A 288,358-nucleotide genomic window follows, 5' to 3' on the forward strand; every position below is an offset into this window, starting at 1 on the left:
GAGTGCTTACATGCACAAGGTCCTGGTTCAATCTCCAGCAAGTTACAAAAATAATCTTAAAATATTGACCTATGTTAAATCCAAATACTTTTTGCCCCACCCCCAGATTGAACCCAGGACCTCTGCTCTACCACTGACAGGCACCCCCACTGCCATATATTCTTGGGCACATGTGAAGGAGGTGATAAGAGTTATGAATATGTACATCTCCAAGCAAACTATGTTTTCACCCCCTGACTAACATGTGTGCAGTATAATAAACCAAATGTTTTTTTTCACTTCTTTATAATTTTATTCCATATGAATGTTTAACAAATAAAACTCACTGTGCTTTTAAATTTTATATGAATGTTATCATACCATCTTTCCATGAATATTGAGATTTATCTATGTTGGCACATTTAGATCAAGTTCGTTTTTTTTTTTTTTTTTTTTTTTTTTGGTGATGCTGAGGATCAACTCAAACTCCTTTTAAATGGCAAGCGATTGCTGTACTGCTGAGCCCAGCCCCAGCCCAAATTGATTTATCTTGATTATTGTAAAAATTTTTTATGAGTATGCCACAATTTATCCACTTTACTGTTAGTAGATATTTAGATGGTTCCTAAGTATTCACTGTTGCAAATGGTGTTAGAATTGATAGTCTTGTAGCTGCTTTCTTGGGCACACATGTGTGAGAGTTGCTAAGAATTATGAACATGCACATACAGTGCTGTCCAAAGTGGCTGATTCAACCTACGGTCCTGCCAGCAGCTCATGAATTTCTTCTGTTCCACATCTACGCCAGTGTTTGATGACATCGTCAGACTTTCTGGTAGAATGAAATGCTAGTTCAGTTTTGTTATCATTGGCCTTTCTCTGATTATGAGTGAATCTGAGCATTTTAATTTTGTGTTAATTGAATTTCTTTTTCTGCAACTCGCCTGCTCATATCATTTGTCCAATTTGCTTTTCTGTCATCTTTATTCTACAGAGAATTTTCCTTTGTAGATTTTGTGAGGTAGGTGTCTAATTTAAATTCCCGTATAATTAATAATTTTTTTTTCTGGCACTGATTATTGACAAGTTTCTCCTTTCCCTGCTGATTTTAATGTTGTATACAGGTTTCATGTATGAAAGGTCCTATTTTGCAACACTTTATTTAGTGCTGTTGATCTATTTCCCTGCATTAATGCCACAGCCATATTTTCATAGTTTTCTAATAAGTGGTCTTTTTGGTACAGACAACATTTTTTCCTTTTTCTTTTTCTTCAAAATTATCTTTTTATATCAAATTTAGAATCCACTTACCAAAACTCTACAGATATTTTGGCTGGAAGTTTGAATTCAGAGATTAATTGGGAGAATAAGGTACATTTTTATAATATTGGATCTTCCAGTGAACAAGGTATATTTCTGCATTTATGTGGTCTCCTTTCATTTCTTCCTGTTAGTGTCAGAATTTTTTTTCTAAAACATTTATGACATGTTTTGTTAGATTTACTCCTAAGAATTTTAAGGATTTATTCATATGTTTTTGAGATGGAGTCTCATTATATTTCCCAGGCTGGTCTCAAACTCCTGGACTCAAGTGATCCTCCTATATCAGCCTCCCAAATGCTGGGGCTACAGGCCTGTGCCATCATGCCTAGCTACGGATTTCAATACTGCTATATTGGTGTGTATACAGAAATGCAACTCAGCTGGGCATGGTGGTACACACCTGTAATTACAGCAACTCAGGAGGCTGAGGAAGGAGGATCACAAGTTTGAGCCAGCCTCAGCAAGTTATCAGGATCTTGTCTCAAAATAAAAAAATAAAATAAAAAGGGCTGGGAATGTTGCTCAGTGGTAAAGTGCCTCTGGGTTCAATCCCAGTACCAAAAAAAAAAAAAAAAAGAAAAGAAAAAGAAAAAATGCAGCTCAGTTTTGAAAAACTCTATTATTGATTCTAATAATTCATTGATTTTATGGATTTTCTATGATAATTTTAGTAATTGGTCATTGTTAGTTTATTTTCTGTCTTTCTAAATTTTGCACCCTTCTTTCCTTCCTTCCTTCCTCTTTGCATCTCTCTCTCTCTCTCTCTCTCTCTCTCTCTCTCTCTCTCTCTGACTCAACCTTCCAGTATGCTGATGAAAATAAGTTGGGAAAATAGGTTTTCATGGATTGATTGTTCTTGACTGAGAGAAGTACTTCTAACAACTCAGAGTTAGGTATCCTGTTTATACAGTTTGGGGAGCAACCTTTGTCAGATTAAGGAAGTTGCTTTTTATTCCAAGAATTTCTGTTTTGTTTTAACCATGCATGGATATTATCAATTCTGGCATGAGCTACATCCATATATTTTTATTTCTTTTCATACTTTATATTACCTCTAAACTTCCTTTCTTTGTCTGATTGTGGCATAAATATTATATTGATTTCATACAGTGTGTTGAAAAACATTCTGTCTTTTTCTATTATCTAGAACAGAATATATAAAAAAGGGTCATCTCTTTGTTGAAGGTTTGATAGAACTTTCCTGTGAAACTACCTAGACCTGATAGTGTTTTTGTAGGAAGAATTTTAACCTTTCAGTTTATTTATTTAAAGATCAAATATTTATTAAGGCATTCTATTTCTCTTGAATCAGTTTAGATCATAGTTATTTTCTAGGAATTTTTTCCATTTCATGTACATTTTAGATGTATTGATGTGAACTTACTCCTAGAATTTTGGCATTACTTATTTCTGCTTTATGTGTATTTATGTCTCCTTTCTACTTCTCAATATTGCTCTTTTGTGCTTTTTTCTCTTATTTTCTGCTTGGCCTTGCCAGAAGTGTGTCTATCTTGTTAATCTTTTTTAAAAACCAAAAAACTTTTTTTTGTGTGTGTGTGTGTGTCTATCTGTGTTTCTCTCATATCTTTTTTTCATTAATTTTGTTAGTGAGTCTATGTTAATTGCATCCTAGGAAGAAATCATCCTATGTTTGATTATTGATTCTTTGATATTTGTTGAGATTTTTATTGTGGCCTCCTCTGTGATCTACTTCATAAAGGTTCCATGTGATTTGGAAAAAATGGAATAAAAAAATACACATATTTTTTAGTTGTAGATAGACACAATACCTTTATTTTATTTATTTATTTTTATGTGTGCCTCACACATGCTAGGCAAATGTGCTACCACTGATCTATAATCCCAGCCCAAGAAAATGGAATTTAATTATGTTTGGCAAGATTCTGTATGTGCCCATTTGTTAAAGTATTGTTTTTCAAGCACCTATGACTAATTTTTCTCTACTTTGTATTTTGGTTATTGGGAGAGATATTACAATTTCTTCTATGCTTGTTGATTTGTCATTCTCACAGTTTGGACAACTTTGTTTTTTATATTCTGAGGCTGTGATATTGATACATGTAAGTTTAATATCATTAAATATTTCTGGAAAAAAAAAGAGCCAAACACTCAGATGTCTCCTTCTTTAAATTCTTGTAGAGAACACTGGGAAGACCTCTCATTTTTTGGTTAGCTTTTTTTTTCCCATAGGGGTATCAGTAATTCTTTTTAGGATGAGTATTCCATAATTTATCTTCTAGCTAAAACTTATATGAAAACTTGAGAGTAAAACTTTTAGACAACTGTGTAATTTTAAAGCTATAACTTCTGAAAATAATCTCTATTAATCTGACCCCTTGCTCGAATGTAAACCTAGTCACAGTTTTTAATGTTTAATCTCTTTTGTTCTACAGAAAAAAATGCAGAGCATTGAGAATAGTAATTGTTGCATATATAGTTCTCAATAGGCCCAAAGTTACAGTTATTAACATAGTTGCTTGTTTGCCTGACATTTCAATATCATTTTGTTGAGAAGGCTGTACATGCTATCCAAAATTTATCTGAAAACCAGTCCAACAAACCAGTGAATTTTTGAAATTTATCACATATTTTTCCCCCTCTAGATCATTCTGACTTAAAGTATACTCATGATTGCAGTCTACACATTAGGGAATAAGCAAAGAGGTATGTTTTAATAATATAAGCATACTATGTTTTAAAAATTCTTCCCTTATTACTTCTATATATAATTATCTTTCTGAATTTTATTGATCCATTTTTTTCCTTAAAATCATTCATCTAACTTTTACAAAGTGACCTTTGTCTTTAGGTTTCTATACACTTCTTTTGATGTATTTCCCTTCTAATGATATATCACAAACACAGTTTTATATTTATATGCTTCAATAAACATTTAATGTCCATTTCACATCACTGGATCTATTTGTTTTTAAAGCTATAACTAGAAGAAAAACATTATATTGTTATCTACCAGCATACTACCTGCAATTCATAAATGAGCATTGCATAACTCTACCTGAAACATAATTTTGCTAACCATAACTTGAGTACTAGCTATCAGTATTATTTGATAGAGCTTTCCTTCTACCCTCACTATTCAGACCTGATAAAAGACAGAACATGGTAATGGGAAACCATACAGTAGTGACAGTGTTTATCTTGGTGAATTCAAATGATCCATATTTGAATGTTGTGTTATTTATGTTCCAGCTTCACAAATATTTGTTAAGCACTGCTTTGATCTGATCATCCCCTCACTCACCCTGCTGTATATTCACTGGATTCTTATATATTTTTTCTTTCTTAGAAATTTCCTATACTATTATATGTATCCCTAAATTCTAGTTATTTTGGCTACTTGGAAGAAAATGATTATTTCGTATAATCATTGTGTCACTTGAATGATACTGATCACACAAGCTGGGCATGGTGGTGAATGCCTATAATTCTAGCAGCTGGTGGGGGGCTGAGCCAGGAGGATTCTGAGTTCAAAACCAGCCTCACCAACTTAGTGAGTCCCTAAGCAACTCAGTGAGACTGTGTCTCTAAATAAATAAAGTGTGTGTGTGGGGGGGTGCTGGGAATGTGGCTCCGTGGTTAAGTACCTCTCAGTTCAATCCCCAGGACCAAAAAAAAAAAAAAATCAAATATTTGAACAGCATATTGTGATAAAGTGTTTGAAAGATGAATCATAGATTAACATGAATCAAATTGAGGAGATACATTTCAAGTGACTATTAAATGTCCTATAAACTGGTGAGTAGGTCACACTCAGCTCTGGATAAGGGAAGGATCTCTCAGTGTTCTCATAAAGATGATGAATGAAGTGGGGATTATGTTCGTTGTGATGAAATCTAAGCTGATTTGAGAAATATTTGTGAATTGGTAAATTTTTGAAAATGGAGTATTACATAGATGAAAAGGAAGAACTATCTTCTTACTTGTGATATTAGATTTTATTTTCTATAAATTTGATAGGACAAAAGAGAAATGAAGAATCAATCCATGGAGATAGAGTTCATTTTACTTGGACTGACAAATGACCCTGTGCTACAAATTGTGATTTTCCTGTTTCTATTTTTCAGTTGTATCTTGAGCCTGATGGGAAACTTGATCATCATCCTCCTCACCCTGCTGGATCCCCACCTCAAGACTCCAATGTATTTCTTCCTCCGAAAATTTTCCTTCTTGGAAATTTCCTTCACAACAGTCTGCATTCCAAGGTTCCTGATAAGCATTCTAACTGGAGACAGAACAATTTCCTACAATTGTTGTGCAACTCAATTATTCTTTTTTTTTCCTAATAGGGATTACAGAGTCTTACCTCCTGGATGTCATGTCCTATGACCCCTATGTTGCCATCTGCAAACCTCTGCATTACCCAGTCATTACGAACAGCAGGGTTTGATACCAACTGGTGCTCAGCTCCTGGGCAGCTTCATTCTTAATCATCTTCCCCCCTTTGCTCCTGGGACTCAAATTGGATTTCTGTGCTTCCAAAGTGATTGATCACTTTCTGTGTGACATTTCCCCCATCCTGCAGATCTCTTGTACAGATACACATTTAATAGAATTGATGGCCTTTGTCTTAGCTGTGTTGCTGCTTGCCATCACATTGTTATTAGTGGTCCTCTCCTACACATTCATCATCAAAACCATTCTCAAATTCCCTTCTGTTCAACAAATAATTAAAGCCTTTTCCACCTGCTCCTCACACATGGTAGTTGTTTCTATTACTTATGGGAGCTGTATCTTTATGTATATGAAGCCATCAGCAAAAGAAAGGGTGACTTTAACTAAAGGTGTAGCTGTGCTCAATACCTCTGTTGCCCCTTTCCTTAACCCTTTCATTTACACCCTGAGGAACAGCAGGTGAAAGAAGCTCTCAAGGATATGCTCCAAAGGTTTTGTTCTTTTAAAAACAACAAGGCAGAGTTTAGACATAAATAACATTCTGTTGGAACATCAATGAGAAAATTCAGTATGGTTATCTATTACATTAGTTTGAATGTGTGCCATTTCTTCCCTTGAATATTTACATCTTTTTAGGCTTATTATGTCTTTATGTATCTCTGCTATTCTTTCTGAGTGGAACTTCTTATTCTGTAGGAATGAACTGCTTTCTTCAATCCAGAATATCAAATTCTATATTTACATAGAATTATCTATTCTCATAAAGGATAGATTTATATACCCAATGCTTTTTGAAAAGGAAACTTGTGACATACTTAATTAAATATTTGATACATGTGTTAATTGATAAGCATTACATATAATCTTAAGTATTTTGCATTACTAAAATTGACAAATACACAAAACATGATGATTTATTATGTAATGTGATTGATGTTGTGATAGAAAAATAGTAAATTTAAGTAATTTTAAAGTTCAAATAAATTTCCATGAAAAATCATCACTTAGAATGAATCTTGAAAGATGAATAAGGAAAATAAAAATTCAAGGGTGTTGCAATGAGAGCTACAACACATGAAAAAGATGGATATTTCATTGAAAAAGTTTCTTCTTTGGAATCATAATAATTACAATTAAGTTATTTGTAAACATAAATAAATGTCATTTGGAGTAAAAATAATTGAACACCAGGCTTACTTCATAGTCTCTGAACACTAAAGATGATACTAACCCATTAAAGAAAGTCAACCTACAATTCATTATATATAAATTTTTATGTTGGTTTGGAGAAATATTTATATATTTAAAGCATGTGTATAAAAACATTTCCATATGCCATTGAATCAGAGTATGCAATGATGATCTTTAGTAACTGTTCTGAATGCCTGTCATGCCTGTTCTGAAATTTTATATGAAAGAAACTACCCTGTTTGAATTACATGTCTGATTTCTTTTGTTCAACATAGCAAAGTTCACCCATGCTATTGCACGCATCCACAGCTTCTTCTTTATGCTGTTGTGATTTAGCAGCATGTCTCCTGTCCGTTCCATAGTTTTTCCTCCCTTACTCCAATACTGTGATATTTACTTTCTGAGGAATCTCTCCACAAAACTGAATCTTTTTTGGGGGGGGGGTGTAAAAAGTGAATAAATTGAATGTCAATTCCTGAAAATTATCCTTTCATATGTCGTTTTGAAATAAAATCTGTCAAAGGGGAATTAATAGGAATGGACTAGCTCCTCATGTCTTACTGATTTCATTCTTCAATTCCCATCTTCCAGACAGAGAAGCTTAAGATATTATCCCTTAAGGAAAAAAAAAAGAAAGATACTTTAGAGAAATACATTCCACATTTTGTTGCTCTCCTTATGACCGCCTTTAGCTAAAACTATACTTGAGTTATTTGTTTTTATAATTCAGTAGACTCCAAGATTCACCTTGCTTTTGAAGACCTGAGGGAGCCAAAAGCCAAAGTGTGAGTGTTGATGACAAAATGTCGAGGAAATTAATACTGAAAATTTCAGGTTGGAGCCATGCAGAAAAGGTATAGAAAATGTGAGTGGAAAATGGCAATGAAATTTAGTAATTTCTAGGAGAGTGCTTACGAAAACCTTAGCAGCAAAGTAGGTAATTCTCAAATACTTAATGAGAAGATACTCTGGTTGTTATGTTAACTCAGCAGCCTGACTACAACACCTCTGGAGAATAATAACCTTTGCTTCTCTTCCCACATCCAATTTTTGCACAACATCCTTTCATGGTTTTAATTTACCATTCTGAGAAGGAAACTCTGGGAAATGGCTTCTTAGTTGGTCCTCTACTGTTAGTGAACAATTAGGAAAGTCATGTGTGATGTTGACTCAGCATCCTATAATTCAATGAAGATTTAATGTCTAAAGCATGGTATCAGAGAGTGCAAAGCACTGCTTCTATCACTGTTCAAAGAGTGGCACATGCCTGTAATCCCAGTGGTTCAGGAGGCTGATGCAGGAGAATCTTGAGTTCAACACTAGCCTCAGCAAAAGCAAGGAACTAAGCAGCTCAGTGAGACTCTAAATAAAATACAAAATAGGGATGGGGATGTGGTTTAGTGGTCAAGTGCCCCTGAGTTCAATCTCATTACTCCTCCCTACCTGAAAAAAAGAGCAATATCAGTATTGTGGAAAGGTGGGGAGGGATGAGAAGTATTTTTTATCTTCTTACTCAATTTCCTCCCATAATATAGGGCTGTTTGAAGTTCCTGTCCATTACAAATGCTTAAGTCCATGAAATCTACTAATGTTGATGTCCTGGTTGGTAAGCTTGGTTTTATAGGGCAAAGTAGATAATTTCTGATGTAGTGAAGAATCAGGAAAAAAGAACAACCTACGTAAGAAAATATATTACTATTAAAGCAATTTAATTTTGCCAATCTAAAACAGTGTATGTTTTATGATCTCTGTATATCCCTGTAGAACAATATCTCTACTCCAAGTTCTTCTAGGACAAATACTTCTCAGTCATTCAATTACAATCCCTGGGGGGGGGGGGTGCTATGCTCATTCATTCTTTCATTTATTACTTCACCAAACAGTTATCTAAGAACTTGTATTGTACTAGACAAAATAGACATGCTCCTGGAAATTGAATAAATATAGTTTCATTGACAGTGGAGTGAGGTCTATAAAATAAAATGCATAGCACAAGAAATATATTCGGATACTAAAATATATGTACAGAATTCTAAGTATTTAGAGGGTCAAGAGTTTTTCTTTTCTTTTTTTTTTCCCCAGTAAATTTTCTTCTTCTTACTCTTTACTTAAAGAAACCAAAGTTCACTAACCATAAGGAATTTAAATTTTAACTATTAGAAAGTTAAAGATCCTCTCTAGTCAAGTAGGGCATTGTTAGAGATGATTAGGATAAATAGGGATAAGCAGGAATAATAGGAGGTCACAGGGACACAGTCACAGAAAGAGATAAAATCAGCTTTCTCTGGTAGACAGTATTTGCAGTCAGCTTTCTCTAGAGAATAGGCTGTCTGAATCCAATCAAAAGGGGGACTCAAAACCTACAAGGGCAGGAAAATGAAAGTCAACCCCACCCATTTACCACAGGGAATTCAGGACTTAAAAACATAAACCAATTGGTAAATATCCACATGCAAATTGAGCACTTCAAAAGGGCACTATCAACATACCACCATGGCTGTTCTCAATTAGTCTGCAGGCCTGACACCAACAGGAACTAAAGGAATATATGGACAGGACTCCCAGGGAACACAGGGAATGTTCTCACTCTGGAAATAGACCATTCAGTGCCTACACTGAATGTACTTTTGCTTTCAATAAAACTTTTATGTGGAGCTCAGGTTGTGGCTCAGAGGAAGAGCACTCATCTAGCATGTGTGAGGCACTGGGTTTGATCCTCAGCACCACATAAAAATAAAATAAAGGTATTGTGTCTACCTACAAATAAAAAAATTATGTATAAAAAACTTTTATGTGTACATCCCTTTTAGAGAGAGGGATCAGGCCATCACTAATCTTGCTTGATTAGGACACAGGAAAAAAGAGACCCCTGTGATACTGGAGCCAGAATTAGACAGGAAGTCAGTATAGATAGGTAAATTGAGTAGGGTCAGATCAAGGAGACCAATTTTGAGTGAGTCTGGGAACTTGGAGACTGTCCACTGAAGGATGAAATGTTAATTCCTTCGAGCCCTTCCTCCACCCTTATCAAGAATTTGCCTCTGCTCCAGCCTGTTCCCAGGGCAACCTGTCCCAGGAATTGCCCTGCCCTAAAGGGAGCCGTAAGGTTGTTAATGTGTCCTTGGCTGCTCCATCCTGCCCTTCCCTCTACAACCCACCTGATTCCCACCTTTTGGCCCTTCCACCAAGCATTTCCTGGGCCTAGTTAGGTATGCATCAAGGAGGAAGATAAGAGGAAGAGAGCTGGAGAAGAAAGGAAGCCTAGGACATATAAAAAGGGCAGAACACCTTGCATCTGGGGATACCAGGATATCAGCTATGGCCCACTTCTCCATCCCAGGAGAAGTCTATGTTACCCAAATTAAACAAACCCTGCTTTATATGATTGCCTTGGCATGCTTCTCCAATGTTCAAACTTCAACAGGTGAGGAAGCAGAACTCATCATTGATAACTGGCAGTATCAATACTCCTGGCCTTCCTATAACATTAGGACCAAGTGGATTTGGCGCTTCTTTTCTGTGCTCTATGGCATCATAAACTCTATATAGACATCTGTAATATTCTGTGTAGTGACACTTACAAATGAAATAGTTTACACTTACAAATGAATGAAATAAACCAACTGAATGCTGTTTTTAAATGATCTTCACAATTATCTTATTTTCTGGGGATCAAAATACCCAAATTGGGGCTGGGGATGTGGCTCAAGAGGTAGTGCGCTCGCCTGGCATGTGTGCGGCCCAGGTTCCACCCTCACCACCACATACAAACAAAGATGTTGTGTCCGCTGATAACTAAAAAATAAATATTAAAAAATTCTCTCTCTCTCTCTCTCTCTCTCTCTCTCTCTCTCTCTCTTTTAAAAAAATACCCAAATTGAACATTTCAGAAGAAATTTAAAATAGAACTCTAGGAATAGGTGGCTGGTACCCAAAATTTAGAAGTCTAAAAAGATTCTCAGAATCGTTCAATGATAATAAGAGTAATCACACTTTAAGAAATAAATAAAATTTTACAAATCTGAAGATTTAATGGGAACTTCTCAAATTACCATAGGGGCCCAAAACAGGGCACAGCTTTATCAGATTCTAAAGGTAGTCATAAAGAGGTGGAAGTATTAATCTTATTCACAAATAAACAAAGGAAGTGGATTGGGGAAATTATATGGTTCTATCATCTTCCTGAAGCCTAGCTAATGGATAAAATACTTGCACTAGGAAATATGTCTTATCTGGCTGGAAGCTGGATGAAACATTGAAGGTACAAATCCACAGCGGTGCTATCTGATAAGAGTGTGTGTTTTACACCCATGTCAGAATTATCTACCATTTATATGTGTGTGTGTATGTGTGTGTGTGTGTAAAACAGAAACTGAGATTGAGAGAAAGACTTTGTCTTTTATATTTGCTAATGGTTTTAATTGACACTCTCCTAATATGAAACAACATTAGATTTTTTGTTAATACAATTTTAGGAAATAGGTTAGATTATATGGGCAAAAAACTCATACTTATGCATCACGATAATTCAATTTATTCAATACATTTTAAACAGTTTATCAAGGTATACTACATAGTGAATCACTTATGTTTAAAGTTTAAATATTGCATATTATCTAAGAATTATATAAAGGTGAACAATTAACCTATCAAGATAATAAACATAGCCACTGCTGCCAAAAAATTTCTAATGCAACATTATAATCCCTTTTAACATGGCTCTCTCAGCATTCTTGCAGGATGGTTGATCCACTTTATGTGTTTATAGATTGTTTTCCACTTTCTAAAATATTTCATGAAGGAAATAATACAGTATTCATTTTAAGTAGGCTTCTCTCAGGCTAATTATTTTGATATTCATCCATACTGTTCCATACATAGATTGTTCACCAGCATTCCATTTTATCACTGTACCACAACTTATTCATTCATAACCTCTGTTGAGGGGCATTAGGGCTGTGTATTTTTGTTGGTTACAATAAATAAAACTGCTATGAACATTTCACTACAAAATGTTATGGGGTTATAAGCTTTCTTTTCCAGAGTAAATATTCAGGACTGTAATGGATTGGCTCTATGGTAGGTAAATGTTTGATTTTTTAAGAAAGTGCCAACTATTTTCTAAAATTATGATATAATTTTACATTACATCAGCAGAGTGTGAAGGTTTCAGAGGCTCCATATTCTTACCAACATTTGTTTTGGCAAATATATCTGTATATTTTTATCTTTAACCATTCTAAAGGGCATATAGTTGTACTTCATTGTAATTATGATTTCATTCTCCATAGGCTAGTGATGCTGATCATCTTTTAAAGCTTATCTAACATTTGTATAATTCCTTTGATGAAATCACAGCTTAAATATGTGCCTATTTTAATTTTTATCATTATTTCTATTTTTGCATTCTTTATGTATTGTATTCAAGTTCTTTTTCAGATATGCAATTTTTATGTGTTTTTTACCTTATGTCTTGTATTCCCATTCACAAAACAATGTGTTTTGAAGAGCATAATATTGATTACTCCAATTTATCAATTATTTTTCTTTATGACTCATGGTTCAATCTTTCCAGTTTATTGTCATTTGGACTTTATTTATATAGCTATGACTTTTTTGAGTTGAGTTTAATATGTGATATGAGTTATGGATCTTGTGGAAAACTATTTTTTTCAAATATCATTTTTGAAGACACCCACAGAGAACAAAATTTTTTAGGTTGTATTAACTCTAATCCATACACACTAGATTTTATTTCTTGTGGAAAGCATTTCAAACCTACATAATGTTACAATATATAAAGCCCCTCTATTCTTGATTGTCTTTCAACTAGTAGGTTTTATCTGAACATGTATGAGGAGATCTTGTTTGACCAGGACGCAAGAAAAGACCACTGACTCCAATTAAAATCAAATTAAAGCAAGCTCATTATTTCGACCGGCTGGGCTGCCTTTCCCTCCCAAAACGGCGGGAACAAGACAGCAGCCCCACCTTTCCTGCAGCCCAGCTTTATAGCCCAGAAAGTTACACCAAGGGGGGGGGGTGTTACAGATAACAGAACTCTGACGAGCATCACACGAATGGTAGTTTATATTTTTTGCTGGCCCCAACATCAGAATTTATGAGGATCATTAGAGCCTCAGAGAGAGTCGTTGTCTGGCCAGGGAAGGCCAAGATTTGTGAGTTGTCACTAAGGTTTCAGAGAGGGCTGCTATCTGGTCAGAGAGCCAGGCATGGGTGAGTTCAAGGCACAGGCAAGCATTCCAAGCAGGTTCAGAATTTGCAGTAATTTACAGTAAAGCTGAAATTATCTTTTCATGGCTTTGTGGCGAGATGGCTCCCGATTTTAAGAAAAGATCAGGTTGGGTCTATCAATCTAATTTAAAACTACCTGTGGCATCACCAAAGGTAGAGCTACAGACTTAGTCTACTCTTTCTTTTTAATATACTTTAAATTATTTTATTAATATATTTTAATTAGATATATACAACAACAGAATGCATTTTGATTCATTGTACACAATTATAGCACAGCTTTTCATTTCTCTGGTTGTACATGACGTAGCATCACACCATATGTGTACTCACACAAATACTGAGGGTAATGATGATCATCTCATTCTATCATCTTTCTTGACACCATACCCACTCCCCACCCACCGATGTCCTTTGCCCAATCAAAGTTCCTCCATTTTCCCCATGCCCCCCATTATGTATTAGCATCATTTATCAGAAAGAACTTTTGGCCTTTAGTTTTTTAAGATTGGCTAACTTCACTTAGCATGATATTCTCTAACTCCGTCTATTTACCTGCAAATGCTATAATTTTATTCTCTTTTAATGCTGAGTAATATTCCATTGTGTATATATACTACAGTTTCTTTGTCCATTCATTTATTGAAGGGCATCTAGGTTGCTTCCACAGTTTAGCTATTGTGAATTGAGCTGCTGTAACTATTGATGTGGCTGTGTTCATATAGTACACTGATTTTAAGTCCTTTGGGTTTAGACCAAATAGTGGGATAGCTGGGTCAAATGGAGGTTTCATTGCAAGTTTTCCAAGGAATCTCCATACTGCTTTTATTGTATTTTATTTTTTTATTCCTTTATGTGGTGCTGAGGATCCAGCCCAGTGCCTCACATATGATAGGCAAGCACTCTATCACTCAACTACAACCCCAGCCCCATTCTTCTGATTTTTAAAGACTTTAAAATGCGTTCTTTAGACATTCATTCTGCTCTATGTTGGCATAGATACATAAATGAATACAATAGGGGTACCATCCTCTGTGGAGTTGCTCAGTCCTGAATTTAGCCAATCCCCAAGGAATTGAGAATTTATTATCTCCTGAGTGTGGCCTAAATCCATATGCAAATTAGGAAAATTGGGTATAGCCCAAAGGAAAGTAGGTTGATTGTACCAGCTGGCTAGAACTCTTGCTCTATGGCTTGACTTTCAGCAAAGGTAAATCATTACACCACTACATCTTTGAATTTATCTCTGCTGGAATGCTTCTGTTCTTCAATCTAGCTTCTCAGGGGCTTACATAGTGTATAGAGGGTAAAGTTGTATTATTTTGTGTGGTACTCTATCTTATCCTGAGAGCTTTGAAATGTTTCACCTTACAGTATCTCAAAGCAGTAATCCATTGAAATTTAAATAAAGAACTTTAAGATTTGTAGGATTAGATTTTAGAGTTCAGGTCAGAGCAATATTTCTGTTGGTGTGGAAACATTAATGATATAAAAGAGAAATTTATTTTTACTTATAACTGAGGCTGATAAATCTTACATGATATTCAGCCTGTACTTTCTCTATGTGAGAGGTTTTTATGTAACAAACAGAGGGAAGGATGAGCAAAATGAAACAAACAAACAAACAAAAAACCCCCTCCTGAAGAATGTTATAAATGCATTACATTTTAGATTTTAATAAATCAAGAAAAATTTGGATTATGTCTTTGGCATCATCAGACATATCAAAAAGCATGTTCCATATTTTTTAATAAATTGATTTTTTTCTCTCATACAAAAACCTGTTTTGTTGGAATAAATATCAAGGATGCCCAAATTACCAATTTTACACAAATATAACTGTAATTATACATTTTAATGGGGTTTCAACCATTGTTTGAATCACATTAATATTCTCTATCTTTGAGTTGCTAGTTTTGCTAATATAGCCATGACAAAAATATGCAAATTCCCAATGGAAAAGAATGTTTATTTTCAGAAAAAAAAACACACAGTATCAGCATTAATACTTATCATCTCTGAGTCATCCTGTTCATCCTATAGAGAGAAAGTAAGACAACAGTATAGTTGAGAACTTAACACAGACATGATTCTGACTGCTAGGGAGGCAGAGAACAGGTCTGACAGAAGTCACATAGATTATATTGTAGAACCTTTGATTTCTACAAAGTAAATCCTAGAGAAAATGTTATTTATTCTGATTGCTTAGTCTTGAGAAGGAAAAACAATGCCATATTTTGGCATCATAAAACCCTTTATGATTTCTGTCTTGTCCTCAGGCAAGTTGAAGAGTAAAAGGACAAAGTGAATATAATAAAAATTTAAAACTCAGTTGTTAATTTAAATAATTGGCAGAAAATGATATAAATGCATGAGAATGTTGTAGATCTATCTATCTATCTAAAATTGAGCTCTACCTCATTCAACTGATTTTTCTGGCCTCTGTTTTTCTTCCAATAAATTTAGAACTTTTGTTTACAACCAAGATGACTCTAGTCCTATAGTGCTGTGATTGAAACTCATTTATTCTCATGGCTATATATATATATATATATATATATATATATATATATATATATATAATCATAACAACTAATTAATTTTAGTGATTGAGATTAGGTCATCAATTCCCACCAATCAATTTTCAAAGTTTGTAAATGACATCAAAATTAAACTAAAAATTAGATAATTCAGTATTAAAAGTATATAATCTTGGAAGCTGAAAGACAGTATCTTAAATGTCAAACTACAGATGTACTTGATAAATATTATTGTAGAAATCTGTAATTCAAAGGTATTCTGCACATGCAGAAATTTTGAAAATACTTCAAAGTTTGATATAAATTTATTGATAAGAGGACTTAAAACTTATCTGTGATCCATGTTTGATTTCAAATGGAGAGGTATGTTTTTCGCTTTAATAGGAATGAATGATGTTGCAAAAGTTCTTATTAAAAAATTATAGATATATTAATATTAAATTTTAATTTTCAATACTTCAACATCAAAATTTTCTATATATTTGTTTTGTTTTTCAAAATAGACTTTGTTGGAAGAAAAAAATATGAATGAGAAACCATACAATGATTATAATTTATACTCTTAGGTATATCAGTTAACCCAGAGTTTAGGTCATAATTTTTATCATTTTATTCATAACTTATTTATCAAGCATCCCTGGAAACCTAACCATCATCATTTTCACTTTGCTGGACTCACATCTAAAGACCCTTATGTATTTGTTCCTCTGGAATTTTTCCTTTATGAAAATTGCATTCACCAGTGTTTCCACCCAGAGTTTTAGGATCCATAATTAGTAAATTCAAGACCATTTCCGATAAAAACTGTTTAGCTCAATTATATTTCTTCATCTCCATGGGTGTGTCTGAATTTTCCATCTAACTGCTATGTCTTATGATCACCGTGTCACCATCTGCAAGCCACTGCATTACACCATCATCATGAATAAGAAAGTCTGCTCCCTTCTTATCTTTGGTTCATGGCAGAATTTCTGACCATTTTCCCACTACTCATTCTTATCTTCAGGTTAGATTCTGTGCTTCCAACATCATCAATCACTTCTCTCTCTTTTTTTTTTTTTTACAACTAGAAAATATTTTTATTTTTATTTTTTTTATTGGTTGTTCACAACATTACAAAGCTCTTGACATATCATATTACATACATTAGATTGAAGTGGGTTATGAACCCCCAATTTTACCCCAAATGCTCTTGTGACTACTTCCCCATCCTGGAACTCTTGTGCACAGATACATGGCTTTTAGAGCAAATTGGCTTTTACTTTGCCTTTGTTACTCTTCTCTTCACGTTGGTGTTAGTGATTCTGTCCTACATATGCATCATTAGCACCATTCTGAGAATCCCATCTGCTGGTCAGAGGAAAAAGGCTTTCTCCACTTGTTCCTCTCACATGATTGTCATCTCCTTCTCTTATGGAAGCTGTATATTCATGTATGTCAAGCCTTCAGCAAAAGAAAGAGCATCACTGACAAAAGGAGTAGCTCTCCTCAACACTACTATTTCTCCCACGTTGAAACCTTTTATTTACACTTTGAGGAACCAGCAAGCAAAACAAAGCTTCAAAGACTTGGTTCATAAGGTAGTATTTTACAGAAGCAAATGAGTGTATGTATTGACCTGAATGAGTGTCATGATGAAGATTCAACCAGGGAAATGAAAGTTTATTTCTCTTCTATCCTTATATATCCAGAGCACAGCTACCTGCAGTGCGGAGCTCCTTGGCTTCAGATTTCTTTTTAACCTGCAAGTGACTATGTTGTGTCTCCCTTTAAAGCTATCTGCAGGTTCCATGTAATCATTGATTTACAATCCTGAGTAGAAAACCAGTGGTTATAGAACTTAAATCACTTTACTAGTTATTCTTATATAAAAATACTTTACACTCCATTGATATTTTAATAATCTTAAAGTGCTCTTCTATGTCACTAATATAGTTTCCTTTTTAACATTACAAGAACTATGAAATAAACTAGTATCTACCACAAACTATTTTGCATGCTCTTTGCAGTATCTGTCCAATTCTTCCCAGTCTCTTGTGGACTTGGGTATCTTTTTCCACTTAGAAGTAATTGAAAATTCATAATATCCTTGTTTTGGTTAAAGTATATATTGTATGCAGTTTTATATGTTCTCCTTGTTTATGCATATTTGTGTGTGTTTGTGTGTGTGTGTGTGTGTGTGTGTGTGTGTATTACTTTTAGGCAACCACCATTGCTCTTATGCAACCTGAAACTCTGATAAAAATTTCTTAAAAAATAACTATTCCATGCCTTCTTTTGGAGTAGTTACATCCTGTGCCATACCTTATTTAATCATCATAGCTATATGGCAAAATAGGCATACTTACATATTTTCTCTATAAATGGCTAAATTGATGCTTATAAAAGTTGAGTAACTTGACTCAGTTCATTGTGCATTAGTAGCCAATATATTAACCTGAAATAAATTACAGACAAGCAAAACCACTTGTCTTATCTCTATTTTAATATTTTGCAATATTTTAATATTGATCTGAACAAATTTTTGCCTTGTTCTATCACTATACTTCATTTGAACATGATTATATAATTACAGTTTTATCAAGGAATATACTTCTAGTATTTTACATAACATATAAATGACAACACTAATTTATCAAAACAAGAAAGTCTTCAATTGTAGTGATATTGAGCAAAAGAATGAGCATAAAAATATTCACAGTATGAGCAGTATTATGGCAGTAAAAATTACAATAGTAAGGCAGACTAACAATGAAAATAATGGAGGCCTTTAACATAGTATAGTAGTTTCCCAGTTTGAAATTTGCCATGAAGCATTGGGTAGAGGTCCGCATTAGGAATTGAGATTCTGTATTTGGTTGCTGTCTTCATCCCAGAAAATGACATTAAAGGATAAAAATCTTTATACTTAGTGTTGTTATTTGTCATTATTTTTTCTCTGTCTTATTGGACACTGTCTCCCAAGCATCCTTTTAGAACTTTTTAAATAGTAACGTGTATTATGTTTATATTCCTTTGTGTTTTGTTTACATTCTTCTGGCAATTTTCACTCATTGAATTGGTCTCTTGAGCCAGTGATGGAGAAAATGGATACAAATATTAATGCTACATAAAATTTATGTAGAAAGCATACCAAAGAATTTTAAAGCACTTCTGATACTTTTTCTATTTTCTATTTTTGTTTCTTCCTCACAATTTATAGTCAAAGAAATATGTCCTTTCTGGATAAAATGGAAAAAATAAAGCAAAATGTTTTTTACAGTATCAAAATTGACTTTTATTGAAAGTGACAATTTAAAACAAATCATACTTGTTCAGTGGAAGAAAGAGGGAATCTTTTTAGAAACACTGGTTTCCCTGAATTACAACAAATCATTGTCTGATTTTTTATTATTCCAGTCATTCTGTGTATTAATGAAGATGGATGAAAACCAGAGGTAAATTGGACATAGAGAGGGCAGAGAAAAACTCTCAAATCTCAACATTAATCCAGTACTTAACTGCACAACATTTTGTCAATGTTAAATAGAATATACTGGGGTTTATTTTGAAACTTGACATATTGAATGTCATATAAAATGGTTAGTATGGCAAACATCCTAATCAATGTGTTTGCAATACTTCGGTCAATACCTTACACACCTTTGGGGGCAGGATGATCACCTATGAGTGAAAATAATTAGACAAACCATATGCTAATAAGTCTTTAAGCTTGCTAACATTTTCTAAAACTCCAACTGATCTGAAGTGGAACATGGGGATAGCACACTACAATAGGCTTAAAGGTTGGTATGAAAGAGTTGGAATTGTTATTGTACTACATATGGCATAAACATCAAAGAGAAAGAAGGTAGGATAAAACAAGAAAAAATAGAGAAAGTGAGGAAAATAATGGGGGAAGCTGGCATTGAAGAGAAGCATAAGGTGAAAAGTGAGATTATTAAAAATGGAAAGAATAAAAATTTTAATGTATGGATCCACTTCATACTTTACCTTAAAAAAGATAACACTGGCAAAAACCTCTCACAAATGGCAGGGTGATTCAGATACAGGCAAGAGGACACGGTGTCCCACAGGGATTTAGTGGAGAAAACTTTTGACTTTGGCACCCTTCAGAGAGGAGTGGAAGGGGTAAGGGATTAAGTGATGTTCTTCTGGACAGACTGAAACTTAACTTCTGCCAGGAGAAACATGATGGGGGAACTAAAACCAAAAAGCAAGGTCTCTCACACACCCAACAAAAAGAAAGCAGAACAAAGAATAAGTAAAATAAAAAAGAAAAGACAATAAATCTAAAGTCACACACACACACACACACACACACAAAAAAAAAACTAAACAACTAAACATGTTAACAAAAGAAAAATCAAACAAAAAAGCAGCACACACACACACACACACACACACACAAATTCCATACACTCAGATACTCACACACATACACTTACCAAAAACAGAACCAAACAACACAAAGAAAGAAAAAAAATAAATCTACAGAAATATAAAAACATGTCAGCAGTCAGGGGAGGTCAGTCAAAGTGGCAAAAAAACTGGAGAAATTATGAAGAGAAAACAGAGAGTATGATTGTCAGAGTAAAAGGGAAACAGAATAAATAAATCCAATTAATACAACATTTTCCATTTAAATGTCAAAGAAATGACTCTTTCAATCAATGATCATACAATAAAAACAGAGGAAAAAAATTTAAAGAGAGAGAGAAGAAGAAGAAAGAGGAGTGGGGAAGGAGATTAGCCACTAGAGGAAATAGCAAAATAGAGAAAAGGAAGGAGGGGTATCATAAAAAGATAGAAAGTGGTGTATTTCCAATTAACACATTATAACATTACAGATTTTAAAAAAATAATTGCAGAAGAATGGATTAAGGAATGTAATTATTGGTAGTATGGGGGAAATCTCAAATCAATACACTAGTTTATATGAGTGGTATAACAAAGGCTAACTAATATTAGAGAGTCAAAACATATTTGTTGGTGATATTTCTGAGATGGAGGAAGTTCTTAGTCTCCCTGTCTGAATTATGCTCAATATTGAGAGGTATAGAAGATATTTAAGCCTTTACAGTATAATCTCCGAGTGTCTCTGATGTGACAGAAGCAGTTGCACTTGTCCTTTCAGCAGTATGTTTATTATCTGACATATTTAGATCGGATTTCTGCTTCAAATACTCTCCTACACCCAAATTGTTGTACCTCTCCTGCCAGCACCTGTCTCTGGCCAAAGCCTCTGTAGCTTTAGGCTTTTTATGACATTTCTAGACATCTAAAATGTCTTAGGATAGCTTGATGCAACCTGCTAAGAATTCTTCTCCTTGTTCTCTCTCTTTCCCAGGATAGAAGTGTGGTTTTGTAGTCCTTGTGAAATGCCTTGTTTTAGGAATTAATTGTGAAAAAAAAAAAAAAAAAACATGCCTACCCCCTCACTTCTTAGAGCCTGTCCTGCTGGATCTGAGAGTCTTGGGCTCTCTGTGCCTGAAGCATGGTGCTCTGCACTATTTGGGGGCATCAGTCTGAGAGTCCTCTGTGCTTAATCTCCATTGCTGTGGGCATCTGGTGTCTTGCCATAGGCAGGACATGTTGCTATACTGAGTTGGAATCCATCTTTGCTCTCCTGTCTCCTTATGGAGCTGCACAACTGTTGATCCACTCAAGGACTCCTACAATCTGACTGCTACTCACTGACTACCTTCCTTCATGATTGCATATGTTTATACATGCAGAAAATTGCAATGTCCATAACAAATGGAATCCACTGGAATCCACAATCATATGGGAGAAACACGTGGAAAAGGACCTTTTCCTTTGAGGGCAGAGGGAATTTTCAGAAATATTCCAGGATGAGTATGTAGGAAAGAATCCCCCACACTATAATTACTGTGAATGTGACTACTGCTAAGAAAAATGTCATAAGCTCCAGAAATGTTGTGTTGGTGCAACAATCAGCACAAAAGGAGAAGGGTCACAGGTGGAGTAGCCAATAGTTTTGGAGTCACAGAGATTCAGTGGAGGCCCAAGATCACTGAGAAAGTAATGAGGATACCAGCCAGTCAGCAGCTGGTTACAAGACAATTGCATATTTTGATGCTTCTGATATTTATGAATGTTGAGGTTTGCAGACAGCCACACAATGATCATAGGACATAAGAAATTCTGTTAATTCCAAAAGGATTAAGAATAAAACTAAAATTGTGCCAGGAAATAATTTAGGAAACGATTGTGTCCTCTGTAACAATGATGATCAGAAATCTAGGAATGCAGACTGTTGTAAATAATTTCTAAGTAAGAGAAATTTTCCAAAAAGAAATACATGGGAATTTTCAAATGAATGTTTGTTAGTGTTAATGTAACAATCTTTATATTTCCATTTAAACTCAATAAATTTGTGATCAGCATGAAGGAGAATATCACTGCTAGTAACTTTGGGTCATCTGGAAGTCCCAGAAGAATAAATTCTCTGATATTTAATTTGGCAAGGCTATTCTTCAAATTCTGGGTATGTCTATAGGTAAAAAGAAAAATGAATGTCAACTCATGAGACAATTTCAAATACATCTGTGGTGTTCTTATTTTGCATAAAGAGCATCACTAGACACCTTCAACAGGAAGCAGCAAAATAGCTGTCCATCAGAAGTGAAGCTCATATCAGAATCTATTAGGGAGGGAAATGATTAATCTGTATTCTTTTACTTTAAAAGTCATATTTAAATAGATCTTTTTTATGCTAATTCTGCTTTATTACTCATTCTTTTTAAAACATTTAATTGATATTATTTTTTAAATACAAGACAGTGGAATGCATATTATACATATTCTTATTATACATAAAGAGCATAATTTTTCATATCTCTGTATTTATAAAGTATGTTCACACCAATTCATGTCTTCATACATGTACTTTGGATAATGATGTCTATCACATTCCACTATCATTTCTAACCCTCTGCCCCTCACTTCCCCTCCCACTCCTCTGCCCTATCTAGAGTTCATCTACACCTCCCATGCTCCCCCTCCCTACCCCATTATGGGTCAGTCACCTTATATCAGAGAAAATATTCAGCATTTGTTTTTTTGGGATTGGCTAACTTAGCATTATTCTCTCCAATGCCATCCATTTACCTGCAAATGCCATGAATAATTCATTCATATAATTAATTGTTTAATTAACATACAGTTTTTTGACAGTTATAAAAATGAATAAATATGATAACTGCTTGGCTTCATTGTTCTTGAGGAAATTAAAAAACATGTCCAAAGAAACTGTCACTTTGAAAAGTTAATAACCCATAAAATAAAATTATAAATCTGTCATTGGAAATTGCTTAGTCATGTCAATATTTTTTCTAAATGATTCTTGATCTAGGTTCATAAAAAATAAATAAAATACTATATTTTGGGGAAATACAATGAAATATTCTGCTCTTGCCATTATGAAAAACTGACCCATTTATTACTCTAGTTGACACAAATACAATCTTGGCCCTGATTAACAAACAATGTCTTGTTATAAAAGTTGTTATTTGACTTCTGAAATTGTCAGTCATAGTGAAATAAATCAAATTAATCTTATTATGATTAAATATATTTTTAATAAGCTGTTGCATGACAACTTTTATCAAGCTCTGCTTTGAAAAAAATAATCTCATAGTTTTCTTGATTTTTTTCAAAGGTGTGATAGGAAAGGAATATGTTAGATGCAAGATAATATCTAATCATAGTGCATAATATATTTCATAAAATAAAATACATTTTATTTCCTCCTCCTCCACTTTCTTCTTCTTCCAAGCATAGAAACTATCTACCTAACTTGTACTTTATGCCTAACAATTTTTTTCAAATTTATACTAAGGATTACATCACACATTTTCTATTGGTCCAGGAAAGAATTTAGGAAAATTATATTTAATGGTGTATTCAATTGAGGCCTATTCATACATATACAATATATAATTTGATCAATTTCATTCCCTAGTACCTACATTTACCACCTCCATCCTCTCTTCACCTGATGTGCTTCTTCTATCCTACTGGTTTTTCTTATATTTTCATTAGATTTCCACTTTTTCCTTTTTATTATCCAGTTTCCACATATAAGAGGAAATCGTAAATTCCTTGATTTTTGAATTTATCTTATTTCACATGATACTACTCTCTCATTCCATCCATTTTCCACTTATGATATTATTTAATTTCATTACTTTCCATTGTTAAATAAAACTAATATATCTTTATCTACATCTATCTATATGTCTTTTCCATTAATCTCTTGACAATACCTAGGCTGAGGGTTTTGATGGAAATCTCTGTAATTTTGAAAGAAGATCTGAGGAAGTATCTGAGTCTCTGGAAGAGCCTGAAATACATGCTTTGACCAACATTAAACCTGGATGGGGGCAGAAGCACTGTGAAGGACAAATGCTAAAATGGAGGCTTACATTTCTTAATAAAGGCTAAGGATCAGAACACTATAGTGTGCCTTCTTTCTCGGCTCCCCACGCCATGCATAGAAGCATCCTTGGAGTAGTCATAATAGTAAAATACAACCAACAGAGCTACAAAAAGACAGATTCTTTTGGGAACAGTGCAAAGAGAAGAGCCAAAGTCAAATGAGAAGGCAGAACTCAAATATAGGCAGATATCTGTACCTCACTTCTGGTGAAGGTGATCCCCCACTCACTGTCTTGACAGGGTCACAGTGAGGATGAATGCTGGCAAAGCCATGCTGGTTTGTGGGAAACCGAAACCATGAGACCCTTTTTTATATAATTGGGACTTTGCATTTTCATGCTTATGTTTCTGACAGGAGGCATGAATATGTTAAATGCCAAACAAATTAAATTTCAGATGGCTAGAACATAACAGGTAGTTCATGCCTTGAAGGCTGTTCTACTACCGATCAGCATATCAAGGACAAAGTAGAAGGCTGTTCTTCTATCTCAGCACATTGAGGACAAACCTGATAATGGACAACAATCATTTTCTGAAAGGTCATGAGAATTTTAGGCATCACATTGATTATATCAACTAGAACCCAAGCCCATATTTCCAGCCTCTTCAAAAACCTAATAATTATGCTTATTTTACAAAGCCCACTATATGTAGTCTCATTTTTGATTGAGGAAAATTATATTATACATTTAGGAAAGTTAAAACATATAAAGATATATTATTTTCTTTTTATAAACCCTTTTTACTTTACATAGGAATTTATGATGAGCATAGTTAATATTGGTGGAAAGTAGACTGATGATTTTAGAACTTACTTTCTATTGAGAAAGATTATAAAGATATGAGAACTAGTGCACCTTGACTGAGAAACAAAAAAACTCTTTGAGAAAGCAGCTCAACATTTTTATGAGAATAAATTTAGGAATTAATTAAAGTATCTTTATAAGGTATATTTTTAGAATAATGTTAGAAATATTATCCTATTTAAAATTTGGGTTTACAAATTCTTAAGTTTTTAGTTGCATGGGTTTCTGATATGTTTTAAGAATGATTTATAAATTTTAGAATATTTTAAGTATAAGATTTAAGGGGGATTTTTTAGATGGGAATTTTAGATTAGAAATAAAGTAAAGGTGTACTTTAAACGTAAAGGTTAATGATAGGTTAGGAGACTTAGAGTCTGGTTAAGTAGTTTGGCATTAGTTAATAAGAAAATAGCATATCTTGGGGAAAATAGTAAATCTTGGGAAAATCTAAAAATTTAAATTAGTGATGCATTTTATTAATGATTCTGTACTTTTAATAATTAAATAACTAAAGGTCATATCCTGGAAAAAATATAAATTAATGTTACATTTTTTGTACCCCTAATCATGGTTAAAGAAATGTCATGTCTTGGCAAAAGTTTTAAATTGTATAATCAATGACATATTCTGAATCTATAATGATGAGAAAAATTATAATAAAAGATGATCCAGAGAAAGTTTCATTAGAGCTCTCTCTCTGGAGATTGCTCCAAGGAACGACTCCTGTCTCATCTTTTCGCCAACGCCACTCATCCTTCAGGACTCCCTGGACCCTGCTAGGGCAGGACCCCTGCACACCTCCCCCCAAAAATAACTCTGATGAAGTTCTAATTGAAGTTAACCATAGTAATAGCAAACTTGCAATAGAACCCATATCTTGGCTGGATTATGCAAATATACTCAAGAGATATTCAAAGAATTAATGGCTGATAATTTTCCAAAATTGATGGCACACACAAATTACAGATCTTAAAAGTTCAGAGAGTACCCAGAATCAGAAAACTGTGGAGCAAAACAGACCTAGGCATATTAGAGAAAGTTGCCAACAACTAAGACGAAGAGAATATTCATAGGGTTCCAGAGGCAGAAGGATGTTTCAAAGTAATAAAGACGCCAATCACGGTAGATGCTCATGTGAAACCCTGAAAGTGATAAGATAATGTCATGACATCTTTAAGTTCTGTAAGATAAAAGCCAAATTGAATTAGATATTTTCTATATGCAAAAAAATACTCATCAAAAGGTAAAAAGTAATTTCTTATGCAAATACAAACTAAAGTTTAACTGACCAAACATCTAATCTACAAGAAATGTTAAGGAAAGCCCTCCAGGTAGAAGGAATTTGACACTAGTAAGAACTTGGATCTCTATAAAAAAATAGTTGCAATTGAACTAAATAAAGATAAAATTAACTGTATTGAATTTTAATTGTTCTAAAGGAAAACTGTCTTTTTAAAGTACAGCTAGTAAAACTGTCACATGTTTGGAGCACATTTAAAAGTGAATACAAGACAGAATTTGATGATATATTGTTATAAGAATCTCAAAATATATAAAAATTGTGCAATATTATTATTACCACAATTTATTCATTTATTTTGGGTACTGGGAATTGAACTCAGGGGTACTTAACAACTAAGCCACATCCCCAGCCCTATTTTTTGTGTTTTACTAAAGACGGTCTCACTGAGTTGCATAGTGCCTAGTCATTGCTGAAACTGGCTTTGAGCTCACAATCCTCTGCATTTGATGTTAAATGCGATTAGCTAAACTGTATGTTGTGCATTGTAAAGAAATATTATAAATGAAAATTATGTCATCATATAAGTTATATAAACAGAGTGTATATTATCGAAAAATAATAAGTGTACATTTATAACCAAGAGAGGGCTGAATAACAGAAAAAGAAGAAAAGGACTAATGGAAATACAGATGATCTCTGACTTGTGATGTTTAGACTTGTAATGTTTTACCTTTAGGAAGGTATAAAAGTGATAAGCTTTCTCTAGAACCTAGCAAAATTAATATGATACTCTCATGACTCTGGCAGTGGCAGCCAGGTATAGCTCCCAGTCAGCCACAAAATCATAGGGTCACCATGTGTAAAAGAGACTTTGTTACCTAACTGCAAGATAATGTAATTGTTCTGAGTACATTTGAAGTAGGCAAGGCAAAGCTATGATATTGAGTTGGTTATTTGTATTAAATGAATTTTTAAAATGATATTTTTAACTTTCAAAGGATTTATTAAGACATCACCCCATTAAAAATCAAGGGCATTCTAATTGGCACACCTGTTTTCTTTTTCTTTTTTGCCTATTTGATTAAATAGTTTGCTATTGTGATGATGTTGAATAGGAGGGAAGAGAAAATAGTGGTCCTGAAATTAGGGGAAAAGTGTCAAGTTTATCAACATTAAGTATGATGTTAGTTTTATGTTTTTACATGAATATTCTTCTTGAGTTATGGAAGTTTTCTTTTATTGCTAAGACTTTGGAATAAATCTGTTTTGGCTTTTTTTTTTTTTAACGAATGCTCTTTCTAGATTACTTGATATTCAGTAACCATATGATTCCTCTCTTTTAACCTGGTGATATTTTTTAGCCTGGTAATAGATTATTACTAAAAGTGATTTTCAAAATTGAACTACTTGAATATCTGGAATAAGTTCCATCCATTCTTGGCATTTAATTAACTTTACATATCGTTAGATATGATCTACTAATATTTTTCTGAGAAATTCTGTCACTAGGTTCATGAGAGATATTTGTACCTTCCTTCCTTGCAATGACTTTACATGGTTTTTGTATCAGATTAATGCTGGTATTATATAATAATAAGACATGTGCCTTCTGCTTTTATTTTCTGAAAACTTGTAGGCAATAGAGATGTTTTCATCTTTATGTCATTTGAATTCACCAATAAAATTCTTTGGACCTAGTTATTTGTTTTGGAAGGCTGTTAATGAAAGACTCAATTTCTTTAATATAGATGGACTTGTTCAGATTATTCTCTGTGTGGGATGTGACAGCTTGTATTTTTGAGGACTCAAAAGATTCATTTCAGGACTGAGGTTGTGGCTCAGTGGCAGAACTTTTGTGTAGCATGTGTGAGACACTGGGTTTGATTCACAGCACCTAAATAAATAAAAAATAAATAAAAGGTCCATCAACAACAACAAACAAACAAACAAACAAAGGTTTGCTTCATCTAAAGTGTCACATTATGGGCACAAAGTTTTTCATCACAGATGTTTATTTTAATATTTACACTGGATCATTTATGATGACCATCATTTATGATGATTTTTTATTTCATTAATTTCTATCTTCCTTTTTTGTATGTTTTATTCAACTTGATTAGTATTAATCAATATTATCAATTTACCCTTCTTTTCCTAAGTATATATTTCATTAATTTTTGCTTTCTTTTGTTACTTATTTAATTCTTCTTGCTTTTGCCTTGAAAGTGCTCTTCTGTTAATAGTTTATAAATGTCTATAATTTACCTAAATTTTGTAGTGCTACATTAGCTTTCTTTTGACTAGTTTTAGAATAATATAACTTTTGCAACCCTTTACTTTTAACCTAAATGAATCTTTTTATTTAAATTTGGTGTGTTCATAGATTACTTAAATTGTTTGTCCCTCGGAAATTCTCTCTTTTTTGGTGGAAGGGTACTGGGGATTGAACCCAGGGACACTTTACCACTGATCCACATCCCCATCCCTTTTTATTTTTTAGTTTGGAGGAGGGTCTTGCCACGTTGCTTAGGCTGGCTTTGAACTTGTGATCCTTCTGCCTCAGCGCTCTCAACCCTCACCTAACCTTCCTCTCCGCCCCCACTGGTGCAATTACAGGTACGTCATACAGTCCAGCAAATATCCATCTCTTAATTGATGTAGTTTCACTAGTTACACTTAAAATAATTACTGATATGACTGAGGTATCATCTCTCATAGTTGTAATTATTATATTTATTTTAATTTTAAATTTTTGTTTTTAAATTATGTTTGTGTCATTTAATTTTGCCACACCATTAGCATATCAATTATATATCTTCCATATTTTCTGCGTCACACATTTCTTCTCTAAAAAGAGTGTTGCATTTATGTTGGTTAGGTTTTCATTGCTGTGACCAAAATACCTGAATGGAACAACTAAAGGAGAAAAAGTTTATTATAGATCTCAGTCTCAAGAGTTCAATCCATGGCTGGTCAACTCCATTTCTCTGGGCTCAATGTCTTTGACATTTTCAGTGGTTTCTCTAGAGTTTAAAATATACATTTTAAAACTAATCTATATCAATCTTCAAAGAAATTATACCTCCTCATGTGAAGAGTGGTAGCTTTGAAGAACAATTGACTCCCTCCTTTCAGTTCCTTAAGACACTGATGCCATGCATTTTATCCATGAATATCCTATAACCAATACACCATTAGTGTTATGAATTTGAGCAAACACTTGTCATTTTTAAAATTGTTAAGGAAAATTTACCTTTATTTTTTTTTATTATTCAACGTCCTTCTTCTCTATGTAGGATGGGGTTTCTAATCTATAAATCTCCTTCTACTTAAGAACGTTTTGAAATATCCTTTTCTGTTCAACTCTGCTGATAATGATTTTAATCAGCTTTTGCTTTTCTGAGAAAGTCTGTATTTCTCTTTCGCTTTTGAAGAATAAATGAACTGTATGCAAGTTCATAGTTTTTCTCTTTTAATATTTTAAATATTTCACTACATTATTTTATTTCTTGCTTCATTTTAATATAACAGTGTTGCAATTTTACCCTTGTTCCTCTATAGATAAGCTTTATTTATTCCCCCTGTATTTTTTCAAGATTTTCTCTTTGGTTTTGTTTTACATTATTTTTAACATAATATCCATAGTTGCACCAATCAAAGAAGACTTTCTTCACTTCTATTGTTACTGATTCATTACTCTACTTAGTCTAGTCATCTGTTATTGCACTCTGTATTCTTTTTCCATTAGGGCACTTACCATCTTAATCAGAGTTTTTAAAAATTCTTCATTAGATATCTCGAACATTTAAGCCATATCTGGCTCTGGTTCTAGAGTCACCTCTGTCTTATGAGATTTTCTGTTGTCTTTTGTAATGCCTTATAATATTTTGTTGAAAGCAGAACATGTTGCATTAATTCATGCATTTATAAAAGTCTTGCTACAAATTGGGGTATATACTTATTTAAGATTTATTGTAGTTGTAGTGTCAGAGGTTTCAATATACTCTATCTAGTGTCATTGTTTTTGTCTTGGTTGTTGACTTTGGTCTTCTATAAAAACTGTTTCTTAGAGTGAGTCTGAGTCTTTTACCTTTACAGCCATAATCCACTGTTATTATATTGTACCTTGTTTGTGTAGTGGTTAATTGTGGCAATCTCTTTTAGGTCAGTGACTCTACAGTCTGAATTTCACAAGTGTTTCTGCAGTAGTTTAGCTTCCTCCATGACCATGATTGAGTTGGAACATGGAGTTTAAGGTGCACTGGAGTGTGAGCAACACCTCTTCTCCAGGTGGGAGAAAGATACGATGAAGTTCATAAAATATAGGTCTCTGTAGTGGAGAACACTCCGAAAATATTTAAATGGTTGCTTTTCTCCTCTTCAGCAAGAGGGGTTTTTCTTGCTTTTTAGCATAGAACTTGATGGTGCTCCTAGAAGTAGCACCCATGAAATTATTGTGTCCTCCAATGATTTCAGTTCCCAGGAGATTCAAATTCTCATTACAGTCCACATTCTGCCTCCAGGAACTTTTGAAAATTGCTACTTAATTTTTCTTATCAGTACACAGGGCCAGCAATTCCACTTCAGGCAAGAAGTTCTCAGCTGCAATTCTCTGCTTTTCAATTTGATAGCAATAAACTGGTAGGCTTTCTACACATAAATAAGGTATTTGTATCCCTGCATGAAAAGCAATAACTTACCAATTTTCAGTTAATCATATGTAAAATTAATTTGAAAATAAACTAACATGTTTTGGTTTAATTTTACACATAACTGTGTATCATAAACATAAAAAGACACAAAATTAGATAATATGAAACTATGGAAAATAGAAACTTTAAAACTCATAATGAAATAACTTTATTTAAATTCATTCCTTGATATTTCTCACCTGAAATCATGTTTTTCAAAATGCTTATGAGACAATTAGATTTCTTGTCACTAATTTCAAAACTGAGTGTGTCAGGATTGGCCTTTTTCACTGCTTATGTCTACCATTTATTTACTCCTCTGCTCACATTTCCTGTCTTCATTTAAAAGCCCAGGAAGGATTGTTTTTCTTATGTCAGATCCCTTCATATCATTGATATCTCCCTACCCCTACTTCAGACTCTTTTATTCAGTCCTAGTATTACTTCAAGGAAGTTTTAAGTATCTTTAAAATATCTTCTTTTGTGTTGTTTTTCCATCCTGCATGCTATCTGAGTTCTGGGTCTTACTGCTTTTATTTGGATCATTGCAAAACCCTGATCTTCCATTAATTGTTGTGTGTATTGCCACTTATTTTTTTTCTATCTGCTTAATATACTTCAATGACAGCTTATTACAATTGAAAAATCCAAATTGGTGTTAAGAAGTGATTTTATAAATTATTGCTAAATATAAAACAACAATTTTTAGTATTAGATTACAGCATAGAGATTAGGACAGCATTTGTGTGTTTATTATAGTAATACCAGTGTTTGACTCACTATATATATGTATTAGTGGTTTCCTTCAGAAGCTAAAGACCCCATTGTACTCTAACCTTCCATTCATCCAAAAAATATGTGCATGTATCTTGGCTGCTTCCAAACCTCTACATAAAGCAAATATAGTATATAAACACAATGGAGTTTTACTCAGCCATAAAGAAAAACAAAATCATGTCATTTGTGGGAAGATGGATGGAACTGGAGAACATCATGCTAAGTGAAATAAACCAGACTCAGAAGGTCAAGGGTTGTATGTTTTCTTTACATGTGCAAGCTAGAGAGAAAAAGCCAGGAGAAGGTTCTCGCAAAATTAGAACATGAGGGGGATTAGAGGAAAGTAGGAGGGGAGGGATAGGAGAAGTCATGAGGGAAGGAGGTAGACCAAGTTGTACTGCATGCACAAATATATCGCAGTGAGGCCTACTATTATGTGTAATTGTAATTCATAAATAAAAGATTTTTAAAAAATCAAAAAGGAAAAATAAAATGACTGTTTTAGTTTAATATGTTTTAATATTATATTGTGTTTCTGTGTGAATTTATATATAAACATCATGTCTATACTTATATGCAAATATTTGCATATTTAAATATGTATCTAAATGTTTAGATGATTATGTACTTGTTTGTAATAGTATGTGATTCTGTATAGGAACATCTGCAGAATTTGATTTTTTCTTTACTCCTTCTTTATTGAATAATGGTCATAGGAATATTGGTATCTTGAAATGTGCCTCATTACATCGTTTCAACTTTTAGATATTGAGGATGCAGGAGTGGAATGCCACATGAAACTTTAGAAGGCATATACTAGTTGTAAGTATGTACACACATCTATGCACTTATATGCATATTTACATAAGTATATGTAAATATATAAGTATACACACATAATACATAATACATAATATACATATTTAAAAATAAATGCAGGCGCCTGTGCATACACACACACACACACACACACACACACACACATGCTTGTGGATCTCCATGTTCTGGAAGATGAAAACTAAGAGCAAACAAAAGCTAACAGCAGACCATGGGCATCTGGAGACAAGGATATGATGCTGAGAATGGTCTGTATTTGCTGTTTCTAGAGACAACAGCTTTCTGAGCCTTCATTCATTCAACCATCCACTGGCTTATTGAATAACAACATATTTCATTAGATATGTGGACTATAGGAACAAGATTAATGATGTAAAGTTTTGATTCATTTGGACTATATGTGACTCACTGCAAAGTATTTAACCCGAGAAACAGCACACCAACACATCAACACATCATTCAACTTTGTAAATTATATATATATATATATATATATATATATATATATATATATATATATATATATATATATATATTAGAAAAGACATGTTTCCAATAACATCCTAAGTAAAAATAATAGGAGAAAACTTTAAGGAATTGAATATGCCATTAAATATACTCACACAGTTTCTAACTAATGCATACTCCCTAATAGTAATCCTTGTCTTATAGAGCATTGTCTAATATTATTTTTGGCTACTTAAAGTCTGGTAAACAGACATTGCTTTGTCTAATAGTCTATAAACAATACTGCAAAAGGCAATTAATTTCATTTGGATGTCCAACTAAAAAACCCTACTCACAGAAATTGATATTTTTATTTTTCTGTGCTTCCCAGCAATCCCTCCTTGTTATTTCACACATTTCTACTACATTTCTCATAGATTGAATGGTATTAATTATTTTAATTTTGGGAGATGTTGAAAATAATATTATTAAATGACTGTACCTAAACAGTTCCCTTAGCATATTGTGAATTGGAGATAAATAAAAATAATTTTTAAAAAAGCATAAAGATAATATAGAAAGTAGTTACTGAGAACTGCAAAATACCACCACCATTTCTGAGTTATAAAGATGCTTCTAATAAAAAGACAAATATGGTTCACTTTTATAGAAACATAAATAAGTAAATTACTTTAGAAAAATATTGCAGGACATCCTGACTCATGCCTGTATTCCCAGCAGCTCCGGAAGCTGAGGCAGGAGGATTACAAGTATAAAGCCCGCCACAGAAACTTAGTGAGACCCTGTCTCAAAATAAAAAATAAAAAAAGGTATGGGGATGTTGCCCAGTGGTTAGGTGCCCCTGGGTTCAATCCCTGGTATCAACAACATCATCATCATCATCATCAACAACAACAAGAAAACAGAAAATAAAGGAAGGAAAAAAATGAAGGCATTTATTCTTAGAAGAATTTAAGCACAAAATGAGATAGAAAATGTTACGCAAGTTAAAAAAATAACATGTATCTTCTTTTTCTATTTTAATTAAATTATCTATTTGTTCCATCTTTCCAGTTGTATACACACACACACACACACACACACACACACACACACAGGTACAATTAAGCCTCTTCCAAAGTGCTCTGGTTGTATGATTCTTAATTATATTTCAAGAGTGATAAGGAATCTCTCTCCTTCTCTTACTCTCACTTTTTTCTAACAGTTTAGGTGATCAAACCCAGGGCTTTATGCATGCTAGGCATAAAGCTCTACCACTGAGTTGGATCCTAGAGCCAGATCTTAAGGATTATAACTTTTTTTTTTAGCCAATCATCACCTGTTATAATCTCAAGTGTTTCAATGATCCATGAATGATTCTTGCCCTGTTGAGACTATTTTTAATGTCTAGAACTTTAGGAATGTTCCATGGAAATGTGAATTAAGGAAGTTCCAATATGCAGTAATATTAAGGAGTTTTCATTCTTAGCAACCATTTACCTTTGCTAGTATCAACTTCAAGATGATTATTCACTAATGAAAATGAATGACTATATTATGGTAAATCAATGGTTATTTGTTATCATTTTGTAACACACAAACAATAATGTGATGATGTCATGATATTACAAAAACGTATGAGAAAGGTGTATTTTGGGTGTGTGTTACATAAATGAAATTTCCCTATGCTAGAATGAAAAGTATTTTGTGAAATATTATGTGAACAATAAAATGATTATAAATAGTTTACTGAAAAATCTACAAAAATGATATCCAATGATTGTCTGATGCATTTTTCATAAAACCTCAGTTAGCCATCAGAATTTCATATTATAATACTTTATGATTTCACCTTAGAGCATAAGGTTGACCTTTGAATAATTCTGGAGTTAGAGTTATTGAATCTCTGCACAGTTGAAAATCTATGTATAACTTTTACTCTCCCAAAGATTAATTACTAATAGCCTGTTGCTAACTGGTGGCCTTCTTGAGGACATGGACAGTCAGTTAACACAAACTGCTCAGGGGGGATGATTAGCATCATAGGGTGTTTTAAGGGAATACTTGCAACAGGAAAGGGCTATGAAATTAGTACAGTACTGTAGTGTGTACCACAGTCTATTCTATGCATCTTTACTTGTGGTGGTACTCCCCATTGTAAATAGCACCACAAATTGTGTTCATATGGAGAAATTCAGATAAATTTTAACTTTATATAATAGGTTTATATATGTTCTTTGGTAGAAAATGATAGGGTACTATCTAGGTTTATTTTATGCATTCATAACATAGCTTTCTTTTATTTTTTATATTTCTACGATATGTAGACTGTCTGCAAGTTTTTTCAAGTTGTCACAAACTCCAAAAAGTATGCATGTAAGTGAACCCAGGCAGTTCAAACCCATGTTGTTCAAGGGACAATTGTATTATTTTTGGAAAAATGTATAGTGATTTTATGTATTTATATTTATTGACTATTAGAGTCAACTTCTTCAGATAAGTTTTTGTCAATCAAGATGATCAATTTTCCTGTACTCTATTATTTTCCAATATGTATAATCTAACTACAGTTTACATGTATTTACTTAACATTTGTATGTTGTTTTTTTCCATACTTATGATTTTCAGTTTTGCATTTCTGCTTACTTATTATAATCTTACAAAAGCAAATGTTATTTCCTTTAATTACAAATTGCCTCAATAAAAAGTCATAATCAAAAACAATTATCATTTAATTTTTGTTTTGTGGTAACATTATATTAGGATCTGCTTGTAAAAAAAAAAAAAAAAAAGTGTAGGCCTTCCTATGGAAGCACAGTGGCAAAAGATAGCTGAGTGCTAAAGGACATTTTTGTCTAGGTGAAAAGTACTTCTGTTATGGACTTAGGACTTAGCAGACATACAGAGTTATTTACATTATCCATATATTAGATGAAGCTGAAAATCAGGAAACAAAAATCTGTCATTTACCTTGAATCATAGCTACTACCTCAAGACAATCAACTTTCTTGATGATATGTTAGAGTTGAGAGATTCATTAATTATAAAACCTGTGGGTAAACACAGTTTTTATAGTTCTCAACTACCTCCCAAATCATTTTCTTTGACATAATCATCAATGCATTGACTATAAATTCATTAACCTAAAATAATCATTTTTTTTTTGTTTTGCCTATGAGTGAAGGGAATGAAACTTTCCATGAGAGAGACAACAGAGAGATGAAGACAGTGTTATAGATTTACTAATAGAGGAAAACTAAAACATTTGAAATTCAGATATCAGCATTTCCAAAACATTCTATGAGAAGTGACTATCACACTATTCTAGAGTTTTTGTCATTTTCTTCATCATGTCAGTAGGAAAAACAATTTTGTGTCAGCTGAAAGAATCAGAATATAATTCAGAAAAATATTTTTTGTCAATAGCAATCTATCTCTGATCACATCACATTTTAGAGAAATTAAGATACATTTTTATCCATTTAATATAAATTAAGTTTTATATTTATTGTGACTTTTAGTAATCTTTTTATATCCTAGCAATCTATTTTATGAGTAAAGTCACAATCTATCTTGCTTTGATATGAGAAACAGTAGGGATTATAGATTACCTAAAATTTAATTACACAGGTGCAAGATCAAGTACTCTATATATTAACTTAAAATAGTTAAGACCCTGTTTGTAAGCTAACTGAAACAAGAGGTGTTGATGATGTATAAATATGTCTAAGCAAAGGAGTGAAATGAAGTGTACAGAAAGAATTTATGTAGATATAGGTAATTTTTCATTCAGTTTTGCCTTGAGAGGTCCATATACCATAGAATGACATTCATTAATTTCCAGAAAAAAAAAACATCCTCTGGACCATTCTCTTGAAATTCTGCTTTACTTGGTTTTTAGTATAGCCACGCCCTTGCTCAAAGACATTCTCTTACTGAAGGTTTAATGTGCATAAAAATGAAGCTACAGTATGAGATGGAAATGACAATCATGTGAGAAGAACATATGGAAAAGGTCCTTTTCCTCTGAATAGTAGAAGAAATCTTCAAAACGGTTCTGATCATATATATGTAGGACAGAAATATAAATGCCAAAGTGAAGACAGAATAAAAACAGCACAGGAAAACCCCATTATCTCTAGGAATTTAGCGTCTGAACAAGAAAGTTGGAGTATGGGGAAATAATCAAACGTAAATGGTCAGTGATATTGTGCCCACAGTAACCAAGCTGTAGCAGCAACTTGAGTGCAGGGAAGAAAATTAAGAATGAGACCAGCCAGCAAGCAAAGACAAGCATTGTGCACACTTTGCAATTAATGATCATTATGTAGTGCAGAGGTTTGCAGATGGCAATGTGAGAATTGGACTTGGCAGCCAGAAGGTAAAATTAAGTAACTCCCAAGATAATGAAAAAAATAACTGAGCTATACACTTATTAAAAGAAATGATTTGGGTTCCTGGAATAATGGTACTTAGGAACTTGAGTATACTGAGGGTTGTGAATGAAACTTCTAATAGGGAGAAATTCCTGAGGAAGAAATACATGGGAGTCTGAAGATGGGATCCAGCAGGGTCAGGGTGATGATGGTCAGGTTCCCAGTGATGCTGAGCATATAGGTGAGGAAGAGAAAGATGGATATTACCACCTGGAACCTGGGATCATGTGACAGACCTAGGATAATAAAATTTGTTACTTCTGTGCAGTTTCTCATTTTTTTTTTGCTTATTTTTTGCTCTTGTCAAACCTATAGAAGAAAGAACAAAGGAAAAAAAAAACATGAGTTGAGGATTAATAAATATCCAACTATGGATCTGGAATTAATTTGAAATAGTGTATCATTTCCACCTTCAGAGGAAATGAAAAGCCACCTGATAATGACAATGATCTTTTCATTTCCTCTCTTTTACAGTGAAAAACTCTTTAGTTAAGGCAGATTAAGAAATGGTTTTATATTAAAACTTCAATGAGATGCCTTTTTGCCTTATTTGGAATGGTTATTGTTCACAAAACAAACAAACCAAAAAACAAAAAAAACAAACCCTGCCCCACAGATATGCTGGTAAATATGTGGACTAAGAACTCACATAAATTTTAGATCAGAATGTAGATTAATAATGCCTCTAGGGAAAACAGTATGGTGCTTCTCAGAGAATTAACAATACAATTATTGGGTTATCCAGCTTTTCCTCTCCTGGATGTATATTTGAAGTAAATTAGGGCAGCACACCAAAGAAATACCCATGTGTGCATGTTTTTGTGGCGCTATTCATGAGAATGAATACAGATTCAGCCTAGGTGCCCATCTGTAAATGAATGGATAAAGAAAATGTGGCATATTTATGATGGAATAGTATTTAGCCATAAAGAAAAATAAAATTGTTTGCAGAAGAAACTGGAGGACATATGTTAAGTGAAATAATCCAGACACAGAAAGTAATTTGTCACATTTTCTCTCTCATATGTGGAAAATAAAAAAAAAAAGTAGAACTGAAAGTAGAATACTGATTTCTAGTGATTAGGAAGGGAAAACTGTAAACATCTATAGAAAATCATATTGAATCACATTAATATGTCTAATTAATATGTATGAATAAAATGCGTTTTTAAATGTGCTTATTACAAAGATTGCAGTGATTGGCAAGGCTTTGAAATCAGAGTTTTTTGATTCCAGTTATCATGTCTTATTGTTCCCAGATGTTCCTACAATATTTCTTACCAAATAGATTCACCTTTGAGTCATTGTTCCAATCTGGGTAGACATCTCCTTTTTAAAAGAATAATAATTATATGATCACCTCAATAGTTGCATAAAAGGCCTTTAATAAAATACAGCACCCATTCACATTTAAAATATTGAAATAACTAGGAGGGAAATAACTTATAACAATATTGTAAAGGTTATATATTGCAAACCCAAAGCCAACATTATTCTGAATGGAGAAAAACTAAAAAATTTCCTCCAAAATCAGGAACAACACATGGTCATCCACTCTCACCATGCTGATTCAATATAGTTTTTAAAACTCTTGTCAAACAATCAGACAAGATAAGGAAATTAAATGGGTACAAATAGGAAAACAAGAAATGTACTCATCTGTTTGAGGAGTATATGATCCTATATCTAGCAACCCAAAAAGCTCTACCAGAAGAATTCTAAAGCTGATAAATCAATTTTTCAAGTAACAGGATTTAATACTAATATTAATAAGTCAATAGCTTTCCTTTACTCAGATAGTAATTTTCCTGAGAAAGAAATTAAGAAAACTATCTCATTCACAATAACCTAAAAAACAAAGTAAAGCAAACAAACTCCCCTCAAATCAAACAAACAACAACAACAACAAAACATTAGAATTAATTTAACCAAGGTGGCAAAAAATCTCTACAATGCAAATTACAGAACACTGAGGAAAACTGAAGAAAACCTTAGAAGATGGACATGCATCTTATGTTCTTGGATAGGCAGAGTTAATATTGCCCAAACGGCCTTATTGCCAAAAATAATACACAAATTCAATGCAATCTCCATCAAAACAGCCATGACATTCTTTATGGAACTAGAAAAACAGTCCTGAAATTTATTTGGAAGATAAGAGACAGAATAGCCAAAGCATCCTGAGCAAGAAAAGAGGGTGGCTGGAGGCATCACAATACTTGATCTCAAATTATACTATAGTGTTATACTAATGAAAACATTATGATATCAGCATGAAGATATGTATGAAGGCCAATGGAATAGACTTAAAGACAAAGAAGCAAACCCACATACTTACAACTGTCTGACACTTGACAAAGGTGCCCATATACACAAGTTGGAGAGAAGATAGCCTGTTTTACAAATGCTGTTGGGAAAAGTTGGCATCTATATGGAGAAGAATAAAACTAGATCCCTATCTCTCACCCTGTACAAAAGTGAAATCCAAGGGATCAAATACCTAATTTTGGAATTAGATCAAAATTTCTGCAACTGCTAGAAGAGAACATAGGGTCAACACTCCAACACATTGGTGCAGCCTCCAGCTTCCATAACAAAACCACTAAAATTCAAAAATTAAAATCAAGAATCAATATGTGGAATGGCCTCAAATTAAAAGCTTCTATATAGCAAAGGAAATGATTAAAAGCATGAATATATAATCTAAAGAAAGGAAGAAAATAATTGCCAGCTTCTCCTCTGATACGAGACTAATATCCAGAGTATATTATAAATTCAAAATGTTTAACACCAAAACCAAATAACCCAAACAATAAATGGGCAAAAGAACTAGATGGAAATTTCTCAAAAGTAGAAGCACAAATTGTCAACTTATGAAAAACTATTTATAAACTCTAGTGATCAGAAAAATGCAAATCAAAACTACAAGATATCATCTTAAAACTGCCGTCATAATGACAAAATCAAGAAGTGAAATAATAATAAATGCTGAAGAGGATGTGAGGGAAAAGATACAATCATACTGTTAATGGGACTATAAAATATTGCAACCACTTTGGAAAGCAGTATGGGGATTAAAAAAAAAAAAAACTAGGAAGGAAGCCCCTATATAACTCAGCTAACCCACTCCTCAGAATTTATTCAAAAGAACTATGATCAGCTTATAATAATGGTATAGTCATATCAATTTTATAGTATACAATTCACAATAGCCAAGTTATATAAGTATACCAAGCTAACAAATAAATATATTAAGAAAATTTGATATATTTACACAATGAAGTTTTACCCAGCTATAAAAAAGAATGAAATTATAGCATTTGCCAGTAAATGGATATAACTGGAGAACATTGTGCTAAGTTAAATAAGCCAAATTCAGCAAATCAAGGGTTGGATTTTTTTCATATGCAGAAGCTAGAGCAAAATAAGGGGGAAAAGTAGAGGGTCATAAAGTTATAGGGAAAACTCAGTGGAGTAGATGAAGATGATTGAGAGAGGAAGGAGTGATGGAAAAGGGGAAGGAAATGTTGAATGAATTTGATAAAATTACAATATGTTCATGTACAAAATTACCATTATTAATTATACATTTATGTATATCTATGAAGCACAAAACAATGATAAATAAATAAATGAGTGAAAGGAAGACCAGTAGAGTAGAGGAAGGTGAATAGTGGGAGGGAGGAGGAAAGGAAAATTGGGGACTTAAGTGGAATAAATTAAATTCCTTGCAGGTGTGATTTTGTTAAAATGAATCCAAATTTTGTATGCAACTATAATAAACTAACAAAAGAAAAGGTTTAATTTTCGTTGAGTATTATTAAGCATAGGAAGACATATTATTTTTTTTAAAGTGAGTGTTTTGTCCTTAGCTATCTATAGACTTTTACTATCACTCATGAGCTTTTCCAACTCCTACCACTAACCCATTGGAAATCAGAAATACTGAGCAAACTCAGGTGTCAGACACAGAGGGGAGAAAGAAGTAGAATACAACAAAGACTGGAATGGTGGAATCTGAGATTTATTTTATGTTTATCACTTGCAAAACTTCATGATACTTTGGCAGACCTGAGTGCTGTCTTTTGACATTTGTGCTTATTCTACCTAGTTTTCATTAGAGTTAAAATAATAAATGTTATTATTGTTGTTAAAATTTGACGATGCCTTCATTTAAAGAGATAAAGCATAGTTTGAGAAAGCTTGTTTAAATTATTTATTCTTTAATCAAGACCTCAAAATATGCTGTCTCCAACACATTCACCTCATAGGTGAAATGAAATACATTTCATAGGCAATGAAATACAAAGATGGAGGTGAAAGAATGGAAAAAAAATATTGCTCATATGGATCATGTAACAGGTAGAGGTTTCTATTCTTATATCAGGGAGAGTGTACTTCAAACCAAAGATAATCAGAAGGGACAAAGAAGGACATTTAATACTGTTTAACATAGTTATACATCAACAAAACATAAATGTCATTAGTATTTAGGCCTCTAACAATGAAGCATCTATGTACATCAAACAAACACTTCTCAACTTCAAGAATCAAATAAATCACAACACAATAATACTGGGTGACTTTTAATATACCTCTCTCACTACTGGCTAGATCTTCCATACAAAAACTAGATAAAGAAACTGTAGAACTCATTAATACAATCAATAATTTAGACTTAACCAACATATATAGAATATTTTATTCATCAATAAGTGAATAGACTTTCTTCTCAGAAGTACATGGATCCTTCTCTAAAATAGACCATATCTTATGCCATTAAGCAACTCTTAGCAAATATAAAAAATAGAGATAATATCCTGTATCTTCTCAGATCATAATGAAATTAAATTAATGATAGAATAATAAATAGAATTTACTCCATCACCTAGAGACTAAATAATACTCTATTGAATGATCAATAATAAGAATAAATCAGGGACATAATAAAAAATAATTAGAGGTAAATAAGAATAGTCATACAACATATCAAAATCTCTGGAACACCAGGAATGAAGTGCTAAAAGGAAAGTTCATTGTATTTAGCTCATTCATTTAAAGAATAGAAAGTTACTGAATAAAAGACCTAACAATATATCTCAAATTCCTAGAAAAAGAACAAATCAACACCAAAAGTACCAGAATATAGAAAATAATTAAAATTAGAGCTGAAATCAATGAAATTGAAACAAATGAAACAATTCAAAAAATTGACTCAACAAAAAGTTGGTTTTTTTGAAAAAATAAATAAAGTTGTTTAAACCTTAGCCACACAATTAAAGAGAAAAAGAGATAAAAATCAAATTACTACAATTCATAGTGAAAAAGAAAATATCACGATGGACACTACTGAAATACAGAAGACAATTAGAAACAATTTTGAAAATTTTTATTCCAATAAATTAGAAAATCTTGAAGATATGGACAAATTTCTAGAGACATATGACCTACCCAAAACCAAACCAGAAGTACATACACAATTTGAAAGGTTCAATCTCAAGCAATGAAATAGAAGACACCATCAAAAGCCTACCAACTAAGAAGAGCCCAGGACCAGAGAGATTCACAGCTGAGTTCTGTAAGACCATTAAAGAAGAATTAACACCAATACTGCTCCAACTATTTCATGGTATAGAAGGCTAGCATCCTTGACCAAAGAACTTCAGACCATTATCCCTGATGAACATAGATGTAAAAATTCTCAATAAAATTCTGGGAAATTGCATGCAAAAACATATTAAAAACAGTGAAGCACAATCAATTGGGGTTCATTCCAGGGATGCAAAGTTGGTTCAACATACAGAAAACAGTAAAAGTAATTCATCACATCAAGACTTAAAACCAAGAATCATATGATCATCTCAATGAATACAGAGAAAGCAATTGACAAAATACAGCACCCCTTTATGTTCAAGATACTAGAAAAACTAGGAATAGTAGGAACATACCTCAACATTGTAAAAGGTATTTATGCTAAGCCCAAGGCCAACATCATTCTAAGTGTAAAAATAAGAACTGAAACAAGACAAGGATGCCCTCTTTTGTCACTGTAGTTCTACAACATTCTTGAAACTAAACAGAGCAATTAAATAGAAGAAAAAATTAAGAAGATAGAAGTAGAAAAAGAAAAACTCAAAACATCACTATTTGCAAATAACATGATTCTATACAGATTTAATGAAATTCCTATTAAAATTCCAATGGCATTCTTCATAGAAATAGAAAAAGCAATCATGAAACTTATTTAGAAAAATAAGAGACTTTTAGAGTGCATAGATTTTTATATTGCATGACTGCATTATACTTTCATGTATAACTAATAAAAACAAATAAAAATTCAATAAAAATTTAATTGTTTTAATTAATTAATTAATTGTATTCATTTGACAATATTAAATAAAATTGATATAATCAAAAGCATTCATACAAGTCTGATATTTAATAAGATGTGTATAATTCTGAGAGGCTTCAGTTTTTTCAAGGATGTATTTGAATAGCAGATGAAGAATATATTCAATCATTTTTTTTAAACATCTCAGCTTTTATATCTGATATTTGTTTTTCATAACTTAGGTTATTAAGCTATCATTTTCTTTCACTCATAACATCAAACTACTTCTTATTTTTCTTCCAAAGGTACAACACATTCCTTTAGTCATTCAGAATGAAAATTAAAAGTGATATTTAATATTTGTTAAATAAGATGGCAATAAAACAGGGTCAAGATTTTCCTACCCCTTCCAAATTTCTACCATCATCTAATATAAGATAATTGTAATTTTGTGGGTTAGTCTCTGTGTCCTCTATTCTGTACCATTTGTCTACCAGTCTATTTTGGTGCCAATACCATGCTGTTTTGTTACTATTGCTCTGTAGTATAGTTTAAGGTCTGGTATAGCGTGGCACCTGATTAAATCTTCCTGATAAGGATTGCTTTAGCTCTTCTGGTTCTCTTACTTTTCTAGATAAATTTCATGATAGCTTTTTCTATTTCTATTAGGAATGTCATTGGAATTTTGATTGGAATTGCATTAAATCTGTATAGTGCTTTTGGTAGTATGATCATTTTGATGATATTAATTCTACCTATCCAAGAGCAAGGTAGATCTTTCTATCTTCTAAAGTCTTCTTTGATTTTTTTCTTTATGATTCTGTAGTTTTTATTGTATAGATCTTTCACCTCTTTCATTGATTCCCAAGTATTTTATTTTATTTTATTTTTTGAGGCTATTATAAATGGGGTAGTTGTCCTTATTTCTGCCCCAGAGGATTTGTCACTGATATACAGAAATGCCTTTGATTTTGGAGTCTTTATTTTATAACTTGCTACTTTTCTGAATTTATTTACTATTTTTAGAAGTTTTCTGGTGAGGCTTTTTGGGTCTTTTTGGTATAGAATCATATTCTAGGCAAATAGTGCTAATTTCAGTTCTTCTTTTCCTATACTAAATTACAATTATCTTATATTAGACAAAGGTGCCAAGAACATGCATTGGAGAAAAGATAGCCTCTTCAACACATGGTGCTGGGAAAACTGGAAATACATATACAACAAAATGAAATTAAACCCCTATCTCTCACCATGCACAAAACTCAACTCAAAATGGATCAAGTTCTGAGGAATAAAACCAGAAAACCTCTGTCTAATAGAAGTAAAAGTAGGCCCTAATCTCCATCATGTGGGATTAGGCCCCAACTTCCTTAATAAGACTCCTGTGGCAGGGCTGGGTTGTGGCTCAGAGGTAGAGGAACTGGGTTCCATCCTCAGAACAACATAAAAATAAAATAAAGGTATTGTGTCCACCTACAACTAAAAAATAAATGTTAAAAAAAGACTCCTATGGCACAAGAATTAAAATCAAGAATCAATAAATGGGATGGACTCAAAAAACTAAAAGTTTTTTTCTCAGCAAAAGAAACAATCTGTGAGGTGAACAGAGAGTTTACATCTTGGGAGCACATCTTTACCCTTCACATATCAGAAAGAGCACTAATCTCTAAGGTATATAAAGAACTCAAAAAGCTAAACACCAAAAAAAAGTAACCCAATCAATAAATGGGCCAAGGACATGAATAGACACTTTTCAGAAGATGATATTCAATCAATCAACAAATATATGAAAAAATGTTCATCATCTCTAGCAACTAGAGAAATGCAAATCAAAACTACTCTAGGATACCATCTCACTCCAGTCAGAATGGCAGCTATTATAAAGATGAACCACAATAAGTGTTGGGGAAAAGGCACATTCATACATTGCTGGCGGGACTGCAAACTGGTGCAGCTAATATGGAAAGCAGTATGGAGACTCCTTTGAAAATTGGAAATGAAACCACCATTTTATCCAGCTATCCCTCTCCTCAGTCTATACCCAAAGGATTTAAAATCATCATACTACAGGGACACAGCCACATCGATGTTTATAGCAGCACAATTCACAATAGCTACACTGTGGAACCAACCTAGATGCCCTTCAGTAGATGAATGGATTAAAATGTGGCATATATACATAATGGAATATTACTCAGCAATAAAAGAGAATAAAATCATGGCATTTGCAAGTAAATGGATGGCACTGGAGAATATAATGCTAATTGAAGTTAGCCAATACCCCCCCCCCAAAAAAAAAACCCACAAAGGGTGAATATTTGATATAAGGTGACTGCCTCATAGTGGAGTAGGGAGGGGGAGCATGGGAGGAATAGGCAAACTCTAGATAGGGCAGAAGTGTGGAAGGGGAAGGGAGGACTCAGGGGGTTAGCAATAATGGTGGAATATGATGGACATCATTATCCAAAATACATGTATGAAGACATGAATTGGTGTGAAAATACTTTATCTACAGAGATATGAAAAATTGTGTTCTGTTTGTGTAATAAGAATTGTGATGCATTCCTCTGTCATGTATTACAAAATAAAAACAATTTAAAAAACCCCAAATTTCTACCATTAAATAAATATTAACAATGACCCTTTTAGGTGAGATATGAGCAATATATTTGATGCACAATGTAAAAAAGAAATTGTAAGTAAAGGTTATATTAGGTTTGCAGAACCAAAGAGTCTGAAGAAGCTGAGATAAGAAACTTAGGTTCCATTTGATTTCTGGGATGTGAGTGTGTGTGTGTGTGTGTGTGTGTGTGTGTGTGTTATGTTTTATAACAATTTTTTGTTGCACTGGGTTGAAATCGTCCTTAGCAATGCAATAACTTTGAAAGACTATTTTTTTCAAACTTCTCTATATTTTGTCGAATTCTCTTTTTTGATGAAACCCTGGAGGAGGTCATTGGAGAAATTTTATAGATCATATTTATATAATATGTAGTTAGTGATCATGTTACATACTCTCTTTCTATTTTATGAATTTCAGAGTCTAGTTTATTACATTGGATAACGGGCTAATTTTTGAATTCAACATGTGGGCAATCTCTAGCTCAGCTTCATGAGCACATTAAAATGCACTTCTGACATGGCTTAAGCATTCCATACTCTGGACCATGGCATGGGGTTAGTTCCTTTGAAAATGAATAAAACATGAATAAAGCAAAGACTCCTCAGGAAAACAGACTGAGTGTAAAAGACTTATTCAAATTTGGTTTTACTGTTTATCACAATCATTTAGGTGATTTTCCCTAGAGAAATAGGAATAATTTATATTTATTGATTTCAGTAATGATCAGCAGGTTTCACTCTGTGCATTTGTAGCAGTGCATATAGAATTAAATCAAGGGAAAAGAGACTATCAGATCACGTTTGATGAGCATTTCATATGTATTGACATTCATATCTGTAAGGGCTCATACTTTCATTCAATTAACTAGCCATCTATAATCAAAACAAGCAATAGGAAATAATAATAAATAATCATATCAAAACATGTTTAATTTCTTATTTATGACATAAAGCCATTTTTCTTTTATAGAAGTATTTGTGTGCTTTTCTGTTATAGAGGCATAGGTTAAAAATACAAATGCTCTGTGCAATGGATTTGTGATTTTGGCTGAGTTACTCAATTTATTATGCTTCAGTTTCTCTGTTGAAAATGCACCTTCAATGATACACAAAATTATAAGAGGCTGTGAGGGGCAAGGGGGAGGAAAAAAAAGGGGGAGAGAATTGAACAACAGCAGAGGAGGTAGAGAGGGAAGATGGGAGGGGATGGGAGGGGAGGGGGGATAGTAGGAGATAGGAATGGTAGCAGAATACAACAGTCACTAATATGCCATTATGTAAAAATGTGAGTGTGTAACAGATGTAATTCTGCAATCTGTATTTGGGGTAAAAATGGGAGTTCAAAACCCAATTGAGTCAAATGTATGAAATATGATATATCATGAGCTCTGTAATGTTTTGAACAATCAATAATAAAAAAAATGAAAGAAAATAAAAGAAAATGCAGTTGAAATTTCAAGAGTAACTTGGAGAATTAAATGAAATTGTATAAGGAAATATGCTTCATAAATCATGTGACAGACTCTAAAAATAGCTGTGTTAATTATTTTATTTTTCTTTTAGTTAAAATTAATTCTCAACTCTGGGAAGGGTATTCAGAATATTTGTGGTTTACTAAATGCACTATTTATTCCAGTGAGAAGATTTTTATATTTTGCATCAACCTTATAACACAAGTATGAAATTGTTGTCATTCCTAAATGAATTATTGAAGTTCAGAGATTGTATAATGTCCATTAATTCATATACCAAGCAAATGTCAATTATAATCTCAGACTACCCAAAACTGAAGTCTATTCTCTTAAGGACAGTGTTACAAGTCTGTATTTCATTAAAAATCAAATATACAGGTAGTGATTTCCTGATTTTATCAGTAGAAATTGAATAAGCTGATATAATAAAAAAACATACTAATCATTTTATATGCTTTTAAATCTATCATTTCAAAACATAACTCAAATGTATTATATTTAATATGATGAATGTTAAGTTTTTAAGTATTGCGTCAATGCTGAAATTTGAGTCTTCTGCTTTCTATGTCCAACTTACCTCTGATTTTCATGTAATTTCATTACTACTCTGAATGACTGTTGAACAGTAAAAATGTTAGACAATGCCATTGTTATAATCCAGGGAAATCTGCATTTCAAAAAAAACACAGTTACCCATTTTCCAAAACTAGTTTGATTTTTATCATTAGTGTTTTTATTTTTATTTTTCCATTTTATCCAGAGTGGATCTATTTCTTTAACTTTCAAGAGTAAGAAAAAAATATATAAATTAAAGAAAATATCAGGTGTTTTAAAATTGTTTACCATGTTTTCTACATAAATTTTATACTTCATGCTTTATCCATGTTTCCCCCACTAGCCCAAGGGACCCATATAGTGAATGAATATTTCAAGAAGAATGCACACAAAACTAAAGGAATATAAAATATAATACACACTGGTATTGAAATTCAAAAAGGAAGCTTGGGAATCAGTGTCCATTGAGATAGAGAAAAAATGGTAAAAAAACAATAACAACACCAGGCCTGAAAATTTTTCCATTAATGACATTTTTCTGGGATGGAGATAGCAACCAAATGTAGAATTTAAATTTCTACTCTGGATCTCCACCCAGTGCTTCATGACACTTTTCAAACTGAGAAACTATTATGATTTACCAAATGCATTCATTAGATTCTTTATTTTTAATCTGTTCTCCTTTAATTTTTTTAAATACTGCTCACACTTTATATCATTATATATATATATATATATGTAAAATATAATACACAGTGGTATTGGAAATTCAAAAAAGAAGCTTGGGAATCAATGTGTGTGTGTGTGTGTGTGTGTGTGTGTGTGTGTGTGTGTATTGCTTACTTTCTTTCTCAACAACACTGGCCATTGTAGAGTTTCTTGTTTGGATTGATTGATGTTTTAATTTATATGTTAAGTATAACATTTTGAGCTAGTATCTTCCCTGAACTAAACACAACTATATAGTCAAGCTCAAAGGATAAACAGTGATGGGAAAAAATACAGGAAAACTGTTACACAAAATATTAAAAGAGTGAAAAACAGTTTAATCAAGGCTATTAAAACATCATTTTGTATCAAAATTTCAATGAGATGCCATTTTGCCCCAGTTAGAATGGTTCTTATTAACAACAACAAAAATTAAAAAGTCCTGCCCTACAGATGTGCTTGTGAATATGTGAAGAAATATCTCTTATAAATTTTGGGTCAGAAGGTAAATTAATAATGCCTGTATACAGGACATCATGGTGGTTCTCAAAAAAATTTTAAAACGGAATTAGTAGATGATCCACTTTTTTCTCTCCTAGGTATATATTTAAAGGAAATGATGTCATCCTACCAAAGAAATACCCATGTACCCTTGTTTGTGTGGATCTATTTACAAGAGTGAATATAAAGCTGCTTAGGTGCCTGTCTGTAGATGAATGGACCAAAAAATGTGTTATATTTATACTGGAGTAGTATTCAGCCATAAAGGAAAATGAAATAATTTGCAGCAAAATAGATGGAACTGGAGAACACATGTTAAGTGAAATAATCCAGACACAGAAAGTCATGTATCACATGTTCTCTCTCATATGAGGAAATGTAAAAAAAAAATTGGAACTGACACTAGAATACTGATTTCTAGAGATTGGGAGGGAAATTGGGTAGGGTTGGAGGGAGCAGATGAAGAAGAGCAATGAAAACCTTATGATATTGGCATCAAAATAAACACGAAATCAAATGGAATAGACATCCCTTCTATGTCTTAAGTCTAACAATTTAATTAACCTATTGTTATTTTCTATGTATTAATAAGATCTTTCTCTTGCCTTTTTAGTGAGAAGCAATTTTAATTATTAATTTGCACATTTTTACCTACATATAGTTTGGTTTTACCTAAGCAGAACTTATCTATGTCACTCTTGTATTTTTGTACCTGTTATACTTTAAAATATTCAATATAAATATTTAAAACTTTTAAGTGATTTCTAAGTAAAATGAAAGGAGAAAAAATGTAAATTAAATTATATTTTGAAGTTAACTGCAATAAAATATATCAAAATTTGTGACATATAGGTAATGCATTATTGAACAGAAAATGTATATTTTAAATCCATGTTTTAAAAAATAAGACATGTAGAAAACCCAGTAATATAAGTGTGTATGTAAAGAAACTACAAAAGAACAAATTAAAATAAAATATAAGAAAGAATATTAAATGGTAAAAACAAAAATTTGTTTTATTTAATGTAAACATAAGAAAATTATAAAATTTATTTTTTAAAATAGGTTAATTAAATTGTTAAATAGCTGCAAATATTATCAAGAAAAAGAGAATAAAATAAAAACTATTTAAATGGCAATTGTCCCAAAGGGAATATCACTACAGACCCAATAATTACTAAATAAATATTAATGGTGTATCATGAAGACATTAGTCCAATAAAATTACACATATAAAATAAAGATTAATTGGAAAATAAAATAAAACAGATGGAGACAAGTAGGGCTAGGAATTATGAATATTCCAAAACATGTCAAGTCATGATTTCCATAATCCATAATGTTCTCACAAATAAAATTCAGAATCAAATGGCTTTACATGTAAAGTAATCCAAACATTGAAAAAAACTATAAACACTAATTATGCATAAGCTCATCCAAAGAAAAGAAAAAGGAGGAAATATTCTCAACTTGTAATATGAACTTGATATAAAATTTAAAAAGGATTTATAAATTTAATTACAGCTTTACTTATGTTAAAATAAATGTAAGGATCTCTAAATATAAGTCTTTGAATTAAATAGGGTAAGAAAGCAAAGGAGATACATAACATTCATAAAACAAGGTTGATTTCAGAAATTCTAGGTTGGCTCATCAATTGAAAATTTTCAATGCAATCTACTACACTGGTAGAGTAAATAAATAAAGATAATCTCAATAATACAGAAAAATAGTTTGATAAAATATAATTCCCACTTTGCAAGGAGCCATCCATGAAATGTGCATGAACCAAAGCTGTGTTCTAGACATTAGGCAGGAAAGCCTTGTATCAGGATCTCCCAGTAGGAACCCACTGGTTTGAGAAAGCTCACTACCTAGCTCACTGCTCAAGTTCTAGCATAACATGGGATACCAGACCCACTAAGAGCCAAACAGCCTTCTTACCCGCACCCATATCCTGCATTTATGAAGAAGCAAGCACCTGAGACAAGACTCACTGAAACCTTATACCTACCAATCCCCTTTGATCTGTACCAATATAAATAAAGCAAGCACAGGCTCCACGGCTCCATTTTGTTAGAAGCAATATCCCTCTGGTCGTCTTAACCTGTCACTGTCCCCTCTGTAAACTATATTTCTGGTCTTTGGCATCTATTTCATGGCTTTACTTCCATAACTTTTATTTCACAGCCAGCCCACCCTTTCCCTCACCCACTGAGAGGTAATGGACACCTACTCATTACAAATTCTCAGCAAAGTTTACATAGAAACAGGATTTCTTAATCTGATGAGGGGAATCTAATCTATGTTATTTTTAATATTAACAACTTTTCTGTTGAGAATATGACACAGCATACTCTCCCACAATTTCTACTTTTCATGTATTGAGCAATAATTATAAGCAAATAAAATTCTTTATTTGAAGATTAATTGGTTGTATATGCTGCAACATTTAGAAGACACTACAAGTAAATTTTGAGTAAGTAAATATAATAGTAATTGGTAAATTTGAAGAAGTTGGTACAAACTATACAAACAACACACTAACAAAAGCCTAAAACACAACAGTACCTCTGAATACTCCATTCAAAGGGAGAGAAACACATCAATGGAATTAAACAGTGAGTCCTGAAAAATATTCATTTACATAACATTTGATTATTACAAAATTACAACTCAATGCAAAGAGGAAAGCGTGATCTTTTCAATAAAAGAATGCTGGATTATGTGATTATCCATGGATAAAATGGAATTGTTCCTTGTCTCAAATTAGAGACAAAGTAAATTTCATATAGGTCATTTACCTCTGTGATTGAAACCTGTAAAATACAATGTGTTTAACTGTCTGCATGATATTGAGATTAGGCAAAGATTTCTGAAGCAAAACACAAAGAATTCTATTAACAGCAAATATGAAATGATAAATTGGAGTTTATTAAAATTTTTAACTCTTGTTTATCAAAGTCAGCATAAATTAGAACATGAAGAGACAAGACACAGGGGGTAAGTACCTTCAGTACATGGAAAATATAGAGCATTCAAACTCCTAAAAATAAATTTTTTAAATAGACAATTTAATAAACAGAAATATTATTTGAATAAGCACTTCACAAATAGATATCTGACATCCAAAGGGCATATAATAAGGTAATCAATATTATTAGCTTCAAAATAGCTAAAATTAATAGATCTGGTAAAGCTAAGTGCTGGCAAAAATTGGAACCTTTGTGCATTGTGATGTGAGACTATATTGATACATCATCCTTAAAAATTATTTGGCATTGTCAATTAAGCTAAACATAGTGCTATAATATAGCTTACCAGTGTTATCTAAGTATATATTCTAAATACATGAGTGCATAAATTTATAATAATGCTTGGAAAATGTGTTTAGTATTTTTAGTAGTTACTGAAAAAGATCTAAATATTAAACATCAGAAAATGATTAAATTAAATGATCTATATATGATTGACTATGACTTAGAAATTAAATGACTGAAGTGTTGTCTGGTGGAGGAAGAGTATAATGGTGGAAGAAGACCCTCCAGTGATCCTTTAATCACAGATACATCAATTTGAACAACTATTCACACTTGTAATTTACCTTCACAGTATCTAAGGAAACCGTATGAGAGATGACAGCACCTGGTTTTAGCATAATAAGAAAAGATTCATTGAAGAAAGCAGGAAGGAAAAAGTTCCCTATTTTAAATTTCCCACATCAACAAAGAGTGCAGTGTGATAGGAGATATCTACAAAGATAGAGGGAATTAAGAGAAGGATGAGAGAGAAGGGGACAGAGAGAGGTAATTAATAGCAGGTCTTAGACTTAGAATCCAGTACCAGATCTGTCAGAGTTAGATAAGTCAATATGTCTTATCATAAAATTTAAAAATCCTGAAATCATATTGAGTATCCTTTCTGACCATAATGTAATAAAACTAAGTCATTAGGGAAATGCAAATCCCACCTCACTTCCATTAGAAGGGCTATTGTCAAAAAGACAAAAAAAACAAATGTTGGAGAGGATATGGAAAAAGTGAACCCTTGCACATTGTTAATAGCGCAAATTTGTACAGCCATTATGAAAAGCAGTATGGAGATGTCTCAAAAAATAATAATAAAAAAAAAGATTGGAGCAATTATAGGTTCTAGCAATCCTATTACTGGGTATATATTCAAAGGAAATAAAATCACTATGTTGAAGACACGTCTGTACTCCCAAGTTGATTGTGGTACTATCCACAATAGCATAAAATTAAGATGAAGCTAATTACTAAACTGATGAGTGAATAAAGAAAATGTGATAAAAACACACAAGGGAATACTATTCGGGCATCACAAATGGTGAAGTCCTCTCATTTGTGACAACATGGATGGACCTGGGGGACGTAATGTTACCAAGCATTAGAAACACAAATATTGCATGATATCACTCGTATGAAATCTAAAATAGTTGGTCTTAGAAGTAAAGGGCATAATGGTGGTTACCAGAGTCTAGGGAGGATCAGGGGATGATGGGATGAGGAAATGTAGGTCAACAATTAACTATATGACACTTAGATATAAAAAATAAATTCTGGTGTTTTATTGCATAGTTGGGGACTCTTAGGCAAAAGTAATGTATAATATATTTAAAATGGCTAGAAGAAAGTATTTTGAATGTTTTCATCACAAATAAATGATAAGTGTTTGATAAGACAGATGTATTTACTTAGACTTGAATGTAACACTATGGATACATGTATTGAAACATTACATGGTACCTCCTAAATATGCACAATTTTTAATTTTTGATTAAAAACAATTTTTATTTTTTATTAAAAACAAAAAAAAAGATGTTGCCAGTATAATGACTTGAGTAACTATCACAGACATAATGTTTAGTAAATAAATCTAGAGCTAAAAGTGTGAACATTCTGAACAGTATTTCCTCCCTAATCCACAGGCCATACAGTCTAAGTCCACCAGGTGATTCTTGAAGCTGTGAATAGTACTGAACACTATAAATACTTAAAAAAATCATCTAGAGCACATTTTTAACTAAAGTAAACTCTTCATGGTTTCTCTTTGGCATATCTGAATTTTCAGCACTGACTACTCTTGCATTTTGGATTAATTACTAGGCACAATATGCCTTACTAAAAGCAAGAGTTACTGAAGCAACAATGTTACTACAAGCTGAGTATTGCACAGAACGTAGATATGGTTTACATAAGGATGATCAAGGCTGAGGAAGGATACAGTGGGATGGTGTGTGAGATACTACTGTGCTACTCTGGAAGGTGTGCAATTTAAAATTCATAATTTTTTTCTGGAAATTTCTATTTAATATTTTTGAACTACAGTCGATTGAGGGTGTTTTAAAAAGTAGACAGTAAAACTTCAGGTAAGGAGGGAGAGACTACTGCCTTTCTATATAATGAGCATGACTAAACAAACTAATTTCAGATTAGTTAGCACAGCAGATTTATTTGGAGGGGCATTAAAGAGATTTCAGGGATTTTGAAAATGTATCTCTGTGTTGGTAACATTATAACTATATTTGGAAATATTCATTGAGATATATACATTAAATTATGTTCCTTACTTTAGGTTAAATATTAATATTTTAAAAATATTTATATCTCAACAGGGTACAATGGCCTTGCCTGTAATCATAGTTACTCAGGGGGCTTAGGCAGGAGAATCAAACTAATTTCAAAATCAGTTTGGTGACAGTCTCAGCAACTTAAAATAAAAAATATAAAGGGCTCAGTGGAAATGTAGCTCAGTGGTAGAATGTTCCTTGGGTCAATCTCCAATATTTCAACAAAGTATTTATAAATTAAAAGATATACCCTAAAACATTACATATGAAATAATAAGAGTATCCATTTCAAATGATACAGTAAGCATTGGTGAAATGGGCTAGTTTGGAGATAAACAAGATTGGTGATCATGGGGAAAAAATAGCAGAGAAATAAAAAAAAATTGCGGGGGGGGTGGGCTGGAGTTATAGCTCAGTGGTAAAGTACTTGCCTAGTGTGTGAGAGGCACTGAGTTTGATTTGGAGCACCACATATAAATAAATAAAATAAGGTCCATGGACAACTAAGAAAATATAAAATAATTAAAATTCTTTGAAACAAATAAAAACAGAGACACGGCATTGTGGCTCAGTTATAGAGCACTTGCCTAGTACCTGTGAGGCCCTGGGTTTGATCCTTGGCACCACATAAAAGAAAGAATAAATAGATAAAATAGGGCTGGGGATGTGGCTCAAGCGGTAGCGCGCTTGCCTGGCATGCGTGCGGCCCGGGTTCGACCTCAGCACCACATACCAACAAAGATGTTGTGTCCGCTGAGAACTAAAAAATAAATATTAAAAATTCTCTCTCTCTCTCTCTCTCTCTCTCTCTCTCTCCCCTCTCTCACTCTATCTTTAAAAAAAATAAATAAATAAAATTAAATAAAATAGATAAAATAAAGTTATAAAAAAATCTCTGGGATGTTATAAAGACACTTCTAAGAGGAAAGTTTATAGCATTGAGCACCTGCCTTAAAAAAAAAATCCCAGATAAACAATCAAATGTTATACTTCAAGGCCCTATAAAGAGAAGAAAAAGCTAATTTCAAAATCAGTAGAAGACATGAAATAATTAAGATGAGACCCATAATTAATAAAATTGAGAATAAAAAAAAACAATAAAAAGGATCAATGCAACAAAGAGTTGGTTCTCTGAAAAGATAAACTAGGTTGATGGGTCTCAGCCAAACTAACCAAAAGAAAGAGAGAGAAGAACCAAACCAATAAAATTAGAGACGAAAGAGGAGATATTGCCATAGACACTTCTGGAACCCAGAATATAATTAGAAAGCACCTTGAAAAGTTTTACTCCAATAAACAGGAAAATATAGAAGACATCGACAAGTTTCTAGATATATTTGACCTATTTAAATTGAAACATGAAGATATAAAAAAATATAAACAGACCAATATAAAGCAATGAGGATGAAGTAGCAATGAAAAACCATCCAATCCAAGTCCAGGAACAGATGGATTTCTACCAGAGTTTTAAAGACAAAATAACACTAATCTTCCTCAAATTATTCTATTAAATAGCAAAGGAGGGAACACTCACAATTTATTCTATAAAGTCAGTTTTACACTGATACTAACACCAGATAGAGAGACACATCAAGAAAAGAAATCTACAGAGCAATATGTAGGGTGAACATACAAAAATCCCTAAGGTAAGAAGGGAAAGACCAGTGCCTTGGCAAGCCACATTCAAAAAGAGATTAAGAAAATAGCACACCATGACCAGGTGGGTTTCATCCAATGGTTGCAAGATTGTTTCAATATGTGCAAATCAATAAATGTAATTCACCACTAAAAGGAATTAAGGACAAGAATCACATGATCAACTCAATAGATTAAGAAAAAAACTTCGACAAAAGCCAGCACCATTCATGTTAAAAATGCTGGAGAAACTAGGGGCAGAAGGAATTTATCCCAACATTAGAAAACTATATAAGACAAACCCAAACCCATCATACTGAACAGAGAAAAACTGAAAGCATTTTATCTAAAATAAGGAACAAGACAAGGATGGTCACTCTCACCACTGCTATTCAATTATATTTCCTGAAACTCTTACTAGAGCAATCAGGTAAGAGAAGGAAATTAAAGGAATACAAATAGGAAAAGAAGTCAATTTTTCTGTGTGCTGATGTCATGATCCTATATCTAGAAGGTCCCCAAAACTCTACCAGACTTCAAGAGCTGATAAACAAATTCATCAAAGTAGCATGATACAAGATCAACATAGCTAAATCAATAGTTTTCATATAGTCCAATAATGAATCTACTGAGAAATTTAAAAAATCATCCCATTCACAATAACCTCCAAAAACAAAAACAAAAACAAAAAAAACCTTGGGAATAAATCTAACCAAGGAAGTGAAAGACCTCTACAATGAACTTTAGAACACTGTAGATAGAAATTGAAGAAGACCTTAGAAGATGGAAAGATCTCCCATATTCTTGGAAAGGCAAAATTATCATTGTCAAAATGGCCATAATAACAAAAGTGTCATGAAATCCCCATAAAAAACAGTGACATTCCTCCCAGAACTAGAAAAATGAGTCCTAACTTTTATGTGGAAGAATAGCCAAAGGAATAGTCAATAGCCAACGCAATCCTGAGTAAGAGGAGCAATGCTGGAGACCTCACAATATCTAGTCTCAAAGTATGTATGCTATAGAGCTATAGGAACAAAAACAGAATGACATTGGCATCAAAACACACATGTATTCCAATTGCATAGAATAGAAGACGCACAGATGAACCTACAGTCATCTGGTACTTGAAAAAGGTGCCCAAACCATACATTGAAAAAAAGATAGCATTTTTAACAAATGGTGCTGGGAAAGATAATCCTATGTACATCAATAAAAATAAACCTCTATCTTTCACCTTGCACAAAAGTCAACTCAAAGTGGAACAAAGACTTAGGAATTATACACCAAAGACTGCAAGTTCTAGAAGAACACATAGGGTCAACACTCCAACTATTTGGGTCAGGCACTGACTTCTTTCATCAGACACATAAAGCTCATGAAATAAGGGGCTGGGGATGTGGCTCAAGCGGTAGCACGCTCGCCTGGCATGCGTGCGGCCGGAGTTCCATCCTCAGCACCACATACCAACAAAGATGTTGTGTCCACCAAAACTAAAAAATAAATATTAAAAAAAAATTCCCTCTCTCTCTCTCTCTCTCTCTCTCTCTCTCTCTCTCTCTCTCCTCTCTCACTCTCTCTTTAAAAAAAAAAAAGAAAGAAAACCAAGAATCAATAAGCTTCTGCACAGCAATGAAAACAAAGGAGTGAAGAGAAAGCCTATAGAATGGGAGAAAATCTTTCCCAGCTACTCCTGTGACAGGGGATTAAAATTCATAATATAGGAAGAACTCAAAAGACCATCAAAAATAAAAATAAAACAAACAAACAAACAAACAACAACAACAACAACAAAAAACCCACAGTCAATAAATGAACTAAATAACTAAGGAAATTAATCAAAATAAATGCAGATGACCAACTAATACATTGAAATATGTTAAACATCCTTAGCCATCAGGGAAATTCAAATAAAAACTACCTTGAAATTTCATCTCACTTCAGTTAGAATGGCAATCATGAAGAATACAAATAATAACCAATGCTGATGAAAATGTGGTGAAAAAAGAATATTCATACATTGTTGTTGGGCCTGCACATTAATACTAATACTTTGGAAACTGCATGTAGACTAGGAATGGAACCACTATATAATAATAATGGTTATGTGTAGCTATTTCTTTGGCTATTCTTCCACATAAATGTTAGAACTAATTTTTCTATATAACCATTATTATTATATAGTGGTTCCAATCCTAGTATTTATCCCAAAGAACTAAAAATTGCACTATTGCTCCCCTTGGTATTTACCCCAAAGAACTAAAAATCAGCATATTATATGATATGGGCACACTCATATTTGCAGTAGTGCAATTCACATAAACAAGTTCTGGAACCAGCCCAGATACCCTTAAACTGAATAATCAATAAGTAAAATATATATATAAAATATATATGGTTTCTCAGCTATAAAGAAGAATTAAATACCAGCGTTTTCTTCTAAATGGATGAAAGTGGGGAACATCATGCTAAGTGAGGTAAGCTAGACTCAGAGAGTCAGTAGTTAAATATTTATTTCATACACAGAAGCTAGACCAAAATAAGGCAGTGTAAAGAGGGGTTTTCTATGAGGATAGAGAAGAGATTAGGGAGTACAGAAAGGAGAGATTGGAAAAGGAAGGAACTCCAGAATGAAATTGAACATTTATGTTTTGTACAAAAATAAATATATCATGGTGAATTTCCCATTTATGTATATCTATAGAGCACCCTCTTAATAAATTATAAAAGAAAGGCCAGTATAGTATAGGATGAGGAATAGGGGAAGAGAAGAGGAGAGAGGGAGTTAAATAAAGCAAATTATTTTTCATGCATGTATTATTATGTCAAAATTAACTGAATATTTATGTAGTTATGATGCACTAAAAAAACATTTCAAGACTGGCCTTAAATTGATAAATTCTTGATACTGTCATGGAGGTGTTCCTTATGAAACTGTATCTATTTCTCTAAATATAAAATTAGTAGATATAAAATGCTTAGCACATGACCTGGCATAGCGTAAGCTTTCAAGATTAACATTTTTTGGACATCTCAAGAAATTTAGGATACTACTGTGAAAAAAGGCTCCAAATATTGCCTGCTGTTTCTTCTCTGTCTGGGCCATTATTATATCTGTTCTAAGTGAACCTAAAGCTTTACATGACTTTATTACAGGTCTCCTCCACTGTCTTGATCTCAAGATAGGTGAAGAGCATTATTCCAATCTAAGGATTTTTTTGTTTTGTTTCGTTTTGTACCACAGATTGAACCCAGAGGCATTTTACCACTGAGCTATATCCTCAGTCCTTTTTATTTTTTACTTTGAGACTACGTCTTACTAAGTTGCTTAGTGACTTGCTAAATTGCTGAGATAGGCTTCAAACTTATGAATCTCCTGCCCCAGCCTCTGAGTTGTTGGGATTACAGGTGTGCACCACTGTGCATGCTGCAATCTAAACTTCTTGAAACAGAATTTCTAATAACTCAGTAGTCATTAAATTCACTGATTTCCATTCAGAAACACCCAGTGCTTGTCATATCAGGAATTTAGAACAGAAATAATATAAGTAATAGTGTTAATTAATCTTGGAGTTAGGTCATGGACTGGGTCAACTAAAAAATGTGGGAAGTTTGGACAAAATTGCAAAAGTGATGATAAGAAAAGTCACCAGAATCAGAACTGGAGACCAATGGAGTTAGTGTTGTTGAACAACTGAAAATATTAGTGGCCTCAAAAATGCCTCTATTAGATAGAGCTTCTCCACATCCCTAATGCATTTTACTCTATTCCCCTTCTTGCCTGGTCAATATTACTAGGTGTTGCTCTAATATTACTAGTGTGCTCTAGTGGCACACTTTACATATTTGCATTTCCATTGTTTATACTGAATTATATATGCAAAATTCAATTCTTTTTCAGAAAATCTCAAATTATGCTAGTGGGTCTCAACATTTAAATTTTCATCTAATAGTTCTTTTAGTTGTTAACCCATAGGTAAGTTTCATTTGCATAGTATGAATCTTATATTGATAAAATGCATTGACAAAACATTTTTTTAAAGTTTTAATAGTTGGAAATGTTAACAGCCAGGTATTTTGATCATTATACAACTTATGAATGTATTAAATAATTGAATTAATACGTTATATCTCATATAGTTGTACCATTAAAATAATAGTTAATAAAAAGGTATGTTGCATTGAGATTTTTTCATTATGGCTGTTAAAAACAGTGAGGTGTTGTGGTGCATACCTGTAATCCTAGCCTCCCTGGAAGTTGAGGCAGGAAATCCACAGTTTTTTGCCGCAGCCCGGCTGGCTGGGCAAAATAGCTGGGGGGTGACGTAAAACTTGTGTACGTTGATACAGCATGAGTGGGAGCCATTTATTGTAGGACAGGAGGGGTATTTATACATTCCACACAGTTTATCTTAATTAACATAAACTAGATACCGCAGTCAACCAATAAGAAATCTCCACATTTAATGGCTCCCTGGTGTTACTTCACAAACCACTCCCTCTGGCAAAATGCCAGGCGCCATCCAGACTTGTTTACAGACCTTAACAATTTTGAGGGAGCCTTAGCAACTGAGCAAGGTACTAAGCAACTTAGTGAGACACACTTTCAAAATTAAAAAAAAAAAGGGCTTGTGGATGTATTCGTTGGTAAAGTGCACCTGCATTCTCTCCCTGGTACAAAAAGAAGAAGAAGAAGAAGAAGGAAAAGGAGGAGGGGAGGAGGAGGGGGAGGGGGAGGGGGAGGGGAAGGAGGAGAAGGAAAAAATCAGATAACCAAATCAATAATGAGCCAAGGGCCAGAAAATACACTTCTCAGAAAATGAGGTACAAGCAATAAATGAATATATGAAAAAATGTTCGTCACCACTAGCAATTAGAGAAATGTAAATCAAAACCACTGTAAGATTTCATCTCACTCCAGTCAGAATGGCAGCTTTAATGCATACAGACAACAATAAATGCTGGTGAGGATGTGGGGTAAAACGTACATTCATACAATGCTGGTGGAACTGCAAACTGATGCAGCCAATATGGAAAGCAGTATGGCGATTCCTTGGAAAATTCGGAATGGAACCGCTGTTTAAACCAGCTATCCCTCTCCTCAGTCTATACCCTAAGGACTTAAAAAGAGCATACTATAGGGGCATAGCCACATCAATGTATATAGCAGTAAAATTCACAATAGTTAAACTGTGGAAGCAACCTAGATGCCCTTCAATAGAGGAATGGATTAAAAAAATGTGAGATATATACACAATACAATATTACAATAAAAGAGAATAAAATCATGAAATTCGCAGGTAAATGGATGGAGTTAAAGATGATAATGCTAAGTGAAGTTAGCCAATCCCAAAACCCCAAAAGCTGAATGTTTTCTTTGATATAAGGAGGCAGATTCATAGTTGGATAGGGAACAGGGGCATGGGAGGAATAGACGAACTCTAGATAGCGCAGACAGGTTGAATGGGAAGGGAGAGCACATGGGGTTATAAATGATGGTGGAAAGTGAGGAACATTATTATCCAAAGTATAGGTATGAATACATGAATACGTGTGAATATACTATGTGTACAACCAGAGATATGAATAATTGTGTACTCTATGTGCAATAAGAATTGTAATGCATTCTGCTGTCATATATAAATAAAAAATATTAGAATTCGGAAATTCTATCAACACAATTACTCAATCTCAAGTATGTGGTGAATGCATTGATTCTGGGGTTTTTTTGCAGTTTCTTTTCAGATTTTCTATTATGTGAAGTCCTTTAGTTGCCTGGAAGTAGGTTTTCTATTTGAGAAAACTTATCCTGAAACTCTTTCCTTGCAAGGAAAGGAATGATGTAAAAAGTCAAAGATACATATTTAGAGATCAACAATCTTTTCAGTACACTTAGAATAATACTTTTACAATAGCAAATTCACTTACTTATTTAAGAACAATGCAATTCTTTTGACTGAATCCTTGAAGGCCTGTTTTACTTGCTTGTTCCTCAGTGTGTAAATGAATGGGTTCAACATGGGACTGATGGACGTAACAAGGACTGTCACCCCCTTGTTAATAGCCACTGAATCTTTTGCTGCAGGCTTAACATAGATGAAGATACAACTCCCATAGGTTATGGAAACCACAATCATATGGGAAGAACAGGTAGAAAATGCCCTTTTCCTTTGTTGGGCAGAAGGGAATTGCAGAATAGTTATAATGATGTATACATAGGATAGAACTACACATATGAGAGTCATGATAAAAGTTAACACAGCACAAATTATAACCATCTGCTCAATGAGCCATGTTTCTGTGCATGAGATTTTTAGGATGGGTTCTGCATCACAGACAAAATGGTCAATAATATTAGAGTTGCAGAATTCCAGATTCAGGCCCAGGCTAAGTGGTGTGAGTATGACCAACAAAGCAGCTGTCCAGCAACAAAGGATGAGTCTTCTGCAGACCCTGGTGTTCATGATGGTCACATAGTGTAGAGGTTTGCAGATAGCTATGTATCGGTCATAGGACATGGTGGCGAGGAGAAAAAATTCTGTTACAACAAAGAGATCAGTGAAAAATATCTGAATGGCACAACTGTCATATGTGATTGTCTTATCCCCTGTTGATAAGCTGTACAAGTATCTGGGAATACAAGCAGTTGTGAATGAGATTTCTAAGAAGGAGAAGTTTTGTAGGAAAAAGTACATGGCAGTTTTGAGGCGTGCATCCAGCAAGGTGAGGGAGATGATTGCAAGGTTCCCAGTTATACTCAGCATGTAGGTGAGAAAGAGAAAGATGAAAATCACGACCTTCAGTTGTGGGTCATCTGTCAGTCCCAGCAGGATAAATGTTGTTATTGTGTGATTTCTCATAAGTGGATCCTGACTTCTACTTAATTTGCATTTCAAATTCAGAGATGTTTGTGTAGGATAGTAATTCACAGAGGAAGAACCTGGAAAACCCATTCACATGTATTTAACTATTTTGTTTACAAATATTGTCATTCACTGCTAGCATAGGTTCTATAATCATATATTTTTGGTCATTTCAGGGTAAATTTAAAAAAAATCAAATTGCATTATCTATACCAATTCTAAAATGTTATGGTTGCTTCCTTATTATTGCATTCTGTTCTTATCTTTTATTTTACCTGAATCTCAGATTTAATTTTCCCAAACAATTAGATTTGACTACTAGTGTTTTCTGAGATTGATTTTCCTTACTCATACTGTGAACCCCAAAGCTGAACCTTAAACTTTCTTTTTCATATTTATGTTTTCTTGAAGTCTTGTTATTAACACAATTATATCACACAGACAGTTAATTATAACAGGCTCTCCTTCTGTGGCTGAGGATGTCAAGTACACATGTGTTTTCTGTAAACAACTACTTCCTTACTTATTCCCCTGATTTTTTCCTCATCATTTTCTATTTAAAATACTGCTTTACTATTGCGGTACATAAGAAATAGTATTTTCAGGATGAATTTATTGTATATGGTGATAATATAAGTTAGGTATGGAATATATACCTGATAAAAATCACAATTTTTTTTTTTATTTTTTAATGTCTATAAGTGTGAAGCACAGCCCAAAATACTGTATTAGTATCCCAAATTCCAAAATATATCAGGTTTAAACTATTACATATTTCTTAAACCATGATTTAATTTCACTGTGACTCAGTTTATTAGTGTAAAATGGAAAATAAAATATTACTCTTCATACATATACTATGTGATAGTATATTATATAAAATATTTATAAAAGTACCTGTCTAATAATGAATAATAAATATAACTTAACTACTTCAGTGCCCTGGTTCATAATTATTTTCCATTTGTTGGTTACCAGTCAATCATTATTATACTGAAATCATGTTTTGACCCCATGTTTTTAAATATATGAATTACATGACAGTTTATCAAATACCTCCCTTCTGTTGAAGTTTAGGAAATCTCTATTATAATGTTATAATGTGTGTTTTCTTTATTTGCTTTTCCTAATTTTGAGACAGGTTCTAACAAATTGCCCAGGCTGGACTTGAACTTGTGATTCTCCTATCCCAGCCTCTTCAGTTGCTGAGATTATAGGAGTGTGCTACCCTTCCCAGCTCAGAAGTGTTTTCAACCACCCAGTATTTCTAGTAGCCTCTGTTAACTTGCTTATTGTTACATACATGTTGAGCCTGTCACCTTTTTGCTTTGTCATTTTTAGACATTTATTTTCTTGCTGGTGTCTATTATGTTGATAGTTCTTAGTGCTTCATTATTTATTTCTGATAGATTATTTTCCTGAATTTCTCAGCTCTAAAAAGTTATTGCTCTTTATGATCTCAATCGTATAATTAGATGTACCCCAAATACAACCAAAGTGAAAATCATGATTTTCCACATCCCTTTTTACTTCTCACCTTGTATTCTTTATAATCAAATTAGTATGTTCTAATTATTAAAACTTTACTATAGACTAGACACTGAAATAAACACTTCACCTGGATTATCTGGAGTAATCTTCTCTTCAATGCTCTGTATTTCTCCATTTTATCTCTCTTCCACAGTATCCAATTTTACTGGAAATGTGCATATCAAGCCAATAGTTTCTAGTTTTTAGTTTCAGAAATTTTTGTGGGAGATGTTACTACTTTTCACATGACACAAATTATGCTACCTTTTTATTGTTGCCTGGTATAATCTTATAAATATCTGTACAATACACAAGAATAAAGCACTCTAAACAGTATGGAGATTTCTTGGAAAGCTGGGAATGGAACCACCATTTGACCCAGCTATTCCCCTTCTCGGTCTATTCCCTAAAGACCTAATAAGAGCATGCTACAGGGACATAGCTACATCGATGTTCATAGCAGCACAATTCACGATAGCAAGATTGTGGAACCAATCTAGATGCCCTTCAATAGATGAATGGATAAAAAAATGTGGCATTTATACACAATGGAGTCTTACTCTGCATTAAAAAATTACAAAATCATAGAATTTGGAGGGAAATGGATGGCATTAGAGCAGATTATGCTAAGTGAAGCTAGCCAATCCTTAAAAAACAAATGCCAAATGACTGCTTTGATATAAGGGGAGTAACCAAGGACAGGGTAGGGACGAAGAGCTTGAGAAGAAGATTAACATTAAACAGGGATGAGAGGTGGGAGGGAAAGGGAGTGAGAAGGGTAACGCATGGAAATGGAAGGTGATCCTCAGGGTTTTACAAAATTACATATAAGAGGAAATGAGGGGTAAGAGAAGAATAATACAAGTGGAAGAAAGGATTTACAGTAGAGGGGGTAGAGAGAGAAATGGGGAGGGGAGGGGAGGAGAGGGGAAGGGGATAGTAGAGAATAGGATAGACAGCAGAATACATCAGACACTAGAATGGCAATATGTAAATCAATGGAAGTGTAACTGATGTGATACAGCAATCTGTATACGGGGTAAAAATGGGAGTTCATAACCCACTTGAATCAAACTGTGCAATATGATATATTAAGAACAAGTAATGTTTTGAACGACAAACAATAAAAAAAATTAAAAATAAAAATACTGTTTAGTTAATACCACATTAATTTACATTTCTAAATTTTAATGAAATCAGGAAAGATTTATTTATTAGAGTCACATATGACCTAATTCTCAAAAAGGAATTGAACAAATGACAGAATTTATTTTACTTACCCTTCTGGCAATTAATCATAACCTTCCTCTATTAATTGTTTACATGTATTTTTACAGACACAACTTGAAAATGTTGAGAATAAACTTGATAATTTTTAGCCACTACTGATTGAATTTGGTCACTTCCACACTAATACTATCCTGGGAATATGTGATTTTCTTGGATTTTCTCTTTTATCAATTACACCAACTTTCTCACAATAGATACAGTTCTATCATAAGCCCAGGAAATTATTTTTTATTTTTAACTATCACTGAAATTTGTGTTCAGGGAACTCTTGTTACCTTTAGAATAATTGATGTTCAGAACTCTTTTGCTCAGAGAAAGGGTTTTCCAATTTGAAGCTAGGTATTTATTTTATTTGCAAAATCTGCAACAAATTAATGAAAAAGAAAGTCCTCTGTGACCCAAATTCAAAAACCACTAATGAATCTTTTGTGTAATGAACTTGGGGAAAAACAATCAAACCTACCATAGTATCAATGGGATCATGGACTTTAGAGACAAGAGAAAGCATGTGGATCATTAAAAGAGACTTGTAGGACAACTTTAAGAATCTCATTAAAAACAAAACCTAGTCCAGTTTCTTTTAATTAATTGTTAGCACACAAAGTAGCTAAAAGATCTCTTTTTCTGCTTTACCAATTTTTATGCAAAAAATAATTTATACATAAAGATTTTAAAATATTACTCAGCTTTACTTTCTCAGAATGTTATTCTTATTACACAAAACATAAAAATTCTTCAGTCAAAACAAATAAATAAGTTCAGCAAACATGCCTACGTTCAACTGTGAGCATTCTAAGAGAAAGCAGAAATGTCAATTTCTTTTTATGCACTAACATATCTGATATTTTAAATTATGTTAAAATACAGTACCCCAGCATTTCTGTGACTTCAAATCCACTGAAAGGTCTTCACAACGTGAAATTGATTCTTTCATAAAATTGATTTTATAATTCCCCCAGGAATAGAAATATAATAGAAGGCATCAAAATATTGTTAAGCAAATTTCTTATAATACCACTAAGTATAAGAATATTTTAAAGCTTATATACAATAAATATATTTTTATTAGTATTAATTTGACAAACCATAATTGTATGTAGTATGGCATGCAACATATTTTGATATATGCGTAAGATGATTTCTGATCAAAGTATGCTAAATAGTGTATCCATTGAAGGGTTATGGAAAATAATATTTCTCCCCACAAGACAGCACCCCAAGAAAAAAATGAAGGGACAGTATAGCTTGGGAGGAGGAAAATAAATTAGCCAAACATTAAGAACAGGCCTTGAGGGAAAAAGTAAACTTTCATCCTTTCCAGGTTCATCACCAGCATCTCCACCCAAAGTAAACCTTCACCCTTTCCCAACCACAATGGTCCTGAAGGAAGGAGGCAAATTCCAAAATGCTGGGCCCTGGACTTTTACACTTTCCCATTGCAGTGAGTCTTGGAAAGAGAAAAGCAAATAGTGAAGCTCTAGGTAAGCTCTAGGTAGATTCCAGGGATAAGCAGTGAACAATTGAGTTGGGAGCATTTTCCAGTGACAAGAAGTTTAAAACTTTTTACAATTGCCTTCCCGAGTTAAAATTTTAACCTGCACAACTAGGTCCCTGACTGTCCAAACTGCACATCTGCAGTCTCCATTGATTAAGTCACCCTCATTGTAAACTATAAAACCCAAACTTCTTCTGTAACCCAGAGAGCCATTTCCTGTACTCAGAAAATGAGCCCTTCTGAGCCTGATCAATGGACTTTGCTGCAGAATAGAGGAAAGCTTGCTGATCCAAGGTTTGCTTCCTGTCTCCTGCCTCCATCATTTGGTGGCCATGTGCTTCCATCCATCACCTCCCATGTTTTCCTGCTTAGAGATTTGAACTTATTTTCAACTCTTTTGTAATATACAATATACTGTTATTCAATATATTCACCCTGATAAACAACACATCTCCTAACTGAAATTCTGTGTTCTTTGACCAGTAAGTGAAGAAAGTATATTTGCTGTTTCAGGCTGTGAAGAAATATGGAAAGAGATAGATGAAAAGTGATGGCTGAGGATAAGAGGGTTCCTTTTGGGATGATAGAAATGTTCCAAAGTTAGATTATGGTGAGGTATGCACAACTTTGTAAATATAATAAAATAATTTGATTCTATATTTAATTGTACAATTATAATCTATACTTCATATACTTATATGTATATAAGTCACATATTAATAAAGGTATTTTCATTACTTGTTACTATGTTTTAAGGTGTACTCTATGGTATTTGATTTACTAATATAGCTGTTTTCTTAAAAAAATGGATTAAGTGCTTCAATCAAAAGGAAATGACTGAAGTAGGGTGAGTTGGTAAAAATCTCATGGCTAGTGGAATGATGACAGGATCTCTATTTAGATACTATTACCTCAAAGTTAAGTTTTCAAAGAGTTAACTCTTTTGAAAAGTTTTGACTCTTTTTAAAAACCCCAGAATCTCTGATTTTATATCTTACTAGAGAACATGCAACTAAGTAGGTAGAATATGGATGCATCTGTTAGGAAAATAAAATGTATGATATTCAACCAGTCTATGCAATGTAGGTCAAAGGGTACAAACTCGCAGTTATGCAAAATGAATGAATTTAGAGACAGTTTACATCAGGAGGACTATAATTAATAATATTTTATTTTATACTAAAAAATCAATAAGTGATATCAAGTGCTTTTACTATACACAAAACAAAGACTATTTGAGATGATGGGTATATTAATTTTCTTAATTGTAGTAATCATTTCATCATGTATATCATATTGTTTACTTTAGATACATACAATAATATCAGGAAAATGATATATAAAATAATAAATATATGTATAATAAATTGGAACTCTATATTCACTGAAAGCAGCAATCAAAAATGAAATGCAGGAAGCATATTTATGTTATAATCAATATAGCATAAATTCAACTTTGGTTTCAACACTGATACATTCAATTCCTCTTGTTGGAGTTATTTTTTCTTTTTTATTTTCTGTTATAATGATCCAAGTATTTCTTGTGTCATTTTTATTGCTGAGAAAGGTGTACTTTCAAGATATTTGAAATTATTCAGACTCAAGGACAAAAACTAAACTGACAAAATTTTTATTTCAGTACTGACAGTCTACTAAACGATATAGACAGAGAGAAAATGTTATAATAGCAGAGATACAGGATGTTTCTGCATGGTGACTCTTTGGGGTTTGAGCATGTAGGATTTTAATTGGACAGGAAAAATTTCTTAGAAGGATTAAATTTTATTTTGAGAACAGAGGCATAAAAAATGAGGAATTTTTTTTTGACATACAAACATCATCTGGAAAAGATGAGGGACAAAAAAATTAGAAAAATGTAAATTCAAATGCCATTGGGATGGGAAATAGTTTCAGATGATGAGCAACATGAGTTTTTTGTGGGGGAATCTGATAAACAATTTATACTCTTATATTATACTGCTGTTTATGTCCTAAAGACGTAGTACTGTATTTATAGCTTTTCATATTCCTTTTAGAAAATTATCTAAATTTTAAAGATACTATATATTTGGCTGCTTTTATTTACTAGATTTCTTTTTACTTTATTTTTTTCTGTGTGTGTTTGCATATTTCACTAACATTTTGGGTAGATATATTAATATAGCTATCTATATCTAGCATAATTTTTTGTACTACAAAAACATTCAAATTTCTCAAAATAGCATTTTTAACCTTATTCCTTTTTTATTGAGAAAAGCCTATCCTATTTAAAATTTTGGCTTTATTAATTTGATACAATTTAAAATCTCACAATATTCAACTTTTAGTATTGTAGAGTTTTTTCTCAAATTGAAAGGTTTGTAATTCCCTTTCATGACAAAAACACTAATTTTGGTGCAATCTAAGCTTTTTGATTTTATTATTTAAATTTACTTTATAAACTAACACATAAAAACATAAAAAGGATACATATTTATGGGTTACAACATGAGTCTACAATACATGTATACATTGTATAATATTCTAATCAGGGTGAAAATAATCTGTATTTGCAAACATTTATCATTTCTTTATGACTGAAATATTCAAGATCCTTTCTTCTAGCTTTTTGTAATATCTGATATATTAATGTTATCTGAAGTCATTCTTCCAGGCAGTAGCACAGCAGAACTTCTTACTCCTATCTGTAACTTACTACTCATCAATTTACCTTTCCCCATTCTACTCCCCCAGCCTCTTGCAACTGCCACTCTACACACAACTTCAATGAGATGTACTTTTTTATATTTCACACATAAAGTACTTGTCTGTCTGTTCCTGGCTTATTTCTGTTTGTATCTCTCTTCTTTTGGACTAAGGATTGAAGTAGGAGCACTTAACCACTGAGCCACTTCTCCTGCCATTTTTATTTTATATTTTGGAGACATGGTCTCTCTAAATTCCTGAGGGTCTCAAAAGTACTGAAACAGTTCTCAAACTTATGATCCTCCTCCTTCAGCCTCCTGAGTCACCGGGATTATAGGCATGCACCACTGCACCAGCTTATTTCTCCTAATGCAATTGTTTCTACTTTCATCTATGTTATTACAAATAACAGAGTTTTATTTTATGTCTGGGGACTTTTCCAATGTGTATATATACCATATTTTCTTCATCCATTATTCAGCTGATAATCACTTAGCTTGCTTGTTCCATTTCTTGTTTTATTTCTGAGTGTGCATAAGAGGATTTTTTTTATTCTGATTTTTTTTGTCCTCTGTTTGTAGGACCTAGAACAGTACCTACCCTAAAGAAAGTACCAAATACATATTTATTAGGTGAATTAATGAATGGATGATTTGGACATTTTGGATTGTAAGAAACAGTGGTGATGATTATTTGTTCTGTTGTCCCTAAAAATTAAAAAATGACAAGATGTTTATATCTATTTTATTTTCTTTTTTCTTATTTTTTGGTCTTCAAATTTAAAAATGAAGCAAGAATTTAAAATTTTGAAAGCTATTAATATGCCTATTATGAAATGAAGTGATCTTAAAAGAGGCTTTTGGAGAAGATGCCACTGGATGAGGATGAGCAAGAGGTTACTTTCCAGCAGACTTTGGGAAATTCAGCAAACTTGTTCATCAACTTCATGTCCCTTATTTCTTGAAAAATATAAAAATTCTTTTGACTGAGTCCTTGAAGGCCTGTTGTACTTGCTTGTTCCTTAGTGTGTAATTGAAGGGGGGTTCATCATGGGAGCGATGGGAGTATTGAGGAGAGTCACCCCCTTATTAATGGCCACTGAGTACTTTGCTGAAGGTTTAATGTAGATGAAGGTGCAGCTGCCATATGTGAGGCAAAGCACAATCATGTGGGAAGAATAGGTAGAAGAGGCTTTTTTCTATTGCTGGGCAGAAGGGAATCTTAAAATTGTCTTGATGATGTAATTGTAGGACAGAACTACACACATGAGTGTCATAATGAGGGTCAGTACAGCAGAGATGATAATGGTCTGTTCCATAAACCAAGTATTTGTGCAAGAGATTTTCAGAGGGAAATGCATCATGAAGAAAATGATCAATGACACTGAAATCACAAAACTCCAGATTTAGGCCTAGGCTGATTGGAGGGATTAAAAGAAACAGACCAGCTACTCAACAACAAAAGACAAGTCTCCTGCAGGCTCTAGTACTCATGATAGTCACATAATGCATGGGCTTGCAGATGTCCACATAGGGATCATAGGACATGGCAGCCAGGAGAAAAAAATCAGTTACACCAGAGGTCAGTAAAAAATACTTGACTGACACAGGCATTGTAGGTAATCATCTTGTCACCTGTTGCTATGTTACATAAGTATCTGGGATACATGGAGAAGTCAATGAGATCTCCAAGAAAGCAAAATTTTGTAGGAAATAGTAGATGGCTATTTTAAGGCAATGATTCACTAAGATGATAGAGATAATAGTCATATTTCTACTTATGCTTAACACGTAGGTAAGAAATACATTTATGAGAGTAAAATGAAAGTAGGTTGCTCAAGCTGAATAGCTAAAAGGAAACAAATAAATGGGATACATTTGTCAACTGAATAATTGGCTCTGAGTACATTGATTATTAGACAGAGCCATCAGGAAAACCTAGATTCTGATTCTGACTTACTTTTGGTAACACTTTGAAACAGTGTAATTTTCCTGGCCTCAATTTCTGCATCTATAAAATGGCAGAAAACAGAAATGAAGAGACAATTAACTTTATAAGTAAATGAACATTCAATGAGTACATAAGATGGGAATAAAATTAAGCAGTTTCCAACATAACACATCCCTTCTCTTGAGGACAGTTCGCCTCCTTCAACAGTTACAATGTTGCACTAGGCTATGGTTGGAATGGGCACAGAATCCAATGTTTGAGCTAAAACCTACTGTCCAGGACCAAAACTTTCAAAGACTACACAGCCTATAAACAACCAAAGATATAGCATAACTGAGGTAATACTACATACAATAAAATGGTCCATAGATTAATGCAGTTTGTAATGGGTTTAAAAAATGACATGAAACACTTAGACTGATCCTCAATGATTTACTTTGTCCCTTTACTCTTACAGAATTAACCCCCACCCAACAATACCTTTAAAAATTCTTCAAGCAAATGTTTTTCCTTTAACTCTTCATCCTATTGAAAATATAAAACAAATACCTCCCCCTCTTAGGTACCTTCCATGGACAAAGACCTATAGCATATTAAAAATGCATATTCTAAATGTGCCATAGAAACAACTGCATTTCAAAATGCCAGGATTGAAGTGTTCAAGTAGTAATGGAGAGCCCACTGCTTCTCTCCTGAAGATCAGAAGAGCACCATTGCTGTGGCTTATTCTCTCCAGGAAGTTTCTCTGAGACTTGCCCAGAAACGTTTGGACCTGTTGTTGCCTCAGATCCTGCTGCTACAGTTGGATACTCAGGGGCAGAGGCAGGGAGGGGTGGCAGGCAGTAGGCTTATTCATAGATAAAGACAGTGTTAATAAGAAGTCTTCATGTTCAAGGGTCCTTTGGAAATTCTTCATGAATATGCCCCCTCCCTACTTTTGTTTATAGGCTTGAGTTAATCATTCTAAATTTATTAAAAATGAACACTGGCTTGTTCAAGGAAAAAAAAATGAAATAGAAAGATTAAAATCTGAACCTGCAGTTTTGGGTCATCTGTCAGTTCCAGTAGAATGAAAATTGTTACAGTATTGTTAGCATTGTTGATTTCTGACTTCTGTTAAATCTACATGTAACATTCAGAGACAGTTTGCTACAGATTATTTATCAGTTTTAACTCTGTCACTTAGGTTTTATCTTATTCACAATGGTTTTAAAAATATTTCATGTTTACATTTGAGAACTATTTACCTTTGAAGTGTGTATTTAAATGTTTTATGTGTGTATTTGTATTACATTTGAGAACTATTTACCTTTGAAGTGTGTATTTAAATGTTTTATGTGTGTATTTGTATATATGTGTATATCTATGTATATAGGCATATGCTCTAAAATAATAAATCACTTAATTTTTAGATAAAAGAGATTACATTTCTAAATGAATTTTATCATGATTTAAAAAAATGTGATAATCTCAATGGTTTTTTTTAAATTAATAATGAAACATATTATTTGATGTTTTCAAACTCCCCAAACTTTCTCTAATCAACTTGGTATATCTCTAAAGCAAATTCTAAGTGATTTGTGAATCGCTGTGAAGAAGAAGAATACTAATTCTGTTTTGTTTTCAGATATTATTTGTCTGACCTATGTGTCAGATCTACATGTAAAGCAAGACTGTTCAACATAAATTACTTGGTTAGCTATCATTTATTGTGAAATACTTCATATATTAGTTTTTCTGAGCCCTCTCAAAATATCACTTTTCTTAAGTACCTATTTCCTCATTTCAAGTCAGAGTTATCAGTTTCTTCCCTGTGCTACTTCAGTCATAACACATTTTTTTTAGTAACTCAATGGCACCTATCCCACTAAAGTCATTATAATTTCCCAGTAATTTACCCATCAAATTAACTATTTGAATTAACTTTTTTTTTTTCAAAATAGATGCTTATACACTGCCATTCTGAGATTGCATACAGCCATGTATTTTGTACTCATAAAATTAATCATTCTGAATTGGAATAAATGCTTAAAAGTGAAAGAGCTTTATTTATTATTCAAAAGAAAACTGTCAGATTGTTCATTATTTTTTAAAAAAATATTTTAGTTATCAATGGACCTTTATTTTATTTATTGATATGTGGTACTGAGAATTGAGCTAAGTGCCTCACACTTGCTGGGTAAGAACTCTGCCAATAAGCCACAACCCCAGCCCAGAATGTTCATTATTATCTCAAAATAAATTTCTTGAAATTTTTGTCAGATAAATAATAACACAAAATCCTTAATCACCTAAATAAATAATTTTATTTTTACATTTTAATGGAAATATTTCTTCATTAATTTTTCTAAGATAATAAGTAATTATACATTATGTTGGCATTAGTCTATGATTAGACTGTTTAAAAGGTCAATATCATTTACACATAAAATAAGTTCTTAAGCAGAATTTTGCAGTCTTTTTCTGAATAAATGAAAATATATTGTTTTCTAAATTTTATATTATTTATCCTTACTTCTCTCTTTCCCCAAACATGTCATGATCCCTACATTCAGATATTCTTACAAATTTATATTCATTTTCTTAATATATTCATAACAAAATTTTCAGTAACAGATTCTCTTTTACAAACTTATTTGTTGGGTTACTTTTACATTCAGATCCTGAATTTCTATTGTGGTCAAAGTACTTGATATATTATGGCTTTTGATTCAGAGTGATATCTCAGAAAATGATTTTGTAGGTGTTCCCTGTATGTATTTTTTTTCAAAGAGTTGAAAAATTGGTATTAATTCTTCCATAAGTTTTTGTCAAATTCATCTTCCAAATCATTTTATCTTGGGCTTTTCTTATTTTAGGGACTTTTTGACTACTACTTCCATCTAATTGTAATTAGTTTGTTCAGGCTATTCTTGATTCAGCATTGGTAGGGTACATACTTCTAGGAATCTGTCCAGTTCCTCTAAGCTATTCCATTTTGGTGGCATATAATTCTTCGTAACAGTTCATTATGATTTTTATCCTGAGGTATCTGTTATAATGTTTCCTTTTTCATTTCTGATTTTATTTATTTCAGTCTTCTCTCCACTTATTCTTAATTAGACTGCCCTAGAAAACGTTGTTTTTGTATTTTGAAGAAAATAACTCTTTGTTTGAATAATGTAAAACATTGTACCCACTCCCTACAGGTAGAAAGGAACAACAAACTCTTTCTTGTGATTCAATAGAATTATTCTTTATAAAATGATGAGATTTCTGTTATTTTACTAAAAGTTTAATATGATTATAGATAAATCATAAAACCAAATAAATATATAGACATGTAAATATTTGCCTTGCAAATACAAGTTATTCAAGAATTTTCGGGCCTGGGGTTGTAGTTAAGTGGTAGAGCACTTGCGTATCATGTGTGAAGCACTGGGTTCAATCCTCAGCACCAATAAGATAAATAAAATAAAGATCCATCAAAACTAAATAAAAATTAGAAACAGAATTTTTAGCATCTTACTTCATGTAAATTCTATTAAACTTAGTTCATTTGCCCTGTATTTTCAGAGTATTCAAACTTGTGGAATTTCATGTTTTATAATTCAGTTTCCATGTTGACATGAACATTTATACAGATGTTTATTAAACATTGAAATGCATCTGTTTTTTAGTTGTTATTTTGTGTTGATAATTTACATGTAAGATGTTTTATCATGTTTTTAATTCATTGGATCCATAAATCCATTAAAACACTAGATTCAAAAGGACAGGAAATTAGAGGGTTTTCTATTTATTTTATCTCCACTGCCTGAAATGGTGCCTTGCTTTAGAAAAGGCTTTCAATATTAGAATTTTAAATAAAATCAACACCCATAAATCAAAGGCATTTCTGCATATCCCTGACAAAACCTTCAAAAGAGAAATGAGGAAAACAACACCATTTTCAATAGCCTAAATAAAATAAAATAAAATACTTGGGATAAATTTAATGAAAGAGGTGAAAGATCTATATAATGAAAATTACAGAACCCCAAATAAAGAAATCAAAGATTTTAGAAGATGGAAAGATCTACTTTGCTCTTGGATAGGCAGAATTAATATTAACATAATGACCATACTTACAAAAGCAGTATACAGATTTAATGCAATTCCAATCAAAATCCCAATGACATTCCTCATAGAAATAGAAAAATCCATCATGAAATTTATATACAAAAATAAGAGACCCAGAAAAGCTAAAGCAATCCTTAGCAAGAAGAGTGAAGCAGGTGGCATCACTATACCAGAACTTATAGAGCAATAGTAACATAACAGCATGGTATTGGCAACAAAATAGACTGGCAAACTAATGGTACAGAATAGAGGGCACAGAAATTGACTCACAGAACTACAATTATCTTATATTAGACAAAGTTGCCAAGAACATGCATTGGAGAAAAGATAGCCTCTTCAACAAATGGTGCTAGGAAAACTGGAAATCAATATGCAATAAAATGAAAATAAACCCCTCTCTCTCACCAGGCACAAAACCCAACTCAAAATGGATCAAGGACTTAGGAATACAACCAGAGACCCCATGTCTAATAGAAGAAAATGTAGGCCCTATTCTCCATCATGTAGGCCCCAACTTCCTTGATAAGAGTCCTGTGGCACAAGAATTAAAATCAGGAGTCAATAAAAGGGATGGACTCAAACTAAAAAATTTCTTTTCAACAAAAGAAACAATTTGTGAGATGAATAGAGAGCCTACATCTTGGGAGCAAATCTTTACCCCTCACAAATGTGATAGAGCACTAATCTCTAGAGTATATAAAGAACTCAAAATCTAAACACAAAAAATCAGATAAACCAATGAATAAATGAGCCAAGGGCCAGAAAAGACACTTCTCAGAAGATGATCTACAAGCAATAAATGAATATATTAAAAAATGTTCGTCATCACTAGCATTAGAGAAATGCAAATCAAAACCACTCTAAGATTTCATCTCACTCCAGTCAGAATTGCAGCTAATATGCATACAGATAACAATAAAAGTTGGTGAGGATGTGGGGAAAAAGGTACATTCATACACTGCTGGTGGACTGCAAATTGATGCAGCCATCATGGAAAGCACTATGGAGATTCCTTGGAAAATTGGGAATGCAACCACTGTTTAACCCAGCTATCCCTCTCCTCAGTCTATACCCTAAGGACTTAAAAAGAGCATACTACAGGGACACAGCCACATCAATGTTTATAGCAGTACAATTCACAATAGCTAAACTGTAGAAGCAACCTAGATGCCCTTCAATAGACGAATGGATTAAAAAATGTGAGATTTATACACAATACAATATTAAAATAAAAGAGAATAAAATCATGAAATTCACAGGTAAATGGATGGAGTTAGAGCAGATAATTCTAAGTGAAGTTAGCCAATCCCCAAAACCCAAATGCTAAAGTTTTCTTTGAAGGAGGCAGATTCATACTTGGGTAGGGAACAGGGGCATGGGAGGAATAGTCAAACTCTAGATAGCGCAGAGGGGTTGAATGGGAAGGGAGAGCACATGGGGTTATAAATGATGGTGGAAAGTGAGGAACATTATTATCCAAAGTATAGGTATGAAGACATGAATTCGTGTGAATATACTACGTATACAACCAGAGATATGAAAAATTGTGTTCTATATGTGTAATAAGAATTGTAATGCATTCTGCTGTCATATATAAATAAAAATATTAGAATTGAGAAATTTTATCAACAAAATTACTCAATCCCAAATATGTGGTGAATGCATTGATTCTTTTTTTTTTTTTGCAGTTTCTTTTCAGATTTTCTATTATGTGAAGTCCTTTAGTTGCCTGGAAGTAGGTTTTCTTTTTGAGAAAACTTATTCTGAAACTCTTTCCTTGCAAGGAAAGGAATGATGTAAAAAGTCAGATACATATTTAGAGATCCACAATCTTTTCAGTACACTTAGAGTACTTTTACACTAGCAAATTCCCTTACTTATTTAAGAACAATGCAATTCTTTTGACTGAGTCCTTGAAGGCCTGTTTTACTTGCTTGTTCCTCAGTGTGTAAATGAAAGGGTTCAACATGGGACTGATGGACGTAACAAGGACTGTCACTCCCTTGTTAATAGCCACTGAATCTTTTGCTGCAGGCTTAACATAAATGAAGATACAGCTCCCATAAGTTATGGAGACCACAATCATATGGGAAGAACAGGTAGAAAATGCCCTTTTCCTTTCTTGGGCAGAAGGGAGTTGCAAAATAGTTATAATGATGTATACATAGGATAGAACTACACATATGAGAGTCATGAATAAAGTTAACACAGAACAAATTATAACCATCTGCTCAATGAGCCATGTTTCTGTGCATGAGATTTTTAGGATGGGTTCTGCATCACAGGCAAAATGGTCAATAACATTAGAGTTGCAGAAATCCAGATTCAGGCCCATGCTAAGTGGTGGGAGTATGACCAACAAAGCAGCTGTCCAGCAACAAAGGATGAGTCTTCTGCAGATCCTGGTGTTCATGATGGTCACATAGTGTAGAGGTTTGCAGATAGCTATGTATCAGTCATAGGACATGGTGGCGAGGAGAAAAAATTCTGTTACACCAAAGAGATCAGTGAAAAATATCTGAATGGCACAACTGTTATATGTGATGGTCTTATCCCCTGTTGATAAGCTGTACAAGTATCTGGGAATACAAGCAGTTGTGAATGAGATTTCTAAGAAGGAGAAGTTTTGTAGGAAAAAGTACATGGCAGTTTTGAGGCGTGCATCCAGCAAGGTGAGGGAGATGATTGCCAGGTTCCCAGTTATACTCAGCATGTAGGTGAGAAAGAGAAAGATGAAAATCACGACCTTCAGTTGTGGGTCATCTGTCAGTCCCAGCAGGATAAATGTTGTTATTGTGTGATTTCTCATAAGTGGATCCTGACTTCTACTTAATTTGCATTTCAAATTCAGAGATGTTTGTGTAGGATAGTAATTCACAGAGGAAGAACCTGGAAAACCCATTCACATGTATTTAACTATTTTGTTTACAAATATTGTCATTCACTGCTAGCATAGGTTCTATAATCATATATTTTTGGTCGTTTCAGGGTAAATTAAAAAAATCAAATTGCATTATCTATACCAATTCTAAAATGTTATGGTTGCTTCCTTATTATTGCATTCTGTTCTTATGTTTTATTTTACCTGAATCTCAGATTTAATTTTCCCAAACAGTTAGACTTGACTACTAGTGTTTTCTGAGATTGATTTTCCTTATTCATACTGTGAACAGGAAAGCTGAACCTTAAACTTTCTTTTTCATATTTTTGTTTGCTTGAAGTCTTGTTATTAATACAATTATATCACACAGACAGTTAATTATACAGGCTCTCCTTCTGTGGCTGAGGATGTCAAGTACACATGTGTTTTCTGTAAACAACTACTCCCTTACTTATTCCCCTGATTTTTCCTTATCATTTTCTATTTAAAATACTCCTTTCCTATTGCGGTACATAAGAAAGAGTATTTTGAGGATGAATTTTTTGTAAAAGATGATAATATAACTTAAGTATGGAATATATACCTGATAAAAATCACATTTTTTAATTTTTTAATGTCTATAAGTGTGAAGCACAGCCCAAAATACTGTATTAGTATCCCAAAGTCCAAAATATATCAGTTTTAAACTATTACATATTTCTTAAACCATGATTTAATTTCACTGTGTCAGTTTCTTAGAGTAAAATGGAAAATAAAATATTACTCTTCATCCATATACTGTGTGATAGTATATTATATAAAATATTATTAATGTACCTGTCTAATAATGAGTAATAAATATAATTTAACTACTTCAGTGCCCTGGTTCATAATTATTTTCCTTTTGTTGGTTACCATACATTCAATTTTTTTAATACTGAAATCCTGTTTTGCCCCCATGTTTTTAAATATATGAATTACATGACAGTTTATCAAATACTTCCCTTCTTCTGTTGAAATTTAGGAAATTTCTACTATAATGTTATAATGTGTGTTTTCTTTATTTGCTTTTCCTAATTTTGAGACAGGGTCTAACAAATTGCCCAGGCTGGACTTGAGCTTGTGATCCTCCTATCCCAGCCTCTCCAGCTGCTGAGATTATAGGAATGTGCCACCCTTCCCAGCTCAGAAGTATTTTAAACTACATATTATTTCTAGTAGCCTCTGTTAACTTGCTGATGGTTACATACATATTGAACCTGTCACCTTTTTGCTTTGTCATTTTTAGACATTTATTTTCTTGCTGGTGTCTCTTATGTTGATAGTTCTTAGTGCTTCATTATTTCTTTCTGATAGATCATTATCCTGAATTTCTCAGCTCTAAAAAGTTATTACTCTTTATGATCTCAATCGTATAATTAGATGTTCCCCAAACACGACCGAAGTGAAAAATCATGATTTTCCACACCCCTTTTTACTTCTCACCTTGTATTCTTTATAGTCAAATTAGTATGTTCTAATTATTAAAACTTTACTACAGACTAGACATTGAAATAAACACTTCACATGGATTATGTGGAGTAATCTTCTCTTCAATGTTCTGCTTTTCTCCATTTTATCTCTGTCCCATAGTATCCAGTTTTACCGGAAATGTGCATATCAAGCCATTAGTTTCTAGTTTTTAGTTTCCAGAAATTTTTGTTGGAGATGTTACTACTTTTCACATGACACAAATTATGCTACCTTTTTATTGTTGCCTGATATAATCTTATAAATATCTGTACAATACACAAGATTAAAGCACTCTAAAATACTGTTTAGTTAATACCACATTAATTTACATTTCTAAATTTTAATGAAATCAAGAAAGATTTATTTATTAGAGTCACATATGACCCAATTCTTAAAAAAGAAAATGATACAAATGACAGAATTTATTATACTTACCCTTCTGGCAATTAATCATAACCTTCTTCTATTAGTTGTTTACATGTATTTTTACAGACACAACTTGAAAATGTTGAGAATAAACTTGTATGATTTTTAGCAACTACTGATTGAATTTGGTCACTTCAACACTAATACTATCCTGGGAATACATGATTTTCTTGGATTTTCTCTTTTATCAATTGCACCAACTTTCTTAAAATAGATATAGTTCTATCATAAGCCCAGGAAATTATTTTTTTATTATTTTTCACTATCACTGAAAATCTGTTCAAGAGAACTCTTGTTACCTTTAGAATAATTGGTGTTCAGAACTCTTTTGCTCAGAGAAAGGGTCTTCCAATTTGAAGCTAGATATTTATTTTATTTGCAAAATCTGCAACAAATTAATGAAAAAAATTCCTCTGTGACCCAGATTCAAAAACCACTAATGAATCATTTGTGTAATGAACTTGGGGAAAAACAATCAAACCTACCTTAGTAACAGTGGGGAACATGGACTTTAGAGACAGGAGAAAGCATGTGGATCATTAAAAGAGACTTGTAAGACAACTTTAAGAATCTCATTAAAAACAAAACCTAGTCCAGTTTTCTTTAATTAATTGTTAGCACACAAGGTAGCTAAAAGATCTCTTTTTCTGCTTTACCAATTTTTATGCAAACAATAAATTATACATAAAGATTTTAAAATATTACTCAGCTTTACTTTCTCAGAATGTTATTCTTATTACACAAAACATAAAAATTCTTCAGACAAAACAAATAAATAATTTCAACAAACATGCCAAGATTCAACTGTGAGCATTCTAAAAGAAAGCAGTAATGTTAATCTTTTTGTACACTAACTTATCTGATATTGTAAGTTATGTTAAAATCTAGTACCCCAGCATTTCTGTGACTTCAAATCCACTGAAAGATCTTCACAACATGAAATTTATTCTTTCATACAATTGATTTTATTATTCCCCCAGGAATAGAAATATAATAGAATGCATGAAAATATTGTTAAGCAAATTTCTTAAAATACCACTAAGTATAAGAATATTTTTAAAGCTCACATACAATAAATATATTTTTATTAGTATTAATTTGACAAACCCTAATTGTATGCAGTAATGGCATGCAATATGTTTTGATATATGTGTACAATGAGGACTGATCAAAGTATGCTAATTAGTGTATCCATTGAAGGGTTATGGAAAATAATATTTCTAAAAGAAAGCACCATGAGAAAAAAATGAAGGGACATGTGGCTTTGGAGGTGGGAGAGAAATTAGCCAAACATTAAGAATAGATATCAGGTGCTTTTACTATATACAAGACAAAGACTGTTTGAGATGATGGGTATATTAATTTTCTTGATTGTAGTAATCATTTTATCATGTTTATCATGTTGTTTACTTTAAATACATACAATAAAACCAACAAAATGATACATAAAATAATAAATATATATGTGTAATAAATTGGAAATGGGAATGGCTGTGCTTCTGAACCTTGCTCACGTTACCTTCTAGGCATCATGGAATGCTTAGATATTCTATTTCTCTTAATGCAATTGTTTCTACTTTCATCTATGTTCTTGCAAATAACAAGATTTTTATTTTATGTCTGGGAAGTATTCTAATGTGTATTTATACCACATTTTCTTCATCCATTCTTCATCTTATAATCACTTAGCTTGCTTGTTCCATTTCTTGTTTTTATTTCTGAGTGTGCATAAGAGGATTATTTTTATTCTGATTTTTTTGTCCTCTGTTTGTAGGACCTAGAACAATACCTACACTAAAGAAAGTACCAAATATATATTTATTAGTTGAATTAATGAATGATTCATTTGGACATTTTGGATTGGAAGAAACAGTAGTGATGATTATATGTTCTGTTGTCCCTGAAAATGTAAAAAATGACAAGAAGTTTATATCTATTTTATTTTCTTTTATCTTATTTTTTGGTCTTCAAATTTGAAAATGAAGCAAGGATTTAAAATTTTGAAAGCTATTAATCTGCATATTGTGAAATGATGTGATCTTAAAAGAGGCTTGTTGAGAAGATGACACTGGATGTGGATGAGCAAGAGCGTTGTGAAAAAGTTAACTTGCCAGCAGACTTTGAGAAATTCAACAATCTTGTTCATCAAACTTCATGTCCCTTATTTCTTGGAAAATATTACAATTCTTTTGACTGAGTCCTTGAAGGCCTGTTGTACTTGCTTGTTCCTTAGTGTGTAAATGAAGGGGTTCAGCATGGGAGCGATGGGAGTATTGAGGACAGTCACCCTCTTATTTATGGCCACTGAGTCCTTAGCTGAAGGTTTAATGTAGATGAAGGTGCAGCTGCCATAGGTGAGGGAAACCACAATCATATGGGAAGAACAGGTAGAAAAGGCTTTTTTCTATTGCTGGGCAGAAGGGAATCTTAAAATTGTCTTGATGATGTAATTGTAGGACAGAACTACACACATGAGTGTCATAATGAAGGTCAGTACAGCAGAGATGATAATGGTCTGTTCCATAAACCAAGTATTTGAGCAAGAGATTTTCAGAGGGAAATGCATCACAAACAAAATGATCAATGACACTGAAATCACAAAACGCCAGATTTAGGCCCAGGCTGAGTGGGGGGATTAAAAGGAACAGATCAGCTACTCAACAACAAAAGACAAGTCTCCTGCAGGCTCTAGTACTCATGATAGTCACATAATGCAGGGGCTTGCAGATGGCCACAGAGTGAACATAAGACATGGCAGCCAGGAGAAAAAATTCAGTTACCCCAAAGAGGACAATAAAAATACTTGTCTGACACAGGCATTATAGGTAATCATCTCGTCACCTGTTGCTATGTTATATAAGTATCTGGGAATGCATGCAGAGGTGAATGAGGTCTCCAAGAAAGCAAAATTTTGTAGGAAATAGTAGATGGCTATTTTAAGGCAAGGATTCACTAAGATGAGAGAGATAATAGTCATATTTCCACTTATGCTTAACACGTAGGTAAGAAATAGAAAGATTAAAATCTGAACCTGCAGTTGTGGATCATCTGTCAGTTCCAGTAGAATGAAAATTGTTACAGTATTTTTAGCATTGTTGATTCCTGACTTCTGTTAAATCTACAGGTAACATTTAGAGACAGTTTGCTACAGAGTATTTATCAGTTTTACCTCTATCATTTAGGTTTTTTCTTATTCACAATGATTTTAAAAATTATTTCATGTTTACATTTGAGAACTATTTACCTTTGAAGTGTATATTTAAATGTTTTATGTGTGTATTTGTATATATGTGTATATCTATGTATATAGGCATATGCTCTAAAATAGCAAATCACTTAATTTTTAGATAAAAGAGATTACATTTCTTAATGAATTTTATCATGATTAAAAAATGTGATAATCTCAATGGTTTTTTTGAAAATTAATAATGAAACATATTATTTGATGTTTTCAAACTCCCCAAACTTCCTCTGATTAACTTGGGATATTCCTAAAGCAAATTCTAAGTGATTTGTGAATCACTGTGAAGTAAGAAAATATTAATTCTGTTTTGTTTTCAGAGACTATTTGTCTGAGCTATATGTCAGATCTACATGTAAAGCAACACTGTTCAAGTTTGGCTAGCTGTCATTTATTCTGAAATACTTCATATATTAGTTTTTCTAAGCCCTCTCAAAATATCACTTTTTTTAAGTACCTGTTTCCTCATTTCAAGTCAGAGTTATTAATCTCTTCCCTGTGCTATTTCAGTCATAACACATTTTTTTTTAGTAACTCAATGGCACCTATCCCAAAAAAGTCATTCTAATTTGCCTGTAATTTACCCATTAAATTAACTATTTGAATTAAATTTTTTCAAACTAGATTCTTATAGTTATACACTTCCATTCTGAGTTTGCATACAGCCATGTATTGTATACTCATAAAATTAATCTTTCTGAATTGGAATAAATACTTAAAAGTGAAAGACCTTTATTTATTATTCAAAAGAAAACTGTCAGAATGTTCATTATTTTTTTTTAAATATTTTAGTTATCAATGGAGCTTTATTTTATTTATTGATATGTGGTACTGAGAATTGAACCAAGTGCCTAACACTTGCTGGGCAAGCACTCTGCCACTGAGCCACAACCTCACCCAGAATGTTCATTATTATCTTAAAATAAATATCTTGAAATTTTGGTAAGTTAAATAATAGTACAAAATCCTTTATCCCCTCAATAAATAATTTTATTTGTACATTTTAAAGGAAATATTTCTTCATTAATTTTACTAAGATAAGTAATTTAGCATTATGTTGGCATTAGTCTATGATTAGACTTTTTAAAAGGTCAATATCATTTACACATAAAATATGTTCTTAAACATAATTTTGCAGTCTTTTTCTGAATAAGTGAAAATAAATCTTTTTCTAAATTTTATATCATTTATCCTTACTGCTCTCTTTCCCCAAGAATGTCATAATCCCTACATTCAGATATTTTTACAAATTTATACTAATTTTCTTAAGATAGTCATAACATAAAATTTTTAGTATCAGATTCTCTCTTATAAACTTATTTGTTGGGTTACCTTTACATTCAATTTACAGTATTATTTATTCAAAGCTGAATTGGGATTTCTATTGTGGTCAAAGTACTTGAGATATTATGGCTTTTGATTCAGAGTGATATCTCAGAAAATGAATTTGTAGGTAGTCCCTGTACTTACATTTTTATCAAAGAGTTGAAGAGTTGGTATTAATTCTTCCTTGAGTTTTTGTCAAATTCACCTTCAAAGTCATTATATATTGGGCTTTTATTTTTTTAGGGAAGTTTTGACTACTACTTCCATCTATTTGTAATTAGTTTGTTCAGGCTATTCTTGATTCAGCATTGGTAGGGTACAAATTTTTCTAGGAATCTGTCCAGTTCCTCTAAGTTATTCCATTTTCGTGGCATATAATTTTTTATAACAGTTCATTATGATTTTTTCCTGAGGTATGTTTCCTTTTTCATTTCTGATTTTATTTATTTCAGTCTTCTCTCCTCTTATTCTTAATTAGATTGCCCTAGAATATGTTGTTTTTCTATTTTGAAGAAAATAACACTTTGTTTGAATAATGTAAAACATTTTAAACACTCCCTAAAGGTAGAAAGGAACAACAAACTCTTTCTTGTGATTCAGTAGAATTATTCTTTCTAAAATGATGACATTTCTGATATTTTACTAAAAGTTTAAAAAAAAGTAAATAAAACACCTAGAATATTTTTCTCAATGGATATAATTAAACATGAAAGAATTGATATATATTATATAATATGTGAAATTTTTCATATAATAAAAAGATGATCATAGGAAAATATGAACTTTTAAATATGTATTACTGGGCAAATTGATAAACAATTTGGAAAGATAAAATTAGTTCATTTCTTACACCTTACATAACAATCAACCCCAAATGGCTTAGGGAATCTAAATGTAAAAAATGAAAATAAATGGTATAAAAGAAATTGTGAGCAAATTTCTTTTTGAATTTCTATCTGATACATAGAACATAAATGATCCATATATTTATAGAATGTGATCTGAAATATTGGTACTTATATTATGAAATATTTAGGTAAGTGTAAACACATAAATCTCCTCAAATATTTTTCATGTCTTTATAATGAAAACATTCAATAACCTTTCTTTCAGATTTTTGAAATATACATTGCATTGCTGTCATCTGTATTCACCCTACTGTGCAATAGCAAAGAACTTCTTACTTCTATCTAAATGTGTTCATTCCCAATGATAAACCAGTCCTCATCCCTCCTTCTTCCTTATTCTTCCCAGTTCTGTTAACTATCATTTTACTCTGGTTTTCATGAAATAAATGTTTTTAGATTCCATATTAGTTGGATATCACATAGTACTTGTCTTTCTGTGCCTAGCTTTTTCCACTTAACAAAATGACCTCCTATTCTATTCATGCTTTTTCAAATGACAAGATTTTATTCCCCTGCCCCTGAGGTTGAATAGTATTCTAGTGTGTGACTATACCACATTATCTTTATTGTTCATCATTTGATGAACACCTAGGTTGTTTTCATTTGTTGGCTAATGTGAATAGTCTCCAATAAACATAGGAATACAGATGTTTCTTTGACCTACTGATTTCATTTCCACTGAACATGTGCCCACCAGTGGGATTGCTGGAGCATATGACATTTCTATTTCTAGTTTTAGAGAATCTTGTATACTGTTTTCCAAGTGGTCCTAATTCACATTTACATCAACATGTACAAAGGTTCTGTTCTCTCCACATCTTCAGTAACACTTGGTGTCTTTTGTCTTTTTGATGATAGTAAGGTAATATTGTGGTTTTGATTTGCAATTCCGTGATAACTTGTCATGTTGATGATTTTCTTATATTTGTGTTGGACATTTGTTTGTTTTCTTTTCATGAATATATATTTAGGTTAATTTCACATATTTAAAATCAGGCTTTTATGCTAGTTTTCATTTTAATTAATTTATTTTTTTCATTTTTTTGACATTGAGTTCTTTAAGTTCCTTATATAATTGAATATTAATCCCTTGTCACATGTAGGCTTTACAAAAATCTCCCATTAAAGGAAAGCCAAGGATAAGATAGATGGTTTAGCTGCTCTGTTTCACCAAACATTGAAAAAAGAACTAATACTAATTGTTCCTAATTTTTTCCAAAAAATTAAAGAGAAGAAAATTTTTACAAATTTATTCTATGCAGCCACTATTATTCTAACACCTAAGCCAGACAAGGATGTACACACGTGCGCGCGCGCGCGCGCACACACACACACACACACACACACACACACAAATACACAGAGAAATCTATATGCTATGTCCTTGATAAATATAGATTCAAAATTATTGACCAAATACTAAAAACCTGAATCCAATTAAATTAAAAAATTATTCATCAGGCTAAGCTTGTGATTCAGTGGTAGAGTGCTTGCCTAGCATGTATGAGGCACTGGGTTTGATCCTAAGCACCACATAAAAAAGTGAATAAATAAAATAAAGGTATTGTGTCCATCTACAACTAAAAATATATTTTAAAAAATTATTTAGCATAATCAAATGTTATTTGTCCTAAAGATGCAAGGATTGTTCAACATGTGAATTAATAAATAATAATAATATATTAATAACTATGTCATTATATTGAAGGACAAAAATATAATCATTTCAATACATACAGAAGAGGCATTTGATAAAATTTATTATCCCTTTATGATGAAGACTCTTAACAAATTAGGTTTTGAAGGAAAGTAACACCAACATAATAAAGGCTGTGTATAACAAGTCATAAGCTAACATCATTGTTTATGGAGAAAAGCGGAAGGGTTTCTAAGATCTGGAACAAAATAAAGATGGCTATTTCCCCTATTTTATTCAACATAATATTCAAAGTCAGAGCCAGAGCATTCGGCAATAAAAGAAGTAAAGTGCATCCAAATTAAGAAGGAGGAAGACAAATTGTCTATGTTGGCAGGTTACATGATCTTCCTAAACATTCCACCAAGAAACAAATAGAATTAATAAGTGAATTCAGCAAAATTGCCCAATAGAAATCAATATATAATACAGTTCAATTTCTATAGGTCATTGGTGAATTATCTAAAACCAAGAGAGAATTTCCATTTGCAATAGTTAGAAAAATACAAAATATATAAGAATAATCTCACAATAAAAACCATAAATATTAATGAAAGAATCAAAGATGAAAGACACAAAAATGAGAAGAAATTCCATGCTTTTGAATTAGATGAATCAAAAGTTAAGATGTTCATATTACCCAATGTGATCAACAGACCCAATACTATTTCTATCAAAATATCAATGGCATTCTTCACAGAGTTAGAAAAAAATCCTAAAACTCATATTCAACCACAGAAGACCCTAAATAACCCAAACACTCTGGAGCAAAAGGAAAAAAATTAGGAGACATTACATTACCTGACTTTAAAATATACTGCAAAGCTATAGTAATCAAAAGAGCATGGTATTTGGGGAAAAAACAGATGCACAGACCAGTGGAACAGAATAGAAAGCCGAGTAAAGCAACCCACACACCTACAGCCACTGATTTATGACAAAGATGCTAAGAACATGTGTTGGAGAAAAGATACCCTTTTCAATAAAAAATGCTGGTAAAATGTAATATACAAATGCTGAGGAATAAAGCTAAATTCCCATCTCTTATCAATCCTAAAAACTAAGTCAAAGAGAAAGAAAGATTTAAATGTGAAACCTGAAATTAGAAAACAACTAGAAGAAAATATAGGGGAAATCTTTAAGTCATTGGAATGGGCAAGGATTTTTGGACAAGACCCAAAAGCATAGGACACAAAAGCAAAAGCAAATTAATGGAATTATATTTAAAAAAAGCTATTCAACATAGGAAACAGTTAATATGGTGAATTTCTTTTTATCGTTGATATAAGAAAGGGTTTTTACCTGTTTATCAAATACAGGCACAATAAAAATGATCAATACATTTAAAGAAGCTAAAATAAAGTGTTTTTTTGTTATTGTTTTTTAGTACAAGCACATAGACACAATCTCATAAACAGATTCAAATCACATTCAACCTAGGAGAAAAAACTTGCAACATTTCAAGGATAGAAAGATGATATTAATGATATATAAATAACTCTTAAAAGGTGTAAGAAAATAAAAACTTGGTAGAGAAAATTAGCGAAAAATGTATATAAACAATTCACAATTATATAGGAAATGACTTTTTGACTTGTGAAATGATATTCAATCACACATATAATTAGAGAAATGCAAAGTAAAATAATTTTCTGTTACCATGTTCAACCTGTAAGATTGCCAATACTTTATAATGACAAAAACCTCTTCTGATGTTAAGGTTATTGAGACACAAGAACACTAATAATAGACTGTTAATGAGAATGGAAACACTGTGTGTAGAAAATGATTTAACATTGCTAACTGAAAGTGAATGGCATTTACTTTTGACTCAGAAATTCCAATTTTAGGAATTTATGCTGACATTATGACCTCCCATATTATATAATTTCTTTTTTTATTAAAAATTATAAAAATGCATGTCCATGATTTTATTCATGGTTGCACTCTAATTGACAATATTGAAAACAAACTATTAGCTAAAAATGAGAGCAATTAAATATGTTATGACAGATCCTTATAAAGAAGGACGATGCAGCCATAACAAATTTGAAATATCTCCAAGAATAGATGTGGTGTGTTTGACAGGATATTGTTATTTAGTGAATAAACCAAAAGGAATCATGATATCTGTAGTATATAAAATTTTGCTTGAATTTAGTTGGTTTACAGAGGCTATATTTTTTTCATTTTATATTCTCAGTTTTCATATCAACTTAAAAATATTTTTCTTTCTGTTTCTAAATCCTAAACTATGTATCTGGGAATGGGCGAGTACTAGGCAATGAACTAGGAGAGCAATGTACACAGAAGTTCTGGAAGCAAAATTAGAACATATAAAAGTGTGTGTGTGTGTGTGTAGAAAACACTTCTGTAATTCAAAAATTGGCAGTCCCTTAGGAAATGGTGTTTTGGGATCTCAGTTACCCTGAGAGTTCTTTGTTCTTGTTAGATGTTTTCCTGTAAGAAGACATAAATCCTTCACGGTATCAAGAGATGGTTAATTTTCATATTTCATTGCATATCACATTTAGCAAGGGTCAGATAGTGGGTTATAGCAAATTTTAGGAAAGAAGGTAATTTGATAAATTTCCTGAAAACATGCAGTACATGAAACAAAAATAATCTTTCTTAAATAACGTTTAAATCAATCATATGTTTTATGTAGATTTAAGTGCTTAGGGAGAAAAACTGATCATCAGTGTTCTCTGCTCACCAAGATACTGAGTTAAGTATGGAACTACAGTGGGTTGGCCCAGATAATGTATACAATAATCTGTGTTAAACTATTAAATGGTTAGTGTTTTAACTGCTAACTATACTTTAACTTGTAGATATTGGTGAAATATTATAGATAAGATAAATAATGATTTAAAACTGACAAGCCTTTTAAATTTTAATTTTTATGTGGTATCCACTATTTTCAAAAAAACTGCATATAATTGCATTTATTGGTCTGTGTTCACATGATCTTATATTATTTTCCCTCATAGCATATGTTGTAAAAATACATGGTATGTGTGATTGTTGAATCAGGACAAATCAACAATTTAATATGAGGAAATTCTATTTTATTATATAATTGAACATTTATATCACTATTCTCATTGGGATCATTTGTATAAATGAGATAATTTTATAATATATACTTTCACAATCATCTGATTGTGATAAGGAATTCTGGACGTGGATCACTGCTCTTTCCATTGGTTTATGCTTTTATTAAGATGATTAAACAAGGGAACTCTAAATACTCTTTTTAACCAAATTATCTTGGAGCCATTGCTTTTCTTTGGCTTTATCTTGCTTCATCTGCCTAACATAACTTGTCTCATTTTTCATCTCCTTCTAAGGCCCATCTAAGATGCGAACACTTAGATATCTCCTTCTTTAAATTCCTGTAGAGAACACTGGGAAGACCTCTCATTTTTTGTTTAGTTTTTTTTTTTTTTTTCCGTACGAGTATCAATAATTCTTTTTACTATGAGTGCCCATAATTTATCTTCTAGTTAAAACTTATATGAAAACTTGAGAGTAAAACTTTTAGACAACTGTGTGATTTTAAAGCTATAATTTCTGAAAATAATCTCTATTAATCTGACCCCTTGCACTGAATGTAAGCCTGGGCAGAGTTTTTAATGTTTAATCTCTTTTATTCTACAGAACAAATGCAGAACATTGAGAATAGTAATTGTTACATTTATAGTTCTCAATAGGCCCAAAGTTACAGTTATTAACATAGTTGCTTGTTTGCCTGACATTTCCATATCATTATTTTGAGAAGGCTGTAGATGCTATCCAAAATTTATCTGAAAACCAGTCCAACAATGCAGTGTAATTTTGAAATTCATCACATATTTTCCCCCTCTAGATCATTCTGACTTAAAGTATACTCATGATTGCAGTCTACACATTAGGGAATAAGCAAAGAGGTATGTTTTAATAATATAAGCATATTATGTTTTAAAAATTCTTCCCTTATTACTTCTCTATATAATTATCTTTCTAAATTTTATTGATTCATTTTTTTCCTTAAAATCATTCATCTAACTTTTAAAAAGTGTCCTTTGTCTTTAGGTTTCTATAACCCTTCTCTTCTTCTCATGATGTAGTTCCCTTCTAATGACATATCACAAACACCTTTTTATATTTATCTGCTTCAATAAACCTTTAGTGTCCATTGCACACCACTGGGTCTTATTTGTTTTTAAAGCTATAACTAGAAGAAAAACATTATCTCTTTCTCTACCAGCATACTACCTGCAATTCATAAATGAGCATTGCATAACTCTACCTGAAACATAATTTTGCTAACCATAACTTCAGTACTAGCTATCACTGTTATTAGATAGAGCTTTCCTTCTACTCTCACCATTCAGACATGATAAAAGACACAACATGGTAATGGGAAAGCATACAATAGTGACAGTGTTTATCTTAGTGAATTCAAATGACCCACATTTGAATGTTGTGTTATTTATGTTCCAGCTTCACAAATATTTGTTAAGCACTGCTTTGATCTGATCATCCCCTCACTCACCCTGCTGTATATTCACTGGATTCTCATATATTTTTTCTTTCTTAGAAATTTCCTATACTATTATATGTATCCATAAATTTCTAGTTATGTTGGCTACTTGGAAGAAAGCTATTTCGTGTAATCATTGTGTCACTTGAATGATAATTTGCTTGATCACACAAGCTAGGCATGGTGGTGAACGCCTATAACTCTAGCAGCTGATGGGGGGCTGAGCCAGGAGGATTCTGAGTTCAAAACCAGCCTCACCAACTTAGTGAGTCCCTAAGCAACTCAGTGAGACTGTGTCTCTAAATAAATAAAGTGTGTGGGGAGGTGCTGGGGATGTGGCTCCGTGGTTAAGTACCTCTCAGTTCAATCCCCAAGACAAAAAAAAAATTAAATATTTGAAAACCTATTGTCATAAAATATTTGAAAGATTAGTTATAGATTAACATGAATCAAATTGAGGAGATACATTTCAAATGACTATTAAATGTCCTATAAACTGGTGAGTAGGTCACACTAAGTTCTAGACAAAGGACGGATCTCTCAGTGTTCTCATAAAGATGATGAATGAAGTGTGGATTATGTTCCTTGTGATGAAATCTAAGCTGATTTGAGAAATATTTGTGAATTGGAAAATTTTTGAAAATGGAGTTTTATATAGCTGAAAAGGAAGAACTAACTTCTTACTCATGATATTAGTTTTTATTTTCTGTAAATTTGATAGGACAAAAGAGAAATGAAGAATCAATCTGTGGAGATAGAGTTCATTTTACTTGGACTGACAGATGACCCTGTGCTACAAATTGTGATTTTCCTGTTTCTATTTTTCAATTATATCTTGAGCCTGATGGGAAACTTAACCATCATCCTCCTCACCCTGCTGGATCCCCACCTCAAGACTCCAATGTATTTCTTCCTCCGAAATTTTTCCTTCTTGGAGATTTCCTTCACAACAGTCTGCATTCCACGGTTCCTGATAAGCACTCTCACTGGAGACAGAACAATTTCCTACAATTGTTGTGCAACTCAATTATTCTTTTTTTTCCTACTAGGGATTACAGAGTTTTACCTCCTGGCTGCCATGTCCTATGACCGCTATGTTGCCATCTGCAAACCTCTGCATTACCCAGTCATTATGAACAGCAGAGTGTGCTACCAACTGGTGCTCAGCTCCTGGGCAGCTGGATTCTTAATCATCTTCCCCCCTTTGCTCCTGGGACTCAAACTGGATTTCTGTGCTTCCAAAGTGATTGATCACTTTCTGTGTGACACTTCCCCCATCCTGCAGATCTCTTGCACAGATACACATTTAATAGAATTGATGGCCTTTGTCTTAGCTGTGTTGACGCTTGCCGTCACATTGTTATTAGTGGTCCTCTCCTACACATTCATCATCAAAACCATTCTCAAATTCCCTTCTGTTCAACAAAGAATGAAGGCTTTTTCCACCTGCTCCTCACACATGGTAGTGGTCTCTATCACTTATGGAAGTTGTATATTCATGTATATGAAGCCATCAGCAAAAGAAAGGGTGACTTTAACTAAAGGTGTAGCTGTGCTCAATACCTCTGTTGCCCCTTTGCTCAACCCTTTCATTTACACCCTGAGGAACCAGCAGGTGAAAGAAGCTCTCAAGCATATGCTCCAAAGGTTTTGTTCTTTTGAAAACAACAAGGCAGAGTTTAGACATAAATAAATGTTTCTCCTTTGGAATCAAAATAATTACAAATAAGTTATTTGTAAACATAAATAGATGTCATTTGGAGTAAAAATAATTGAACACAGGGTTTGGTTCTTACTTCATAGTCTCTGAACTCTAAAGATGATACTAACCCATGAAAGAAAGTCAACCTACAATTCATTATATATAAATTTTTATGTTGGTTTGGAGAAATATTTATATATTTAAAGCATGTGTATAAAAACATTTCCATCTGCCATTGAATCAGAGTATGCAATGATGATCTTTAGTAACTGTTCTGAATGCCTGTCATGCCTGTTCTGAAATTTTATATGAAAGAAACTACCCTGTTTGAATGACATGTCTGACTTCTTTTGTTCAACATAGCAAAGTTCACCCATGCTATTGCAGGCATCCACAGCTTCTTCTTTATGCTGTTGTGATTTAGCAGCATGTCTCCTGTCCGTTCCATAGTTTTTCCTCCCTTACTCCAATACTGTGATATTTTACTTTCTGAGGAATCTCTCCACAAAATGGAATCTTTATTTTTTCTGGTGTGAAAAATTAATAAATTGAATGCCAATCCCTGAAAATTATCCTTTCATATGTCCTTTTGAAATAAAATCTGTCAAAGGGGAATGGACTATCTCCTCATGTCTTGCTGATTTCATTCCTCAATTCCCATCTTCCAGAGAAGCTTAAGAAATAATCCCTTAAGGAAAAAATAAAAAAGAAAGATACCTGTAGAGAAATTCATTCCACGTTTTGTTGCTCTCCTTATGACCCCCTTTAGCTGAAACTATACTTGAGTTATTTGTTTTTATAATTCAGTAGACTCCAAGATTCATCTTGCTTTTGAAGACCTGAGGGAGCCAAAAGCCAAAGTGTGAGTGTTGACGACAAAATGTTGAGGAAATTAATACTGAAAATTTCAGGTTGGAGCCATGTAGAAAAGGTATAGAGAATGTGAGTGGAAAATGGCAATGAACTTTAGTAGTTTCTTGGAGAGTACTTATGAAAACCTTAGAAGCAAAGTAGGTAATTCTCAAATACTTAATGAGAAGATACTCTGGATATCATGTTAACTCAGCAGCCTGACTACACCTCTGGAGAATAATAACCTTTGCTTCTCTTCCCACATCCAATTTTTGCACAACGTCCTTTCATGGTTTTAATTTACCATTCTGAGAAGGAAACTCTGGGAAATGGCTTCTTAGTTGGTCCTCTACTGTTAGTGAACAACTAGGAAAGTCATGTGTGATGTTGACTCAGCAACCTATAATTCAATGAAGATTTAATGACTAAAGCATGGTATCATAGAGTGCAAAGCACTGCTTCTATCACTGGCTCTGCTCAAAGAGTGGCACATGCCTATAATCACAGTGGCTCAGGAGGCTGATGCAGGAGAATCTTGAGTTCAACACTAGCCTCAGCAAAAGCAAGGAACTAAGCAGCTCAGTGAGACTCTAAATAAAATATAAAATCGCGATGGGGATGTGGTTTAGTGGTCAAGTGCCCCTGAGTTCAATCTCATTACTCCTTTCTCCCCCCCCCCCAAAAAAAGAGCGATATCAGTGTTGTGGACAGGTGGGGAGGGATAAGAAATATTTTTCATCTTGTTACTCAATTTTCTCCCATAATATAGGGTTGTTTGAAGTTCCTGTCCATTATGAATGCTTAAGTCCATGAAATCTACTAATGTTCATGTCCTGGTTGGTAAGCATGTTTTTACAGGACAAAGTAGATAATTTCTGATATAGTGAAGAATCAGGAAAAAAGAGCAACCTACATAAGAAAATATATTACTATTAAAGCAATTTAATTTTGCCAATCTAAAACAGGTCTATGTTTTATGATCTCTATATATCTCTGTAGAACAATATCTCTACTCCAAGCTCTTCTAGGACAAATAATTTCTTAGTCATTGAATTACAATCCCTAGGGGGAAAAAACTATGCTCATTAATTCTTTCATTTATTACTTCTCCAAACATTTATCTAGGAACATTTATTGTACTAGACAAAATAGACATGCTCTTGGAATTTGAATAAAGATAGCTTCATTGACAGTGGAATGAGGTATATAAAATAAAATGCATAGGACAAGAAATATATTTGAATGCATGTATGATTATATCAAAATTAACTGCAGTATTATGTATAGTTATGGTGCACTACAAAAACATTTAATAAACAAGATTGGCCTTAAATTGATAACTTCTTAATACTGTGATAGATGTATTCCTTATGAAACTGTTATCTATTTCTGTAAATATAAAATTATTAGATATAAAATGCTTAGCATATGACCTTGCATAGCATAAGCTTTCAAGATTAACATTTTTTGGACATTTCAAGAAATTTAGGATACTAGCTGTGAAAAAAGGCTCTGAATATGGCCTGCTGTTGCTTCTCAATCTGGGCCATTAGATCTTCTCTAAGTGAACCCAAAGCTTCAGGTAACTTTATTATAGGTCTCCTCCACTATCTTGATCTCAAGATAGGTGAAGAGCATTATTTCAATCTAAGTTTTTTTTTTTTTTTTTTTTTTTTTTGTACCACAGATTGAACCCAGAGGCATTTTACCACTGAGTTACGTCTCCAGTCTTTTTTTTTGTACTTTGAACAGGGTCTCACTAAGTTGCTTAGTGCTTTGCTAATTTGCTGAGGTAGGCTTCAAACTTGTGAACCTCCTGACTCAGCCTCCTTAGTTGCTGGTTACAGGTGTACACCACTGTGCCTAGCTGCAATCTAAACTTCTTGAAACAGAATTTCTAATAACTCACTAGTCACTAAGTTCACTGATTTCCATTCATAAACACCCAGTGCTTGTCATATCAGGGATTTAGAACAGTAAGAATATAATTAATAGTGTTAACTAATCTTGGAGTTAGGGCATGAACTGGGTCCACTGAAAAAATGTGGGAAGTTTGGACTAAATTGCAAAAATGATGAAAAGAGAAGTCATCAGAATCAGAACTGGAGAGCAAATTGGAGGTAGTGTTGTAGAACAACTGAAAATATTAGTGGCCCCAAAATGCCTTTATTAGATAGAGCTTCTCCACATCCCTAACTCCTTTTACTCTATTCCCCTTCTTGCCTGGTCAGTATTACTAGGTGTTGATCTAAAAAGTGGCATAATTTATATATTTCCATTCCAATTGTTTATATTGAATTATGTATGCAAAATTTAATTTTTTTTCCAGAAAATCTCAAATTATACTAGTGCGTCACAACACTTAAATTTTTATCCAATAGTTCCTTTAGTTGTTAACCCATAAGTAAGTTTCATTTGCATAGTATGAATCTTATATTGATAAGATGCATTGACAAAACATTTTTAAAATGTTGATAGTTGGAAATGTTAACAGCAAGGTAGTTTGATCATTATATACCTTACGTCTATATTGAATTATTGAATTATAACATTATATCTCATATAGTTGTACCATTAAAATAATAGTTAATAAAAAAGGCATGTTGCATTGAGATTCTTTCATTATGGCTGTTAAAAACAGCCAGGTGTGTTGGTGCATAGCTGTAATCCTAGCCACCCTGGATGCTGAGGCAGGAAATCCACAATTTTGAGGCCAGCCTCAGCAACTGAGCAAGGTACTAAGCAACTTATGAGACCCACTTTCAAAATAAAAAAGGGCTTGGGGGTATAGTTCATTGGTAAAGTGTATCTGGATTCACTCCCTGGTGAAGAAGAAGAAGGAAGAGGAGGAGGAGGAGGAGGAGGAGGAGGAGGAGGAGGAGGAGGAGGAGGAGGAGGAGGAGAAGTAGTTGTTTATATTGCAATAATGCCCCTTACCTATTATGAGATCAACAGATTGAAAACTTGAAATAGAAGGAGATACAGCTTCCATAAATTTACATTGAGTTGTAGTCATTTATATGGCTAATTTACATATATTCCATGTTTTTCAATTTCTTTTTTTTTTTTTTTTTTTTGTGATGCAGGGATTGAATCCAGGGCCTTGGGCATGCTAGGCAGGCATTCTACCTACTAAGCTATATCCACAGCCCCTCACAATTTTACTTTTTAAATAATTTTATAGTCATGTAATAATTATAATTTCTTTTTTTTTTAGAGAGAGTGAGGGGGGGAGAGAGAGAGAGAGAGAGAGAGAGAGAGAGAATTTTTAATATTTATTTTTTAGTTCTCGGCGGACACAACATCTTTGTTGGTATGTGGTGCTGAGGATTGAACACGGGCCGCACGCATGCCAGGCAAGCGCGCTACCTCTTGAGCCACATTCCCAGCCCCTAATTATAATTTCTTGACAGCTAAAGATTAGTTATAGATAAATCATAAAACCAAAAAAATTTATAGATATATGAACATTTGCCTTGCAAATAAAATCTTTCAAGAATTTTGGGGGCTAGTGTTGTGGTTCAGTGGTAGAGCACCTGCGTACCATGTGTGAAGCACTGGGTGCAATCCTCAGCACCAATAAAATAAATAAAATAAAGATCCATCAAAACTAAAAAAAAATTAGGAAAAGAATTTTTAGCATCTTACTTCATGTAAATTCTATTAAACTTAGTTCATTTGCCCTGTGACTTTCAGAGTATTCAAACTTGTAGGATTTCATATTTTATAATTCAGTTTCCATGTTGAAATATACATTTATACAGATGTTTACTAAACATTGAAATGCATCTGTTTTTAGTGGTTATTTTTGTGTTTATAATTTACATGTAATAGGTTTTATCATGTTTTTAATTCACTGCTTCCATAAATCCATTAAAACACTAGACTCAAAAAGGACAGTAAATTAGTGGGTTTTCTATTTATTTCATCCCCACTGCCTGAAATGGTGCCATGCTTTAGAAAAGGCTTTAAATATTATAATTTTATATAAAATCAACAGCCGTAAACCAAAGTCATTTCTGCATATCACTGACCAATCCTCAGAAAGAGAAAGAAGGAAAACTACACCATTTTCAATAGCCTAAAAAATAAAATACTTGGGTATCAATTAAATGAAAGAGGTGAAAGATATAAATAATGAAAATTTCAGAACCCCAAATAAAGAAATCAAAGAAGACCTTAGAAGATGGAAAGATCTACCTTGCTCTTAGATAGACAGAATTAATATTAACAAAATGACCATACTTCCAAAAGCAGTATACAGATTTAATGCAATTCCAATCAAAATCCCAATGACATTCCTCATAGAAATAGAAAAAGGCATCATGAAATTTATCTAGAAAAATAAGAGACCCAGAAAAGCTAAAGCAATCCTTAGCAAGAAGAGTGAAGCAGGTGGCATCACTATACCAGACCTTATAGAGCAATAGTAGCAAAACAGCATGGAATTGGCACCAAAACAGACTGGTAGGCCAATGGTACAGAATAGAGGGCATAGAGACTAACTCACAGAACTACAATTATCTTATATTAGACAAAGGTGCCAAGAATGTGCATTGGAGAAAAGATAGCCTCTTCAACAAATGGTGCTGGGAAAACTGGAAATCCATATGCAACAAAATGAAATTAAACCCCTATCTCTCACCAGGCACAAAACCCAACTCAAAATGGATCAAGGATTTAGGAATACAACCAGAGACCCTATGTCTAATAGAAGAAAATGTAGGCCCTATTCTCCATCATGTGGGATTAGGCCCCAACTTCCTTAATAAGAGCCCTGTGGCACAAGAATTAAAATCAGGAGTCAATAAAAGGGATGGAGTCAAACTAAAAATTCTTTTCAGCAAAAGAAACAATCTGTGAGTTGAATAGAGAACCTACATCTTGGGAGCAAATCTTTACCCCTCACACATCTGATAGAGCACTAATCTCTAGAATATATAAAGAACTCAAAAAGCTAAACACTGAAAAATCAAATAGCCCAATAAATAAATGGTCCAAGAGCCTGAAGAGACACTTCTCAGAAGATGATATACAAGAAATCAATGAATACATGAAAATATGTTCATCATCACTAGCCTTAGAGGAATGCAAATCAATACCACTCCAGTCAGAATGGCAGCTATTATGTGTACAGACAACAATAAGTCTTAGTGATGATGTGGGGAAAAAGATACATTCATACACTGCTGGTGGAACTGCAAGTTGATACAGCAAACAGGGAAAGCAGTTTGGAGATTCCTTGTAAATTGGAAATGGACTCACTGTTTAACCCAGCTATCCCTCTCCCCAGTCTATAACCTAGGGATTAAAAACAGCATACTACAGGGACATAGCCACATCAATGTTTATAGCAGCACAATTCACAATAGTTAAACTTTGGAGGCAACCTAGATGCCCTTCAAGAGACAAATGGATTAAAAATGTGGGATATATACACGATGCAATATTACAATAAAAGAGAATAAAATCATAAAATTTGCAGGTAAATGGATGGAGTAAGAGAAGATTTTGCTAAGTGAAGTTAGCCAATCCCAAAAACGCAAATGCTGAAATTTTTTATATATATAAGGAGGCAGATTCATAGTTGGATAGGGAACAGGGGCATGGGAGGAATAGACAAACTCTAGATAGGGCAGAGGGGTTGAATGGGAAGGGAGAGCGCATGGACTTATAAATGATGGTGGAATGTGAGGAACATTATTATCCAAAGTACAGGTATGAAGACATTAATAGGTATGAATATACTATGTATACAACCAGAGGTATGAAAAATTGTGTACTATATGTGTAATAAGAATTGTAATGCATTCTACTGTCATATATAAATAAAAATATTAGAATTGAGAAAGTCTATCAACACAATTACTCAATCCCAAATATGTGGTGAATGCATTGACTCTGTTTTTTTTTTTTTTTTTTTGCAGGTTATTTCAGATTTTCTATTATGTGAAGTCCTTTAGTTGCCTGGTGGTAGGTTTTCTTTTTGAGAAAACTTATCCTGAAACTCTTTCCTTGCAAGGAAAGGAATGATGTAAAAAGTCAAATATACATATTTAGAGATCAACAATCTTTTCAGTACACTTAGAATACTTTTACAATAGCAAATTCACTTACTTATTTAAGAACAATGCAATTCTTTTGACTGAGTCCTTGAAGGCCTGTTTTACTTGCTTGTTCCTCAGTGTGTAAATGAAAGGGTTCAACATGGGACTGATGGATGTAACAAGGACTGTCACTCCCTTGTTAATAGCCACTGAATCTTTTGCTGAAGGCTTAACATAGATGAAGATACAGCTCCCATAGGTTATGAAGACCACAATCATATGGGAAGAACAGGTAGAAAATGCCCTTTTCCTTTGTTGGGCAGAAGGGAATTGCAAAATAGTTATAATGATGTATACATAGGATAGAACTACACATATGAGAGTCATGATAAAAGTTAAAACAGCACAAATTAAAACCATCTGCTCTATGAGCCATGTTTCTGTGCATGAGATTTTTAGGATGGGTTCTGCATCACAGGCAAAATGGTCAATAATATTAGAGTTGCAGAATTCCAGATTCAGGACCAAGCTAAATGGTGGGAGTATGACCAACAAAGCAGCTGTCCAGCAACAAAGGATGAGTCTTCTGCACACTCTGGTGTTCATGATGGTCACATAGTGTAGAGGTTTGCAGATAGCTATGTATCGGTCATAGGACATGGTGGCGAGGAGAAAAAATTCTGTAACACCAAAGAGATCAGTGAAAAATATCTGAATGGCACAACTGTTATATGTGATGGTCTTATCCCCTGTTGATAAGCTGTACAAGTATCTGGGAATACAAGCAGTTGTGAATGAGATTTCTAAGAAGGAGAAGTTTTGTAGGAAAAAGTACATGGCAGTTTTGAGGCGTGCATCCAGCAAGGTGAGGGAGATGATTGCCAGGTTCCCAGTTATACTCAGCATGTAGGTGAGAAAGAGAAAGATGAAAATCACGACCTTCAGTTGTGGGTCATCTGTCAGTCCCAGCAGGATAAATGTTGTTATTGTGTGATTTCTCATAAGTGGATCCTGACTTCTACTTAATTTGCATTTCAAATTCAGAGATGTTTGTGTAGGATAGTAATTCACAGAGGAAGAACCTGGAAAACCCATTCACATGTATTTAACTATTTTGTTTACAAATATTGTCATTCACTGCTAGCATAGGTTCTATAATTATATATATTTTGTTTCAAAGTAGATTTAAAAAGTCAAATTTCATTATGTATACCAATTCCAAAATGTTATGGTTGCTTCCTTATTATTGCATTCTGTTCTTATCTTTTATTTTACTTGCATCTCAGATTTAATTTTCCCCAACAGTTAGATTTGACTACTAGTGTTTTCTGAGATTGATTTTCCTTATTCATACTGTGAACAGGAAAGGTGAACCTTAAACTTTCTTTTTCATATTTGTGTTTGCTTGAAGTCTTTTTATTAACACAATTATATCACACAAACAGTTAATTATATAGGCTCTCCTTCTGTGCCTGAGGATGTCAAGTACACATGTGTTTTCTGTAAACAACTACTTCCTTACTTATTCCCCTGATTTTTCCTCATCATTTTCTATTTAAAATACTCCTTTCCTATTGCCGTACATAAAAAGAGTATTTTGAGGTTGAATTTATTTTATAGGATGATAATATAAGTTAGGTATGGAATATATACCTGATAAAAATCACATTTTTTTAAATTTTTTAATGTCTATAAGTGTGAAGCACAGTCCAAAATACTGTATTAGTATCCCAAATTCCAAAATATATCAGGTTTAAACTATTACATATTTCTTCAAGCATGATTTAATTTCACTGTGACTCAGTTTGTTAGTGTAAAATGGAAAATAAAATATTACTCTTCATATATATATATACTCTGTGATAGAATATTATATAAAATATTTATAAAAGTACCTGTCTAGCAATGAGTAATAAATATAATTTAACTACTTCAGTGCCCTAGTTCATAATTATTTTCCATTTTTGTTTACCATACGTTCAATCATTATTATACTGAAATCATGTTTTGCCCCCATGTTTTTAAATATATGAATTACATGAAAGTTTATCAAATACCTCCCTTTTTCTGTTGAAGTTTAGGAAATTTCTAATTATAATGTTATAATGTGTGTTTTCTTTATTTGCTTTTCCTAATTTTGAGACAGGGTCTAACAAATTGCCCAGGCTGGCCTTGAACTTGTGATCCTCCTATCCCAGCCTCTTCAGTAGCTGAGATTATAGGAATGTGCCACCCTTCCCAGCTCAGAAGTGTTTTCAACCACACAGTATTTCTAGTAGCCTCTGTTAACTTGCTGATTGTCACATACATTTTGAACCTGTCACCTTTTTGCTTTGTCATTTTTAGACTTTTATTTTCTTGCTGCTGTCTCTTATGTTGATAGTTCTTAGTGCTTCATTATTTCTTTCTGATAGATTATTTTCCTGAATTTCTCAGCTCTAAAATGTTATTGCTCTTTATGATCTCAATCGTATAATCACATGTACCCCAAACATGACCAAAGTGAAAATCATGATTTTCCACACCCCTTTTTACTTCTCACCTTGTATTCTTTATAATCAAATTAATATGCTCTAATTATTAAAACTTTACAACAGAATAGACATTGAAAAAACACTTCACATGGATTATCTGGAGTATCTTCTCTTCAATGCTCCGTATTTCTCCATTTTATCTCTATCCCACAGTATCGATTTTTACTGGAAATGTGCATATCAAGCCATTAGTTTCTATGTTTTAGTTTCCAGAAATTTTTGTTGGGGATGTTACTACTTTTCACATGACACAAATTATGCTACCTTTTTATTGTTGCCTGATATAATCTTATAAATATCTGTATAATACACAAGATTAAAGCACTCTAAAAATACTGTTTAGTTAATACCACATTAATTTACATTTCTAAATTTTAATGAAATCAGGCAAGATTTATTTATTAGAGTCACATATGACCCAATTCTCAAAAAGGAATTGAACAAATGACAGAATTTTTTTTACTTACCCTTCTGGCAATTAATCATAATCTTCCTCTATTAATTGTTTACATGTATTTTTACAGACACAACTTGAAAATGTTGAGAATAAACTTGATAATTTTTAGCCAATACTGATTGAATTTGGTCACTTCAACACTAACACTATCCTGGGAATACATGATTTTCTTGGATTTTGTCTTTTATCAATTCCATCAAATTTCTCACAATAGATACAGTTCTATCATAAGCCCAGGAAATAATATTTTATTTTTAAGTATCACTGAAAAGTGTGTTCAAGGGAACTCTTGTTACCTTTAGAATAATTGATGTTCAGAACTCTTTTGCTCAGAGAAAGGGTTTTCCAATCTGAAGCTAGATATTTATTTTATTTGCAAAATCTGCAACAAATTAATGAAAAAAATTCCTCTGTGACCCAGATTCAAAAACCACTAATGAATCATTTGTGTAATCAACTTGGGGAAAAACAATCAAACCTACCGTAGTAACAATGGGAACATGAACTTTAGAGACAAGAGAAAGCATGTGGATCATTAAAAGAGACTTGTAGGACAACTTTAAGAATCTCTTTGAAAACAACACCTAATCCAGTTTCTTTTAATTAATTTTTAGCACACAACGTAGCTAAAAGATCTTTTTTATGTTTTACCAATTTTTATGCAAAAAATAAATTATACATAAAGATTTTAAAATATTACTCACCTTTACTTTCTCAGAATGTTATTCTTATTACACAAAACATAAAAATTTTTCAGTCAAAATAAATAAATAATTTCAACAAACTTGCCTAGGTTCAACTGTGAGCATTCTAAAAGAAAGCAGAAATGTCAATTTCTTTTTGTGCACTAACTTATCTGATATTTTAAATTATATTAAAATCTAGTACCGCAGCATTTATGTGTCTTCAAATCCACTGAAAGGTCTTCACAGCATAAAATTTATTCTTTCATAAAATTGATTATATAATTCCCCCAGGAATAGAAATATAATAGAATGCATGAAAATGTTGTTAAACAAATTTCTTATAATACAACTAAGTATAAGAATATTTTTAAAGCTCACATACAATAAATATATTTTTATTAGTATTAATTTGACAAACCCTAATTGTATGCAGTAATGGCATGCAATTAGTTTTGATATATGTGTACAATGAGGACTGATACAAGTATGCTAATTAGCGTATCCATTGAAGGGTTATGGAAAATAATATTTCCCCAAGAAAAAAATTAAGGGATGGTGTGGCTCCAGAGGAGGGAGAGAAATTAGGCAAACATTAAGAATAGGCCTTGATGAAAAAGCAAATTTTCATACTTTCCAGGTTCATCACAACACAAGCATCTCCACCAAAAGTAAACCTTCACCCCTTCCCAACCACAATGGGTCCTGAAGGAAAGAGGCAAATACCAAAACTCTGGGCCCTAGACTTTTACAGTCTCCCATTGCAGTGAGTCTTGGAAAGAGAAAAGCAAATAGTGAAGCTCTAGGTAAGCTCTAGGTGGGTTCCGGGGAAAAGCAGTGAACAATTGAGCTGGGAGCTTTTCCCAGTGACAAGAAGTTTAAACCCTTTTACAAATGCCTTCCCGAGTTAAAATTTTAACATACACAACTAGGTCCCTGACTGTCCAAACTGCACATCTGCAGTCTCCATTGATTAAGTCACCGTCATTGTAAACTATAAAACCCAATTTCTTCTGTAATCCAGAGGGCCATTTCCTGTACTCAGAAAATGAGCCCTTCTGAGCCTGATCAATGGACTTTGCTGCAGAATAGAGGAAAGCTTGCTGATCCAAGGTTTGCTTCATGTCTCCTGCCTCCATCATTTGGTGGCCATGTGCTTCCATCCATCACCTCCCATGTTTTCCTGCTTAGAGATTTGAATTTATTTTCAACTGTTTTGTAATATACAATATACTGTTATTCAATATATTCACCCTGATAAACAACACATCTCCTAACTGAAATTCTGTGTTCTTTGACCAGTAAGTGAAGAAAATATATTTGCTGTTACAGGTTGCAAAGAAATATGGAAAGAGATAGATGAAAAGTGATGGCTGAGGATAAGAGGGTTCCTTTTGGGATGATAGAAATGTTCCCAAAGTTAGATTATGGTGAGGTATGCACAACTTTGTAAATATAACAAAATAATTTGATTCTATATTTAATTGTACAATTATAATCTATATTTCATATACTTATATGTATATAAGTCACATATTAATAAAGGTGTGTTTATTATTTTTTACTATGTATATTTAAGGTGTACTCTATGGTATTTGATTTACTAATACAGCTGTTTTCTTAAAAATGGATCAAGTTCTTCAATTAAAAGGAAATGACTGATTTGGGTGAGTTGGTAAAAATCTCATGGCTAGTGGAATGATGACAGGATGTCTATTTAGATACTATTACCTCAAGGTTAAGTTTTCAAAGAGTTAACTCTTTTGAAAAGTTTCAACTCTTTTTTAAAGAGTTGAAAAACCCCAGGATCTGTGATTTTATATCTTTTATTAGAGAACATGCAACTAACTGGGTACAAACTGGATGCACCTTTAGAAAAATAAAATGTATGATATTCAACCATTCTATGCAATGTAGGTCAAAGTGTACAAACTTGCAGGTATGCAAAATGAATGAATTTAGAGACAGTTTACATCAGGAGGACTATAATTAATAATATTTTATTTTATACTGAAAAATCAATAAGAGATGTCAGATGCTTTTACTATACACAAAACAAAGACTTTTTGAGATGATGGGTATATTAATTTAATTGATTGTAGTAATCACTTCATCATGTATATGATATTGTTTACTTTAAATACATACAATAAAATCAGTAAAATGATACATAAAATAATAAATATATGTATAATAAATTGGAATTCTATATTCACTGAAAGCAGCAATCAAAAATGAAATGCAGGAAGCATATTTATGTTATAATCAATATAGCATAAATTCAACTTTGGTTTCAACACTGATACATTCAATTCCTGTTGTTGGAGATATTTTTCTCTTTTATTTTCTGTTATAAGGATCCAAGTATTTCTTGTGTCATTTTTATTGTGGAGAAAAATGTACTCTCAAGATAATTGAAATCATTCATACTCAAGGACAAAAACTAAACTGACAAAAATTTTTTCTTCCAATACTGACAATCTACTAAAATATATAGACAGAGAGAAAATGTTATATTAGCAGAGATACAGGATGTTTCTGCATGGTGACTGTTTAGGGTTTGAGCATGTAGGATTTTGATTGGACAGGAAAAATTTCTTAGAAGGAGTAAATTTTATTTTGAGAACAGAGGCATAAAAAATGAGGAAATTTTTTTGACATATAAACATCATATGGAAAAGATGAGCGACAAAAAATTAGAAAAATGTAAATTCAAATGCCATTGGGATGGGAATTAGTTTCAGATGATGAGCCACATGAGCTTTTTGTGGGGGGAATCTGATAAACAATTTATACTCTTATATTATACTGCTGTTTATGTCCTAAAGATGTAGTATTGTATTTATAGCTTTTCACATTCCTTTTAGAAAATTATCTAAATTTTAAAGATACTATATATTTGGCTGCTTTTATTTCCTTGATTTCTTTTTACTTTATTTTTTTTTCCATGTGTGTTTCCTTATTTCACTAACATTGGGTAGATATATTAATATAGCTATCTATATCTAGCATAATTTTTTGTAGTACAAAAACATTCAAATTTCTCAAAACAACATTTTTAACCTTATTCTTTTTATTGAGAAAGCATACCCTATTTAAAATTTTGGCTTTATTAATTTGATATAATTTAAAATCTCACGATATTCGACTTTTAGTATTTAGAGGTTTTTCCCAAATTGAAAGGTTTGTAATTCCCTTTCATGACAAAAACACACTAATTTTTGGTGCAATCTAAGCTTTTTGTTTTTATTATTTAAATTTACTTTTTAAACTAACACATGAAACATAAAAAGTATACATATATATGGGTTACAACATGATTCTTCAATACATGTATACATTCTATAATATTCTAATCAGGGAAAAATAATCTGTCTTTCCAAACATTTATCATTTCTTTATGACTGAAACATTCAAGATCCTTTCTTCTAGCTTTTTGAAATATCTGATATATTAATGTTATCTGAAGTCACTCTTTTGGGCAGTAGCACAGCAGAACTTCTTACTCCTATCTGTAACTTACTACTCATCAATTTACTTTTCCCCATTCTACTCCCCCAGCCTCTTGCAACTGCCACTCTACACACAACTTCAATGAGATGTACTTTTTTATATTTCACACATAAAGTACTTGTCTGTCTGTTCCTGGCTTATTTCTGTTTGTATCTCTCTTCTTTTGGACTAAGGATTGAAGTAGGAGCACTTAACCACTGAGCCACTTCTCCTGCCATTTTTATTTTGTAGTTTGGAGACATGGTCTCTCTCAATTCCTGAGGGTATCATAAGTACTGAAACAGTTCTCAAACTTATGATGCTCCTCCCTCAGCCTCCTGAGTCACTGGGATTACAGGCATGCACCACTGCACCAGCTTATTTCTCTTAAATTTTTTCTACTTTCATCTATGTTCTTGCAAATAACAGAGTTTAATTTTATTTTATGTCTGGGAAGTATTCCAATGTGTATATATACCACATTTTCTTCATCCATTCTTCAGCTGATAATCACTTAGCTTGCTTGTCCATTTCTTGTTATTATTTCTGAGTGTGCATAAGAGGAATTTTTTAATTCTGATATTTTTTTGTCCTCTGTTTGTAAACCTAGAACAGTACCTACCCTAAAGAAAGTACCCAATAAATTTTATTAGGTGAATTAATGAATGGATCATTTGGAAGTTTTGGAGTGGAAGAAACAGTGGTGATGATTATTTGTTCTGTTGTCCCTGAAAATGTAAAAAATGACAAGAAGTTTATATCTATTTTATTTTCTTTTATCTTATTTTTTGGTCTTCAATTTGAAAATTAAGCAAGGATTTAAAATTTTGAAAGCTATTAACATGCCTATTATGAAATGATGTGATCTTAAAAGAGGCTTGTTGAGAAGATGCCACTGGGTGATTATGAGCAAGAGCGTTTTGAAAGTGAACTTGCCAGCAGACTTTGGGAAATTCACCAAACTTGTTCATCAACTTCATGTCCCTTATTTCTTGAAAAATATAAAAATTATTTTGACAGACTCCTTCAAAGGCTGTTGTACTTGCTTGTTCCTTACTGTGTAAATGAAGGGGGGTTCAGCATGGGAGGGATGGAAGTAGTGAGGACAGTCACCCCTTATTTATGGCCACTGAGTCCTTCGCTGAAGGTTTAATGTAGATGAAGATGCAGCTGCCATAGGTGAGGGAAACCACAATCATGTGGGAAGAACAGGAAGAAATGGCTTTTTTCTTTTGCTGGGCAGAAGGGAATCTTAAAATTGCCTTGATGATGTAAATGTAGGACACAACTATGCACATGACTGTTATAATGAAGGTCAGTACAGCAGAGATGATAATGGTCTGTTCCATAAACCAAATATTTGAGCAAGAAATTTTCAGGAGGGGAAATGCATCACAAACAAAATGATCAATGATATAAGAATCACAAAACTCCATATTTAGGCCCAGGCTGAGTGGGGGGATTAAAAGGAACAGATCAGCTACTCAACAACAAAAGACAAGTCTCCTGCAGGCTCTAGTACTCATGATAGTCACATAATGCAGGGGCTTGCAGATGGCCACAGAGTGAACATAAGACATGGCAGCCAGGAGAAAAAATTCAGTTACCCCAAAGAGGACAGTAAAAATACTTGTCTGACACAGGCATTATAGGTAATCATCTCGTCACCTGTTGCTATGTTATATAAGTATCTGGGAATGCATGCAGAGGTGAATGAGGTCTCCAAGAAAGCAAAATTTTGTAGGAAATAGTAGATGGCTATTTTAAGGCAAGGATTCACTAAGATGAGAGAGATAATAGTCATATTTCCACTTATGCTTAACACGTAGGTAAGAAATAGAAAGATTAAAATCTGAACCTGCAGTTGTGGATCATCTGTCAGTTCCAGTAGAATGAAAATTGTTACAGTATTTTTAGCATTGTTGATTCCTGACTTCTGTTAAATCTACAGGTAACATTTAGAGACAGTTTGCTACAGAGTATTTATCAGTTTTACCTCTATCATTTAGGTTTTTTCTTATTCACAATGATTTTAAAAATTATTTCATGTTTACATTTGAGAACTATTTACCTTTGAAGTGTATATTTAAATGTTTTATGTGTGTATTTGTATATATGTGTATATCTATGTATATAGGCATATGCTCTAAAATAGCAAATCACTTAATTTTTAGATAAAAGAGATTACATTTCTTAATGAATTTTATCATGATTAAAAAAATGTGATAATCTCAATGGTTTTTTTGAAAATTAATAATGAAACATATTATTTGATGTTTTCAAACTCCCCAAACTTCCTCTGATTAACTTGGGATATTCCTAAAGCAAATTCTAAGTGATTTGTGAATCACTGTGAAGTAAGAAAATATTAATTCTGTTTTGTTTTCAGATACTATTTGTCTGAGCTATATGTCAGATCTACATGTAAAGCAACACTGTTCAAGTTTGGCTAGCTGTCATTTATTCTGAAATACTTCATATATTAGTTTTTCTAAGCCCTCTCAAAATATCACTTTTTTTAAGTACCTGTTTCCTCATTTCAAGTCAGAGTTATTAATCTCTTCCCTGTGCTACTTCAGTCATAACACATTTTTTTTAGTAATTCAATGGCACCTATCCCACAAAGTCATTTTATTTTGCCTGTAATTTACCCATTAAATTAACTATTTGAATTAACTTTTTTTCAAAATAGATGTTTATAGTTATACACTTCCATTCTGAGTTTGCATACAGCCATGTATTGTGTATTCATAAAATTAATCTTTCTGAATTGGAATAAATACTTAAAAGTGAAAGACCTTTATTTATTATTTAAAAGAAAACTGTCAGAATGTTCATTATTTTTAAAAAATATTTTAGTTATCAATGGAGCTTTATTTTATTTATTGATATGTGGTACTGAGAATTGAACCAAGTGCCTCACACTTGCTGGGCCAGCAATCTGCCACTGAGCCACAACCCCAGTCCAGAATGTTCATTATTATTTCAAAATAAATATCTCAAAATTTTGGTCAGTTAAATAATAATACAAAATCCTTTATCCCCTCAATAAATAATTTTATTTGTACATTTTAATGGAAATGTTTCGTCATTAATTTTACCAAGATAATAAGTAATTTAACATTATTTAGGCATTAGTCTATGACCTTTTTAAAAGGTCAATATCATTTACACATAAAATAAGTTCTTGAGCAGAATTTTGCAGTCTGCTTCTGAATAAGTGAAATATATTGTTTTCTAAATTTTATATTATTTATCCTTACTGCTCTCTTTCCCCAAACATGTCATGATCTCAACATTCAGATATTCTTACAAATTTATATTCATTTTCTTAAGATAGTCACAACATAAAATTTTTAGTAACAGATTCTATTTTATAAACTTATTTGTTGGGTTACTTTTACATTCAGATCCTTAATTTCTATTGTGGTCAAAGTACTTGATATATTATGGCTTTTGATTCAGAGTGATATCTCATAAAATGAATTTGTAGGTGTTCCCTGTACGTATATTTTTTTTCAAAGATTTGAAAATTGGTATTAATTCTTCCTTGAGTTTTTGTCAAATTCATCTTCAAACCATTTTATCTTGGGCTTTTCTTTTTTTAGGAAAGTTTTGACTACTACTTCCATCTAATTGTAATTAGTTTGTTCAGGCTATTCTTGATTCAGCATTGGTAGGGTACATACTTCTAGGAATCTGTCCAGTTCCTCTAAGTTATTCCATTTTTTTGGCATATAATTCTTCATAACAGTTCATTATGATTTTTATCCTGAGGTATCTGTCATAATGTTTCCTTTTTCCTTTATGATTTTATTTATTTCAGTCTTCTCTCCACTTATTCTTAATTAGACTGTTCTAGAATATGTTGTTTTTCTATTTTGAAGAAAATAACTCTTTGTTTGAATAATGTAAAACATTGTACATACTCCCTTCAGGTAGAAAGGAACAACAAACCCTTTCTTGTGATTCAATAGAATTATTCTTTATAAAATGATGAAATTTCTGTTATTTTACTAAAAGTTTAATATGATTACAGATAAATCATAAAACCAAATAAATATATAGATATATGAATATTTGCCTTACAAATACAAGTCTTTCAAGAATTTTCAGGGCTGGAGTTTTAGTTCAGTGATAGAGCACTTGCCTATCATGTGTGAAGCACTGGGTCCAATCTCAGCACCAATAAAATAAATAAAATAAAGATCCATCAAATCTAAAAAAAAAATAGAAACAGAATTTTTAGCATCTTACTTCATGTAAATTCTATTAAACTTAGTTCATTAGCCCTGTGATTTTCAGAGTATTCAAACTTGGGCAATTTCATATTTTATAATTCAGTTTCCATGTTCACACGAACATTTATATAGATGTTTATTAAACATTGAAATGCATCTGTTTTTTAGTTGTTATTTTTGTGTCTATAATTTACATGTAATAGGTTTTATCATGTTTTTAATTCATTGGTTCCATAAATACATTAAAACACTAGACTCAAAAAGGACAGTAAATTAGTGGGTTTTCTATTTATTTCATCTCCACTGCCTGAAATGGTACCTTGCTTTAGAAAAGGCTTTCAATATTATAATTTTATAAAAATCATCACCCATAAATCAAAGACATTTCTGCATATCACTGACATAAACTTAAAAAGAGAAACGAGGAAAATTACACCATTTTCAATAGCCTAAATTAAAATACTTGGGATCAATTTAATGAAAGAGGTGAAAGATCTATAAAATGAAAATTACAGAACCCCAAATAAAGAAATCAAAGAAGACCTTAGAAGATGAAAAGATCTACCTTATTCTTGGATAGGCAGAATTAATATTAACAAAATGACCATACTTACAAAAGCAGTATACAGATTTAATGCAATTCCAATCAAAATCCCAATGACATTCCTCATAGAAATAGAAAAAGGCATCATGAAATTTATCTAGAAAAATAAGAGACCCAGAAAAGCTAAAGCAATCCTTAGCAAGAAGAGTGAAGCAGGTGGCATCACTATACCAGACCTTATAGAGCAATAGTAACATAACAGCATGGAATTGGCACCAAAACAGACTGATAGGACAATGGTGCAGATAGAGGGCACAGAGACTAACTCACAGAACTACAATTATCTTATATTAGACAAAGGTGCCAAGAACGTGCATTGAAGAAAGATAGCCTCTTCAACAAATAGTGCTGGGAAAGCTGGAAATCCATATGCAACAAAATGAAATTAAACCCCTATCTCTCACCAGGCACAAAACCCAACTCAAAATGGATCAAGGACTTAGGAATACAACCAGAGACCCCATGTCTAATAGAAGAAAATGTAGGCCCTATTCTCCATCATGTGGGATTAGGCCCCAACTTCCTTAATAAGAGTCCTGTGGCACAAGAATTAAAATCAAGAGTCAATAAAAGGGATGGACTCAAACTAAAAAGTTTCTTTTCAACAAAAGAAACAATGTGTGAGATGAATAGAGAGCTTACATATTCGGAACAAATCTTAACCCCTCACACATGTGATAGAGCACTAATCTCTAGAGTATATAAAGAAATAAAAACTAGACACCAAAAAATCAAATAACCCAATCAATAAATGGGCCAAGGGCCAGAAAAGTCACTTTTCAGAAGATGATGTACAAGCAACACATGAATATATGAAAAAATGTTCAAAATCACTAGCAATTAGAGAAATGCAAATCAAAACCACTCTAAGATTTCATCTCACTCCAGTCAGAATTGCAGCTATTATGCATACAGACAACAATAAGTGTTGGTGAGGCTGTGGGGAAAAAGGTACATTCATACACTGCTGGTGGAACTGCAAGTTGATGCAGCCAATATGGAAAGCAGTATGGAGATTCCTTGGAAAATTGGAAATAGAACCACCATTTAACCCAGCTATTCCTCTCCTCAGTCTATAACCTAAGGACTTAAAAACAGCATACTACAGGGACATAGCCACATCAATGATTATAGCAGCACAATTCACAATAATTAAACTTTGGAAGCAACCTAGATGCCCTTCAAGACGAATGGATTAAAAATGTGGGATATATACACAATGAAATATTACAATAAAAGATAATAAAATCATGAAATTTGCAGGTAAATGGATGGAGTAAGAGAAGATAATGCTAAGTGAAGTTAGCCAATCCCAAAAACCCAAATGCTGATTTTTTTTATATGTATAAGGAGACAGATTCATAGTTGGATAGGGAACAGGGGCATGGGAGGAATAGACGAACTCTAGATAGGGCAGACGGGTTGAATGGGAAGGGACAGCGCATGGACTTACAAATGATGTAAGTGGAATGATGGTGGAATGTGAGGAACATTATTATCCAAAGTACAGGTATGAAGACATGAATTGGTGTGAATATACTATGTATACAACCAGAGGTATGAAAAATTGTGTTCTATATGTGTAATAAGAATTGTAATGCATTCTGCTGTCATATATAAATAAAAATATTAGAATTGAGAAAGTCTATCAACACAATTACTCAATCGCAAATACGTGGTGAATGCATTGACTCTGGTTTTTTTTTTTTTTTTTTTTTTTTTTTTTTTTTTTTTGCAGGTTCTTTCAGATTTTCTATTTTGTGAAGTCCTTTAGTTGCCTGGTGGTAGCTTTTCTTTTTGAGAACACATATCCTGAAACTCTTTCCTTGAAAGGAAAGGAATGATGTAAAAAGTCAAAGACACATATTTAGAGATCAACAATCTTTTCAGTACACATAGAATACTTTTACACTAGCAAATTCCCTTACTTATTTAAGAACAATGCAATTCTTTTGACTGAGTCCTTGAAAGCCTGTTTTACTTGCTTGTTCCTCAGTGTGTAAATGAAAGGGTTCAACATGGGACTGATGGACATAACAAGGACTGTCACCCCCTTGTTAATAGCCACTGAATCTTTTGCTGAAGGCTTAACATAGATGAAGATACAGCTCCCATAGGTTATGGAGACCACAATCATATGGGAAGAACAGGTAGAAAATGCCCTTTTCCTTTGTTGGGCAGAAGGGAATTGCAGAATAGTCTTAATGATGTATACATAGGATAGAACTACACATATGAGAGTCATGATAAAAGTTAAAACAGCACAAATTAAAACCATCTGCTCTATGAGCCATGTTTCTGTGCATGAGATTTTTAGGACGGGTTCTGCATCACAGGCAAAATGGTCAATAACATTAGAGTTGCAGAATTCCAGATTCAGGCCCATGCTAAGTGGTGGGAGTATGACCAACAAAGCAGCTGTCCAGCAACAAAGGATGAGTCTTCTGCACACTCTGGTGTTCATGATGGTCACATAGTGTAGAGGTTTGCAGATAGCTAGGTATCGGTCATAGGACATGGTGGCGAGGAGAAAAAATTCTGTAACACCAAAGAGATCAGTGAAAAATATCTGAATGGCACAACTGTTATATGTGATGGTCTTATCCCCTGTTGATAAGCTGTACAAGTATCTGGGAATACAAGCAGTTGTGAATGAGATTTCTAAGAAGGAGAAGTTTTGTAGGAAAAAGTACATGGCAGTTTTGAGGCGTGCATCCAGCAAGGTGAGGGAGATGATTGCCAGGTTCCCAGTTATACTCAGCATGTAGGTGAGAAAGAGAAAGATGAAAATCACGACCTTCAGTTGTGGGTCATCTGTCAGTCCCAGCAGGATAAATGTTGTTATTGTGTGATTTCTCATAAGTGGATCCTGACTTCTACTTAATTTGCATTTCAAATTCAGAGATGTTTGTGTAGGATAGTAATTCACAGAGGAAGAACCTGGAAAACCCATTCACATGTATTTAACTATTTTGTTTACAAATATTGTCATTCACTGCTAGCATAGGTTCTATAATTATATATATTTTGTTTCAAAGTAGATTTAAAAAGTCAAATTTCATTATGTATACCAATTCCAAAATGTTATGGTTGCTTCCTTATTATTGCATTCTGTTCTTATCTTTTATTTTACTTGCATCTCAGATTTAATTTTCCCCAACAGTTAGATTTGACTACTAGTGTTTTCTGAGATTGATTTTCCTTATTCATACTGTGAACAGGAAAGGTGAACCTTAAACTTTCTTTTTCATATTTGTGTTTGCTTGAAGTCTTTTTATTAACACAATTATATCACACAAACAGTTAATTATATAGGCTCTCCTTCTGTGCCTGAGGATGTCAAGTACACATGTGTTTTCTGTAAACAACTACTTCCTTACTTATTCCCCTGATTTTTCCTCATCATTTTCTATTTAAAATACTCCTTTCCTATTGCCGTACATAAAAAGAGTATTTTGAGGTTGAATTTATTTTATAGGATGATAATATAAGTTAGGTATGGAATATATACCTGATAAAAATCACATTTTTTTAAATTTTTTAATGTCTATAAGTGTGAAGCACAGTCCAAAATACTGTATTAGTATCCCAAATTCCAAAATATATCAGGTTTAAACTATTACATATTTCTTCAAGCATGATTTAATTTCACTGTGACTCAGTTTGTTAGTGTAAAATGGAAAATAAAATATTACTCTTCATATATATATATACTCTGTGATAGAATATTATATAAAATATTTATAAAAGTACCTGTCTAGCAATGAGTAATAAATATAATTTAACTACTTCAGTGCCCTAGTTCATAATTATTTTCCATTTTTGTTTACCATACGTTCAATCATTATTATACTGAAATCATGTTTTGCCCCCATGTTTTTAAATATATGAATTACATGAAAGTTTATCAAATACCTCCCTTTTTCTGTTGAAGTTTAGGAAATTTCTAATTATAATGTTATAATGTGTGTTTTCTTTATTTGCTTTTCCTAATTTTGAGACAGGGTCTAACAAATTGCCCAGGCTGGCCTTGAACTTGTGATCCTCCTATCCCAGCCTCTTCAGTAGCTGAGATTATAGGAATGTGCCACCCTTCCCAGCTCAGAAGTGTTTTCAACCACACAGTATTTCTAGTAGCCTCTGTTAACTTGCTGATTGTCACATACATTTTGAACCTGTCACCTTTTTGCTTTGTCATTTTTAGACTTTTATTTTCTTGCTGCTGTCTCTTATGTTGATAGTTCTTAGTGCTTCATTATTTCTTTCTGATAGATTATTTTCCTGAATTTCTCAGCTCTAAAATGTTATTGCTCTTTATGATCTCAATCGTATAATCACATGTACCCCAAACATGACCAAAGTGAAAATCATGATTTTCCACACCCCTTTTTACTTCTCACCTTGTATTCTTTATAATCAAATTAATATGCTCTAATTATTAAAACTTTACAACAGAATAGACATTGAAAAAACACTTCACATGGATTATCTGGAGTATCTTCTCTTCAATGCTCCGTATTTCTCCATTTTATCTCTATCCCACAGTATCGATTTTTACTGGAAATGTGCATATCAAGCCATTAGTTTCTATGTTTTAGTTTCCAGAAATTTTTGTTGGGGATGTTACTACTTTTCACATGACACAAATTATGCTACCTTTTTATTGTTGCCTGATATAATCTTATAAATATCTGTATAATACACAAGATTAAAGCACTCTAAAAATACTGTTTAGTTAATACCACATTAATTTACATTTCTAAATTTTAATGAAATCAGGCAAGATTTATTTATTAGAGTCACATATGACCCAATTCTCAAAAAGGAATTGAACAAATGACAGAATTTTTTTTACTTACCCTTCTGGCAATTAATCATAATCTTCCTCTATTAATTGTTTACATGTATTTTTACAGACACAACTTGAAAATGTTGAGAATAAACTTGATAATTTTTAGCCAATACTGATTGAATTTGGTCACTTCAACACTAACACTATCCTGGGAATACATGATTTTCTTGGATTTTGTCTTTTATCAATTCCATCAAATTTCTCACAATAGATACAGTTCTATCATAAGCCCAGGAAATAATATTTTATTTTTAAGTATCACTGAAAAGTGTGTTCAAGGGAACTCTTGTTACCTTTAGAATAATTGATGTTCAGAACTCTTTTGCTCAGAGAAAGGGTTTTCCAATCTGAAGCTAGATATTTATTTTATTTGCAAAATCTGCAACAAATTAATGAAAAAAATTCCTCTGTGACCCAGATTCAAAAACCACTAATGAATCATTTGTGTAATCAACTTGGGGAAAAACAATCAAACCTACCGTAGTAACAATGGGAACATGAACTTTAGAGACAAGAGAAAGCATGTGGATCATTAAAAGAGACTTGTAGGACAACTTTAAGAATCTCTTTGAAAACAACACCTAATCCAGTTTCTTTTAATTAATTTTTAGCACACAACGTAGCTAAAAGATCTTTTTTATGTTTTACCAATTTTTATGCAAAAAATAAATTATACATAAAGATTTTAAAATATTACTCACCTTTACTTTCTCAGAATGTTATTCTTATTACACAAAACATAAAAATTTTTCAGTCAAAATAAATAAATAATTTCAACAAACTTGCCTAGGTTCAACTGTGAGCATTCTAAAAGAAAGCAGAAATGTCAATTTCTTTTTGTGCACTAACTTATCTGATATTTTAAATTATATTAAAATCTAGTACCGCAGCATTTATGTGTCTTCAAATCCACTGAAAGGTCTTCACAGCATAAAATTTATTCTTTCATAAAATTGATTATATAATTCCCCCAGGAATAGAAATATAATAGAATGCATGAAAATGTTGTTAAACAAATTTCTTATAATACAACTAAGTATAAGAATATTTTTAAAGCTCACATACAATAAATATATTTTTATTAGTATTAATTTGACAAACCCTAATTGTATGCAGTAATGGCATGCAATTAGTTTTGATATATGTGTACAATGAGGACTGATACAAGTATGCTAATTAGCGTATCCATTGAAGGGTTATGGAAAATAATATTTCCCCAAGAAAAAAATTAAGGGATGGTGTGGCTCCAGAGGAGGGAGAGAAATTAGGCAAACATTAAGAATAGGCCTTGATGAAAAAGCAAATTTTCATACTTTCCAGGTTCATCACAACACAAGCATCTCCACCAAAAGTAAACCTTCACCCCTTCCCAACCACAATGGGTCCTGAAGGAAAGAGGCAAATACCAAAACTCTGGGCCCTAGACTTTTACAGTCTCCCATTGCAGTGAGTCTTGGAAAGAGAAAAGCAAATAGTGAAGCTCTAGGTAAGCTCTAGGTGGGTTCCGGGGAAAAGCAGTGAACAATTGAGCTGGGAGCTTTTCCCAGTGACAAGAAGTTTAAACCCTTTTACAAATGCCTTCCCGAGTTAAAATTTTAACATACACAACTAGGTCCCTGACTGTCCAAACTGCACATCTGCAGTCTCCATTGATTAAGTCACCGTCATTGTAAACTATAAAACCCAATTTCTTCTGTAATCCAGAGGGCCATTTCCTGTACTCAGAAAATGAGCCCTTCTGAGCCTGATCAATGGACTTTGCTGCAGAATAGAGGAAAGCTTGCTGATCCAAGGTTTGCTTCATGTCTCCTGCCTCCATCATTTGGTGGCCATGTGCTTCCATCCATCACCTCCCATGTTTTCCTGCTTAGAGATTTGAATTTATTTTCAACTGTTTTGTAATATACAATATACTGTTATTCAATATATTCACCCTGATAAACAACACATCTCCTAACTGAAATTCTGTGTTCTTTGACCAGTAAGTGAAGAAAATATATTTGCTGTTACAGGTTGCAAAGAAATATGGAAAGAGATAGATGAAAAGTGATGGCTGAGGATAAGAGGGTTCCTTTTGGGATGATAGAAATGTTCCCAAAGTTAGATTATGGTGAGGTATGCACAACTTTGTAAATATAACAAAATAATTTGATTCTATATTTAATTGTACAATTATAATCTATATTTCATATACTTATATGTATATAAGTCACATATTAATAAAGGTGTGTTTATTATTTTTTACTATGTATATTTAAGGTGTACTCTATGGTATTTGATTTACTAATACAGCTGTTTTCTTAAAAATGGATCAAGTTCTTCAATTAAAAGGAAATGACTGATTTGGGTGAGTTGGTAAAAATCTCATGGCTAGTGGAATGATGACAGGATGTCTATTTAGATACTATTACCTCAAGGTTAAGTTTTCAAAGAGTTAACTCTTTTGAAAAGTTTCAACTCTTTTTTAAAGAGTTGAAAAACCCCAGGATCTGTGATTTTATATCTTTTATTAGAGAACATGCAACTAACTGGGTACAAACTGGATGCACCTTTAGAAAAATAAAATGTATGATATTCAACCATTCTATGCAATGTAGGTCAAAGTGTACAAACTTGCAGGTATGCAAAATGAATGAATTTAGAGACAGTTTACATCAGGAGGACTATAATTAATAATATTTTATTTTATACTGAAAAATCAATAAGAGATGTCAGATGCTTTTACTATACACAAAACAAAGACTTTTTGAGATGATGGGTATATTAATTTAATTGATTGTAGTAATCACTTCATCATGTATATGATATTGTTTACTTTAAATACATACAATAAAATCAGTAAAATGATACATAAAATAATAAATATATGTATAATAAATTGGAATTCTATATTCACTGAAAGCAGCAATCAAAAATGAAATGCAGGAAGCATATTTATGTTATAATCAATATAGCATAAATTCAACTTTGGTTTCAACACTGATACATTCAATTCCTGTTGTTGGAGATATTTTTCTCTTTTATTTTCTGTTATAAGGATCCAAGTATTTCTTGTGTCATTTTTATTGTGGAGAAAAATGTACTCTCAAGATAATTGAAATCATTCATACTCAAGGACAAAAACTAAACTGACAAAAATTTTTTCTTCCAATACTGACAATCTACTAAAATATATAGACAGAGAGAAAATGTTATATTAGCAGAGATACAGGATGTTTCTGCATGGTGACTGTTTAGGGTTTGAGCATGTAGGATTTTGATTGGACAGGAAAAATTTCTTAGAAGGAGTAAATTTTATTTTGAGAACAGAGGCATAAAAAATGAGGAAATTTTTTTGACATATAAACATCATATGGAAAAGATGAGCGACAAAAAATTAGAAAAATGTAAATTCAAATGCCATTGGGATGGGAATTAGTTTCAGATGATGAGCCACATGAGCTTTTTGTGGGGGGAATCTGATAAACAATTTATACTCTTATATTATACTGCTGTTTATGTCCTAAAGATGTAGTATTGTATTTATAGCTTTTCACATTCCTTTTAGAAAATTATCTAAATTTTAAAGATACTATATATTTGGCTGCTTTTATTTCCTTGATTTCTTTTTACTTTATTTTTTTTTCCATGTGTGTTTCCTTATTTCACTAACATTGGGTAGATATATTAATATAGCTATCTATATCTAGCATAATTTTTTGTAGTACAAAAACATTCAAATTTCTCAAAACAACATTTTTAACCTTATTCTTTTTATTGAGAAAGCATACCCTATTTAAAATTTTGGCTTTATTAATTTGATATAATTTAAAATCTCACGATATTCGACTTTTAGTATTTAGAGGTTTTTCCCAAATTGAAAGGTTTGTAATTCCCTTTCATGACAAAAACACACTAATTTTTGGTGCAATCTAAGCTTTTTGTTTTTATTATTTAAATTTACTTTTTAAACTAACACATGAAACATAAAAAGTATACATATATATGGGTTACAACATGATTCTTCAATACATGTATACATTCTATAATATTCTAATCAGGGAAAAATAATCTGTCTTTCCAAACATTTATCATTTCTTTATGACTGAAACATTCAAGATCCTTTCTTCTAGCTTTTTGAAATATCTGATATATTAATGTTATCTGAAGTCACTCTTTTGGGCAGTAGCACAGCAGAACTTCTTACTCCTATCTGTAACTTACTACTCATCAATTTACTTTTCCCCATTCTACTCCCCCAGCCTCTTGCAACTGCCACTCTACACACAACTTCAATGAGATGTACTTTTTTATATTTCACACATAAAGTACTTGTCTGTCTGTTCCTGGCTTATTTCTGTTTGTATCTCTCTTCTTTTGGACTAAGGATTGAAGTAGGAGCACTTAACCACTGAGCCACTTCTCCTGCCATTTTTATTTTGTAGTTTGGAGACATGGTCTCTCTCAATTCCTGAGGGTATCATAAGTACTGAAACAGTTCTCAAACTTATGATGCTCCTCCCTCAGCCTCCTGAGTCACTGGGATTACAGGCATGCACCACTGCACCAGCTTATTTCTCTTAAATTTTTTCTACTTTCATCTATGTTCTTGCAAATAACAGAGTTTAATTTTATTTTATGTCTGGGAAGTATTCCAATGTGTATATATACCACATTTTCTTCATCCATTCTTCAGCTGATAATCACTTAGCTTGCTTGTCCATTTCTTGTTATTATTTCTGAGTGTGCATAAGAGGAATTTTTTAATTCTGATATTTTTTTGTCCTCTGTTTGTAAACCTAGAACAGTACCTACCCTAAAGAAAGTACCCAATAAATTTTATTAGGTGAATTAATGAATGGATCATTTGGAAGTTTTGGAGTGGAAGAAACAGTGGTGATGATTATTTGTTCTGTTGTCCCTGAAAATGTAAAAAATGACAAGAAGTTTATATCTATTTTATTTTCTTTTATCTTATTTTTTGGTCTTCAATTTGAAAATTAAGCAAGGATTTAAAATTTTGAAAGCTATTAACATGCCTATTATGAAATGATGTGATCTTAAAAGAGGCTTGTTGAGAAGATGCCACTGGGTGATTATGAGCAAGAGCGTTTTGAAAGTGAACTTGCCAGCAGACTTTGGGAAATTCACCAAACTTGTTCATCAACTTCATGTCCCTTATTTCTTGAAAAATATAAAAATTATTTTGACAGACTCCTTCAAAGGCTGTTGTACTTGCTTGTTCCTTACTGTGTAAATGAAGGGGGGTTCAGCATGGGAGGGATGGAAGTAGTGAGGACAGTCACCCCTTATTTATGGCCACTGAGTCCTTCGCTGAAGGTTTAATGTAGATGAAGATGCAGCTGCCATAGGTGAGGGAAACCACAATCATGTGGGAAGAACAGGAAGAAATGGCTTTTTTCTTTTGCTGGGCAGAAGGGAATCTTAAAATTGCCTTGATGATGTAAATGTAGGACACAACTATGCACATGACTGTTATAATGAAGGTCAGTACAGCAGAGATGATAATGGTCTGTTCCATAAACCAAATATTTGAGCAAGAAATTTTCAGGAGGGGAAATGCATCACAAACAAAATGATCAATGATATAAGAATCACAAAACTCCATATTTAGGCCCAGGCTGAGTGGGGGGATTAAAAGGAACAGATCAGCTACTCAACAACAAAAGACAAGTCTCCTGCAGGCTCTAGTACTCATGATAGTCACATAATGCAGGGGCTTGCAGATGGCCACAGAGTGAACATAAGACATGGCAGCCAGGAGAAAAAATTCAGTTACCCCAAAGAGGACAGTAAAAATACTTGTCTGACACAGGCATTATAGGTAATCATCTCGTCACCTGTTGCTATGTTATATAAGTATCTGGGAATGCATGCAGAGGTGAATGAGGTCTCCAAGAAAGCAAAATTTTGTAGGAAATAGTAGATGGCTATTTTAAGGCAAGGATTCACTAAGATGAGAGAGATAATAGTCATATTTCCACTTATGCTTAACACGTAGGTAAGAAATAGAAAGATTAAAATCTGAACCTGCAGTTGTGGATCATCTGTCAGTTCCAGTAGAATGAAAATTGTTACAGTATTTTTAGCATTGTTGATTCCTGACTTCTGTTAAATCTACAGGTAACATTTAGAGACAGTTTGCTACAGAGTATTTATCAGTTTTACCTCTATCATTTAGGTTTTTTCTTATTCACAATGATTTTAAAAATTATTTCATGTTTACATTTGAGAACTATTTACCTTTGAAGTGTATATTTAAATGTTTTATGTGTGTATTTGTATATATGTGTATATCTATGTATATAGGCATATGCTCTAAAATAGCAAATCACTTAATTTTTAGATAAAAGAGATTACATTTCTTAATGAATTTTATCATGATTAAAAAAATGTGATAATCTCAATGGTTTTTTTGAAAATTAATAATGAAACATATTATTTGATGTTTTCAAACTCCCCAAACTTCCTCTGATTAACTTGGGATATTCCTAAAGCAAATTCTAAGTGATTTGTGAATCACTGTGAAGTAAGAAAATATTAATTCTGTTTTGTTTTCAGATACTATTTGTCTGAGCTATATGTCAGATCTACATGTAAAGCAACACTGTTCAAGTTTGGCTAGCTGTCATTTATTCTGAAATACTTCATATATTAGTTTTTCTAAGCCCTCTCAAAATATCACTTTTTTTAAGTACCTGTTTCCTCATTTCAAGTCAGAGTTATTAATCTCTTCCCTGTGCTACTTCAGTCATAACACATTTTTTTTAGTAATTCAATGGCACCTATCCCACAAAGTCATTTTATTTTGCCTGTAATTTACCCATTAAATTAACTATTTGAATTAACTTTTTTTCAAAATAGATGTTTATAGTTATACACTTCCATTCTGAGTTTGCATACAGCCATGTATTGTGTATTCATAAAATTAATCTTTCTGAATTGGAATAAATACTTAAAAGTGAAAGACCTTTATTTATTATTTAAAAGAAAACTGTCAGAATGTTCATTATTTTTAAAAAATATTTTAGTTATCAATGGAGCTTTATTTTATTTATTGATATGTGGTACTGAGAATTGAACCAAGTGCCTCACACTTGCTGGGCCAGCAATCTGCCACTGAGCCACAACCCCAGTCCAGAATGTTCATTATTATTTCAAAATAAATATCTCAAAATTTTGGTCAGTTAAATAATAATACAAAATCCTTTATCCCCTCAATAAATAATTTTATTTGTACATTTTAATGGAAATGTTTCGTCATTAATTTTACCAAGATAATAAGTAATTTAACATTATTTAGGCATTAGTCTATGACCTTTTTAAAAGGTCAATATCATTTACACATAAAATAAGTTCTTGAGCAGAATTTTGCAGTCTGCTTCTGAATAAGTGAAATATATTGTTTTCTAAATTTTATATTATTTATCCTTACTGCTCTCTTTCCCCAAACATGTCATGATCTCAACATTCAGATATTCTTACAAATTTATATTCATTTTCTTAAGATAGTCACAACATAAAATTTTTAGTAACAGATTCTATTTTATAAACTTATTTGTTGGGTTACTTTTACATTCAGATCCTTAATTTCTATTGTGGTCAAAGTACTTGATATATTATGGCTTTTGATTCAGAGTGATATCTCATAAAATGAATTTGTAGGTGTTCCCTGTACGTATATTTTTTTTCAAAGATTTGAAAATTGGTATTAATTCTTCCTTGAGTTTTTGTCAAATTCATCTTCAAACCATTTTATCTTGGGCTTTTCTTTTTTTAGGAAAGTTTTGACTACTACTTCCATCTAATTGTAATTAGTTTGTTCAGGCTATTCTTGATTCAGCATTGGTAGGGTACATACTTCTAGGAATCTGTCCAGTTCCTCTAAGTTATTCCATTTTTTTGGCATATAATTCTTCATAACAGTTCATTATGATTTTTATCCTGAGGTATCTGTCATAATGTTTCCTTTTTCCTTTATGATTTTATTTATTTCAGTCTTCTCTCCACTTATTCTTAATTAGACTGTTCTAGAATATGTTGTTTTTCTATTTTGAAGAAAATAACTCTTTGTTTGAATAATGTAAAACATTGTACATACTCCCTTCAGGTAGAAAGGAACAACAAACCCTTTCTTGTGATTCAATAGAATTATTCTTTATAAAATGATGAAATTTCTGTTATTTTACTAAAAGTTTAATATGATTACAGATAAATCATAAAACCAAATAAATATATAGATATATGAATATTTGCCTTACAAATACAAGTCTTTCAAGAATTTTCAGGGCTGGAGTTTTAGTTCAGTGATAGAGCACTTGCCTATCATGTGTGAAGCACTGGGTCCAATCTCAGCACCAATAAAATAAATAAAATAAAGATCCATCAAATCTAAAAAAAAAATAGAAACAGAATTTTTAGCATCTTACTTCATGTAAATTCTATTAAACTTAGTTCATTAGCCCTGTGATTTTCAGAGTATTCAAACTTGGGCAATTTCATATTTTATAATTCAGTTTCCATGTTCACACGAACATTTATATAGATGTTTATTAAACATTGAAATGCATCTGTTTTTTAGTTGTTATTTTTGTGTCTATAATTTACATGTAATAGGTTTTATCATGTTTTTAATTCATTGGTTCCATAAATACATTAAAACACTAGACTCAAAAAGGACAGTAAATTAGTGGGTTTTCTATTTATTTCATCTCCACTGCCTGAAATGGTACCTTGCTTTAGAAAAGGCTTTCAATATTATAATTTTATAAAAATCATCACCCATAAATCAAAGACATTTCTGCATATCACTGACATAAACTTAAAAAGAGAAACGAGGAAAATTACACCATTTTCAATAGCCTAAATTAAAATACTTGGGATCAATTTAATGAAAGAGGTGAAAGATCTATAAAATGAAAATTACAGAACCCCAAATAAAGAAATCAAAGAAGACCTTAGAAGATGAAAAGATCTACCTTATTCTTGGATAGGCAGAATTAATATTAACAAAATGACCATACTTACAAAAGCAGTATACAGATTTAATGCAATTCCAATCAAAATCCCAATGACATTCCTCATAGAAATAGAAAAAGGCATCATGAAATTTATCTAGAAAAATAAGAGACCCAGAAAAGCTAAAGCAATCCTTAGCAAGAAGAGTGAAGCAGGTGGCATCACTATACCAGACCTTATAGAGCAATAGTAACATAACAGCATGGAATTGGCACCAAAACAGACTGATAGGACAATGGTGCAGATAGAGGGCACAGAGACTAACTCACAGAACTACAATTATCTTATATTAGACAAAGGTGCCAAGAACGTGCATTGAAGAAAGATAGCCTCTTCAACAAATAGTGCTGGGAAAGCTGGAAATCCATATGCAACAAAATGAAATTAAACCCCTATCTCTCACCAGGCACAAAACCCAACTCAAAATGGATCAAGGACTTAGGAATACAACCAGAGACCCCATGTCTAATAGAAGAAAATGTAGGCCCTATTCTCCATCATGTGGGATTAGGCCCCAACTTCCTTAATAAGAGTCCTGTGGCACAAGAATTAAAATCAAGAGTCAATAAAAGGGATGGACTCAAACTAAAAAGTTTCTTTTCAACAAAAGAAACAATGTGTGAGATGAATAGAGAGCTTACATATTCGGAACAAATCTTAACCCCTCACACATGTGATAGAGCACTAATCTCTAGAGTATATAAAGAAATAAAAACTAGACACCAAAAAATCAAATAACCCAATCAATAAATGGGCCAAGGGCCAGAAAAGTCACTTTTCAGAAGATGATGTACAAGCAACACATGAATATATGAAAAAATGTTCAAAATCACTAGCAATTAGAGAAATGCAAATCAAAACCACTCTAAGATTTCATCTCACTCCAGTCAGAATTGCAGCTATTATGCATACAGACAACAATAAGTGTTGGTGAGGCTGTGGGGAAAAAGGTACATTCATACACTGCTGGTGGAACTGCAAGTTGATGCAGCCAATATGGAAAGCAGTATGGAGATTCCTTGGAAAATTGGAAATAGAACCACCATTTAACCCAGCTATTCCTCTCCTCAGTCTATAACCTAAGGACTTAAAAACAGCATACTACAGGGACATAGCCACATCAATGATTATAGCAGCACAATTCACAATAATTAAACTTTGGAAGCAACCTAGATGCCCTTCAAGACGAATGGATTAAAAATGTGGGATATATACACAATGAAATATTACAATAAAAGATAATAAAATCATGAAATTTGCAGGTAAATGGATGGAGTAAGAGAAGATAATGCTAAGTGAAGTTAGCCAATCCCAAAAACCCAAATGCTGATTTTTTTTATATGTATAAGGAGACAGATTCATAGTTGGATAGGGAACAGGGGCATGGGAGGAATAGACGAACTCTAGATAGGGCAGACGGGTTGAATGGGAAGGGACAGCGCATGGACTTACAAATGATGTAAGTGGAATGATGGTGGAATGTGAGGAACATTATTATCCAAAGTACAGGTATGAAGACATGAATTGGTGTGAATATACTATGTATACAACCAGAGGTATGAAAAATTGTGTTCTATATGTGTAATAAGAATTGTAATGCATTCTGCTGTCATATATAAATAAAAATATTAGAATTGAGAAAGTCTATCAACACAATTACTCAATCGCAAATACGTGGTGAATGCATTGACTCTGGTTTTTTTTTTTTTTTTTTTTTTTTTTTTTTTTTTTTGCAGGTTCTTTCAGATTTTCTATTTTGTGAAGTCCTTTAGTTGCCTGGTGGTAGCTTTTCTTTTTGAGAACACATATCCTGAAACTCTTTCCTTGAAAGGAAAGGAATGATGTAAAAAGTCAAAGACACATATTTAGAGATCAACAATCTTTTCAGTACACATAGAATACTTTTACACTAGCAAATTCCCTTACTTATTTAAGAACAATGCAATTCTTTTGACTGAGTCCTTGAAAGCCTGTTTTACTTGCTTGTTCCTCAGTGTGTAAATGAAAGGGTTCAACATGGGACTGATGGACATAACAAGGACTGTCACCCCCTTGTTAATAGCCACTGAATCTTTTGCTGAAGGCTTAACATAGATGAAGATACAGCTCCCATAGGTTATGGAGACCACAATCATATGGGAAGAACAGGTAGAAAATGCCCTTTTCCTTTGTTGGGCAGAAGGGAATTGCAGAATAGTCTTAATGATGTATACATAGGATAGAACTACACATATGAGAGTCATGATAAAAGTTAAAACAGCACAAATTAAAACCATCTGCTCTATGAGCCATGTTTCTGTGCATGAGATTTTTAGGACGGGTTCTGCATCACAGGCAAAATGGTCAATAACATTAGAGTTGCAGAATTCCAGATTCAGGCCCATGCTAAGTGGTGGGAGTATGACCAACAAAGCAGCTGTCCAGCAACAAAGGATGAGTCTTCTGCACACTCTGGTGTTCATGATGGTCACATAGTGTAGAGGTTTGCAGATAGCTAGGTATCGGTCATAGGACATGGTGGCGAGGAGAAAAAATTCTGTAACACCAAAGAGATCAGTGAAAAATATCTGAATGGCACAACTGTTATATGTGATGGTCTTATCCCCTGTTGATAAGCTGTACAAGTATCTGGGAATACAAGCAGTTGTGAATGAGATTTCTAAGAAGGAGAAGTTTTGTAGGAAAAAGTACATGGCAGTTTTGAGGCGTGCATCCAGCAAGGTGAGGGAGATGATTGCCAGGTTCCCAGTTATACTCAGCATGTAGGTGAGAAAGAGAAAGATGAAAATCACGACCTTCAGTTGTGGGTCATCTGTCAGTCCCAGCAGGATAAATGTTGTTATTGTGTGATTTCTCATAAGTGGATCCTGACTTCTACTTAATTTGCATTTCAAATTCAGAGATGTTTGTGTAGGATAGTAATTCACAGAGGAAGAACCTGGAAAACCCATTCACATGTATTTAACTATTTTGTTTACAAATATTGTCATTCACTGCTAGCATAGGTTCTATAATTATATATATTTTGTTTCAAAGTAGATTTAAAAAGTCAAATTTCATTATGTATACCAATTCCAAAATGTTATGGTTGCTTCCTTCTTATTGCATTCTGTCTTATTTTTTATTTTACCTGTATCTCAGATTTAATTTTCCCCAACAGTTAGATTTGACTACTAGTGTTTTCTGAGATTGAGAGATTTTCCTTATTCATACTGTGAACCCTAAAGTTGAACCTTAATCTTTCTTTTTCATACTTATGCTTCCTTGAAGTCTTGTTATTAATACAATTATATCAGACAGACTGTTAATTATACAGGCTCTACTTCTATGGCTGAAGATGTCAATTACACTTGTGTTTTCTTTAAAAAAAAATTACTTCCATACTTATTCCCCTGCTTTTCCCTCATAATTTTCTATTTAAAATACTTCCTTCCTATTGTGGTACATAAGAAAGAGTATTAAGAGACAGAGAGAAATAGAGAGAGAGAGAGATCTTTTTTTTTTTTTTTGTAGATGGGCACAACAAAATGCCTTTTTTAATTTTTCATGTGGTGCTGAGAATCAAGCCCAGGTCCCACCTATGCTAAGCGAGTGCTCTACCGCTGAGCCACATTCCCAGCCCCAATAAGAAAGTGTATTTTGAGGATGAATTTATTGTAGAGGGTGATAATATAAGTTAGGTATGGAATATATACCTGATAAAAATCACAATTGTTTATTTTTATTTTTTAAAGTCTATAAGTGTGGAGCACAGTCTAAAATACTGTATTAGTATCCCAAAGTCCAAAATATATCAGGTTTAAACTATTACATATTTCTTCAAGCATGATTTAATTTCACTGTGACTCAGTTAGTGTAAAATGGAAAATAAAATATTGCTCTTCATACATATACTATGTGATAGTATATTATATAAAATATTTATAAAAGTACCTGTCTAACAATGAGTAATAAATATAATTTAACTACTTCAGTGCCCTGGTTCATAATTATTTTCCTTTTGTTGGTTAGCATACATTTAATCATTATTATCCTGAAATCATGTTTTGCCCCCATGTTTTTAAATATATGAATTACATGAAAGTTTATCAAATACCTCCCTTTTTCTGTTGAAGTTTAGAAATTTTCTAATTATAATGTTATAATGTGTGTTTTCTTTATTTGCTTTTGCTATTTTTGAGACAGGGTCTAACAAATTGCCCAGGCTGGACTTGAACTTGTGATCCTCCTATCCCAGCCTCTTTAGTTGCTGAGATTATAGGAATGTGCCACCCTTCCCAGCTCAGAAGTGTTTTCAACCACACAGTATTTCTAGTAGCCTCTGTTAACTTGCTGATTGTCACATACATTTTGAACCTGTCACCTTTTTGCTTTGTCATTTTTAGACTTTTATTTTCTTGCTGCTGTCTCTTATGTTGATAGTTCTTAGTGCTTCATTATTTCTTTCTGATAGATTATTTTCCTGAATTTCTCAGCTCTAAAATGTTATTGCTCTTTATGATCTCAATCGTATAATCACATGTACCCCAAACATGACCAAAGTGAAAATCATGATTTTCCACACCCCTTTTTACTTCTCACCTTGTATTCTTTATAATCAAATTAGTATGTTCTAATTATTAAATCTTTACTACAGACTAGACAGTGAAATAAAGACTTCACATGGATTATCTGGAGTAATCTTCTCCTTCAATGCTCTGTATTTCTCCATTTTATCTGTGTTCCACAGTATCCAATTTTAGTGGAAATGTCCATATCAAGCAATTAGTTTCTAGCTTTTAGTTTCCAGAAATTTTTGTTGGAGATGTTACTACTTTTCACATGACACAAATTATGCTACCTTTTTTATTGTTGCCTAATATAATCTTATAAATATCTATACAATACACAAAATTAAAGCACTCTAAAAATGTTGTTTAGTTAAAACCACATTAATTTACATTTCTAAATTTTAATGAAATCAGGAAAGATTTATTTATTAGAGTCACATATGACCCAATTCTCAAAAAAGAAAATGAAACAAATAACAGAATTTATTATACTTACCCTTCTGGCAATTAATCATAACCTTCCTCTAGTAGTTGTTTACATGTATTTTTACAGACACAACTTGAAATGTTGGAATAAACTTGATAATTTTTGGCCAATACTGATTGAATTTGGTCACTTCAACACTAACACTATCCTTGGAAAATGAGATTTTCTTGGATTTTCTCTTGTATCAATTGCACCAACTTTCTCACAATAGATACTGTTCTATCATAAGCCCAGGAAATTATTTTTTTATTTTTAACTATCACTGAAAAGTGTGTTCAAGGGAACTCTTGTTACCTTTAGAATAATTGATGTTCAGAACTCTTTTGCTCAGAGAAAGGGTTTTCCAATCTGAAGCTAGATATTTATTTTATTTGCCAAATCTGCAACAAATTAATGAAAAAAATTCCTCTGTGACCCAGATACAAAAAATACTATTGAATCATTTGTGTAATGAACTTGGGGAAAAACAATCCAACCCACCAAAGTAACAATGGGAACTTGGACTTTAGAGACAAGAGAAAGCATGTGGATCATTAAAAGAGACTTGTAGGGCAACTTTGAGAATCTCATTAAAAACAAAATCTAGTCCAGTTTCTTTTAATTAATTGTTGGCACATAAGGTAGCTAAAAGATCTCTTTTTCTGTTTTACCAATTTTTATACAAAAAATAAATTATACATAAAGATTTAAAAATATTACTCAGCTTTACTTTCTCAGAATTTTATTCTTATTACACAAAACATAAAAATTCTTCAGTCAAAACAAATAAATAATTTCAACAAACATGCCTACGTTCAACTCTGAGCATTCTAAAAGAAAGGAGAAATGTCAATTTCTTTTTGTGCACTAACTTATCTGATATTTTAAATTATGTTAAAATCTAGTACCCCAGCATTTCTGTGACTTCAAATCCACTGAAAGGTCTTCACAACATGAAATTTATTCTTTCATAAAATTGATTTTATAATTCCCCCAGTAATAGAAATATAGTAGAAGGCATGAAAATATTGTTAAACAAATAATACAACTAAGTATATTTTTAAAGCTCACATACAATAAATATATTTTTATTAGTATTTATTTGACAAACCATAATTGTATGCAGTAATGGCATGCATTATGTTTTGATATATATGTACAATGAGGATTAATCCAAGTATGCTAAATAGCGTATCCATTGAAGGATTATGGAAAATAATATTTCTACAAGACAGCGCCCCAAGAAAAAAATGAAGGGACAGTTTGGCTCCAGAGGAGGGAGAGAAAGTAGCCAAACATTAAGAATAGGCCTTGATGAAAAAGCAAACTTTCATCCTTTCCAGGTTCATCACAACACAAGCATCTCCACCAAAAGTAAACCTTCACCCCTTCCCAACCACAATGGGTCCTGAAGGAAGGAAGCAAATACCAAAATGCTGGGTCCTGGACTACCCTTTCCCATTGCAGTGAGTCTTGGAAAGAGAAAAGCAAATAGTGAAGCTCTAGGTAAAAATCTAGGTGGGTCCCAGAGATAAGCAGTGAACAATTGAGTTGGGAGCTTTTCCCAGTGACAAGAAGTTTAAACCCTTTTACAAATGCCTTCCCGAGTTAAAATTTAGCCTGCACAACTAGGTCCCTGACTGTCCAAACTGCACATCTGCAGTCTCCATTGATTAAGTCACCCTCATTGTAAACTATAAAACCCAAACTTCTTCTGTAATCCAGAGGGCCATTTCCTGTACTCAGAAAATGAGCCCTTCTGAGCCTGATCAATGGACTTTGCTGCAGAATAGAGGAAAGCTTGCTGATCCAAGGTTTGCTTCATGTCTCCTGCCTCTGTCATTTGGTGGCCATGTGCTTCCATCCATCACCTCCCATGTTTTCCTGCTTAGTGATTTGAACTCATTTTCAACTGTTTTGTAATATACAATATACTGTTATTCAATATATTCACCCTGATATACAAGAGACCTCCAAACTGAAATTCTGTGTTCTTTGACCAATAAGAGAAGAAAGTATATTTGCTGTTTCAGGCTGTGAAGAAATATGGAAAGAGATAGATGAAAAGTGATCCTGAGGATAAGAGGCTTCCTTTTGGGATGATAGAAATGTTCCAAAGTTAGATTATGGTGAGGTATGCACAACTTTGTAAATATAACAAAATAATTTGATTCTATATTTAATTGTACAATTATAATCTATACTTCATATACTTATATGTATATAAGTCACATATTAATAAAGGTGTGTTTATTATTTTTTCCTATGTTTATTTAAAGTATACTCTATGGTATTTGATTTACTAATATAGCTGTTTTCTTAAAAAAATGGATTAAGTGCTTCAATCAAAAGGAAATGACTGAAGTAGGGTGAGTTGGTAAAAATCTCATGGCTAGTAGGAATGATGACAGGATCTGGATTTAGATTCTGTTACCTCAAGGTTAAGTTTTCAAAGAGTTAACTCTTTTGAAAAGTTTCAACTCTTTTTTAAAGAGTTGAAAAACCCCAGGATCTGTGATTTTATATCTTTTACTAGAGAACATGCAACTAACTGGGTAGAATCTGGATGCACCTTTAGAAAAATAAAATGTATGATATTCAACCAATCTATGCAATGTAGGTCAAAGTGTACAAACTTGCAGATATGCAAAATGAATGAATTTGGAGACAGTTTACATCAGGAGGACTATAATTAATAATACTTTATTTTATACTGAAAAATCAATAAGAGATATCAGGTGCTTTTCCTATACACAAAACAAAGACTTTTTGAGATGATGGGTATATGAATTTTCTTGATTGTAGTAATCATTTCATCATGTATATCATGTTGTTTACCTTAAATACATACAATAAAATCAATAAAATGATACATAAAACAATAAATATATATGTGTAATAAATTGGAACTCTATATTCCCTGAAAGCAGCAATCAAAAATGAAATGCAGGAAGCATATTTATGTTATAATCAATATAGCATAAATTCAACTTTGGTTTCAACACTGATACATTCAATTTCTCTTGTTGGAGATATTTTTCTCTTTTATTTTCTGTTATAATGATCCAAATATTTTTGTGTCATTTTTATTGTGGAGAAAGGTGTACTTTCAAGATATTTGAAATCATTCATACTCAAGGACAAAAACTAAACTGACAAAATTTTTTCTTTCAATACTGACAATCTACTAAAAGATATAGACAGAGAAAAAATGTTATATTAGCAGAGATACAGGATGTTTCTGCATGGTGACTCTTTGGGGTTTGAGAATGTAGGATTTTGTTTGGATAGGAAAAATTCTTTGAAGGAGTAAATTTTATTTTGAGAACTGAGGCATAAAAAATGAGGAATTTTTTTTGGACATATAAACATCATATGGAAAAGATGAGGGACAAAAAAATTAGAAAAATGTAAATTCAAATGCCATTGGGATGGGAATTAGTTTCAGATGATGAGCCACATGAGCTTTTTTGGGGGGGAATCTGATAAACAATTTATACTCTTATATTATACTGCTGTTTATGTCCTAAAAATGTAGTACTATATTTATAGCTTTTCATATTCCTTTTAGAAATTATCTAAATTTTAAAGATACTATATATTTGGCTGCTTTTATTTATTTGATTTCTTTTTACTTTTTTTCTGTGTGTGTTTGCTTATTTCACTAACATTTTGAGTAGATATATTAATATAGCTATCTATATCTAGCATAATTTTTGTAGTACAAAACATTCAAATTTCTCAAAATAGCATTTTTAACCTTATTCCTTTTTTATTGAGAAAAGTCTATCCTATTTAAAATTGTGTCTTGGGCTGGGGATGTGGCTCAAGCGGTAGCGCGCTCGCCTGGCATGCGTGCGGTCCGGGTTCCATCCTCAGCAGAGAGAACTAAAAAATAAATATTAAAAATTCTCTCTCTCCTCTCTGTCTCTTTAAAAAATAAATAAATAAATAAATAAATAAAATTGTGTCTTTATTAATTTGATACAATTTAAAATCTCACAATTTTCAACTTTTAGTATTTTAGAGGTTATTCTCAAATTGAAAGGTTTGTAATTCCCTTTCAAGACAAAAACACTAATTTTTGGTGCAATCTAAGCTTTTTGTTTTTATTATTTAAATTTACTTTTTAAACTAACACATGAAACATAAAAGGTATACATATATATGGGTTACAACATGATTCTTCAATACATGTATACATTCTATAATATTCTAATCAGGGTGAAAATAATCTGTCTTTGCAAATATTTATCATTTCTTTATGACTGAAACATTCAAGATCCTTTCTTCTAGCTTTTTGAAATATCTGACATATTATTGTTATCTGAAGTTACTCCTTTGGGCAGTAGCACAGCAGAACTTCTTACTCCTATCTGTAACTTACTACTCATTAATTTACCTTTCCCCCTTCTACTTTCCCCGGCCTCTTGAAATTGCCACTCTACACACAACTTCAATGAGATGTACTTTTTGATATTTCACACATAAAGTACTTGTCTGTCTGTTCCTGGCTTATTTCTGTTTGTATCTCTCTTCTTTTGGACTAAGGATTGAAGTAGGAGCACTTAACCACTGAGCCACTTCTCCTGCAATTTTTATTTTGTAGTTTGGAGACATGGTCTCTCTAAATTCCTGAGGGTCTCACAAGTACTGAGACAGGTCTCAAACTTATAATCCTCCTCTCTCAGCCTCCTGAGTCACTGGGAGTACAGGCATGCACCACTACACCAGCTTATTTCTCTTAATGCAATTGTTTCTACTTTTTTTTATTCTGATTTATTTTTATTCTGATTTATTTTTGTCCTGTGTTTTTTAGGACGTACAACAGTACCTACCCTAAAGAAAATGCCCAATACATATTTATTAGGTGAATTAATGAATGAAACATTTGGACATTTTGGAGTGGAAGAAACAGTGGTGATGATTATTTGTTCTGTTGTCCCTGAAAATGTGAAAAATGACAAGAAGTTTATATCTATTTTATTTTCTTTTATCTTATTTTTTGGTCTTCAAATTTGAAAATGAAGCAAGGATTTAAAATTTTGAAAGCTATTAACATGCGTATTATGGAATGATGTGATCTTAAAAGAGGCTTGTGGAGATGATGCCATTGGATGAGGATGAGCAAGAGCGTTTTGAAAAAGTTAACTTGCCAGCGAACTTTGGGAAGTTCACCAAACTTGTTCATCAACTTCATGTCCCTTATTTCTTGAAAAATATAAAAATTATTTTGACTGAGTCCTTAAGGGCTGTTGTACTTGCTTGTTCCTTAGTGGGTAAGTGAAGGGGGGTTCAGCATGTGAAGGATGGAAGTAGTGAGGACAGTCACCCCCTTATTTATGGCCACTGAGTCCTTCGCTGAAGGTTTAATGTAGATGAAGATGCAGCTGCCATACATGAGGGAAACCACAATCATGTGGGAAGAACAGGTAGAAAAGGCTTTTTTATTCCACTGAGCAGAAGGGTCTTGATGATGTAAATGTGGGACAGAACTATGCATATGCGTGTCATGAGGGTCAGTACAGCAGAGATGATAATGGTCTGTTCCATAAACCAAATATTTGAGCAAGAAATTTTCAGGAGGGGAAATGCATCACAAACAAAATGATCAATGATATAAGAATCACAAAACTCCAGATTTAGGCCTAGGCTGAGTGGGGGGATTAAAATAAACAGACCAGCTACCCAACAACAAAAGAGAATTCTCTTGCAGATTCTGCTACTCATGATAGTCACATAAGGCAGGTGCTTGCAGATGGCCACATAGCCATTAAAGGACATGGTAGCCAGGAGAAAAAATTCAGTTACACCAAAGAGGTCAGTAAAAAATACTTGGCTGACACAGGCATTGTAGATAATCATCTTGTCACCTGTTGCTATGTTACATAAGTATCTGGGAATACATGCGGATATGAATGAGATCTCCAAGAAAGCAAAATTTTGTAGGAAACAGTAGATGACTTTATAAGGCAAGGATTCACTAAGATGAGGGAGATAATATTTCCACTGATGCTTAACACGTGGGTGAGATACAGAAAGGTAACATCAGAACCTGAAGTTGTGGGTCATCTGTCAATCCCAGTAGAATGAAAATTGTTACAGTATTACTCACATTGTTGTTTTCTGACTTCTGTTAAATCTACATGTAACATTCAGAGACAGTTTGCTACAGATTATTTATCAGTTTTACCTCTATCATTTAGGTTTTTCTTATTGAAAATGGTTTTAAAAAATATTACATTTTAACATTTATTACATTACAGTAAGCATACTTTATTTGATCAATTTAAACTTTTGCTTTAAGCCCTCTGGAAAGTTTTCTGCAAGTCTGATGACTTCTATCACGTACTCTAGTAGAAAATGGCATGTGCTACTCTATTAACACCTAACAAAGAATACTAACTTGGGGCAGGGATCAGGCTGCGTGTGTTTTTTTCATCATCACAGTCCCCACAATATACACTGTTATACACATGTTTTTCAATTGTCCAAAAATGTTTCTAAATGAATTCATCTATTGCATATTTTCTAATTAGATGCCTACTAAACTATTTTCGTTTCAATTCAGACTCTTAATTTAGACATTAACTTTGTTTATTTAAATTTTCTGTGACTTTGAACCACTGTGATTTTTTTTTAAATTTTCACTTTTCAAGAGATCAACTTTTCTGCTTTATTATTACCTTTATTTATTACCTTCATAGCTCATAAAAGAGAAACTGCCTTCATTTTGCTACTATTTTCAGGTATAAATCCTTCCTCCAGTTCCCCTTCTGATCTCTCAGAACACATCATTGAGTCCAATTAAACAGCCCTATCACCATTGGATATTGGTCATGCTTTAAATGAGACTATTTTTTGTTTATTCTGTTTTCAAAGTGTGTGTTTGTAATGAGGACAGAGAACTCTAATGAGGTGATGAAACTTATGCCAGTTTGTCATTCTTTTGGAGGGCTGGGGGTTGTTATATGCACATTTATCAGTTTCTTATGTGAGTTGATAAATAGGTAATATATTTCTGGATAACTACCAAATTTTAACATTTCAATGTCAAATTGAAATGCATAAACATCTTCCCAAAGTGGCATTTTATTATGCAAGGAAACCAGATTCTATAAAGAAAAAAAACATGCTTTACTAAATATAATTTTTTTCTCTTCCACAAATAATAATATTTAGATTACAAAAAAGTAAATATAATTAAAATAAAATAATAAAATTTATTGCACTTACTATTTTAACAGTCATTTATAGTTTCTGTTGGTTGTTGAAACCCACAAAATCTTAGAATTTCTAAACTGGAAAAGGTAATTAAAATGATTTTCATATGAATTTCTTGTTACATTTGCTTGTGAATCCTCTGTCAAATTCATGATAATTCTAGGTTGCATAAACATCTCAGAGGTATCCATCTTCAAACAGTTCCTTGGACTTCCTTCTACTGTTTTTATACCCTTAAAATAAAAGAAAGAAATAAAGAAAACATTTTAATATGAAGACTGTGGAATGTTAGGAATCTGCTTCTGAGGATAGTTGGCACTGATTTTTCAGGACAATGGGCACCTTTGTTTTATGTAGCTTAAAATTTGCTGTTTGATAAAAATGCAACCAAATGAAAAACGGGGTCCCTGGTGACCTACAAATGGTTTCTAATGAATGTTTGGAGTAACCAAATTTGAGGTTATAAACAAAAGTATGCTAATTTTGGCTTCCTTGGAGACAGTGTCCTTAGAGACAGGAGGATGCAGCTATGGACATAAGTCAGCAGAACAAAAGAAGAATCTGATGGTGAAATAAAACACAACTTTAGCTCCTTTTTAAAAACTTTCACTTTACATAAACTGAGGGAGGATCATAAGAAACCACATTAAAAGTTTGTTACATGAATTACTCATTATAGTTGGGAAATTCCAATTAGAAAGGAAAAATGTAAAATTACATAACCCATGTTGAAAGGGCACTCACAAAGTCCAAAGACCACACCACACGCCAGAGATTTATTGTCAGTAGCATGGAGCAAACCAACATGGCTGTCCCTCCAAGCAGCAGCATGTTGGCACTCCCAGAGCAGCTTTATAGCCTGGAAGAGGAATTTCACATGCATGATTAGGGGTTGTGACATGGGCTGGGGTGGGGTTAACCTTTTAGCAGTTACATGTTTTAGGGGAAGCCAAGCAGTTGTGCCTCAGAATAGAAACTTTGGGAATTCCTAGATAAAATGATTCTCTACCCCAAATGGAAGATCACATGCCAATATATGTGTTTACATTTCTAATTTTTTTCTACAAATATAGCAGTATATTTATAAGTGCTATTTAAAAGTAAACATTAACAACATACTTTGGATAATTAAGTATATAATGCCAAATGTTCTTAAACTTTTTTAGGGGGTGGGTTGGTGGTATTGGTGATTGAACTCAATAGCACTCCACCACTTATCCAAATCTCCAGCCCTATTTTGTATTTTATTTAGAGACAGGATCTCACAGAGTTGCTTTTAGTGCCTCACGTTGCTGACGCTGGCTTTGAACTTGCTATCCTCCTGCCTCAGCCACTGAGCTTCTGGGAATACAAGTGTGTGCCACCATGCCAAGATAAATGTTCTTAAACTACACATAATTATATATATTTATGGGCTATAATGTGATATTTTGATTCATGCATATAATGTGTAATGATCAAATAAGAGTAATAAGCAAGTCCATCATCTCAAACATTAATGATTTCTTTGGGACATTCAGATGTTTTCTTCTAGCTATTTTGTATATAAATAACTTATGGTCAAGTATCATCACCCTAACATGCTTTAGAATACTAGAACTTGTTCTTTCTTACTATACTTTGGTCTTCAATCACCAAGCTCTCTCTATTCCTCTTTTACTTTACTCCTAGTAGCTCTTGGTGACCACTATTCTACTCATGGTTTCTATGAAATCAATCATTTTTTGCATTCTACATATGAGTGAGATTATGCAGCAGTTGTCTTTCTGTGCCTGGTTTTCAATATTTTTATGGATGAGTTAGTATTCAATTATATAAATGTGTGTATGTGAGTGTGAGTGTGCAAACACTTTCTTTATCCTTGTATCTGGTCATGGAGACCTGGGGTGATTCCATATCTTGGCTATTTGTGAATAATGCTACAGTAGACACAGGAGGGCAGATATCTCTTCCATATACTTATTTCCTTTTCTAAAGGAAATAATCTAGCAGTAGGATTCCTGGATCATATGGTGGTTGTACAGTTTTGAGGAACCTCCATTCTGATTTCCATAATGGGAATACTTATATTTCCATGGACACTGTATGATGGAAGCAGCCAAACCAGTTGTCTTTTTTTGTTTGTTTTCTTTTTTTGTCTTTATGTTAATAGCCTTTCTACTGGGCATTAAACAGGATCTCATTGCGGTTTGCTTTCATTTCCCTGATTATCATTGAGGTTTAGTGTATATTCATAAACTTTTTAGCCACTTGTAGGTCTTCTTTTTTTGTACTGGGGATTCAAATCTGGGGCACTCAACCACTGAGTCACATCCCCATTCCTATTTTATATTACATTTAGAGACAGGGTCTCTCTAAGTTGCTAAGTGCCTCACCATTGTTGAGGCTGGCTTTGAACACTCAATCCTCCTCAGTCTCCCAAGCCACTGAAATTACAGGCATTTCCCACCGCACCCAGCTGTAGGTCTTCTTTTTGAGACATTTCTATTTAGATCATTTGCTCATTTTAAAATTAGATTTTTGCTACTTTTGCTATTGAGTATTTGAATTCTTTATATATTCTTGTTATTCATCCTTTTGTTGAATGAATAGTTTGAAAAATTTATTCCCATTCTGCAGGTTTACTTTGTTGATTGTTTCATTTGCAGTGTAGAAGATTTTTCATTTGATATAATACTATTTGTTTATTTTTGTTTTGTTTCCTGTGCTTTGTGAATTATTCAAAAAGGACTTTGCCCAGACCAATATCCTAAAGTGTCTCTTCTATGTTTTCTAATAATTTCAAAAGTTTGTGTATGACATTTAAGTCATTTTGAGTTTATGTTTGCATATAGGGAGAGGTTGGGATCTAGATTCTGCATATGGATACATGTTTTCCCTACCACTATTTTTTGAAAAGACTGTCATTTACTCATTGTGTATTCTTGAAAACTTTGATGAAAAATAGTTGGCTGTGTATCTGTAGATTTACTTCTACCTTATCTCTTCTGTTGCTTTGTTTTGTGCATTTACTTTAATGCCAGTACCAGGCTGTTTTTGCTACCATAGCTTTATATTATGTTTTGAAATCAGGAATTGTGCTGCTCCAGTTTTGCCTCTTTTGCTCAAAATCGTTTTTGCCTATTTGGAAGTAATGTGAAGAATATATTTGGTAATTTGATGGGGATTGCACTAAATCTGTAAATGATTTGGGTAGTATTGCATTTTAACAATATAAATTCGTCAAATCCATGAACATGAAAGATCCTTAAATCCTGGGCTTTGTTCAGTTTATTTTATCAATATTTTTTAGTTTTCATTATAGAGATATTTTTGCTGCCATTGAAAAGTATTATTCCTCAATAGTTTACATTTTTTTTTCTTTTTAATTTTTCTATTTTTAGATTTAAGAATTATTGTAAAATCATCAGTGGGTAATAAATTTATCAAATGCTCTTCCAAAATCTATCAAAATACCTGTTGATCATGTGCTTTTCATTTCATTCTTTTTTTTTTTTTTTTTTTTTTTTTTTGATACTGGGGATTGAACCCAGGGGCATTTATACACTGAGCCACATCCTCAGCCCTTTTTTGTATTTTTATTTACAGACAGGGTCCCACTGAGTTGCTTAGGGTTTTGATATGTTGCTAAGGTTGTTTTTAAACTCACAATCCTCCTGCCTCAGCCTCCCAAGCCACCTGGATTATAGGCATGTGCCACTGTGTCTGGATTTTATTTGATTATTTTTTTGGTGGGGGGGTTACCAGGGATTGAACCCGAACTCAACTATTGAGCCACATCCCCAGCCCTACTTTATATTTTATTTAGAGACAAGGTCTCACTGAGTTGATTAGTGCCTTGCTTTTGCTGAGGCTGGCTATGAACTTGTGATCCTCCTGCTTCAGCCTCCCAAGCCACTGGAATTACAGGCATGTGCCACTGTGTCTAGTTAATTTGATATTTCAAATATTATATATTATAGTGTTTAAAAAATTAAAATTAATAAAATATATTTGTGTTTTTCCCTATTTTCTAATTTTCCTTTTCTTCTATGCATTGACAATGAGACCTCAATTTTATTCAACCACATGAATCTGTCAAATTAAAATGAACCCCTGGCAATAACTATAGGGCATGCTTCTTTATTTGGGCTGAGATTGTTTTTTGTTTTTTGTTTTGTTTTGTTTTGTTTTGTTTTGTTTTTAGCTGCACTCCCAGCCCCTGGGTTTAACTTTTTATTTTTTTTAGCAGTTGTTCAAAACATTACAAAGTTCTTGACATATCATATTTCATACAGTTGATTCAAGAGGATTATGAACTCCCAATTTTACCCTACATACATATTGCAGATTCACATCGGTTACACATCCACTTTTTTACCTACTGCCATACTAGTGTATGTTGTATTCTGCTGCCTTTCCATATCCTCTACTATCCCCCCTTCCCTCCCCTTCCCTCCCCTCCCCTCTCCTCCCTTCCCATCTTCTCTCCCTACCCCATCTACTGTAATTCATTTCTCTCTCTTGTTTTTTTTCCCTTTCCACTCACTTCCTCTTATATGTAATTTTGTATAACAATGAGGGTCTCCTTCCTTTACCATGCAATTTCCCTTCTCTCTCTCTTTGCCCCCCCCCATCCCTGTTTAGTGGTGATCTTCTTCTCATGCTCTTCCTCTCTATTCTGTTCTTAGTTGCTTTCCTTATATCAAAGAAGACATTTGGCATTTATTTTTTAGGGATTGGCTAGCTTCAATTAACATAATCTGCTCTAGTGCCATCCATTTCCCTGCAAATTCCATGATTTTGTCATTTTTTAGTGCAGAGTAATACTCCATTGTGTATAAATGCCACATTTTTTTTAATCCATTAATCTATTGAATGGCATCTAGGTTGCTTCCACAGTCTAGCTATTGTGAATTGTGCTGCTATGAACATCGATGTGGCAGTATCCCTGTAGCATGCTCTTTTAAGGTCTTTAGGGAGTAGTCCAAGAAGGGGAAGAGCTGGGTCAAATGGTGGTTCCATTCCCAGCTTTCCAAGGAATCTCCATACTGCTTTCCAAATTGGCCGCACCAATTTGCAGTCCCACCAGCAATGTACAAGTGTACCCTTTTCCCCACATCCTCTCCAGCACTTGTTGTTGTTTGACTTCATAATGGCTGCCAATATCACTGGAGTGAGATGGTATCTTAGGGTGGTTTTGATTTGCATTGCTCTGATTGCTAGAGATGGTGAGCATTTTTTCATGTACTTGTTGATTGATTGTATGTCCTCCTCTGAGAAGTGTCTGTTCAGGTCCTTGGCCCATTTGTTGATTGGGTTATTTGTTATCTTATTGTCTAATTTTTTGAGTTCTTTGTATACTCTGGATATTAGGGCTCTATCTGAAGTGTGAGGAGTAAAAATTTGTTCCCAGGATGTAGGCTCCCTATTTACCTCTCTTATTGTTTCTCTTGCTGAGAAAAAACTTTTCAGTTTAAGTAAGTCCCATTTGTTGATTCTTGTTATTAACTCTTGTGCTATGGGTGTCCTATTAAGAAATTTGGAGCCCAACCCCACAATCTGTAGATCGGAGCCAACTTTTTCTTCTATCAGACGCAGAGTCTCTGATTTGATATCAAGCTCCTTGATCCATTTTGAGTTAATTTTTGTGCATGGCAAGAGAAAGGGATTTGGTTTCATTTTGTTGCATATGGATTTCCAGTTTTCCCAGCACCATTTGTTGAAGATTCTATCCTTCCTTCATTGCATGCTTTTATCCCCTTTATCAAATATAAGATAGTTGTAACTTTGTGGATTAGTCTCTGTGTCCTCTATTCTGTACCATTGGTCCACCCACCTGTTTTGGTACCAGTACCGTGCTGTTTTTGTTACTATTGCTCTGAAGTATAATTTGAAATCTGGTATAGCTATACCGCCTGATTCACACTTCCTGCTTAGAGTTGCTTTTGCTGTTCTGGGTCTTTCATTTTTCCATATGAATTTCATGATTGCTTTATCTATTTCTACAAGAAATGTCATTGGGATTTTGATTGGCATTGCATTAAACCTATAGAGAATTTTTGGTAATATTGCCATTTTGATGATGTTAGTTCTGCCTATCCATGAACAGGGTATATTTTTCCATCTTCTAAGATCTTCTTCTATTTCTCTCTTTAGGGTTTTGTAGTTTTCATTGTATAAGTCTTTCACCTCTTTTGTTAGATTGATTCCCAAGTATTTTTTGTTTTTGAGGATATTGTGAATGGGGTGTTTTTCCTCATTTCCGATTCAGAAGTTTTGTCGATGATGTACAGGAATGTCTTTGATTTATGCGTGTTGATTTTATATCCTGCCACTTTGCTGAATTCATTTATTAATTATAGTAGTTTCTTTGTAGACCCTTTTGGGTCTTCTAGGTATAGAATCATGTCATCCACAAATAGTGATAATTTAAGTTCTTCTTTTCCTATTTTTATGCTTTTAATTTCTTTCATCTGTCTAATTGCTCTGGCCAGTGTTTGCAGGACTATATTGAATAGAAGTGGTGATAGAGGGCATCCCTGTCTTGTTCCAGATTTTAGAGGGAATGCCTTTAATTTTTCTCCATTCAGAATGATGCTAGCCTGAGGCTTAGCATAGATAGCTTTTACAATGTCGAGGTAAGTTCCTGTTATCCCTAGTTTTTCTAGTGTTTTGAACATAAAGGGGTATTGTGCTTTGTCGAATGCTTTCTCTGCATCTATCGAGATGATCATATGGTTCTTATCTTTAAGTCTATTGATGTGGTGAATAACATTTATTGATTTCCGTATATTGAACCATCCTTGCATCCCAGGGATGAATCCTACTTGATCATGGTGCACAATTTTTTTTGATGTGTTTTTATTTCCGATTCGCCAGAATTTTATTGAGGATTTTTGCATCTAGGTTCATTAGAGATATTGGTCTGTAGTTTTCTTTCTTTGGGGTGTCTTTGTCTGGTTTCAGAATCAGGGTGATGTTGGCCTCATAGTATGAATTTGGAAGGGCTCCCTCTTTTTCTATTTCCTGAAATAACTTGAAAAGTATTGGTTTTAATTCTTCTTTAAAGGTTTTGTAAAACTCCGCTGTACACCCATCCGGGCCTGGGCTTTTCTTGGTTCATAGTCCTTTGATTGCTTCCTCTATTTCATCCATTGATATTGGTCTGTTCAAATTGTGTGTATCCTCCTGATTCAGTCTGGGCAAATCATATGACTTAAGAAATTTATCAATGTCTTCACTATCTTCTATTTTATTGGAATATAGCATTTCAAAATAATTTCTAATTGTCTTCTGTATTTCTGTAGCATCTGTTGTGATATTTCCTTTTTCATCTTGTATGTTAGTAATTTGAGTTCTCTCTCTTCTTCTCTTCATTAGCATGGCTAAGGGTCTGTCGATTTTATTTATTTTTTCAAAGAACCACCTTTTAGTTTTATCAATTTTTTCAATAGTTTCTTTTGTTTCAATTTCATTGATTTCTGCTCTGATTTTAATTATTTCTTGCCTTCTGTTATATTTGCTGTTGTTTTGTCCTGCCTTTTCTAGGGCTTTGAGATGATGTGTGAGCTCATTTTTTTGTTGGTTTTTTCTTTTTTTGAGGAATGACCTCCAGGCAATGAATTTCCCTGTTAAAACTGCTTTCATTGTGTCTCATAGATTCCAATATGTTGTGTCTGTATTTTCATTTGTCTCTAAGAATTTTTTGATTTCCTCCTTTATGTCTTCTGTAACCCATTGATCATTCAGTAACATATTGTTCATTTTCCATGAGATGTATGGTTTTTCTTTCCTTCTTTTATCATTGATTTCCAGTTTCATTCCATTATGTTCAGATAAAATGCATGGCATTATCTCCACCCCTTTATATTTACTGAGGGTTGCCCTATGGCATAATATATGGTTTATTTTTGAGAAGGATCCATGTGCTACTGAGAAAAAAGTATATCCACTTGATGATGGTTGATATATTCTATATATGTCAGTTAAGTCTAGGTTATTGATTGTGATATTGAGTTCTATGGTTTCTTTATTCAAATTTTGTTTGGAGGATCTGTCCAATGGTGAGAGAGGTGTGTTGAAGTCACCCATAATTATTGTGTTGTGGTCAATTTGACTCTTGAACTTGAGGAGAGTTTGTTTTATGAATGTTGCAGCACCATTATTTGGTGCATAAATATTGATAAGTTTTATATCTTTTTGGTGAATGGTTCCTTTTAACAGTATATATTGTCCTTCCTTATCCCTTTTGATTAACTTAATCTTGAAGTTGATTTTATTCTATATGAGGATGGCCACCCCTGCTTGTTTATGAGGACCGTGTGCGTGGTATGTTTTTTCCCAACCTTTCACCTTCAGCCTGTATATGTCTTTTCCAATCAAATGTGTCTCCTGTTGGCAGCATATTGTTGGATTTTTTTTTTTAATCCATGTTACCAGCCTATGTCGCTTTATTGGTGAGTTTAAGCCATTTATGTTTAGAGTTACTATTGATATATGATTTGTACTTCCAGCCATGTTTGATTATTTATCTTTTTTTTAAAATTTGGTTTGCTTCTCCATGATTAGCTTCCCCCCCCGCTCTCTGGCTTACTGAGGTACTTCCCACTGTTGGTTTTGTTTATTGTTTTTCATTTCTTCCTCGTGTAGTGTTTTGCTCAAGATGCTTTGCAATGCTGGTTTTCTGGCTGCAAATTCTTTTAACTTTTGTTTATCATGAAAGATTTTTATTTTGTTGTCATACCTGAAGCTTAATTTTGTGGAGTACAAAATTCTCGGTTGGCATCCATTGTCTTTCAGAGTTTGAAATATGTTGTTACAGGATCTTCTCGCTTTCAGCGTCTGTGATGAAAAATTCATTGTTAACCTTATTGGTTTACCCCTGAATGTAATCTGCCTCCTTTCTCTCGTAGCTTTTAATATTTTCTCTTTGTTCTATATATTGGATATCTTCATAACAATGCGTCTTGGCGTTGGTCTACTGTGATTTTGTATGCTTGGTGTCCTGTATGCATCTACAATTTGTACATCCATTTCCTTTTTTATGTCTGGAAAGTTTTCTATAATTATTTAATTCAGCTGGTTGTTCATTCCCTTGGTTTGAACCTCTATGCCTTCCTCTATCCCAATGACTCTTAAGTTTGGTTTTTTTATGTTATCCCATATCTCTTGGATGTTTTTCTCGTGATTTTTTACCAGCCTCTCTGAGTTGGCTAGACTCTTTTCAAGATGATATATTTTGTCTTTATTATCTGATGTTCTGGCTTCTACTTGCTCCACTCTGTTGGTGGTACTCTCATTTGAGTTTTTAATTTGGGTTATAGTTTCCTTCATTTCTAAAATTATTATTTGATTTTTTTTATAATCTCTATCTCCTGATAAAGATGCTTATTTGCTTCTTTTATTTGCTTGTGTATTTCATTTTCAATGAGTTCTTTCATTGTTTGAATTTGCTGTCTCATATCCTCTTTAATATTCCATTCCATCTGTCTAAGGTATTTTTTGAGTTCTTTATTTGGCCATTTTTCTGATGCTTCTACATCCTCCTGTATATTTAGGCTGTCCTGCATTGTTTGTACTTCTTTTCTTCCTTGCATTTTCATGCTGCTTATGCTACTTCTTGCTCTGTTTGACTGCTAAGTTACTGATTACTCTTATAAATTTATTTGGTTTTGTGTGTCTCTGGGGTCTCTCTTTTGTGTTGGGAGACTATGACTAGAGATGATGAGTTTTGTTGCACTTTAGTGTAGATTCATTCGTTTCCTAAACTGTGTACGGATTCTGATGGCATATATCGGTCTGCGATTTGGTCTTGGGACTTATATTTAGGTCGAATGATGTGATGGTATTGAGGTTGATATCTCTTGGCAAACTTGGGAGGTTGCTCTACTGACAAGGGATATTAACAGGAGAATGGTCTTGAGTATTTTGGGGAAGTTAAGGTCTTGGTAGCACTATATAACGTCCCAGAACATTGACCTATACATATTTAGTAAATTACACATAAACAGTGTCGTATTGCTTAGGAGGAAAGGTATTAGAAGGGAAGGGAAGAAGTCACTAAAGAGAATGAGAGTAAACAGATAGAATTCAAGGAAAGAGGAATAAGGAAATTGAAAAGAAATGAAAAGACAGAAGAAAAAAGTAGAAAATAAAAAAAGAAAAGATTTAAAAAAAATAATCAAAAAAAGTGAAAATAAAAAATAAAAAAATACAAAAAGTATTTTAAAAAATTAAAAAAGAAAAAAAAATTAAAAATCAAAGAAAAAAATTAAAAAATGCAGTCTTAGAGTTTGATTAACTTCTCTTCCAGTAGGTGGAGCTGTGCCCACCGGGCCAAGCTTCTCCTCTCAGTGCGCGGGAACCAATCTCTGTGCAGCAGCACCTCCTTCCCAACTGGGCGGGTCTCCACTCCTGAATGCCTTGGGCCATTTCTTGTGTCTATTCACCTCGCTACTGGCCCCGTTCACAGGTGACGCTCACCACAATACTGGTTACACGCCAGGTCTGCTGCTTACAGGATCCCTATCTTCTTGAACAACTGGGCACACTCTCCCTGCTTGCCAATCCCTCACCCCCTAAGGTTGTGGAGCTTGGGGCTGAGAGCTCTCAGCGTATTTTGCTTGCCCTCTGGTAGCCATGCCCCCGGGAGCTGGTGCAAGAGACCTCAGTCATCTGCACTGGTGGGAGCGGTAGCGGGGGGGGGGAGGGGGGTCCTGCGCCATCCTGAATCCCTCAGTCTGACTATCGCGCTCATGGGAGAGCTGGGAGGGGCCCTTGAGGTTTCCCTGCTGTGTGGAGGGGGGGGCTAGGGGGTTACACACCTGTCGCCACTGGTATCAATGAAGTTATCTCCTCCGCCACTTTCTGGTGTCGTCAGTTCTCTGCCATGTTGGTATCCCATGTGAACGGCAGCATTTGGTTCCCTTTGCAGGGTGACCAAAGCAAAGGGGGGGTCCTGACCGGCCCTCCCAAGCCCCGTCTCAATTCTGTTGCCACTGCCTATGAAGGCTTGGTTGGTATTTACCTCCACAGTATTCGGCGGGACCCGGACCGAGAAGCAGTTTCCGCGGGTTCTTTAGCACTGAGCCAGAGCAGTTTGTCTGTGAGATGCAGGCGAATGGGAGCCTGAATTCGGCCCCTACGGGCTCGGTGTGTGTTCTGAGAGACCCAGACTGTTCACCCCAGATCCACTTAGCTCAGCAATGCCTAGTGATCTTGAGCAAACAGCGTTTAGACGATTTAAGACAATTTATGCCCATGCAGCTGGAGAGGTCAGAGACTTGATACCTCCATGCCCGCCGCCATGTTGGATCAATAGTTTACATTTTTAATAGCTATTATGAATGGATGACTTTCTTGATTTCTTTTTCAGCTACTTTATTATTAGTTTTTAGATATGCTACTAAGTTTTGTACATTAATTTTGTATCCTGAAAATTTACTGAATTTGTTTATCAGTTTTAATATATTTTTAGAAAAGTATTTTGATTTTTTTCTATATAAAAATTGCCCCTGCAAACAGGGACAATCTAATTTTCTCCTTCCTAATTTAGATGCCCTTTATTTTTCCTGTCTTAATACTCTGTCTGGATTTTACTACTGTGTGGAATAGAAATAGTGAAAGTGGGTATTCTGTTAAGAAGAGCTTCAAACTGTCCTCATTCAGTAGAATCTTAGATGTTTCCTGTACTTATACATAGTTTATTGAGAATTTTTATCATGATGAGATGTTGAATTTTATCAAATGCTTTCCCCATATCTATTGATACTGTTGATTGAATCCAGGGGCATTCTACCCACTCCTTTTTTTCTGAGAGGGGGTGGTACTTCTTGCTAAATTCATTTAGAGGACAATTATGCTATTTTCATTATTATAATTTTATTTTTAGACTACTTATTTCCAGTATCTAGAAATAAAATTGATTTTTGTTTATTGACCTTCAATTTAGTAGTTTTGCTATGCTCACTTAGTTCTAGTAGACTTTTTTTGATCTATTGTTTACATAGACAAAGATTTGCAAATAAGTGTTGTAGCTCTACTTATTTTCTTCAACTTTTCTACCTTTTTTTTAATTGAAATTTCACTGTGGCTACTCTTGCCTTATTCCTGATTTTAAGTAGAATGTATTTAGGTTTTTATTTTTTGCCATTAAGTATGATCTTAACTCTATGTTTTTGTTAAAGTACTACTTTAATTTAAACATTCTATTGAAATAGAGTATACATATTTTAAAAAAAACAGTATTACTAGCACCCTCTGCTATTTTGAAAATGCTCTTTTATATGAACTACTTTTGTCATACATCATTTTACCATATATATGTGTGGGAGTTTTTTTAGTCTTCATTTTTCTACTAATATATTGTTTCATCTTGCATTAATGTCATTTTATTACCATGCTTATATAATAAATCTTGGTAACATATAGGATGCATCCAGCTGTTCTTCAGAATTGTCTTGTGCATTCCTGGCTTTTAATATTTTGACATAAGTTGGGAGCCTGTCTGGAATTTCCCACAGAAACAATGAAATGTTTTTCCTGCTTAAAGCATCTATTCATGTACTTCTTATCCATACCTTCTGGTCACTAATTTTGTACATGGAAAGGACTTAAATTTTGGCAGGCCAGAGGACATCATTTTTGCTGTTGACTTGTGTTATCCAAAATGGCATTGTGAAGTTCAAACCTCCAGTACTTCAAAAACTAATGTTATTTTGAGGCAGAGCCTTTTAGATACAATCTAATTATGATTAAGTCATTAGGTTGGGTGCTAATTCAATATGATTACTACTCTTATAAGAAAGGGAAATTCAAACATGGACACCCACATGCTCAGAAGGAAGAGTATTCAGAGACACCAGTAAAAAGATTTATGACAGCAGATCTGGGGTTAGGATAGCAGGCCTGGGTTGTTGCTCAGTGGTAGAGCACATCCTGGCATGTGTGAGGCACTGGGTTTGATACTCATGCACTACATAAAAATAAACAAAATAAAGTTTGAAAACAAACAAAAAAAAAAGACTTATGATGGCAGAGTCAATGACTGGAGTGATGTGCGTACAAATCAAGAATCATGAATAAGTAGTTTTGGTCTCTGTCTACAAGTACCTTATTGTTTTGTAGGCCCATCACACATCTAAAACAGGGAAGGAACAGAGTTGAGTTAAGAAGGTTTTCAGTCTGTATCTGATCCACGTGTTATATAGTAAATTTCTTTCCCTTTCCTGGACTCCTTATTCAAATATTAGAAAAGAGGTTTGGCTTAGCTCTAAGGAGCCATGTGACTCTAACTTTCAATGACTTTAAAATGAAATGTCGTAATGCTGATTCAATTATCCAAGATTCCCAACAGTATGTTATGACATGTAATTAAGTATCCTGAAGATTTCCTGGTACTGAGACAACCTCCCATGATCAGAGCAGAATATGAGAATAAGAAATAATGGGAATGCATTACAATACTTATTACACATATAGAGCACATTTTTTCATATATCTTGTGATATATAAAGTATGCTCACACCAATTCATGTGTTCATACATGTACTTTGGGTAATGATATCCATCACATTCCACCATCATTGCTAAACCCCTGCCTCCTCCCTTCCTCTCCCACCCCTCTGCCCTATCTAGAGTTCATCTATTCCTCCCATGCTCTATATGTGTAATAAGAATTATAATACATTCCACTGTCATTTATTTTTAAAAAAAAAATCAGTTAAAAAAAGGAAATAATGGGTTCAGAATAAACCACTCATGGTTTAGCTAGGAACATCAAAGATAGCTGCTTTCATTCCCAACATTTCCAAATATGGTATTATTCAGTGAATTACATCAAATCTGCTTCTTGGCACCTTGATTAAAATATCAGCAATAGTCTTCCTACTCTATAGGCATTATTTTCTAAGGGCTTAATTTTAGGAAAATCTTCTCTAAATGTAAATGAATATTTCATTTATATCCAGAAGATGTCTTGGACCTTTGATGGCAGTAAACAGAAACAAGATAGAGACTAATTAGTTAGAAACATCCATCCATTGATCTAGAGTTGAATGACCATCACCTGGGGCAAAAATAAGTTATAAGCATATAAGGAATTATACATGAGTGTATGAACCTAAGATATCTATACCACTGAATTTCTATTGGAGTTATTATACCATCAATGTGATTTGAAGATTTCTTAAAGAAACAATGGAATAATTATTTTGAATTTTCCCATAATGTCTAGCCAAGAATAGTTGCTCTCCTCATTTCCCACCCCTCATAGAGACAAGATAGACTTCCTGACTTTGGAAAAAATGAAATTTTTAACTATTTCAAAGTTTTCAATGGTCACTATCTGAATGGTCCACCAATTATCCCAGGGCATTAAAGGTTGGTAGTTACTGGACATAAGGAGTACCTCAAGGATAGAACAGTGGTTTTTGCATGTGTAAGACTCTGAATTCAATCCCTAGCAACACACACACACACACACACACACACACACACACACACACACACCACTTTGTGGTTCCTAGTAGGTAGGCTGTTCCTTGGGAAAGGGGAAAAAAGAAGATTGCCCCCACAAATTATATGATACTTTCCCTCAAAGATTAGTTATTTTTTTCCCTTAATTAAACCCTATGGGTTAGGGAAACATTTAGAGGGTTCCAGGAAAAGGCATCATATTAATCAAGGTTTGAAGAGTCACCATATTCAGCTTTTGCTTTCCAAACAAGATTCCTGAATCTGGAATAATTTCCCCTGTGCAAAGTACAAAAAAGGAGAAAATGTTTTCTAATCCCTTTGTCAATTCTTTCTTGGGGACAAAGAACTTTCCTGAATTGTTGAGACTGGTCTGCATATCATGACTTAGTGTTGACTCCACCTGCTTGTTGTTGCCCCATCACAAAACAAAACCCAATGAAAATGCAATATATTCTTTAACCCCAGCAACCATCAATTATGCTTAATGTACTGTTTAGAATATCACGATTTGCTAATTTATGTCTAGTATACAGTACTCAATTTGGTCTGTCTGATACAGTTCAGTTTTGTTAACAATAATGACATATTCATTCTTATCTCAGCACAATGATTATTTTTCATTTAGTTGAGAAACTGTAGAGGAGGAGAATAGTAGATCATCGATACCTTAAAATCGATAATTGGTTTCAAGCACCAATTCATCCCCTATTCAAAATTTACCAAGCAGTAAACTTGGAAATTACTGCAGTATTTGGTGGAAAATAAGACTATGTACTTATACAGTAATCTATTTTTTGGTGTGTTGCAATGCTACAATTCAGGAACATTGTGTTTGGAAATAAGAATGATTTCTTTGACACAAGCAGAAACATAAAAAAAAAATAAAAATAGTAATAAGGCACCAAAAGTCATCCTTTCAGAGCCATGGAGAATATGTAATGTCAAGTGAGAGTGAGTCTCATGTTAGAAAAAAAAAAAAAGAACCTACATTATAAGAGTCAAATCTTCCCACAACTAAAGTTCAGATTGTGTTTAGCTTTTAACTTCCTCTATTATCTGAGAATATACTTAGAATTTGACTTATTAGATACTTAGCCATCAAAACTAAATCACTGAAGGCTCAAAATCTTCCAAAGCTTCAAATTTTTAAAAGCTTATACATGGTGAGCTGGTGCTCAGATTTTGATTTTATAAATAAAGTGGCTATTAAAATTCAACTGTCACTGGGTTTATGAAGAGATGGAGGTAAAAGACAGAAGAGAACCCAGTAGGATCCTTAACTATAAATCGAGGATAGCTCCATTTAAAAACATAGCAGGGCTGGATATGAAAAAAGCAAATGAGCATCAGTTTAGCCCCAAATGTATCAGTCACCTGAGTCAGTTATTCAACAGTCAAATTTTGAATTTTATTTGTTGATGTTCTATTAGTATCTCTGTGTTTAGAAGTTCTGACCAATAGTTTTCATCTGATCATCACCACCTATTAAAAACTTAAATGTAAGACATGAAATTGTAAAATTTCTAGAAAGAAAACATAAGGGTAAATTCATATATATATATATATATATATATATATATATATGAATCCAAAATGTTAAATGGAAGGAAATCACAAAGGAATTTAATAGCACACCCCCCAAAACTCAATTTAAAAGGGTGAAAGACGTTTCTTAAAAGAAGAATTAAGAATAGCCAAAAGGTATTATCTTTGAGTTTCATCCAGCTATAATTCATTAAAAATTAATTTGAAATGCAACATTAGACCCCATTCCTTTCTGGGATCCATGTGTGTACTAACGAGAAGTAGCACTAAGTCAAAATAGGAAACTGTAAAATATCCCATTTAAAAAGATAAGGAAGGTGCAGTGTCTCTGAAAAAAATAGCAATAATGACTGTCCCTCCCTCTGTCAACTTTCTCTCTTGAATCACGTCTGATTGTGCAGTATGCTTGTGTAACACAATGCAGTAGGAGGGATATTGGACCTCGAATGACCTGCCCTGGAGTGACATGACCTCTCATGTGAGCAAGTGTGGCCTATAGCATAAAACACCACATGGAGTGGATTTAGTAGTCTCCATAAAGAGCCATCCTACTTCTGTATTTGTGATTGAGACCAGACGTTCATCCAGCCGATCCTGAGAACAAGTCAGGCTGAGATTAGTTGATTGCTCCCCAGATCACCATAAATATCCAGCTAGCCCAGAAATCTGTGTTTGAGAGTGCTAATTTGAGGTTATTTGTTAATTGTCCATAGTCAACTCTACAAAGGTAACAGGCACACAGATGAGGGCTACTGAACACAGGCCTAGAGTACACAAGAGGGGTAGGGAAGAGTCCATATATTTTACTGCTTTAGTTTTTGAATTTCTGTCTATTATTTCATCTAGCTGAGCTTCCTGCCTCCTATTGGCTTGTTTAAGCTACATTAAGAATTTGACATTAGCACATTTTTTTTTCAAATTGGTCCTGGTTTTCCATCCTAAAGATGGCTTTACAATACCTCAGTAGAGTTTATTGGATACCTATTATGGGGGTTATCAATTTGTGCAGAGATTCCAATCTTTCATTTTGGAGATAATCTAGAGAATCTGAATTCTAAATCACAGGGGTTTAAAGTTTCCTTTTTCAAGCTAGATATTTTCAGGTTCCTTAACTTGTATATGTTAATTTTCAGGTATATGGTGACATTCTGGTTTTCTTTATTTTTAAAAATTATCTTGTTTCTGATTGAGAATAGTATTAATATATATGATATTTTTCTGTTGTCAGGAAAGTTTTTTAATTGGAAAAAAGAATGGTCATTACTGCCCTTTGTTTCTCTGTTAATTAAATAATATAACTTTCTTTTTTGTTTTTGCTTAAACTAGTTTGAATATACTCAAGACTCCTTGATCCTGGAAATCTGATTCCATTTTCTCTGAGGACAGCTGTAACCTCAAAGAAAATTTATTTGCCAAAAGAAGTGAAAGAATATTTTAATTGTTAATTCAAGAGACAGTAGTGCTATAAGTAAGACAGGAATACTATACCAGGGACAAGGAAGAGATAAAAAATTAAGAAAGTGAGAGTATATACTTAAGGCTATCTGCTCTAGTCTGATAAGTTAAATGTTTAAATTCAATGTTCTTTTACTTTGAGATCATTGAAATTCTTTTGATTAAGTCTGCAAAAGCTTGTTTCACTTGTGTGTTCCTTAGGGTATAAATAAATGGGTTTAACATGGGGGCAACTGAAGTAGTAAGCACTGAAACACTCTTATTAATTGCTACTTGGTCTTTTGGTGAAGGTTTGATATAAACAAAAATACAGCTCCCATATGTGATAGAAACCACCACCATGTGAGAAGAGCAGGTAGAAAAGGCCTTCATCCGTTGCTGAGCAGAAGGAAACTTTATAATAGTCCTGATGATATAAATATAGGACAGGACTATACACAGAAGTGTTATGAAGATGGTCAGTGCAGCAATGGCAATGGTCATCTGTTCTATGAACCAGGTATCTGAACAAGAGATTTTTAGCAGTGGAGAAGCATCACAGAGAAAATGATCAATGACATTATGGTCACAGAATTCCAGGTTTAAGCCCAGGCACAGTGGCGGTAGTATGACCAACAAGCCTGCTACCCAACAGCAGATAACAAGCCAACCGCGGGCTTTGCTGTTCATGATGGTCACATAATGCAAGGGCTTGCAGATGGCTACATATCGATCATAGGACATGATGGTCAGAAGAAAAAATTCTGTAGCTCCAAACAAGATGATAAAAAATACTTGAGCAATACAAGCATTATAGGAAATTGTCTTGTCTCCAGTTGATAAGCTATAGAGGAACCTGGGAATACAGGCCGTAGTGAATAAAGTTTCTAAGAAGGAGAAGTTTTTGAGGAAAAAGTACATGGCACTTTTAAGGTGAGAATCCACTAAAGTGAGTATAATGATGATCAAGTTCCCAGTTATACTCAATGTATAGGTGACAAACAGAAGTATAAAAATCAGAACCTGCATTTGAGGATTATTGGTGAGTCCCAGAAGTATAAATGTAGTTAATGATGTATGGTTTCTCATCACTGACTCTCACTTTTCAATTTTGTCACAAACCCAGAGGACATTGAACTGCGAACGTTTATGTAAGATCTCATAGACGATGGCTGGGAAATCCAATTCTGCCACCAGTAGTCATTTTCTTCTTTTACTTGATATATGACTGTTGTCAAAATTCCTGTTGATAAGCATTGTATGTCTCATGAAGAGAATGTTTCTCTTTAATATTGGTTTCACTATGTTTTAGTTAACATACTTATTGCCTTTTGCACTTTCTCACACATTTTTTAAATTACTGTAGTATCACTCTTTTTTTCCTCTAAAATGAATTAAGATATAAGACTAGGAAAGACCTTTCATGTTATATAATTTGATGAGTTTTATAATGTCCTTTTGTTTCCAGTGGTTCTTCAACTACTCATAAGTTGAATCCAATGACTGCATTGTTGTCAAATTCCTGTTTAATGTGAAAGAAAGCAATGAGTTTGACAGTCTGAAGTGATGTGTACAGTGTTTGAATGTTATCTTTCATTGTTATGATTAAAGAGGTTTGTGTAAGTCAGATTTCCATCACTAAAAAAATACCTCAGATAATCAATGTAAAAGAAAGGACACCTTTTCTTGTCCTTTCTAAAGCATTTCACACTTGAAAACAGTGTTTATAGCCATAGAATTATTGTCATCAACTTAAGTACACATCTATATGCCTTACAGTTACATGTATCAAATTATCACTCTGTACCCCATATATTTGAATAATTAAAATAATAATTAATAAAAATGAAGAAGTCTATGTGCAGTTAACTCTGGTATTAACTTTTTGTGTATCTTTAAAGGGTATTAGTGATCTTATATTCTAGGACAATGGATAAGATATATATGTCCAGTTAAAATAAACTTATTAAGAAAATTACTGTGTAACTACTACTTGAGTCAAATATGGAAAAATAGTGAGAGCCTCAGAAGTTGCTTCTTTATTTCTTAGTTACCACTACCTTCTTCCTTCTCTCTTGAACGAACACATATCCTGATTTCTTTTCCTTTAATCTTTCCATTTATGCATGTGTTCTTAAATATTTTAAAAATATACATAAAGAGGAAAGCAGAATGGTAACTACCAGGTACTAGGGGGAAGTAAAAAGGAGCAAGGGTTCTTATTTAATAAATATAGTATTTTAGTTTTGCAGGATAAAAATATTCTCTTTCACAACAATGAAATATAACACTACTAATGTTCAGCCTCAGCAATAATTTGTCTTAGAGTGCAAGAAATCAAAGATTTATAATTCTTTTGTGGGTCAACACCTATCCTATGTCTGGTCTTGTTTAAAAAAAAACTAATTATAGCAGTTGCTTAAATATTTCCTCTCTTTAACATTTACCTGGACAGCTTGTCATTTTTTAATATCACAAAGTTAAAAACATTTACCTTGGAGTCTTGATGGGATGTGACAGAAAGTTTCACTGGTTGTTTTAAAACATTTCCTTTCTACTAAGGGTAATGAAGGTAGATATCATTTACTTTTTTCCTAGATCCATAGGTTAGTCTAAAGGGGATTTAGAAAACAAAACCATAACAAGAGATTACAACTTGCCTCAAAGTTAGACCCCCACCTTGACACCATGGCAAGGATCACAAAGGCCAAATGCAGCACATGGTAGAGAGATGGGCTGCACCTGCAGCCAGGTGCCTGCCTCCATTCCCCTCACCCCAGCTCACTCCAGGCACACCGTTCAGTCTCTCTATCTAGGACTGTATCTTTTCATTCAAAAACATCAGTTTTATTAAGTCATTAATAATTCATGTACTTGAGAACACTGTCATAAAATTGTCATTAAGATGCAGAGATTTAAAACTTGAGTTTAGATTTTAGAAGGCTATTAGAGGGTAGAGTCACCAATTGACAACACATCAGCAAATAAGAAGTCAGTCGATGGAGGTAGAACTTACATATTTTATACACAGCTTTTGATGAACTAAAGGATGAGATTGTGGTAGAAGTTGCTGAATGGTGTTCTCCCAGAATTCTACTAACGTAGACCACCTTTGTTTTATTGATACATGGAAACATGGCATCAGAGACTATCATATATTTGCCACTTCTATTAAAAGGCTTACTTCATAAATAATATTAAATTCATTCATAAAATATCAAAATAACAAAATTACATTATTTATTTTGTTATTGATACTTTTCTCAGAAGAAAGCAACATTCTATAATTTAAAATAGGAAAATAAAAAATGATAAAGGTACTTACTTTTTTATCTGTCATGGCTTCATGTGTTCACTGAACTCCAAAGTAGCAATGGATGGAAAAAGTCACCCAGTAATATCTCAGTGGAGGTAGGAGGGTGGGCTCTGGCCACTCATTCTTAGGAATACATCCTTACACAGGGAGACCTGCAAAGCAGTTTTCACTAAGTCTTCTACCACCTACACAACATGAGGACTTCTTGACAGAAATCCTGTCTCTTCTTGAGCCAAAGGAGTATTTTCTTTACTCTCTATTTCTATAAAGATAACAATAATTTAAAAGCCTAGGAGGTGTTCCCTATCCCTCCCTCCCTCCCTCCCTCTCTCTCCTCACCTCCTTTTCATTCTCCCTCTCCCTCTGACTGTGGTTCTGACCTTTCTGGGAAGAGGTAGATATTTCTAATCTGACAAAATTGACTTCATAATAAAAGCTTCAATTTTCAATTAAGTGAGGTAAACAAAAGTGTCCTTAGTGGCCTTACCTACACATTAGTAATGAATCTCTAATGTAATAGACTTTAGGGCTTCAGAGGGTAATAGGCAGTGCTGGGAAAGTGTCCTCAGAGATACAGGTGTAAACATTAGCATCATAAGCTGGCCAGGGGCACCACAGTAGCCATCACAGGCAAATGCAACCTTCTTTTCTTTTCTTTTTTACAACTGAAATAAGAACTTTATTTTTTTAAATGACAATAGAAAAGAACATTTAGACAGTTTTAAAAAGCATAATAGACTGTGAAGTGGCTCTGTTTTCCTTAGAAGCAAGTATAGGAGTGTCACCAAGAGCCAAGAGGCATAAGCAGTCCTTAGAGACCCAAGTGAAGCTATTGCAAGTCTCCAGGCCGCTGCTTGCCCCCTTTCCTCTTATTTATGGTATGAAAGAGCCCTTTGCTCCTGACCTTGTTTTGCTGTGATGACCTTTAAACACTTGATGTTTTTATTTCTAATGAAAAATAATGCAACAAACAAAACCCACCTTCTTTTATTTTAGCATTACTTTAGGCATTATAACATAGTAAGGTTGACTTTTTCCTTTCCCACTGATTGTAGAAAATTAATAATAGTTAATATAAATACTGCTTTTCTGAAAATCAAAGAGAAAAAAGGCTTATAAATACAGAGAAAAATAAAATAACTACCAGTGATATTTATAGAATAAACATCCAGACATTTATTGTTTGTTTTTATATATTGTTATTTTTATTTTAAATATCTGTTGTTATTTTAAAATGTATACTCTTTATACATTTTTGTTTTCATTTTTATATGTAGTCACTTTTTTTTGTATTTTTATGTTCATGCTTTCACTATGCATAGGTTCAGTTGTGATTTTCTTTGAATTGATCTTCAAATATTTTTTTAAATCACTTTCTGAGTTTTCCTCTGAGAGTCTAATCACACATATGCTAGAGCTTTCACTTTTTATCCTAAATGTTGGAGACTCTGCTATTTTTTTAAATACATAACTATTTATTCTAAATATTACATAATTTTTATTATTCTAATTTCAAGATCATTGCCCTTCCCCTGTGTAATCTATATTATATTTTAAGCCCAATCAGTGAATTTTTTTCAGTTGCATAATGTATTTATTTTTATCTTAAATTTTCACCTTAAATATATATTTTATACTTTTCTGTGGGCTTTCTTAACTTTTTGTTTATTGTGTTTTTCTTCCTTTTATTTCAGAAATTATTGTTGAACTGTTTGCTTTAAAGTCCTTGTCTGATTATAGCACTATTGAAATCTGCTTGGGTTTGGCAATGACTGATTATCTTATATTTTCCAGAATGGAATATATTTTACTAGTTCTTTGTAGTAATTCATCTACAATTTAGGATAGGTGAATTGTATCCTGGACTTTATAGATATATATTAGTTTAACTCTGAGTTCTAGTATAATCCTTTGGAGATTTGGTCTAATAGATAAATTGTTGTAGTAAGCAGTGTACCCTTTTATACTTAGACCATGAGCAAAATATTACCTACATTTGTGTTTTTTCAAATTTAAGATAAGCAATTTAAGCTTTTGCTAAAGTCTGTTTTAGTCTAAACCATAGGCATTTGGTTCAGGGTTAAGCCTAAAATTTGTGCAGTCTCATTAATAGTTAGGAAATAATCCTCCTTTCCCTTTCCTCTCCAGAATTTCTATCTATTTACTGAATGTCTCCAACATTCAGGATAAAAAGTAAAAACAGTAAATAGTTTTCCATGTGTTCTGTTATTGTTGTCAAGCATGTTCTATAAATTTCATATAGATGCTCTTGGTTGATGAAAATCTCAATAGAGATCTTCACTATTCATTTAAAATTTTCATTTTGTAATTTAAGTTCTAAATATTAAAAGTCAAGTGACTTTTGTTAATAAAATATTAAAGTCTATTAAATTCTAATAAATTGGAGATGGATTTTGTAACCATTCACAGAAGATATGAAATAAATCTTGAACACTACATGATTTATAATTGAAAATAATGTTGAACTGCATATATTTATTGGATTATGTGAGTATTCTAGATCATTATTTCAGCAGAAAACAAGGTTGAACCTAAATTCTATCCAATTAAACAGCAACATAGAGACTGTTGATGTTAGATGTGTGTGTGTGTGTGTGTGTGTGTGTATGTTTACATATCCTATGAATACATCTTGTATCTTAAATTATCCTCTTAAGATAGATGATGTATTAATCATTATAGAATATATAATGTAATAATCATTATAGAATATGCTTCAACAAATATGGCCAATGTGGCTAAAAATTCCAATGATGTTTTAGAGAAAAAAACCTGAGATAATACTCTATTCATTTTTATAACACCACACATTTCATTCTCTTCACTTCATGGTTCATTGTCTACATTTATCAACCTAGTTATTTTTCAGATGTCAATTCGGGATTCACTCTAATGAATCCCCAGGCCTGAGTCCATCCAGCCACTGGCAGACACCCCCTGATGATCAAGTCCAGCCCAGATCCAACTTGTTGACCTGCGTGGAGCCAGGGCCCAGGGTAATCATGGGTCTACCTTCCCCACACCTGGAGCCCAGGTCTAACCCATTTCCATCTTGAGACACTGCAGCCATCCCCATAGCCTTTCCCACATTGTAGCCTCTACTTTGGGACAAAAGAGAAGGCCTAGAAGCAGCTGCCTCTTATAGTAGACATTAAAAAGCCAGTGTAAAGCCCACCCTTTCAAGCACATCTCTGAAAGACATTTCATCTATCTTTGGGCACCTTCACTGCTATATTGAGTTACCTCCTCCTATTGCTGCCACCACCTATAGTTGCAGCAACATCCATGCTGGGACACCAGCAGGGTTAGGAAGCCCAACACCAAGGTGAGATACAGATAATCTGCACAGATACTATAAGATTGTAGGGTTCAAACTGTAATATCTCAGATGAACACTGCAAGAAAGGAAGACACACAGACAACATGAAAAAACAAAGAAGGAAATTGCCCCAAACAAACCAAGATACTATAATAACAAAACCCATGGACAGTACAGTTAATGAAATGTCAGAGAAGGGGTTTGGAATGTTCTTAATTATGATGATCTGTGAATTAAAGAATAACCTAAATGAGCAAATATAGGCAAAAATTGATAACTACATTGAAGAGATAAGAGAGCAAATACAGTCAACCATTGATGACATCATAAACAAATAAGGGAACAAATGCAGGCATCAATTGATCACACCAACAAAGAGGTAAGGGAGTAAATACAGGTAGCAAAAGATTACTTCAAGAAAGGAGAGAGATTCTGAAAGAAAAAATCAGAAATCTTTGAAATTAAGGAAACAATAAACCAAATAAAAAACTTAATAGAAAGCATCTCCAACAGACTAGATCACTTAGAAGACAGAAATTCAGATAATAAAGACAAAGTATACAATCTGGAGTTTCAAACCCAAGCAATGCACAATTCATTCAATGAGATAATATCAGAAAATTTCCCAAACATGAAGAATGAATTGGAAAAGTCAAATACAAGAGGCTTACGGACACCAAATGTACAAAACTTCAACAGATCTACACCAAGGCACAGTATAATAAAAATGCCTAGCATACAGAATATAGATGGAATCTTTTTTTATTGTTTGTTCAAAACATTACAAAGCTCATGACATATCATCTTTCATACATTTGATTCAAGTGGGTTATGAACTCCCATTTTTACCCCAAATACAAATTGCAGAATCACATCGGTTACACATGCACATTTTCACTAATATGGCATTATTTAAAAATAGATGGAATCTTAAAGGCTACAAGAGAGAGGAATCAGATCCCAAATGAGGGAGAACAATTCATATCTCAGCAAATTTTTCATCCCAGACCCTCAAAGCCAAGAGATCCTGGAATAATATACACTAAGCTCTGAAAGAAAATGTATGCCAAGCAAGAATCTAGATCCAACAAAATTAAGTTTTAGATTTGATGATGAAATAAAAAACTTCCATGATAAACAAAAGAATTTACAACTAGAAAGCATTCACTACAGAACATATTGAGTAAAATATTCTATGAAGAGGAATTAAAACACAATAAAAATCAGCAAAGGGAGGTATTAAACAAAGAAAAAAATGAATCAAAGGAGAAACCAAGTAAAGTTAAATACCAAAAATAAACAAAAATGGCTGGGAATACATATCATGGCTCAATAATAACCTTGAATGCTAATGGCCTCAACTCACCAATAAAAAGACATAGACAATAAAGAGCCAACAATATGCTCTTTCCAAGAGACTTCTTTCATAGGAAAAGACATCCATAGACTGAAGGTGAAAGGTTGGGGAAAATTCATAATATTCACATGGACTGCACAAGCAAACAGTGGTTTCCATTCTCATAACAAATAAAGTAGACTTCAAGCCAAAATCAATCAAAATGGATAAAGAAGGATATTTCATACCCATTAAGGAAACCATTCATCAACAAGGCATAACAATAATAAATACATACGCCCCAAACAATGGAGCATCTATATTCATCAAACAAACTTTTTTTTCAAATTCAAGAGTCAAATAGACCACAAAACAATAATTCTGGGTGACTTGAACACACCTCTTTCAACACTGGATAGTTCTGGAAAAAGAAACTGGAAAAAAGAATCTATAGAACTCAACAATACAACCAATAACTTAGACTTAACTGACATATATAGAATATTTCAATTACAACAAATTGAGAAGCTTTCCCATGGAATAGAAAAATCATTATAAAATATAAACATGGTAAGCAATTAATATCCAAAATATAAGGAACTCCATAAGCTTGACAGAAAAAAGTTCTAATGCAATTGAAAAAAAAAGGAAAAAAGATGTGAATAGTTATTTTCCCAAAGATGAGTTACAAATGTATAAGGTTATCAACATCACTAATTATCAGAGAAGTGAAAGTTAAAACCACAGTGAAGCATCACACCTGTTATGATGACTATTATACAAATAAAAGTAAAGACAACAATCCTCCAAACTAAAAGTAACAAGTGTTGGCCAGAAGAGAAGATATTGAGACTTATGTACACTGTTGATGGGGATGTAAAATGGCACCTCCAATACAGAGAACAGTACAATTGTTCCTCAAAACAATCACAAATAGAACTACCACATGATATAGAAAACCAAAATTCATTTTATATGTATCCAAAAGAATTGAAACCAGGATCTTTGAGAGATTTTCAAATACTTATGTATACTACATCGTTATTCACAATACCAAGGATATAAAAGCAATCCTTTAAATATCCATCTACAGATTAGTTGACAAAGAAAACATTATATATATAGAGAGAGAAAGAGATATATACATATATATGTATATATCTATATATCTATATATCTATATATATATATATATATATATACACATATGTACATACACACACACACACACACACATTAGGATATTATTCAGCCCAAATTAATAATAAGATTTTGCCATATGTAACATACATGAACGTGGAAGACATACTAAGATAAAAGTCAGTCAGTGAATGACAAAAAATGCCTTGGCCCCACATATTGAACATAGTCAAACTCAGAAGCAGAAAGTAATGAATTTTTCAGGTCTGCTGTATTGGGGAAATCAGCAAGTGCTATTCAATGAATATAAAGTTTCAATTATGAAGGATGGATATGTTCTACAGATCGAATACATATCATTGTGTCTATATTAACAATACCATATTTTGCACTTAAAATTTTGTGAAGAGAGTAAATGTTGATATTGTGTTCTTACTAAATTCAAAAGAAAAACAATGAATTGGGAGAAGGGAAGAAATTTGGGGAGGTGATGGATATGTTTAAAACCTTGAATTCTTAAATGTGGTGATGATTTTATGGATGTAAATATAATGTCAAAACAAATCAGATTTTGTGCCTATCATGGTGCACTTACTTTATATCAACCCTAATTGAATAACTGCTAAAATAAAAAAGTAACGAGTTATTTTCTTAAAGTGAGTGAATTGGGAACTGCAGGGAACTATGCTACTTATTATGTGACAGATGATTAACTGATTATTAGGAAAAGGAAACAAAATATAAACACTGAAGTCATGATATATTAAAACCGGGAACAAAATAAATTGATAATAAAAATAAATTATGGCATACATGAATTACTTTTTTCTAGCTCCTAAACTAAGCAGAATTTTCCTAGATTTTTATAACTTTTCTTTATGCTTTTAATGACTTAATTTTTTAATCAATTTTTATTTTTAATGTTTATTTGGCAAACAATATTACCTCACATAAATCAATGAGAAAACTTTACCAAAATTAGAGTGGAACAACTAATAAAAGAGAAAAAATAATATTAGCTAGTATACAACAAAGATATAAATTTCTGAATCATGGCCTAAGTAAGATAAAATTCCTCAGAAAGTGTAATTCCTAAGCCCACATTTTTAGAAATGTTTTATAAAAATTTGAGTTTTGATATTGCCTTTTCCTTAAGTAATAACTGCAATTAGAAAAGTTCTGCTCCCATGAAATTGGTCTTTTTTTTCTTTGCATCAGAGATTGAACTCACGCGTGCTTAATCACTGAGCTACTTCCCCAGCCTTTTTTTTATTTTATATTTTGAGACAGATGCTCAATAAGTTGAGGAGGCTGGCTTCGAACTTGGGATATTACTGCCCCAGCCTCCTGAGCCACTGGAATTATAGGTGTGCAAGACTATACCAAGCATGAAATTTATTTAAAGTCATAGTTATGTTAATTTTTCAAGTGAAAGCCAGCATAAAGAAGTAAAATAATTCAGGTAATAATAAATATATTAAATTTATGTAGAAGTAAAAGCTAGCAATAATATAAAATCTATTACTGATATGCTATCATGATCATAAATATTTTTCAGTTTCACTATGAAGAAAAACACAATGCATGAATTTGCTTTAAAGTAATAAAGAGTTTAATAAAGATGAGATCAGGATTAAATATTAAATGTCTTTAAGAAGGCTAATATGACAGGAATGTAGAAAGGAAACCATGAAGTAAGTTAGAAGCAGCAGTAAAACAGTTGCAGAATGTTTTATTTTATTTGTCACAACTTCTACTTCTTTGAGAGAAACACAATCTTCTTTATGGAGTCATTGAAAGCATGTTTCACTTGCTTGTTTCTCAAGGTGTAAATGAAAGGGTTCAGCAAGGGCGCTACAGAAGAGGTGAGAACTGAAACTCCTTTATTTATGGCCACCTCTTCCTTTGCTGAAGGCTTGATGTAGATGAAGATGCAGCTGCCATAGGTGATGGAAACCACAATCATGTGGGAGGAGCAGGTGGAAAAGGCCTTTTTCCTTTGCTGAACAGAGGGGAATCTCAGAATGCTCCTGATGATGTATGTGTAGGACAGAACCACACAGTCCAGGGTAATAATGAGGGCAAATACAGCCACAATGATGACCATCTGTTCTAATATCCATGTGTCTGAGCAGGAGATCTTTAGGAGGGGACTTGCATTACAACTGAAATGATCAATGGCATTAGAATCACAGAATTCAAGCTGGAGACCTACGCTAAGGGGTGGGACAATAATCATCAAGCCAGCTACCCAGCAGGAGAGGACTAATAAGGTGCACACTCTGTTGTTCATGATGGTCATATAATGAAGGGGTTTACAGATGGCCACATAGCAATCACAGGACATGGCTGCCAGGAGAAAAAATTCTGTTGCTCCAAAGAGAAAAACAAAAAATATCTGACTTGCGCAAGCATTGTAGGTAACAGTATTGTCTCCAGTTGATAAACTGTACAGGAATCGAGGGATACAGACAGTAGTAAATGAAACTTCTAGGAAGGAAAAGTTTCTGAGGAAGAAGTACATAGGTGTCTTAAGATGGGGATCCACCAGTGTGAGGGTGATAATAGTCAGGTTCCCTGTTACACTCAACATGTAGGTGAGCACAGAAAGATAAAAAGCAGAACTTTCGGTTTGGGTCATCTGTCAGTCCCAGCAGGATAAAAGTGGTTATTGCTGTGTGGTTCCTCATCATTGAACACTGATATTTACCTAATCCAAGATTGTATGAAGAGAAACATTCAAATTCTACAACAGAAAGGTGTGCATATAGAAGCCCAGCAAATCAGCTTATATTTATCTTTTCCTTTTACATCATAATCAATATTTTTACTATTCTAGTACCTTCATGAATTTTATGTGTATGAACTATAGAGATTTCCTTAAGGTTTCATGTTATTATAAAACAATCCCATTTTTATTCATTTGTTAACCCTCTGAATTTGCAAATGTAGTTGATTTGTCATATTAATTTGTCACATATGAATCATTACACGGTCTGGATTTCCAGACGGGTTAGTGAAAGTTGTCATTTTATGGATGGCTAACATTTCTTTGTCCAAGGCAGACCTTGGATACAGGGCAAATGCAGGTAACTAAGAGCATGGATTCTCTTCACTTGTTACTACCTGGTGATTGTTGTAAGGATAAGATATATTTTCTCCTGGAAAACAAATAAATGACAGTGACCAAAACAGGATTTCTTATAGTGGAAACTCTAGCACTTATGGACGTTTTCATGTACAACTATTTTATCTATAGTGTGAGAAAATGTTATGTGCAAGAGATAAACAAAATGAATGTTTTCTTATGCATACATTTATGCTCAATTACTTGACTGTGGCTCTTATTTTCTCAAAGCCCCAGAAGTAAATTTATATTTAATATTGCTAAGTATAGCCTTCTTGGCTGTATCTTTTTCCTGATGTTGTAAATTCATTTGAAAACATTCATTGCTCCTCAGTTCATCTTCACTCCATTGAGGTTTTAACTGGCTATGTGGGACTTTCACTTGTAATTCCCTAGAGCTTCCCGAGCACCTCCAAAGACTTCATTTCTGTTGAAGCCAATGACATGTTTTAGATTTCGTCATGCCTGAAATTGCCACAGCATTAAAAAGCAAAGTTTAGTCATTATTTAGATTAATCCCATGACATCTTGTTTATTTTCTTTCTAGGTTTATATTATTATTTTTATCGTCTCTCTTTTTAGCCCTCTCTTTTGTATTCATATATGAAATATTGGTTTTCCCCAATATTCTATTTTCAGACCTCTCACTTATTGTGTTCTATTTGTTATTCTTTTTTTCTTTATACTCTTCATGAATGATTTAACTAATTCACTTTTATTTTCTATAAAAAATTCATTAAGCACATGGGTCATCCCTGGGCATCTGTAGGATACTCCACAGATACCAAATCTGAGGATGCTCTAAACATAACAAGTTGTGTGTCCACATCTCAATTACCATATGCTCTAAATGATTTACCTTATCTTCTTCCAGTGTTAATTATTTTTTGATGTAGAAAGAATTATCTTTTTGTTTAACCTGCAAGGCTAATGGAAAGTACCTTCTTTGATTTTCTCATTTCAATACTTGTCATTTTCTTACCTGTCTTCCTTATGGTTTGAGTTCCAATAACACTGACAACTTGAAATTCGTCATATTTTCTACATGGTTTCTCCTCTGCACAGGCTAACTTTTGATTAATGCCTATTAGTCCTTCATAGGTATTAGTATTCTCAGGAAATCTTCATTCATGAACCCAAAGCATATGAAATTATGCTCTTGTGGTATTTCCAAGTACCTGTTTTTAATCCATTCATGGAGTATATCACATTATATTATGCTGTACAGGGTGATTACATTTCTCCTGTATGTTCCTATAAATTTCTCTAAAGTAGAAACAAAAACTTTTATGTGCTCTTAAATTTCTTTATATTTGACTTATATGCTAAATTTAGGGACAACGCAAAGCAGCATTGCCTATGTACTGAGGAGATTTATACTTCTTTAATGCTATTCCGGTCAGTTGGTTCAAACTTCTTCTTTTACATGTGCTTCAAACTAATCTTTCATTTTGAATACTTTTTAAAACAAAAGGCCTGAATATGCCCAGTTGTAAACTTTAAAGATTCTCCTTTTCCAGGCTTTTCCCCATTCAGTGTACTACCCATTCCTTTACCCTTAATAACTAATTTTCTCTCTGCAGCTCCTGTTTTCTTTCTAGTTTCTGATTAACTCTTTCCTGGCTTATTCCTGTTAGGAACTTAGGATTCCCACCCTTTTTACAGTATTGGCTTCCCATATATCACTTTTTGATACTGCAATTATTTCACCTTCTGATTTTTTTTAGGCGTATACCACCTATTAAATATTTTGATTTCTGATATTATTCTTTTTTGAGTCTTATACCTCCTATTGCATATCTAAAACTTTAATCTTCTCAAACAGATTTTGTTTGTTCTTACTAAAATCAATAATGATCCACGTAGATAATATGAACAGATATGTTCAGGAATCCCAAGAGTACCTGAATATTCTCAAGTTTAATAGATTGTTTGGGTCAATAGAAAATGTACTCTAAAAACAGGGAATTTGTTCATTTTCTGTTGTATATTTTGTGCCTACAAAGACAGAACCTGATACATTACACATGTTTAATGATGTTTGAAGAAATAATTTAATGTACCTTTATGTAATTGTAATTTGTGCTTCCATCCTTCTAAAAGTAGAGAATATTTCAGATAATACTCATAGCTAAAAGGTTCTCACTGCAATGTCTAGAAGATTAGAATTGCTATGAAATCCTGTGATGGTAACCAAGATAGTATTTTTCTTCTTTGTTTATTTTAATTTTCTATCTATATCCCAAAACCATTTCTGTCACATTGACACTCCAAAGATATTTGCTGCTATAACCAGAATGTAATAGTGATAAAACATTTTCATGTTCATGGTATTACTTCTATTTTTTTTCTTTTATCCATATTAGGATGCTCATTTAGCCATCTAGTTTTCATAATCAAATTCAGTGATAGTGTTTCTAGAGAAAAATGCTTTCTATAGAGATAAATAAATAAACCTACCTTTTGTAAGGGAAAAATAATGTCATCACATTTATATGACCTAGAACAGTCACAGTCTGAAAAACTGTTATTCCACATTGCTTTGCCTGGCCAGGTTTCCTTCTCCTTTCTCCATTCTTCTAGTCCATTGATTCACCTAAAATATGATTGAATGATAAATTTCTTAGGATCCAACAGTTTTGAGGTAAGGTACAATAGCAGTGAATTTTCTTTTGCAGTGAACAGGAACCAGGTACAGGATGAAGAAAAGTATGATCTTTGTTACGCTGGAAATCTTAAGTGTTTGGAGTCATATATAAAAAAAAATCTGACTACTCAGATTTCTAACAGCTCATACTAAGTTGTAAACTACAATCAGATGTCACCTTATATCTCTTATGATATCCATTAACAACAACTACTATATGTTTTTATGAGGATGTGGAGAAATTGGAATCTGTGCACCCTTTTGATGGGAATGTAACCTGGAATAGTTACTATAGAAAACATTATGAAGTTTCCTCAGAAAACTAGAAATAGAATGGCTGTAGAATCTAGCAATCCCACTTTTTGCCATATGAGAATAGAAATAAGTATCCCAGAGAAAAATCTACATTTTTGTGTTCATTGCAACAAATTTGAAAATAGCAAAGACATGGAAACAACCCAGATTTACAATCAATACATAAACAGATTAAAAGAAAATGTGACACATGCATACACACATTCTATGGAATATTATTCAAGTTTAAAAAGAAAGAATCCCTGCAATATGCAACAACGTGAATAACCTAGAAGACATTATCAATGTGAAATGAGTTACAGAAGGGCAAGTGTTGCATGATTCCACTTTCGTGAGTAATTAACATGGTCAGATTCAAGCAAACAGAGATCAGAAGGGTGGTTTCTAGGAGCAGAGGAAGGGGAAATGGAGATTTGTTCTGTGGCTGTGAAATTTCAGTATGGAAGATAAGTAAGTCTAGAGATCTGTTGTGCAACATGGTGCCATTATTAGCACTGCTATTTTGGGCACGAAAAAAATAAAGAGAGTATATGTTATATTAAGTGTTTTTACCAAAACAATGAAATAAACAACAACAGTTATAAACAAACAAAACCAAAACCTAAAAGGGAAATAAGGAAATTTTGGGAGCTGATGGACATGTTCCTTACCTCTATTGTGATGGCATGTTCATAGCATGCCTAAGTCCCATCTCATCAAATAGAGTATTTCAAGTATATGTAATTTATGTTACAAATTATACCTCAATAAAGCTGTTAAAAAATATATGCTGAAGACCATTACACTATCTAAATGAATTTTCACTTCCATAATTATGAACAGGCTGTCACATACTGCCAAATGGCATCTGGCTCCATACCCACTGATCTCTGTCCCTAGTGAGTGGGCTATTGGTGAATCACCATCTTATGTCATTTGATCAACTGTATCATTTAGAAAAGACCTAGGATGTTTATTTGGAGTGTCTTAAAGTAAAAATTTGCCTCTTTAATTATTTTTCACATAATTTTTCCTTTGTACTTTTATAGCCTTTCATGTGATCCTTTACCCAAACTTCAAATTTCACCTGTTTTTCTCCTCAGGAACACAAAATCCATTTCATGTCTCTTTTAGTCTTTATATTTTACTGAGTAGGTGTAAATATATCATCTCTTTTTTTCCTATAATTTTATTAGGTAATTTATTTGTTATATATTTTGTAATATAGAATATATAAAAATAATATACACTGTTTTATTTATTTATTTATTTTTATTAGCTGCTCAAGACAATACAATAATCTTGACATAATTCTCCTAATATTTTTGAGTTTTGTCCTCTCAGAAATCTTTCCACCAGTGCAGGCTAGGGGAAGTTGTGTTAAGGTAATGATTACTTCATAGCGTCCATTCTCCATACTCATTCTCCCAAACTCCCAATATCCTTCTTCCAGTGTGCTCCACTCTGACATTCTCTTGGCCCTAGTCTTCCTAAGGAATTAAGTGCTCTGGATCCTTTCATCCTCCTCCCTCTTAAAAATTCTATTCAGGGATTGATTGAGCCTGGGTGTTGGAAAATCTGAATCAAGTTATGTAAAATAAATCTATTCCATTTATCATCCACCATTTCCCAGGCACTAGGCTAGGTTACATTTCATGAAACTTATTTAAATTGTACTAAAACTCTCACTGTCATTTTTTGTAATGTGTAATATTCATCTTCTTAATTAGAATTGTTAAAGATATTTTTCTCAAATATATACTATGGGGAATTAGATCAAATGGTAGTGGAGAAATTAGAAGGTAGAATAAAGATTAAGAGTTTCATATGCATATGTTTGAGAATCACCTAAGCAATTAAAGTTTAGTGTTCAACACTGACATTGTCATCTACCCACTCCATCAGTGCTGTTCCTTATGCCATAAACAATCACTTAATTTATATATTTGCATTATAATGTAGACACAAATGAAGGATTAGTTAAATATTAATAGTGTTCCTTTACCTGGACAACAGGTCTTATTTTGTTAATATAGCCTCTGAACATTACATGTACTCTTCAAATAGAGGAACAGACTGTGCTTCTGTTCATGGAGTAACGATTGCCTCTAGTCTGCCAGCATTAATTATTTATAATGTTAGCAATGAACATATGCACTATCTGAAAACACAGTCTCTTGAGCTTTTGCTATTTCCCTATCATTGAATGAAAGGATATTTCTGCAGGAGATAACAGTTTGTGTTAAGAATGACTTTATTTTATTTTATTTTTTAACTTAATTTGGTTTTTAAAATTCCTGCAAACAGGGCTGGGGCTGTAGCTCAGTGGCAGAGCACTTGGCTAGCATGTGTGAGGCACTGGGTTTGATCCTAAGCACCACATAAAAAAATAAATTAAATAAGACCATGCTGTCCATCTACAAATATTAAAAAAAATAAAAGAAAATTCCTTCACATACCATGAGTCCTGTGGGTCTGGAGAAAAATGAATTCTTCCTTCCAATGCCATGTGCCTTAGAAAATACAATGTGAAATATATGGAAAGGTTCATCTTGCTTTCAGGACATCATCACAGGAAAATAGGCAGAACACTAAGGGAAATGGCACAGACCTGGTATGACTTGGATGAAGATGCTAACAAAGCATACTGAACAATATTGTACAATGACAGTGTGTCACATGCATTTACTTCTGAGTGACAATCAAGGTTTTCAAAGAAATCCATAAAACAAAATCTACTCCCCTTTTTGATATCCCACCCCCACCTCAAGATTGGTTTCTGAAAGCCTCTCAGGTTAACCAAGAGCTTATTCAAGGAAAGGAAAGCAGCTCTGTGTTTTCAAATTCATTGGGGTTTCCCATATTCAGCTCAGTCTTTTTAAGCACAAATCCTATTTTGCCTTTGTTAGGTACAAATCAATGTATTAATGGTTTCTCTTTTATACAAGTAAATCACAAGCTAATACTTTACAATAACTTGCTCTTTGATTTTAGTTTATCTAGCAACTAATTGTCTCTCAACTACTTCAGGGCCACAAAAACTGCAATGAGGAGAATAAGCTATGAAGTAGGTAAAAGTTGACAAGCTTTCTGTCATCTCATTCTTCATACTCCCCCTCTGAACACATACCAGCAAGAACTGTCTTGGTGAAAATATTAGCCTTGATGATTTTGTGCAGTGAATGATGTACAATTAAAACTTCTCTCAATAAAGAGTAATTTGTCTCATTTAACTATTAAGGGAATAATTTCATTAAACTAATAGGAGATATTTCATAGTAAAGGAATATTTACAACTTAGAAAATTTTGAAATTTTCAGCAATGTAATATCCTTTGTGGTGCATTTCCCAAGAACATGAAAAGCATATTTCATGTGTCTTTTAGATGGTTAACTACAAATTACTGGATCGGTGGGTATAGAAGGATGTTTAAATATCCTGACAAAGTCACTAGTCTTCTCAAGAATGAGTTGAATAATTTAAAAACATGTTTTTTACAATTGTCCATATTAAAAAGTTGAAGCACAGCTTAAAGAAATTTCAGGAAAATACACCAACCCATATTTCTCTCTTATCCCTCAAAACAGGAAGCAGTTCTCACATCTACCTTACATTACTTACTCTTGATAATTTTTCATCATTTTGACTGGCAGCTCCTTAGTGGGATTAATTGTGTTGTGTTAAAAAAGATATGACTTCTCCTGGACTAGCAACATCATCTAAATTTGATTTCTAGATATGTTTTAGAAAGTATTTAGTTTTCCTAGTTTCCCTTTTATACATAGTATGTTCAGATATTTAGAAACTCTTTCTTACTTTGAATTTGGAAATATTTTCTTTGCTCTCCATCATGCTGGTGGAAAATCTGAGAGGGAGAAGAAAAAAAGAATTTTCTTTCGGTTGAGAAGAATGATGCTCTGATGTTTCTGAGCAGGCAGGAAATATTTCTACTCACAAAATAGTGATATTTATGTTTTCTACTCTCTCTCCTGGAGGCACACAGGGATTAATTGAATTTATAGCCAAGTATCCTTAGTGCCCAGGTTCAAACATCACTTACTCTGCCCTCTGTGTCATTAGCCTTGGAAAAGCAACAAAAATAGGCAGCAGCAGAGACACTTTTCTTTGAGACAGTAAGATAGCAAAGGAGAATCAGTTAGAGGACAGGTGTTCATCTTAATGGGAAAAATAAAAATAAAAAGAGCACAAATCACATTCAAATCCCCATTCTCCCCATTTTACTTTCTAAGGATATAATTATGTCTGTTTATAAAATATTTTATTGATGCCTCTGTAATACAATTTTTGGCAAAGTATCTTCTACATGTAATTGATTGACAAAAATTATTATGTATACAGAGTTTTTATAAAATCAGTAATTTTGTTAATCAGAATTTACAGTTGAAAAGAGGAGAACATGTGTAAGTTGGACATTATTTGTTCTATATGCAAAGAATACATTTTATTACTTTGTGTTTGGAGGCTTCCAGCTTCTTTCTTCTAGTTATTCATAAAATATAAAATAAGTTATTATAAATTACAGTTGCCCCTGTTCTTTAGAATATTATCTCACTATATTTGTGTACGACTTTTCTTACCCCCATTATCCACCCCATTCCCAGTTTTAGTAATCACCATCATATTTTAAAAGCAGATCAACTTAATATTTCTATTTATATTTAAAAGCGTATCAAGTTAATATTTCTACTTAATATTTCTACATCTACTTATGAAAAAGAATGGGTAATATTTGTCTGTCTTCATGTGACTTATTGTACTTTGCATATTGTTCTCTAGTTATATCCATTTTGTGACACATAATATCACTATTTTTATAGCTGAATAATCTCTTTTGATTTCTAATTCAGATATTAGGCTATTAGTGCACAGAAACACGAATCGTTTTTTTGTGTGTTGATTTTGTATCATGCAACTTTGCTGAATTAATTTTAGTTCCAATAGTTTTTTAGTGGAGTTTTGAGAGTTTTCCCAGCCTAACACCATATCATCTTACAAACAATGACAATATGATTTCCTCTTTACTAAATGAGATGTCATTTATTTCTATCATTTGCCTGATTGTTCTTGCTTGAATAAAAGTCGTGGAAATAGCATTATTATTCCAGATGTTAGAGAGAAAGCTTCCAGCTTTTCTCTATTCACTGTGAGATACTTCATGTGTGCCATTTTTATCATGAAGTGATGGTGAGTTTGTATCAAATGTATGTTCTACATCTATTCATGAGATCATAGGTTTTTATTCTTTATTTTGTTGATGCTGTATATCTTGTTTATTGATTTGCACATTTTGAACCATCCTTGCATCCCTGGCAGGATTCCACCTGATCATGGTGAATAATCTTTTTAATGTGTCACCTGATTCAGTTTGCTGATTTTTGATGAAAATTTTGCATCTATATTCATGAAGATTATTGGCCTGTAACTTTCCTTATTTTTATATCCTTGTCTAGTTCTGGTATCAGGGAAATTCATGGTAAAATTATAGAAGAAATTTGGAAGAAGTTCTTCCTCTTTAATTCATGGAGCCACTTAAAAATGAAATTAATATTTATTGCATATTTGGTAAAACTTCATAGTAAAGCCATCTATCTAGTCCTGTTTTTTTATTTGAAGAGAGATTTTATTTACTGATTCAACCTCATTATTCACTGTTGTCCTGTTCAGTTTTTCTATTTCTTCATGATTAAATCCGACCAGGTGTATGTTTCCAGTTATTTGTTTTCCTTTCTTCTAGCTTATCAATTTTTTGGTATAGTTGTTCATAATAATATCTAAGGTTTCTCTGTATTTCTTCAGTGCCAATTTTAATAATTTCATTTTCATCTCTAATTTAATTTGTTTGAATATTCTCTGTCTTTTCAATAGTCTTGCTAGGGAATTGTCAATTTTGTTAATCTTTTTGAAGGAACAGCTCTTCATTTAACTTTTCTTTTGTGTTGTTTTTTAAATTTTCTATTTCATTTTGTCTTAGACCATTATTTCTCTCTTTTTACTAACTTTGAATTTTGTTTGTTCTTTTTTCGACTGCCTTGAGATGCAAAGATATATTCTTTATTTAAGGTCTTTACTTTTTTGATGCAGGTGAGACTGCTGTGAACATTCTTCCTAGTACTGCTTCTGTTGTATACCATTGGTTTTGGTATGCTGTGTTTCCAATTTCAATTGTTTCAAGAATTTTTTAAACTTCGTTAACTATTGTTTATCCAAAACAGAGTTTGTTTATTTTCCCTGGATTTATATAATGTCCAAAATTTTCTTTTTTATTGATTTCTATTTTTATTATGTCATGCTATGTTTGTAAAAATAAATGAGCATGATCTCAATTTTTAAAATATTTTTTGAGATTTGTTTTGTAGCCTATCATATGGTCCATTTTGAAAATTATTCCATGGATTTAGAAGAACATGTATTCTTCATTTGTTGGAAGAAAGGTCTGTAGATGTCTGTTAGGTACAATTAACTCTGCTGTTTCTTTGTTGATTTTCTGCCTGAACAATTCTGTGCATTACTGAAAGCGGGATGTACAAGTCCCATACTATAATTGGTTTGTAGTCGATTTTTCCCTTTACATCTATTAATATTTACTTTATATATTTGTGTGCTCAAATATTGGGAGCACAAGTACCTATTATTTCCTTTTATAGAATTTCCTTGTATGGTGTTGGTGGTGCTGGGGATTAACCTCGCGGCCTCACACATTCTAGCAAGCAATTTAGCTCTGAACTACACCTTTGGCCCGATAGTCTTTTATTTAAGGTATGGTTTTGTGATGTAACTGTGGATACTCCTGCTTTATTTTAGATTCTATTTTCATGGAACATCTTATTACATACTGTCACTTGTAGTCTGTGTGAGTCTTAGAGGAGAATTGAGCTCCTTGTCAGCAATTTATAGTTCGTTCTTTTTGTTGTTGTTGTTGTTCATTTAACTACTTTGCATCTTTTGATTAGATTTAACATGCTTACATTTAAATAAATTATCAATAGCAAAGTCTTACTACAGCCTTTGTAACTTCTTTTCCTGTTTTAGTATACTTCCTGTCTATCCTTTCCTCTTTCTTACTGACTTCTTTTGTGATTAAGTCATTTACTTCATTTGTGAGAGTGTTTTTATTTCTTGCTTATTATTTTTGGCTTACATATTTTTTGTGTTTACAGTGAATGTTACAAAGACAACTTTTACTATAACAAGTTATTTAAAAAAAGATTTCAACACAGCATGATTATAAAGCTAAGAAAAGGGATTAATGAAAAAGAAACTATACCAACAAAAACACTACATTTGCACTCTACTCCTCCCCATATTTTGAATTTTTAATATCCCACCCACATATTTCATGGAAACATATAATGTACTTATTAGGCTTGTTTTGTTCATCATCTTCATAGACTGTACTGTACAACATTAGGGCATTGTGAATTTGTCTGTATGGGAACTCTTATTATTGAGTTTTAAATCTTCCCATCTTTCCTTCCTACTCTTCAACATCACTTTCTTTCATTTTAAAGAACTCCCTCTAGCATTTCTTGGCATTCAGTTCTGGTGGTGACTAATTCTCCCAGCATTTAACTAAGCACACATTTTCCTCTTTTTCATTTCAAAGAATAGCTTTGATTGGTACACTATTTTTTGTTGATAATTTATTTTTCCTTCACTGATTTAAAAATCTCATGCCACTCTCTCCAACCTGTAATATTTCTGTTAAAAATCTGTTTTCAGGTGAATTGAGACATCCTTATGTGTTGTTTATTTTTTCCTGCCTCCTTAAGAATCTTCTTTTTATCTTTGGCATTTGATAACTTCATTTAAGTATGTCTTGGAATAGATTTGGTCAAGTTAAGTCTGTCTGGTGATCATTGAGTTTCCTATATATGGATATTTGCATTCCCTTATCAGTTAGTGAATTTTCTGTTCTCATGTCTTCTAATAAGCTATCAACTGATCCTATTAAATTCATCCATAGAGGCTGTGGCTGTGGCTGTGGCTCAGTGGTAGTGCCTGCCCTCATCTGGCACATGTGAGGCACTGAATTCTATTCTCAGCACCACATAAAAATATGTAAAATAAAGTTATTGTGTCCACCTAAACTATATATATATATATATACTATATAATATATTTATATATGTACACAATACCTTTTTGTCCATCTAAACTATATACATATGTGTGTGTGTGTGTGTGTGTGTATATATATATATATATATATATATATATATATATATATAGTGTAGGTGGACACAATACCTGTATGTGTATATATATATATACATATATATATATATATAGTGAGTACATCTATATTGGTTACTATCTGGTTGGCTTCCCGTACATTATTTTGACATTTTGACAATTAGTATTTTCTGGAAATTTCTTGAAGCTTAATGCTGTTCAACATTATTTAAGCACTGAGTGTTTATTCCAATCTTCACAATCTGTCTTTGTTTAGGCCTTTTGTTCTAGGAATTTTAAGTGGGCTGCTTATTTTCTGAGTCTTTAGTCATTTCAGCCATTTCAACATTAGATAGCATCCTAAGTCCAGGTTTACTGCACTCTTGTTATTGATATGTTCATTGTTTCAGCACTAGAGGTGATCCAAGTGTAGGTTTTCCCCAATTCTGCAGCTTGTGTTGATCAGCATAAATTCAGTGTTGGTCAGAATAAAGTGGCTTTGTTTTAGAGGTTTCAGTCTATGGTGGCTTGATCCCACAGTTTGCTGGGATCAGTGTTATACTGTAATGGACCTATTACAATTATAATTGTTAATATTACTGAGAACATACTTGTTTACTTGCAGTAGTTTAGATGTTAACCTACATAAAATCAGAAAAAAAATAATCTTTGCATTGAATACAATTATTTTTCCTCCTTTAGAAAAAAAAATGAACAAATCTGAATTCTAGAGAAGGTAATGGTTTTTTCAAAGTGTGAAGTTTTAAATGACAAAGCCAGCATACAAAGCCAGGCAACCTAATTCCAGCACTCATACACTTAAGCAGCACACTGTTGCTATGAAACATAGGACTGATCCTCTTGCATCAAAGAGATAATTCAGAGACTTGCACCTATTCAAAGGAATGTTAATCAATACTATCCAATTGACCCTTTAATTGAAATCAATGGTGATGGATCTTTTGGCTTTCTATAAGAAACAAAAAATAAAGAATTGTATTTTTTATAATAAAAAGGTATTGAATTTTGATAATTTTTCTGTATCTATTGAGATGATCATGTGATTTTTATCCTACATTTTATTAATGTCATTTATCTAATAAATTGATTTTCCCATGTTGAGCATTTTGGGGATAAATTACTATATTATGATTAAAAATTCTCAATGCACTAGGTTTAGAAGGAAATAATCCCAAAGTAATAAGACAGCATATAACAAGCCCATCACTAACATCCTATTCAGTGATGGAAAAATTGATCACTAAAGATCAAATTCAAGACATATATTGCCATATTCACCACTTTTTTTATTCAATGAGGAACTGAAAGTGATAGCTATTTAATTTGATAAAAATAAGAAATGAAAAGCATTCAATTGGAAAACAAGTCATACTATCTTTCTGTATAGATGACATGATTTTCTATGAGGAAAACATTGAAGAATACACACACACACACACACACACACACACACACAGTAAGAACCAATAAACAAAGTGAAGTTGCAAGATACCAAACCTACACACAAAAATTAGCTGCATGTCCACACTAACAATACATATTTGAAAAATTAGTAAGGAAACAATTTAATTTACAAAAACAGGGCATAAATCACTTAAAAAAACTTAAATAATTAGTGAAAAGACTTCCATGCTGAAAACTGTAAAACACTGAGGAATGACATAAAAGGATTCCTTGTTTTCGGATTGGAAGTTTTAAGTTTTTTAATTGTTTCTTACACAAAGTTATCTACACATTCAATGCAATCTTATCAAGATTTTAACAGCAGTTTTTTTTTTTTACTGAAAGAAAAAAAAATGTCTAAAATTCTAATGGAATACCCTAAGAATTAGAATAGCAAATCAGTCCGGAGAAACAAGAATAGAGCTGGATGCAAACACTTGCTGATTTCTAAATATATGACAAAGCTACAATTAAACAGTATGGCATTTATATAAAGACAGGCATGCAAACTAATTGAACAGAATACAGAGCTCAGTAAAATCTAATTTCATGTACAGAAAACTGATCTTTTACGTGGTGCTAAGAATTCACAATAGGAAAGGACATTTTATATAGTAAATAGAATTTCATAAATGATATATTCACATGCAAAAGAATGAAACTAGAGCCTTATCTTACATTATACACAAATATGAACTGGAAAAAGACTAAAGACTAAACATAAGATCTGAGACAACATACACACACACACACACACACTCACACACAAACACACATCTGAGATAGTAAAACTCCTAGGAAGAAATATATGTGGAAAGTTTCATGATATAGATCTTGGCAAGGACACCAAAAGCTCAGGTGAAAAACCCAAAAATAGACAAGTGGCAGCACATCAAATTGAGAAGATTCTACACAGAAAAAAAAAATAACAGAATGAAAGTCATTACATGGAATGGAAAAAATTATAAAATATAAACATTGTAAGGGATTAATATCCAAAATTAAAGGAACTCCATAGAATTCACAGAAAAAAAAGAACTAATGCAATTGAAAAAAATGGGGAAAAGACCTGAATAGTTATTTTCCCAAAGATGAGTTACAAATGTATAAGGTTATCAACATCACTAATTATCAGTGAAGTGCAAGTTAAAACCACAGTGAAGCATCACACCTGTTATGATGGCTATTATATAAATAAAAGTAAAAACAAAAATCCTCCAAACTAAACGTAACAAATGTTGGCCAGAAGAGAAAAAATTGAGACTCATGTACACTGTTAATGGGGATGTAAAATGGCACCTCCAATACAGAGAACAGTACAATTGTTCCTCAAAACAATCACAACTGGAACTACCACATGATATGGAAATCCAAAAATTCATTTTATATGTATCCAAAAGAATTAAAACCAGAATCTTCCAGAGATTTTCAAATACTTATGTATATACTACATCATTATTCACAATATCGAAGATATGAAAGCAATCCTTTAAATATCCATTTACAGATTAATGGACAAAGAAAATGTATTTATATAATATAATTATATATATATATATATATATATATATATATATATATATATATATATATATATATAATTATATATTCAGCCCTAATTAATAATGAGATTTTGCCATATGCAACATACATGAACATGGAAGACATACTAAGATAAAAGTCAGTCAGTCAATGACAAATAATGCCTTGGCTCCACATACTGAACATAGTCAAACTTAGAAGCAGAAAGTAATGAATTTTTCAGGTCTGCTGTATTGGGGAAATCAGCAAGTGCTATTCAATGAGTATAAAGCGTCAATTATGAAGGATGTATATGTTCTAGAGATCTAATACATATCATTGTGTCTATATTAACAATAATGTATTTTGCACTTAAAATTTTGGGAAGAGAGTAAACATTGATGTTGTGTTCTTACTAAATTTAAAACAAAAAGAGTGCTGAGAAGGGAAGAAATTTTGGGAGATGATGGATATGTTTAATACCTTGAAATCTTAAATGTGGTGATGATTTTATGGATGTAAATATAATGTCAAAACAAATCAGATTTTGTGCCTTACATGGTGCACTTTCTTTATATCAATCCTAGATAAATAACTGCTAAAATATATTTAAAAATAAAAAAGTAACTAGTTATTTTTTTAAAGTGAGTGAATTGGGAACTCTGGGAACTATGCTACTTATTATGTGACATATGATTATCTGATTATTAGGAAAAGGAAACAAAATATGAACCATGAAGTTATGATATATTAAGAGCAGGAACAAAGTAAGTTCATAATAATAATAATTCATGGCATACATGAAGTACTTTTTACTAGCCCCTAAACTAAGCGGAATTTTCCTAGATTTTATAAATTTTCCTTATACTTGTAATGTCTTAAATCTTTTTTTCTTATTCAATTTTTATCTTTAATATTTATTTGGCAAATAATATTACCTCACATAAATCAATGTGCAAACTTTACCAAAATTAAGTGGAACTAATAAAAGAGAAAAAATAATATTAGCTAGTATACAACATGGATATAGATTTCTAAATCATGGCCTAAGTAAGGTAAAATTCCTCAGAAAGTGTCATTCCTAAGCTCACATTTGCTTTTTTTTTTAGAAATGTTTTATAAAAATTTGAGTTTTGATATTGCCTTTTCCTTAAGTAATAACTGTAATTAGAAAAGTTCTACTCCCATGAAATTGGTCTTTTTGTTTGTTTGTTTGCATCAGAGATTGAACGCACACATGCTTAACCACGTGTTAAGCACACATCCCCAGCCTTTTTTAATTTTATATTTTAAGATTGATTCTTAGCTTTGAACTTGTGATAGTACAGCCCCAGTCTCCTGAGGCACTGGAATTATAAGTGTGCATGACTATACCCAACATGAAATTGTTTTTAAAGTCATAGTTATATTAATTTTTCTTGTGAAAGTCAGTATAAAAAAGTAAAATAATTCAGGTAATAATAAATATAATAAATTTATTTAGAAGCAAAAGCTAGCAATAATATTAAATCTATTTCTAATTTGCTATCATGGTCATGAATATTACTCAATTTTTAAATCATATATATTTTAAGTAAGTTGTGAATTAAATTTCAAATGTTCAGTACAAAAAATCATCCTCCTCTTCCACCTTGTTTAACCTATATTGTTTATATATCATTTCTTTCTGTAACCTATATGTCAGTTTACCCTATTTAAAAAACAACTACAACAGTAATCATTTAAAACACAGTATTTTAGATCTCTAGAACTACCAAAATGCAAAAAGGGGTATACACATACACATACAGACACACCTATATGTACACACATTTGTAAGAACATATATGTGTATGCATATATTTGTATAAACACATACATGAATTACTAACTCAAGAAACACAATGTCTTATTCTGTTCAAATATATGTGCAGTGATTATCATTAGCACGTATATACTTGAAGTATATAAATTCATATATAAAGAGACTTTAGACCTATTTTTGTAGTGTATCATACAAAAATGCATCAAATCATTCCACAATAATTTTTGTGTGTGAGTTCATAAAGGACTTGATATATAAGTACATTAAATTAATCCCCAAAAGCATTAAAAAGTTGTTTTTCTTAGAAGAGATAAGAAAGCAGAGACTAACTAAACAGCAATGGTTTGGCTTTATAGTTAAAATCATGCACCTGAATTAGTTGTAAATCATGTTCAGATTGATGATTTTGAGGCAAATATCTTCCTCACAATGTCTTTAATTGCTTGTTTCACCTGCTGGTTCCTTAGAGTGTAAATAAATGGATTCAGCATAGGAGCGACAGAGGTGTTGAGCATAGCCACCCCTTTTGTTAAAGCAACTCCTTCCTTTGCTGATGTTTTCACATACATGAAGATGCAGCTTCCATATGAGATGGAGACAACAATCATGTGTGAGGAACAGGTTGAGAAGGCCTTTGTTCTTTGTTGAGCTGAGGGAATTCTTAGAATTGTTCTGAGGATGTAAGCGTAGGAGAGAATTATTAGTGCCAGTGTGGTCAGGAGAGTGAACAAAGCTAAAATAAAACTCAAGAGCTCTAGAGTACTGGTGTCTGTGCAAGAGATTTGCAGCAAAGGAGCAGAGTCACAGGTGAAGTGGTTAATGACATTGGAATCACAGAAATCTAACTGCAAGCCCATGGTCAGTGGTGGAAAAATGACCAAGAAACCAGCCAGCCAAGAGATGATGATGAGCTGGTAACAGATCTTGTTACTCATGATGGTAGTGTAATGTAGAGGCTTGCAGATAGCCACGTAGCGATCATAGGACATAGAGGCCAGGAGGAAAAACTCTGTTGAGCCCAGGAAGATAAAGAAAAATAGTTGAGCTGCGCAAGCATTGTAGGAAATCGACTTGTCCCCAGTTAGGATGCTGATCAAAAACCTAGGGTTACAGACAGAAGTAAATGAAATTTCTAGGAAGGAGAAATTCCTGAGGAAGAAATACATGGGGGTCTTCAGGTGGGGATCCAGGAGGGTAAGGGTGATGATAGTTAGATTTCCAGTAACACTCAGCACATAGGTGAGAAATAAAAAGAAGAAAATCACAATCTGGAGCTCTGGATCATCTGTTAGACCCAGGAGGATGAAGTCTGTTACTGATGTTCTATTTTTCATTTCCAACGAGTGGTTTAAGGTAGATTTTACTGATAAAATATATCTGGAAAACAATAAAGTATGAATCAGAAGGGAAGCACAAATGTTTGCATATGTTTTTTGGAGTAATTTTTTTTTGCATTTTGATATGAAGCACTAGGGACTTTGGTTGTGTGTATATATTTCTCACTTTCTATTATTCAATCATACCTATATATATTTATTTTTAATATGACTGCTATATTTTACTCTGTCTCTACATTTACATTTATTATTGAGAAATAAATTTATTGGACACAAATTGTCAAATGTTTCATTATTAACTAAAATATAAGGGGTACTGTGCCTTTATTACATTATCTTTTCTAGGATTAAAAATTCTTATTTGATCATGCAACATGTGATCAACATAACTTTCTAAAGAAAGTTCTAAATATTTTTTTGAGAAGTAGCCACTCCTAACTTCACTAGAATTTTTTTCTTGACATTCACACACACACACACACAAAAAAAAAAAAAACTGGATAATTGATTCTAATTAATATTTTGAACTTTTAAACATGGTCTGTGTAAATAGTATCCCATTTTCTCCAGTCCAAATACAATCTATTTCTAGATATTATTGGAAATTTTAGAACCTCTAACTTCATTCTTGATTTAAAAAACAATATATACCATTAATTAATGGTATATTTAATAATTGCTAAAATATTTTTAAAAATCTAATTAAACATCAAAGAGTCTGGTCAGAAAATTTTAATGTTCTATATGAATAATTCACAAATAGCACTCGAACTTGAAATATATAAATGCTTTCCATAAATTAATTAGAACTATCTTGAACATTAAGACCTAGTTGTGATAGGTCTCCTAAAATAAAATTGTACAAGTATTAAGGAAGGTGTGGTGTGTTCTACATATTTCAGTCAGTTGCTAGAAATTATTACAATATATTTTTAAATATCAATTTATTAAGTTAACTACTAAATGTATGTGTATGTATTATATATATATATATATATATATATATATATATATATATATATATATATATATATCAGATATATATAAATAAGCACACCAGATCAAACATTATGAAATAAATAAGATAGAATAAATAGAAGTTGAAACATAGATAAAATAACTTAAAATTACTTGCCTCTTATCAAATATTGATTGCAAAACTTAAGTGTTGAATACAAAATAATATTCTCAATTTGCTTAAATCAAAAGTCATGCAACTGTTCAAAATATATTTTGCTCTCTCCTTCCATAAAACTGCAAGTTCCCTCAAAAATTCTTTGATGCTTCATTTTGAAACACCCAGTAAAATATTTTATTTTTAGCTTTTAATCATCATTTAATATCTGGAGGCCTGACATATTCCATTCCACCCAGTAAAATATTTTATTTTTATCTTTTAATCATCATTTAATACTTGGAGGCCTGACATATTCCATCCACTACCTTAGGATCATATCTTTAGATGAAATTTCTGCCATTATAAATGATAAAAATTCTAGAGTTAGTTTTGATATTTCTCAGAGGACCAAATCCATTATTTTCTCCTAGGAATAAAGTAAAAATAGCACCTTCAGTGTACTTTGTTTTACATAATTTCAGAAAAAAATTGAGGCAAATAAATGCTTAATTACTTTTGCGGTAAATAATAGGTCCCTAAATGATCTGTGTACTTGATCCATTTTAGCAATCATATTTTAATTGTGTGATTATGGTACCTATGTCCCAGGAGAAGTCTGAGGAAATTATCCGGCAAAATGTTAACTGGGTATTTGGGGAGGGTGAATCCCAGGAAAAATAAACAAATATCTTCTGATGTTCACTTTCATACGTTGCAAGTATTATCCTTAAGGTTGAGGGAAATCAGTTTAAAATATAAAAATAAAAAAGTGAGAGGTCTATTAAGAAAAAAGTCCTGAAAAAAAATAATCTATGGAACACTTTCAAAAAATTACTGGAGGTTATTGAGATATATTATAGCAGCTGAAATTTGCATAGAGTATTGCTCCTTTCATTAGTTAAGCTAAGTTATAAGTGTTCATCTAAAATTGGAAGTAACTTTTACATTTATTATCATTTCCAAGAAGATCAACATAGAATTGTGTGCATCTCATATGCAGAACTAAGAGTGGGGCAGAAATGATATTTGAACAAACACTGAGAAACTTCCCAATTTTGATGAAAGACATACGTCGACAAACCAAAGAAGCTAAAGAGACTTCAGGTGGGATAAGCTCAAAAATAATTATATGAAGCCACATTAAAAATTAATTTATTGAAAGACAAAAACAAAAAGAACACTTTTGGAGCAGCAGAGGAATTCAAAGCAATCCTTGGTGAGCCTATCACCTAATTTCTCACTAAAAACCACAAAGGCAGCAGGCCTTCTTTTCTCCATACCCTTACCAACACCTGTTATCTCTTTGTTCATGTCTTACTCATATAGTAATTTAAGCAAGGTATAATGTAATATCTTACTGTGGTTTTTAATTGAATTTCCATGGTGTTTGGTGATGATGAGAAACTTTTGGCCATTTGTATGTATTATTTGAAAAAAAAGTCTATTTAAGTCTTTGTCATTAAAAAAAACGGTGTTTTTCTTTTCTATTGTGTTGTAGGAGTTTTTTCATATTTTGGATATTAGCCCCTTTTCAGCTATACGGTTTGTAAATAATTTTTCTTCCATTATTCACATTGCTTTTTCATACTACTGATTATATATTTTGCTGTTTATAAACTATAGATTAATATAGTATCATTTGTTTTTGTTTTTATAGATATATTTTTGGTGTCATATCAAAAAAAAAATTAACAAGACCAAGGTCAAGGAGACTTTTCTTTGTTTTCTTCTGGGAGTTTTAGGGTTTCAGATCTTATGTTTACATCCTTAATCCATTTCAATATTTTTATAAGGTGTATAAATAAAGATACAATTTTATTCTTTTGCATGTATATATTTAGTTTTCCCATTTATTAAGGAGACTTTGTCTCATTGTACATTATTTGTGACCTTAACTAAGATTAGTTGACCATATTTGTGGGTTTTTTTTCTCTATTTTGTTTGATTCTTCTATGTGTTTTTTTTTTTTTAATTCCAGAACTATACTCTTTTGAAAGCTATTGTTCCATAACATAGTCCTAAATTAAGTGATACCTAATTTTCTTCCTTCTCTTTGATTGGCTTGGCTATTTGAGTATTGAGGGTCCAATACCTATTTGAGAATTTTTAAATTTTCTATATTAAAAATGTCATTAGTATTTGGATGAGAATAGCATTAAATCTATAGTTCACTTTGATAGTATAGATATTTTATCAGTATGAATTCTTCTAATGGAAAAGAACAAAAAAATTTCCATGTGTTTGCAACTGCAATTGTTTTCATGAATATCCCATAGTTTTTTTCTAATTTTTTTTAGTTGTTAATAGACCTTTATTTAATTTATTTATATATGGTGCTGAGAATCAAACCTAGTGCCTCACACGTGCCAGGCAAGTGTGCTACCACTGAGCCACAACCCCAGCCCTCCCATAGTTTTATAAGATGTAAAAACTTATCTGGGAAATATTCATAACAAGCATGTGGGGAAAAATGAGTATTTGTCTTCTCATTCTGAATATTTGCAAAGTTTGCTTCACTTTTTTTAATGTTTTAGCATTGCCTAACTGTATCTGGAGCCAAAAAAATCTCTGAACCAATTCATACATGGGGTGGAGTGGCAGTTTTTTGAGGTCATTTACGTGAATATTAACTTCACCTTTGAGTAAAATTTCAATTACTCATTTAATAAGTATTTTCTTTAAGGTTTTGATATAGTTAGTGTCATAACTGTGTTAAATTTTTTTTAGTTTCCATTGATGATTCATGGCACATAGTATACGTTTTGAGGTATTTTAAGTATATTTCTCATCTAGTCCATTTAAAAGATAACATCATACATTATATCTCAAAGTTTCTTTATAATTCGATATCTTTGTACTTTTTTTTTGTACTAGTGTCTTCTTAATACTATTGACTCATTATATTAAGATTTATATGTGTTTATATCTTATGGAGACTTTGATATATCATGAAGGGAATAATTTTTCCATCATTTTATAATTTATAAATATTCACAAGAATGTAATTCTTTAAATGAACTTTAGAATAAAATATTAATAAAACACTGTAAATATTTTGATTGCACAGATCTTTGAACTATTTATATTTTCAATAGTTCACAGATAAAATATATATTCAGGTAATATGATCCTACATGAATGTTTGCTTATTGATAATTTTTCCCCCCAAAAATTTCAAAATTGTTTTAATTTCTTATTGGACCACTATAATTATATAATAAGGGCATTAATTGTGACACATTTGTACATACACATAACATAATGTGATCAATTTTATTCTCCAGTACCTCTGTTCCTTTATCCCTCTCCCGATTTCCTCCCTTTATTTGTTTCCCTTTCATTTTCATAATATCCTCCATCCTTTTTCCATTTTTTTCTCCCGAGCTTCCACATATGAAAACAAACAAACAAAAACAACACAACAAACAAAAACAACTTGATGAGTTTATCTTATTTCACTTAACCTAATGTTCTCAAGTTCCATTCATTTTCCTACAAATGACATAATTTCATTTTTTGTGGTTGAATATCTTTATTTATTTTATCTTATGTGGTGCTGAGAACTGAACCCAGTGCCTCACACATGCTAGGCAAGCGCTTTACCTCTGAGCCACAACCCCAGCCCCCCACATATTCTTTATTCATTCATTAACTGATGGATATATAGGCTCTCTACATAACTTGGCTATTGTGAACTGGGCTGCTTTAAGCCTTCATACATATATCTGTAATGGTCAATGTGAATTATCAACTTGATTGGCTTAAGAGCTGTCAAAGAGTAAGAGGCTTATAAGTGTGTCAATGAGGGTGTGTCTAGAAATGATTGGCATGTGGGCTAGCCAACCAAAATGGAGACCCTCCCTAAATGTGGGCAACATGATACAATAGGGTGAAGGCTTGGATGGAATAAAAGTTGGAAGAATAAGGAAGCAGAGCAGATGCAAGCTCAATTCTTCTTGAACAGGTTCTTGATTGCTACTGCAATCATCTGAGGATATCAGACTCTTGCTTCTACACTTTTCCAAAGCAGACTCTGCCAGTGATTCTCCAGGGAGTTTCCAGAAGCCTTTGGTCACAGACTGGGGTAGAATTGTTGATCCCTGTTGTTCTGAGGCTTCAGCCTGGTGGACTGTACAGCTACTGTTTCTTCCAGCTCTCCAGCATGCAGACAGTCATTGTGGACTATCCATCTTCTGGTCATTTAAGCCAACCTAGTAAATCCCCTTAGTTATGCTTCCTATTGATTCTGTTCCTCCAAAGAACCCCGACTAATACATTTCTCCACAGCAAGTGTACTAATTCACAATTCTACCAGCAGTGGAATAATAAGTGCCAGCATTTATTATCACTTGTATTTGTGATGATTGTCATTCCAACTGGCATGAGTTCAGATCTCAGTGTAGCTTTGATTTGCTCCCTGATTGCTAAGGCTGTTGAACATTTTTTTTTCATGTATTTCTTACTATTTGTTTCTTCTTGTGGGAAATTTCTTACTTAGTTCATTTGACCATGTGTTGATTGGGTTACTTTTATTTTAGTTTTTAATGTTAAGTTTTTTGAGTTTTTAAAATATATATTCTAGATATAATCCCCTGTCAGAAGAGTAGATGGCAAATATTTTGTGTAGGTCTCCATGTTCTTATTTACTTTGCTGTGCAGAAGCTTTTAAACTTGATGCCATCCCATTAGTTAATTATTGGTATTATTTCCTGAGCTTTAGATCCTAATGAGAAAATTATTGCCCGCACTTACATGTTGGAGTGTTTCCTTTATTTTCTTCTATCAACTGCAAAGTATCTGGTCTAATTTCCAGGGTTTTGGTCCATTTTGAGATTATTTTCATATGGATATCCAGTTTACCCAGCACCATTTGTCAAAATGGGCTATCTTTTCTCCAGCCTATGTTTTTTGGTGTCTTTGTCAAGAATCAGATGGCTTTATTTGTGTGGGGTTGATTTTGTGTCTTCTATTCCATGGTTTATGTGTCGGTTTTAATGTAAATACCATGCTGCTTTTGTTACTGCACTTCTGCATTATATGCCTACAGTATTGCTCTTTTTCTTATTAATTGCTTTGGCTGTTCTGTGTCTTTTATTTTTCCATCTGGATTTTAGGACTGTTTTTAACTAATTCTGTAAAGAATGTTATTAATATTTTGATGGGGATTTCATTGTATCTATAGATCACTTTTGGTAAGGTGATCTTTTTAGCAGTATTAATTCTGGCTAGAACATAGTACATATTTTCAACTTCTAATATTGTCTTCAATCTTTTTAGTCAGTATTCTATAGTTTTCACTGTAGAGATCTTCCACCTTTTTATACTTAAACATAAGCATTTTATTTTTATTATTTGAAGCTATTGTGAAAGGAATTATTTTCTGATTTCTTTTTCAGTGAATTCATTATTGATTTTTGTATGTGGGTTTGTACTACACTACTCTGCTGAATTTGTATATTAGTTCAAAGAGTATTTTGATAGAGTTTTTTTGTAACTTTTAAGTATCAGATATATCATATACAAAGCTTGATAATTCGACTTCTTGTTTTTCTATTTGTATCCGTTCATTTCCTTTTTATACCTAATTGAACTGGCTAAAATTTCAAATTTTATCTTGATAGTTGATAGTGCACATCTTTGACTTATTCCTGATTTTAGAAAAAGTGTTTTTAGTTTTATCCCATTCTATATGATGTTGGCTCTGGGTTTGTCCACATAGCCTTATGATCTTAAGCCAAATTTTATAATTTCTTCAATTTTGTGGTCATGAATGAGTGTTGAATTTTGTTGAAGGCTTTTGCCACGTCTATTGAAATAATGAAGACATTTTTGTAAATATAATCCATGTGGTGAATTATATTTAATGATTTGCATATATTGAATATATTGCATATATTGATTTGCATATATTGCTTCCATAGCATAAAAATAACTTGATTTATGATTGTGATTTTTGATATTTTGTTAAACATAGTTGCTCTTTATTAAGTATTTTTGCAGCTACACTCATAAGTGACATTAGTCTGTAATTTTATTTCCTTGATGTGTCCTTATCTAGTTTAGGTATAAGGGGAATACGGGCCTCAGAATATGAATTTGGAAGTGATTCATCTCTGTTTCTATTTCATGAAATAATTTTAGGAGTCTTGGCAGTAATTCTTCTTTAAAAGCTTGAGAGAGTTCATCAGATAATCCATTTGATTGTGGACTTTTCTTTGTTGGAAGGCTTTTTATCACTGCTTCAATCTCATTGCTTGTTCTTGTTTTGTTTAGTGTTTTTTTTAATATCTTCTTAGTTTATATCCTCTTGGTGAGTCATATATAAGTAGAAATTTATCCATTTCTTTCAGTTTTCTGATTTACTTAAGTACAATTTCCAATACAGACCCTAGTTATTCTCTGGATTTTTTTAGTGTCTGTGTTTTTGTCTCCTCTTATATTTCTACTTCTATTAATTTGGATCTTGTCTCCTTTTTATTAGTTTGCTTAAGGGCTTTTCAATCTTATTCATCATTTCAAAGAATCAACACTTCCTTTTACTGATATTTTATATTTTTTTAATTCTCTATTTCATTAATTTCAGCTTTGATCTTAATTATTTTCTTTTACTGCTTTTGATATTTTTTCTTTATTTTCTAGAACCTTGATATGCATCATTAGATTACTTATTTATTCATTCTTTATTTGGGACCTTTCTTATTTTATATAGGCACTCACTGCCACCAACTTTTTTTTTTCGTAGAGCCACCTGCACAGTGCCATAGAGATTTTGATATGTTGAGCCTATATTCTCATATTATTCTAAAGCTCCTTAAATTTCTGACCTCATTCCCTCTATTTCCTAATTTTTATATCTTTCTTTCATTTTGTTGTTGTTGTTGATTTATAATTTTATTCTTCTTTCATCTGGTAAGATGGAAGGAATTATATTTTTTTCCTATTTTCTATGACTTGTTTTGTGGTGAAAATTATGGCCTATTTTTTAGGTTCTATAAGCAGCTGAGAATAAAGTGAATTTGGCCATTGTTGAATGAAATATTCTTCAGATGTTTATTAATTTAATTTAATTAACAAATTTGGGGGGGTGCAGAGGAATCTGTATTGATTTTATGTCTGGTTGACCTATCCTAGGGAAAGGTGTGTTAAAATATCTCAGTATTATTGTTTTGGCTTCTATCTGAATTATTACATGGAATCATGTTTGTTTATGTAATTAGGTGCACTAATATTGGGGCATAAATATTTAATATCATTATATCTTCTTGTTGGATTTTTCACTTTATAATGTGACTGTCTTTGTCTTTTATGATTAATTTTGGGCTTGATGCCTGTTTTGTTAGATACGAGGACTATTCCTGTTTTGTTTCTGCCTTTATTTATCTGGAATATCTCTATCTGTTTTAGAGAGCTTTTTCTCTACTCTGACCAAAAGACCTGAAAAAAAAAAAAAACAATTTAAGAGGGAAATTTATTTTGGGGCTCATGGTTTCAGGGTCTCAGTCCAAAGACAGCTGACTGCATTTCTTGAGACTCAAGGGCAGAAGAATGTGGTGGAGGTAGCAGCTCAGGACATCACAGTAAGCAGAGAGAGAGACCTTTACTCAACAAGAACAAAATGCATACCCCAGTGACACACATTCTCCATTTTCACCCTCCCCGCCTACTGTTAGCACCAAGTTAACCCCTATCATGGTATTAATCCACTAATTGGATTAAGGGTCTCATAGCCCAATCATTTTAACTCTAAAGCTTCTTGCATTGCCTCACACATGACTTTTTGGGGACATTCCAATCCTTTCATTAAACTTTTTTAGAAAACTCATTTTCATTGCATTTGTCTGCTTCTAATGAATGACCATTTAGCAAAGGCAAAGAGACTTTAAATTAAAATTCTTTCTGCCAGTTCTGGGAATAGTTTCTATTTAATGTTACTTCAACCGGAAAAAAAAGCAAAGTGTTCTCTCTGAGAACTGAGTGTTTTCTTGCAAGTTGAAGCTGCTAGCACAAACAGCTTCTGTTCCACACTTGCAGGAATTTTACAGCCAGTACATTCAAAGCACAGTTATGGCACAACATTTAAAAAGTCCTAACAAGAAAATCCTTGTGCCTAGGAACAGATTTTAGCTTATGCTTATCTTGGAAGATTTTCAAGAAATCAAAAATTTATCTTTTCATTCTGAAGTACAGCTTTATTGAATATGGCAATTTTGGTTTGTAGTTATTTTTGTTCAGGGCTTAAAACACATAATTCAGTCCCTCCCAGATAAGGGAGAGAGAAATCAAATTCTCATTGAATTACTTCTAAATGTTACATGACATTTTTTCTTGAGACTTTTGAAAATTCTTTCTTTTGTTTCCCCTAAATGCTTGACAATTTTATTATACAATAAGTCATGGGGAAGTTATTTTCTGATCTTCTCTATTTGGGGTTCTGTATGTGCCTTGTATCTGGACAGCCATCTCATTCCCAAATACAAAAAAAATCTGATATTAACCAAAAAGTTTATACTCAACTTATCCTGTATCTCAGATCCCTCTTTGATTCCAATCATTCTTACATTTGATCTTTTAATGTTGTCTATTGAGTTCTTGTATATTCAGTTTATGATTAACTTATTTTCTTAATACAGTCTAAATATTTAAAGCCAGACATTTTGTCTTCTAGTTCTAGGATTCTGTCTTCTAGTTGACCTACACTATTGGAAAAATTTTCACCTGAATTTTAGTTGATTTATTCTGCCTTTTATCTCAGATATTTTAGTTTGGTTCTTTTGAAGTCAAAAGTATAATGATTTCTTTCATTTATGAATGGCAGAGAGAAATAAAGAATAAGAAAAGTGGTGAGGGGTGATAAAAGTTGAATAGAGATAGTGAATTGAGAAGGAGGTAGGAGAGGTGAGAAAGGGGAGAAACTGAGTAATGAAATTGACCAAATTATGCTAAGTACATGTATGAATATATCACAATGAATTCCAGTTTTATGAATCACTATTTTTCACCAGTTAAAAAAATAAAGACACATGTGGATGCATATGCATCTAATTCTGTCGAATGGGGAGGCTGATGCAGAAGGAGCACAAGTTCAGTTAGCTTCAGCAATTTAGAGAGGGCTTAAGCAACTTAGTGAGACCTTGTCTCAAAATAAAAAATAAAAAAGGCCTGAGGATGTAGCTCACTGTTAAAGTCCTTCTGGATTCAATAATCTGTATGAAAACAAACAAACAAGCAAATAAACAAAAACAAAACAAATATAAAAATCAACATAGAAATAACAAAAACAATAAAAATAGAAGAAAGCTCAATAAAGCAAAGGAAGTGGGTCAATACTAGGTACTAAAATGGAGCAATGGAAAAAATTATGTTACATGAATTTATAAATGTGTTACAATAAACTTCACTATCATATATAATTATAATGTATTACTAAAACATAAAAATAATAAAATAAAAATAAAGCTATATGATAATGAGGAAAAATAAAGACAGGTGGGAAATTTTAGCAGTGTTCATATTGAAAATATTAGAGGTGTAAGGCAAATACAAGTTTAATCAATACACTAGCATAATTTTTTGTCCTTAATTTGGAAAAGAGAAGGTAATGCCACAGTGTCGAGTTTTATAAATCTTGAGAGAAAGTTATTAATCAATGCGATAAATTTTAAAATGAATTAAATTATACTGAAAAGTTTTTAAAATTAATTGAATAAGACAGACTTAACGGCAATAAATCTATAGGAAAAAGTAGATTGAAATATGATTTTCTCAAACTGATATTGAATTGTAACATTTTCTTCTCATAGATTGAAATTTGGTGAAAATAAAAAAAAACATTCTGGGAAAATAAATTGAGTGTATAAAATTTGCAATGAAGATTATGGTATGCTGTATTATTATTATTTATAAGTTGTATTCATAAAAATTATGTCTGAACATTTTTTGATAATAAAGTAATTGTTAAACAGTTACCAGAGTATTACTGTGCTCTTTCCAAATGCTTTGAAAGAGCTAAAATTTCCTGTAGCTGAGTGTGAATATTTTAACTATTTTTAGTCCCCCAACCTCCTAAGTCTCCAAACACACCTCTGTTTTTTAAAATATTTAAACCAATTATTGATTGGGTTGCTTTGTGGTGTTATTTTTTAAAGATTTTTATATATCCTGGAGATTAGTGCTCTATCTGATGTGCGTATGGCAAAAATTTGCTCTCCAAATGTAGGCTGTTTCTTCACCTCATTGATTGCTTCTTTGCTGAGAAGTTTTTTAGTTTGAATCCATTGCATTTATTAATTCTTGATTTTATTTCTTGCACTTTAGGAGTCTTGTTAAGGAAGTCAGGGCCTAATCTGACGTGATGAAGACTTAGGCCTACTTTTTACTCTATTAGAAGAAGATCTACAGTTGATCAACAAATATATGAAAAAATGTTCAATATCTCTATTAATTACAGAAATGAAAATCAAAACTACTTTAAGATTTTATCTCATGCCAGTCAGAATGGCAGTTATCAAGGATACAAACAACAAAAAGTGTTGGCCTGAATGTTGGGGAAAAGGCACATTCATACATTGCTGGTATGACTGCAAATTGGTGTAACCAATCTGGAAAGCAGTATGGAGATTCCTTAGAAAACCTGGAGTGGAACAACCATTTGACCCAGTTATCCCTCTCCTCAGTCTATACCCAAAGGACTTAAAAAAAAGCATACTACAGGGACACAGCCATATCAATGTTTATAGCAGCACAATTCACAATAGCTGAACTGTGGAGCCAACCTAGATGTCCTTCAGTGGATGATGGATTAAAAATAATGTGGCATATATACACAATGGAATTTTACTCAGCAATAAAAAAGAATAAAATCATGGCATTTACAGGTAAATGGATGCATTTGGAGAAGATAATGCTAAGTGAAGTTAGCCACTCCCCAAAAAACAAATGCCGAATGTTTTCTCTGGTATAAGGAGGCTGACTCATAGTGGGGTAGGGAGAGGGGGGAACATGGAAGGAATAGATGAATTATAGATAGGGAAGAGGAGTGGGAGCAAAAGAGAGGGGGCAGGGGATTAGCAAGGATGGTGGAAAGTGATAGACATCATTATCAAAAATACATGATGAAGACACGAATTGGGTATCAAAATACATTATATACAAACAGAGATATGAAAAATTGTGGTATATTGTGATAATAAGAATTGCAATGCAATCTGATGTTATTTATTTTTAAAAAAATCAATAAAAAACATACATTGTAACAATAAAATATGGAATTCATGATAAAGCTATAACATCTATGTATTGATACTATAGGAACAATATATATGATGTAAAAACAATAGAAGACAGAATGACAAATAGAAACATAAAGAAGACATTACCTCACACGCAAAAAAAAATTGCTTACTTAAATAGTATTTTTTTTAAATATACTCTTGGAAAAATAATTTTCAAAGTTGCTTGAAATAACATTTATTTTGCTTAGGTTATGAAGTTTCTTGGAAAGTTTTTCAAGGATTCTTAAACCAAAATTCTAGCATTAATGTCAAATATCATTTTCTCATTCTTATTTTTGTGACATTAAAACAATCTTAGGATTTTCAGCATGCATAAATGTAAAATGATAACTGTGGCAAAGGAGATTAAAGTGAGACAGTTGAAGAACAAAACATCCTGGAAAAAGAAGTTGATTTTGGAAGTGAATGGACAAATGGAAGAATGGTGTATGTGTTGATATACATGAAAATGCAGCTTCGATAAGAAATTGAGACAACAGTCATGTGTAAGGAGCAAGTGGAAAAGGCCTTTTTCCTTTGCTCAGCAGAGGGGATTCTCAGAATTGTCATTGGGGGACATTTTTGGCTCCGCCCACACGACCCAGCCAATCGGCCTCAAGAGCAGGAGGATTGTAGGAGGTGGAGAGGCTGGTGGTTGTGAGAGAGGCTTGTCGGAAGCCAGTGGTGGCAGTTGGGCTCTGAGGGTTTTTCCTGAGGAGCTGTTTTGTTTGGGTACTAAAAATGTAAAAGTTTGATCAGGTGTAACTATTGCTGCTGTACCATTATTTGACCCATCAGTGAATATATTTGGAGCATTCATGATAGGTGTTTTTCTTGTCATTTTTGGGAAAATTACAGGATGCAATGACCAAAAAGACAATAAAGGATTAGATGGTAAGTGGTTATCAAATGAAACATTAGATTTGCACATGATTATTGCCCAAGTATTTTTTTTTTTAAAGAGAGAGTGAGAGAGAGGGGGACAGAGAGAGAGAGAGAGAGAGAGAGAATTTTTAATATTTATTTATTTTTTCTTAGTTCTCGGCGGACACAACATCTTTGCTTGTATGTGGTGCAGAGGATCAAACCCGGGCCGCACGCATGCCAGGCGAGCTCGCTACCGCCTGAGCCACATCTCCAGCCCCTATTGCCCAAGTATTTAACTCATTAGCTAACTCATTAATTTGATTCATAGTATATGGAGTAATAATTTTATTGGGAGAAATTCCAAACACTCCCTTTGCTGCTTTTATTCCTTTGAGTATTAATTGTCCTACGGCCTCAGGATACCTAGTAAGAATAGTGTTCGAAGAATAAGATAAATGTATCCATAATAATGGACCTTCTTGCCAAAATACTCCTGTAGGAATATTTTTTGTTGTTAGTACAATAAATAATAAAGGCAAACATATCAATTCTATCCAAATGCATATTTTCCATATATGTTTCAATGATTTTTAATGCCTTTCTTGCTTCAGGCATTAACATTCGGGGTGAATTTGGATCTGATGGACCTTTTAGGATATCAAATAAAGGTCCCAACTCTCCTGTTGGTATACCTAGATAAGGCCTTATCCAATTTATGTCTCCTAATAACTTTTGAAAGTCATTAAGTGATTTGAGTTGATCTACTCGTATTTGAATTTTTGGTGGACGGGCTGCCGGGGGCCAGCCCCGGCGGGGTCCAGGGAGTCCCGAAGGAGGAGTGGCGTCGGCGAAATGATGAGACAGGAGTCGTTCCCTTTGAGCAATCTTCAGAGAGAGAGCTACTACAGCCTTTCTCTGGGTCCCCTTTTTATTACAATTTTTTTCATCATTATAGATTCACAATACGTCATTGATTATATAACTTAAAACTTTGCCAAGACATGACATTTCCTTAACCATGATTGAGAGCACACCGATCTACATTCTTCCAGGATATGACCCCCAGCCATACAATCATCAAAGTACAGATTCATCAATAAAACATGTCACCAATTTACATCCTTCAGATTTTCCCAAGATTTACTATTTTTCCCAAGATGTTATTTCCTTATTAACTAATGTCAAACTACGTAACCAGACTCTAAGTCTCCTAATTAATCATTAACCTAAAGTACACCTGCACTTTATTTTTAATCTAAAATTCCCATCTAAAAAAGTCCCTTTAAATCTTATATTTAAAATGTCCTAAAGTTTATGAATCATCCTTAAAGTATATCAGAAACCTATATAGCTAAAGACTTAATAATTTCTAAACTTAAGAATCTAAATAATATTTTTAACATTATTCTAAAACTGTGTCTTATAAAGCTATTTTAATTAATTCCTAAATTTATTCTCATAAAACTGGTTGAGCTGCTTTCTCAGAGAGTTTCTTTTGTTTCTCAGTCAAGGTACACTAGTTCTCAAAGAATTTGTTTCTCAGTCAAGGTACACTAGTTCTCAAAGAGTTTGTTTTTCAGAGGATGATTGTTGTCTGTTATTAGGTTTGTCCACAATGTACTAAGATAGAAGAATAGCCTTTTATTTTGTCCTTGATATGCTGAGGGGTGGGTAGCAGAACAGCTTCCAAGGTATGAACTACCTGTTCTGTTCTAGCCATCTGAAATTTAATTGTTTGGCATTTAACATACTCATGCCTCCTGTGAGAAACATAAGCATGAAAATGCAAAGTCCCAATTACATAAAAAAGGGTCTCATGGTTTCGGCTACCCACCAACCAGTGTGGCTTTGCCAGCATTCATCCTCACTGTGACCCTGTCAAGACAGTGGGAGAGCGGCTTTGCCAACACTTTTTCTCACTGTGACCCTGTCAAGACAGTGAGTGGGGGAAGGCGATCCTCAAATGGACTAGCATCTTTAGTTATTAATGATAAAACCTATGTTCAACAGACAGAAGAAACCTCTGCTCAGAGAGCAGAAATAATAGCTGTAATTATGGCTTTTACCCAATTAAAAGATCAAATGTTTAACTTATATACTGATTCTCAGTATATTGTAAAAATTTTTCCTCATATAGAAACAGCTTCTCTTCCTCAACATAAGACTACAATTTTTCATCATTTAAATTCTTTACAAAAGTTAATTTTAAATAGACAACATTCTTATTTTATAGGGCATATTCGAGGACATTCTAACTTACCAGGAAAATTGTCACAAGGCAATGCATTGGCAGATTCATTAACCAGACCCCAAATTCTTACTGTTCAGGAAGCTACAGCTAGTCATGCTTTACATCATCAAAATGCTTCTGCCCTTCGACAACAATTTCATATCCCTAGGGAATCAGCTAGAACTATTGTCAAAAATTGTCAAACCTCTCCATCATTATTGCCAACTTTACCCATGGGAGTTAATCCTCGTGGTTTAAGACCTAATGATTTATGGCAAATGGATGTTACTCATATTCCTTCATTTGGAAAATTAAGTTATGTTCATGTTGTTGTTGATACTTTTTCTCATGTGATTATTGCCTCAACAAGAACTGGAGAAGCATACAAAGACGTAGTGCAACACTTGTTTATTTGTTTCTCATATTTGGGAATGCCTAAAGCATTAAAAACAGATAATGCACCAGCTTACACTTCAAATGCTTTTAAAAAATTTTGTGATATGTTTAAAATTTCTCATTCTACAGGAATTCCTTATAATCCTCAAGGACAAGCTATAGTTGAGAGAGCTCATCAAACATTAAAAGCTCAAATTACTAAACTTCAAGAAGGAGAATATAAATATAGTTCTCCTCATCATGTTTTACAACATGCTTTGTTTGTGATTAATCATCTTAATTGTGATTATAAAGGAGTAACTCCCATGTTAAGACATTGGGAAAATGAAAAAATATCAGCAAAACCCTTGGTAAAATGGAAAGATCTTTTGACAGGTAAATGGAAAGGACCTGATGTATTACTAACTTGTGGGCGAGGATATGCTTGTGTCTTCCCACAGGACGCTGATTCCCCCATTTGGATTCCTGACAGACTGATTCGACCCTATGTCCAGCCTCCGGACCAGAAAGCGGAACAGATCGTGCCCTCCGAGTCTCCGACACGCCTCACCATTGACCACGGTTCCTGAGGAAGATTTGATGACTACCTTGATTCCATCTTTCTCCCGAATGAGCTTTGATGACCCTCAATCCTTATTCAGACGATCATCTTCTACAAGATTTGCAGAATTACCAACTTGGGGACAATTAAAACAATTGACTCATCAAGCTCGAGAACTTATTTCTACTCAGTCAAACCCCTGCACTCCTGAAAAAATGTTTGTTGCTATGCTAGCTATTCTTGCCTGTCAGGTAGCCAATGTGTCTTCTGAATATTATTGGGCATATTATCCTGATCCACCTTTATTTCATCTCACTACTTGGGGAAAAAGAAATATTAAGGTATTTACCAATAATACTAATCTCCTGGGGGGTGAATCTAACTTTTATTACTCCTATATCAACTCATAATTTTAATTTTAAGGGTCATAGTCATTTACCTCCTCTGTGTTTTAGTTATAATATTACTCCAATTGTGGGCTGCATACCACTTAATTATAGAATTTTTATGACATTTTCTCCAAATGAGGAAAATGATATCATGGATGCTTGGATGCTTTCTATTTTAACTTTAGATTTTCCCGATTTTAAACAAAATTTGCCATCAGTAAAGCCCCCTCCTATGTTTCAAGATTGTGAAGAACCTGATCATTCACGGGTAAAAATAGATAGACAATTTGGATTTCCAATGTGGCATACATGTATGTTTATTAAAGGAGGATTTAAAATCTTTCCAGAAAATTCTTCTTTTCCAATATATGATTTTTCTATTTCTAAATCTGAATATGAGCCTCCTAAAATTTTATCATCACCTTCATGGAATACTCCTCAAATACGAATTATTAGGAGCATTCCACTTGAACCCACAGATAAATGGTTCACAGATGGATGGATTGCCCCTTTATATTTTACTAAAATTAAACAACATTATCAGATTTATACAGAACTTTATAGATTATTGGCTTCTTTAGACATAATATATATGAGTAGGCCTTCTTTAATATCTGAGAGTCATTTTGTTACAGCTTGTGTAGGATCTCCTTATGCAATATTACTTAAAAATCAAGGAACACTAAAGATTTCAAAATTAGAAGATGAAACTTATGATGTTGTTTGTAAAGGTTGTACGTTAACAAATTGTATTGATTCTAGCATATCAACATCCAACCATATTTTAATTGTACATCAACCTTCTTATGTTATGTTGCCTGTTAAATTAGATTCTATTTGGTATGATGATCCTGGGTTACAAACATTAGATTTAGTTAATCAAGCCTTAATTAGACCTAAACGTTTTATAGCTACCTTAATTTTAGGAATTTCAGCATTAATTGGTATAATAGGGTCCATAGTTGCTTCCACCACTGCATTAGTTAAAGAAGTTCATACTGCTCATCATGTAAATCAGTTGTCAAAAAATATTTCTACTGCACTTATGATTCAGGAACATATAGATAGGAAGTTAGAAGCTAGAGCTAATGCTTTAGAAGAGGCTGTCCTTTACACTGGTAATCAAATTCAAAACATAAAAACTCGAATGACAACTAGATGTCATTCTCAATATAAATGGATTTGTGTTACTCCTCACACATATAACTATTCTAAAGAAACATGGTCTCAGATACAATGTCATTTACGAGGGTTATGGAAAAACACTAATTTAACTCTAGATATAGATGAATTACAGGAAAAAATTAAAGACATTAGCCAGACACATATTTCAGAAACAACCATTCCAGAATTAGCTAACACTTTTGTTTCCAAATTAAATTCTTTAGTCTCCAACAAAACTTTATTTTCCATTTTAATTAATAGTGGTTTAAGTATTTTAATTATTCTTGTCCTTATTTCCGTCCTTCCAGTCCTGTTCAGATTGCTGAGTCGTGGAATTCGTTCAGCCCATCTGGAACTAAAGTTACTTCATTTAAAAAATAAAAGAGGGGGAATTGGTGAAGGCGATCCCCCACTCACTGTCTTGACAGGGTCACAGTGAGAAAAAGTGTTGGCAAAGCCGCTCTCCCACTGTCTTGACAGGGTCACAGTGAGGATGAATGCTGGCAAAGCCACACTGGTTGGTGGGTAGCCGAAACCATGAGACCCTTTTTTATGTAATTGGGACTTTGCATTTTCATGCTTATGTTTCTCACAGGAGGCATGAGTATGTTAAATGCCAAACAATTAAATTTCAGATGGCTAGAACAGAACAGGTAGTTCATACCTTGGAAGCTGTTCTGCTACCCACCCCTCAGCATATCAAGGACAAAATAAAAGGCTATTCTTCTATCTTAGTACATTGTGGACAAACCTAATAACAGACAACAATCATCCTCTGAAAAACAAACTCTTTGAGAACTAGTGTACCTTGACTGAGAAACAAATTCTTTGAGAACTAGTGTACCTTGACTGAGAAACAAAAGAAACTCTCTGAGAAAGCAGCTCAACCAGTTTTATGAGAATAAATTTAGGAATTAATTAAAATAGCTTTATAAGACACAGTTTTAGAATAATGTTAAAAATATTATTTAGATTCTTAAGTTTAGAAATTATTAAGTCTTTAGCTATATAGGTTTCTGATATACTTTAAGGATGATTCATAAACTTTAGGACATTTTAAATATAAGATTTAAAGGGACTTTTTTAGATGGGAATTTTAGATTAAAAATAAAGTGCAGGTGTACTTTAGGTTAATGATTAATTAGGAGACTTAGAGTCTGGTTACGTAGTTTGACATTAGTTAATAAGGAAATAACATCTTGGGAAAAATAGTAAATCTTGGGAAAATCTGAAGGATGTAAATTGGTGACATGTTTTATTGATGAATCTGTACTTTGATGATTGTATGGCTGGGGGTCATATCCTGGAAGAATGTAGATCGGTGTGCTCTCAATCATGGTTAAGGAAATGTCATGTCTTGGCAAAGTTTTAAGTTATATAATCAATGACGTATTGTGAATCTATAATGATGAAAAAAATTGTAATAAAAAGGGGACCCAGAGAAAGGCTGTAGTAGCTCTCTCTCTGAAGATTGCTCAAAGGGAACGACTCCTGTCTCATCATTTCGCCGACGCCACTCCTCCTTCGGGACTCCCTGGACCCCGCCGGGGCTGGCCCCCGGCAACGGACCATGGTTGAGGATAATAGAACTCCTAAATAATTAATTGGAAAATTTAATTGTACTTTATCTATTGCTATCTCTAGATTATAATTTTTTAATAAGTTTGTAAGTGTGGCATAACATTCTAGCAATGTGTTTTTAGCTTTGTGTGCTAATAATACATCATCCATATAGTGAAATATTTGTAGTTCAGTATTTTGATTTCTAAGTGGCTGGATTACTTTGTTAACATAAATTTGACACATAGTTGGGCTGTTAGCCATCCCTTGAGGGAGTACTTTCCATTAATATCTCTGATCAGGACCTTCATGATTCAGTGCAGGGATAGTAAATGCAAAACGTGGACTATCCTCAGGATGAATTGGAATTGAAAAAAAAATCTTTAATATCTATAACTAAAACATACCAGGTTTTTGGCAAAGCAGACAAAAAAGTCCCCCAATGAGCAGCTCCGTGGTCTAAAAGGGCAGGGAAACAGCCCAATGAGCATCACCGCAGAGGAGCCAATCAGCTAGATGTTTCTGAGGCCGCTGTGAGCCAATCATCAGCTGGCAGTCTGAAAGGGCGGGGAAACAGCTCAATGAGCATCTCCAATGAGCATCACCACAGAGGAGCCAATCAGCTAGATGTTGCTGGGGCCGCCGTGAGCCAATCATCAGCCAGCAGCTGGAAGTTTGCTGGCAGCTGGAAGTTTGCTGGGGCCCCTTCGGCTGTGGCTCTCAACAAAAAGGGTGCTGGGGATGGGGCTGCTCCTGTCTTGCTTATTTTGATCTATTTATGTTCCCCAGCTGTTGTTAAAGGGGTGAGTTTTTGTGCTTTTCTGCTCTTTCTCTGTCAGTTTCCCTTTTCTTGACCCATTCTGGTCTGAGTTAAAAAACTAAATTTGTTTTCTCCTCCAGTAACTAATTTTCAAGTCTCTCCAGGTCTCGTATTTGTAATACTGGGTCTTAGGGCATTTATTCTGCAACCATCTCTCAGATCAGCTGTTCCTTCACTGCCTCCTTTCTGTGTTGTTGGGAATGGGGAATGTCTGCCTAGCTCTGTTCTCCCATCTTCTAATCCCCCTCTTCCCTCTTTCCCTAATATTCTTAAATGTTACATTCAGTATGTTTCAGGCATTTTTAAAACTTTTTATTTTTTTTTTTTACATTCTACACTAGACATTAAGAAAATATTTTCTTTCTGAGATGTGGCAAAAATATTTAAGGTAGGATTCAAGATCACCATGTTCATGCCTTTCATAGTCTGTTTTTCACCAATGTTAAGGCTGTGCCTTGCTTGTAACCAACACAATATGGTAAAGATGATGAGCTGTCACTGTTGTGATTATGTTATCTAAAACTCTTGCCAGCTTAGTTGCTCTCCAGTATCTTTCCATTGCTGTCTCTGAAGAAACAGTTTTCAGGAATTCCAAAGCCATGATAAAAGTGATGGCGGCAATAACCTGAGTAATCTTGGAAGTGAATCTGTGTTTCCTAGTTGAGCCTCAGGATAAGGACCCAGCCCACAAGGTGACTTGGTAACTATATTGTAGAACACTCAGATTCTTTACTCACAAACACTGAGGATTTACATGTGTGTCCTTATGCAGCAATTAGTAACACAGCATTAAAAACTAATACACAACATACCTGACTCTGCTTCAGAAGCGAAAGCTTTTTAAAGAAGTGTTGAGATTCTGCATGATTTCTAATATATTTCCTTTGGGCTCATCTTTCCCTTTGTTTTTCTTTTAAATTTATTTTGCATTCATATGTTATAGTTTTATATAATTGTGTGGTTCATTTTGACATACTCATAAATAAATATTGTGTGTGTGTGTGTGTGTTTTATTCTCAATCCCCAATACTACCTCCTTCACTCCCCATCGCCATCTGGTCTTATTATTGGGCTGGGACTTTCCATTCAAGTGGGAGAGAAAGAGAAGGGGGAAAGGGAGAGGAAAGCAAATGAGAAATGTACTGAGATAGTCTTCTGGGTTCTGGGGATGTCAAGAATAGAATAGAAGTGCAAAAGTGGGTGTAGATCACTTATCCTCTCTGCAAACAATCTTGTCCCTTTTAACAAGGATCCTTGTCCCAGTTTTCACTGTATCCACAGGAGTGCAGTTCAGCTCCCCAGTTCAGATTTGTTCCCACATCATGACCATTTGTAATCCTGTACTTAAAATTGATAAATTCATGTCTGTCTGATGGTGTGGACTTTAATTATTGAGCTCTTTCTGATATCTGTACCCTTTCCCAGCACTCAGAAAGGGAATTCCCTATTTCCTCTGAGCAGCCAGACTCCATGTGGCCTTGTAGAGTATTACTCAGACTCACCCCACCTCTGCAACTCTCTTATTTTTCTAAAAGTCTGTTATTTTCTGTGCTTCTGCTGAGTTGAAATGCAGCTCTGCTTTCCTGTCTCCTTGTGGAGCTGCACAACTGTTGATAGGTTCAAAGGCAGAACAGCCAATCTCATCTGCCTGCCACTCACCCACCACCATCCTCCATAATCGCATATGTTCTTAAATACATAATAATGCAAAATCCATAAGGAATTAATGTCATAATCATATGAAAATAACAATTGAAAAAGGCATTTTTACTTTGCAGGGCAGAGGGAATCTTTATATATCCCAAGATGTGTGTGTAGGAAAGAATCAACAATATTAAAATACTCTGAGTGTAACTATTGTTAAGAAAAATCTCATGAACTTTAGAAATTTTGTGGCAGGCAAGCAATCAGCATAATAGTAAAAGAGTCACAGGTGGAGTGCTCAATAGTGTTGGAGTCACAGAGATTCATTTGGAGGCCCCAGATCACTGAAAGAAAAATAATAAACCATGTTGGTTACAAGTGTTGGTTACAAGACAGATGCAGACTTTGTTGTTCATGAAAGGTGTGTCATGTTGAGGTTTGCAGATAACCACATAGTAATTATAGGGCATGACAGACAAAATAAAAAAATCTGTTGCATGAAAAAGCATTAAATAAATACCAAATAAGCCTGGCACGGAAGCCCATGCCTATAAGCCCAGAAGCTTAGGAGGTTGAGGCAGGAGGATTGTGAGTTTATAGCCAGCCTTAGCAATGTATTGAGGCCCCAAGCAACCCAGTAAGACCCTGTCTCTAAATAAAATGTATAAAGGGGCCTGGCATGTGGGCATGTGGCTCAGTGGTTAAGCACCTTAGGGTTCAATTCCTGTTACCAAAAAAAAAAAAAAAAATTCCGGATCATAACAAACAAAAAAATTTGTGGCGGGCAAGAATTTAGGAAATTATTATGTTTTCTGTAAACAGACACAGGGGATTCTTGTTGGAGAGCAGAATTAAAATGTCTCTGGAGAGCATGGTATTGATGAGAGCACCCTAAAGAAAAGCTGATAAATTTTAATTTGGATTCTTTTAGAAATTATGTTTTTTTTCAACATTGCACATCAGAGAAATGTACGATGCCATCAACAAGAGAGAGGACATGACAGTCTTGAATTACTTTGGACTTCCTATTGTCAATCTCATTTCAACCTGATGAAATGTCTGCCAAACTCATATAACCTCAGGGAATGGGAAATGTAACAAAACTGAAAGAACAAGAAGAGAGGCCACAGGATGTTAAATTTGCAATTCAAATGTTTTATTCATTTATAAAAACATGTTGAGTGCCTATTTTAGGCAGGAGAAAGTAGATAGTCACATCAGCAAGATACAATGACACTTCACATTCGGCATTTGATTTTTGGGGATTGGCTAATTTCACTTAGCATAATCTGCTTTAATGCTATCCATTTCCCTGCAAATGCCATGATCTTATTATTTTTTTTGTGCTGAATTGACAAATGTATTCTCTGATATAAGGGGGATGACTCAAAATGGAATAAGGAGGAAGAACATGGGAAGAAAATTACTTCTAGATAGGGAAGAGGAGTGGGAGGGAAAGGGAGGGAGAAAGGGAATTGCATGGATGGTGGAAGGAGACCCTCATTGTTGTACAAAATACATGTATGAAGATGTGAATTTGGTGTCACATATCTTGTATACAGAGATATGATAAATTGTGGTATAAAGGCGTATTAAGAATTGTAATGCAAATAACAATAATAATAATGAGAGCTCATGTAAAAAATAAATAAGTAAAAATTTTTAAAAAAGATACAATGACACTTGAGAGTATAATATAAACATAAATCTCATGAAATTGGCAAGTAAAAAACCCTCCTCAAGTATTGTTTTTTTGTTTTTTTCCACAGTAAACATAAAGCAAGCAAAGTTTATGGGCTTGCTGTGACCTTCACAGCTGAATCTTAGGAACCAGGAAGAAGTGAAGAGGGGTTAAGAAAGACAAACACTTATAGCTGAGACCAGTTGGGACATTGTCCTCTGATGGAGGAACAATGACATTGAGCCAGTCCAGCACATTTATTATATGTTTTTATTATCAATAGATTATTTGTGGGAAGGATTCTGAAAAGCAGATAGGACTGCAGGACGAAGCACTTGTGAGACATTGTGGTTATTATCTTATTATGCTCAAAATTCTCTATCCGCAGGAGCTGGTGTCTGAGCTTAAGGTGAAGACTGATATAGTTCTGTGTCTTTGCACAAAGCCTTCTCAGGAAGAGCATCACCATATCAACTGAGCAATCTTGTTCTTCCACTTTGCACAGAAAGTTCCCAGTGCAAGTTCCTCTTGCCACAGGCAAGAGGCAGAGACCATGATACAAGTCACTGTTCTCTAAAGTGCTCCTGTTATTGTCTTTGTCAGAATACTTCTATTGGACAATTTGGGGTCTGTTATATTGTTTCAACTACTAAATTGTTTGATAGAGTATGTTTGGCACATATGCTGAATTGGATTTACTTTTGTTCTTCAAATTGTTTTTGTATCTACTTAGATTTGCTATGGCAGAAAAATCTATGGGAATTGAGGAGAAACATTGGTGACTTAGGTTGATCATCTTATTTTAAGAGAAACTTCAGTGAAGGACAGAATTTTATTTTTTTAACCAAAAAAGAAAAAAAAAGTGCTCCTTCCTTTGTTTTCTAATATTTTGTCAATGTTTGGTGCAAGATGTTTCAGAACTTTTTTTCTTTCTTTACATTCTCCACCAGGCTTGTAGGAAAATATTTGCTTTTGAAGATGTGGCAAGTGGGATTTAATGAAGGCTCCATGATTGGCAAGCCTTGGGATCAGACCCTTTTATAATCACTTCCCCACCAGTGGAAGACAGGCTTGCTTCTAATGTGAGAAAGCTGATTTGTTGCCCCTCTTATCATTATATTGTATTATTCAAGAGTCTTGCCAGCTTAGTTGCTCTCCAGCATCTTTCCATTGCTGTCTCTGGAGAAACAGGCTTTCATGAATTCCAAAGCCATGATAAACGTGCTGGCAACAGCCTGTGTAATCCTGGAATGAACTCATGATCCTCAGCTGAGGCTTAGGAAGGGACCCAGCCCACAGGATGCCTTGGTGAAAGTATTGTAGAATATTCAGGTTTTCCACTCAGACTTTGTGAGACTTCACTCGTGTGTCCTTTGAAAATGCTTAATTTGTAAAACTTAGTTATAGGACATCAGAAACTACTACAAAAGGGGTCAGACTGTGCCATCAAAGTGAAAGCTTTGTAAGGAAGAACATTAATCTGTTAAGCCTGACATCTATTTCTTTTGGATTCTTTTGTACCTGACAATATAGTGCACCAGATCTTTTTCACTTAATGGGATCATTTTCCTTCTGAGGTAGCTTATCAGTTTGCATTTATTTTTTGTGTTTTACACTTTTCTCATCTAAGACTCAAGCTAACTTACTCCACAAAATTTTTACTTTACGTCTTATTTTGCTGTGGGCTTGGAGATAAATTTTCTATTCTTCTATTTGTACTAAAACCGTAAATTATGAGTAATCTTATTTACTCTTCTTATTAATATATTTTTCTTTACATGTGTGAAAATATTTATATCTAGAGAAACACAATATTCTTAAAGGAAACTAGCAAGTGCAAAATCTTTTTACCCCTTTGTCTCTTCAGCTAGAAAAATGGGAGGAAAAATAATTCAGTTATAAAATGCATGGTGGGCAGCATAGACTCCTCCTGTGATTCTTATGCCAAAAAAAAAAACCAAACAAACACAAGCCTAAACAAAATTTTATGTATATAAAACCCTCAGACAAGAAAATGGAAAAACATACCATTTCCCAGTACGAAATTGCGTCTCTTGAACCATCAAATGCATGCTCCATTTCTTCAGTAAAGGGAAAAACAGACTGTAATAACTTTTATTCTTTGGGTAATATTTTTTCCTCTTATACTTTGATCAAATACTTTTTTAATATCTTATAAATGTTTAAGTTCTAAAGGTCACTACCATAACTTATCTTTTTATAAAATAGTTGGAAATGTAGAAAATGTAGAGGAGTAACAGCAAGAAACACAGTAATATTTACTACTGAGCTAGTTTTCAGCAATTATTTATAAAAGCATCATAAGAATATTCTTGAGAAGTTTTTTTTCCTCTTCTTTTTTTATTTCTTTTAGTCCTTCTTCTTCCTTTTCAAAAATTTATTGTACCATCTGGATAGAACCCAAGGTCTCATGCAGGATGCCTGGGTGTCCTATCACTGGGCTATATCCCCAGCCTTGGGGGTTTTCCAGGGTGTTATGATTTAGATATGAGGTGTACCCTAAAAGCTTATGTGGGAGATAATACAAGAAAGTTTAGAGGTGACATTACTGGGTCTTGAGAGGTTCAGCCTAATCAGTGCATTAATCCCCTGATGGACATGAGCTGGGTGATAACTGTAGGCAGGTGGGGTATGCCTGGAGGAGATGGATCACTGGGAGTGTGACATTGGGTATACATTTCCATAATGAGGAGATCTCTTTCTCTCTCTTGCTTCCTGATCCCATTCAAATAAGAGCACCAATTTCATCTAGCTGCAACTCTGAACTTCTTTGTTCTGAAAATTTACCTCTTTCCACAGAATCAACAATCCAATAGACTGAGGCAAAGCATCAGTGCCATTTATGATCATCTTCAGGGTTCACACATGTGTACCTTCTTTTCTCTAATTTATCCATGAGGAGACATTTATTATCTCTGAGTGGCCCCCATGTTCATCTTCTTCTTCCTTCTCTCTTCTTTCTTTTCAGTGAATAATAAATCACCTGTGTAAAGTTTGTCCTAGTGATATTTCTCTTTTCCTTCTAGCCCAGAACTAATGAAAAAATATAGGTGAATGTAAGAAATGACTACCATATACGGCATTACTACATCATCATTCCATTGGCTACACTACCTCCTTTGGCCTTGATCCAGACTTAAACTGAGTCTGTTGACTTATTAGCTAAAGGGCTACACAAACACATATTGAGGATTTCGAACTCAATAATTTTTTGCCTGAGCTTCATTTCAGCTGGCTTTATTGAAGAAAAAACTGAGTAAATTGAGTATAGTTTTTGCTTGAGGTTCATCGAGCTTTGATGTGTTGAGTTGACACATTTTATCTTATTTTTAATTAATTAATTATTATTTTTGTTTTAATGAGATGGGATCTTGTTATATAGCCAAGCCTGATCTTGAATTTGTGATCCTCGTGCTTTAACCTCCTGAGTATCCTGGGTTGATATACTTTAATCGGCAAAGAAAATCTTTGCAGTTATTGTTTGGAATATTGCTATTGGATTAATGCAATACCAGTTCACATGGATATTTGAACATTTTGCTCCTCATGAAATACTATATTTCACATATTTTTCATCTGTTCTACAAATTGTATGACCTACTATTTCCATTTTCCCTAAAATATCTTTTAGACCATACTAATCATAATGAATTTTCTTCTTTATTATCAAACCCTATCAAGTATTTTATTCTTCTGTACTATCAAAACACCTGTGATGAGCATGTATAATAGGAGAAAGGTAAAAATTTTTCTTGTTAGTTTAATATTAAATTTTGAACATTTTATAAAATATAATGTATCACCTATGAAGGGGATACATAATATTTCATCCTACTATACTATATATGTCTTAATGAATTACTAATATCAATATCTGTAGAAATTTATCTGGCTTCTTCTTTTACCAGTTGAAATTGTTTATTATATTTTTTCACATTTTACTATAGTTTTTTAAATAAGGAGTTTATTTTAATGTGATTTTGCATTATGTTTAATGACAGAATAAATTATCTACATTGTTTAAAGAATGTGTATACAAAAATTTAAATGTGCTTTTCTTGAAAAGAACTTATTTAATTATATTTCTATTTAAAGTTACTTCCTAGAATGTTGGTTATCACATTGTTTTTATGGCTGTCATATTCACGTGTAAATACTTCATGCTTTGAGGTAGTGTAGAGATTATAAGAGATAAATATGTTTGATGCCCCCAAAATGAATACTATGAGATAATTTTAAAATATTCAGTGATTAATGATTATTAACAACATTGTCATTAGCTAGACATTCCTCTCTCATTTTTTGTTTTGGAAGGGAGAATGAGAAAGTTTCCCCTAGATCATACACTTGGTACAACTTAGTTTTTCATTCATCATTTGAACACCACAATAGAAATTAGACTCCACTTTAACATCAACATTTCAGACTTCCCTATAGACACTGTAACAAGGCTATTAATTAGCTTTGATATTTTGTTTCTGGAGTTAATGATGAAAATCATCAATTAGTAGGTTTTCCCATAAGAATCCCCAAGAACCTTTACCAGTTCCAAGTAAATATTCTCTGTATATAAAAACTGGATATATAACATATGGCAATGTTTTTATTCAAAACTGTTTTCATTCAAGTCAGAAAAAACTGTAGCTAGTTCTTAAGAAAAACAGAAAAAGAAGCATTAATAATAAAATAGTACCATTTTGATACAAATAAATAGTTATGACTTCTAAACTTTAAGTTAGGCTGAACCCAAAGTTTAATCTGATTTGTAGAGAAATCAGAATAACATGTTGAAGTGCCACATGTATGCTGATTGGAGAGAGACAGAGAGAGAGAGAGAGAGAGAGAGAGAGAGAGAGAGAGAGAGAGAGAGAGAGAGAGAAATGCACAAATGTTTATGTATGTTTCTAAATATCTCTGGATTTTAATGTGAACAGACTCTCTGATGAAAGTGAATCAAAACAAAAAATGTGGGTTAGAAATTAACTTTTAGAAAATTTTAAAAAATATATATTTGATTATAATAAAAAATTCACAATGCATCAGCAAAGAAAACCCCTGGGGAATATGTGGAAAGTAAGTATTTTTTCTATTTTGTTGTTTTGTGCATAAAATATTTGTCATGTAAAGCAGTTTATTCTGAATATGTGACTACAAGATTCAGCCAGTAAAACTCAGATTTGGAGAAACATATATTTGTGTATCTCATAATGAAAGATTCAAAAACATATTTGAAAGAATTACTGTTTATCTATTGAACTAACATCATGAGCAATAATTCTCAAAAATGTATATTAAAAATGTGACTGATACATATTATATTATAACTACTAAAGGATTCAGTATTTGAATATTACAAACTGCAAATTATTTATTATATAGGTAAATCTAATGATGAAGTGAAACTTACTGCACAATTGGGAAAATATTGCAAATTCCATGTAAATTTTCAACTCTGCATTGATTTACTACTTTTGCAACTCATATTGTATTTAGGCTTAAAATGCAGAAAAAAAAAAATTTTTCTGTTGAAAAACTTCTAGTGGCCACTACCAAAAATCTCAAAACTAACCATACATATATCATCAGGAAATAACCATTTAGAAAAGATTGATTGTAAAATGTCAGTTTTAATTAGCTACACGTTTTGGAAAACAGTTATATTCTGAAAATATACATCTTTCTAAAAGAAACTGAGCAGAAGATGATTTTACTAATAACAGGATTAGCCATGTTAACCTAAAAAATGTTTTGGGTGAGATTGTAAAAGGTAAGTCTGCATGTGTTAGGCAAACTAGGTAAATGTGCAGATACTTATAGCAGGAAATCATAAAACTATTCATTTGTAAAGTAAAAGTATCTAAAAAGAGAATTAGGAAAAGGAGTATCCATAAAGAAGATAAGGAGTTAGCCTGGAGTCCTGACTATTATGTAAAATTTGAAATCTCTAGAAAGAAAACAAAGCTCCTGCATCTCTATTAAGTTGCTGGGTGCTTTGTTGTCACTTGGAAAACTGCACTTGATGTATCTTTTAAAATATTTTTCTATTATTTATCACCTCCACTCCCTTGCAGGTCAGATGGCATCTTGACAGAACTGAATCATGAGGAACCACACAGTAGTGACAAACTTCATTATTGTAGGACTGACAGAGGACCCAAATTGGGAAATTGCAATTTTCCTTTTTCTACTTCTAACATACCTTTTGAGTACTACAGGAAATCTTCTTATCATCCTTTTGACCTTGCTGGATCCCCACCTCAAAACGCCCATGTATTTCTTCCTAAGAAATTTTTCCTTCTTAGAAATCACTTTGACAACTGCCTGCATCCCTAGATACCTGGTCAGCATAGTCACTAAGGACAAGACTATTTCCCGTGATGCTTGCTTGGCACAGGCACTTTTTGCCATTTTCATAGGTATAACACAGTTTTTCCTGTTGGCTGCTATGTCCTATGACCGCTATGTGGCCATCTGCAAACCCCTTCATTATGCAACCATTATGAGCAGCAGAGTGAGGCACCTGCTGGTTGCTGCCTGTTGGATAGCTGCTGGGGTAGCGATCACCCCTGGAACTCTAGTGAGTCTGACCATAGAATTCTGTGATGGCAATGTTATTGAACATTTTATTTGTGACTACTTTCCTATCCTGAAACTCTCCTGCACAGACACCAAGGACATCGAATTCTCAAATTTTATTTTAGCCATTATCACCCTCTTGAATACACTGGCTCTGGTATTGTTCTCTTATATCAAAATCATAACAACTGTTCTGAAGATCCCTTCTGCCCAGGAGAGAAAGAAGGCATTTTCTACCTGTTCCTCCCACCTGATTGTGGTCTCCATCTCTTATGGCAGTTGTATTTTTATGTATATCAAACCTTCTGCAGAGGAAAGTATATCTTTAAACAAGGGGGTGTCAGTGCTCACTGTTTCTGTTGCACCTGTACTAAATCCTTTCATTTATTCCCTAAGAAATAAGCAAGTGATACAAGCCCTGAGGGATCTACCAAAAAGATGTACCTTTACAACTTTGAAATAACAGCTTTGGCTTTTGTGAATACATACTACTGAAAATTAATTAAAAGTGTACCCTGTACCAGATACTTTTATAACACATTCCTTTAATTTATTAGTTTTTATATGGCAGTCATGTATGTCACCCATAAGGAGCCTTCATTGTCCTCCTGGATATTTATCATTGTAATAGCACTATGTATCCCCAAGATGTTCTCTCATGCATTGCTTGAGTTCTTTATTCTTAGGATGTAATTATGGGATTTTGCTCATCAAAATATTCTGCTATGAATCCTTATTAGAAAACTCACACATCAATAATGAGCCCATTTGTGAACTCTGTAAATATTAACTTATTTTATTTTATCAATCACTAAGGAAGACTGCCTTCTTAGCCACACAATGTTAATATTTTATTAAAATGTGTGATGTTGCTAGAAACCAAACTGACTTCTTCCTTCACTTCCTTTATGTCTTATGTTCTTTCTTCATTTTTTCTTATTGTTTGATCATATCAAATGACAGTTATTTCCACTTATTTTCTTTATCCTCTTTTTTTGTACATTTTCTATTACTGTTTTTAAGCATTTCTTCTTTGTTTCTCAGCTAAATATCTAAGGGTATATACTCGTAAGAGTGAATATTTTACATAGATTCCACTACTACTGTGTCATGTACTGTCTGGTATTCCCTATCTTTATGCATTTGATCTACAAAACTAAGGAAAACAAGAAGACATCAAATCATCAACATGGTTTATGCATCATATTCCCCTTCCTCTGTATGTTTGTATCATATCTATAAGAATTCAATGAATCACCCCTAGTACGCATCAATGACATGAAATTTTATTCTTTTTTTCATGAGTGTTTCTGTATGTTTTGAAGATATGTGATCAGGTACTAAAACCTCACTCTCTTTCACACATAAGAAGCTGTGAGGATAGAAAATTGGTCATAAATTTCCTTTCTTAGCAACAAACCTGCCTATTCTCTAATTTGAGGACAAACGTTGAAGTTTGAAATGTCTCTTATTTTCAGATAGACTGAATTTCTTGAGTTGATGTCTTTATAAATTTTATAGTGAGTGTTACATTCAAAATTTTTCTTGGTACATAATAATTATATGTACAGTGGATTCAGTTGAGGCGTATTCCTACACACACATAATTTGACCAATTTCATTCCCCAGTACCTATATCTACCCTCCCCATGTTTCTCCTCCTGATCTCTTTCTGTACACTTCTCATTTTCCTTCTGCTTCATGAGATCCCTATTGTTCCTTTTTACTTTCTAACTTCTTTATATGAGGGAAATTTAGAAGACCCTTCTTTCTTAACTTTTCTCATTGTCTAACTCAGAAAACTTTTCATTAGTGGGTTATTTTCAAAATCCTGTGTTAGGTCCTGTGGCTCTTCTCTCAGTGCTTCATGATTATCAGTGTTTCCATCATGTGTTGACAGTTATCAACAGGTACTGCTGCTGTGGGTGTGGACCAATCAGAGAAATTTTAACAGGTTCTTTTCTTAAATATAAGAAGCTTTGCCTTCTTTTACCTTATTATATCAACTAACAATGTCTCATTCTTTCCAAAATTACTAAAATTCCATCTGATACTAGCCACAATAATGTGCTTTCCTTCAAATTTTGTACATGTTCCATCATTTGTAACATTGTACTATAGATTTTTCAGAAGGAGAACAAATAATCCAGAATGTGTACTTTTTGCTCTTTATAATATCTGAAGATGATTCTATTTAAACTGGAATATAATAAAGCAAGCTGTATGTTTAAAAGCAAGAAATATAATTTCTGAACAGGTTTTTCACCACCAGGGCTGACCTAAACTCTCTGTCACCTTCACATGTGTTAGACTGCAGAGGCTCAGTTGAAGTAGGAGAATTACACATGTGGAAATAATCCACTGCCTTCTTTATCAGGATATGCCTAGTGTATGAGTGATTGTTAACTGATGATGAATTCATAGACAAACACTGGACAAATATTTCCACATTTGAAAGCTAAATCTATAAAGTTTAGGTATGCATACAGTATCTTTGGCAAGGAGGGATCAGAGATATCCATAAAGTCAAAATATAATTTTCCTACTTCCTTTGTGTTTTACCACTTTAGCTGTTTATAAAAAGCTGTGAAATCTTTCAATTTCCAGAGTTTCTTACTCCGACTGAACAAAAATTAATTTCTTGTTGGTGCACAATGGAATACAAATCCCTGGCATCTTGCATCTGATTACATGTAAATAAACATACAGTGCCAACTGAGATTCTGTTTGGCGGGCAGACTCATAGACAATGTCATATAAATCCTAGTTTAACCTTAATGAAAACAAAAGCAAGTCAGTCCAGAGTTGATACTCTTCTCAAGTGAAGGAAATGGAGACTTACAAAACCGTCAGGGGAAAACAGGAGCTCAGGAATCTGACCTATAGCAATCTCCCTTATCTGCCAAATTCCCACTACCCTCAGAAAGTAAGCCTGCCAAAAGGAACTGATCAGCCCCTCCCATGGCCTGGCCCTGCTAAACCCTATAACACTCAGATGCTTCTTCAGCCTTTTGCCACTTTCCCCTCTTGAAAATGTGCCCCTCCACTGCTTAACAAAGCATGGCTGATCTGTTGAGGTCTGTCTCCCTCTCTTTTCCTTTTGTATTCTCTTCCATTTGCTTTCACTAAGTAGCCTCCATTAACACAATATGCATCCAGTGAAATGATTTAAATTTGTGTCAACATAAAACTGAATTATGTATTAATTTATTCAATAAGTACATGTGTATTTATTCCTCTGATAGATTTTTACTGATAATTTTAGAACATATAAATATAGTGAGAAACATGTACTCATATGAAGAAAATGTGGAACATAATAGACTATGTCTTGCTTGTTTTTTTTATAAGCCACACACCTGCTCATACGATTTAAATGTCTTTTCCCTTGTTTTTAATATTCTATTTTAAAAAAATATTTCTATTATAGTATAAAATGCACCTTTTTAAAGTGTACAGGATAATGAAGTTTGTCTTATATGTATAACTGTGGAATCAGAATATTCTTATAATTAGAAACTGAATAATGATAAGTAAATATGTCATTATAAAATGATGGGATCAGATGTATGGTGCAATTTTATAAACAATCTATAGTTTAAGTTTTCTCCAAATTATTGTAATGAAGAGAGGATTACTCAAAGACTGCTAATATTCATTATTTCTGCTACTTTTCTAGGAATGAAACAGTAGTCCACCTCATGCTTTGAATATAATCCTCCCTGCTCTGCCATTATGGCTCATTTTAAAAGGGATATGTATATATTTTTTCCTTCTCTCTCTATCTCTTCTTCCTCTTCCATTTCCTAACAGATTTAGGGAGACAGGGTGATCTTTTCATCCCCATTTTAGGCTTATTATCTGTCCTTGAGCACACATCCACCACAGGAAGGAGATGTCCCTGGAAGACCTAGGAAGTGACTGTCAACACACCATCAGGGTGCACCTGGGACTCCCTGGAATGTAGCCTTTGAATCCTCTTTTAAAAACTCTCTGTTCTTCTTGATGGGAGGAATCAGCCTCTGAACAGAAGTTGCCTGTGCTTCTCCTTTGCTAGCAAACAATAAAGCTTTTTCTTTTTTCTCAAAACAGTGTCCTCCATATTAAATTGGCATTGGGGACAAGGACTGAGCTTTTGGTAACAAAATTTATGACAGAGAATAGACCCAAGAGCAGCTCCTGCTCCAGCTTTTTTGGGCAGGCCTGGCATTCCAAGCAACTTCACATCCCAGCTGAGGATGTAAGGCAAGCTTGTTGAGGGCTGACTGCTAGAGTTAGGAGACTGGAGAGTTTGCCTCAATAGAACACAGGAGGTATCCCTGTGAGTAAATGGAGGGACTGAAGGGCTGTCCCAGAAACTGCTGACATCCCTTTTGCATTGGAGAAATCCTGCCTTCCTTTCCTGAACTTTATGGATTTCTCCATCTTGGTCCACTTTGAGAAAAAGAAAACTCAAAAGCCCATATTTCTTACTTTGGTTTTTTAATGTTGTGGCAGATTTTCTGAGTCCTCTGGTCATAGCCTTTTATCTTTACTTTATTGTTAGCTCTATTTTCCAGATTATATATCTCGTGTCTTTGAGGCCTGAAAATCTGTCTTCTCTATGGTTTAATCAGTCAGTGATACTTTCAATTGAATTTTACATTTTATCTATTCATTTATTTCTGAGACATCTATTTGATTCTTTTTCAAAATCACTACTTATTTAAATGAACTTTTAATTCCTTTATCTTTTCTCCTGGCTTATCCTTTTATTTTTCTCTTAGTTCATTGAGCATTTTAACTCTCATCTTATTGATCGCTTCATATAGGCTTTTGTCCACTTCAGTGTCTGTGGATTCAGTTATCAGGGATTATAGACTTTTGGAGCATGCTAGTGTCCTGTTTTCTCACATTTTCTGTATTTCTATGTTGACATTTGTCTTTTTACTCATATGGGTCATTCTCCCACTGTTGTCTGAAGGACTCTTGTGAGCTGCTTTCACTTTATTATAAATCCCAATCCAGGCATTTATCCTGGCCCATGTCAAAGAGCCCAGTCAATGTGTTTTCAGTGCTTTTTTCCTTACAACCCTTTGAAGGAACATGATGATCACCTGTGACTGAAAATAATTAAGACAAAACCATATGTTAATATGTTTTTAAGCTTCCTAAATAATTTGAAAAAGCCCAGTTGATTTGAAGTGGACATGGGACATTTGAAGTGGACATACCACACTACAATAGGCTTAAAGTTTGGTATGAAAGAGGTGGAATTGTTATTGTACTACATATGGCATGATCCAAAGAGAAAAAAGGCAGGGTACAATGAGAAAAAATGGAGAAAATGAGGAAAATAACAGGGGCCAAAAGTGAAAAGCAAGTGAGATTATTAAAAGTAGAACAAATAAAAAATCAAATGTATTGATCCAATTCCTACTTTACCCTAAAGAAGATAACACTGGCAAACAACCCCTCACAAAAAAGTAATAAAATATATCACGCAAACAAATAAAACTAACAACAACAACAAAAAAAAAAAAACTAGGAAAGAAGAAGAAAGCAGGAAAAAATAAGTAAAAGTATAGAAGGAAAGAGAATAAATCTAAAACAATACAAAGACAAAATACTAAACAATTAAGCAAGTTAACAAAAGAAAAATCAGACAAAAAGCAGAACACAGACACGCGCGCACACACACACACACACAAATCACATACATGCACATACACATGCACACGTGCACTTACCAAAAACAGAACAGAATAAAAAAAATAACAAAAGAAAGAAAAAAGAAACCTACAGAAATAAAAAAAAAACTATATCAAGGGGGCACATAAGGTCAGTGAAAGTGGCAAAAAATAGAGAAATAATGATGAGAAGAGAGAGTATGAGTAATAGAGTAAAAAAGAGAAACAGAATATGGAAGTCCAATTTATACAACATTTTCCATTTAAAAATATCAGAGAAAAAAACTCTTTCTAGGAACCCAGCCAATCAGAGGTCTGAGGCAATAGGATCACAGCGCTGAGCATCCCTTGGTTCATCTCTAGTGCTACAAAACTCAAAATGCAACAAACATAATCAATAATCATCTAATAAAAAAAAAAACAGAAAAAAAAATTTAAGAGAGAGAGTAGACGAAGAAAGGGGAGTGGAGAAACAAATAGCCAGGAAGGGAAATTAAAAAAACAATGAAAAAGAGAGAGGGAAGATCATCAAAAGATAAAACAGTGGTGTATTCCAAATTAACACATTATAACGTTACAGATATTTTTTATAAAATTATAGAAGAATGGATTAAGGGAAGTAATTCTTGGTAGTGTGGGGGAATCTCAAATCAGTACATAAAGTTATAAAACTGATAAAACAAAGAATAACATTAGAGAATCAAAAATTATTCCTTGGTGATTTTTCTGAGATGGAGGGAGTTCTGAGAGTCCTGGTTTGGATTTTGCACAATTTTGGGAGTAGGCCTTTTGTACACAACATATAGTTGCGGTTTTCTTTGCTTTTCTTTTAATGACAAGCACATTGCTAATAGCTTCAAACTCTAGCCTCTTTAATTTTTGAGTACTTTATGTATTGTTCCCTTGATCTTAACTTCAATCTATATTACTATTTTGATTTCCTTATTTGTTCTTAGTTTGCTCATTGTATACCATTGATAACTTTAAAAAAATTATTTACTTTTGTGTTGACTTAATTACTTATACTATTTGTAGGAACTTAAAATTTGGTGTTCCAATTAATGTTCATGCATCTATTCTGAATTAGTAATGCTTAATAAGTGATTTAATGTTTATATTGCTTTAAATTAAGTATATATCTTTTAAGTGGTGTTGGTCTGCTGTATAAGAAAATAACAACTAAATGTTACCAATGATTATGAAGATATCTTCAATTCTGATGAATTATAAACTCCTGTTGATATCTCCTTTCCCAATATTGTAATAGTCTTGGAATGCCTTATTTTTTAATATATTTTACCATGTCTCTGCAGTTTCAGGATTTTATTTTTTTATTTTCATTGTTGCATTTATGCTATTCATTTTATAACTTATATTACAGTAAGAAAGTAGCTAGCACTATTGTCATATAATTTAACATATAGATAACTAACTTATAAGTGGATTAAAACTTAATTTCTTGGAAATTATATTTTTTAGTTTCTCACTTAAAGAAAATACAATGCATGTATTTGATTTGAAGTAATAAAGAGTTTAATACAGGTGAGATCAGGATGAAATGTTAAATGTCATTGAGAAGGCTAATTTGAATGTAGAAAGGAAACAATGAAGTTAGTTAGACAGCAGTAAAACAGTCACAGAATGTTTCATTTTCCTTTGATTCATCAAAACTTCTGCTTCTTTGAGAGAAACACAATCTTCTTTATGCAGTCATTGAAAGCATGTTTCACTTGCTTGTTTCTCAAGGTGTAAATGAAAGGGTTCAGCAAGGGCGCTACAGAAGAGGTGAGAACTGAAACTCCTTTATTTATGGCCACCTCTTCCTTTGCTGAAGGCTTGATGTAGATGAAGATGCAGCTGCCATAGGTGATGGAAACCACAATCATGTGGGAGGAGCAGGTGGAAAAGGCCTTTTTCCTTTGCTGAACAGAGGGGAATCTCAGAATGGTCCTGATGATGTACGTGTAGGACAGAACCACACAGACTAGGGTGATAATGAGGGCGAATACAGCCACAATGATGACCATCTGTTCTAATATCCATGTGTCTGAGCAGGAGATCTTTAGGAGGGGACTTGCATCACAACTGAAATGATCAATGGCATTAGAATCACAGAATTCAAGCTGGAGACCTACACTTAGGGGTGGGACAATAATCATCAAGCCAGCTACCCAGCAGGAGAGGACTAATAAGGTGCACACTCTGTTGTTCATGATGGTCATATAATGAAGGGGTTTACAGATGGCCACATAGCGATCATAGGACATGGCTGCCAGGAGAAAAAATTCTGTTGCTCCAAAGAGAAAAACAAAAAATATCTGACTTGCACAAGCATTGTAGGTAACAGTATTGTCTCCAGTTGACAAACTGTACAGGAATCGAGGGATACAGACAGTAGTAAATGAAACTTCTAGGAAGGAAAAGTTTCTGAGGAAGAAGTACATAGGAGTCTTAAGATGGGGATCCACCAGTGTGAGGGTGATAATAGTCACGTTCCCTGTTATACTCAACATGTAGGTGAGCAACAGAAAGATGAAAAGCAGAACTTGCAGTTTTGGGTCATCCGTTAGTCCCAGCAGGATGAAAGTGGTTATTGCTGTGTGGTTCCTCATCATTGAACCTTGATATTTACCTAATCCTTGTGTAAAAATCAAAATTTTATGAAGAAAAAACATATTCAAATTCTACAACAAAAAGGTGTGCATATAGAAGCCCAGCAAATCAGACTACGTTTATCTTTTCCTTTTACATCATAATCAATATTTTTATTATTCAAGTAGCCTTACTGAATTTTAAGTCTACAAGTATTGGAGATTTCCTTAAGGGTTCATGTTATTGCAAAGCAGTCCAACTGTTTTTGATCATTTGTTGCCCTCAGAATTTACAAATGTAATTGACTTATCACATAGGAATCATTATGTGGATTGGATTTCCAGGTAGGTTAAAGAAAGATCTCATTTTATGGGTGGCTAATTTTTCTTCGTCCAAGGCAAACCTTGGATACAGGGCATATCCCGGTAACTAAAAGCATGGATTCCTTTCACTACCTGGTGATTGTTGTAAGGATAAGATATATTTCTCCAGGAAAAAAAAATGATAATGACAAAAAAGAATTCTTTATAGTCAAAACTATAGTACTTACTGATGGGTTGATGTACAACTATTTTACCTATAGTATGAGAAAATGTTATGTACAAGATATTTACAAAAAGAGAACTTTCTTATGCATTCATTTATGCTTAATTATTTAATTGAGGCTCTCTTTTTCTCAAAGCCCTAGAAAGTAATTTATATTTAATTACACTAAATAGCACTTTCTAGGCTGCATCTTTTTCATGATGTTTTCAATTCATTTGAAAAAACATTAGTGTCTCCTTAGCTCAGCTTCCCTCTATTGCGGTGTTAACTGGCCATGTAGGACTTTCACTTGCAACTCCTTTGCTTTCCTAGTACTCACTAGACTTCATTTCTGTTGAAGCAAGTAGCAAATTTTAATTTTTATCTTGCCTGAAATTGCCACAGCATTAAAAACCAAAGATTGGTCATTCTTTAAATGAGTCCCAGGACATCTCTCTGATTTTCTTTCTAACATTATATTGTTATTTTTAGTGTCTCTCTTTCTAGCCTTCTCTTTTCTCTATTCATATATGAAATATTGGTGTTCTCCAGTATTCTATTTTCAGAACTCTCACTTCTTGTATTATGTTTATTATTCTTTTTTCTCTGTAGTCTCCATGAATGATTTCACCAATTCATGTATTTTATCATTCATATGAGGTACTCCAAAGATGAGGCCTATTTTCTGTTTTTTTAAAATATTTTGTTTGTTTGTTTGTTTAACCTGCATGGCTTTTTATGGAAAGTACCTTCTTTGATTTTCTCACTTCAAGTCTTCACATTTCTTACCTGTCTTTCTTAGGGCTTGAGTTCCACTAACACTGACTGCTTGAAATTCCTCATATTTTCTACATGTTTTCTCTTCTGCACATGCTAATCTTTGGATTAATACCTATTAGTCCTTCAGGATTCCCTGTAGGTATCAGTTCTTTGGGGAAAACTTCATTCATGAACCCAAAGCATGTGAAATTGTGCTCCTGTGGTATTTCCAAGTACCTGCTGTTTATCCAGTAATGGCATATATCATATTACATTATGCTATTCACTGTAATTAAATTTCTCTAAAGTTTCTATAAATTTCTCTAAAGTAGAAACAATATTTTATGTGGTATTAAATTTCCTCATATTTGGCTTATATACTAAATTTAGGGACAAAACAAAGCAGCACTATGTACTGGGGAAATTTGTATTCCTTAATGCCTATTCTGGTCAGTTGGTTCCAAGTTTTTATTTTCATATGTTCTTCAAATTACTCTTTCCTTTCAAATGCTTTTATAAAACAAAAGGGCTGAATATGCCATATATGCAGTGCTCCGTGCACATTGGGGACAAGTGCATGGAGTACTGCATATATGGCATATGTTAAGGGCTGTGCCTAAGGGGTAAGCAGCCTGCCACTCACTCACTTAGCAAGAGAGGAGTGGCCTGCCACTGTTATTTTCTATAATCTGTAACATTCATCTTTTAAATTAGAATTATCAAATAATTTTTTTCAAACATACATTCATAATAATTAAAGGGAGTTAATAAATTTTCACCAAGAAATAGGGGAGTGATGTCAGATTCTCGTGGAGAAATTAGAAGGTAGAATAATTGTAGTACAATGATTAAGAGTTTTATATACATAGTAATGTTAGAGAATCACCTAGGCAATTAAAGTTTAGTGTACAACAATGCCATTGTCATCTACCCACTCCATCAGTGTTGTTCCTTATGCCGTAAACCATCACTTAATTAATATATTTGCATTATACTGTAGACACAAATGAAGGGAAAGTAAAATATTAATAAAGTTCCTTTTACCAGCATTATACTCCTTATTTTGTTGATGAAATCCCTGATCATTACTTGTAGTCTTCATGTAGAGGAATAGATTGTGCTTCTGTTTATAGAGTAATGATTGCCCCAATCAGCCAGCCCTAATTATTTATAATGCTAGCAATGAACATATTCATTATCTGAAAACACTGTCTCTTGGGCTTTTTCTATTTCCCTATCATTGAATAAAATGTTGTTTCTGAAGGAGATAATAGTTTTGTTTTTAAAATGATTTTATTTTTTAAGTCAGTATGCTTTTTAAAAATTCCTGCAAATAACATGAGTCCTGTGGGTTTAGAAAAATGAATTCTTCCTTCCTATGGCCATGTGCCTTAGAAAATCCCATGTGGTATATATGGCAAGACTCAGCTTGCTTTCAGGGTATCATCAGAGGAAAATAGGTAGAAAACTAAGGGAAATGACACAGACCTGGTATGCCTTGGATGAAAATGCTAACAGAGCACACGGACCAATATTGTCCAATGACTGTGTGTCACATGCATTTACTTCTGAGTGAGACTCAAGGTTTTTGAAGACATCCATAAAACGGAATCTATTCCCCTTGATGATATCCCATCCCCATCTCAAGATTGGTCCCTGAAAGCCTCTCAGGCTAACCAAGAGCTTATTTTAGGAAAAGAAAACAGGACTCTGTTTTCAAGTTCGCTGGGGTTTTCCATATGAGTTCAATCTTTTTAAAAGCAAATCATGTTTTGGCTTTGATAGATAAAAATCAATGTCTTAATGGTTTCTCTTTTATACAAGTATGATTTACTATAACTAGCTCTTTGATTTTAGTTATCTATGAACTAATTTTTTCTCAACTACTTCAGGACTGCAAAAAGTGCAATGAGTGGAATAAGGTATGAAGTCAATAAAAGTTGACATCTTTTCTGTCACCTCATCCCTCAGACCTCCCCCTCTGTACACATACCAGGTAAAAATGGTCTTGGTGAAAATCCTTGCCTTGATAATGTTGTGCAGTGAAAGAGGAAGAAATAAAAGTTCTCCCAATAGACAGTAATTTGTTTCACTTAGTTATTAATCGAATAATTTCATTAAACTAATAGGAGACATTGGAATATTTTTACTTAAAATTTTCACAGTAAAAGAACATTTACAATTTAGAAAATGTTGAAATTTTAAGTAATCTAATATTCTTTGTGATACATTTTCTAAGCATTTGGAAGGCATATTTCAGTGTGTCTTTTAAATTACACAGCATGGATAACTACAAATTACTAGATGGATACTTAAACATGCCCTGACCAAGTCGTTAGTCTTGTCAAAAATCTGTTGAATAATTTAAAAACATGTTTCTTACAATTGTCCATATTGAAAAGTTGAAGCAAAGCTTAAAAATTACAGGAAAATATAGCAACAAATATTTCTTTCCCTGATCTCTCAAAATTGAAAGCAGTTCTCACATCTACCTTACATTACTTACCCTTGATAATTTTTCATCATTTTGGCTGGCAGCTCCTTAGTGGGTTTAATTGTGTTGTGTTAAGGAAGATGTGACTTGTCCAGGGCTAGCACCATCATCTAAATTTGCTCTGCACATATATTTTGGAGAGTCTTGAATTTTCCTAGTTTCCAAGTTTCACATAGTTATGTTATATCTTTAGAAACTCTTTCTTACTTTGAATATTGGAAACATTTTCTTTGCTCTCCATCATTCTGATAAGAAAATCTGAGAGAGAGAAGAAAAAAAGAATTTTCTTTGGGTTGCAAAGAGTGATGCTCTGATTTTTCTGAGCAGACAGTTAATATTTTCACTCCCCAAATAATGATATTTATGTTTTCTGCTCTATCTCTACAAGGCACACTGGGATTACCTGAATTAATAGTCAAGTATCCTTAGTGCCCAGGTTCAGACATCACTTACTGAGCCCTCTGTGTGATTAGCCTTGGCAAAGCAACTAAAATAGGCAGTAGCAGAGACACTTTCCTTTGAGACAGTAAGATAGCAAACAAGAATCAGCTAGGGGGTAGGTGCTCATCTTAATGAAAAAGAAAAAAGCACAAGTCACATTCAACTCCCCATTCTCTCCATTAAACTATCTAAGGATATAATTCTGTCTGTTAATAAAATATTTTATTGAATCCTCCATGATAAAGTGTTTGGTAGTATATCTACTACATGTGAAAATTTTAATTGACAAACATTATTATATATAAAAAGTTATTATAATATCCATCATTTTGTTAATCTGAATTTACATTTGGAAGCAGGAAAACAAATATAAGGTGGACATTATTTGTTCTATATGAAAACAATGCATCTTCTTATTGTGTTGTGTTTGGAGACTTCCAGCTTCTGTCTTTTAGTTATTTATAAAATACAAAATAAGTTATTATGAATTACAGTTGACCCTGTTCTAGAGAATATTACTGCACTGTATTTGGGTACCACATTTTTTACCCCCATTACCCTACCCATCACCAGTGCTAGTAATCACTATTGTACAATGTGATCAACTTTTTTTAAACATCCATTTATGAGCAAGAATAGATAATATTTGTCTACATGTGATTTAATTTACTTTCCATATTGTTCTCTAGTTATATCGATTTTTTGGCACTTGATATTAATTTATAGCTGAAGACTCTCTAAGGATTTTTGTATGTTGATTTTTGTATCATGCTACTTTGCTGAATTAATTTTAGTTCCAATAGCTTTTTAGTGGAGTGTGGGGGATTTTCTCTACCTAAGACCATATTATTTTACAAACAATGACAATGTGATTTCCTCTTTACCAATTAAGATGCCCTTTATTTCTTTCTTTTGCCTGCTTGTCCTTGCTAGAATGAAAGTAGTGGAAATAGCATTATTATTCCAGATGTTAGAGAGAAAGCTTCCAGCTTTTCTCCATTCAGTTGTGATTGAAACTGTTGACTTATCATTTATACACTTTATTGAGATACTTAATGTGTTCTGTTTTTATCATGAAGAGATTGTTTGTATAAAATGTCTCTTCTACATCTATTCAGGTGATCATATATTTCTGTCCTTCATTTTGTTGATGCTGTATAACTTGTTTATTGATTTGCATATTTTGAACCATCCTTGCATCCCTGGCATGATTCCCAGTTAATCATGGTGCATTCTCTTTTTAATATGTCATTTGATTCAGCTCAGTTTGCTAGTTGTTTTTGATAATTTTTGCATCTACATTCATTGAGGATATTGGCCTGTAGCTTTGTTTTTTGTTAAATCCTTGTCTAGTTCTGGTATCAGGGAAATTAATGCTAGCCTGAGGGGAGAAATTTGGAAAAAATGTCCTCCTCTTCAATTTTATGGAACCACTTAAAAAATGAAATTAATATATGTTACATATTTGGTAGAACTTCATAGTGAAGCCATTTAGTCCTGGGTTTTTCTTTGAAGGGATATTTTGTTTACTGATTCAACCTCATTATTCACTGTTGGCCTGTTCAGTTTTTCTATTTCTTCATGATTAAATCCGACCAGGTGTATGTTTCCAGTTATTTGTTTTCCTTTCTTCTAGCTTATCAATTTTGGTATAGTTGTTCATAATAATATCTAAGGTTTCTCTGTATTTCTTCAGTACCAGTTTTAATAATTTCATTTTCATCTCTGATTTAGTTTGTTTGAATATTCTCTGTCTTTTCAATAGTCTTGCTAGAGAATTGTTACTTTTCTTTATTTTTTTTTTGAAGGAACAGCTCTTCATTTAATTTTCTTTTGTGTTGTTTTTTTAAATTTTGTATTCCACTCATTTTGTCTTAGATCATTATTTCTTTCCTTTTACTAATTTTGAATTTTGCTTGTTCTTTTTCTACTGCTTTGAGATGCAAAGATAGGTTCTTTATTTTAGGTCTTTACTTTTTTGGTGCAGGTGTGACTGCTGTGAACATTCTTCCTAGTACTGCTTCTGTTGTATAGCATTGGTTTTGGTAAGCTGTGTTTCCAATTTCAATTGTTTCAAGAATTTTTTAAACTTCATTTATTATTGGTTATTCAAAACTGAGTTTGTTTAATTTCCCTGGATTTAAATAATTTCCAAAGTTTTTTATTGATTTCTAGTTTTATTATGTCATGCTATGTTTGGAAAACATAAATGAATATGATCTCAATTTTTTAAGTATTTATTGAGATTTGTCTTGTAGCCTGTCATATGATCTATTTTGAAAATTTTCCATGGTTTTAGAAGAACATGCATTCTTCATTTGTTGGATGGAAGGTCTGTAGATGTCAACAGACAATTAATTCTGCTGTTTCTTATTGATCTTCTACCTGAACAATTCTGTGCATTACTGAAAGTGGGGTGTACAAGTCCCATACTATTATTGGTTTGGAGTTGATTTCTCCCTTTACATCTATTAATATTTACTTTATATATTTGTGTGCTCAAATATTGGAAGCATATATAGCTATTATTTCCTTTTGCAGAATTGACCCTTTATCTCTATTTAATTACTTCCTTGTATCATTTTTTAAAATTTATTTTTTATTTCCTTTTTTGGTCTTGGTGGTGCTGGGGATTAACCTCGGGGTCTCACACATTCTAGGAAAGCACTTTAGCACTGAACTACACCGCTGGCCCTATAGATTTTTATTTAAGGTATGGTTTCATGATGTAACTGTGGATACTCCGGCTTTATTTTTCATTCTATTTTCATGGAACATCTTATTACATACCTTTACTTCTAGTCTCTGTGAGTCTTAGAGGTGAATTGTACTTCTTATTAGAAATGTATAGTTGGTTCTTTTTTGTTGTTGTTGTCATTTAACTACTTTACATCTTTTATTAGAGAATTTAACATGCTTACATTTAAATAAATTATCAATAGGGAAAGACTTTTTTCCTCCTCATTATTTTTTTTTAAATTTATATATGACAGCAGAATGCATTACAATTCCTACTACAGAGCACATTTTTTTTATACACAGTATATTCACACCAATTCGTGTCTTCATACCTGTACTTTGGATAATAATGATCATCACATTTCACCATCGTTAATTGCCCTATCCCCCTCCCTTCCCCTCCAACCTCTCTGCCCTATCTAGATTTTATCTATACCTCCCATGCTCCCACTCCTTATCCCATTATGAATTAGCCTCTTATATCAAAGAATACATTCAGCATTTTTGGGGGGGGGAATTGGCTAATTTCACTTAGCAGTATCTTCTCTATCCATTTACCTGCAAATAACATGATTTTATTTCTCTTTTATTGCTGAGTAATATTCCATTGTGAATATATGCCACATTTTTCTTATCCATTCATCTATTGAAGGGCGTCTAGGTTGGTTCCACAGTTTAGGTATTGTAAATTGTGCTGCTATGAATATTGATATGGCTGTTTCCTGTGGTATGCTATTTTTACGTCCTATGGGTATAGTCCTCTGAGGAGAGGGATAGCTGGGTCAAATGGCAGTTTTATTCCCAATTTTCCAATTAATCTCCATATTGCTTTCCATATTTACTGCACCAATTTTCAGTCCCACCAGTAGTGTATGAGTGTACCTTTTTTCCCAAAATCCTCGCCAACACTTATTATTGTTTGTGTGCATAATAGTTGCCATTCTGACTGGAGTGAGATGATACCTTAGAGTGGTTTTGATTTGCATTTCTCTAATTGCTAGAAATGATGAACATTTTTTCATATATATGTTGATTGATTGAATATCCTCTTCTGATAATTGTCTCTTCAGGTCCTTGTTCCATTATTGATTGGGTTACTTGGTTTTTTGCTGTTTAGCTTTTTGAGTTCTTTATTTACCCTAGAGATTGGTACTCTGATGTGTGAGGGGGAAAGACTTGCTTCCAAGATGTAGGTACTCTATTCACCTCACAGAGTGTTTCTTTTGCTAAGAAGAAATTTTTTAGTTTGAGTCCATCCATTTATTGATTCTTGGTTTTAATTCTTGTGCTGTAGGAGTCCTATTAAGGAAGTTGGGGCCTAATCCCACATGATGGTTATTGGGGCCTACTTTTTCTTCTACTAGACACAGGGTCTCTGTATTCCTAAATCCTTGATCCATTTTGAGTTGAGTTTTGTGAATGGTGAGAGGGGTTTAATTTCATTTTGTTGCATATGGATTTCCAGTTTCCCCAGCACCATTTGTTGAAGAGGCTATCACTTCTCCAATTCATGTTCTTGGCACCTTTGTCTAATATAAGATAACTGTAGTTTTGTGGGTTGGTCTCTGTGTCCTCTATTCTATACTATTGGTCTACTTGTCCGTTTTGGCGCCAATGCCATGCTGTTTTTGTTACTATTGCTCTGTAGTATAGAATAAGGTCTGGTATAGTGATGCCACTTGCTTCACTTTTCCTGATAAGAATTGCTTTAGTTCTTCTGGGTCTCTTATTTTTCCAGATGAAGTTTATAATTGCTTTTTCAATTTCTATGAGGAATGCCAATGGAATTTTGATCGGAATTGCATTAAATCTGTATAGTACTTTTGGAAGTATGGTCATTTTGATAATATTAATTCTGCCTATCCAAAAGCAAGGTAGATCTTTCCATCTTCAAAGGTCTTCTTTAATTTCTTTCTTTAGGGTTCTGTTCTTTTTCACCCCATTTTTTAGGTTCATTCCCAAGTATTTTCTTTTTACAGGCTATTGAAAATCTTTTTTCCCTACTTTCCCTTTCTGAGGATTTGTCACTGATATACAGAAATGCCTTTGATTTATGGGTGTTGATTTTATATCCTGCTACTTTGCTAAATTAATTTAGTAGTTCTAGGAGTTTTCTGGTGTAACTTTTAGGTTCTTCCAGGTATAGAATCATATCATCAGCAAATAATGCAAATTTGAGTTCTTCTTTTCCTAAGTGTATCCCTTTAATTTCTTTCATCTATCTATTTGCTCTGACCAGTGTTTTTTAAGAACTATGTTAAATAGAAGTGGTGAAAGAGAGAATCCCTGTCTTGTTCCAGTGTTTAGTGGGGATGCCTTCAATTTTTCTCCATTTAGAATGATGTTGGCCTGGGGCTTAGCATAGATAGCCTTTATGATGTTGAGATATGTTTCTGTCATCCCTACTTTTTATAGTGTTTTGAACATAAAGAGGTACTGTATTTTGTCAAATGATTTTTCTGCATCTATTGAGATGATCACATATGTGATTTTTATATTTGAGTCTATTGATGTGATGAATTACATTTATTGATTTCTGTATGTTGAACCGATCTTGCTTCCCTGGGATGAATGCCACCTGACCATGAGGCACGATCTTTTTGATATGTTTTTGTATTTGATTTGCCAGAATGTTATTGAGAATTTTTGCATCTATGTTCATTAGAGATATTGGTCTGAAGTTTTCTTTTTTTTTTCTTTTTTGATGTGGCTATGCCTGGTTTTGGCATCAGAGTGATATTGGCCTCATAGAATGAGTTTGGAAGTGCTGCTTCTTTTTCTATTTCCTGAAATAAATTGGAGAGCATTGCTTTTAGTTTTTCTTTAAAGGTCTTGTAGAACTCAGCTGTGTAACTGTCTGGCCCTGGGCTTTTCTTGGTTGGTAGACTTTTGATGGTGTCTGCTATTTCATTACTTTAAATCGATTTGTTTAAATTGTGTATAGTATCCTGATTCAATTTGGGCAAATTATATCACTCTAGAAATTTGTCAACGCCTTTGATATTTTCTATTTTATTGAAATACAAGTTTTCAAAATAATTTCTAAATATCTTCTGTATTTCTGTAGTGTCTTTTGTGATATTTCCTTTTTCATCATATATGTTAGTGATCTGAGTTTTCTCTCTCCTTCTCTTCGTTAGCATGCCTAACGGTCTGTCAATTTTAGTTATTATTTCAAAGAAGCAACTTTTTGTTTTGTCAATTTTTTCAATTATTTCTTTTATTTCAATTTCATTGATTTCCACTCTGCTTTTAATTATTTCTTGTCTTCTGCTTCTTTGAGTATTGATTTGTTCTTTTTTCCTAGGGCTTTGAGATGTAGTGTTAATTCATTTATTTGCTAACTTTTTCTTCTTTTAAGGAATGAACAATAAATTATCACAAGTTGAGGATGATATCATTCTATACCTAGAAGACCCAAAAGGGTCTACAAAGAAACTACTAGAACTAATAAATGAATTCAGCAAAGTGGCAGGATATAAAATCAACACGCATAAATCAAAGGCATTCCTGTATATCAGCGACAAAACTTCTGAAATGGAAATGAGGAAAAACACCCCATTCACAATATCCTCAAAAACAAAATACTTGGGAATCAACCTAACAAAAGAGGTGAAAGATTTATACAATGAAAACTACAAAACACTAAAGAGAGAAATAGAAGAAGATCTTAGAAGATGGAAAAATATACCCTGTTCATGGATAGGCAGAACTAACATCATCAAAATGGCGATATTACCAAAAATTCTCTATAGGTTTAATGCAATGCCAATCAAAATCCCAATGGCATTTCTTGTAGAAATAGACAAAGCAATCATGAAATCATATGGAAAAATAAAAGACCCAGAATAGCAAAAGAAACTCCAAGCAGGAAGTGTGAATCAGGCAGTATAGCCATACCAGATTTCAAACTATACTACAGAGCAATAGTAACAAAAACAGCATGGTACTGGCACCAAAACAGGTGGGTGGACCAATGGTACAGAATAGAGGACACAGAGACTAATCCACAAAGTTAAAACTATCTTATATTTGATAAAGGGGCTAAAAGCATGCAATGGAGGAAGGATAGCATCTTCAACAAATGGTGCTGGGAAAACTGGAAATCCATGTGCAACAAAATGAAACTGAATCCCCTTCTCTCGCCATGCACAAAAGTTAACTCAAAATGGATCAAGGAGCTTGATATCAAATCAGAGACAGATAGAAGAAAAAGTTGGCTCTGATCTACATATTGTGGGGTCAGGCTGCAAATTTCTTAATAGGACACCCATAGCACAAGAGTTAACAACAAGAATCAACAAATGGGACTTACTTAAACTAAAAAGTTTTTTCTCAGCAAGAGAAACAATAAGAGAGGTAAATGGGGAGCCTACATCCTGGGAACAAATTTTTACTCCTCACACTTCAGATAGAGCCCTAATATCCAGAGTATACAAAGAACTCAATAAATAGACAATAAGATAACAAATAACCCAATCAACAAATGGGCCAAGGACCTGAACAGACACTTCTCAGAGGAGGGCATACAATCAATCAACAAATAGATGAAAAAATGCTCACCATGTCTAGCAGTCAGAGCAATGCAAATCAAAACCACCCTAAGATACCATCTCACTCCAGTAAGATAGGTAGCCATTATGAAGTCAAACAACAAGTGCTTGTTAGGATGTAGGGAAAAGGGTACACTTGTACCTTGCTGGTGGGGCTGCAAATTGGTGCGGCCAATTTGGAAAGCAGTATGGAGATTCCTTGGAAAGCTGGGAATGGAACCACCATTTGACCCAGCTATTCCCCTTCTTGGACTATTCCCTAAAGACCTTAAAAGTGAGTATTATAGGGATACTGCTACAACGATGTTCATATCAGCACAATTCACAATAGCTAGACTGTGGAACCAAACCAGATGCCCTTCAATAGATGGATGGATAAAAAAATGTGGCATTTATACACAATAGAGTATTACTCTGCAATAAAAAATGACAAAATCATGGAATTTGCAATAGAAGACACAAGGAGAAATATAAATGTGCACAAAGACAATACCTCGCCAAAAAAAAAAAAAAAAAAAAAAAAGGAGCTGCTTGCTTAAATACTTATGCACTTGGAAAAATAATTTTCAAGGTTGCTTGAAATAACATTTATTTTGCTTTGGATTGGTACTCTCAAAGAAAGTTCTTCAAGGATGGTTAAAATTCTAGCATTAATACTAAATATCATTCTCTCATTCTCATTTTTGTGACATTAACACATGCTGAGGATTTTCAGCACGCATAAATGTAAAATGGTGGCTGAGCCAATGAAGATCAAAATGAGAAACCTGACGAAAAAAACATTCTGGAAAAAGAAGTTGATTTTGAAGACAATGGACAAATGGAAGAATACTAGTACTGTATTAGATATCAGGTTCTATTTATACTCAGGCACTACATTTCTTTATCATTAAAATTTACTTGACCAGCATTTTTTGAGCAAGTTCTTAAAAGATTGTTTGACCTACTGGTTCCTTAAGGAGTAAATAAAGGGATTTAACATTGGGGCAACAGAGGTATTGAGCACAGCTATGCCCTTGGTCAAGGTTTCCTCTTCTTCGGCTGAAGTTTTGACATATATGGAAATGCAGCTTCCATAAGAAATGGAGACAACAATCATGTGTGAGGAGCAAGTGGAAAAGTCCTTTTTCCTTTGCTCAGCAGAGGGGATTCTCAGAATTGTCTTAATGATGAACACATAGGACAGAATCACTAATATTATGGTTGTAGTGAGAGTTAATATGGCCAGGATAAATGCCAAGAGCTCTAGGAAGGACGTGTCTGTGCAGGAGATCAGGAGCAAAGGAGAGGTGTCACAGGTGAAGTGGTCAATGATGTTGGAGTCACAGAAATCCAGTTGTAGTCCCACAAGCTCAGGTGGAAAGATGGTGAGAAAGCCGGCCAGCCAAGAACCAAGGACAAGCAGGGTGCATACCCTGCTGTTCATTATTGTTGTGTAGTGCAGAGGCTTGCAGATAGCCACATAATGGTCATAGGACATCGAAGTCAAAAGGAAAAATTTTGTTGCGCCAAGCAATATGAAGAAAATCACCTGGTTCATGCAAGAATTGTAGGAAATGGTCTTATCCTCTGTTATGATGCTGACCAGGTATCTAGGAATAGTAACTGTGGTGAATGAGATTTCTAGGAAAGAGAAACTCCTGAGGAAGAAATACATGGGTGTTTTTAGGTGCAAGTCTACCAGAGTGAGGGTGATAATTGTTAAGTTTCCAGTAATGCTCAGTATGTAGGTAAAAATAGAAAGAGAAAAATGAAAATATTTAGCTTTGGGTCATCTGTTAATCCCAGAAGAATGAACTCAGTTGCAAATGTATGATTTTTCATTTCCTATTGTTCCTTTCTTCCAGGTCTAAAGATGCAAATAAAAAACAATTCTTTAATAAGTTTAGGACAGACTTTTGATCACTTTTTCTGAATCAGAAAAAAAAAAAAAAGGCCTGTAAGTAAACAAAAAATTAACCACCAAATACACTAACTTTGGGGACTGAGGTTGTAGCTGAATGGTAGAGCACTGGATTGGATCATCAGCACCACAGAAAAATAAATAAACAAAGGTACTGTGTTCATCTGCAACCAAACAGATATTTGGAAAAAAAAAAAGATGTACTAAATTTGGAAAGTATACATAAACCACAAGAAAATAATCTGTCTGTTACCTTCAGTGTACATCTCTATCCATTTAGTATCAAGTTAGTCTCTTCATAGGTTTAATAAGTGCAACTGCATAAGAAAATTATATTGTCAAATGTGCCCTGCTTTCCTTTAAATATCTGAACATGTGTGTGAAAAAACTAAGTAAAACATCTTAAAATATAAAATATTTGTTGTTAAAATACTGTTGCAATGAGCACATGTTCTGAATTTCTGAACATGAAAAATTTTGAAGTGTGTTTCTTAATTTTCCATGATACTCAGTATCATTCTTACTAGCATGGAGAATTAATAATTTTACAAATGAATCAGGACAAGGAAAAGTATTATTTACATAATTCTAAAGAAGCAAACTCAGGGAGCTGGGGATGTGACTCAAGCAGTAAGGCGCTCGCCTGGCATGTGTGGGGTGCTGGGTTTGATCCTCAGCAGCACATAAAAATGAAATAAAGAGGGGATCCAACATGGCTGCTGGCGAGGAAGCAGCGATTCCAATGTCTCCACATTAACGGGATCAGAAAGACCCATTGGAACAGCGGCAGTCTACCTACTGAGGAACTTCTAGCAAAATTCCGTGAAGAGGGGCCTGCTGGGAATTGGTAGGTTTATTAGAAGTGTCAGTTTGTCCCAGACAAGTGGATCTTGACCGGCCATGCAGGCGCGGAGGTCAAGTCCCGCAGCCACCAGCCGCTTCAGAAAGAGGCCAGAGGCCCCGAGCGGCGCGGCCCGCCCGAACCCGCAGACGGCACCCGACACCTCGCCGTCCCGAGAGGCCCCGCTCTCGCTCAGCGAACGGCCACTCCACCCTCCCGGATCTTAGCCACGCAGCCGCAGCTGCCCGGCTCTACCGGCAGCCCGGCGCAGCGAGAAGTGTCCCCGCCTGGCCCAGCAGACAGCCCGTGCCCTCCCGGCTCTACTAACAGCCCTGCCCACCCAGTGAACGGATCCCCCCCCCCAGACAGTGTGAAGGGAATATAACCAGAGATTGTGTCAGACCAGAGACAAGCCAGTTCCACCCCTCCCTTCGGACACTCCGGCAAGGAGCCAGGGGCCCGCCATAGCAGAGAGGGGAAGTCACCAAAGTTCGGCCAAAGAGATTCCTTCTCAGCGGAATCTACTTTAGCAGGTGTGTGACTCCCACCCACATCAGATACAAACAACCGGGAAACTTCAAAATCTCTCCGTGGGCGTGACCCTAAGGGCCAAAGGACTCTCGATCCCCAACTCCCCCTACTGCCAGTGACGAAGGCCTGACTGTAGGTGCAGAGGGAAGCAGAGAAGACTCCCCACCCCCAAATCCCCCAACCACGAACTGAGAGGGTGTGACGGTAGGGGCGGAGGGAAACAGAGGACACTCCAGACCCCAACTCCTCCTACTGCCAGCAGTGTGGTTGTGACTGTAGGGGCTGAGGGAAGTAGAGGGGATCCTAGAACCCCAACTCCTATTACCACCAGCAGCGACACCAATGGTCTTAGCTGCCAGATTCCGAAGGTGTGCCCATCAAAGGGGTCCGGAAAAATTAAACAATTGACTCCCAGACTACAGCTCCACAGCACTGGGGCTTAGATGAATGACAACGAGAGTGCTCAGTAGTTAGGGAAATAGAGCACTCGGTGGGGCTGAAAGTGTAACCAAATCCTTGGTGAACTGCCTCCAGTGAGCAGGACCTGGCTGGCTGGCAGGAGGATGGGGAGGAGGGGCCGTAGAAGTGAAACGGCTCTGGTCCAACAGGATTGAGAGACTCCCAGGAACCGCCTTACAGGGATTGCTGTTGACACATTGAGGGCAAAACTCAGCCCGGAGGGCACAGCCTACGGGAAGAGAATAAAATGGATCTCTAAGACCTAATTTTATTTCCTATTTCATTTTAACTTTTTCTCTCCCCTTTCCCTCTCTCTCTACCCTTCCAAGTTTTATGGCTCTTTCCATTCTCCTCTATGCTATCTATCTCCTTCTCCTTCTTTCCTTTCAAGAGCACCTACCTTCCCCTTCCCCGCAACTTTCATCCCAAGCATTACGTCATCCATTTTGCGTAACTGTCTAAATACAAAGAGGTGTGCGCCCTTCCCCCGTGCCTGCAAGGTAGCCGGACCTGCAACCCACCAGCAGGTCAGGCCCAGCAACCTGGGAGTGGCAGAGCCGCCCCACGCGCCTGCAATGTAGGCGCACCTGCTACCAACCAGCAGAACAGGCCCAGCGGCCTGCCGATGTGGTATGCACAGCGCCCCAATTGGAGGAGGAGCAGAGCCCCTGCCCGCACCTGCGCGGGAGACTTAGCAACTATACAAGAGTAATACAAATATATAGGGGGAAAATTCAACAACTCAACAGTCTCAGTAAGCAGAAAGAAACACGAACAATATGAAGAGACAAGGAAAGAAAGGACCACAAGCAATGCAGGTCCACTCAACGTTAGAAGAGGTAATTTCTGCAGCAGATGGAATGTCAGATAAAGAATTCAGGAGATACATGCTTCAGATGATCTGGAGTCTCAAGGAAGACATGAGACAGCAAAATCAGACAATGAAAGATTTCCTCAACAATGAAATACACAAACAAATCCAGGAAGCAAAAGATCAACTATACAGGGAGATAGAAGTTATAAAAAACAAACAAACAGACATCCTAGAAAGGCAGGAAGCAATAAACCAACTTAAAAACTCAATTGAGAATACTACCAACAGAGTAGAACACTTAGAAGATAGAACATCAGACAATGAAGACAAAGTATTTCAACTTGGAAAGAACATAGACAGCTCAGCAAGACAGTTAAGAAACCATGAGCAGAACATCCAAGAGATATGGGATAACATAAAGAGACCAAACTTAAGAGTCATTGGAATACAGGAAGGCACAGAGCTCCAAACCAAAGGAATAAACAATCTATTCAATGAAATAATACGAGAAAACTTCCCAGACTTGAAGAATGAGACAGAATCCCAAATCCTAGAAGCCTACAGGATGCCGAATGTGCATAATCATAAGAGATTCACACCTAGACACATTATAATGAAGATGCCCAACATACAGAATAAGGAGAGAATTTTAAAAGCTACAAGAGAAAGGAAGCAGATTACATTTAGGGGTAAACCAATCAGGATAACAGCTGATCTCTCAACACAGACTTTGAAAGCTAGAAGATCCTGGAATAACATATTTCAAACACTGAAAGAAAATGGGTTCCAACCAAGAATTGTGTATCCAGCAAAATTGAGCTTCAAGATGGAAGATGAAATTAAAACCTTCCACGATAAACAAAATTTAAAAGAATTTGCAGCTAGAAAACCATCTCTCCAAAAAATCCTTGGCAAAACATTACAGGAAGAGGAAATGGAAAATAACAATGAAAACCAACAGTGGGAGGTAGGACAGTAAAGGGGGGAAAATAATCAAAGAGGAAAACAAACCATATTCAGTAACATAAATAAACAAATATGGCTGGAAGGATAACCCATATCTCAATAATAACCCTAAATGTTAATGGCTTAAACTCACCAATTAAGAGACACAGGCTAGTAGAATGGATCACAAAACATGACCCAACAATATGCTGCCTACAGGAGATGCATTTGATAGAAAAAGACATATGCCGCAGTCTTGGCTGGGCACAGAATCACGAGCCACTCAAGCAGGAACAAAACTTTATTTCGAAAAAACCGCCGCCGCCGGCAAGCCAAACCCGGTCCTCCCACGCGGGCGTCCACCGGAACCGCGCCGCCCGGAACCAGGGGGGCCCGGACCTCCCCCGGAATTTCCTCCTACTATCTTTCCCCAACCAATGGGAACTCTCCAGCAGTCCGGTAACTTGAGTCCTGTAGCAGGCCAAGGTGAACAGCAGGAGCCCAATTTGCATATGAATGTAAATCTTAGCATAATAATACCTCAGTGGCTAGCTGGGTCACTTTACAACCAAAGGTGCCATTTATATTTTGCTTGTGGCTCCTAGCATCTGCCCCCTTCTGTTTAATTAAGCAACAAGCAATGTGGCTATGGACCGTGCCTGGTAGGTTGTCCAATTTAACATATGGTTCTTACCCGTCATGGGAGAACTGACCTTTAGGCGTCAGCTTCCTGTCTTAGGTTGAATCCATTGTAATCAGATCAACCCGTCACTGACTACCGGTCCAGCATTCAGCCATGCTTGTGGATAGGCCTATGCACCAGTGGGGGGGTGAGGTTCTTTGCCTCACCTCTGTTGGCCCCCAAATTTTAGACCATCACTAGTAGAAGGGAGGAGGATACAGAAATGCCACGACATTAAGCCAATTGTTGGCTCCTTGGAAAAATTGCGTCACTGGTGACACCATCAGCAAAGATATGCCAGTATTACCACAATTAACATGGGGTGCGCTGGCAAGGAAATTGCATCACTGGTGACACCATCAGCAAAGTATGCCAGCAGTACCACAATTCGGTGCACCAGATGATATTTTACAATGTATGCAACTGATATATAGTCCAGGCAAGTTCTGCAAGCAGTTCAAATTGGAGGAGTCTATCAATATGTCCATTTCCTCCCAAAGTAAATCAAGTCCTTGATAGCATTACTTGTTGAGTTATATTCATTGATGCATCAGTTTATACAGTTTACTGTGATTGCTATCATAGAAGCTGTAGTTTGGTTTTATCTCAGTCTTCACCGGAATTGGGATGGAGATGGAAATTTTGGCAATGATGCTAAAGAGACATTATCCTGAACAGAATTATTAAATATAATAAAAAGGAAAGGTGAAAGTAAACAAACAGATCTGTTAAACTCCTTTAAAAACAATCTTCAACAGCTGTTTACCAAATTTAAATTAGCAAACAAACAGATCTGTTAACCATTTTTAAAAACAATCATTAACAGCTGTTTACCTAATTTAAATTAAACCATATAAATCACGTGAATAAAGAAAAAATTCGGATCCATTTTTTTTTTTTAATTTTTTTTAAAGAGAGAGGAGAGAGAGAGAGAGAGAGAGAGAGAGAGAGGGAGAGAGAGAGAGAGAGAGAGAATTTTTAATATTTATTTTTTAGTTCTCGGCGGACACAACATCTTTGTTGGTATGTGGTGCTGAGGATCGAACCCGGGCCGCACGCATGCCAGGCCAGCGCGCTACCGCTTGAGCCACATCCCCAGCCCCATCGGATCCATTTTTTTATGAGCGCTCCTCATATAAGAAATATGGACATACACACATACAGACATACAACACAAAACAGAAGTGTGCACACAACATACAACACATAAGACAATAGTAAATAAAGGCCTTGTAACTATACCTAGGTGAAATCTCCATTGCAATGTTTAAAAACTCCACAGTCAAAAAATAAAACACAGTCAAAAAATAAAACTGATCAGAAAAACATTAACCTAGGTTTGTATGAGCTCAAAAAATAAATAAATAAATAAAATAAAATAGAACTTTATGATGTGGGAAAAATGCAATAATAAAATAGATATTGAAAAAAAAAAAACACCTTGGTTAATCACTGTCGCAGATGTAAGAATAGCCAAGCTGGAGCTCTGGATGTCAGCTGTTATGGATTTGAGTCAAATCATCTTCTTTTTCTGTAGAAATTGTTTTAGTTAGTCTCTCTGGAATCCAAATCGGTTGCTGTTCATCCTGTGGGAAAACACAGACAGCACCCCGATTCCAGACTATCACTGGATCGGGGCCTTTCCATTGTCCTGTTAGAATATCTTTCCAAAGTACCTTAGGCTTATGTACATTTTGGGGGTACAAGTGTCTTTCCGCAGCACTAAGTCCCGATGAATCTAAATTTAAAAAGTTTAGAGTAAAAAGGGTTATTTTAAGTTTATCTTTGGGGGATATATACCCCTTTCCAATTCCCTCCTTTTGTTTTAATAAGTACATTTTAATAGTTTGATGAGCTCTTTCAACTATGCCTTGTCCTTGTGGATTGTATGGAACTCCTGTTATGTGAGTAATACCAAATGATGAGCAAAATTGTTTAAAAGAGGTGGAAGTATAATCAGGACCGTTGTCCGTTTTTAACTGTTTTGGAACACCCACAGTGGCAAAATTTTGTAAGCAATGAGCTATAACATCTTTAGTTTTTTCTCCGGCATGAAGGGAGCCCATCAAAAATCCGGAAGAGGTATCAACTGTAACATGTAAATATTTTAATTTTCCAAATTCTGGCAAGTGTGTAACGTCCATCTGCCAAATATGGTTAGGTATCAGTCCTCTAGGATTGACTCCAAGATTAACTTGTGGTAAAAATGTCACACAATTTTGACATTGTTTTATTATATGTCTGGCTTGTTCTTTAGTTATTTTAAAACGTTTTTGTAAAGTATTAGCATTGACATGGAACCTTTTATGAAAATTTATAGCTTCTTCTATTGTGGAGAAAATATGTATGTCATGTGTAGATTTATCTGCTAGTTCATTGCCCATACTAAGGGCTCCAGGCAATCCTGTATGTGCCCTGATATGACCTATAAAGAATGGATCTTTTCTGTCCCAGATTAGACTTTGTATAGCAGAAAACAAAGAGAAAACAGTAGAAGAAGGTGAAATCCTACCAGCATCTTCAAGGGATATTATAGCATTAACTACATACTGACTATCAGAAAATAAATTAAATACAGAATCTTTAAACATCATAAAAGCTTGTAATACTGCATTAAGCTCTACCTTTTGAGCTGATTGTTTGGGAACTAAAAATGTAAAAGTTTGATCAGGAGTAACTACTGCTGCTGTACCATTGTTTGACCCATCAGTGAATATATTTGGAGCATTTATGATAGGGGTTTTTCTTGTCATTTTTGGAAAAAACTACAGGATGCTTAGACCAAAAAGACAACAAAGGATTAGATGGTAAGTGATTATCAAATGAAACACTAGTTTTACACATGATTATTGCCCAAGTATTTAACTCATTAGCTAACTCATCAATTTGATCCATAGTATATGGAGTGATAATTTTATTGGGAGAAATCCCAAATACTCCCTTAGCTGCTTTTATTCCTTTGAGTATTAATTGTCCTACAGCCTCAGGATATCTAGTAAGAATAGTGTTAGGAGAATAAGATAAATGTATCCACAATAATGGACCTTCCTGCCAAAATACTCCTGTAGGAATATTTTTTGTTGGTAGTACAATAAATAATAAAGGCAAACTTATATCAATTCTATCCAAATGCATATTTTCCATATACATTTCAATGATTTTTAATGTTTTTCTTGCTTCAGGCGTTAACATGCGGGGTGAATTTGGATCTGATGGACCTTTTAGAATATCAAATAAAGGTCCTAACTCTCCTGTTGGTATGCCTAGATAAGGCCTTATCCAATTTATGTCTCCCAATAATTTTTGAAAGTCATTAAGTGATTTGAGTTGATCTACTCGTATTTGAATTTTTGGTGGGCGGACCATGGTTGAGGATAATAGAACTCCTAAATAATTAATTGGAAGATTTAATTGTACTTTATCTATTGCTATCTCTAGATTATAATTTTTCAATAAGTTTGTAAGTGTGGCATAACATTCTAGTAATGTGTTTTTATCTTTATGTGCCAATAACACATCATCTATATAGTGAAATATTTGTAGTTCAGGATTTTGGTTTCTAAGTGGCTGGATTGCTTTATTAACATAAATTTGACACATAGTTGGGCTGTTAGCCATCCCTTGAGGGAGTACTTTCCACTCATATCTCTGATCAGGACCTTCATGATTCAGTGCAGGGATAGTAAATGCAAAATGTGGACTATCCTCGGGATGAATTGGAATTGAAAAGAAACAATCTTTAATATCTATAGCTAAAACATGCCAGGTTTTGGTAAAGCAGACAATTGAGGAATCCCTGATTGAGCAGGTCCCATAATAACCATCTCATTATTAATGGCTCTTAAATCTTGTAATAATCTCCATTTACCAGATTTCTTTTTAATGACAAAAATGGGAGTATTATGGGGAGATACGGAAGGTTGTATATGTCCTTCCGCTAATTGTTGTCTGACCAAGTCATGGGCTACTTGTATCTTTTCTTTAGTCAGGGGCCACTGAGGAACCCACACTGGTCTTTCTGATTTCCAAGTAATTTTGATTGTCTCAGTGGCCCTTTCTGAAAACCCAATTCATGTCTATTTATTTCTTGATCTATTTGAATAGGTGCTGTTATACCTTGTTCTTGTTCTCTTAATCTTTTTTCTTTCCTAAAGCCTTGTTTAGCCCTAGTAGTGGGCGCATTAGGATTGATGTTATTTGTTAATGTCAATCCTAATTGATCTAGGACATCTCGTCCCCATAAATTTACGGGAAGATGATCCAATACATAGGGCTGTATAGTTCCTTCACATCCTTCAGGATCCCTCCAATCTAATACCATAGCACTTCTATGGGGATTAGTTGCCACTCCTAGGCCTCGAAGCGTTTGAGTGGCTTGTTGTAATGGCCAATGTTTTGGCCATTCTTGACGAGAGATGACACTAAGGTCAGCTCCTGTGTCCAGCAGTCCATTAAAGTCATGTCCTTGAATATTTAATTTTAGCATTGGGCGAGAATCTAAATTCAAAGACAGCATAGCCCAATCTACACCTGTGGAGCCTAATCCCTTGGAACCTCTTTCTACATTACGACTGGAAAATTTATCATGCAGGCTGAGTATTATTAATAACTGTGCTATTCTATCTCCTGGTGAAATTACTGATATACCTCTTGGAGAACTAGCTATAATTTTTATTTCACCCTCATAATCGGGATCAATTACCCCAGGACTTATCGTAAGTCCTTTTAGTGTAGAAGAACTGCGTCCCAATAATAAGCCTACTGTTCCCTGGGGAAGAGGTCCTTTTACTCCTGTGGGAATGATTTGAACTCCCATCTCTGGAGTTAGTACTGCTCTGGCAGAGGAGCAGATGTCCAGCCCTGCGCTCCCTCTAGTTTGTCTGATGAGGGATTTAATGGATAATGCGTCCTGGGCACTACCTTGATGGTGCTGTTGGGTTCCTCCATTGCCCCATATATTTGTGGTTTTGGGCCCCGGGGCATTGGGCCCTCTAGTCCATTTTTTGGCAACGGAGCCTGATACCTTTCTCCACGATATCGTGGGTAAACACTTGGTCTTTGTCCGTTTTTTGATAACGGAATACCCTCTATGGTGGTTTGAGAACGGCATTCATTAGCCCAATGTTTTCCTCTATGGCATCGTGGGCAAATACCCGGTATTCTATTCCTTTGATACCCAGCTTTGTTAAACCCTCCTCTTATGGGGCAACTCCTTTTAAAATGTCCTGTTTGATTACAATTATAGCATGTTTTTGGCCTGGCATCTAAAGCCTGTTGTACTGCTGCTAAGACTTGCCCTTGTTCATTAATGTCTCTACATAATTTAATATATGTGTTTAAATCTTCATGTCTCCATGGTCTAATGACCTCTCTGCAGCAACGATTTGCTTGGTCATAAGCCAGTTGTTTTATAAATGGCATTACCTGTTCTGTATTACCAAATATCCTAGAGGCTGACTGAATAAGTCTATCTACAAATTCAGCGTAAGGTTCATTAGTTCCTTGTATTACCTTAGATAATTGACCTTGTAAGTCTCCATGCCCCTGTAAAGTTTTCCATGCCCTAACTGCATCTACAGCAATCTGTGCGTATACGCCAGGGTCATATTCAATTTGTTGTCTTTGACCCTCATAAGGTCCCTTTCCCAAAAGCATCTCTATATTTCTTTGAGGATAACCAGGTTCTGCATTTCGCCTAGCTGTCTCCATGCAAAATTCCTCATTGGCAACCTTCCATAATAAATATTGTCCTCCGTTTAGCACAGATCGACACATGTTAGCCCAATCTGCTGGTGTCATGTCCAAGTTGGTAACAGATTCGACCATGCTTATTGTGAAAGGAGCTTGTGGCCCATAGGTCGTTACAGCCTCCTTTAATTGCTTTATTGTTTTGAAATCTAAAGCACGGTGAATTCGTTGCCCTCCTGCCTGCTCAAGTACAGGGCATGCTAATCTTTGGGGTCCTGCCTCAGAATTCCGTCGTCCATCAACTACGGGAGTTGAGGGCCGCTCAGCGGTAGATGGAGCTGTTGGTTGAGTTATGCCCTCTGGTGATAGAACAGAGTTAGTAGCAACCTCCTGTTGTAATTCTCCACCTGATGGTTGCTTTTCCTCTAAGCTTGCTTTTTTTAAATTCTCCTCTGTCTGACTAGCTTGAGAGACCTTCTCTTTTGCTTGACCTAGCGTTTTTTCTACCATAGTCTGGACCTCTAACAATTTACTTAGCAGTTTTTCGGTTTGTTTTTTACTGGATTCTAATCTACTATAAAGGTAACGTAACCCAATAAGATAGGATAAAACAAAGCCGAAACAGAATGAAACAAAAATGGAACAGACAATGGTTGTATCAATTTTCTCTTTCTCAGGGCCGAATAACTTCAAACCTTGAGCCAACCATTTTTCCCAGTTCGCCTGAGAAAATTCTAGGGCTAGGGAGCTTGAAATAAAAACAAAATAAATCAAAACAAGAACACATTGTTTTTTGAGATAGTCACCCATCCTGTCGCCTTCCCTCAGGGGCGAGCAATTTTACTCACCTCTAAGTTCCAGGCGTTCCCTTCCCCGTACGGGCCGCCAAATGCCGCAGTCTTGGCTGGGCACAGAATCACGAGCCACTCAAGCAGGAACAAAACTTTATTTCGAAAAAACCGCCGCCGCCGGCAAGCCAAACCCGGTCCTCCCACGCGGGCGTCCACCGGAACCGCGCCGCCCGGAACCAGGGGGGCCAGGACCTCCCCCGGAATTTCCTCCTACTATCTTTCCCCAACCAATGGGAACTCTCCAGCAGTCCGGTAACTTGAGTCCTGTAGCAGGCCAAGGTGAACAGCAGGAGCCCAATTTGCATATGAATGTAAATCTTAGCATAATAATACCTCAGTGGCTAGCTGGGTCACTTTACAACCAAAGGTGCCATTTATATTTTGCTTGTGGCTCCTAGCAGACATACATAGACTGAAGGTGAAAGGTTGGGAAAAATCATATCACTCATATGGATTTCTGAAACAAGCAGGAGTGTCCATACTCATACCAAATAAAATAGATATCAAGCCAAAGTTAATCAAAAGGGATAAAGAGGGACACTACATACTGCTCAAGGGAACCATACACCAACAAGACATAACAATCATAAATATATATGCCCCAAACAATGGTGCAGCTATGTTCATCAAACAAACTCTTCTCAAGTTCAAGAGTCTAATAGACCACCGTACAATAATCATGGGAGACTTCAACACACCTCTCTCACCACTGGACAGATCTTCCAAACAAAAGTTGAATAAGGAAACTATAGAACTCAATAACACAATTAACAACATAGACTTAATTGACATATATAGAATATACCACCCAACATCAAGCAGTTACACTTTTTTCTCAGCAGCACATGGATCCTTCTCAAAAATAGATCATATATTATGTCACAGGGCAACCCTTAGACAATATAAAGGAGTAGAGATAATTCCATGCATATTATCTGATCATAATGGAATGAAACTGAAAATCAACGATAAAAGAAGGAAGGAAAAATCATGCATCACTTGGAGAATGAACAACAGGTTACTGAATGATCAATGGGTTAAAGAAGACATTAAGGAGGAAATTAAAAAATTCTTAGAGATAAATGAAAACACAGACACAACATATCGGAATCTATGGGACACATTGAAAGCAGTTCTAAGAGGAAAATTCATTGCATGGAGTTCATTCCTTAAAAAAAGAAAAAATCAACAAATAAATGATCTCATACTTCATCTCAAAATCCTAGAAAAATAAGAGCAAAATAACAGCAAAAGAAGTAGAAGGCAAGAAATAATTAAAATCAGAGCTGAAATTAATGAAATTGAAACAAAAGAAACAATTGAAAAAATTGATAAAACTAAAAGTTGGTTCTTTGAAAAAATAAATAAGATTGACAGACCCTTAGCCATGCTAACGAAGAGAAGAAGAGAGAGAACTCAAATTACTAGCATACAGGATGAAAAAGGCATTATCACAACAGACACTTCAGAAATACAGAAGATAATCAGAAATTATTTTGAATCCTTATACTCCAATAAAATAGAAGATAGTGAAGGCATCGATAAATTTCTTAAGTCATACGATCTGCCCAGATTGAGACAGGAGGATATAGACAACCTAAACAGACCAATATCAATTGAGGAAATAGAAGAAACCATCAAAAGATTACCAACTAAGAAAAGCCCAGGACCAGATGGGTATACAGCAGAGTTTTACAAAACCTTTAAAGAGGAACTAATACCAGTAGTTTTCAAGCTATTTCAGGAAATAGAAAAAGAGGGAGAACTTCCAAATTCATTCTACGAGGCCAACATCACACTGATTCCTAAACCAGACAAAGATACTTCAAAGAAAGAAAACTACAGATCTATATCTCTAATGAACCTAGACACAAAAATCCTCAATAAAATTCTGGCGAATCGGATACAAAATCATATCAAAAAAATTGTACACCATGATCAAGTAGGATTCATCCCTGGGATGCAAGGCTGGTTCAATATACGGAAATCAATAAATGTTATCCACCACATCAATAGACTTAAAAATAAGAACCATATGATCATCTTGATAGATGCGGAAAAAGCATTCGACAAACTACAGCATCCCTTTTTGTTCAAAACTCTCGAAAAAATAGGGATAACAGGAACATACCTCAACATTGTAAAAGCAATCTACACTAAGCCCCAGGCTAGCATCATTCTGAATGGAGAAAAATTGAAGGCATTCCCTCTAAATTCTGGAACAAGACAGGGATGCCCTCTCTCACCACTTCTGTTCAACATAGTTCTCGAAACACTGGCCAGAGCAATTAGACAGACGAAAGAAATTAAAGGCATAAAAATAGGAAAAGAAGAACTTAAATTATCACTATTTGCAGATGACATGAGTCTATACCTAGCAGACCCAAAAGGGTCTACAAAGAAACTATTAGAGCTAATAAATGAATTCAGCAAAGTGGCAGGATATAAAATCACGCATAAATCAAAGGCATTCCTGTATATCAGTGACAAACCGTCTGAAATGGAAATGAGGACAACCACTCCATTCACAATATCCTCAAAAACAATAAAATACTTGGGAATCAACCTAACAAAAGAGGTAAAAGACTTATACAATGAAAACTACAGAACCCTAAAGAGAGAAATTGAAGAAGATCTTAGAAGATGGAAAAATATACCCTGTTCATGGATAGGCAGAACTAACATCATCAAAATGGCGATAGTACCAAAAGTTCTCTATAGGTTTAATGCAATGCCAATCAAAATCCCAATGGCATTTCTTGTAGAAATAGAGAAAGCAATCATGAAACTCATATGGAAAAATAAAAGACCCAGAATAGCAAAAACAATGCTAAGCAGGAAGTGTGAATCAGGTGGTATTGCGATACCAGACTTCAAACTATACTACAGAGCAATAGTAACAAAAACAGCATGGTATTGGTACCAAAACAGGTGGGTGGACCAATGGTACAGAATAGAGGAAACAGAAACCAACCCACAAAACTACAACTTTCTTATATTTGATAAAGGGGCTAAAAGCATGCAATGGAGGAAGGATAGCATCTTCAACAAATGGTGCTGGGAAAACTGGAAATCCATATGCAACAAAATGAAACTGAATCCCTTTCTCTCGCCATGCACAAAAGTTAACTCAAAATGGATCAAGGAGATTGATATCAAACCAGAGACAAGGCATCTGATAGAAGAAAAAGTTGGCTATGACCTACACACTGTGGGGTTGGGCTCCAAATTCCTCAATAGGACACCCATAGCACAAGAATTAATATCTAGAATCAACAAATGGGACTTGCTCAAACTAAAAATTTTTTTCTCAGCAAAAGAAACAATAAGAGAGGTAAATAGGGAGCCAACATCATGGGAACAAATTTTTACTCCTCACACTTCAGACAGAGCCCTAATATCCAGAGTTTATAAAGAACTCAAAAAATTAAACAATAAAATAACAAATAACCCAGTCAACAAATGGGCCAAGGACCTGAACAGACACTTCTCAGAGGAGGACAAACAATCAATCAACAAGTACATGAAAAAATGCTCACCATCTCTAGCAATCAGAGAAATGCAAATCAAAACCACCCTAAGATACCATCTCACTCCAGTAAGATTGGCAGCCATTAAGAAGTCAAACAACAACAAGTGCTGGCGAGGATGTGGGGAAAAGGGTACACTTGTACATTGTTGGTGGGACTGCAAATTGGTGCAACCAATTTGGAAAGCAGTATGGAGATTTCTTGGAAAGCTGGGAATGGAACCACCATTTGACCCAGCTATTCCCCTTCTTGGACTACTCCCTAATGACCTAAAAAGAGCATGCTACAGGGACACTGCTACATCGATGTTCATAGCAGCACAATTCACAATAGCAAGACTGTGGAACCAACCTAGATGCCCTTCAATAGATGAATGGATAAAAAAATGTGGCATCTATACACAATGGAGTATTACTCTGCATTAAAAAATGAGAAAATCATAGAATTTGGAGGGAAATGGATGGCATTAGAGCAGATTATGCTAAGTGAAGCTAGCCAATCCCTAAAAAACAAATGCCAAATGTCCTCTTTGATATAAGGAGAGTAACTAAGAACAGAATAGGGAAGAAGAGCATGAGAAAATGACTAATATTAAACAGGGATGAGAGGTGGGAGGGACAGGGAGAGAGAAGGGAAATTGCTTGGAAATGGAAGGAGACCCTCAGGGTTATATAAAATTATATACAAGAGGAAGTGAGGTGAAAGGGAAAAATAATACAAGGGGGAGAAATGCATTACAGTAGAGGGGGTAGAGAGAGAAGAGTGGAGGGGAGGGTTGGGGAGGGGGGATAGTAGAGGATAGGAAAGGCAGCAGAATACAACAGACACTAGTATGGCAATATGTAAATCAGTGGAAGTGTAACTGATGTGACTTTGCAATCTGTATACGGGGTAAAAATGGGAGTTCATAACCCACTTGAATCAAAGTGTGAAATATGATATATCAAGAACTATGTAATGTTTTGAACAACCAATAAAAAAATTAAAAAAAATGAAATAAAGATGTTGTGTCCTTCAAAAACTGAAAAGTAAATATTTAAAAATGCTCTCTCTCTCTCTCTCTCTCTCTCCTTTCTCTCTCCTTTCTCTCTCTTTAAAAAAATAAGAAGCAAACTCAGAATTTTACAATGTATTAAAATTTTTAATTTTGAATTCAATAATAATTTATCACTGTATAGATGTGTTTCTGAGGGCCAAAGTTAAGTGATGTAGGGTATACAATGATTAGAAAGGAGAAAAAAATAAATGAAGCAAGAAATTTTAAAATGCACTTACATTGAGATAATCCCACATGGTAGTAGTTTAATGCTGAATCCCAAATGCTAGGTTACTTTTCCTTGAGTGACAATGTTTGATGCTTTGCTTTCAGAGCTTTATACACACTTCTCAATCTGTGCCTGTCTCTGATTTTCTTGCATAATGACAAACTTATGTAGCATATGGATGGAATTTGGGCTGATGATGTTTGCTGTGTACAGTGAACCTGCTTGTAGGAATGCTCCACTAAACACATTGCTAACATCACAGAGGCCCTAATGAGATTGGGACATGGCCTCAAGTACTGGCAGAAGGTCCTATAACCAGACCTGAGCAAAGAATCCAAGAAGTTCTGCTGTTTATAGTCTGGAAAGGAGCTTGAGCCCTCTTGAGAAATCTGGTGTTCTGGGCGGTAGCAGAAGCTCTAAGGGCAGTCCCAAGTAATCAATTCATGTTAAGTCTGAAAGTGAGTACCTCAGGTAGCTTTTCAAAATTGTCATTGAGTAAAAGTGTTTCTGGTATCAACTTATTTTTTAGGAGTAGAAGTATGAGTTTGGAATAGGAGATGGCAGGAGAAAAATGGACAGTTTAGACTGGTTACAGGGAAAGATTTCAGAGCCAGAGATCATGCTTTCGTGGAATGTAGAAAATCTATTAAAGAGAGAGAGAGAGAGAGAGAGAGAGAGAGAGAGAGAAGGGAGGGAGGGAGGGAGGAAGGAAGGAAGGAAGGAAGGAAGGAAGGAAGGAAGGAAGGAAGGAAGGAAGGAAGGAAGGAATAATAAGATGTGATAAAGAGAGAGAGGAAGAGAAAGGGCAGGTGAGAAAGCAGGAAAGAAAACAATGGAATTCTTTAGGGGTTTGGGGGAAATACTTACAGATTATTATAGACTTGATAAAGGTGTATATTTTGTTTGTGAATCAACTGAAACTAATCAAGAGAGGTTTCATTTCATGAATGAGAATCAAGGAGCAATAACAATGGTAAGAGGTAAGCTATTATGCATATGAAATAAAAATTGTTTAGATGATTAATAGTAAAGGAATATTCCAAGGTTGTATGATCCAAGACAAATCTTGTGTCCCAAATTTCTTTAAAAAGAACAAAGTCCTGACCCTAGGTGCTAAGAAACCTGAAATACATTTTACTTGGCTCTCAGTAACTATGGTTTAAATAAAGATGGGCTATATTTTTTTATTGCTTTGCTCACCTTCCAGTTAGAAAACTTGGTTTTATAAATATTCTTTCTTAAATAAACAAGCTAGTTTTATCTGATTTTTTTCCCTCCTCCAAACACACACAGGAAATTCTTGTTGCAGGGAAGAATTAAACTGTCTCTAGAGAACATGGTACTGATGACAGCACCCTAAAGAAAAGCTGAGTGATTATAATTAGGCACTTTTAGAAATTGTATTTTTTCCTCAATATTAAATAACAGAAAAATGTACAATTCTAGCCCCAACAAGGAAGAAATGACAGTTTTGTCTTACCTTGGAATTCATATTGTTAATATTATTTTCTTTCAACCTGAAACAAATACTTGCCAAAGTAATATAATACCACTTCATGGGAACATGTAAAAAAGCAGGAAATAGAAATAGGAGTGGCCATAGGATATTGTTAGTTATGATTTTATTGCTCTGATGAAAACACCCAACAAGAACAATTAGAGGATAGGATAGGTTTGCTTTCCTGTTAATTTGGATGACTGTTTCATAGGTTCAGACCATGGAAGGTTGATTCCATTGCAGTGGGTCTGAGGTGAGATGGAGCATCAGGGCATAAGGGGGGGGAGTAATAACCTCATGGCAAACAAGAAGATCAATAGATCTATCTATCTATCTATCTATCTATCTATCTATCTACTATCTATCTATCTATCTATCTATCATCTCTAGACACTGAGGACAAAACATAAACTCCAAATTCATGCCTCCAGTGACTCACTTTCTCCAACCACACCCCTCCCACTTATATAGTAAGTACATAGTTAATACATTCATTTTAAGATGGCTTGGTTAGTTCACTATTCTCATAAGCTCATCACTTTATCTCTGAATAGGTCTGTAATTGATTCAGGAGCTTTAGAGGGACACTCCATATCCAAACCATAACATATTAACTGTGCCATTTACATTCTTATTTTTTGATAAGAAGAATATTCATATATATTTCAGGAGAGATAAAGTTAGTACATAATCACATCAGCAAGTTACAATAAAAACTGAGAGTACAATGTAAACAAAACTCATGAAATATATATCTGAAAAATTCCTCATATATAATTTACTTCTTTAATTTTTTTTATTTATAGATGAACACAATATCTTTATTTATTTATTTTTATGTAGTACTGAGGATCAATCCCAGTGCCTCACACATGCAAGGCAGGTGCTCCACCCTTTTAGCCCCAGCCCCAGCTCTCATTTACTTCTATACTCCATTTTGCATAAATAATGCAAAAGATACTCTACTGATATATGTATCCAAAATAACAAATAACAAATAAAAAATATTGTTCCTTTCACATTAGAAACCAAGCAAGCATAGTTTATATTCTGATTTCATTTTCTTATGTGTGATTTTTCTATAGGGTATGGTACATCATTTCAGATGCTGAATTCTTTGAGTACAGTATGTATGATATATATGCTGAATTTGAATTGTTTTTGTCCTTAGAATTGTGTTGTATCTACCTGGATGTGCTATGGCAGATGAATCTATGGAAGTTGGGGAGAATACTGGTGACTTAGGCTGACTGTCTTATTTTCAGAGAATGGTCAATGAAGGACAGAATTTTTCTAACCCCCCAAAAAAGGCATCTTGTGTTTTTAGATTGGTTTCCCTTAGTTATTCATAACACTAGGATTCACTTTTGTCATATATGAAAGCATGGAATATAATTTGCTCTAATTCAATCCCCACTATATTCCCTTACCCTCTTCTCCTCACTCCCCCTGTTCCCTTTCCTCTACTGAATTTTCTGCTTTTACTTATAGTTTTTGTTTATAAATTATTTTCTTGTGGATATGCATAATGGTGATATTCACTCTGGTACATTCCCCTACATTCATAAGAAAAATAGGTCAGTTTGTCCCACTGTTCTTCCCTTACCTGTTCTTCCTCTCTCTTCCTCAGTTCCATCTTCTAATTGATTGAGACACACACATATATACAAACACATATATATACACGCACATATATACAAACACATCTGAGACAGTAAAACTCCTAGGAAGAAATATATGTGGAAAGCTTCATGACATTAGTCTTAGCAATGACACCAAAACTTCAGGTGAAAAACCCAAAATACACAAGTGGCAGAACATCAAATTGAGAAGCTTCTACACAGCTAAGAAAACAACAGAATGAAAAGGCATCCCATGGAATGGAAAAAAAAATTATAAGACTTTATAAAACATAAACATGGTGAGGGATTAATATCCAAAATATAAGGAACTCCATAGACTTGACAGAAAAAAGAACTAATGCAATTGAAAAAAATTAGAAAAAAACCTGAATAGTTATTTTCCCAAAGATGATATACAAATGTATAAGGTTATCAACATCACTTATTATCAGGGAAGTGTAAGTTAAAACCACAGTGAAGCATCACACCTGTTATGATGGCTATTATATAAATAAAAGTAAAAACAACAATCCTCCAAACTAAAAGTAACAAGTGTTGGCCAAAAGAGAAGAAATTGAGACTCATGTACACTGTTGATGGGGATGTAAAATGGCACCTCCAATACAGAGAACAGTACAATTGTTCCTCAAAACAATCACAAATAGAACTACCACATGATATAGAAATCCAAAAATTTTTTATATGTACCCAAAAGAATTGAAACCAGGATCTTCGAGAGATTTTCAAATACTTATGTTTACTACATAGTTATTCATGATACCAAGGACATGAAAGCAATCCTTTAAATATACATCCACAGATTAGTAAACAAAGAAAATGTGTTTTATATATATACACATTAGGATATTATTCAGTCCTATATTAATGATGAGATTTTTCCATATGCAGCAACATACTTGGACTTGGAAGACATACTAAGATAAAAGCCAGTCATAGAATGACAAATAATGCCTTGGCTCCATCCACATCCGGAAAATAGTCAAACTCAGAAAGAAATGAAAGTTTTCAGGACTGGGGTATTTTCATATACATGAAGATGCAGCTTCCATATGAGATGGAGACAACCATCATATGTGAGGAACAGGTTGAGAAGGCCTTTGTTCTTTGTTGAGATGAGGGAATTCTTAGAATTGTTCTGAGGATGTAAGCGTAGGAGAGAATTATTAGTGCCAATGTGGTCAGGAGAGTGTACGAAGCTAAAACAAAAATCAAGAGCTCTAGAGTACTGGTGTCTGTGCAAGAGATTTGCAGCAAAGGAGCAGAGTCACAGGTGAAGTGGTCAATGACATTGGAAACACAGAAATCTAACTGCAAGCCCATGGTCAGTGGTGGAAAAATGACCAAGAAACCAGCCAGCCAAGAGATGATGATGAGCTGGTAACAGATCTTGTTACTCATGATGGTAGTGTAATGTAGAGGCTTGCAGATAGCCACGTAGTGATCATAGGACATAGAGGCCAGGAGGAAAAACTCTGTTGAGCCCAGGAATATAAAGAAAAATAGTTGAGCTGCACAAGCATTGTAGGAAATCGACTTGTCCCCAGTTAGGATGCTGATCAAAAACATAGAAGTAAATGAATTTCTAGGAAGGAGAAATTCCTGAGGAAGAAATACATGGGGGTCTTCAGGTGGGAATCCAGGAGGGTAAGGGTGGTGATAGTTAGATTTCCAGTAACACTCAGCACATAGGTGAGAAATAAAAAGAAGAAAATCACAACCTGGAGCTCTGGATCATCTGTTAGACCCAGGAGGATGAAGTCTGTTACTGATGTTCTATTTTTCATTTCCAACGAGTGGTTTAAGGCAGATTTTACTGATAAAATGTATCTGGAAAACAATAAAATATGAATCAGAAGGGAAGCACAAATGTTTGCATATGTTTTTTGAAGTAATTTTTTTTTGCATTTTGATATGCAGCACTGGGGACTTTGGTTGTGTGTGTGCATTTCTCACTTTCTATTATTCAATCATGTCTATATATATTTATTTTTAATATGACTGCTATATTTTACTCTGTCTCTACATTTACATTTATTGTTGAGAAATAAATTTATTGAACACAATTGTCAAATGTTTCATTATATAGCTAATATATAAGGGGTACTATGCTTTTCTTACATTATCTTTTCTAGGAATAAAAATTCTTATGTGATCATGCAACATGTGCGCAACTGAACTTTCTAAGGAAAGTTCTAAATATATTTCTTGAGAAATAGCCACTACTAACTTCAGTAGTACTTTTTTATTGACATACATACACATACATACACACACACACATACACACACACAAACAAAAAACAAAACAAAAACCTGGATAATTGATTGTAATTAATGTTTTGAACTTTTAAACATGGTCTGTGTAAATAGTATCCCATTTTCTCCAGTCAAAATACATTCTATTTATAGATATTACTGGAAATTTTGGAACCTCAAGCTTCATTCTTGATTTAAAAAACAAAGAAAACAGGATTAAAATGTCTCTGGAGAGCATGGTACTAATGAGAGCCCCCTAAAGTAAAGAGAGTAATTTTAATTAGGCTTTTTTTTTAGAAATTATGTTTCTTCAACATTAAATGCCAGAGATTTGCAATGCCAGCATCAACAGTGAGGTCAATGTGACAGTGGCTGGGATTGGGGTTCAGCAGTAGAGAGCTCGCTTAGCAAGTGCAAGGCCCTCGGTTCTATCCTCAACACAATGTGAAAATAAATAAAATAAAGTTATTATGTCCAACTACAACAAAAAATTATTAAAAAATGAGGACATGACAGTCTTGAATTATTTTGAACTTCCTATTGTCAATCTCATTTTCTTTCAACCTGAAACAAATGTCTGACAAAGTCATATAATCCAATGGCATGGGAAATGTAAAAACAAAAACTGAGAAAATAAGAGGAAAGGTCTTATGATATTTAATTTACAATTCAAATGTTTTATGCATTGATAAAAACATATTTTTTGATGCCTGAGTGATTTTTTTATTTTTATTTTTATTTTTTATTAGTTGTTCAAAACATTACAAAGTTCTTGATATATCATATTTCATACATTTGATTCAAGTGGATTATGAACTCCCATTTTTACCCTGTATACATATTGCAGATTCACACCGGTTACACATCCACTTTTTTACCTACTGCCATACTAGTGTATGTTGTATTCTGCTGCCTTTCCTATCCTCTACTAACTCCCCTCCCCTCCCCTTCCCTCCCTTCCTCTCCCCTCCCTTCCCTTCTTCTCTTCCTACCCCATCTACTGTAATTCATTTCTCTCTCTTGTTTATTTTTCCCCTTTCCCCTCACTTCCTCTCATATGTAGTTTTGTATAACAATGAGGGTCTCCTTCCTTTACCAAGCAATTTCCCTTCTCTCTCTCTTTCCCTCCCCCCTCTCATCCCTGTTTAGTGGTGATCTTCTTCTCATGCTCTTCCTCTCTATTCTGTTCTTACTTGCTCTCCTTACATCAATGAAGACATTTGGCATTTATTTTTAAGGGATTGGCTAGCTTCACTTAGCATAATCTGCTCTAGTGCCATCCATTTCCCTCCAAATTCCATGATTTTGTCATTTTTTAGTGCAGAGTAATACTCCATTGTGTATAAATGCCACATTCTCTTTATCCATTCATCTATTGAAAGGCATCTAGGTTGGTTCCACAGTCTAGCTATTGTGAATTGTGCTGCTATGAACATTGTTGTAGCAGTGTCCCTATAGTACACTCTTTTAAGGTCTTTAGGGAATAGTCCAAGAAGGGGAATAGCTGGGTCAAATGGTGGTTCCATTCCCAGCTTTCCCAGGAATCTCCAAACTGCTTTCCAAATTGGCCGCACCAATTTGCAGCCCCACCAGCAATGTACAAGTGTACCCTTTTCCCCACATCCTCGCCAGCACTCGTTGTTGTTTGACTTCATAGTGGCTGCCAATCTCACTGGAGTGAGATGGTATCTTAAGGTGGTTTTGATTTGCATTTCTCTGACTGCTAGAGATGGTGAGCATTTTTTCATGTACTTGTTGATTGATTGTATGTCCTCCTCTGAGAAGTGTCTGTTCATTCAGGTCCTTGGCCCATTTGTTGATTGGGTTATTTGTTATTTTATTGTTTAATTTTTTGAGTTCTTTGTATACTCTGGATATTAGGGCTCTATCTGAAGTGTGAGGAGTAAAAATTTGTTCCCAGGATGTAGGCTCCCTATTTACCTCTCTTATTGTTTCTCTTGCTGAGAAAAAACTTTTTAGTTTAAGTAAGTCCCATTTGTTGATTCTTGTTATTAACTCTTGTGCTATGGGTGTCCTATTAAGAAATTTGGAGCCCGACCCCACAATATGTAGATCGGAGCCAACTTTTTCTTCTATCAGACACAGAGTCTCTGATTTGATATCAAGCTCCTTGATCCATTTTGAGTTAACTTTTGTGCATGGTGAGAGAAGGGGATTCAGTTTCATTTTGTTGCATATGGATTTCCAGTTTTCCCAGTACCATTTGTTGAAGATGCTATCCTTCCTCCACTGCATGCTTTTAGCCCCTTTATCAATTATAAGATAGTTGTAACTTTGTGGATTAGTCTCTGTGTCCTCTATTCTGTACCATTGGTCCACCCACCTGTTTTGGTGCCAGTACCATGCTGTTTTTGTTACTATTGCTCTGTAGTATAGTTTGAAATATGGTATCGCTATTCTGCCTGATTCACACTTCCTGCTTAGAGTTGCTTTTGATATTCTGGGTCTTTTATTTTTCCATATGAATTTCATGATTGCTTTATCTATTTCTACAAGAAATGTCATTGGGATTTTGATTGGCATTGCATTGAACCTATAGAGAACTTTTGGTAATATCGCCATTTTGATGATGTTAGTTCTGCCTATCCATGAACAGGGTATATTTTTCCATCTTCTAAGATCTTCTTCTATTTCTCTCTTTAGGGTTCTGTAGTTTTCATTGTATAAATCTTTCAGCTATTTTGTTAGGTTGATTCCCAAGTATTTTTTTTTTTTGAGGATATTGTGAATGGGGTGTTTTTCCTCATTTCCATTTCAGAAGTTTTGTCGCTGATATACAGGAATGCCTTTGATTTATGCGTGTTGATTTTATATCCTACCACTTTGCTGAATTCATTTATTAATTCTAGTAGTTTCTTTGTAGACCATTTTGGGTCTTCTAGGTACAGAATCATGTCGTCCGCAAATAGTGATAATTTAAGTTCTTCTTTTCCTATTTTTATGCCTTTAATTTCTTTCGTCTGTCTAATTGCTCTGGCCAGTGTTTTGAGGACTATATTGAATAGAAGTGGTGATAGAGGGCATCCCTGTCTTGTTCCAGATTTTAGAGGGAATGCCTTCAATTTTTCTCCATTCAGAATGATGCTAGCCTGAGGCTTAGCATAGATAGCTTTTACAATGTTGAGGTAAGTTCCTGTTATCCCTAGGTTTTCTAGTGATAAAAACATATTGAGTGTCTATTTTAGACAGGAGAAAGTAGATAGGCACATCAGCAATATAAAATGACACTTGAGAGTAATATAAACATGGAGCTGATGAAATGAAAAAAAAAAAAAGTCACCAAGTATTGCTTCTTTCCCAGTAGAAGTGAAGCAAGCAAAGTTTATGCACTCTTTTTTATTTTCTTTCTTATTTCTCTTGGAAAATTCGGGGTTTCTCACATTGTTTCAACTACTGAATAGTTTGATTGCAGTATTTTTGGCACACATTTTTCATTTGAATTTTTTTGTTCTTCTAATTGTTTTTGGCTTACCAGGATTTGCCATGGCAGATAATGGGGGAGAAACATTGGTAATTTAGGTTGATCATCTTATTTTAAGAGAAACTTCAAAAATGGACAGGCTCTTTTTCTTCCTTTTTAATCAAAAAAAGAGAATAGAAGTACCCTTCCTTTGTTTTCTAATATTTTGTAAATGTTTGGTTTAGTATATTTCAGAACTTTTCTCTTTCCCACATTTCCACCAGGCTTGTAGGAGAATACGTGCTTTTGAAGACTTGACAAATGGGCTCCACTGAAGGATCCAAGACTGGAACCCCCTGGGGTCATGCTCTTTCAGAATCTCTTCTCCACCAGTAGAATAATATGACAAAGCTTTTTTGTTGTTGTTGTTGTTGTCCCTGTTTTGATTATGTTGTTTATATATAATTCTTGCCAGCTTGGTTGCTCTCCAACATCTTTCCATCGCTGTCTCTGGAGAAACAAGCTTTCAGGAATTCCAAAGCCATGATAAATGTCCTGGCAACAGCCTGAGTAATCCTGGAATGAACTCATGATCCCCAGCTGAGCCTCAGCATAGGGACGCAGGCCACAGGTGGCTTTGGCAGCAGTGCTGTAGAACTTGCAGGTTTTCTACTCACAGACACTGTGAGATTTCTACTGTGTGTCCTTTTGAAGTGCTGAATTTGTAGTACTTAGTTACATGGCATTGGATATTACTACAGAAGATCCCTGACTGTACCTCCCAAGTGGAAACTTTGTAAGGAATAGCAATAAGATCCAGCAAGCTTGACATCAATTTCCTTTTGGCTCTTTAGTACCTGGAAACCTAGAGCACTAAGTTCCTTATTTTTCCTCTTATTGAGAGCAGTTTCCTTCTGAGGTAAACCCTAGTGAGCTTATCAGTTTGTATCTATTTTTTTTTTCATTCTTTGTCACATACATTATCTAAGGACTGAGACCTCTAAAACCCTCAGCCCCCAAATAAACTCTTCTTTATTATGGAGGTTCACATTCCCTTTGTAAAGGCTGAGAAGCAGGACACCACAGAGTGCCCCTTTATTGGCTCCCCACCCCATACATAGTAGCATCCTTTGAGTAGTCCATAATAGTAAAATACAGCCAACAGAGCTACAAAAAGACAAATTCATTTTGGAAACAGTGCAAAGAGAAGAGCCAAAGTCAAATGAGAAGAAAGAACCCAAATGGAGGCATATATCTGCACCCACCCTCCAACATAACTTTGATGAAATATTCTGCCCCCTCCCCAAATATAAGTATTACTAAGCAATGCCTTTCTTGTGGTTACTGAAGTTAACCACAGTAATAGCAAGCTTGAAGCAGAGACCATCTCCTGGCTGGATTATGCAAATGTCCTCAAGAAATATTCAAATAATTAATGGCTGATAATTTTCCAAAATTGATGGCACACACAAAATTACAGACCCAAAATGTTCAGAGAATACCAAGAATTAGAAAACTGTGGAGCAAAACAGACCTAGGCATATTACATGAAAGCTGCCCAACAACAAAGACAAAAGGAAGAAGCACCAGGCTGCCAGAGGCGGAAGTTGTTTCAAAGGAACAAGGATAAGAATCATGGCAGATGCTCATGTGAAACCCTGAAAGACAAAAGATAATGTCATGACATCTTTAAGTTCCGAAAGAAAAAAGTCAAGTTGACTTAGATATTTTCTATACACAGCAAAAATACTCATTAAAGCGGAAAAAATAATTTGTTATGCAAATACACACTAAAGTTTTTATTTAATATCTAATGTACAAGAAATGTTAAGGAAAGCCCTCCAGCTAGAAGGAACTTCATACTAGTAAGAATTTGGATCTCTATAAAGAAATAGTTGTAATTGAACTAAATGAAGATAAAATTAACTGTTTTGAATTTTAATTATTCTAAAAGAAAACTGTCTTTTTAATGTATAGCTATTAAAACTGTGTGACATGTTTAAACACATTTAAAAGTGAATAAAAGAAGACAGGATTTGGTGATATATTCTTACAAAAATCTCACAGTACACTAGAAATGTTATTGTTGATGTTATTATTATTATTATTAGTAGTAGTAGTAGTAGTAGTAGTAGTAGTAGTAGTATTTTGAACTCAGGGGAACTCAACCACTGAGCCACATCCCCAGCCCTATTTTGTATTTTACTACAGATGGTCTCACTGAGTTTCATAGTGCCTTTCCATTGCTGAGGCTGACTTTAAACTCATGATCCTCCTGCATTTGATGTTAAATGCTGATTAGTTAAAATGTATATTGTACACTGTGAAGAAATCTTTATAAATAAAAATTATGTCATGATATAAATTATATAAACAGAGTGTACATAATAGAAAAATAATGTGTCCATTAAAACAAAGAGAAGGCAGAATAATAGGAAAAGAAGAAAAGGACAAATGGAAATACAGATGATTCCTGACATGTGATGTTTAGACATTTTACCTTTATGAAGGCATAAAAGTGATATGCATTCTCTAGAACCCAGCAAAATTAATATGATACTCATGAATCTGGCAGTGGCAGCCAGGTAGCTCCGTGTCAGCTACAAAATCACAGGGTCACCATGTGTAAAAGAGGCTTTGTTACCTAACTGTAAGCTAATGTACTTGTTCTGAGTACATTTGAAGTAGGCAAGGCAGGACTGTGATGTTCAGTTGGTTATTTGTATTAAATTAATTTTTATATGATATTTTTAATTTTCATAAGATTTATTAAAACATAACCCCAATAAATATCAAGGGCATTCTAATTGTCACACTTGTGTTTTATTTTTTATTTTTTTGCCTTTCTTGATTAAATACTTTGCTGATGATGTTGAATAAGAGGTGAGAGGATCCCGTGATCCTGCATTTCAGGGAAAAGTGTCAAGTTTATCCACATTAAGTATAATGTTAGTTTTCTGTTTATTAGGTGAATATTCTTATTAAGTTATGAAAGATTTCCTCCTATCACTAAGACTTTGAGATGAATCTGGTTTTGTCTTTTTTTTTTTTTTTTAAGAATTGTCTTTCTAAATCACTTGCTATCCAGTAACCATACTGTCTTTTAACCTGGTGATATTTTTTAGCCTGGTGATAGATTATTTAAAGTTGACATTAAAAATTGAACTAGACTTGAATATCTGGAATAAATTCCATCCATTCTTGACATTTAATTATCTTCACATATTGTTAGATATGATTTAATAATATTTTGCTGAGAAATTCTGTCACTATGTTCATGAGAGATATTTGTAGCCTTCCTTCCTTTCAATGACTTTACATGGTTTTTGTATCAGATTAATGCTGGTATTATAGAATAATAAGACATGTGCATTCTTCTTTTATATTCTAAAAATTGTACGCAATTCATATGTTTTCATATCTATGCCAATTGAATTCACCAATAAAATCCTTTGGACCTAGTTTTTTTGTTTTGAAAAGCTTTTAATGAATGACTCAATTTCTTTAATACAGACGGACTGGTTCAGATTATTCTCTGTGTGGGATGTGACAGCTTCTATTTTTGTGGAATCAAAAGGTTCATTTCATCTACAGTTTCAAGTTATGGTCACAAAGTTTTCATTACCAAGTGTATTACTTTATGATTATTATTTATGATTATTTGCTGAATCAGTAGTGATGACCACTGATTTATTATTTCATTAATTTTTATCGTCCTTTTTTGGCATATTTTGTTCAATTTAATTAGTATTTATCAATGTTATCAATTTACCCTTCTTTTCCTAAGTATAAGTTTCATTAATGTTTGCTTTTTTCTGTTACTTCCTTAATTTTTCTTCTTTTTGCCTTAAAAGTGCTCTTCTGGTAATATTTTATAAATGTCTATAATTTTCCTAAATTTTATAGTGCTACACCAGCTTTTTTTGACTATTTTGATAATAATATTAACTTTTGAAGTCCTTTACTTTTAACCCAATTGAATCTTTTTACTTAAATTTGGTGTATTTGTAGATTACTTAAATTGGTTTTTGCTCAGAAATTCTATCTTTTTTGGTGGAAGAATACTGGGGATTGAACCCAGGGACTATTTGCCATGGAGCCACATCCCCAGCCCTTTTTAATTTTTATTTTGGATTCTGCAAAAGTTCTTTATTTTGATCATGCTGGTGAATACATAATTGCATAAATATTTTATGTTCCATAAAATTGTGTAAGGATGAAATTTGTACAATTACCTGAGCAAAAATAAAAGTTAAAGCCAAAACAAAGCGGTAATTTTGATAGTGTAAACAAGAAAACTACAGCAATATCAATAAAGTTGATGAGTCTTGAGGATAGATGTATTTGGTAATATATAAACTTGAAAATCCAGTTACTAATGGTGTTTGTATGTTATTCCGGATTTATGCATATGTTTTCCTTATTATATAGAAATTTGCATTATTGATTTTGTATACTTTCTATAATACTCATTTAACAATAAAAAATAGTGTCATGAATTTTATTTTAAAGTGTTTATTTTCTACCATATCCAAATTATCTAATTTTTGTTTTATGTTTATAATACACAGTTAAGTGTAAAGTTAAACTATAATGTGTCATTTTATTTTCAAATTATTTTTACATATGACTAATTGAAAATTGGAAAGTTACTGCTTTTCACTTAGGGATATGAACACATTATTTGTGTGTAGAAAGCTCACCTTGGGATCAGGTCTTCTCTACAGAGTGTAATGCCTTTTGGAATTTAATCCTTCCAGATTAAATTCTTAGGTCCTTAACGCCTATATGTTACTGTATGACCACAGAAACATTTTACTACCATGTTGTTGCTTGATGGGCAGATGTTTGGGAAAGGCAAGACTGATTTTAATTACCTGAACTATAGTGATGATAATAAGGTGTTTATAAAGATTAAATAATATAATATGTATGTAATACATGTATTAATTTCAATGAAAGAGTCTGGATTAGTATGTCATGAAACATCTTCCTCCTGATTCACTTTCACATTTCATCTTCAGTTTATTGCAATCAAATTGAAAACAAAACTTTGGAAATGAATAATATTGTCCTTTGTGTAGTTATGAAATTGACCTCATAATTTTGTTCCAAGGTTAATGTACTCAGATTATGTAATTTGCATGTTGCATGTAATCTCCATAGTAGATGCTGGTTTAGATGATTTTGTGACTCTTTTTCATTATGTAAGAGATTAATTCTTTGGTTAATATTTTAAAGAGATCTTGAAGCAGCTACACACCTGTGAGTGGAGCAGTCCTTGAGAAAGGACATTGCTTCTTGATAGTCCCTTTTCCCCATTTCCCACTTGCCAGTTGCTTTCAACTAAAACACTCAGGGGTCACTCCAGGGAAACTGGACTAACTGGGCTGCAAGAAATAAACACACAAGAGACAGAAATACTTTTTACTTTGGGGGTGCTGTGACGGCTCCTCTGACCTTAAGGGTCCCCAGAAAGAGAGAGAGAGCAAGAGATGACCCCTTTTATTGAGGAGAAGCTATTCAAATGAGGCAAGGGGTCAGGTTTCAAGGGGCTGAGTCTAGTTTCATGATGTCTGCTGTCAGCAGGTTGACTGACATCTAGGTAGGCCACACCCAAGGGCACAGTAAGAGAAGGGGACACACAAAAGGCATTTCCATGGAGCATTCTATCCTAAACAGGGCAAGGGGTAATATTACAAAGGAACAGGTGAGCATAGCTCCACCCATGGGAATGTAGGAAGACATGCCCTTGCAAAAAAATACAGACACTAGAACCCTATAAGACTGGGGCTATCTAGTAGTGTGGCCGATGCAGGACGCCATCATGCTCAGCAGAGGAGTGGACTCGGTCACATGCTAGTCGGTCTCCCGCACACACTGAACCCCATTAACTTTGAAATATTCATGCCATTTGAACCAAGTCATATGTTAATATAAAGCATTCTTTTTTAGGCCAATAAAAATGTGAATATAGTGAATTCCCCAAATGTGCAGAGAGATTGCAGCATGGGACTCAGTCTTTAGAGAATAACAAATTTAACTTTTATTATGGCTAAGAGCCAGTATTTGAAGTATTAATTTTATGTATTTAAATTTATTCCTCAATATTTCTCACCTGAAATCATTTTTCAAAATGCTTAGGAGACCCTTAGATTTCTTGTTACTAATTCTAAAGTAGAGAGTGACAAATTGGCCTTTTTCACTGCTTATCTGTACTACTTATTTTCTCCTCTGCTGACATCTCCTATCTCCATTCAGACGCCCATGAAGAACTATATCTCTTATGTCAGATCCCTTCATGTCCTTGAAATCTCCTGGATCCCACCACAGACTCTTATATTTGGTTCCAATATTACCTCAAGGAAGATTCAAGTGTCTTGAAAATAACTTCTTATTTTGTTGTTTTTCCATCTTGCATACTATCTTAGTTCTGGATCTTACTGGTCTTGTTTGGATCATTGCAAAACCCTGATCTTCTATTAATTGTCCTGTGCATTGCCACTAGAGTTATTTTTTTCTATCTGCTTAGTATCCTTCAATGACTGTTCATTACAATAAAAACAACCCAAGTTGGTGTTCAGAACTGATTTTAGCAATTATTTCTAAATAAAAAATAACAAGTTTTAGTGTTAGATTTCACCATGAAGGCAAGAATAGCATTTGTGTAGTTATTATAGTAATGCCTGTGTTGGACTCACAGAATATATCTATGAGTTGTTCCCTTCACAAGCTAAAGACAAATTGTATTGAAATCTTCTATTCATCTAAAAAAATGTGTGCACATATTTTTGCTGCTCCCAAACTTTTACCTAGAGAAAATGTGGCATATATACATAATGGAGTTTTACTCAGCCATAAAGAAAAATGAAATTATGTCATTTGTAGAAAATGGATGGAACTGGAGAACATCATGCTATCTGAAATAAGCCAGATTCAGAAGGTCAAGGGTTCCATGTTCTCTTACATGTGCAAGCTGGAGAGAAAAAAGGAGAAAAAAGATCTCATGAGAATAGAAGGGAAATCAGTAGTATAGAGGGGGAAGATTAGGGGGAAGGAGGAGAGGAAGGATTGGAGAATACAAGAGGCAATGAAATATACTAAATTGTACTGTATGTACAAATATATCACAGTGAGGACTACTATTATGTGTGATTGCAATTCACCAGTAAAATATTTTTTTTTTAAAATAAAAAAGTACAAATAAAAGGATTAAATTAGAGTTTATTGTGTTTAACATTTTATATGTATATGTGTATTTATATATAAATATCATTGTGTATACTTATATGCAAATATTCACATATTTATATATATATATATATATATATATATATATATATATATATATATTCAAATGCATAGATGTGTATGCACTTGTTTGTAACTAGTGTATGTCTATGTCTAGGAAACTCTGAAGAATTTGATTTTTTTCTTTTCTCATTCTTTATTGAATAATGGTCATAAGAATATTGGTATTTTGAAATTTGCCTTGGTACATTGTTTCTTTCAACTATTAAATATTGAGGATGAAGTAGTGGAATGCCACATGAAACTTTAGAGGGCATACACTAGTTATAAGCATGTACACACATCTATACACTTATATGCAACATTTGAACATATGTATACACACATAATGTATATATTTAAACACACACATACTCTTGTGGATCTCTATGTTCTGGAAGTTGAAAACTAAGAGCAAATAACAGTTAGCAGCAGATCATGGGCGTCTGTAAAGAAAGACTTGGTGCTGAGGACGGCCTGTATTTACTGTTTCTAAAGACAGCAGCTTTCTGAGCCTTCATTCATTCATCCATCTACTTCCTTATTGAATAAAAATATTTCATTAAATTTGTGGACTGTGGGCACAGGTTAATGATATAAAGTTTTGCTACCTTTGGACTAAATATGATTCATTGCAAAGTACTTAATATTAGAAACTTAATCAGCACACCAGTCGACTTTATAAAGCATAATTTCTTTATAAAATACATGTAATGCTTTTTAATAACATCCAGAGTAAAATAACAGGAGAAAAGTTTAATGAATTAAATATGCCATTAAATGTACTCACACAGTTTCTAACTTATGCATAGTTCCTAATAGTACCCCTTTTCTTACAGAGCTTTGTCTAATAGTATTTTTGGCCACTTAAAGTCTAATAAACAGACAATGCCTTGTTCAGTGTTCTATAAACATTACTTCAAAAGGCAATTAGTTTCATTTGTTGTCCAACAATAAACCTTTGTTCATAGAGAAATTGATATATTTTCTGTGCTTCCCCGAAATCCCTCCTTGTTATTTGTAGGGCTTCTGTGTTTGGGATCGGGATCCCTGATGACATTATGGCTGTGGCATGCTTGGTGCCTGGGAAAGTTTCTGTGCAAAGGCATAGGTTGCCTGGTTGTTATGGTAATACTCTCCATATTAGAGTCTTATCAGCTTTGACCTTAATCTTAGGCACATAACTCCTGGGAATAAAGACACTTACTTGCTTGATAACTACAAGGTTCCACCAAGCTCTGGTTCTCCTGGAGCTGCCCACCTAACAGTAACTTCAGACAATGGGCCTTCTTGAGAACTGCACAAATCTCCTAACATTGCATATTTTAGTTATGAAATGTGACTGCAGAATAAGCAACCTTACTGACACTCTAAGCAATAATGTGGTTATGGTAATCATGACCCAATGTAACCTATTGTTATAGTGGCTGCTTGGACAAAGGGCCGCTCTGCCTCCTTCCCCACCCTTGCACCTTGTCTACATGCCTCTTTTCTTTGGGATTGTTTACAACTGACACCCAAAATGGGGCATGAACCCATGACCCTGGGATTAAGGATGCTGTGCTCTACCAATTGAGCTGTTTTCCATCTCTTCTCAACAGGCTCATGCTATAGTCAACAACTGTTCTCACCTTTCGGGACCCTATGTAAAAATCTGTAAATCCACAAGTTTCACTTTCCAATACAGTTTGACAAATGGAGATTACCCATTTCCCTTCTTTTCATCCTTACTCCTTTCTTCATGATTTTTTATTTATAAATCATTCTAAGTTCATTTGGGCTAGTGCCCAAAGGTCTAATAAGGTATCTACTTACATTTCTCATTGTTTTGCCACCATGAGAAAGCTAGTCATTTAAAAATGTATATGCTCCTACATATATATCTCATGCTTTTACACAACTTTGTAATCAATAAAATATATATTTAAATCATAAAATTTCTCATATCCTGCTGGACATGCTTTGGTTAAACAAATACATCATACTCTTAAAACTTACCTCTTAATATAAAATAAAAAGGGCATCTAACCAACCCAGATGCCCTTCAATAGATGAATGGATAAAAAAATGTGACATTTATACACAATGGAATATTACTCAGCACTAAAAAACAACAAAATCATGGCATTTGCAGGGAAATGGATGGCATTAGAGCAGATTATGCTAAGTGAATCTAGCCAATCCCTAAAAAACAAATGCAGAATATCTTCTTTGATATAAGAGGGGCGACTCAAAACAGAGCAGGGAGGAAGAGCGTGAGAAGAAGATTACCATTAAATAGGGATGAGAGGTGCATGGGAATGGGAGAGAGAAGGGGAATTGCACAGAATAGTAGGAGACCCTCAATGTTATGTAAAATTATATTAAGATGGTGTGATGGGGAAGAAAAAAGAGAGAGAGAGAAACGTCACAGTAGATTGGGTAGAAAGAGGGGAGGGGAGGGGAGGGGAGGGAGGGATAGAAAGGGCAGCACAATTCAATAGACACTATTATGGCCCTATGTATAAATGCGGCTGTGTAACCAATGTGATCCTGCAATCTGTATAAGTGGAAAAATAAGATTAAGATTACGTACCCCATTTGAATCAAATGTATGATATGTCAAGATCATTGTAATGTTTTGAGCAACTAATAAAAAATTTAAAAAAATAAAAAATAAAAAGGGCATCTAGCCTCCCTCATATTAATAATGCTTTAAATATTGTTTTATTTTCAGTTAATATACTCAACATACAATACAAACTTTATACTCACAATTGGTTATCTGCTTTGGATAGATATTTTATTCCCACCAGCCATTACCAAAAATTTATGTAATATATAGTTTTCCACCAGACCCAGGAGGACAAGACCCTACGCCTCTGATCACATGGAGAAAAGAATAGATTGCCATGTCTATGCCAATGTGTCCAGTTTGGATTCAGCATGATGCATGAGACATATCAATTATAAATGAACAAGGGACTTCACAACCTGATCCCCAAGTTTTGTTTGATTGTGAATAGAATATCACCAAACAAAAGGACAAAGATCACTCTCCTCTAAAGAGAAGATACACTGAAAGAGGATCCCAAGCTACTAGACTTCCAGTGACTTGGGGAAATACAAAATCATTAACAACATCAGCTCAACAGCTGTTGGCTCAAATGGGATTAAAATGTCCTCTAGAAAACTTAGTTACTGCTTTGATTGCTAAACTCACACAGAACTTTGTAAATAGGTTGGTCTTAACGATAAGGTTGTTCTCTTGTTGTACCCCAGCTATGGAAATTCAGTACAGTCAGACTCCTTGACTTCTAAAACCCATTATGCTATCTGGGTTCACTTGGTTAAACTTGTTATATACCTACAAAAATGTCTCATGGTACCCATTGTTGTCTTAACAGGCTAACTGTGTTCTTACCATCCCTACAGGATTTAACAGGCCACCATCCTGCATAATGGATTCATAAAAGGGCTATTCCCCTTGATAAAAACTGTGATGATTCAGTAAGCCTTTTCTCTAAGACAAAATTTGACACTTTGACATTGTCCTTAGTGGGTATCCCTGGACTAGCTGTCGGAGATTACAAAACCAGCATAAAACTGGGCTGTGCTATGGCAAATAATATTAATTTTACCTCTGTATCAATTAATATGCTTCATGAAGAACAAAAACAACATCATCAAACCATACTTGACAATTAGGCTGCAATTGATTATTTGTTATTATTACATCATATAGGATGTCAATAGTTTAATAATATGTGTTGCTTTAACTTAAGTGATAATGGTAATTCTATTTCAAAGGAGTTAAATTGCTTTAATGATATCATTGATAAGATCTGACAAGGTGATGAAGGTTTAGACTTATTGGATTGGCTAACTTCATGGTTACCCAACTTTGCTTGGGTCAAGCATTTATTCATAGCTGGATGTTTACTAATACTGGAATTGTTATGTTGTACTTGCTGTTGTCAATACCTTACCCTATTTTTTTTGCCTCCACCAACATTAAGAAGGAAACATATATTATTCATTCAAATGCCTTAAAACAAAACAAAACAAAAACAAGAAAGGGGAGCCCTAGGGGTTCTGTGTTTGGGATTGAGGTCCCTGATGGCTGTAGCATGCTTGATGCCTTGGAAAGTTTTTGTGCAAAGGAATAGGATGCCCAGTTTCTATGGTAATGCCCTCCATGCTAGAGTCTTATCAGCTTCAACCTTAGTCTTAGGCACATAATCCTGGGAATAAAGGAACTTGCTTGCTTGATAAGTACAATGCTTTTCCATGCTCTGATTCTCCTGGAGCTGCCCACCTAAGAGTAACTTCAGACAATGGACCTTGTTGAGATCTGCACAAACCTCTTAACATTACATATTGTAACTATGAAATGTAAGTGCAGAATAAGCAACCTTACTGATATTCTAAACAATAATGTGGTTATGATACAAATGACCTAATGCAACCTATTGCTATGAATGAATGTGGCTGCTCTGACAAAGGGCCACTCTGCCACCTCCCCTGCCCTGCATCTTGTCTCTGTGTCTCCTTTCTTTGAGATTCTTTACAATTATTCACACATTTCTGCCACTCTCCTCAAAGATTGAATGGTATTAAGTATTTTAATTTTGGAAGATGTTGGAGATAGCATTATTAAATGACTGTACCTAAACAGTTCTCTTAGCATTGTGTGGATTAGAGATAAAGAAAAATAATTTTTATGAAAGCATAAATATAATATTGAAAGTAGATACATAGAACTGGAAAATACCACCACCATTCCTGAGTTATCAAGTTGCTTCTAACAGAAGAAGAAGAAAAAGAGAAGAAGAAGAAGAAGAAGAAGAAGAAGAAGAAGAAGAAGAAGAAGAAGAAGAAGAAGAAGAAGAAGAAGAAGGTGGTTTACTTTTATAGAAACATAAATAAGTAGATTATTTTAGAAAAATATTGATGGCTGTGGTGGCACAGGCCTATAATCCCAGCAGCAGGAGGATCACAAGTTCAAAGTCAGCCTCAGCATCTTAGTGAGACCCTGTCTCAAAATAAAAAATAAAAAGGACTGCAGATGTGGCTCAGTGGTTAAGTGCCCCTGGGTTTCATCCCTGGTATCAATAAAGCAATAATGAAAAAAAAGAAAGAAAAACATTAAGGATAAAAACATTAAGGATAAAAACATTATCCTTAACTTAGAATAATTTAATTAAGTATAAAACAAGACAGAAAATGTCATGCAAGGTTAAAAAATAACTCCTATCCTCTTTTTCTATTATAATTAAATTATCTCTTTGTTTCACCTTTCCAAGTAAGTGTACATATACAGACACACATAAAATTAAGACTCTTCCAAAATTGTCTGGTTGTATAATTCTTACTTAGACCTTATGAATGACAATCTCTCATTTTTTTTCTCACATTTTTCTTGCAGTAAGGGTGATTAAACCCAGGTCCTCAGGCATGCTAAGCAAGTGCTCTACTAGTTACATCCCTAGTGACAGATCTTAATAATTATAATTTTTTTAGCCAATCAATACTTGTAATTTCAAGTGATTCAATGTTCAGTGGATGAATGTTGCTTTGTTGAGTATTTTTATTATCTAGAACATTAGCAATGTTTCATGGAAATGTGAATTAAGGAAGTTCCAGTGTGTGATAATGTTAAGAAATTTTCATCCTTAGCAATGTTTAACTTTGCTAGAATCAACTTCCAAGATGATTATTCACTAATGAAAATCAATTGACTATGTATATGTTTTTGAATCATTCAGACAATAATGTGACATTGTCCTATGATTACAAAAATAGCATGAGACAGTGAATGCTACATACATACAATTTCTGTATGCTTGAAGGAAGAATTTTAATGAAATATTACAGTATAAATAATAAAAATTATTATAAATAATTTATTGAAAGTCTATAAAAAATGACCACCAATGTTTGTCTGATGTATTTTTCATAAAACCTCAGTAATCAGAATTTTATTGTTTTACAATACTTTATAATAATATTTTACCTTAGAGCATAAGGCTGACCTTTGAACAATTCTGGGGTTAGGGTTGATGAATCCCTGCACAGTTTAAAATTAATGTCTAACATTGACTCTCCCAAAGATTAGTTACTGATAGCCTGCTGCTAATTGGAGGCCTTACTGAGGACACGAACAGTCAACACAAACTGCTCATAAGAAAATGATTTTATGAGTAAATTCTCAATCTATCCTGATTTGATAAGAGAAACAGTAGGGATTATTGATTTACCTAAAATTTAACTACACAGGTGCAAAATCAAGTGCTCTATCTATTACCTTAAAATAGTTAAGACTCTGTTTTTAGGCTAACTGGGACAAGAGGTGTTGGTGATATATAAATATGTCTAAGCAAAGAAGCAAAATGAGGTGTTCAGAAAGAATTTATAGGTAATATTTCATTCAGTTTTGCCTCAAGAGGTCCATTTTCCCACATAATCACATTCATTAACTTGCATAAAATACCATCCTCTGAACCATGCTCTTGAGACCTGCTTTACTTGCTGATTTCTTAGTGGGTATATGAAGGGGTCAGGAGAGGAGCCTCTGAAGTGTTGAGCACAGCTACTCCTTTGCTTAACGTCACCCTCTCCCTTGCAGAGGGCTTAATGTACATGAAGATGCAGCTGCCAAACTATCATGTGGGAGGAACAAGTGGAAAAGGCTTTTTTTCCTTTAATTTGTAGAAGGAATTTTCAAAATTGGATGATATTTGTGTAGGAGAGAATATCTAATGTGAAGGTGAACATGAGTGTTACCACAGCTAAAAAGAATGCCATGAGTTCTAGAAAGTGAGTGTTTGTGCAAGAAAGCTGCAGAATTGGGGAAGAGTCACAGATAAAATGATAAATTCTATTGGAGGCACCAAAATCCAACTGCAGCAGAAGGAGGATTGGGGGCTGGGGATGTGGCTCAAGCAGCAGGGCGCTCGCCTGGCATTCCAGCGGCCCAGGTTGGATCCTCAGCACCACATACAAACAAAGATGTTGTGTCCGCCGAAAACTTAAAAAATAAATATTAAAATTCTCTCTCTCTCTCTCTCTCTCTCTCTCTCTCTCTCTCTCTCTCTTTTAAAAAAAAATAGAAGGAGTATTGGTGGAAAAATGATCAGGAATCCTGCAAGCCATGAGCTGAAGACAAGAAGGATGCAGACTCTGCTGCTCATGGTGGTCGTGTAATGAAGAGGTTTGCAGACGGCCACGTAGCGATCATAGGACATAGCATCCAAGAGGTAAAATTCTGTCACTCCCAAGAAGATAAAAAAGAATAACTGAGTCACACAACCGTTGTAAGAAATGGTTCTGTCTCCTGTCACAATAGTGACAAGGAATCTGGGGATGCAGACAGATGTGAACGATATTTCTAGGAAGGAGAAGTTCCGAAGGAAGAAATACATGGGAGTCTGCAGATGAGGATCTGAAAGGGTGAGGATGATAATGATCAGGTTCCCAGTCACACTTAGCATGTAGGTAACAAGAAGAAACACGAAAAGTACAACCCTCCATCGTGGGTCCTTTGTCAGTCCAAGAAGAATAAAATCTGTCAACTGCAGTGGAATTTCTCATTATTTTTTTTCTCTTTATCAAGGTGTCCTCTAGGTTAATTGTAAAGTATGTGAAAAAATAAGAAATCTACTATCCTAATAAAGAAACAGAAAGAATATTTTTTTTCTGTGTCTGGCTTATTTCACTTAGAATAATGTCCTTCAGGATTATCCATGATGTCACAAATGCCAATGAGGAAGTATCTTTGTTATAAAGCTGAATAATATTCCATTGTTTGTGTAGATGTATATACTTATAAATACTTTTATATTATGGTATATTTAAAATATATATTGTAATATCTTCAAAAGGTACAGATTTGGGGGTATGAAGAATAGATAAGACTAGAGAACTAATATTGGTAATATAATTAATACTATATTGTATCCTAAAAATGTGATTTGAGAGCAAATTTTAGGTGCTCTTGTGATAAGAAAACAAACAAATGACTTAGTAATCATTTTACTAAGCATATTTATTTATTTATTTATGAAAACATGATTGTACACCTTAAACATATACAAAACAGAATAACATGTTAACATATATAATTTTAAAACAATTCCTATTTGTTGTTTTAGAGAAAAACGATTTTTTAGTACATTGACACAAAATACATTTTAAAATCAGTTATCACAAATATTAGTTATTCCTTTATTTTCTTTATTATATTTTTCACAATTTTAGTATAAATCTCTGTCTTTTGAATATTTCAATATATTCATTGAAAACAAAGAAAAATAATAAAAATTTTGAGAGTAACATCTTTTCAAAAACAAACAAACACAAAAACACTTGAGAATTCACTCTCCGTGTAACATAGTACGTTTTGATGTTGTTTTCCTCTTCATTAAAAAATATTTTGTACTTTAACAAATGTATTTCTCTTCCTGCATTCAAACCACTACAAACTATCAGGATAAGTCAGTCATCCAAAGCAATGTGTACAGGATAATAATATATGGAGATGTCTAATGAATGGGAGTATACTACCAGTCTAAGTCCAAAGTTTGTACTGCATGACAGCTACCAATCTGTTAAAATGGCCTCTGGTATGGCAGGAGATGTGGTTCAGTGGTAGAGTGCTTACATGGCATGAGTGTGGCCCTGGGTTCAATCCTTAGCACCACATATAAATAAATAAATTAATTAAATAAATTTAAAAACCCATTTACAATTAAAATTATTTTAAAAAAATGGCCTCTGGGCTGGGGATGTGGCTCAAGCGGTAGCGCACTCGCATCGCAGGGTTCAATCCTCAGCACCACATACCAACAAAGATGCTGTGTCCGCCGAAAACTAAAAAATAAATATTAAAAAATTCTTCTTTCTCTCTCTCTCTCTCTCCTCTCTCTCTTTAAAAAAAAATGGCCTCTGTTATATAAAGCCATACTTAAATTTAAATTTTCACCAATTTTACTTTTCTAAACTGGAGACACTCCTATTTGTCTTCTTTTCCAAACAACAAAGCACTTTCCCATATTATTTCTTTTTTTATGGATGATGAATGGGATAGTTCAATATTCAAGGTAAGATTTGAAGGGAAAAAAACTATTTTCTTTTGCATTTCATAGCACTCTTGGTGTTATACAAAATTTGTTTGTTCATGTTAAAAGTTATTTAATTTTTTCAGATATACTTTCACATAAGATCATTTTCAAAATTCTTAAGTATCCAGACAAATTGCCTACGTCTGTATTTCTCTTTTCCTTTCTATGTTTTCCATAGTTATCAGTGCTCCAGAACAGAAAAACATTTATTCAGGATCAGTGAACTGGTTTAATAATTGAATCAATTTTACCCCAATTTTTATCTATAAATGTTCTGGAAGGCATATATTCCAACTTTTCATTATCTGCTCTCTTTGTTCTCATATGATAAACAGATTTTTGTCTTCTATTTTTATATGATGGGTGCTACACTCCATAAAATTCATATTGAGCAAAACTAAAATATAAAGCTTATCTGCTCTATCTTAAAAACTATCAAGTTATTATTTTGGATCTCATTATTTCTAAATTTCTGGCATTGACTATGGTATAAATGATTGCAACCTGATATCTAGACACATAAACACAGACACATACACACACAAATTATATATTCCAATCAGTGACTAAATATTCATGCTATAATGAACAAAAGTATTACATGATATTATTGACTGACAGAATTTTTGAAATTGTCTTTAACTTATATATTTCATACAATTTGTGTGGTTTCATTTTAATTATATACAATGTGTATAACAGAAATTGGCTGTATACATACAAGTATGTTTTATTAAAGAAAAATTATATTCTTAAAAAATACTTAGTTTTTTGGTAAATATGACTGGTTTAGTCAATGACATTTCTAATGACTTATTAATTTGTCTAAAAATGTGTATGTCAGAATTTTTCAACAGATTTTTATCTGCTTTTCCTCTGTAACTTTATATTTGTAACCAATCATCAAGATATTTATTAAAAGTCAATTTCAAGAGCCCCCTACAATGTTCACAAGAATAGTACACATTAATCCACTTGCATACATTGACGCAAATATTCAATGGATGGAGGGTCCCAGGTTACCTTACCCATGCCATTTAAACAAGTATTATCTTGATACTTGACATAAGTTAGGTTAAAGTGAAGGCTAATTGGAGTGTCTTCCCAAGCCTGATGGACAAGATGGATGATGTGACCTTCTGTGCAGAAGCAGTGTTATTCAGGTGGGCCTTAATTTTGTCTTCCTTATTTACAATGAACTCCCTGGGATTAGTTGAATAGATAAACAAAAGGTACCATGGAGACTGGTATTCTCAGACCCCATGTGTTAAATAATAGTCCAAATTAGTATTCAATTTCAAATGCAATACATGAATGATAGTGGTCTGAAATCAAATTTTAGGAAGGCTTAGAATAATATCCATTTTCTTCATAATCTATGATTTCACAGGGAGAAGAAACAAAACAGCAGAGTAATAGAGATTGACACTCTAGCAACAGACAAAACTGTGAAGGCATGACTTTTCATATTTTAGGGAAAAATTAAGCACTCATTGTGATGGTTTAGAATGGCCTAAAGCAATCTCCATTATTCTACATCATAAAAGATATAAGATTACCTTTAAGCTTTTACAGTTTCTCTGATAAAATAGAAATCTAATCATGATTATCATTACTACCATTTATTCATTTAGTAATTATTTGGTATATTTATTAAGTTTTGAATTAAAGCTAATTTTTTACTCTTACTGAAATAAGTAAGAATTTTTATATTACTTAAAAATCTCAGAGTTACTTATCCAAGTCCAATGCAAACAATATTCTTCCCCAGGTTATTATACACTGGTTTTAACTGAAAAGACTCCTTTTACATCATTATTGTTAGGGTTTTATTTAACTCAGGGCTCCATGTATCAACTAAATAAAACTCAATCAAAATTTGGATTGATTATTGTTTCTATGGGAGACATAAAATTATTTAATACATAAGATTGCTATGATTAGGGCTGGGATTGTGACTCAGTGGTAGAGCGCTTGCCTGGCATGTGTGAGGCCCTGGGTTTGATCTTTATCACTACATAAAAATAAATAACTAAAATAAAGGTATTGTGTCCAACTACAACTAAAAATAAGTATACACACACACACACACACACACACTCACACACACACACACACACACATATATATATATATATATATATATATATATACATGAAGATTGCTATGATTAAAAAAAAGAGGTAAGAAATACAGAGTGTACAGGGAAGAAAGAAACTATCAAATAGAAGAACACCTGTATTAAACTCTATGCACATCATGGAAAATTATCAATGATCAAAATCAATAACTTGAGTAATATGTCTTAAACATGCTCTTGTTTAGTTAAAAATATCATTGGAAGAATAATTATATGATGTCTGTAGGCCAGAATCATTTAAAAGTATTCATTATAAAATACTTGTAATTAAATGATACAAGTCGGAAATGGCCTTAATGTATAGGACTGACTTCATCTTAACTTGATACCAGCAAAGTCCTGTTTCCAAAGAAGGTCATCTTCATAGTTTCCATGGGGACCTGAATTGTTGAAGTGCATTTCAAAACCAGTGTAGTATTGAAAATCCAGGCATAGAATATTGATTTAAAACCATAACATATCTCTCATGAATGTAACAGTTTATGTGCTTTCACAAATTTTAGCAGAACTTTCCTTTATATTAGTATTTTCTATAAGGGATTATAGACACATGCATAAGACTGACAGAACATTGTAACTAAACCATAAGTATACAATTTCTCAAGAAGTAAATGAATGTTTTAATATAGCTTTTTAAAATAATGCCATTAAAGATTGAAAATTGTCTTAAACCTATTGTTTGAGAGTTTACTAATTATAAGACCTATGTAACTATCTTAGCTTTAGTTAATTTTGAAATTTGACACTGGGATCATATTTTTCCCAAGTGAATGAAGGGATACTATTTATCTGAGTTGCTGATATGCATAGTAAAGGAAAGGAAATATATGAATATGTAGTATTGGTTTTTGTTTTACAATACCAAGAAGAAAAATTATTAAAACAAATATGTTTACAACTATAAATAAGGAGTGAAAGAAAAATAAAACAATATGGGTAAATTTTGTCCATAGCATATTAACTAATTCTTTTTTTCTTTGTGTTTATAACTTTCTTTATTTTATCTTCTAATGTTATAAAATATTATGTGTATTAACAGAGATGTGTTTGTGTAAATGTAAATTTTCATTGAACTTGGTTAAAATAATGAGGAGTGATACTGCTGAGGGTTTTTTTGTTGTTACATGTGTATTTAACATCATAAGAAATAGCAATTGTACCATTATCTTTCCTATCTACTATATGTGAGTCTTTCTTGTTCCACTTCTTCTTTAGCATTTCATTTTCAAGTTTAGATTTTGAAATATTAATCATTCTATTACCTACAGGAATCCATTGACACTTTATTTTAGTTTTCCTGGAGATCAATGATATTAAGCATACTTTACTAGGCTTAGTTGCCATTTGTGTATTGGTTTTGGTAAAGTTGAGTATTCAGATATTTAGCCACGTAAACTTTTTTTTTCTTTTTGTTGTGTTTTGATAGTTCTTTGTATATCCTGGATATATATCTTTTTATTTGTTTGAATTACATATAATATTATATATATAACTATTTTTCTTTAACCAGTTATTTTGTTGGAGGTTGTGTGGTGACCTACAGCTCCTTCTTGAGTAATCATGTCCTTTCTTGCATAGATGCTCACTCTATCTGCCACATTTGTCCAATTCTAATTTATCATGATGTGTGTTCTTATCAGAAAGATCCTTAGTGATCCCAGATATGTCCTAGTCTCTCCAGTTGTTGAAATAGAAGCCATATTTCTCATAAATGACGAAGAGTAGTCATCATAGCTCTGCCTAATCTCTCATAGTGTAAGATGAGTTCCTTTCTCTGTATCAATTTTATTTAGCTCCTTGTGACAGTAATGAAAGAAAATGGTAAACTAAAGATGGTGTTGCTGGCAAAAGCACTGTGAGAAACAAAAAAAATGCATATTTTTTATAAGTATCTCTTCCACTGAGTGCAAATGGTAAGCTCCTTCATGAAGGCAGTGTGGGGTGTGTGTAAAAATAATAATTTGTGTCAGGTTTCTGGTTTCTTCCTCTAGCATATGAGCTGTATGAGCATTGGTCTCTGCTATTGGCAGTTTGTCCTCTGGGTAACTCATATTTAAATTTAATCTTTGCTCTCATAGCCAAATTTTTCATGAATCCATTATTAAGTATTTAGATGAATGATTCAGGGTAACAACATTGTTTGCAAAATAAGTCATAGTATCCTATTATTTATTATATATCATCTCTTCACATGGGTACTTTGCTGAAAAGTCACATGGAACACAAACACCTAAAAAATCTAGTTCCATTGCAAGGCTCATTCAAGCACCAGATACTTTGTCTTTTGAAATGCTTGACTACACAATACATTCCGAACTACTGTACATGAGTCAGTGTAAAATCTTGTATATGGCTAATTGTAAGATTCTTGATAACACGAACAACTGGATGTATACCTGTAAAATGGCTACTAGTGAAGAAAGATTTCCATTCCAACTATGATTTAAGGCTATACCTGTTCTAAATCACAAATGGTATATTGCTATTTTCATTTCCATTGTTTTTAGTAATCTGTCTTTAGTTTCCCTCTGTATATAAACAATAAAATGTTTGTTTTTACTTGCTTCTTTATTTAATACAAAGTTTATATCAAGAACTGTTTTAGATGTATTTGAAATAGCAGCTGAGAAAAATGACAGACACCTATCTACATAAGTTATAGAGACAATGTATTATAAACAGAATAAGTAAAAATTTAATTTTGTTAATGATGAAAATACTATACAAAATTAATAAAACCTCAACAAAGGTAACTGTTCTATCATGGAGACATGTTCCCAGCCCCTTTTATATTATTATTGGTGTGTAGTATTTACACAGTTAGCAAGATTCCTTGTGACAGGGTCATACCACTACATATACATGATTTCTTTTTTTTTTTTTTTTTTTGGTACCAGAAATTCAACCCAGAGGTGTTCATCCACTGATTCACATTCCCACCCCCTTTATTAAAAATATTTTTATTTAGAGACAGGGTCCCTTTGAATTTCTTAGGGCCTCACAAATTTGATGATGCTGGCTTTTTTTTTATTTAAGAGAGAGTGATAGAGGAGAGAGAGGAGAGAGAGAGAGAGAGAGAGAGAGAGAGAGAGAGAGAGAGAGAGAATTTTTAATATTTATTTTTTAGTTCTCGGCGGACACAACATCTTTGTTGGTATGTGGTGCTGAGGATCGAACCGGGCCGCACGCATGCCAGGCGAGGGTGCTACCGCTTGAGCCACATCCCCAGCCCATATACATGATTTCATGAGTTTAATTCCCAAGTATCTCTTTCTTACTCTTCCCACTTTCATCCTCTCATCCCATTCTTCTGCCCTACAAACCTCTATTCTATTTTTATGAGATTGCTTTCTTTTCTCTCTCTCTCTCTTTCTAGCTTCTACATATGAGAGAAACAAGATACTTAACTTTTTTTAGTCTGGATTATTTTGCTTAACATAATGTTCTATATCAGTGTTCCTGCAAATGGGATCATTTCTTTTTTCTCTATGGCTAAATAAATGTCACTATGTATTTATACCAGATGATCTTTATACACCCATCTAGACATTGAGGCTTGTTCCATAACTTGACATTTTGGACACCAAGGCTGGTTTCATAACATGCTATTGTGAATTGCACTACAATAAGTATGGGCATATATATATATATATATATATATATATATATATATATATTATATATAGCTATAGAATGCGAATTTTAAGGCTTTGAATAAATGTCAAGAAGTGGTATAAATGAATAATATTTCCAGTTCAATCCCAGCTTTTAAATGAAAAAAGTAATTACATTTTAATTCAATTATATAACATTTAAAGCATTTCCTAGAGAAATTGCAAAACGCTGAAGAGAATTATTGTAAAAAGTAAAAAATCACAAAATTATATTTTCAATATATAGTAATTAAAACACACCTCCTAATCTGAGGATAATGTCTTTTCCTGAGCAAAACATAAAATACATTTTTTGTAAAATAATTATTATTTAAGAAGATGTAATCAAAAACTGTTGGAAGAGTGGCATATCAGCAAAACAGAAAAAACTGATTCTATTTGGGTGAGAAATATATTAAACATATTAAATATATTAAACTGTTAGAGAAAAAAAAGTATGAATGTACAAGAATGAGAGGGAGGGCAACACTGATTTGAATTAGATACTCAAATTTTACTCTTTCATATTTTAATTACCCATCAATATGCCTTTACCTCAAGACACCAGATCTTTTCATCTACTTTTGAAAAACACAATCTTCCTTGTTCATGAAGCCTTGCTAGACCTGCTGATTCCTTAGGCTGTAAATAAAAGGATTCAACATAGGGAGCACTGAGAATTTTAGTACAGCCCCTTCCTTACTCAAAGACACTCTCTCTCTCTTGCTGAGGGTTTAATGTATATAAAAATGCAGCTGTCATAATGATGGAAATGGCCATCATGTAGGAAGAACATGTGGAAAAAACCTTTGTCCTCTGACTAGTAAAAGGAATCTTCAAAATCATTCTGATGATATATATGTAGGACAGAAATATCAATGCCAAAGTGACCATTAGAGTAAACTGAGCATAAGCAAACACCATCACCTCTAGGATTCTTATGTTTGAACAAGAAAGTGGAATAAGCAGAAATAATCATTGGTAAAATGACCAATGATATTAGACCTACAATAATCAAGCTGTAGCAGTAACATGAGCGAGAGGAAGACAAATGAGACAAGCCAGCAAGCACAGAAAAGCATTGTGCAGACTTTGTGATTCATGATGGTCATGTAATGCACAGGCTTGCAGATGGCAATGTAGTGACCATAGGACATGGCAGCCAGGTGGCATAACTCTATGTCTCCCAAGAAAATGACAAAAAAATAACTGAGCTATATAACCATTAAAGCAAATGGTTTTATCTCTTGGAATAATGGTACCTAGGAACTTGGGTATACTGACAGTTGCGAATGAAACTACCAATAGAGAGAAACTCCTGAAAAAGAAATACATGGGTATCTGAAGATGGGGCTCCAGCAGCGTAAGGGTGATGATGGTCAGGTTCCCAGTGATGCTGAGCATGTAGGTGAGGAAAAGAAAGATGAATATTACCACCTGGAGCCTGGGATCATGTGACAGTCCCAGGAGGATAAACTTTGTTTCTTCTTTTTGGTTTCTTTCTTATTTTTTTTTTTTTGCTTACTTTTCCTTTTGTCTAACCTAGAGAAGGAAGAACAAAGAAAAACAACATGAGAATTAATAAATATCCAAGTTTGGATCTGGATTATTCTGAAATATTGTATCATTTCCAACTTCAGAGTAAATGGAAAGCCACCTAAGAAGGACAATTATCCTTTAATTTCCTCCTGTTTATAGCAAAAAAACCTTAGTTATGGCATATTAAGAAATAGTTTTGCATTAAAACTTCAATGAGATGCCACCTCACACCATAAAAATGGTTATTGTTAACAAAAGAAGTAGATAAAAAATCCCTGCCCCACAGATATTCTAGTGAATATGTGGAGAAAGGACTCAAATACATTTTAAGTCAGAATGTAAATTAATAATACCACTAGGAAGAACAGCAGGGTGGTTCTCACAAAATTAAAACAGAACTACTAGATGATCCAGCTTTTCCTCTCCTGGGGGTATAATTAAGGGAAATGAGGTCAGCATACCAAAGAAATACCCATGTACCCTTGTTTTTGTGGTGCTATTCACAGAGTGAATATAGTTTTAACTTAGGTGCTCATCTATAGATGAATGGACAAAGAAAATGTGGCATATTTATAATGGAGCAGTATTCAGCCATGAAAAAATATAAAATCTTCACAGCAAAATAGATGGAACTGGAGGACATATGTTAAGTGAAATAATCCAGATAACAGAAAGTCATGTATCACATGTTCTCTCTCGTATGTGGAGAGTTAAAAAAAAAAAGTGGACCTGAAAGTAGAATACTGATTTCTAGTGATTGGAAAGGGGAAATGGTGAGGCTTGAGGGGGAGAATGGAAGAAAGGTAGTTAGACATGATCAACGCAAACTATATGCATGTATAAAAAATCATACTGAATTACATTAATATGTCTGTCTAATGCATATGTATAAATAAAATGCATTTATAAAGATAAAAATGCTGGGTTTTACAAAGATTGCAATATTTGGCAAGGGTTTGTAGCCAGAGTTTTCTGATTCCAATTATTATATTTAACATTTCAGAAATGTTCCTTAAACATTTTTTTCCAAATAAAATCACTTTTGTCACTGCTCCTATCTGTGTAGACATCTCCTTTTTAAAAGGACAAGAATTATACAATCACATAAATAGTTTCAGAAAAGACCTTTGGTAAAATCCAGCACCCATTTATGTTTTAAATGCTAGAGAAACTAGGGAGAAAAGAAACTTAACTCAACTTTGTATAGGCTATACATGAAAAACCCAAAGCCAACTTTCTACTGAATGGAGAAAACTGAAAGAATTTTTTTTCTAAAATCAGGAATATGACAAGGTTGTCCAATCTTCCAAATCCTATTCAGTGTATTTCCTGAAACT

General features: G+C 33.6%; 8 protein-coding genes and 9 pseudogenes across 17 annotated transcripts; 4 read left to right on the forward strand and 13 right to left on the reverse strand.

The window, feature by feature from the left end:
• The first annotated feature begins 5,313 nt into the window (after positions 1 to 5,313).
• Positions 5,314 to 6,273, forward strand: LOC308658809 (olfactory receptor 6C6-like; annotated as a pseudogene). The gene has a single exon. The product of its transcript is annotated as an olfactory receptor 6C6-like (transcript).
• Positions 6,274 to 7,730: 1,457 nt separating this feature from the next.
• LOC308658250 (olfactory receptor 6C3-like) lies at positions 7,731 to 17,326 on the forward strand (annotated as a pseudogene). Its single transcript has 3 exons — positions 7,731 to 7,781; positions 16,314 to 16,738; positions 16,880 to 17,326. The product of its transcript is annotated as an olfactory receptor 6C3-like (transcript).
• A 45,434-nt stretch (positions 17,327 to 62,760) lies between these two features.
• LOC308658856 (olfactory receptor 6C2-like) lies at positions 62,761 to 63,696 on the reverse strand (the record flags this gene model as incomplete). Its single annotated transcript, XM_081311771.1, has 1 exon — positions 62,761 to 63,696. One exon carries the CDS (start codon positions 63,694 to 63,696, stop codon positions 62,761 to 62,763), a length of 936 nt encoding a protein of 311 aa, XP_081167897.1.
• Positions 63,697 to 71,652: 7,956 nt separating this feature from the next.
• On the reverse strand, positions 71,653 to 79,559 carry LOC308658870 (olfactory receptor 6C2-like; annotated as a pseudogene). Its single transcript has 2 exons — positions 79,324 to 79,559; positions 71,653 to 72,356 (listed from the first exon to the last, which is right to left on the reverse strand). The product of its transcript is annotated as an olfactory receptor 6C2-like (transcript).
• Positions 79,560 to 83,709: 4,150 nt separating this feature from the next.
• On the reverse strand, positions 83,710 to 85,258 carry LOC308658251 (olfactory receptor 6C2-like; annotated as a pseudogene). Its single transcript has 2 exons — positions 85,247 to 85,258; positions 83,710 to 84,657 (listed from the first exon to the last, which is right to left on the reverse strand). The product of its transcript is annotated as an olfactory receptor 6C2-like (transcript).
• An 8,722-nt stretch (positions 85,259 to 93,980) lies between these two features.
• Positions 93,981 to 94,940, forward strand: LOC308658807 (olfactory receptor 6C6-like; the record flags this gene model as incomplete). The annotated part of the gene is made up of 1 exon (XM_081311729.1): positions 93,981 to 94,940. One exon carries the CDS (start codon positions 93,981 to 93,983, stop codon positions 94,938 to 94,940), a length of 960 nt encoding a protein of 319 aa, XP_081167855.1.
• Positions 94,941 to 101,914: 6,974 nt separating this feature from the next.
• Positions 101,915 to 102,850, reverse strand: LOC308658858 (olfactory receptor 6C2-like; the record flags this gene model as incomplete). Its single annotated transcript, XM_081311773.1, has 1 exon — positions 101,915 to 102,850. One exon carries the CDS (start codon positions 102,848 to 102,850, stop codon positions 101,915 to 101,917), a length of 936 nt encoding a protein of 311 aa, XP_081167899.1.
• Positions 102,851 to 109,999: 7,149 nt separating this feature from the next.
• Positions 110,000 to 111,552, reverse strand: LOC308658252 (olfactory receptor 6C2-like; annotated as a pseudogene). Its single transcript has 2 exons — positions 111,541 to 111,552; positions 110,000 to 110,950 (listed from the first exon to the last, which is right to left on the reverse strand). The product of its transcript is annotated as an olfactory receptor 6C2-like (transcript).
• A 4,231-nt stretch (positions 111,553 to 115,783) lies between these two features.
• Positions 115,784 to 116,719, reverse strand: LOC308658861 (olfactory receptor 6C2-like; the record flags this gene model as incomplete). Its single annotated transcript, XM_081311775.1, has 1 exon — positions 115,784 to 116,719. The coding sequence occupies one exon, from the start codon at positions 116,717 to 116,719 to the stop codon at positions 115,784 to 115,786; it is 936 nt and encodes a 311-aa protein (XP_081167901.1).
• Positions 116,720 to 129,651: 12,932 nt separating this feature from the next.
• Positions 129,652 to 130,587, reverse strand: LOC308658849 (olfactory receptor 6C2-like; the record flags this gene model as incomplete). Its single annotated transcript, XM_081311765.1, has 1 exon — positions 129,652 to 130,587. The coding sequence occupies one exon, from the start codon at positions 130,585 to 130,587 to the stop codon at positions 129,652 to 129,654; it is 936 nt and encodes a 311-aa protein (XP_081167891.1).
• Positions 130,588 to 137,950: 7,363 nt separating this feature from the next.
• Positions 137,951 to 140,800, reverse strand: LOC308658253 (olfactory receptor 6C2-like; annotated as a pseudogene). The gene is made up of 2 exons: positions 140,714 to 140,800; positions 137,951 to 138,878 (listed from the first exon to the last, which is right to left on the reverse strand). The product of its transcript is annotated as an olfactory receptor 6C2-like (transcript).
• Positions 140,801 to 157,558: 16,758 nt separating this feature from the next.
• Positions 157,559 to 158,494, reverse strand: LOC308658850 (olfactory receptor 6C2-like; the record flags this gene model as incomplete). Its single annotated transcript, XM_081311766.1, has 1 exon — positions 157,559 to 158,494. The coding sequence occupies one exon, from the start codon at positions 158,492 to 158,494 to the stop codon at positions 157,559 to 157,561; it is 936 nt and encodes a 311-aa protein (XP_081167892.1).
• A 9,796-nt stretch (positions 158,495 to 168,290) lies between these two features.
• LOC308658839 (olfactory receptor 6C2-like) lies at positions 168,291 to 169,227 on the reverse strand (annotated as a pseudogene). Its single transcript has one exon. The product of its transcript is annotated as an olfactory receptor 6C2-like (transcript).
• Positions 169,228 to 185,979: 16,752 nt separating this feature from the next.
• Positions 185,980 to 225,484, reverse strand: LOC308658254 (uncharacterized protein; the record flags this gene model as incomplete). Its single annotated transcript, XM_081310838.1, has 2 exons — positions 185,980 to 186,964; positions 224,541 to 225,484. 2 exons carry the CDS (start codon positions 225,482 to 225,484, stop codon positions 185,980 to 185,982), a joined length of 1,929 nt encoding a protein of 642 aa, XP_081166964.1.
• Positions 216,725 to 217,663, forward strand: LOC308658843 (olfactory receptor 6C74-like; the record flags this gene model as incomplete). The annotated part of the gene is made up of 1 exon (XM_081311759.1): positions 216,725 to 217,663. The coding sequence occupies one exon, from the start codon at positions 216,725 to 216,727 to the stop codon at positions 217,661 to 217,663; it is 939 nt and encodes a 312-aa protein (XP_081167885.1).
• Positions 225,485 to 237,915: 12,431 nt separating the features above from the next.
• LOC308658872 (olfactory receptor 6C76-like) lies at positions 237,916 to 238,796 on the reverse strand (annotated as a pseudogene). Its single transcript has one exon. The product of its transcript is annotated as an olfactory receptor 6C76-like (transcript).
• Positions 238,797 to 277,042: 38,246 nt separating this feature from the next.
• LOC308658255 (olfactory receptor 6C75-like) lies at positions 277,043 to 278,160 on the reverse strand (annotated as a pseudogene). The gene is made up of 2 exons: positions 277,689 to 278,160; positions 277,043 to 277,488 (listed from the first exon to the last, which is right to left on the reverse strand). The product of its transcript is annotated as an olfactory receptor 6C75-like (transcript).
• Positions 278,161 to 288,358: the final 10,198 nt, after the last annotated feature.

This window comes from Spermophilus citellus (genome assembly GCF_964194105.1).
Source record: "Spermophilus citellus genome assembly, chromosome: 10".
NCBI classification, from domain to species: domain Eukaryota; kingdom Metazoa; phylum Chordata; class Mammalia; order Rodentia; family Sciuridae; genus Spermophilus; species Spermophilus citellus.